We start from the raw sequence: 287,254 nt of genomic DNA on the forward strand, positions 1-287,254 counted from the left end.
TACCCTTCCTGTAGGCTCATCCTAACATGACCCTCCAGCATGACAATGCCACCAGCCATACTGCTCATTCTGTGTGTGATTTCCTGCAAGACAGGAATGTCAGTGTTCTCTATCCCATTGAGCACGTCTGGGACCTGTTGGATCGGAGGGTGAGGGCTAGGGCCATTCCCCCCAGAAATGTCAGGTAACTTTCAGGTGCCTTGTTGGAAGAGTGGGGTAACATCTCACAGCAAGAACGGGCAAATCTGGTGCAGTCCATGAGGAGGAGATGCACTGCAGTACTTAATTCAGCTGGTGGCCACACCAGATACTGACTGTTACTTTTGATTTTGACCTCCCCCTTTGTTCAGGCACACATTATTCAATTTCTGTTAGTCACATGTCTGTGGAACTTGTTCAGTTTATGTCTCAGTTGTTGAATCATGTTCATACAAATATTTACACAAGTTTGCTGAAAATAAACGCAGTTAACAGTGAGAGGACGTTTCTTTTTTTGCTGAGTTTAGCAAAGAAAAATCATATAGAATTGGAAAACCAGACATAGCAATGATTTGCTTTCCTCCATCTTTTTTGTTGTGCTTGCTCAGAACTAATGACAGGCTGAACTGTGTTTCATGAGCAATCTTCTGCTACTCACCCACTTGGTTAACTAACCGCAGTGGTGGCAACGTGAAATTTGCATAAAGTACAGCAGGTCACCGCTCTTGCGCATTGCTCTGCGTGCTCCTTTAGGAAATGAATGGGGGGGCGGAACTTTCTCTGGCGAATTCGGAAGTGGTGGAACGCCTACTTGACTCTGACATGCCAAGGGTTAATCCAAGATGGCCAGGGTTTATGCTTTTTATGATTTAAAATGAAGGTGTCAAGTATCGCATGGTTATTATGTAAAATAACCGAGGTGATGAGGCATACAGTATGTAGAACCTTCACCAGTGGATCCACCACGCAACAACAACAGCTATCAAGCGCAAGGGGTAGAATTTGTAAGTATTCAACTGAATCTTCAATCAATGGTTGTATGGCCCTATTGTACAGAAACCACGGGGAGCCTTCTCAAGTTGTTCAGTAAGAATGTTAGCTATGTTAAAATATTGAGTACTATGTACCATTGAGTCTGGATGTAAATGCAATGCTGCCGTGACGTACTGTCATAGTTACAGATGTATCGGAAGAGAGAATCCAGAAGACTTCAAATGTGTCTTGTGTGTTTTACAGGTTGGAGAGCATGGAGCTCTGTTGGTGCTAAGAGTGTCCTTGTAAAGTTGTTGGCAGCCCCCATCAATCCTTCTCACATAAACATGATCCAAGGTAAAAAAAAAAAAGGAAAGAAAAAAACAACACACACTGGTGACACACACAATTACATTTATTGTTTAGTTCCTGTCATGAATGAACTGGATCGAGATCAAATCGATCCTAACCATAGTTATTTTATATCCAAAGCCAATGTCCGTATTTGGTCCTGCAGGTACCTATGCCATCCTACCTGACCTTCCAGCAGTAGGAGGAAACGAGGGAGTGGCCCAGGTGATCCCAAGAGATGCTGGTTTAGGTGCGTTAATACTTTAATGCTCACGAGATACTACTGAGCTGAAATATCTGTCTAGGTTTACATTCAAGCCCTTTCAACGGCCCTTGATGCCTTAGAAACCAGGGGCATCATTTATAAACCGTGCAAATCTACTAAATATACCCCAAATGTCACGTTCTGACCTTTATTTCCTTTGTTTTGTCGTTATTTAGTATGGTCAGGGCGTGATTTGGGGTGGGCAGTCTATGTTTGTTTTCTATGATTTTGGGATTTCTATGTTTTGGCCGAGTATGGTTCTCAATCAGAGGCAGGTGTCATTAGTTGTCTCTGATTGAGAATCATATTTAGGTAGCCTGTGTTTCACCGTTTGTTGGGGGTGTTTGTTTCCGTGTCTGTGTTTTTCACCACAGTACTGTTTCGGTTTTTGTCATTTCACGTATTCGTTTATTGTTTTTGTATTTCCTAGTGTTCAGTGTTTTTGTTATTAAACACGATATGGACACTTACCATGCCGCATATTGGTCCTCCGATCCTTCTCGCCTCTCCTCTTCAGACGAAGAGGAGAAAAACCATTACACCAAAGCCAGCTTTCATGCAAAAGTTGTCATTTATAAAACCTGAACTTGACGTGAAAATTTGCTCACCTCCCCCCAAACTTTAGACCATGCCTACGGACAGTTTATAGCGGTTGAAGTATTGCGTTGCAATTTTGTTCAAATGGGGGATATTTATTTATTTGACCTTTATTTAACCAGGCAAGTCAGTTAAGAACAAATTCTTATTTTCAATGACGGCCTAGGAACAGTGGGTTAACTGCCTGTTCAGGGGCAGAGCGACAGATCTGTACCTTGTCAGCTCGGGAGTTTGAACTTGCAACCTTTCGGTTTCTAGTCCAACAGGCTTATTTATAACAATAAACAGGTTAATAACAATATGCAATCATTTGCCGTTAGTGAGAAGAGAGAAAATACATTTGATTTCATTGTATTTTAAAATATGTAGAAATAGGCATCTATTTCCTAGACTATTATTTATTTAATTTCCATGATCATTTCATAATAAATTCCTCACCTTTTCTGTGATGGTTTTATAATTACGAGGTAGCATAGGCATAAATAGTTAGCCTAGGCCTACAACAAGGATAACATTCATCCTATCTCTCATTTAATTGGACCCACTTCACAGTAGTAAAATAGACAAGCTAATTTAAGTATTTTGCTCTATGCCATCCGATCGGGAACACAGTTTATTAACAGTGGAACAGACAGTTGTAGGTTACATCTGTAGCTTACTTCTGAATACTTTAATTTCACATTTCTTGAGTAGACAATATTGCATTCATACACATAATCCATTTTTCATCACCATCAATAAATTCTTCACCTTTTCTGGTCATGATGGGTTCATATTCTCGTAGTAGCCATAGCCTACACAAATTATCATGCACATCTCTCATTTAATTGGGCCTATTAGATAGGCTATTATTTCAAGTATTTTGCTCTATGTATCAGAAAGGAAGCTGGTTTATAACATACAGTAGAATTGAACAGGTGAACAGAGAGTTGATCTTTTGCATTGATGTGTGTATGGCTACCACCATGAGTAGATCATGTTTCAGAATTCGAGAATGAGAAAATCCAAAACATTGGTCCCTATTAAATTCAGACGGTCTGTTACAGGTCCATAGCAATTTGCAATTGTTGTTGTCTTTCATAAACCTTTTGTCTGTCAGATAGCCTAGGCCTACAGTAAATGTCACTGCAAAAGTTTAACATTCTGGCATCACCTTCGAAGACATTTGATCAAGTTTGCTATTGCTATTTCCTTTAGGAAAATGCATCGGCCTAATTCGAATACTTACAAAGTGTACAGCAAATAAGGGAATTATTGTCACCATAAAAGCTGAATGAAGGGCGTTTTTCACAGTTTCAGGGCGGGTCTGATTTATAACGGAAACATGCGAAAATGGCGTGCGCCAAGTTTATAAATCTCAATATTTTGTATGTGTGCAGTCTTTACAGAAATGGCGCACGCAGATATTTAGTGTGAATTTTACGCAACGGTTATAAATGATGCCATACGTACGCATGTTTCTCGTTATAAATCAGACCTGTCGTGAAACTGTGCACGCGTGAACAAGCATTATAACTCGGCCTGAAGAATTCCCATCATTCACCTTTTATGGGCACACTAACGCCTTTATTTGCTGTTTGGAAGTATTGGAATTAGGTAAAGATAGTATCTCAAGGAAATAGCAACGGTGAACTTGATCAAATGTCTTTGGAGGTGTTGGCAGAATGTTTTATTTTGCAGTGCCATTTGCGGTATCTGACCTTTTGCGGTATCTGACCTTTTCTGAAAGACAAAAACAATTGTAATTTGTTGTAGACCTTTTTCCCGAACCTAAATATGCTGCACTGCCCATTCTACTGTATGTTATCAACTGCGCACCCTGTCAGATGCATGGAGAAAAAAACTTGACATTATAATAGCCTAACTAATAGTCACAATTAAATGAGAGATGTGCTGGGTAATTTGGTGTATGGATACTACAGGAAATATAAACTCATCATGCCCAGAAAAGGTGAGGAATTTATTCTGAAAATGTTATGATATACATATCATGACCAAAAGTATTAGGACACCTGCTCTTCGAACATCTCATTCAAAAATGATGGGCATTAAAATGGAGTTGGTCCCCCCTTTTCTGCTATAACAGCATCCACATTGCTGCAGGGACTTACTTCCATTCAGCCACAATAGCATTTGTGAGGTTGGGCACTGATGATAGGCAATTAGGCCTGGCTCAACTCCATTTAACACCTTTCATCCCAAAGGTGTTCAATGGTGCCGTTGTTGCTCCTAGACGTTTCCACTTCACAATAACAGCACTTACAGTTGACAAGGGCAGCTCTAGCAGGGCAGAAATTTGGCGAGCTGACTTGTTGGAAAGGTGACATCCTATGACGGTGCCACGTTGAAAGTGACTGAGCTCTTCAGTAAGGCCCTTCTACTACCAATATATTTATATGGCGATTGCATGGCTGTGTGCTAGATTTTATACACCTGTCAGCAACCGGTGTCGCTGAAATGGCCGAATCCACTAATTTAAAGGGGTGTCCACATACTTTTGTATATAGGGTGTATGATTTATGTTATATGAAATTGTCTCCTCAATACATTTCACATTACAGTTCAAAGGCTAGCCTACAAACGCCTTTCGAAAAGGTGAACCGTCTGTTCTACCATTACAATCTGAAGCTCAGTTTATCGTACTATTTACTACTGTGAAGTGTGTCCAGTTAAATGATGGGACAAATGGTCATCTATCCTAACTTGTTGTAGGCCTATAGGCTATTCTGCGAGTAGCCTATGAAACCATCACAGTCAGAAAATGTGAGGAATTTATTCTGCACTGATCATGAAAATTAAATAATAGGATACACAGTATAAGCCTATTTCTAATTATTTTAGCATGCAAAGATATAAATTGGGTTTACGCTCTTCTCACTAACCGCAAATGATTGCATCTTGTTACTATATTTCGCCACCTGTTTTTTTGTTACGAATAAGAGTGTCATCATAATACGCATTTGCACAAGGCTACTACGAGGCTACTCATGCCTTCTTGCAATGCAATACTTCAACCACTAGAAGTATCCATGGTCTAAAGTTTGCAGGAGGATAGGTACATTCTTGCGTGAAGTCCAGTTTTTATAAATGCCAACTTTTACATGAACTGGCATACTTATGTTTTGGGACATATTTTGTGCCCACACAATGTTTATAAATTAGGCCCCAGGGCCTTATTCATTAGGGTGGGGTACAGAGTATTCAAACGTTTTGCAACGGAAAACAAAAACAAGTACTTGGACAAGTTTAGGTGGTCCCTCCCTGTTTTAGTCCTTTTTCTTCTATTTGGTGCCTAATGAATACGACCCCGTCCTTTTCTCCCTCTCTCTGAGCAGGGACGTGGAGGACAGCAGCGGTTATAGCTGAAGACGATGTGATCTCACTGCCCAATGACATCCCCCTGTTCTCTGCAGCCACACTGGGTGTTAACCCCTGCACTGCCTTTAGGATGCTCTCTGACTTTGAGGAGCTGAAACCAGGTGTGCTAAGTTCACCATTTCAACATGTAGATAGTAAGCTAGCTGTTACCCATTTTTGCCCATTGTACCCTTATCCAATACCCTTTTCACACTACTGCGTCTAAGCCAAGCAGTGCTATATGATTCTGGCCTTGTTATACATCCACTTAAGTTGCTGAAAAGTGTTAGGTTCTGATTTTCAGAGTAAAAACTCAACAGACACTATGAAAGCTTCCCAGCGGGTCAATACAGTTGCAATAGACAAAAACCTTTTCACACAAGCACTGATATTTAACCCTTCCTCCGAGTCTCCTACATATCTGTACAAACATTGTGTATTTCCTGCCTACACTGTGATACGGGCCATAAACTTTTATTTCTCCCTTAACGCAGGCTGACCTGATCTCAACCCCCCCCCCCCCCCCCTTCATAACTAATCCATGGCTCTCTCCCCTTATCAATGCCTGCCACATGTGATCACTTTAACTACCCTCAGTACATTCCAAGCTTAATTGCCCCCACCATATACTTTCCTCCTTCAGTATTGCACTGCTCTTTGTATGTGAGTTCATTCCAGGTGACACAGTGATCCAGAATGCAGCCAACAGATGTGTGGATCAGGCTGTCATATGAGATTGCTGCTGCAAGGGAGATCCAAACCATCAACGTGGTCAGAGACAGGTAAATCCAAACGGCCAGTTCGTATTCATTAGGGCATGGCAACTGAAAATATTTTGCAACAGAAAACAAAAATGAGTTTTTCTTCTGGGTCAAGTCCAGGTAGTCCCTCGACTCCCTCCCCGTTTCAGTCTGATTTCTTTGGTGCCAAGTGAATAGAACCAATGCATACTGCACTAATCTACATTTCTAAAAGAGAACATCTGAATTAGTGACCGATTAAGAATGTGACCTTTCAGCAGCTGAAGGAGGGGGGGAATCCAGCCCTCATGATAACACTGGGTTATCAGCTGGGAAACTGATATAATGAAAACAGCACTGAGTCTTGTTCTATAACCGGGTTGTTGTAAGTAACCCACTGTCATAATATTGCCCATTACCCTAATAAAGTGATGTCTATGTGTGAGAGAGACTGCTATAGAAACTTCCTTTTGAGAGCAGTGATTATTTTAAGCAAGGTTGCGTATTCAAGAAGGCCCGTGTTGAAGAACGGCATGTACTTGTGTGTCCCTTTTCACAGGCCAGACCTCACACAGCTTATTGACAGGCTGAAGGCCATGGGCGCCAGTCACGTGATCAAAGAGGAGACCCTGAGGCAGCATTGATATCTGATCAAGTAAATAGTCCCCACCCCCACTCTTTCAGAGTTGGAGGGTCGATGGTGACGTATGGAGGGATGACCAAGCAGCCAATCACTGTTCCTGTGGTAAGACTGCTACTTCCTGTAATACTACCCTTTTCTACCACGTTCCTCTAGGAACTATTTCAACAGACCGTTTTCTCTCTCCCTCTCACAGACATGGTGATATCTTTAAATGTGAATACCTATGGAAACCACTTGTGTGTTGTACGTACTTACAAAAAATATATTGTCTGTCCTCTTCCCAGAGCGCCCTGATCTTCAAAAATGTGCAAGGGTTCTGGGTCACCCAGTGGAAGATAACCCACTCTCGGGGTGAGCCAGGAGTATTTAGATACAATACACACACTAAATATGTAGGAGTCTGGAGAGACAGGTCTTTGCTCTGCATTCTTCACATTCCATTATGGTGGGTCCAAGCTATGAGTGAGACACATGATACTTTTAATTTTGTCCCTCTGAATGTCCAGTATCAAACATTACTTTCAATAGCCTGCCGGTATGATGCTTTATAACCTGTTATATAGAAGAGTTTCTATAATGTCTTTTATAATATGGCTTTTAATAAACTCAGCAAAAAAGAAACGTCCCGTTTTCAGGACCCTGTCTTTCAAAGACAATTCCTACAAATCCAAATAACTTCACAGATTCATTGTAAAGGGTTTAAACACTGTTTACCATGTTTGTTTAATGAACAAAAAACAATCAATTAACATGCACCTGTGGAACGGTCGTTAAGACACTAACAACTTACAGACGGTAGGCAATTAAGGTCACAGTTATAAAAACTTAAGACACTGAAGAGGCCTTTCTACTGCATCTGAAAAACACCAAAAAGAATGATGCCCAGGGTTCCTGCTCATCTACGTGAACGTGCCTTTGGCATGCTGCAAGGAGGCATGAGGACTGCAGACGTGGCCATTGCAATAAATTGTAATGTTCGTACTGTGAGACGCCTAAGACAGGACGGACAGCTGATCGTCCTCACAGTGGCAGACCATGGCACAATACCTGCACAGGATCGGTACATCCGAACATTATACATGTGGGACAGGTACAGGATGCAACATCAACTGCCCGAGTTACACCAGGAATGCACAATCCCTCCATCAGTGCTCAGACTGTCCGCAAATAGCTTGGACATGCTGGACTGAGAGAGGCTGGACCCTCCAGCATGACAATGCGACCAGCCATACTGCTCATACTGTGCATGATTTCCTGCAAGACAGGAATGTCAGTGTTCTGCCATGGCCAGCAAGTAGCCCGGATCTCAATCCTACTGAGCATGTCTGGGACCTGTTGGATCGGCGGGTGAGGGCTAGGGCCATTCCCCCCAGAAATGTCCAGGAACTTGCAGGTGCCTTGGTGGAAGAGTGAGGTAACATCTCACAGCAAGAACTGGCAAATCTGGTGCAGTCCATGAGGAGTAGATGCACTGCAGTACTTAATGCAGCTGGTGGCCACACCAGATACTCACTGTTACTTTTGATTTTGACCCACCCCTCCCTTTGTTCAGGGACACATTATTCCATTTCTGTTAGTCACATGTCTGTGGAACTTGTTCAGTTTATGTCTCAGTTGTTGAATCTTGTCTTTTTTTCTGAGTTTATGTTATGTCTCTATGTATCTTTCTGTCTCTCCAGATGAGGGGTTCTTACAGGGACTGCTGGATGAGCTCTGCTTCCTGATCCGCCAGGGAAAACTGACCGCACCTGCCTGTTCCGAGGTAGGCCTCCAAGACTTCCGGCAAGCACTGGACACTGCCATGCAGCCGTTCACCTCAGCCAAACAGGTCCTGGTCGTGTGACCCCTCTTTTGACCAGCCCCAGCTGTTCTCAGGGTCATGTTCATTAGGCACCAAACGGAAGAAAATGGACTGAAACAGGAAGGGACTACCTGGTCTAATAAGAAACAGTCTTTTGCACTGGGTGCCCAAATGAATACGACCCTGCATACAAAACGAAGTCCCGGCACGTTCAACGGTTGCAAGCACACATATTTTCCGTAGAGGCTCAAAGTCCACTATACAGCTCCAAAATGACTGGCACCCCCGACTGGCAATGCACAAACAATACTATAAACAATATAATTATAGAGAGAAACTCAAAATACCAACATGTGAGAAATACTGTACTTTATTAATGTTTCAATGGAACCAACCAAAATCATACAATTATTTAAAACAAAATAAATTGAACCAAAATCAAGGTTTCATAATTATTGGCACTCCTCATTTAGTACTTAGTGCAACCACCTCTGGCAAGGATAACAGCATGGAGTCTTTTCCTGTAATGTTTGACAAGGTTAAGGAACACATTTGGAGGGATTTTGGAACATTCCTCTATGCAGATCCTTTCAAGATCCTTCACATTCTTGGGTTTGTCAACTGCCCTCTTCCACTCAGCCCACAGGTTTTCGTTTGGATTGAGGTCCGGCAACTGAGATGGCCATGGCAGAACATCGATTTTGTTGTCATAGAACCCTTTCTGTGTGAATCTTAAGGTATGTTTCGGGCCATTGTCTTGTTGGAAAGTCCACCTACGGCCAAGTCCCAGCCTTCTGGCAGAGGCAACCAGATTGTCAGCCAAAATTACCTGATACTTGGTGGAATTCATTATGCCATCAATCTTAACCAGTGCCCCTGGACCTCTGGAATTAAAACAGCCCCAAAACATCACTAATCCACCACCATATTTCACCGTGGGTATGAGGTGCCTCTCCTTGTATGCATCTCTGTTTCGACGCTAAACATGCCGATGCTGTATCTGACCAAAACTTTTGATTTTGGTCTCATCTGACCAGAGCACCTTCTTCCAGTCATAATGTAAATTATGGTTGGCAAACTCCAAGCACTTGTGTCTGTGTCTTGTGGTCAGAAAGGGCTTTCTTCTGGCAACCCTTCCAAAGAGCCTGTGGTTGTGGAGGAGCCGTTTAATGGTGATTTTTGAAACCTGGTGACCACAAGACGCCACCAAGGCCTGCAATTCTTTCACAGTGATTCTTGGGGATTTTGTTGCTTCTCTCACCATCCTCCTCCCTATCCTGGGGGGCAAAATGCATTTGCGTTTTGAGGTTTTCAACTATTCCATATCTTTTGCATTTTTTAATAATTGCCCTGACAGTGCTCAGTGGTATATTCAATCGTTTGTGGATCTTCTTGTAGCCATTACCAGATTTATGAAGGTCTACGACCATCTGTCTCTTTTGAACTGCCAGTTCTTTTGTTTTCTTCATGGTGTTGGATGACAGTGGGATATTGCATGTGTGTTACCTCATTTTTATACCCTAGTGAAACAGGAAGTGATGGATATGCTCAATATAGTTCCTTAAGGCTTAGATAAACTTAAATAAGTGGAATTTAATTTGTGGTTTATTATTGGTAGATGTTAATTACAATAATCTTTAAGGGTGCCATTAATTGTGAAACCTTGATTTGGAGGACATTGATTTTTAATTAATACATTATTTTGGTTGTTTCCATTGAAACAAAGTATTATATTATTCACATGTTGGTATTTTGAGTTTCTCTACAATTCTATTGTTTATATTTGTTTAAGCGTTATTTGTGCATTGCCAGTCAGTGGTGCCATTAATTTTGGAGCCCACTGTATATGTTATTAGCACCACTTTAAGTAATCTTTCCTGACAACAGTTCATGGAAAAAAATTCAGAATGGTCATGGATTCCTTGACAACATTATGTATTGTCTACATGTTTATTTCTCCTGCATGGTAACATTGTTATATCCTGGTCCCAGATCGGTTTGTGCTGTCTTGGCAACTCCTATGGTTATTACTATGCAAGACGGCACAAATAGATCTGGGACCAGGCTAACGTGGTTATGCAACAGATGGTGTTCTGGTAAAACACTAATAAACATTTGGGAAAGATGAAGCTATTTTATAGAGTTCCCAATACTTGTTGTATGGACACGAGCAAATATTATCATGACGCGTATTAGACGTTTATTACTTTAAAAACAATACTGCAGGGTCCTACTAGAGCTGTTACACTGACCATGTTACCACCACCGGCAGTCACGAGTCATGACTGCAGTCAAGTTCCACGTGAACAAATTCCAGACGATTCCGCAGGTGAAGAAGCCGGAAGTGGAGGTCCTGGGCTGACGTGGTTACGAGTGGTAAGCGGTCGGCCGGTTGGACCTACTGCCAAATTCTCTTAAATGATATTGGAGGTGGCTTATTGTAGAGACATTAACGTGACTTTTTCAGGCAATAGCTCCAGTGGACATTCCTGCAGTCAGCATGCCAATTGCACACTCCCTCAACACTTGAGACATCTTTGGCATTGTGTTGTGTGACAACTGCACATTTTAGAGTGGCCTTACATTGTCCCCAGCACAAGGTGTACCTGTGTAATGATCATGCTGTTTAATCAGATTATTGATATGCCACATCTGTCAGGTGGATGGATTATCTTGGCACATGGAACATTTCTGGGATCTTTCATTTCAGCAAATTAATCATGGGACTAACACTTCGCACATTGTGTTTTATATTTTTGTTCCTTGTAAATCAAAACTAATTTAACACATTATTTAGTATATGTAAAGACGACATTAAATGAAGAATAGTCTGATGGGTGACAATATTAGCTTATCACTTGTGAATGATGTATTATCAATTGTGAATGATGCCCAGAATGTGCAGTAAGGCAAGAAACAGCACATGCCTTTTTTTTGCAACTTTTTTTCAAATAATAGTTGCACGCCTCATGTAGCCTAGCCCATAGGCCTATGTGTTTTAACAAGGTTTGTATCACAACTAAAGTGGCCAAATAACTTCTTAATATTAAGCACCTTAATTTGCTTTACAACCGGTGTAGTTGTAAAGCTGGCATACATACGTAGATGGCGTGTGAGTTTCAAGTTTGGGGAAGATCATTTTTACCATTAAAAATGCACCTATACAATAAAGCATTACACACAATCGCATTGATTGACTGCATTTAGGAACATTTGCGCTTATAATGTGAAGAAATAGCCTAATAGTTAGGGTTAGGGTTATCAACATTTTAAGCTAAGCGTTCTAACCTGTTGCATAAGACTCATTGCTTTTAAACGTTTTTTTGATTTGAGGGGTTGCATGAATTTGGGCTCTATTGCATCCTACGACTGTCCCAGAGTAGGCTATGTTTGGAACATTTATTTATTGAGCAAGTAGAATAGGTCCAATAGAATAGGTCAACTTTTGTACTATGGGGAATAGTAGACTGACATGCAGTGCATTCGGGAGGAGTATTCAGACCCCTTGACTTTTTCCACATTTTGTTACGTTACAGCCTTGTTTCCCCTCATCAATTTACACACTACCCCATAATGACAAAGCAAAAAATGGGTTTTTAGAAAAAACAGATGACATTTACATAAATATTCAGACCCTTTCTTTGCTCAGTACTTTGTTGAAGCACCTTTGGCAGCGATTACAGCCTCGATTCCTCTTGGGTATGACGCTAAGCTTGGCACACCTGTATTTGGGGAGTTTATCCCATTTTTCTCTGCAGATCCTCTCAAGCTCTGTTCGGTTGAATGGGGAGTGTTGCTGCACAGCTATTTTCAGGTCTCTCCAGAGATATTCGATCAGGTTCAAGTCCGGGCTCTGGCTGGGCCACTCAAGGACATTCAAAGACTTGTCCCGAAGCCCCTCTTGTGTTGTCTTGGCTGTGTGCTTAGAGTCGTGGTCCTGTTGAAAGGTTAACCTTCGCGCCAGTTTGAGGTCCTGAGTGCTCTGGAGTAGGTTTTCATCAAGGATCTCTCTGTACTTTGCTCTGTTCATTTTTCCCTTGATCCTGACTTAGTCTCCCAGTCCCTACCGCTGAAAACATCCCCACAGCATGATGTTGCCACCACCATGCTTCATCGTAGGGATGGTGGCAGGTTTCCTCCAGACGTGTCACTTGGCATTTAGGCCAAAGAGTTCAATCTTGGTTTCATCAGACCAGAGAATCTTGTTTCTTATGGTCTGAGAGTCTTTAGGTGCCTTTTACTGAGGAGTGGCTTCTGTCTGGCCACTACCATAAAGGTCTGAATGGTGGAGTGCTGCAGAGATGGGAGAACCTTCCAGAAGGACAACCATCTCCACAGAGGAACTCTTGAGCTCTGTCAGAGTTACCATCGGGCTCTTGGTCACCTCCCTGACAAAGGCCCTTCTCCTCTGATTGCTCAGTTTGGCTGGGTGGCCAGCATTAAGAATAGTCTTGGTGGTTCCAAACTTCTTACATTTATGAATGATGGATGCCACTGGGTTTTTGGGGACCTTCATGCTGCAGACATTTTTTTATATCCTTCCACAGATCTGTGCCTCGACACAATCCTGTCTCGGAGCTCTATGGACAATTCCATCGACCTCGTGGCTTTGTTTTTGCTCTGATATGCACTGTCAACTGTGGGACTTTAATATACACAGGTGTGTGCCTTTCCAAATCATGTCAAATCAATTGAATTTACCACAGGTTGACTCCAATCAAGTTGTAGAAACATATTAAGAATGATCATTGGAAACAGGATGCATCTGAGCTCAATTTTGAGTCTCACAGCAAAGGGTCTGAATACTTACAGTACCGGTCAAAAGTTTGGACAGATCTACTCATTCAAGGGTTTTTCTTTATTTTACTATTGGAGGTCAAATAGCACACATGGAATCATGTAGTAACCAAAAAAAGTGTTACATTTGAGATTCTTCAAAGTAGCCACCCTTTGCCTTGAGGACAGCTTCGCACACTATTCTCTCAACCAGCTTCACCTGGAATGGTTTTCAACAGTCTTGAAGGAGATACCACATATGCTGAGCACTTGTTGGCTGCTTTTCCTTCACTCTGCGGTCTAACTCATCCCAAGCCATCTCAATTGGGTTGAGGTCGGGTGATTGTGGAGGCCAGGTCATCTGAAGCCGTACTCCATCACTCTCCTTCTTGGTCAAATAGCCCTTACACAGCCTGGATGTGAGTTGGGCCATTGTCCTGTTTAAAAACAAATTATAGTCCCTCTTAGCGCAAACCAGATGGGATGGCGTATCACTGCAGAATGCTGTGGTAGCCATGCTGGTTAAGTGTAAATAAATCAGTGTCACCAGCAAAGCATTATCACACCGCCACCTCCATGCTTCGCGGTGGGAACCATACCTGTGGATATAATCTGTTCACCTACTCTAGGTTTCAAAAACACGGCAGTTAGAACCAAAAATCTCAAATTTGGACTCATCAGAACAAAGGACAGACTTCCACCGGTCTAATGTTCATTGCTCGTGCTTCTTGGCCTAAGCAAGTCTCTTTTTATTGGTGTCCTTTAGTAATGGTTTCTTAGCAGCAATTCGACCATGAAGGCCTGGTTCACACAGTCTCCTCTGAACAGTTGATGTTGAGATGTGTCGGTTACTTGAACTCTGTAAAGCATTTATTTGGGCTGCAATTTCTGAGGCTGGTAACTCTAATGAACTTATCCTCTGCAGCAGAGATAACTCTGGGTCTTCCTTTCCTGTGGCGGTCCTCATGAGAGCTAGTTTCATCATAGCTCTAGTTTGTTTTTGCAACTGCACTTGAAGAAACATTCAAATTTTCCGGATTGACTGACCTTCACATCTTCAAATAATGATGGACTGTCATTTCTCTTTGCTTATTTGAGCTGTTCTTGCCATAATATGGACTTGGTCTTTTACCAAATAGTGAAATTGTCTGTATACCACCCCTATATTGTCACAACACAATTGATTGGCTCAAACGCATTAAGAAGGAAAGAAATTTCACCAATTAACTTTTAACAAGGCACACCTATTAATTGAAATGCATTCCAGGTGACTACCTCATGAAGCTGGTTGAGAGAATGCAAAGCTGTCATCAAGGCAAAGGGTGGCTACTTCGAAGAATCTAATATAAAATATATTTTGGTTACTACATGATTCCATACAATGTAGAAACTAGTAAAAAATTAAGAAAAACCCTTGAATGCGTAGATGTGTCCAAACTTTTGACTGGTACTGTATGCAAATAAGTTTTTTTTTTTTTTTGCAAAAATGTATAAACCTGTTTTCGCTTTGTCATTATGGGGTATTGTGTGCAGATTGGGCATTTTTTAATAAGGTTTTAACGTAACAATGTGGAAAAAGGGAAGGGGTCTGAGTACTTTCCGAATGCACTATAGGCTAGTGCTGTTTCTGTTTGTTAGACCTACTCATTTTTTTGCCTGACAAATTAGGCTAAATGTGGACAGTTCTTCTAACGTCTTCAATATGCGCCTCGGAATTCAATAAAAGGGACGCATGCAGTTGCATCCCCGATGTGTTTGTCTTCACTTGTAGCCTACTTATTAGCTGAGATGCCTGTGAGAAGGACAAGATCACGTGACAGGCATTGGCTAATAAGATTTTAGATATGAGAGAGCCATGTGAGTGAAAGTGGCTTCGGGGGCACTGCAGCCGGGAGGAGGGAATTATAATTACTATATTCAGCCCAAGGGCACAATGGCCACTTTGGCTGCAAAAGGCATGGATTTTTTTAGAGGGCGTTATGGCGACACAAGGGGGATGCCGCCGAGAAACTTGAGGCATGGTGAGTGAATGAGAGCTTGAAGAAGTGTGTGCAGCCTGCACAAGAAACAAATCATGCCTTTCATGTCACTTTTTTTCAAATCATCATTAGTCGCATCATGCAGCCTTTAGAATGTATTAATCTAAACATATAGCCCAAGGTTTGTAACAACTAAAATTGCATAAATAATTTAGAGTTAAGCATATAGGAGGACATGTTTATTAACCGCTCGACAGAATAGCTGCATGTGCGGACTTCCTTGGAAATATTTGAGAAAATATCCTTTCTGTTTTATTCAGCCATGTTCAATTGTATTCTTCATAATAATAATAATAAAACTATAAATAAAATAATAATAAAACATAATGCCACGATATTCTAAGAAAATCTTGTCTGCTAAATGAACTACAGCCATATTAGTGCCAAACATAAGGACAAAATAGACTACATTTTCTTCATATCATGCTTCTTTAGACTAGAATAAATAGTGGATTTATTGTGATGGTGTAGGCTACATATATATACATTTAATTGACTTGTGTAAATCTTCCAAAGGTCTGCATCAGTGGCTTGTAGGCTATGCCTGGAAGCCAGGAGATAAACCCATTTATGTTAATTAATGGTCAGTTACCGTGAGACGGCAGTTATTTGCTTGACTATCACCGGCTGACAATTTCATGACCGCCACAGCCCTAGGTCCAACTCGATCTTCAAAAGATTAATAAGTGATTTATTCAAATAGGGACTATATAAAAAGAAATTCAAATGAAACCATTGATCATTCTCGCTACAGTCTACCACAAAGGATGGGCCTCTCTAGAGTATCAAAAAGATTTTCCGGTGGTAGAAATTACACCGATTAACATGAGTTAAAATAAGTCACAAAAAGAGTTTTGAAATCAAAGGTCTTCCTATTAAACCATTTTCTTCTACATTTTCACAGCATAACGTACTTTAACAAGCGTGGTACATGACTGAAATTGAGATGCACAGACTGGAAAATGCCGCATGCAGTCAATCTGTGAATTCTGATTGCTATATTCAAAAAGAGGCATTCTTGACAGATCTTAAGTTAGAAAAGGATACATTCATCTATCTGATTAAATCAATCAAGGTAAATGTCCTTAAATCGCAACATTTGGGAGAAGGACTCCATGGATTGGAGCAGCCGTTCAGTCCTTTCATTGTAGGCAACCAGTAGTAATGGGTCCATATGTTTGGTGCACATTGAGATCATTAACAGCTTGCCCAGACTATACTGATCACCACAGAGAGAACTGACAACATGGCAACACCAGTCGATGATGCCCTCTCTTTCTCCAGACAATGCTCGTACCTCTCAAAGTCTACCTCTCTAGCAGCACACACGTGGTCAACTCGGCAGTCACTGTTGCATTCTGTCAGGTCGTAGTTGACTGAGTTGAACTCGTAGTACTTCTGCAGGTAGCAGCGGTCGCTGGCCATGCGCTCTACGGCCTGGTGCATGGAGGCCGGGGAGGCATCAGGCACACGAAAGCTCTCAGTGAAGCGGTACTCTTTCTCCCAGCGTGCCTGGGCCACGTTGGCATGGGTCAGGTTCAGGTAGTAGGTCACCATGTCCTGTGGGTTGAGAGACAGATTGGAGACACTAATACCTTTTTCACACTACTGAGTCTAGTTTAGTGAAGTCAAGTCCGAATTGATTTAAAGTGTGTTTTACATGGGTCACTCACAACACACATTACATCATTAAAAATCAAATCAAATCAAATGTATTTGTCACATACACATGTGATAGCAATAGGGAACAGCATTGAAGTAAGGGGAACAGCATTGAAGTAAGGGGAACAATGTGGAAAAGAGAGAAGCCATGGCACCATAGTAGCAGCCTAAGCACAGAGCTGCTGTAAATGTGTAGTCATTTTAATCAGCTGTTTTGGCTAACATTGTGTGTTTATTGCTTATATCTGATGGTTTTTACCCACACATTTTGCAGATGGACTGGCAGGTCAACTATTTTTGGCTTGGCCAGCTACATTTTAGTCATTCAATTTTAGTAGACACTTTTATCCAGAGCGACTTAACGGTGCTCAAGTGCACATGGACGGATTCCTCACCTCTGGGATTCAAACCAGGGTTCTTTCGTTACTGGCCTAACGCTCTAACCGCTAGGCTGCCTGCCACCCCCTGCTAGCTGGCCATTTTTTTTACTTGAATGATGCATCTGGACACTACCAGCTTTTTTGTTGCACCTGGCTGCTTTTGAAAACCTCAATTGAGTAGTCAGCTTAATCTTGAGAGGAATAGGAGATGCAGTGGGGGAATGCAGTCAGTGCTGTGACCGACGGCTCGTTGTGGGTGCCACACATTGTGAAGGAGAACTCCAGTGGCTACATGTCCTCTACAAGACAATCTCCATCAGCCATCTCCCTGACAAATGTCATCTGATCAAGCCATGAACTGACCTTCTCCATTTTGTTTTTGCTTTTGAAGCGCCTTGACATTTTATTTTATGAAAAGCGCTGTAGAATTTTAAGAAATTATTATTATTAAAGCAGAAAATACTCCACAAAGTTGGTAGCAGCAGGGTAGCACATCCAGCACAGTTGTCGACCACATGTGTGCTGCTAGAGAGGTAGACAGGAAAGAGCAATGTGAAAAGAAACTATCTGAGCCAGCACAGTATGGTTTGGTTCGGCCCTATAGTGTTAATCAGGCAATAATGGAGGAGGCAGAGTGATAAGATTTTGTTTCTGAGCAACCATTAAATTGACAGATTTGTGGGGCTTTTAAGAAGAGTCCAACGGCTCTTACTTTGACTAGAAGAGTTTGGGTGTCATATTCAAAGACGCGGATCCCAGGGTTGTTGGCTCCGTCTATTACCCCGGGTAAGGTGGTCTTCCAGGGAGTGACACCAGGGGTAAGGAACATGGTACTGATGGGGGAACCTGGGGAAAGACAGTTGGTTAGATACTATAGATTAGAGGAACAACTACTATAAATTGGCAGCACATATACATTTTTCTCTGCATCCAATGTTTGAACAATCATGTTAAAATGTTGAATTAGCCTGGTCCCAGATATTGCAACTCTATTGCAATGTTGGCAAAAGAGCAGAAACAGATGGATCTGCCTAATGATGAATGTCTTGAGATGGTGGAACAAAGTTTGTAGTATGTGCATCTGTTAAATGACACTGCACCTTCCGAGCTGTAGAACATGCGGAAGCTGTCAGTGTGATGATGGCCGAAGAACTGTCCGATAATTAGAGAGTGATGCTTCTGGATCAGTTCTAGGTAACGTTTGTTGAAGTTGGGTCGAAACCAAGGCATATTCCGCTTCTTCTCAAAGAACCCTGGTGGAACGTGGCCAATGATGTAAACCTAAGAGAGAAATTGGTGTGGGATTGCGATTAAATCATAAAAGGATATCCTCAAAGTCTGTATGCAACATCTGCTTTTACAAGTCTCAGACAGGGCTACCTCTTCATGAGAGCTTGATTCCAAATCACCTCCACTAAATATGAAGAAAACAGGAGTATGTTATCTCTATATGTCTAACAGATGCTTGGCTTTTACTGGCAGAGTTACTAGGCACTTATCTTCTCTTGCTATTTCTTGCAACATAGAGAGCGTGGTAAGACCTTTTCTTTGTTGTTGGCAGCTTCTGTAAGAACTTGGTCTGCCCAGTTGAACTGGCCGGCTGGATCGTCAATGTTTTCTGTGACCTTGTTCTGGTCATAGTATAGGTTAGTGTTGAGGACTACAACCCTGTAACCTGGTCGGTTCAGCAGGTTCTCTGTATAGTATCCACCTATAAAGAATAAAAGGGAAAGACAATACAACTGTTTGGACTGGAGTTGACTAATTCCATTCCAGACTCCATTAACTGGTTTTCCAGACACACATTAACACTAGCCCTGAACTAAAACGTTGTTTTAATTAATTATTTCAAATGAGCATGCTTTTTAGTCCAGAAGGCTTAATCTGTGCCCCAGAAACTGGCCCCAAGTGGTATACCCCTACCCATATGCACATACTGTATTACCTCAACTACCTCGTACCCCTGCACATTGACTCAGTACTGATATTCCTTGTATATATATTATTTTTATTTTATTACTATTTCCTTTTTTTATTTAGCAAATATGTGTCTTATCTTTTAACTCTAAACTGTTGGGAATGGCTCATAAGTAAGCATTTCACTGTAAAATCTACACTTGTTGTATTCAGGGCATGTGACCAATATATATTTTTTACTTTACATGACCAGGCCTAGGCAGGATCTGTTGTAGCTTACCTGTGCGGAAGGTTGTTTGAGACTCTGGTTCCAACCAGCCCTGCCACAGCTGTGCTGTCTGTTCATAGATGTTGTTCTGGACTGGGGGTAGCTGGCTCTTCAGATGGTAGTCATGATTCCCCAGCGCTGAGTACACTTTAGTACCTGAAAGGTAACATGAGTTGATCATATGGCTTTCACAAATATATCCAAAAGGAAAACAAAATATATTTCAGTTTGGCCCAAAGTGACTTCCCCCTCAAAAGCAATGGAGGTTAGACAAACTTGGAAAAACAAGCTTTATGATGTGGGTGAGGTTGCTGATAATGGAGAGAACCTCCTCTTCTCCCAGATCCTCATTCGGGACATGCGGCGTGTCATCTCTGTGGGGCAAATGTCAGGTTGTTGTAAGGGGCCTCTTTTAGATAAAGTCAATCACATGTGTAGTTTTATATACAGTACATGGGAGCAATCCTCAATGTTCTTCAATGGAACATTTGATTTTAAGAAGGTAAATGGACAAGTAGTTACATTTACACACACACACACACACACACACACACGGGCTACATAAAATAAATGTTAGTTTGTTGTACCCTGTCCAGACGATGAAATCCGGATCTGGCAGAATGTATTTCATTGCATACACTGTGGAGTTAATAAGGTCCCATGGCGCATCGCAGAGGTAGTCTCCAAATTGTCCCGCACTGGGCACAGGACGTTTTCCACTAGAAGCACACACAAGCTCAGGATTTTCGGTGTGTTTATAGGTTGGGTCCCAGTGAATATCCGTGATGTGCCAAAAGTTTCCTGGAAAAATAAGTGCTGATGACACGCAGATAGATCGACTACAGCCTTATCGAATGGCTTTCTAACAACACATAGCTGCATTGTTTTCTATTGTTGATCAGGCTATATTAAATACATTATTTACATTGTTGAATGTATATTGTTAGGCCATTTTATGCACTCACCTGACAGCCCCAGAACTTTCCCGCATGTGAAAAGAAAACAGGACAGGAGGATTGTTCGCATCGCAGCCATAGTGACTGTCATGGGGAAGGTAGACTCACTGGACAGACGTTGCACGCCGTAATCTATGAAGTCATGACTCATGTCCCTAGTTGAATAGCCTAGTCTCTAAAATGAAAGATAAGAAACAGCTGTTTAAGGGCTGTGCTGGTTTAAGTTATACTTATTCATCTCTATATTATATTATGCCTACTAATAGACTGCATATATGGTTCAAAATATTTGTCAAAATAGGCTATAAACTTACATTTATTGTGACCTGTAGCAAATACAATTTGTAACACTAATCAACAACCAAATGTAATGTTTTCTTTTGCAATTTGGTTCCAATAAAATGGAGAGTGTGATGACCCAGCAGTAGAACATGTCCTCTGCAACAGTGACACACCCTTTTCACGACAATTCGATAAAAAGTTACTTTCGTAGTAGGTTAGGACAGCGTCCGGTTTTGTCATTTGACCGGCAGGGGAGAAGGAAGGCAGAGAGCTCTCTTGTTAGAAATTAAGTGTTGCGGTAGCTTTTGATGAAAAATAACATCAAGACAAAGCAACTGCATTATAAGTGGGATGCACTGTTAAGCGCTACATACCGTGGGGTTCGTACTGATAGTACGCAGATTGTGACAGCCGGTTAAATGGCGTCCCTTGAGAAAGCAAGAACAAGATATGTCAGGAGAAGTGCAGTATTATCATAAGATGTATACTTGGAATACGGAGGGGGAAAGAGAGGCAGAGGAGGTCTGAGAGAGGGAGGAAGGTGGTGAGCTTGAATCTGTGAAAAATGGCTGAAAAAAATGGAGATGGTTTGCTAAAGAAGAATGGTAGAAAGTGTAAGCAGAGTGCGCTGAAGTCAGGAGGAGAAATGGAAGTGAATGAGGGTGAAGTATCGGAGGTGGTAGGTGTGGTGAAGTTCTCAGAGCCCGAGGCTTGCACCGAGGGACAGGATAAAGATAAGACTGACACTAGGAGTAAAGTTTTTAGAAAAAGTGGACCCTTGCCTTTTGGCTGATCCATTTGTGGTTTCATAGTGGGTGAAAACAGAGATGGGTGCTGTGGAATTGGTGAAGGTAACCAGAAATGGTCTTGTGAGAATTGTGTTTCTGCTGGTCAGAGAGAGCAGGCACTCCGTGTTAAACGAATGGGGACAAGAGATGTGAATTGTTTTGCTGTCAAGCAAAGGGCGTGGTTACTGGGGTAGCTGTAAATGTGATAGTTAACCAATGAAAGGGAAAGATTCCCCTTCAATTTTGCTATCCCTAACCCTTTCCCAACCTTAAACTTGGTCTCCTAACCTGCTGCATAAGTTATTGTTACGGTTTTCTTCTGTCGAGAGTCGGACCAAAATGCAGCGTGGTTAATACGATACATGTTTAATGACGAAAATAAACACGACAATACAAAAACAAGAAACGGAAATTGAAAACCTATACAGCCTATCTGGTGACAATAACACAGAGACAGGAACAATCACCCACGAAACACTCAAAGAATATGGCTGCCTAATCAGAGACAACGAGAATCACCTGCCTCTGATTGAGAACCGCCTCAAGCAACCATAGACTTTGCTAGAACACCCCACTAAGCCACAATCCCAAAACCTACGAAAAACCCCCATACATAAACACAACACAAAATAAACCCATGTCACACCCTGGCCTGAATAAATAAATATAGAAAACACAAAATACTAAGACCAGGGTGTGACAGTTATCCTATCCTGCTTAGGGTGACCACATTTAAAATATGTTTGATCTTGCGGAAATCCTCCCCACACCACAGCACAGACAATGAAAGCTCTTACAATATTCAATGATGACATTTCTCTGAAACAGGCTATAGGCTACATGTGCACCACCAAGTCAGAACAGTGTATTCTAAGTTATGAGGGGAAAAGGGACCAAATTATTAGGGTGAGGCACAGTTTACTACACAATGTATACTTAGTATTACTTTCTTAGCTACAGTACACATATCTCCCTGGCATATTACATCGTTTATGTAGCAGCATACAAGACATTTTTGGACTCACCTTGTTGTTCTGTGCCCACTTCAACAGGAAGGTGGCGTGGCGGTCCTTCGTTGGAAAATTCTGTCATCAAACTTTGTCATCAAAGTCTGGCATTCTCTGGATTTATGGTGCTTTCAAGACATCTGGGAACTCTGGGGGGAAAAAACAAGGATGAATTATGATGTCAGTTATCTTCAGGTCGGAGCTCTAGAAAGATGCCTGAGTTCCCGACTTGGAATTCCGAGTTGGATGACCGTTCAGTTGTCTTGAACTCACTGAAGTCTGAGATTTCCCAGTTCCGAGTTTCCAGTGGTTTTGAACGCCGCAGAAGTCATGCTGGATTGACAGCATGGCAAATGTTGAATGTTTGTCCTTTTAAGCTTGGAAAAGAAACCATTAAACCCAACTTGGACCACACACCCACTCCACTGAATAGCAGGCTAGTAATTGCTTTGCAATGCTTGCAGTTAGCCACTGATTCCTTTCAAACCACTCAATGTTGAATTTGCGATTTACAACTTGATGTGTAATTTTTATATCCAATGGCCGATGGCCGATTATATCCAATGGCCGTTTTATCTAAAATGTATCTTCATATGACAAGGATTGGAAAGGATTTGCCAGTAGATTGTCTACTTCATGATGATGACTGCTAGCTTGCTAGCTAAGATTTTGAAAGTATGTTGACATCAGTCCAATCAAAGCTACGGTAGATATAACGCGATTTGACATAATTTTATCTTTGGCCTATGACCTTGAGCCTTCTCGGATGGGCACTTCTAATGTAACCCTATGGCAGCACTCAAGGGGCATGAATTTTCAAGCTCTCCCCTAGAGATTTCCAACCCCTACACTCCGTGTATTCAGCTGGCCGCCCCTCCACCACAGAAAGCACTGAGCTAGGCCGAAACACCTGCATTTTGGAGCTGCCTTACTCAAGAAAGCAAAAAAGAGACCATGTTTGTATGCAGCTTTATTAACTCAAAGGTTATTATTTATATTTTACATTGTTTGCAAACTGATATGTGACATGAATTAATGCCAAAATAACATGTGAAACAGGCACAAAAAAACAAACATATATACTGTATATATATTTTTGTAGCTAAACAGGTGGGGCTCAAAACAGGTCGAGCTCTGCCCACCTGCCCTGAATGACGGGTCGCCTTTGTTAATGCCCATGATTTTGGAATGAGATGTTTTACGAGCAGGTGTCCACATACTCATTTTATTTATTTATTTTTATTCAAAATACAGATCAACAATTTACATTCTTATATCATACAAAACAGAATGCAGGTATTAATAAGAAAATTCTGGAACAAATAAAAACAAAACAAAACAAAAAAATTATAGTGCAATTGTAATCACTCTGACAAAATATTATTGTAATGATTTAGGAACATTTTATTCTTGTTATTGTTCACTAGGGTTAATGTTTTAATAAAAAAATTACATTCAATCAAAGAAATGTGTAATTTTGGTATAGAATTTTGGAATTTTTGTTTTTGTATGAAGTATTTGGCAACAAGAATTTAAAAAATCACAATCCCAGTTCTGGATCAACTTTGTGATCATTACCAAAGCTAAGATGAGTTTTCATTAGTGTAGTTAGACCACTGGGAACGGCTTTGATCACAGAAATAAACTCTCTGAAAGGTATTGGAAATTCTTTCAATGTTAATGTTATAAATTGTTCATATGTGAGAACAATTCCCTTGTTGTCGAAAACATCAAGAACAAAGTCAATATTCCTCTCATGCCAGCTGGGGTAGAACACTGACTTATTCCTTCCACTTATGTCTGAATTATTCCACAAAAGAGCTTTATGTGGGGAAAAATTGTGCAGGAAACATTTTCCAGGCCATTATTAAAGCTTGTTAGTGAAACCTAGCCAATTTAGCAGGTAATCTTTCAGGAATATAATTACATTTCAGTAAAAATTGAAGACCTCCCAACTTATTAAACACATTATTTGGAATGAAATACCATATTGAATCAGTATTGATCAAACATCTTTCCAACCAGTTTATCTTGAAAGTTTATTTATGTCAACAAAATCCAACACTTCTAGACCGCCTTCAGTTCTTCTGTTAGAAAGGACAGATGTTTTTAGTTTGTGAGATTTATTTTTCCAGATGAAGTCAAGAAAGGTCTTATTGATCTCTTTAAAGTAGCATGATTTACACATAACGATAATGAGGGGTACACAAAACGAGACAGTCCCTCTGCCTTGGACAGAAGTACTCTCCCAAGTATAGAAAGATCATTCTGCTGGTGTTTTGACACTTATTGACAAGTTTAAAGGTGACGTTCTAGAATCCACATCTTCACAAAACGGGAGATGGGTCATAGTAACTGTTACACTTGACAATGCTTTTTTCAAAATGTGTAATGTATATGGACATAACTCACATGCTCCTAATAAGACCCCTTTTACCCAATTTACCAGGAAAGTACAGGATTTAAGCAACAAATACTCAGAGGCTTTTCTAATTATTTCTGGGGATTTTAATGAAACACCTGGTGCATCTGCTGATCGTTTCCCTCCTAGAACGAGTCAAAACCCTCAAAATAGCAATGTTATCACTACATTATGCAAGGATCTCTGTATTAAGGATCTCTGTGTTGAGGATGCCTGGCGTTATTTCAATCCGGGTGCAAAGGGTTATACCTGGACCAACAAAACTATGTCACGTAAATCTAGAATAGATTTATTCATAATTTCCTATTTTTTTGTTACAATTTGTTATAGATGTAGATCATCAGTTGGCTCCCTTTTCTGATCATCACTTGATTTCCCTGCATTTACAAGCTACTAAAAAATCAGAAGGTACTCGAGGATACTGGAAATTAAACAACACACTTCTTAAAGATTACTACTCTCATTGAAAACATAAAATCGTTAGCTAAAGATATTTTTGCAAGAAAAGACTTGGGTCATGGAAGTAGATGGGTGTCCACATACCCGTGTAGTGTATCTCTGGGTATGCTAGTGCGTCTAGCAATCTCGCATGTTCATTAGTGTAGCAACCAAAATCTCGTCAGAGAATCTCATTGGACAATGGATTTCGCGCGTACTGTCAACGCGCGGAATTGTACAGGGGAGGGAATCGTTGTGAATACTTTTTATACGTTATTGTCTTGCCACCTGTTTAAACATTATTTTATCCTATAACGTAAACTAACGGCACCATGTGGAACCAAGGTGAGTTTGTCTTTGTAGCAATGTTTTCTATGGCTGTCAACAATAGCTCAAAAGCGCTGCCTAGTTGTTGTAAATAACGTTAGCTTGCTAGCTAGTTACTGTTTCCAGTTAACGTTACTGTAGCCAGCTCTCTGTTTTGTTGTGCAAAGTTTGGGTGCCTAGCTAGCTACCGTAGCTGACTTGGCTGTATTTCTTCTGTAAACCACAAGGCACCGAGCTTTTTGTCGTACAGTAACGAGAAACAACAGTAGCAATCGTTAGCTAGGTAACGTTGACCCTAACTAGTTACTGAGGTGCTTTTGTCAGCTAACTAACGTTTAATTTATGTGGCTCGCTAGTTAACGTTGTGTGTAGTCTCCATCAATAAGCTACCTAACGTCGTTAGCTAGTAATGCAAGCTTGTTTACATGGTTTTAGAGAGTGGATTATTGCTGCAGTTGTCTCATTGTCACAACCGGCAGTGATTGTGCGCAGCATTATGGGACTCCCAATTGGTCCAGCGTCGTCTGGGTTTGGCCGGTGTAGGCCGTAATTGTAAATTATAATTTGTTCCTAACTGACTTGCCTAGTTACATTTTAAAAAACACTGCCATTTCATGTAGGGGGATCATACGGTGAATCAAACATGGGAGGTGGATACACTCAGTCCCCGGGAGGATTCGCATCACCTGCTGCCTCCCAGGGAGGAGAGAAGAAAGGGGTCTGTATTTGTCACTCACCAACTCCATATATTACAGTTAGTGAACAGCAAGTGGAAAAGGTCTGTCATCGTAATATTAGTAGCATAACCTATGGGCAACAGTTAAATAATAGCTAGACAGACAGTAAACATCCCCATGCACTATTGTCTGCCATTGTTTTATTTTTTGTTGTAGGATAAAGTTGGCTCAATGTGAATTACTCAGACTTACTATGTATGTATGTTTACAGAGACAACGTGCCCAACAGATTGTCCCCTGCACAGTGTCCCAGCTCATGTCTGCTGCCCAAGCGGAGGATGTCTTCAAAGTGGGAGAGGTAGAGGTTGCCCAGGTAACCCAAATTACATCTGTAAATATGAGGATGGTGGTGCATTGTGATACAGTGACTCATAGACTGATCAGAATTTTAATCTTCCATGTACAAATAAAATGTGTGAGGAGTGCCTTGGTATCCCATGACAGTATTCTCTTGTTGTGTGCTAGGTTACAATTGTGGGCATCATCAGAACCACTGACAAATCCATGACCAACATCCAGTACAAAGTTGATGACATGACAGGGGCCCCTATGGATGTGAAGCAGTGGGTAGATACAGAGGTAATCCTCATCAGGGCAACTGAGGCTGCTAAGTACTAGGATCAGGAAGGATATACAGTACAGTCAACACTTGCAGTATAATTTCTAAATGTTAAATTAACAGATATTTTGTGACATCATGCTACACTCAAATGGGAGTTCAACTGCTAATCTGCTCACCTATGGTTCTGCCCTCCTATGGTTCTGCCCTGCTGTCTCTTCTCACTTATAGGATCCCAGTGTAGACAGCACTGTCATCCCCCCAGGCACTTACGTCAAGGTCTCTGGCAATTTGCGCTCCTTCCAGGTGAGGTCATCATTCCCATACAACTACATACCTTTATCTATAGGTCATATCACAGCCCTGACCACATGGTTTTCAAACAATGGAGAGCTGTGTGTAACCTGAGATGTTGTATTTTATATGCATCTAGGGCAGGGAGTTGTCTCTTTGGCATTTTGATTCACAAATGTAAACCACCCATGCCAGTGGCGATTGGTGCCGTTTAAGATTAGGGTGTACGAGTCATATTTTTATGAGGCTGGCCATATTTCTATTACAGAATTTTGGATGACTGTCATTCGTATTCTATTCACCCAGCTCAATGTATCACGATCGGTTTAGGCTATTGCATAATACGCAAATTTGCCCTATACCCATGAGGTTGCTACAACCTAACCTACAAATGGACGTTTATAGTGTAGGCACACAGGTTGAGAGAAATTGGAGTAATCAAGGTGAGACCGTGACACGTTAAATACTGCCTTGCACACTCTTGCCTGCATCTAGCTGATCTGGTGTGTAATCATTTGTCCAAACAGTTATAAAATGTTCTGTTTTGCAACTAAAACAAGTTTCTATAGGACAAATTTGGGTAGGTCATCCCCGTTTAGTTCCGTTTGCTTCCGTTTAAGAAACATTTTCTAACAGAATTGGCGGAGTGAATGTACCGCTGATCACTCACACACACGGTTCACTTTCATAGCAGCCACATACAGCATCATCACTTTGATGACCAGGTGCAACAATCTCCTCAAGCCAAACCTTCATACTACAACTGCTACACAGCCTACATCATTGTCACCATATTAGCTAATGTCATAGTCAACAAAGTAGAACTATTAAAGCCACAATCAATCCCTGTGTACAATCACACAGTACAGTGTACAGCAGTCAGTTTAGCATTTACACTGGCAGGCCTGTGTGGCGATAAATTAATAAAACAGAAAGCTCACCTTGACTTGGAAGAGTTGCAGTGTTGGATAGCCTTAGCCACCTAGCCAACATAAATTGCATTTATCGCTGTCATGTTCTTATGTAGACTAAATCTGCTACATTAGCTAAGTAAGTGAAAGGTAAACTGAGAATTAAAAAATACATCGAAATTGTACAAAACTTTATTGACCCAATTTGGGTGGAATTTCCTCTCTAAACATTACATCTTTATTACTAGGCAGGTAGTTAAGTGATGTGGGCAACAATCTGTTCCTTCTCCCTTGATGTGGCCAGACCTCAGCCCTCCATTCCTCACAAAACCACAACTCTCCATCAGTGCCTGTCAACATGTGATTGCCTTTCCTTTACTCAGTACATTCCAAGCTTAATTGCCTCCACCATTTACACTCCTACATATAACCATTAACTTCTGTTGAAGAAACCAGGCTATGGCACTCAATATTTCAATATGATAGATACCTGATATTAAACAATATTTAAAGTTTAGGAGTCGGAACCCATCAGTACCCTGTTTTGAACATTTAAATCCATACTATTCAACATTACATAAACTTGGAAATGACTTAAATAATAATAAAACATGAACAAAACAAATAAAACATGATTAACCTTCACAGTTAATGATTAAGTTTACAACTCAGACTTATGGCCTTTGTTCTATAATCACACTATGCACGCTCTTATTTCCATTTCTTGTCGGGCAACAGAATTACATTCTAGCTGGAGCTGTTGGCTTCCTGACATTTCAGCTGGAGCTTTTGATTTCATCTTCTGGTTCCTGAGAGAGTGATAGCACGACTTTAAAAGCAAAACGAAACACACAACATAACACTATTAATAATGTGTCAAGATATGCATAATTATATATGCACGGGAAAAAACAACATTTAATAACATGACAATTCCCACTCTCTCGACTATTGACTCTATGCCTTCAGGATACTTTTGTGCTGGGTTCCACAAAAATGAAGGCCCTAAAAAACCTAATGCTTTCACCCAGTCTTCCCTTCCAAACCACAGGCTTCCCCTTTTCAGACCACGGGCTTCCCCTTTTCAGACCACGGGCTTCCCCTTTTCAGACCACGGGCTTCCCCTTTTCAGACCACGGGCTTCCCCTTTTCAGACCACGGGCTTCCCCTTTTCAGACCACGGGCTTCCCCTTTTCAGACCACGGGCTTCCAAACCACAGGCTTCCCCTTTCAGACCACGGGCTTCCCCTTTTCAGACCACGGGCTTCCCCTTTTCAGACCACGGGCTTCCCCTTTTCAGACCACGGGCTTCCCCTTTTCAGACCACGGGCTTCCCCTTTTCAGACCACGGGCTTCCCCTTTTCAGACCACGGGCTTCCCCTTTTCAGACCACGGGTTTCCCCTTTTCAGACCACGGGCTTCCCCTTTTCAGACCACGGGCTCCCGAGAGGTGTTCCCAAGCCATGTCATTCTCACTTTGCTCCCCTTCTCCTTTTTCCTCCATAGCCACCAGATATACACATGCGGTAGCTTTAATCAACTTCCACCTCTTCTTGAGGTAACTCAGCACTGTATGTACGTTTCAGCATCAATACCCTCAGAAAACAATATCCCAACAATGCTACTAAAGTAACTCCTGCTACTGCTAACACTGCCCAGCACGCATGCCTCAAAATCCCTCATTTGCGCAATAGTCCAGTTCCATGCTGTTACCATAGTATCCTTAAATTATTGTCCCAACAGCGACTGCCGTGAGAATAACTACTGCCTGGAATCTGTCTCCTGCTCTTCTATTTTCATGCTTCACTGATAGATCTAGGACTGACCCTTTCAGATACTCCCTTCCTATCATCCAACTCATACCCGGTCCCTTAGCCACCAACGTCTCCAATGACGACCTGTGTTCTGCTACTGTCTGTATCTGTGGATAATACTCTCTTGTGCTCAGGATAGATCGGTCCCAATCTTTTGCAAAATATGTCAAGTGTTTGCTGGCTGTTAGAAATGGAGAAGAGATTAGTGACATTGGAAGGGTATCCTACCTCACAAACTCTGAGTCACAGTTTTCTTAAAAGTTGACAATAGTGTCTAAAATGACATTACTATCTATGTGTAACGTTCAATATAACTTCATATTAGTCTCTATGTAGTGCACAGTTAGCTCATAGGAGAGGGACGACAACTATCTCCTGTAACAATATAAATAGTGGTATTGTCCCCCAGAGACTCACACCAACCTTAATTTATGAGCCACCACATACAGTGCCTTGCGAAAGTATTCGGCCCCCTTGAACTTTGCGACCTTTTGCCACATTTCAGGCTTCAAACATAAAGATATAAAACTGTATTTTTTTGTGATGAATCAACAACAAGTAGGACACAATCATGAAGTGGAACGACATTTATTGGATATTTCAAACGTTTTTTAACAAATCAAAAACGGAAAAATTGGCCGTGCAAAATTATTCAGCCCCCTTAAGTTAATACTTTGTAGCGCCACCTTTTGCTGCGATTACAGCTGTAAGTCGCTTGGGGTATGTCTCTATCGGTTTTGCACATCGAGAGACTGAATTTTTTTCCCATTCCTCCTTGCAAAACAGCTCGAGCTCAGTGAGGTTGGATGGAGAGCATTTGTGAACAGCAGTTTTCAGTTCTTTCCACAGATTCTCAATTGGATTCAGGTCTGGACTTTGACTTGGCCATTCTAACACCTGGATATGTTTATTTTTGAACCATTCCATTGTAGATTTTGCTTTATGTTTTGGATCATTGTCTTGTTGGAAGACAAATCTCCGTCCCAGTCTCAGGTCTTTTGCAGACTCCATCAGGTTTTCTTACAGAATGGTCCTGTATTTGGCTCCATCCATCTTCCCATCCATTTTAACCATCTTCCCTGTCCCTGCTGAAGAAAAGCAGGCCCAAACCATGATGCTGCCACCACCATGTTTGACAGTGGGGATGGTGTGTTCAGGGTGATGAGCTGTGTTGCTTTTACGCCAAACATAACGTTTTGCATTGTTGCCAAAAAGTTCCATTTTGGTTTCATCTGACCAGAGCACCTTCTTCCACATGTTTGGTGTGTCTCCCAGGTGGCTTGTGGCAAACTTTAAACGACACTTTTTATGGATATCTTTAAGAAATGGCTTTCTTCTTGCCACTCTTCCATAAAGGCCAGATTTGTGCAATATACGACTGATTGTTGTCCTATGGACAGAGTCTCCCACCTCAGCTGTAGATCTCTGCAGTTCATCCAGAGTGATCATGGGCCTCTTGGCTGCATCTCTGATCAGTCTTCTCCTTGTATGAGCTGAAAGTTTAGAGGGACGGCCAGGTCTTGGTAGATTTGCAGTGGTCTGATACTCCTTCCATTTCAATATTATCGCTTGCACAGTGCTCCTTGGGATGTTTAAAGCTTGGGAAATGTTTTTGTATCCAAATCCGGCTTTAAACTTCTTCACAACAGTATCTCGGACCTGCCTGGTGTGTTCCTTGTTCTTCATGATGCTCTCTGCGCTTTTAACAGACCTCTGAGACTATCACAGTGCAGGTGCATTTATACGGAGACTTGATTACACACAGGTGGATTGTATTTATCATCATTAGTCATTTAGGTCAACATTGGATCATTCAGGGATCATTCAGAGATCCTCACTGAACTTCTGGAGAGAGTTTGCTGCACTGAAAGTAAAGGGGCTGAATAATTTTGCATGCCCAATTTTTCAGTTTTTGATTTGTTAAAAAAGTTTGAAATATCCAATAAATGTCGTTCCACTTCATGATCGTGTCCCACTTGTTGTTGATTCTTCACAAAAAAATACAGTTTTATATCTTTATGTTTGAAGCCTGAAATGTGGCAAAAGGTCGCAAAGTTCAAGGGGGCCGAATACTTTCGCAAGGCACTGTATCTCCCCCAAGTCACATTCCATAAATCATTCCATCTAACCAATAACACATTAGTCACTACTGTAGTTATAAACATACTAAAACATTCTCAATGTTAGTCAATATACACCCATCCCTCCTCTGGAACAATTATCACTCGTATGTTCCACGACACCTAAAAATATATTGACTTGAACAGGGAAGAGAGAAAATACATGTTTAATAATTTCACACCACCCTTGATGCGACTAAGACTTGGGGAAAGAACCGTCCATCTGTTCTGTCCCCATGAGATGCTAGTCTCCATGTCCATCTCCTTCATTTTCATCTTTGGGTGTTAACACAAGACACAGACTATGAGCCTTGTATGTAATTAATTGTACCGTATCATCCAGCAATCTATATGTATTGATGCGATTTACATAAAAATTCTGATGACATGGTAAAACAAAAACCCTTTCATTGTTGACTCGAGCTGTCATGTAGTGTTCTCTAATAACCTCCCTCTCGGAGGACACTTAAAGATAAGGTTTCTAGTAGGGATGCACGATATAACGGTGAACATATCGGAATCGGCCGAAATTAGCTAAAAATGGCAGCATTGGTATCGGCCCAATGTCTAGTTTAACGCCAATGTGCAAAACCGATGTCAAAGCTGACGTGCATACCTATATAACGCAGGTAGATGACGTAATGGCGCCATGTAAAATGTTGCACGACACATGCAACACAGCATTCCTAACCTAACCTAGCAATGTCTGCTGTGTGGGTTGAGAAGTCATTTGAAAGAGTAAGAACATTTCAGCGAGACAACTCAAAGACGAAATTCATTAACGCCAAGAGAATGGAATTCCTTGCCCTTGACAGTCAACCGTGCTCTGTCGTGAGTGATGTTGGCTTTCGTGACTGGTCGAACACCTGTACACACTACCACGTGCGCTATTTATCAGATGTTGCCCTACCAGAGTTACACAGTAATAGCTTCACGACATACTATGGAACGCAGTTTGGGTCTTTGCTTGTCAAAAAAAGATGCATGTCAAATAACACTATTTGAAGCTTTTAATTTGACACGTAAATTAAAAGCTCCCTGGGCTCGAACCAGCAACACAACGACAACAGCCACCCTCGAAGCAACGTTACCCATGCAGAGCAAGGGAAACAACCACTCCAAGGCTCAGAGTGAGTGAGTGACGTTTGAAACGTTATTAGCGCGCACTAACTAGCCAGCCATTTCACTTCGGTTACACCAGCCTCATCTCGGGAGTTGATATGCTTGAAGTAATAAACAGCGCAATGGTTAACGCACAACGAGGAGCTGCTGGCAAAACGCACGAAAGTGCTGTTTGAATGAATGTTTACGCGCCTACTTCTGCCAACCACCGCTCAGTCAGATTATACTTAACGCATGACACGCTAGATAATATCTAGGAATATCATCAACCATGTGTAGTTAACTACTGATTATGATTGATTGTTTTTTATAAGATAAGTTGCTAGCTAGCATTAAGCTTATCTTGGCTTACTGCATTCGCGTAAAAGGCAGTCTCCTTGTGGAGTGCAACAAGAGGCAGGTCGTTATTGCGTTGGACTAGTTAAATGTAAGGTTGCAAGTGTGGATCCCCTGAGCTGACAAGGTGAAAATCTGTCGTTTCTGCCCCTGAACGAGGCAGTTAACCCACCACTAGGCCGTCATTGAAAATAAGAATGTGTTCTTAACTGACTTGCCTAGTTAAATAAAGATTTAAATAAAGGTGTAAAAAAAAATGGGGGGGCAAAAACGGTGTCCAAAAATACATATTTCCGATTGTTATGAAAACTTGAAATCTGCCCTAATTAATCGTCCATTCCGATTTAATCGGTCGACCTCTAGTACCAACCTGCTCCGGCTTACCTTCCGGGACTTACCCTATACCATAAAGCTACGACCGGTCGTAATACAATGGGACTACTGAATAAGCTCAGGCTTTCTAGATCCGTATCCTATAATGGGTTCAGCCTATGACTCACCTCCCCAAGATTTCAGAATTAGTGATAACAGGTGGAGGAACTGTGCCTACGTTGTATCTGGTGCTGGCTCCTGTTCACTGATTCAGAATCTCTAGTTCAACTGTAAATCGTGACGGACCCTGCTCGCAGCGCCAACTCACGGACGATTAGTTAAGCTTAAACCAAGTTTATTTACCCATTGGGTCATACAGCTACATAAGACAAATACATTTAGGTTGGAGTCATTAAACTTGTTTTTCAACCACTCCACAAATTTCTTGTTAACCTCTCGCTAGCGTCCCACCTCGACAACAGCCAGTGAAATTGCAGGGCGACAAATTCAAAACAACAGAAATCCCATACATAATTAAAATTCCTCAAACATACAAGTATTATCCACCATTTTAAAGTTCAACTTCTTGTAAAATCCAACCACAGTGTCGGATTTCAAAAAGGCTTTACTGCGAAAGCACACCAAACGATTGTCAGTACCTAGTCACATAAAAACACAGCCATTTTTCCAGCCAAAGAAAACAGAAATAAAGATTTAATTAATTACTAACCTTTGATCTTCATCAGATGGCACTCATAGGACTTCATGTTACACAATACATGTATGTTTTGTTTGATAAGGTTCATATTTATATCCAAAAATATGTTTACATTGGTGCGTTATGGTCAGAAATGCATTGTCTCAAACAAACATCCGGTGAAAGTCTAGAGAGCCACATCAAATAACTCATCATACTCAAAATACTCATCATAAACATTGATAAACGATACAAGTGTTAAGCATGGAATTATAGATCAACTTCTCCTTAATGCAACCGCTGAGCCAGATTTCAAAACTGCTTTACGGCGAAAGCACTTTGCGATTCTGTTAGGTCAGCTCCTAGCCACAGAAACCCATAGAGCCATTTTCCAAACAAGGAGAGGTGTCAGAAATAGCATTAAAATTAATCACTTACCTTTGATCTTCATCTAGTGGCACTCCCAGGTCTCCATGTTAGACAATAAATGTTCGTTTTGTTCGATAATGTCCCTCTTTATGACCAAAAACCTCGTTTTTTTGTTTGTGCGTTTTGTCCAGTAATCCGAATGCAGAAGGCGCGTGCACTAATTCCAGACTAAAAGTTTTTTTAAAGTACAATAAAAGTTAGGTAGAAACATGCAAAACAATGTTTAAAATCAATCCTCCGCTTGTTTTTTGTCATAAATAATCAATAATATTTCAACCGGACAAAAGCTTTGTCAAAAGGAAAGGAGAAACAAGAAAGGCGCATTTACGATGAGACGCATGGCTGATGAATGAACATTTCCACTGGACACTGATTTGAAAGTGCTGTATCTCCCTCATTTTTCAGAGTAAAAGCCTGAAGCAATGCCTAAAGACGGGCCACATGTAGAGGAAGGCACAGAGCTCGTGAACTGGGTCCTAAGTCTTTGTATGGTGGATAGGCTTTCAAAAAGAATAGTCCTTCCTGGTTGGATTTTCCTCGGGTTTTCGCCTGACATATCAGTTCTGTTATACTCACAGACATTATTTTAACAGTTTTGGAAACTTTAGAGTGTTTTCTACCCAAATCTACAAATTATATGCATATCCTGTCTTCTGGGCTTGAGTAGCAGGCAGTTTAATTTGGGAATGCTTTTCATCCAAAATTCCAAATGCTGCCCCCTACCCTAGAGAAGTTAATAAACTATAGTTTTGGAAAGTCGGTTAGGACATCTACTTTGTGCATGACGCATGTAATTTAACCAACAATTGTTTACAGACAGATTATTTCACTTATAATATACTGTATCACAATTCCAGTGGGTCAGAGGTTTACATACACTCCAACTGCTCTTAAACGCTAGTAAAACCAAATGCATGCTTTTCAACCGCTCGCTGCCTGCACCCGCACGCCTGACTAGCATCACTACCCTGGATGGTTCCGACCTTGAATATGTGGACATCTACAAGTACCTAGGTGTCTGGCTAGACTGTAAACTCTCCTTCCAGACTCATATCAAACATCTCCAATCGAAAATCAAATCAAGAGTCGGCTTTCTATTCCGCAACAAAGCCTCCTTCACTCACGCCGCCAAACTTACCCTAGTAAAACTGACTATCCTACCGATCTTCGACTTCGGCGACGTCATCTACAAAATAGCTTCCAACACTCTACTCCGCAAACTGGGTTCAGTTTATCACAGTGCCGTCCGTTTTGTCACTAAAGCACCTTATACCACCCACCACTGCGACCTGTATGCTCTAGTCGGCTGGCCCTCGCTACATATTCGTCGCCAGACCCACTGGCTCCAGGTCATCTACAAGTCCATGCTAGGTAAAGCTCCGCCTTATCTCAGTTCACTGGTCACAATGGCAACACCAACCCGTAGCACGCGCTCCAGCAGGTGTATCTCACTGATCATCCCTAAAGCCAACACCTCATTTGGCCGCCTTTCGTTCCAGTTCTCTGCTGCCTGTGACTGGAACGAATTGCAAAAATCGCTGAAGTTGGAGACTTTTATCTCCCTCACCAACTTCAAACATCTGCTATCTGAGCAGCTAACCGATCGCTGCAGCTGTACATAGTCTATCGGTAAATAGCCCACCCATTTTTACCTACCCCATTTTTACCTAGCATTTGTGAACAGCAGTTTTCAGTTCTTTCCACAGATTCTCAATTGGATTCAGGTCTGGACTTTGACTTGGCCATTCTAACACCTGGATATGTTTATTTTTGAACCATTCCATTGTAGATTTTGCTTTATGTTTTATTGTCTTGTTGGAAGACAAATCTCCGTCCCAGTCTCAGGTCTTTTGCAGACTCCATCAGGTTTTCTTACAGAATGGTCCTGTATTTGGCTCCATCCATCTTCCCATCCATTTTAACCATCTTCCCTGTCCCTGCTGAAGAAAAGCAGGCCCAAACCATGATGCTGCCACCACCATGTTTGACAGTGGGGATGGTGTGTTCAGGGTGATGAGCTGTGTTGCTTTTACGCCAAACATAACATTTTGCATTGTTGCCAAAAAGTTCCATTTTGGTTTCATCTGACCAGAGCACCTTCTTCCACATGTTTGGTGTGTCTCCCAGGTGGCTTGTGGCAAACTTTAAATGACACTTTTTATGGATATCTTTAAGAAATGGCTTTCTTCTTGCCACTCTTCCATAAAGGCCAGATTTGTGCAATATACGACTGATTGTTGTCCTATGGGCAGAGTCTCCCACCTCAGCTGTAGATCTCTGCAGTTCATCCAGAGTGATCATGGGCCTCTTGGCTGCATCTCTGATCAGTCTTCTCCTTGTATGAGCTGAAAGTTTAGAGGGACGGCCAGGTCTTGGTAGATTTGCAGTGGTCTGATACTCCTTCCATTTCAATATTATCGCTTGCACAGTGCTCCTTGGGATGTTTAAAGCTTGGGAAATCTTTTTGTATCCAAATCCGGCTTTAAACTTCTTCACAACAGTATCTCGGACCTGCCTGGTGTGTTCCTTGTTCTTCATGATGCTCTCTGCGCTTTTAACGGACCTCTGAGACTATCACAGTGCAGGTGCATTTATACGGAGACTTGATTACACACAGGTGGATTGTATTTATCATCATTAGTCATTTAGGTCAACATTGGATCATTCAGAGATCCTCACTGAACTTCTGGAGAGAGTTTGCTGCACTGAAAGTAAAGGGGCTGAATAACTTTGCACGCCCAATTTTTCAGTTTTTGATTTGTTAAAAAAGTTTGAAATATCCAATAAATGTCGTTCCACTTCATGATTGTGTCCCAATCATGAAGTGTATAAAAATACAGAACTGTATAAAAATACAGTTTTATATCTTATCTATGTTTGAAGCCTGAAATGTGGCAAAAGGTCGCAAAGTTCAAGGGGGCCGAATACTTTCGCAAGGCACTGTATATATATATATAACTGTGGGTGTTTGTGTGTAACTTCCTGTCTTCAATAGAACCACAGGTCCGTGGTGGCGTTCAACGTCCGGCCCCTTCAGGACATGAACGAGATCACCTCCCACATGCTGGAGGTGGTGCAGGCACACATGCTGCTTAGCAAACCACAGACTATTATGGTGAGAACTTCCTTCACACATGACAAAGAGCACCAGGGCCTAAAAAAACAACCGCCACCTGCCAAATGTGGGTAGATTTTAGCATTGGTAGCTAAGATGCCTATTTCACCAGCCACGTTGGCAGGTGGTCAGGGCTCCACACTTTGAGCGTTTCACTCGCATTTGTTAATAAAGAGTCAAGTATGATCACATTTATAGCAAAATAAATGAAGCAGTAGCTGTTTTCAAAGTATTTCTGCCATTTTGTTTCATAGCTGGTAAATTAATTGCACAAAGTTAAAGAACTACAAATCCTATAGCCTATCCCACCTTGAGCTGCAACACTGCCTGTCTAGGGGCTGTACGTCCATGAAGAGCTAAGTGAAAAATGTTTTTTTAGAAGCGCTTGTGCACAGGTATAAACATTTGTCTAATTTACTTGAATCGGAAGCTTATTTATGTGAGACTTTGTCCTCGAGTTTCTTGGCAATTTATTTTGTTTTGTTTGCAAGCTAGTTTGTTTTTCAATGTTTGAGTTTCAACTAGTAGGGCAGAGTAGACAATTCTGCAATTAGTCAGACTGAATCTCAGACACATGACTCTCGCATCGCTTTACCACGGTAACCTATTGCCCTTAAAGGGGCAGGTGAACATCTGTGATATTTTGGTTAACACTCAGGTCACAAAAAATATAAAATTAAACAATATACCACATTACTTCTTACTAGTAATACATTTTTCGTTTTAGCAACATTACAAAGTATGCTCATCTTTTTTTGTGTGTTTTGTTGATGTAATTATAGGCTGGGGGGATATTTTGTCTGGTAAAAAAAATGTAGTGTGGTAGACCAAAAAGTACATTTTAGGCCCTGAAAAGCACCACTATGCCTGAATATCTGACTATTTCCTAACTGTCCATTCTGTGACTACTGTTATACGAGTTGGCCTTGGCCCAACTGCCACATTTAAATGGAGATGAATGAATCATTGAACTTAGCTTTGAATAAGGCCGTTCAAGTTCAGTAATGCCACAATCACCTGAAGTTTTGTTTTGAGTCTATTCCTGTGTGGCACCACTCACGCACAGTTTTGGTTCCCTTTTTAGATGGGCGGAGGAGGGGGAATGAACACTAGCATGGTGCCCATGTCACGGCCGGGAATGGGTGGCAACATGGGAGGTGGATACTCTGGTGCTAACGACATGTCCACTAACGGCCTGAGCCCAAGCCAGAACCAGGTGAGTCTGTAATGGACTGAAGAAAAGTGCTGGAAACTTTAAATAGTTGGTAGGATAAACAATAGGTAGCCTAAACTCACCTACCATACCAATTAGAAAGTAAACCAGCACACCTTACCTGTTACCAGGTGAATGGTGGAAAAAAGTGTACTTTTATTTTAAAAATCCAGCACGCTAGATGATTAGAACATTTATTGGGTCTCATCAGTTTTTCTATTTATTGAAAATGCCTTACCAAACATACCATACTGCCATCTATAGGATTGACAGAACAATTGGGAATTCTTCAAGTTGTTCTGATTGGCACAATATTCTATATGAATGTTTGTTATTCTCATGTCCTCTCATAAGGTGCTGAGCTTGATAAGGAGCTGTCCAGACGCACAGGGTATCAGCACACAGAACTTGAAGCAGAGTCTCAGCGGCATGAGCTTGGCTGTCATCAAGTAAGACATTCCCTTCCCTCTGTCCTCAAATCAGGCTCTGAAGTTCTTGATATGCTTGAATGTGTCCTGTTTGACCACAACAGTGGTCATCGTTAAGATACAAATATTTTATAGAACAAATATGCTTTTCTGGGATGTAGAATAAGTAATATCAGCTCTATTCATTGCATTTCTATCTGCAATGTTCAACATTTGCCTACTGAATGTGGCCCAGTGCACTCTCATGTGCGAGGCATAACAGAGTAGACTGCATAATTAAGCATTCTGCATTGGCACCAGTCTTACTGTCTTTTGTCTAATCATAGGCAAGCAGTGGAGTTCCTCAGCAACGAAGGACACATCTTCTCCACCATCGACGAGGATCACTTCAAGTCTACGGACAATGACGACTAAAGCATCTCTCCATTCCCTGTTAGCACTAAGAACATGATCATAGACTTGGGACCATTCTCAACACAGTGTGCGCTATGAGCGGACGATTGTGTATATAAGAATAACGCCCAAAACCCTCTTAGAATTTTAAGATCTCAACACTCTGAAAATAGAACCAGTAGTCATTCATGGAACCATGATTCATACTGAGTAACATCATGGGATGTCTATATAATCCTGAGGGTTTCTGTGAAATTAGGCCTTCTTGGTTAGACGGACACATCCTGTTTCAACTTCCATTCTGTTGATTAAATTACAGTAAGAGTGGGTGCACCACAGGCCAATGGTTTTTCTCACAGTGAATGCAATCTGTGACTGACTAGTTCCTGAATCATTGGTATTGGTAGTTGTCATTTGAAAATGGTGAACAGAATGCAATTCCTATTCAGATTTTTTTATGTCTCTGTCTTGTTTTTGTCTCTAGTAAACATAAATTTTCAGAAAAATGTTCTCCGGATATTTGTTCCCCAGATATTACTATTAGTTCCCAATTGACTATATAAATTCTCTTATCTCTTACAATGTGTGTAACCTTCAGAATTCAGAGATATAACATCATACAGTATTGATAACCAAAGCAATGATACATATGCACCAGTAAAGCTTTGTATTGCGAATGAAGATCCCCACTGTTATCACTCCGGCTTTCTGATATTGACCTCCACTCTTCTAACAGGAAGGTCACTGACACTGCCAGACTAGCATCATTGAGTTTTAAAATTAGGGGGGAAATTTAGTTACAAAATACACTGCTACATTATGAAATGTAACTGGACCTTAAACACCAATGGGCTATTATCATAAGCATTTCTGATAATCGGTTGGCAAGTGTTGCTTGTGATTGCAGCAACATAGAGAAAATGAAAACCAAATAACACAATCTTGGTACAATAAGACATGTATCCTGTTTTTGCATAGTCCCATCTCAAAGTATTCACATTTACAGTGGCTGGCTATCAGTCTGCATAGTTCTGACATTCAGTTGTCTTGCACCCCATAGTCTAGTCTATTTTATGCAATGAGACTTGGTTACTTGAATAGTTGGCCTTTTAATAGTAGTTCCTCTGGCTGGTTCAGTAAAGTAAAAAACTGTCCTGTGCCGTTTTCAACAAGTCGTCCACTTCCTCATAATCATGGTCGCTGCACTCATCTGCTTGCACTTCATATTTCGGTGCTGTTGAAAGACAAGTTCATTTTAGGTTTACCGTATAATCTAGGTTTTGTGTGAAGTGGTCACCCAGTGCAAAAACATTTATCTAAACAAAGAATAAAACTACAGATAACAGTAAAATGTTTTATAAAAAGCTACACCAAATGCAGAATGATGAATGGGACAGTTTTTGGCGTTGACTTTTACTTCCCTGATGTCATAGCTCATAAGTAATTTCTAATGTAGGACATACTGTACCTTTATTGTTGGGCTTGTGACTTATAGACGTGACGTAAGTGTTTGGCTGAGCCTTTCCTGACTTGACACCGGTCATAGGCTTTCTTGGATTCAGCGGAGGGTCATCTATGATAGCCTTCACGACAACAGGAAAAATGAAACTACCATTATATTAGGAGGTGTACATGCTATGTTGAAAAAACAGGAACCACATACTTGCATGGGGCGAGGTGTCTGCATAATCAAATAACATCTTTACATGATAACTAATGAGACTACAGTAACATATGTTATATAAGACATTGATTGAAAAAACCCAAGACCCTATTATATAAGGCAGCATTCTAGTCCTAGTCAAATGAAGTCACTACTTATTTAAAGTGTACTTCACAATATCTCAACACATAACACACGTTTCCCCAGGTTCTGTGTTTTTGTGGGTTTGTATGTGTGTGTATTTCAGGAAATAGCTTCCTGGATTCTAAGCAGCTGATTGGTCGACCCCATCGCAGATTTGAGCTCTGACCCCTCCCTCTCGTCAGGGGATACAGCTGTCTCTGAAATGACCAACTCCTTCTCCAGCTTGATAAAATTAAGTGTTCCTTTGTTAGAAGAGAGCTTTTTATGTTCTATGTTGATTGTAGTGGCAGTCAGTAAAAGTTTTGTGGATATTATTTTGTAGCCGCTCCTTCTGAGGTATGTATGCCAATAGGATTTAGTGTTTTTGATTTTTGAAATTGTTCACTAAGTATTAGTAATAGTAATTGTCCCTGGGGGAGGGCAACGCACCTTGGGAGTGTTTAGGCAAGAGGCCTGCGGGCATACATAACCCGTAGTATTGAATCTGTCTATGCACACTAGGTAAGACCTGGGCGGACCACCCCCTGTATTTTGGTTAGCGTGCCAGGTGGTACTAAAGGTTAGGTAAGTAGTGGGAAGGCAGGTAAGGTAGAAGAGGGGACTAACTTTTACTTTCTTTGCTTTGGTTCCATCCAGGGCCTTTTCCTCACCTTACCGTGTGTAGGAGTAATAAATTCCCTGTAAACTGTATTTTTCTCTGCTTCTGTCACCCTTCCCCACACCTACGATCACATACTTTTTTCACTCCACGGGGAGAAGAGATGTAGCGGGGTGTTGCGTTCCCTCCAAGAGGCGTACGTAACAACACTTTACAGATACTTAAAAAAAAAGTTAAAACAGAAACAGCAGACATAGAGACAACTTCACAGCTAAGACAAGGAATGTGGGGGCTCCAAGGCAGAGTACAAGGGCATTACATGGGATGCAAGACAGTAGGCAGGACATGTAGGACAGTAAACGAGTCCAGCAAGACAGGAGTGACAACAGGAGATGAGCAGCGCTATATCCTGCCTAGAAAGTACATAAGGTCTGAAAGGAAGAGCTTACCGGAGGCAGAGGAGCAGGGGGCCTGTGAGTCTTTTTGCTATCAAGACTTAGACCACTCAACAGGGAAAGGGTGCCACTTTTGGGTGGATGGCAGGGGGTGTCTGGTTGTGAGGATGAAGGGGTTGCCTTTGAAGACTTTGAGCCTGACGATGGCTTTGATCTTGACGACGGCTTTGGTGGACGTGGTGGTGGGGGCTCATCTGATGCGGTGAGCTTTCGAAATTCGCAATAGAATGAGTCTGTCACCTCTGTAACTGTCTCCAGGTGATATTCTTGGGCCAAAGGCAAGGGGTCATTAGTAAAGGACAAAGACATGTTAAGCCAGTGAGTGGGTATCTCAAAGCACCTCTCTGGATTTCCTGGAAGGCTGGCCTGTATCATGGGCTGTATAGTAGTAGCCTCCAGTCTCAGGGATGAGAACCCCACCAGAGGATCTGTCTCCAGCTCTGCGTCACGGCTCGCCACCTTAACATCCAACGGCAGAGCGAAGGCCTTGCACAAGTCCATCAGGCTGTACTTCTTGTTATCCGGGAGCTTCTCCACAAAGTGGCTCTGCATGCACAGGGGCAAGTGGACCACCTCACTCTCCTCCTCTTCATCCTCCTCCTCGTCATTGTCCACTTCTTGGAGACGTCTACATACAAGGACCTCCATGGTCTGGTTATTCTTCTCCTGGCTAGTTCTTCCACCGGGCAGCTTCACCTTCTCGCAGCGCAGCACCTCCAGCTGCTCGCCCACACTGAGCGCCAGAAAACGCTCCTCATCCAGCTCCTCACTGTGCTGCGTCACCCTGACCTTGAGAAACAGTGCCCGGGTCGAGGCGGCGTACAGCTCGTACACTGACTCAAACTCCCGCGGCCTCCGTCTCAGGAGTCCCCCGTAGCGCTGCGACACTAGGAAGTACTGGCGGGCATTGCGCCCCTTAATACCCGAAACCAGAACCATGGCTGAGGAACCACGCTTGTGAAGGACTAGATGATGGCCTTTGTGTAGTTCAGCCAGCCAGGTACAGCGGAACAGAGGCTGGCCCTCATGGTGCTCCAGTATTTCAGCCATGGTGGGGAAGGCCTCATCTGGCTGGGCAAATACCTCGGGCAGAGTGAGTGGGGTCACAAATGTGAAGTCTTGGGATTGCGTCGTCACGTCGACTACATCCACCTCCAAGCTGGAGGGGAACTTGACTATGTTCTTCCTCACTGTGAGAAAATTTGAGAAATTATGTTGAAGGGTGTAGACCCACACAGTAAAGTACTACATTTGATGATGAGCAGAACACAAAAACTAAGCTGTATGTTCAAAATGTACAATCCTGTAGTGCAATGATTTGTGAAAAAGAAATGCAGGCTACAGCTTGCCAATAGCTTTAATGATGTGCTCCTCAGCCAACACATCTCTCACTTCTAGATTATAACATGATATCTCAGTGTTTTTTGCATTAGCTAAGGAAGTATGCCGTTGGTTGACTCAGAGTCAGGTTCTACTCACAGTGCATGATGGCCTGGACCTGGTATATGGGGCTGAAGACTAGTGATCCCCTGTGCTTGGTCTTCTTGCTGACGCGAAAGCGCCGGCTACAGAGGTGGGGCGAGGATATGATCTCCTGGAGGGTGTAGGTCTGGTCACTCTCACACTCATAGAACTCCCCACGGCAGGAGAAGGGGACAAGCACTTCAGCCAACGCCCCCTGCTGGCCTCTGAGTTGACAGCGGACGCAGCTCTCCTCACCCCCGTCTTGCTGCTCGATGTACAGCATGGTCACGGCCATCCCGGCACCGAGGGTGAAATTCTCAAAAGTCAGCTCACATCGGCTGGTGAAGGTGAAGGGAAAGCAGGTGTCCAGGCCTACAGGCCTCAGACTCACCATCTCCTCCACTGTGTTGTATGGCATCTCCTCTGGAACCAGCTTGAACAGATCTGAGAGGGAGAGTCCGCAATGAGCCCATGAATAACACAGCATTGATCAAGGGACTTTATTAGAATTGATTAAACATATTACCATGGTTAATAAAGAATTGGGGGGTTCACTTACATAGAATTACTAGAACTGCTATTCTTGGTAGAGTCGATCATCTTTGCTTGGTGGACCAGAGGTTTTTCTATTTCTAGCACTGGCTAAGTGCATTTGTTGATAACCGTAAGCCTCACCTGCATGGTTGAGGGGCAGCTGAAACTTCTCATTGTTGCTGATGTCCTCACAGCTGACAGACCGGAGCTCGATGTCGATGACCTTCACCAGGTCCCCCGTGGATAGGCACACCTCGTTTCCCGACAGCTCATAAACAGACCCTATAAAGCATCAACACACCACAATTTCAGCTCTGATGACAATGCATATTTGCAGCAACATATATGTACAGTACTTGTTGATTTATATATATTTTTTTATCAGAGGTGATTACTCAATAATACTGTCCAATTACAAAGCATTCCTGAACTGATGGAAAAAGATCTTAATATATGCAGTACACAGTATTAACTTTTCTGTTCTAGGAACATGAGACTTTGTACACTCATTTTTCCCCCCATTTCCTTATTTGTCTGCTGCAACATTTCAAGGTAGTCTATTGACTGACCGTCCATCCATATAACCAAGCATATGATCTATTAACCTTTGAACATGTGATATTACATACACTCCTATATGTATTTATTTAGACTGAAGCAAAATGTTTCATGAGGCGACAGTACAGTGTCACCTTTTGTTTGAGGGTATTTTCATACATATCTGTTTTACTGTTTAGAAAGGAAAGCACTTTATATATCTAGTCCTCCCATTTGAAGGTGTCATACAGTATTTAGACATTCACTTATATGAGTATTGAAGTACTCAAACATGTGGTATTTTAATCCCATATTCCTAGCACACAATAACTACATCAAGCTTGTGACTCTACAAACTTGTTGGATGCATTTGCCGTTTCTTTTCGTTGTGTTTCAGATGATGTTGTGCCCAATAGAAGTCAAATGAAAGTTTATTGGTCACCTACACAGTTCACCAGATGTTATTGCAGGTGCAGTGAAACAGTGCAGCAATATCAAGCAATACAATAACAATACGCACATAATCAGAAAGCAAAATAAAATGACAAGGAATTAAGACATCAGAGCAGTTTTCAGAGTCCGGAATATAAATATATACACCATCGTTCAAAAGTTTGGGGTCACATAGAAATGTAATTGTTTTTGAAAGAAAAGCACTTCTGTGTCCATTTTAAAATAGCATCAAATTAATCAGAAATACAGTGTAGACATTGGTAATGTTGTAAATGACAATTGTGGCTGGAAACAGCAGTTTTTAATGGAATATCTACATAGGTGTACAGAGACCCATTACCAGCAACCATCACTCCTGTGTTCCAATGGCACGTTGTGTTAGCTAATCCAAGTTGATCATTTTAAAAGGCTAATTGATCATTAGAAAATCCTCTTGCAATTATGTTTGCACAGCTGAAAACTGGTGTGCTGATTAAAGAAGCAATAAACCTGGTCTTCTTTAGACTAGTATCTGGAGCATCAGCATTTGTTTCGATTACAGGCTCAAAATGGCTAGAAACAAATGACTTTCTTCTGAAACTCGTCAGTCTATTCTTTTTCTGAGAAATTAAGACTATTCTATGCGAGAAATTGCCAAGAAACTGAAGATCTCGTACAACGCTGTGTCCTACTCCCTTCACTGAACAGCGCAAACTGGCTCTAACCAGAATAGAAAGAGGAGTGGGAGGCCCCGGTGCACAACTGAGCAAGACAAGTACATCAGAGTGTCTAGTTTGAGAAACAGATGCCTCACAAGTAATCAACTGGCAGCTTCATTAAATAGTACCCGCAAAACACCAGTCTCAACATCAACAGTGAAGAGGTGACTCCGGGATGCTGGCCTTCTAGGCAGAGTTGCAAAGAAAAATACATATCTCAGACTGGCCAATAAAAATAAAGTATTAAGATGGGCAAAAGAACACAGACACTGGACAGAGGAACTCTGCCTAGAAGGCCAGCATCCCAGAGTAGCCTCTTCACTGTTGACGTTGAGACTGGTGTTTTGCGTGTACTATTTAATGAAGCTGCAAGCTGAGGACTTGTGAGGCATCTGTTTCTCAAACTAGGCACTTCTTCTTCTTTAATCAGAACAACAGTTTTCAGCTGGGCTAACATAATTGCAAAAGGGTTTTCTAATGATCAATAAGTTCTTTTAAAATGATAAACTTGGATTAGCTAATACAATGGGCCATTGGAACACAGGAGTGATGGTTGCTGATATTGGGCCTCTGTACGCTGTGGCATTCAGCAGGTCAGCCACCAGGGGGAGACTCGTCGAGGCCTGGTAACAGACGGTATACATCACGAGGTGATGGCTCCATCTGCTGGACGTGCCAGGTCTCGACAGGTTCTCTGGCCAGGACTAATTGGGGCTGATTGGGAGTTGGTGAGTAATCAAGGGCTGATTGCTCACCAGCTGTGCAAGGCCCATAAAGCTGCCAAAAGGGCAGCACACTGGGAGAGAGGGGGCAGAAAGGACTCCCGTATAGTTGGGGACGGTTAGAGAGGTAACAGAAGTGAGTGGAGTTTTGATCCTGACAGGATACAGCAAGACCCGTAGCCCAGAAGACGGTATCCCGTGGACGGTCTCATGGGGGAGACCTATCCTTTTCTTTTTGATTTATTATTTAAATAAACACCCTTGAAACCGAGCTAATCCTACTCTGTCCGTGTCTGATCTGTGTAGATGTCTTGACCAAACCCCCTGGTCTGCCACAAGTGGTGGATAATGCGGGCACTCTGATAACGTGGTCAGATCAAGGTTGATGTTTACACAGCATCAGCATGGACGAGTTGATAGCTCAGTTTGCCCGGGCCCAACAAGCACAATAGGCGGTTCAGGAACAAACACTGGAGGAACAATGACTACAAAACGTCCGCCTCGTTGAGGAAATCAGGAAGCTACAAGGAGGAGCGTCTCCTGAATCACCTCCCAACCCGTATTTAATCAAGCTAACAGAAGACGATGACATCGAAACATACCTCTGTACGTTTGAACGGACAGCGATACGGGAAGGATGGCCAAGGCCGAGGTGGGCAAGGCTGCTGGCCCCGTTCCTCTCTGGAAATGTCCAAAAGGCGTATTGGGACCTGAAAGACGAACAGGCGGCTAACTACGACGGACTCAAACGAGAGATACTCAGCCGCTATGGGTACAGCCTGGCCCATCGGGCTCAACGGTTCCACGACTGGAGGTTCGTAACTGACGCATCCCCCCTGAGCCCAGAGGAGCGACCTACTGCGCGTCACCAGGGCGTTGCTCCTAACCAACATATCCCCCCTCTCCATCCTAGACAAAATGGTCCTGGATCGCTTCGTACGGGTACTACCACACGACATGAAGAGGGCAGCGAGTCTATGCGTGCTCCAGACCTTGGAGGGCCTCCTGAATGCAGTGGAGACGCATTAGAGCACTCAGGCCATGCTGAGTGGGAGCCGGGCCGAGTCGGCGACCCCCGATCATCGGGGTGCCCATTGTACGCATTGCCATGGACATAGTGGGACCCCTGGTAAAAACAGCACGAGGACACAGGTACATCCTCGTAATAGTAGACTATGCCACCCAGTATCCCGAGTTCATTCCCCTACAGGTGGCAGTATCCAAAGGAATCTCCCGGGAGCTGTTCCACCTCTTTAGCCGGGTGGGCATCCCGAACGAGATCCAGACAGACCAAGGTACGGAGATTATGTCCCGCCTAATGAAAGAGTTGAGTGCCCTCCTGCAGATCAAGCAGATCTGGACCTCCATTTTTCAACCGCAGACGAATGGGCTCGTCGAGCGCTTCAATAAAATGCTCAAGCAAATGCTGCGTAAGGTCATCGAGCAGGACGGGAAGAACTGGGACCAGCTACTACCCCACCTAATGTTCTCAATCTGAGAAGTACCCCAATCCTCCACGGGGTTTTCCACTTTCGAACTCCTCTATGGTAGGAGGCCACGTAGCCTATTGGACCTCGCCAAGGAGGTGTGGGCAGCCCAACCGACCTCATTACGCAGCGTGGTAGAGCACGTGGAGACGATGAGGGAGCGGATGACAGCCGTATGGCCAGTCGCGAGGGAACATATGGAGAAGGCCCAACGCGCCAAAGCCCAGGTCTACAATCGGGGAGCCCAGCCCTGAGAATTCCAGGTGCGAGATAGGGTGTTGGTCTTAATCCCCACGGCCAAAAGTAAGTTCCTGGCAACACAACACAGGCCATACGAGGTGATCAAGAAGCTGGGCCCAGTCAATTACCGCATACGGCAACCGGGAAGATGGAAACCTCAACAGATTTACCACATGAACCTGTTGAAGAAGTGACACGAAAGGACAGCATTGGCCATGTTATGGTCAGGACCCAGGATGCCAACGGTACCAGTGGTGGTCCCGAGCAACAAGGACCTTGATCCAGCCCAGAAGCAAGAGGTCCGGGAGCTTGTCGATCGGAACACGGCGGTGTTCTCCGAGAAGCCAGGCCGCACGATCCTCATTGAACACCACATCCGTACCTGGCCTGGGAAAACGGTACGAAAGAGGCCATATCGGATTCCGGAGGCCCGAAGGAAGGCCGTGAAACAAGAAGTGGAGGCTATGCTGAGGATTGGGGTCGTTGAACAGTCTCACAGTGCATGGTGCAACCCCATCGTGTTGGTGCCCAAACCGGACGGTAGTCTCCGTTTCTGTAATGATTTCCGGGGTGTGAACGAAATAAGCTTATTCAACGCCTACCCCATGCCAAGGGTGGACGAGCTCATCGACCGATTGGGAAAGGCCCGGTACATCAGCATTCTTGACCTGACCAAAGGATGTTGGCAGGTACCGTTGCCAGCCTCCTCCCGGGATAAGACGGCTTTCTCGACACCTGACGGTTTGTATCAGTACCTGGTGCTCCCGTTCGGGTCGCCATGGAGCCCCGCCCACCTTCCAGAGACTGATGAACAGAGTGCTTTGACCCCACCAGCAGTACGCAGCGGCATATCTGGATGATATCATCATCCACAGCCAGGGTTGGGAAGAGCACCTGGCTGTGGAACCCCACAAAATGCAAACTAGGTTTCGAGGGGGTGGAGTACCTGGGGTATTTGATCGGACGGGGGAACTTCAAGCCCCAGGATAGGAAGGTTCACGCGGTACATGACTGGCCCGTTCCACGCTCCAAGACACAGGTCAAGTCCTTCCTGGGACTGGCCGGATACTATAGCCGGTTTATCTCCAAATTCGCGCCTATAGTTTCCCCACTCACCGATCTAACCAGAGCCCGCCTCCCGAAAACAGTGAGATGGACGGACGAGACATAAGTGGCGTTCAGCCATCTGAAGGAAGCACTGTGCTCCCATCCGATTCTCATAACGCCGATTTCCAGGTGCCGATGGTGGTCCAGACAGATGCATGTGATACGGAACTAGGTGCTGTTCTGTCCCAGATACACGATGGAGAGGAGCACCCCATCATGTACATCAGCCGAAAGCTGATACAGAGAGAGAAAAAACTACTCTATTGTTGAGAAAGAGTGTCTAGCAGTGAAGTGGGTGCTAGACACTCTCAAGACTTACCTGTTAGGTACCCACTTCACCCTGGTCCCAGACCATGCTCCCCTGGTCTGGATGGCCAGGGGAAAGGACACAAACGATCGGGTCACCAGGTGGTTCTTGTCCCTTCAACACTGCTCTTGTTCTGTTGTGCACAGGTCAGGGAAGAAGCATGGAAACGCGGATGCCCTATCGAGAAAGGAGACATACGTTTCACTGATGACAGTCCCCTCCCTGATAGAGCTAAGGGGGGGCTGTGTGATGTACAGCAGGTCAGCCACCAGGGGGAGACTCGTCGAGGCCTGGTGACAGATGGTGTATACATCACGAGGCGATGGCTCCATCTGCTGGACGTGCCAGGTCTCGATAGGTTCTCTGGCCAGGACTAATTGAAGCTGATTGGGAGTTGGTGAGTAAATCCAGGGCTGATTGCTCACCAGCTGTGCAAGGCCCATAAAGCTGCCAGAAAGGCAGCACACAGGGAGAGTGGGAGAAGAAAGGACTCCCGTATAGTTGGGGACGGTTAGAGAGGTAACAGAAGAGAGTGGAGTTTTGATCCCGACAGGATACAGCAAGACCCGTAGCCCAGAAGACGGTATCCCGGGGAGGGTCTCATGGGGGAGACCCATCCTTTTCTTTTTGATTTATAATTTAAATAAACACCCTTGAAACCGAGCTAATCCTACTCTGTCCGTGTAAATGTCTTGACCAAACCCCCTGGTCTGCCAGAACTACCTATGTAGATATTCCATTGAAAATCTGCCTTTTCCAGCTACAATAGTAATCTACAACAATGTCTGCACTGTATTTCTGATCAATTTGATGTTATTTTAATGGACAAAAGAAATTACTTTTCTTTCAAAAACAAGGACATTTCTAAGTGGCTCCAAACTTTTGAACAGTAGTGTATGTATGTGAATGGGGGATATAGACAGTATGGATATGAAAAGAAGGAGAAGAAGGAGGTGTGAATGGTAAATAATATATTGTGTCACTGGAGTCACTTTTTTTTATAAATAAGAATCTAATATGTTTCTGAACACTTCTACATTAATGTGGATGCCACCATGATTACAGATAATCATGAATGAATTGTGAATAATGATGAGTGACAAATAGGCACAAAGATCATACCCTCAAGGCATGGGTACAAACACTGTCAAGGAAATGGGCTTACCCAAGTTGTGCAGGATAATAAATTCAATTTGTAGAGTGCTTTTCATTTACAGATGTAAATCACAAAGCTCTTTACAGGGACAAAACAACAGAACACTAAACTAACGTATATGACCAACAACAGGCATCACAACATAGATCATATTGAGCTTAGATTTAAAGGCAAAAGGCAGTTGTGGTCTGGGGCATGCAGAGGTGGGGGTGGGGGGGCTTGATCCAGAGCCGGAGGACGACAGAATGCTCAGTCAGCCATTGTTTTTAAGCGTGTCTTTGGGACTGCAATTAGTCTTTGATCATTCGACCGAAGTGACAGTGAAGACGGTTTCGGGCTGAGCAGTTCACTGAGGTTTTGGGGACCAGAGGCATTGAAGGTATCAGAGGTGATGCAATACTGGACCTAATCATTTCAGACATGAACCAGCTTTCCCATAAACCATCCATCCTACCAGCCATTTGCCTCAGTGATCATCAGGCAGTACTATGGCCTCCAAAAGCCCAACAAACCAGAAGTGAGAGCATCGCCCTATCCGACAATCTAATCTGGACAGTTTTGGAAAGTTGATCACAACCCACTCCTGGCAAGAAGTATACAATGCCCCTAATGCTACATCCAAGACTGCTGCCTTCTATAACATGGACTGCTGTGTGTAATGACCACCTCCCTGTCCAAACTGTGAAAATGCACCCTACTGACAGACCCTGGATGACAGCAGAGGAGACTGGTAGGAGGAGCTATAGGAGGATAGGCTCATTGTAATGGCTGGAACAGAATATATGGAATGGAGTCAAACACATCAAGCATATGGAAACCATGTTTGACTCCGTTCCGTTTATTCCAAACCATTACAATGAGCCCGCACTCCTATAGCTCCTCCCACCAGCCTCCTCTGGCTGAAATCAAGGCCCCTCTGAAAATGCATATTCCTAGCCATGATCAAAACAACAAATTAGGAATAACATATGAAATTAACAACTGGTTCTCTCAGGTCAGCCAATCACTAACCTCCCTGGACACAACAGCCATCCCTGCTTTTTTACATTCCCTGCAGCCTCTCCCAGAAATCCAACCCTTGGAAGACAACCTGTGTGTGATCAAAACCAACAAAGCCCCTAGCCCCTACGATGTGCAACAGCAGATCCTATGAGAATTTGCCTGCGAGTTGAGTCAACCCATCAGTGACATCCTCAAAACATCATACTATTGAGGTGAATCCCTCTTCCAGTGGAAAGAAGCCACGTTCGTGCTCATCCCCAAGACCCTCCACCAGACAGCCAACCAACTACTGCCTATATCCCTGACACCACAACTATCAACATTCCTGTGACCTTTGCTGCCACCTGGATGAAGGAAGACATAAAACCCAGCCTAGACCCCAGACAGTTTGGAAGCAGACCCCAAAAATCATTGACTTACGATTTCGATAACCTTTTGGACTATACAAGCTGTCATACATCCCATCCACCATAACCACCCTCAACCATACTTACTTCTCCAAGGCATTTGACAAAATTTACCACACCATCGCCATTGAACGGCAACCCAACTGGATGTTAGACCTGCCCTCACAGCATGGCTCGTCAGTTTTGTGACCGGACGTAAACAACACTCTGGCAGGAACAGAAGGGAGGTGTGGCTCAAGGAACTCCGCTGGGTCCTCTCATCTTCCTTGCAGTCATAGACGGTGCAGCCCGGGATGTTGAGAGAAGGTGGAAGTATGTTGATGATTTCAGTCTGGCCCACACATGCACAATGGGAAAAATCTGCACACCAAAGCAGGCCCTGGACAACTTTGACTCATGGGTTCAGGCAAGAAAAATGTCACTGAACTCTGCCAAGGTCAAGGTCCTATCAGTGACCCTCACTAGAAATCCACCTGTCCCATGACCTCTCCAGTTTGAGGGGCAGGACTGCAAAGGAGCTCAAAGTATCTAATAGTGTGAAGATTCTAGGGTTAACGGTACAGAAGGATTTACAATGGGGTAAGCAGGTTGTTACATTTTTTTTGGTGCAATTTGTTACGCTTTGGTGCAATTTTTACAAGTATGTGGTACATTTTCACAACACATAGCACAAAACTCAAAACAGTGTGGCAGACGACAGGGAGAGGTGAGGGGAGTGGTTATTGAGGGGAGATTTATTGCAGCCTGCTGGCTCCACCCCCAAGCCTTATATGGACTTCCTGCCCCAACGAGGCAAGGCTGTAGTTCGTTAAGCCAGGGAGTGCTTGGGGATATAGGAGGAAGCAGCCTGCACAAAGCAGCAGAGAGAATTGTGTGTTATGAAGAGTGGGAGAAGAGAAAACAGTATCAGTGAGATTACACCGTTTGTGTACCGAATTGGCTGAGGACCTAAGTTTTGGGATTCCCCTGGGAGAACGGAACAGACAACGACTTGTGAACTGGGAAGTAATTGGTGAATTCCCCCTTTCTCTGTGCACAAAAATCCCTAATATCTCCCCTTTGTGCTACTGGTGTATGTTGTGTTATTGAACTTGGTGACTTTGAAACCCCACACCCTTTAGCCTGCTACAACAGATTAGCAAAAAGGCAGTTTCAAAACTCAAAGCACATTTCCAAATGACTGGGTACAACACAAAATCAGTCACTTTTTCACTAAAATTCAATCAGTGTTTCATCTAGAAATACATGTTCATATTAAGAATTTGCCTTTCGCAATGCTCACATTACTTTTAATATGGTAGTCTAATTTGTTAATATACCTTTCACTATTACTTAATCCAACTGCTGTTATTCGATAATCACTTAACCTTTTTGTAAACCTATACATTTCAAAACATATACAGATTTGGATAACTACAGAATTCCAATGTATGTTTGTAAAATATAAACAAAAAAGTATGATATACACTGAGTGTACAAAACATTTAGGACACCTGCTCTTTCCATGATCTTGACTGACCAGGTGAATCCAAGTGAAAGCTATGATCCCTTATTGATGTCACTTGTTAAATTCACTACTTGTGTAGCTGGTAGGGGAGGAGATGGGTTAAAGAAGGATTTTTAAGCCTTGAGACAATTGAGATTGTGTATGTGTGCCATTCAGAGGGTGAATCGGCAAGACAAAATGATTCATTGTCTTTAAACGGGGTATGGTAGTAGGTGCCAGGCACACCGGTTTGTGTCAAGAACTGCAATGCTTCTGGGGTTTTCACGCTCAACAGTTTCCCATGCGTATCAACAATGGTCCGAGGACAGACGCTATGCGCTTCAGCACTGGGCGGTCCCGTTTTGTGAGCTTGTGTGGCCTACTACTTTGCAGCTGAGCCGATGTTGCTCATACACGTTTCCACTTCACAATGACAGCATTTACAGTTGCCCAGGGCAGAAATTTGACGAACTGACTTGTTGGAAAGGTAGCATCCTACGATGGTGTCACGGAGCTCTTCAGTAAGGCCATTCTTCTGTTAATGTTTGCCTTTGGCGATTGCATGGCTGTGTGCTCAATTTTATACACCTGTTAGCAACGGGTGTGTCTGAAATAGCCGAATCCACTCATTTTAATTGGTGTCCACATACTTTTGTATATATAGTGTATCTTGCATTTTTGCTATTGGATCAACTGGTTATTAAAACAACTAAATTGAGAATGTATAATTGTTGTATTTTGGGGATTAAACCAATGTTTTCATGATATTTCACAGTAAACTTATATTTTGGATGAATGTTTTTGTGGTGAAAGATGTTTCCAAACAAAATTAACATGAACGTTTTTGAGTGTAAGACTGGCTGTGTTACAAGTGTTACCAGTTTGGAGTTTTGTACTAGTTTTGTACTTGTGAAAATGGCAACAAAGCGATTGAATAAAACTGTAAAACTCAATGTTTTGTTTTAGGAAAGTTGGAAGATAATGTTTGTAAGAAGGCAATTGTAGGCCAAAATATAATCTTTTAACTTTGGTGAGCTTTTCTTTCTATGATGATCACATTTTTTGGTTGCACCACGTTGGTTAAGCGCTCGCCACTTAATTTCACATCAGCCTAGCCGTATGTCTTGGATTCGCAATACCAAAACGATTCATTCATGATTATCCATAATCATGGTAGCATCCACATTAATATAGAAGTGTTCAGAAACATATGGTACTTTTATTGTAAATAAGACACAAATGACACAATACATCACTTACTATTCATTTCTACTGGGCACAACACAATCTGAAACACAACCAAAGAAAACTGCAAATGCATTCTAGGACTATTTAATCAAATACTACACCTTTGACTACTTTAATACACATCAGTTTTACCGTTTAGAAATTACAGTATCTAGTCTCACCATTTGAAGGTGTCTTATTTGGACAAATGTAATTATATGTATATGAAAATACTCTCAGTTGTAAATATGACAGTCTGTACTGTTGCCTAATTATGAGACTTTTGTTCTACTTCTGTTTGTGTATGTCGGAATTGAGTATAAAAAAACTGCCACTGACTGTTAATCAGTAAGCTTGTCTGTCTCATTTCAGGCAATGTAAAAATAGGTTTGCCCACACATGGAGTTTATGAAAAAAGGATGAAAAAGTCCTACCTTGAAAGTATACACCAGAGCAAACCTGTAGAGTCCGTGGCAGACAACTTTGATCCAAGGATGCAATTAATTCTTGCAGGGACATAACTACTTCAGTGCCTGCCATCGCTGCAGTGCAGAACCCGATGTTGTGCTGTCTAGGCTCAACTGTGTTTCCAAGAGAGGTGCCACTGATCTAACAGTTGAAAGCAACGACTGTATGAGGAAGTAGGCAACCAGATATTTTCAAGTAAAGTTAACCCCTGCCCTGTGATACTAGCTTGTGTTGCCAATAAAGATATGTGAACATGGATTTGACTTCTTTATTGTTTGCTTGTTTTATGCAGACATAAACATTTTATTATTTGCCTACAATCAAAAAAGAAACAACTCACCATGTTTCCTTTGGGAAATTGATGATTCCTAGCAGTACAGTATTGCATTGTGGAATTTTTGATTCTATTCATGTTCTCTGTATGTGAATATATTTTTTTTATAGATTTCTCACTATCAGCTGTAAAGCAAACAGCCCCTCAGGAATAATAAACATGATATACTCTACACCATAGCAGTCCAAAGGTCTAATTAAAATACATTCTGCAAAATTGTATGGTCTGTGATAAATGGGAAGCTACATGAACATGCGCCAAAATTAAATGTTGCACTGCAACTTCCTACAATTTTCAGTATATAAATGGAATATAAAACAAGGAGGATGTTGCTCTAGTAGTCTGTTCTTCTGTTCAGTGACTTTTCAATAAAAAATGGTCTATTCTATTGACTATTCTTGAAGTTATTCAATCTGATTCAAGGGAATGCGCGATAATGAAACCTAGGCATAATAACTGTATGCGTTAGTGCGTGTATGTTCACAGTTCATAGTTGCCATTACATTTCAGTAGGTAGCCTTTTTTCTAGGGTCGAATCAAGTCATTGTAGATAATGGAATGCATTACTTTCTTTTCGTCCATTTGGGCAGAGACGGGGAGATTTGGCTGTCAACGGATTAACCCGCCCAAAACTACAATTCCCAAACCAAGGCAACGTTTTACCCAGCATTCAACGGGTTTGTGTATGGGATAATGCTGCAAGATGGCGACAATTGCAACTGCTACAAACTTACCATCTTTTGATTGTCCAACATGGTGAGAAAATGCAATTATTCGAGATATTTACGTTATACAAAGACATCAAGTGCATGCAAAATCACAAAACAGCATTACTTTTTTTATTTTGTAGCTGGAAACGTATGTATTCCTTTTAGCCACGTCTTATTAGCTAACACATGCTAGCTAGCTGATACATTTCACTGAATGGTGTGCTTAGCTTTTGGTCCTTGTTCTTTTCAGGGCAGGCAAGCCCCCTCCAGGACTCCATTTGGACGTGATGAAAGGTGACAAAATGGTCGAGGTAAGAGCTTGGGGCTTCACGGGGCAAACATTTGAACTGCCTGTCTGTATTAGCCAAACTCAAACAAGGGTAAATATTCTGTATTGTTCCTTAGAATATGCCTAATATCTTGCATAATAGATCATCCATAACGCAACTGATGGGTTTACTGACATTCTGTACTGACCAACTGTACCAGCTTTATCAAAAGCTCTGATCGAGAACCATATGTGGTCCTACGTGATGTAGTTTACCCTTAAATGTCTATAGTCTAGACTGTCTACTTCAATATAGTATACACAATATACAATATAGTCTACTTCAGTCTGTATACTTCAGTATAGGTAGCTAGGTGTCCTGGTGTACTTAACTAAATAAACAAATGGATCAAACATGCATGCACCAGATATGGACCCGACTGTCCTCAGCACCAGTACACACTGGTGTCTTGAGTTCCGTGACTGTTGGGTTTTAAGAAAGGTGCCACAGAAACACCAGCCCTGATATTTAAGCTCATGAGTGTGAAGGTGCACTCTTGAGTTATGGCTCAGAGGCACAGTGCCTTAAACGGTTTCTTACAGCTGGAAAGGATTTCATTCAATGTTATCAGTGTTGTTAGCCTGGGTGTCTGTTTCTGATCTCTTGCAGACTCTTTATAAAATTGTCTTGCTAAAACAGCTTGGTGTGAGAATGAGTGATGAGTTGGCAAGAAAGCAGAATTATATATGGGACCTGGCTATGATGTTGTGACAGGGCAATACATGTATTTTCTCATATCTGTTTGTTATGATGGTGAATCTTTGTAGAAACTGATCATTGACGAGAAAAAGTACTACTTATTCGGGAGGAACCCGGACATGTGTGACTTCACCATCGACCACCAGTCATGTTCACGCGTGCATGCTGCCCTGGTCTACCACAAGCACCTGAAGAGGGTGTTCCTTATTGATAACAACAGCAGTAAGTGAACTGTCGTGAACATTAGTAAAATACTGTATCTTACTGCAGCTAGTAAAAGGACTCAAAATCTAACAGTTGCATTGCCTTAGAGGAGTGCACTGTAGAATAAAGGCTAGGGAACTATTATGTTTTGTTGACTCTTTACTTCACTTTTTATAAACTACATCCCTACATGATATGTGGACTTGAAGGTTGTAAATTACGTTCTCAGCGCATGGTACCTTCCTGGGACACATCCGCCTGGAGCCCAATAAACCTCAGCAGGTCCCCATAGACTCCACCATGTCGTTTGGGGCGTCCACGCGAGCCTACACCATCCGGGAGAAACCTCAGAGCCAGCAAGGAACCAATGCCGCCACAGGGGACAGCAAGGCCGGAGAGGACGAGGAGGGGTCTAAGGGCCTCTTAGGATTACCAGAGGAGGAGACCGAGTTAGAGGTGTGTCTCCAGTAGTTGTCTACCAGGGCATTTGTATAGACATGCGGGTGTGTACTATTACCACAGTAGCTATAGATACACTTTGTTAAACAGGACATAGTGAGTTATCTTTTGTTCTGTCAGTGTTTTTAGTGTTTTTTTTTTATTGATTTTTTTTGCTCTCGCTGTTTCCAATTCTGTGTGTTTAGACAAGGCTATTCCTATTAAGCACATGAGTCTATTAACTTTGTTTCACTTCTCCTTTCCCAAACATTCATCCATCCCCCTGTCTGGGCTGTGACAGAACCTGACAGAGTTCAACACGGCCCACAACAAGCGCATCTCCACCCTGACCATCGAGGAGGGCAACCTAGAGATCCAGAGACCCAAGAGGAAGAGGCGGAACTCCAGAGTCACCTTCAACGAGGACGATGAGGTCATCAACCCGGGTAAGCTCTCTCTTTAACCCCATTGGCCTAGCACCAGTATCCAAGTATTGGTTCTTTATCTGTAGTTGAGGAAAAAGTGTTTCTGTGCCTGTCTTCATATTTCACAAAGTGTCTAAGACATAAAAAAAAAGAAAATTATGATCTAAAAGAAAATATTGATCCTAGTTGAACACTCTCACTTTGAGATGCTTTGTAAACATGGACCCTAATTTACAGTACCAGTCAAAAGTTTGCACACCTACTCATTCAAGGGCATTCTCTCAACCAGCTTCACCTAGAATGATTTTCCAACAGTCTTGACGTAGTTTCCACATATGCTGAGCACTTGTTGGCTGCTTTTCCTTCACTCTGCGGTTTAACTCATCCCAAACCATCTCAATTGGGTTGAGGTTGGATGATTGTGGAGGCCAGGTCATCTGATGCAGTACTCTATCACTCTCTTTCTTGGTCAAATATCCCTTACACAGTCTGGGGGTGTGTTGTCATTGTCCTGTTGAAAAACAAATAGTCCCAATAAGCGCAAAACAGATAGGATGGCTTATCCCTGCAGAATTCAAAATAAATCACTGACAGTGTCACCAGGAAAGCACTCCCACGCCATCACACCTTCTCCTCTGTGCTTCACGGTGGGAACCACACATACGGAGATAATCCGTTCACATTCTCTACTTCTCACAAAGACACGGTGGTTGGAACCAAAAATCTCTCATTTGGACTCACATCAGACAAAATTACATATTTCCTCCTGTCTAATGTCCATTGCTCGTGCTTCTTGGCCCAAGCAAGTCTTCTTATTGGTGTCCTTTTAGTAGCAGTTTCTTTACAGCAATTTGACCATGAAGGCATGGTTCATGCAGTCTCCTCTGAACAGTTGATGTTGAGATGTGTCTGTTACTTGAACTTTGAAGCATTTATTTGGGCTGCAATTTATGAGGCTGGTAACTCTAATGAACTTATCCTCTGCAGCAGAGGTAACTCTGGGTCTTCCTTTCCTGTGGCGGTCCTCATGAGAGCCAGTTTCATCATAGCACTTGATGGTTTTTGTGACTTCACTTGAAGAAACTTTCAAAGTTCTTGATATTTTCCGCATTGACTGACCTTCATGTCTTAAAGTAATGAGAAACTGTTGTTTATTTTTGCTTATTTGAGCTGTTCTTGCCATAATATTTTTTATTTATTTTTTTATTTCACCTTTATTTAACCAGGTAGGCTAGTTGAGAACAAGTTCTCATTTGCAACTGCGACCTGGCCAAGATAAAGCATAGCAGTGTGAGCAGACAACAAAGAGTTACACATGGAGTAAACAATTAACAAGTCAATAACACAGTAGAAACCAAAGGGGGAGTCTATATACAATGTGTGCAAAAGGCATGAGGAGGTAGGCAAATAATTACAATTTTGCAGATTAACACTGGAGTGATGAATGATCAGATGGTCATGTACAGGTAGAGATGTTGGTGTGCAAAAGAGCAGAAAAGTAAATAAATAAAAACAGTATGGGGATGAGGTAGGTGAAAAAGGGTGGGCTATTTACCAATAGACTATGTACAGCTGCAGCGATCGGTTAGCTGCTCAGATAGCTGATGTTTGAAGTTGGTGAGGGAGATAAAAGTCTCCAACTTCAGCAATTTTTGCAATTCGTTCCAGTCACAGGCAGCAGAGTACTGGAACGAAAGGCGGCCAAATGAGGTGTTGGCTTTAGGGATGATCAGTGAGATACACCTGCTGGAGCGCGTGCTACGGATGGGTGTTGCCATCGTGACCAGTGAGCTGAGATAAGGCGGAGCTTTACCTAGCATGGACTTGTAGATGACCTGGAGCCAGTGGGTCTGGCGACGAATATGTAGCGAGGGCCAGCCGACTAGAGCATACAAGTCGCAGTGGTGGGTGGTATAAGGTGCTTTAGTGACGAAACGGATGGCACTGTGATAGACTGCATCCAGTTTGCTGAGTAGAGTGTTGGAAGCCATTTTGTAGATGACATCGCCGAAGTCGAGGATCGGTAGGATAGTCAGTTTTACTAGGGTAAGCTTGGCGGCGTGAGTGAAGGAGGCTTTGTTGCGGAATAGAAAGCCGACTCTTGATTTGATTTTCGATTGGAGATGTTTGATATGAGTCTGGAAGGAGAGTTTGCAGTCTAGCCAGACACCTAGGTACTTAGACGTCCACATATTCTAGGTCGGAACCATCCAGGGTGGTGATGCTAGTCGGGCATGCGGGTGCAGGCAGCGACCGGTTGAAAAGCATGCATTTGGTTTTACTAGCGTTTAAGAGCAGTTGGAGGCCACGGAAGGAGTGTTGTATGGCATTGAAGCTTGTTTGGAGGTTAGATAGCACAGTGTCCAAAGACGGGCCGAAGGTATATAGAATGGTGTCGTCTGCGTAGAGGTGGATCAGGGAATCGCCCGCAGCAAGAGCAACATCATTGATATACACAGAGAAAAGAGTCGGCCCGAGAATTGAACCCTGTGGCACCCCCATAGAGACTGCCAGAGGACCAGACAGCATGCCCTCCGATTTGACGCACTGAACTCTGTCTGCAAAGTAATTGGTGAACCAACCTTTCGACTCGGTGATTGACCGAGTCGAAAGCCTTGGCAAGGTCGATGAAGACGGCGGCACAGTACTGTCTTTTATCGATGGCGGTTATGATATCGTTGAGTACCTTGAGTGTGGCTGAGGTGCACCCATGACCGGCTCGGAAACCAGATTGCACAGCGGAGAAGGTGCGGTGGGATTCGAGATGGTCAGTGACCTGTTTGTTGACTTGGCTTTCGAAGACCTTAGATAGGCAGGGCAGGATGGATATAGGTCTGTAACAGTTTGGGTCCAGGGTGTCTCCCCCTTTGAAGAGGGGGATGACTGCGGCAGCTTTCCAATCCTTGGGGATCTCAGACGATATGAAAGAGAGGTTGAACAGGCTGGTAATAGGGGTTGCGACAATGGTGGCAGATAGTTTCAGAAATAGAGGGTCCAGATTGTCAAGCCCAGCTGATTTGTACGGGTCCAGGTTTTGCAGCTCTTTCAGAACATCTGCTATCTGGATTTGGTTAAAGGAGAACCTGGAGAGGCTTGGGCGAGGAGCTGCGGGGGGGCGGAGCTGTTGGCCGAGGTTGAAGTAGCCAGGCGGAAGGCATGGCCAGCCATTGAGAAATGCTTATTGAAGTTTTCGATAATCATGGATTTATCAGTGGTGACCGTGTTACCTAGCCTCAGTGCAGTGGGCAGCTGGGAGGAGGTGCTCTTGTTCTCCATGGACTTCACGGTGTCCCAGAACTTTTTGGAGTTGGAGCTACAGGATGCAAACTTCTGCCTGAAGAAGCTGGCCTTAGCTTTCCTGACTGACTGCGTGTATTGGTTCCGGACTTCCCTGAACAGTTGCATATCACGGGGACTATTCGATGCTATTGCAGTCCGCCACAGGATGTTTTTGTGCTGGTCGAGGGCAGTCAGGTCTGGGGTGAACCAAGGGCTGTATCTGTTCTTAGTTCTGCATTTTTTGAACGGAGCATGCTTATCTAAAATGGTGAGGAAGTTACTTTTGAAGAATGACCAGGCATCCTCAACTGACGGGATGAGGTCAATGTCCTTCCAGGATACCCGGGCCAGGTCGATTAGAAAGGCCTGCTCACAGAAGTGTTTTAGGGAGCGTTTGACAGTAATGAGGGGTGGTCGTTTGACTGCGGCTCCGTAGCGGATACAGGCAATGAGGCAGTGATCGCTGAGATCCTGGTTGAAGACAGCGGAGGTGTATTTGGAGGGCCAGTTGGTCAGGATGACGTCTATGAGGGTGCCCTTGTTTACAGAGTTAGGGTTGTACCTGATTTGTGTGAGATTGAGGGCATCTAGCTTAGATTGTAGGACTGGCGAGGTGTTAAGCATATCCCAGTTTAGGTCACCTAACAGAACAAACTCTGAAGCTAGATGGGGGGCGATCAATTCACAAATGGTGTCCAGGGCACAGCTGGTAGCTGAGGGGGGTCGGTAGCAGGCGGCAACCGTGAGAGACTTATTTCTGGAGAGAGTAATTTTCAAAATTAGTAGTTCGAACTGTTTGGGTATGGACCTGGAAAGTATGACATTACTTTGCAGGCTATCTCTGCAGTAAACTGCAACTCCGCCCCCTTTGGCACTTCTATCTTGACGGAAGATGTTATAGTTGGGTATGGAAATCTCTGAATTTTTGGTGGCCTTCCTGAGCCAGGATTCAGACACAGCAAGGACATCAGGGTTAGCAGAGTGTGCTAAAGCAGTGAGTAAGACAAACTTAGGGAGGAGGCTTCTGATGTTGACATGCATGAAACCAAGGCTTTTTCGATCACAGAAGTCAACAAATGAGGGTGCCTGGGGACATGCAGGGCCTGGGTTTGGACTTGGTCTTTTACCAAATAGGGTAAAAAATATACACCCCTACCTTGTCACAACACAACTGTTTGACTTAAACGCATTAAGAAGGAAAGAAATTCTACAAATGTACTTTTAACAAGCCACACCTTTTAATTGAAATGCATTCCAGGTGACTACCTAATGAAGCTGGTTGAGAGAATGCCAAAAGCTGTAATTTAGGCAAAGGGGGTCTATTTGAAGAGTCTCAAATGTAAAGTATATATTTTGATTTGTTTTATACTTTTTTTTGGTTACTACAAAATTCCCTGTGTTATTTCGTAGTTTTGATTTCTTCACTATTATTCTACAATGCAGAAAATAATACAAAATAAAGAAAAACCATGGAAATGAGTAGGTGTCCAAACTTTTGACTGGTGCTGTAAGTAATTATATAAACTGAGGTTGGGTGAAAATAAGGAACTTTGTGCCAATCTAAAACCTGTTGCTTCACTCATGTAATGCATGCAGTAACTCAGTGCTTCTTGAAACCTTACAGAGGACATTGATCCCTCAGTGGGGCGCTTCAGGAACATGGTGCAGACTGCTGTCGTCCCTATAAAGGTAAGCCACTAAAATGCATCTATTGCATGAGGTGTCAAGATCCTTTTATACGGTCACATTTCAGTTTAAGGAAGCCTATAATTAAGATAATTGCAATGATATCCCAGAAACAAACACTATACATAGCCTACAGATGAGTTACTACTCAGTCTTTGGTCGTTTCCACTCTAGAAACAGAAAATGGAGAGGCACGGCTCACTTAGTATGGACGACGTTGTGACGAGGCGCATCCACAACTACACCTTCGGCGGCGGCCTTTATGGGGACCTGCCACCCACCAGCCACGAGGGCCACCACGCCGGGGCCCCGAGCGGAGCCACTATCCTGGGGGGTCTCCCTCTGCCCTTCCCCAACCCGGCCCCAGAGGTGAACCTGGCCCCGGACGCCCCCCAGCCACCTGTCACCCTCAACCCTGTCCCCGTTACAGGCCCCTATCCCTCCGAGGTCCTCAACGAGCCCCGCAAGAAAAAGTACGCTAAAGAGGCATGGCCAGGCAAGAAGCCCACCCCCTCCCTACTAATCTAACCCTCTCCCTACACTACGGCTCTTTCTCGATTCGTCTTTCCTCTGTACTTTACCTCCTCTCTCATGCATTGTAGAAGATCCAAGGTCTCTCCTCTTGGACCTTCTCCAATGTATTTTGAGGCGAGGAGAGAGGACATGCGAAATCCAGGAAAGCCGAATTAGGAAAGAGCCTATGTGGTGGAGGCAGGGCTGACTCTCAGGGTATGGGCGGAGACATCAGGGACCATGACCCGTTGGAGGCGGATTGATTTTTCTTAAGACTGTTTTGTCAATGTTTTCTACGTTACTTCCTCGTTCTCCTAAAGATTATCCGAAAGTCTTCATCAGTACATTCCATGAAGACAGGAACACCACTCCTTCGGGAGATGAATGTTTGATGTGTTTTACAAATGAAGTCATGTAAAAAAGGCAGTACTTGGCAGACCAAGTCAGTTGGTTAGATAAGAGTAACTTGTGGCATAAATCAGTGTCACATGGCCGTGATATTTTACCTCTAATTGATAGTCAGGCATCGTGCAGGGAAACAAACACGAAGCGAATGTAACTTAGGGAAACAAACATCATTATGTTCTCATCCAGATTCACATGGATTTATTTTCCATGCTACAGCACCCAATATTACAGCAGGTTTTTAAAGGGCCTGCTCCGTGTTGCCATTTTTGCTATGGGAAAAACATTGCGATACTGGTATCACAGCCTAGTCGTTATATGGTTGATCACTGTGAGTTCCATATTACGATCTCCACTTCCTTCTTTAAGGTCTTGATATTTGTTCGAAGTCTATCTTTGGACATAGTATTTTTGCTCACTATACAGTGCATTCGGGAAAGTATTCAGAACCCTTGATTTTTTCCCCCCACATTTTGTTACTTAACAGCCTTATTCTAAAATGGATGCGGAATTTTTTTTATTTTTTATCCATCTGCACACAATACTCCATGTCGAAGCAAAAACAGTGTTTTAGACATTTTAGCAAGTTATTAAAAATAGAATACTGAAATATCACATTTACATAATCGCACCTTTGGCAGCGATTACATCCTCGAGTCTTCTTGGGTATGGCGCTACAAGCTTGGCGGACCTTTATTTAGGGAGTTTCTCCCATTCTTCTCTGCAGATCCTCTCAAGCTCTGTCAGGTTGGATGGGGACTGTTGCTACACAGCTATTTTCAGGTCTCTCCAGAGATGTTCAAGTCCGGGCTCTGGCGGGGCCACTCAAATACATTCAGAGACTTGTCCCGAAGCCACTCCTGCGTTGTCTTGGCTGTGTGCTTAGGGTCGTTGTTCTTTTGGAAGGTGAACCTTCACCCCAGACTGAGCTCCTGAGCGCTCTGGAGCAGGTTTTCATTAAGGATCTTTCTGTACTTTGCTCCGTTCATCTTTCCCTCGATCCTGACTAGTCTCCCAGTCCCTGCTGCTAAAAGGTATCCCCACAGCATGATGCTGACACCGCCATGCTTCACCGTAGGGATGGTGCCTGGTTTCCTCCAGATGTGACGCTTGGCATTCAGGCCAAAGAGTTCAATCTTGTTTTAATCAGATCAGAGAATCTTGTTTCTCATGGTCTTCGAGCCTTTAGGTGCCTTTTGGCAAACTCTAAGCGGGCTGTCGTGCCTTTTGTGAAGGAGTGGCTTCTGTCTGTCCACTCTACCATAAAGGCCTGATTGGTGAAGTGCTGCAGAGATGGTTGTCCTTTTGGAAGATTCTCCCATCTCCACAGAGGATCTCTGGAGCTTCTTCAGTGACCATTGGGTTCTTGGCCACTTCCCTGACCAAGGCCCTTCTCCCCCGATTGCTCAGTTTGGCCAGGCGGCCAGCTCTACATGTACCTGAGCTCAACTTTGAGTCTCATTGCAAAAGGTCTGTATACATAAGTAAATAAGTTATTCCTATATTTTTTAAATATATAGATTTGCAAAAATTACTTGTTTTCGCAGAAAAAGTCAAGGGGTCTGAACTATCTGAATGGACTGTAGTTATTTTTTAAATCTGTTAAACTTGTAATGTGAACTGTTTTATACAAGATGGATTATTATAGGAATTGACAAAAGTAGATCAGAGTTTCTGAAAAAAGATATGTCCATTTTCCTAAAGACTGAATAGGACTATAGGTTTATATTTTTACAGTGCTATCAAGATGAGTGCAGCGAAGAGAGAATTTAATGTTTACTCAGTTTACATTCACAATCAATCTCAGTAATAAACAGTTAATAGGCTGCGCAGAGAGTAGTATTTAAATACTATCTTCCCATTATAAAGATTGCAGTATAACCTGTAAGTTGCAACTCTGCCTGAATGTTAGTGAGTTCTGAAGTCCTCTAGATTTTACATATCGCAATGTAAATTGGCCTGATCTGAGCCACCAATAAAATGGATTGGTCACATGAGTTAAGACTGTAAGGTTCTCAGTTGGTGCAATTTGATGTTGAGTATTGTTTCACAGGCCTTTTGAAATGATTCAATTTCAAATGTGGTACACATGGTCCTGCATCAAAGCACCCATAAAATGACTGTCAAAATGTAGCTTCTTGATGTTCAAAGAACTGTTAGTTTTCACACCAGCAGAATACGATGCCCCCTTTACTGATTAATGAAACATTTATGTGGTATTTGAGAACTTGCAAAAGCCATGCTATTTGCATTAACTTTGTCCAGATGGACAGACCTTTTGTCCCACTTTCGGATGATGTTGGATTTTTTTATTCACGTAATACACTGTAAATAAAAACTGAATTTTGTCACAAACAGATTTTTTTTGTGCGGTTTACAGAATAGTGTCGTTTTTACATGGTAGTAGGCCTATATCTTCAAACACCATGATTCAATTGGGATTTTGTCAGTTAATTTTTAATTCCAAGGTAGCCATCTTAGTATTAAATACCAGTATCTACCAGCACGTGTTAAACCTATTCCAGAATATTCCATAGACATAGACCAGGCAGACTAATTTGTGAGGACTTTGAACAGTCATCAGTGTTGGTCAGAGCATGCCAGTCTGTCGGTTATGTGTTGAAGGCCAGCTGAAACCGCACCTAGTGTTTCTCAATCCATCAGCTGGCAGATGCCCATAGTGTGACCCTTCACCCAGTGGCATGGATGCTAACTGTTGGGTGGTGGTTAAGAGATCTTTACATACTCATGTGACACCGTAGCAGGGTTAGGGTCAATTCCATTTCAAATCCAGTCAATTCAGAAAGTAAACCAAATTCCTAATTGAAGAGAATTGGAATTTCAGTGTACATCCTGAATTGACTGGAATTGACCCCAACCCTGTACCATAGCGTCTTGGGTGTGTTTAGGGATTGGAAAACACATTATTGCAGACAGAAATAGACTGGATAGAGCTGGCACGATTCCCTATTCAGACCATTTCCGTTCTACACAACACATTTCTATCTGAACGTTCTGCAACGTTACATCCTCCTGCACAGGCCCCTGATGTGGCACCATGCATTTCCGACCATCTGTTTTTCAGTTTTGTTCCCCAAATCACCACGACAAGGAAGGAACACATTCATTTCACCACATTGTAGGAGTTACCATACAAAATGATAAGTATTGTAAAAGGGATAGTTTACTCAATTACAAAATGACATTGGTTTCATTACCGTGTAAGCAGTCTATGGAGTCTAAGGTATGACAGCAATTTCTGCTTCGGTTGAGTTTCTCTGGCACCATTTTAGCATTTGTGGCACAAATCCCATTCATGGAACTGATATTCACATTTTTTGTGCTTCATGTCCAAGTCATCCAAAAGTATCTCAAATTGATTGTGAAGCTCAAGCTCACTTCTCGATTATTTGAACGTGTGAAAAATGTTTATCAGTCCCATGACTTGAATGGGACCGTGTGTGGAAACTGCCAGGGAAACTAAACCAGAGCATGGATTGTTGTCACACCTGCTTACAGGGTAAGGAAACAAATATTACGCTATGTAGATTAAAGTGACAGCGAGGGAAGAAGTGTTTTAAGTTGAGGTAGCGTGCTGGAATCACCATACAAACCTGCGAGGTAAGCCATTTAGGCAACAACTAAGAGAAACCATGTTATAAGAACCTCTTATTGTACTTAAAGGGACAGAGATGCACTCTGTCCCTTTAAGAGAATGCAAATGAATGGATTGTGCCACACGTTTATTTGAAATACTGAGAATAACATTAATCTCAATCCTTTGCCTATTCCTTTTCAAAGGGACATTGACTTACCATAGGCTATATGTCAAAAGGAAAAAACGAACAACATTTAGGCAGTTAGTTGCTGGCAAAATATATTAGTAACATAAATGAGTGTTTTTCATCTTTGTAGAAGACATTCTATAAAGTTCTCTTTACATGGATATTTAAACTTAAATTCTGAATACAGCTTTGAGAAGTTAATATTTGAAAAATATTCCTTATGTCTAACATTTTGTTTTATTTCCCATTTCCTGGCGAATTGGCGTGTTTTAAAAAAATCATATGAACATTCCATAAAACAGTAGCCTATGCCGGATAAAACAAGTGCAACTATACATTCCTTATGGTTCAAGATTGACAGGTTTGATTTTCAGATGGATCCCATTGAGTGAGCGGAGCACCAGTCTTGGAATCATTTTTGGTTTCTTCATTGGGTCCTCAGTCAGCTGATATCGCTTGAGTGTCTGTGCCACCACCACTTTCATCTCATTCATGGCAAAGTTCTGCCCAATGCAGTTTCTATAGCGGGAGAAGAGAACACAGACGAACATGGACAACATATTGAGTCAGTGAAGTGTTATTTGTACAGTTCACCAATGCCAGTCCTGCACAGTGGGCTATACATTTGAAAGCATTTAGTTGTAGAACTACTATACATTCACCCTGTAAAAAATAAATAAGTTATGCAGTAAGACTATCAAAGGTTTATAGCTCTTTTACATAATAAAACATGACCATATCATCAGACAGAACCTACAGCTCTTTGAAGTGAGTTCAGCCTGTGCCTACTCCACAGACCTATAATAACTACTGTTGTATCAGAGGGGGATGGGATCTAGCCTGATCCCAGATCCATTTGTGCTATTTTGCTAACTCCTACTTTCATTGTCATGCCAAACAAGACAGTACAAACAGACCTGGGACCATGCTAGACAACATATTTGTCCCTCTCTGACACAACAATTGGGGTTAACATAGTTCGGTTGGATCTAGGTCACAGGCATCAAGGGACCGAAGGGCTCCAAAATCCAGTCAGGTAAATGAGTAGCTCTATGCTTCCATCATAGTCCCAGACTACTAATGTGAGAACCAAACCCTGCTGCCAATGCTGTTCTCTTAAATAGTGGCACTGGTGTGGTAACGAACCTCGGGCCGGCAGAGAAGGGGACAAAGGCATGGGGTGATCTTTTTGCAGAGTTCTCGGGCAGAAATCGGAGTGGGTCGAATGCCTACGAGAATACAAAATAAAATAGAATAGTAAATTGAAACAGTGGGAAAGACTGTGCATAGACAGCTGGTCCCAAATATGTTGTCTTGTTCATAGTCACTGCAAACATGACCTTATGAGTCGACAAGACAGCACAAACAAACCAGGCTTGGTGAGACAAACTGCCACCAGGCTTGTATAAAGGGGCCTTGAAACAGGTTTCAGTTCCCTATTGTGTATACCCTGAATCTTATAGCGATAGATTAGTAAAAATCAGACCCATGGGCTTACTGCTAGATCACAAGGATTTCATTACAAACTAACTCAGCAACAGCCTCATGTTGTTTCCTGTCAATACTGCAGACCTTGTCCTCTGTGACCAGAAACACAGGATTTTATGACGCATGTTCAGCTGCTCAAGCTAGCATTTCCTCTACTGCTAATCATTAATTATATTAACCCAGTTAAATGTTCATGAGAAAATTGTGTTTATAAAGATGGTGTGCATACGTTAGGATCCTCCCAAACGGTCGCGTTCCTATGAATGCCAAAAATGCTCGTTCCAACAAGACAACCTAGAGGGAGTAAAGAGAGAGAAATTATATTTCCACAGTGTTAGTGCTTGACATCTGTTTTGTTTCCTATGGAAAGTGTGATAATATTGTCCATGCTGCAAAAGGATCCATCCACTGAGGCATAAAGAGACACTATCTGGCAGAGGTGTGGACTCGAGTCATATGACTTGGACTCGAGTCAGACTCGAGTCACAAATATGATGACTTGCAATTCGAATTTGACTTTAACACCAATGACTCGTGACTTGACTTGGACGTGAGCCCTATGACTCGACCTGACTTGATACCCTCCCCAAGCCCAAATGTTAAAAATGATCCTATTAAAAAAAGTGTGCAGCGTATCAACTCTTCATTTAATGGATTACAGTTTGAATCGGACAGCAGCCAATCAAATTGTGCCAGCAGAGAAACAGTTGTGCCTGACAGTGCAGAGGAACGTCGGCGGGTGAATTCAGATGGAGCCCTTGGAAAGATGATACCCCAAATTATTATTTTGGGATATAAAGACGACGCTGTATCAACAAAAAACGGATTGCAACTTGCAAAACATGCGGGAAGAAAATGACAGACGGAGGAACAACAACTTCCAACTTTGTTTGACATTTGAAGCTGCACAAAGAACGGTAAGTCGTGGCTAATATAGCCGACAGCTATATATTTTATTACTTTACTAGTGTGTCATGTAGGCTAACGTAATGTTAAATCAGTGAGCCTCCACACAGTCAGTGCGGGAACGTGATCATTGCACCCAAGATTGAGCTACAACTGGATAGGCAGTTGGTAACCTAAATTCTGCCTGATGTTACTGCTGTTCCTAAAACCCTTGACATACGTTAGCCTACTGTAACCACACAGAGAGAGTGTGTGTGTGTTAAGGTTGGGCGATTCTGTACAAGCCTACATCGTCCGATTGCGCCCCATAGCGATCCTCGATAGTCGATCACTATGGGGGGGGGGGGGGGGGGGGGGGGGGTCTTTCTCATGGCTATCCATGTATTTCCATGGAAATATGACGTGTATTTGGAAAGTAATACATACATAGATATTTTTAAAAGCATTCATGATTTGCGTAAATGTAATATACTAACTATTACTCTTGTTAAAAATATGAAATGGTATTACATTTGGTGAAGAGCATATTATGACTCAAAGTTTAGGACTTGACTTGATGGTCTTGACTTGAGACTTATGACTTGTGAAACCATTAAAACATTTTTTTAAATCTTTATTTAACTAGGCAGGTCAGTTAAGAACAAATTCTTATTTTCAATGATGGCCTAGGAACAATGGGTTAACTGCCTTGTTCAGGGATGGAATGACAGATTTTTTCCTTGTCAGCTCGGGGATTCGATCTTTCAGTTACTAGTCCAACACTCGAACCACTAGGCTACCTTGCCGCCCCAAAAGAGCAATGACAATGACTTGGTCGCACCTCTGCTATCTGGACAGACTTTTTGTTTTTGTCAGTAATAAACACGATGAGAAGAACATGGTGAGAATGCTCCAACAGCACCAATTCATTTGATATAGAAAATACTAAGGGCCTGTTTCCAGGACAGAGATTAAGCCTAGTCCTGGACTAAAAAACACTTTAAATGGAGGACCTGCAACAAACATTTTACTTAGTCCAGGACTAGGCTTAATGTGTGTCAAAGAAACTGCCAATAGAAATACATAATTGTTTATGAAAAAGATGAATTAAACAAGTTGCAGTTAGTCTCTACATACTAACTAGTTGGTGACATAATCACAATTCTATACGGAGAACTGTCTCTGGAGACAAACAAACGTGAGTTAATATTTAATGTGTTATAGCCGGTGACTGGGGCAAGGTTACGGAGGACTCCATTGCAACCACTTACAGCCTCATTTTAAGGCACAGAGCCATTGTGCATTTAAAACTATAATTAAAAAAGCCCCGTATGGCCTGGGGCGGTGGGTGTAGTGTCGGCGTGGGTTTGGTTCCAACCCCACTGCCTGTGTGACCCACTCTCCTACCACTATCTCGCCTCAGTCCAATAAAACGTACAAAAAAAGTCCCCTTCGGTACATCACAATGCAATTTTTTTAAAATGTACACATTTACCTTCAGGCACAGTCCTCCCATCGAAGAACGTAATGGGTTTGGTTATCTTCCTGGACATCCCAGGTACAGGAGGGTAGAGGCGGAGGGATTCCTTTATGCACATGGTTGTGTACGGTATTTTACTGAGATCTTCCCTGAATAATACAGAACATTTTCTTTATATCAATTCTCTTTTAGTAAACATGTGTGGCTCCAATCTAAGAGGAAATACAGACCTGATTTTCCTTCCTTTACTCTATCTATATCTTAAATAAAGGAATTGCTTTGGTCACTAGTTCCAAACATGGAGCCTATTTGTTGTTGTGTAGCCCTTAGCTGCAATCAATGACCAAAAGCACCCTATTTGGCCTCATGGTGGAATGTTATTAATATTTTTCATCATTTCATAATTAATAAATATAACATTTTTTTTAGGAAGAAAATCTGGTGTTTCTATATGAAACCAGTTTGTTATATTTCAGTCTTCTGTGACGTATATAAAGTGTTATATTGGGATGCAAACTTAAAATGTAATACATTTCAACACTATATCTGACATAGTACAGGTGTCTTAATTTCTTTAAGCCCATAACCATGTGTGTGAGGTGTATACGTTTGTTTCAAAGTAGATTTGTTTAAGACCACCAAGAAACACTCTGTGTGACCCTGATTTAGACCAGTGCAGTAAATTATCCCCAAAGTAACAAAAGAGTAATTTATATATACTGTAGCTGCGGACTGTAAAATAACCAAATAAAACCTTGAAACTTAAATGCATATCTAACATACACCGCCGCACAGCATGATCTCTGAACAATAAATATGGACAAAACAGCCTTCCACTCCATGTCACTCTCCTCCAGCCAAATGAATGCATATCTAACATACAACATGACTAGGACAGTAAATCAGGCCCCGTATTCATAAAGCATTTCAGAGTAGGAGTGCTGATCTAGGATCAGTTTTGTCTTTTAAATCATCATAAATAAGAAGGGCGGAGGGGGGGTCAGCATTCCTAGATCAGCATTCCTACTCTGAGGCACTTTATGAATACGGGCCCTGGACAGTAGAACCTACCATTCCATGGTGTCCCTCCCCTCCAGGGCGCTGATGACCTCGTCCCTGCAGATTTGCTGGTGCTCCGGGTTGCAGGCCAGGCTGTACAGGGTCCAGGAGATCCCACTGGCTGTGGTGTCGTGGCCTTCGAACATGAAGGTGTCCACCTCCGCTCGGATAGCCTCATCCGACAGGCCCTGCTGGTCCTCGTCCTGGATTGAAAACCATAAGGAACAATCAGATCCTTGCATTAATGTCGACTGATTATGATTTTTCAACGCCGATACCGATTATTAGAGGAACAAAAAAGCCGATACCGATTAATCCGATTATTTTTAAATGTTATTTATTTGTAATAATGACAATTACAACAATACTGAATGAACACTTATTTTAACTTAATATAATACATCAATAAAATCAATTTAGCCTCAAATAAATAATGAAACGTGTTCAATTTGGTTTAAATAATGCAAAAACAAAGTGTTGGAGAAGAAAGTAAAAGTGCAATATGTGCTATGTAAGAAAGCTAACAATTAAGTTCCTTGCTCAGAACATGAGAACATATGAAAGCTGGTGGTTCCTTTTAACATGAGTCTTCAATATTCCCACGTAAGAAGTTTCAGGTTGTAGTTATTATAGGAATACCATTTGTATTTCATTAACCTTTGACTATTGGATGTTCTTATAGGCACTTTAGTATTGCCAGTGTAACAGTATAGCTTCCGTCCCTCTCCTCGCTCCTCCCTGGGCTCGAACAAGCAACACAAAGACAACAGCCACCATCGAAGCTGCGTTACCCATGCAGAGCAAGGGGAACAACCACTCCAAGGCTCAGAGCGAGTGACGTTTGAAACGCTATTAGCATGCGCTAACTTGCTAGCCATTTCACTTTGGTTACACCAGCCTCATCGCACAACGAAGAGCTGCTGGCAAAACGCACGAAAGTACTGTTTGAATGAATGTTTACGCGCCTGCTTCTGCCTACCACCGCTCAGTCAGATACTTAGATACTTGTATGCTCAGTCAGATTATATGCAACGCAGGACACGCTAGATGATATCTAGTAATATCATCAACCATGTGTAGTTAACTAGTGATTATGATTGATTGATTGATATTTTTTTATAAGATAAGTTTAACTAGCTAGCAACTTACCTTGGCTTACTGCATTCGCGTAACAGGCAGGCTCCTTGTGGAGTGCAACGAGAGAGAGGCAGGTCGTTATTGCGTTGGACTAGTTAACTGTAAGGTTGCAAGATTGGGTCCCCCAAGCTGACAAGGTGAAAATCTGTCGTTCTGCCCCTGAACGAGGCAGTTAACCCACCTTTCCTAGGCCGTCATTGAAAATAAGAATGTGTTCTTAACTGACTTGCCTAGTTAAATAAAGATTACATAAAGGTGTAATTGTTATTTTTTTATTATTAAAAAAATCTGCGAAATCGGTGACCGATTTCCGATCGTTATGAAAACTTGAAATCAGCCCTAATTAATCGGCCATTCCGATTAATCGGTCGACCTCTACCCTGCATGTTGTTCCTTGTTTGGCTTCCATTTTATGGAAAAGGTATAACTCACACACCTACAGTGTTACTAGCCTGGTTCCAGATCTGTTTGTGCTCTTATGCTCATTTTCAAGCCAAGCCATGTGTTTGGCATGACAATGACTGACAAGGAGTTGGATAGCACAAACAAACTGGCACTCAGGCTATAGTGTTACCAGTGGCATGGAAAGATTATAATGAATAGAAAATCAACTCCAGCACACTGGCGATCTTGAGGCTACGATGAGTTTCTTTTCGAATTGGCTTCATTCAATGACATACTATACCATCGCCAATGGAGCCGCTTTTTAACTAATGACCTGGCTAGATGACTGCATAAATGGCATAATGGTGGATAATAGTTTCGTAGCGTAATAGAGGAGGTGTGACGTACTCGTGCGCAGAGCAGGATATCCAGGAAGTCCAGGTTTCTCTTAGCCTGTATCCTGCCCAGTTCCTTTTCATCCTTCAAGGCTTCTTTTCGCTTTCGTATGATTTCCTCTACAAGCAGAGGGCATCAATCAAATTTGACATCAAATGTATTTTATAAAGCCCTTTCTTTTTTTTTACATCACAGATGTCACAAAGTTCGATACAGAAACCCAGCATAAAACCCCAAACAGCAAGCAACGCAGATGTAGAAGCATGGTGGCTAGGGAAAAGCTCTCGAGAAACACATCATGGGAGAGCATCAGACATAGCAGCGGCAGCATAGTGCATTCTTATGACATGGTTATAACATGGTTGAGCCTATAGCTGTACATGAATACAAGATGTATAATCTTTGGAAAATGCATACAGGCATACTCCACAAGGTGAATGCATACATGCTGCTTTTTCAGGGTATATTTGCTTTGTCAAATTCATACATCTAAATGTTTTCAGGGCTGAGACCTGCTGGCACAGGGGATTAAGATAATCATTTCAACCTTCATTCACAGAACGCACCTGTATGACTGTGTGCAACATTGCATGCTTTCCTGTATTTGTACCCATGTGGGCTCAGTTGGAAGATCCACTCGCTGTGGTAGGGAAAGATCCGGAAGCGGACATTCACCAGATCACTGAGCTCGTACACAGCCTTGATGTACGCGTTGGTTCCACTGAAACGAGAGAAAAACAACAGAAAAGTATAAGTTACTTCTACTCAATCATTGCTGATAGGCAGGGCCTTGGGTTTTTCCTGATCATGTGATCTGGCTCGAAAACCTCTGGGCCCGTATTCACAACAAGTCTCTGAGTAGGAGTGCTGATCTAGGATCAGGTCCCCTCTGTCTTTATATTCGTATTAATTATGATCTAATAGGGAAATCTGATCCTATATCGGCAGCCGTACTCTGAAACTTTTGCGAATACGGGCCCTGGGCCCTAGTTAAAGGACAATAAAGAAAAGCATTAGTATTGGGTTGGGGCTTACAATTTATAGAACATTTACGCTGACAAGACAAGATATTCAACATGGGCAGATGTAAATGGCAGATGATGCAGTGGTTAAAAACATTTAACTGACTGACCTCTCTCCCCCTTGCACTGTCTGGCAGTTAGTGTTGGAGCTGAAGGCACACTTCATAATGCTGTCCAGTGTCATGAGGCTCACATGCTCAAATAACTCAAATGACTCGTCGGATTTTGAGTGAGTCTCCCATTTGTCCTGGAACAGAAAGAGGACAGACATAGTCAACTTGCACAAGATGGACAGTGACATATAGTGCATCACTCCCTTATTAAATTACCCCTTTAGCTTGTTCATGCAGAATTTCCCTCCAAAATACAGTTGTCAAACTATACAGCATTCTAATACAGTTGGCAGAATATGTAACTTTAACTCTTATGCAAATAGTTTTTTTGTATCCAGAAATTCCCCCCAAATAAGCTATGGTTGTCAATCTATACAGTAATTAGGGTAGAGCTAACAAAACGCACCAGCATAGTTTTGGCAGAATCAGCCATCAGTTTGACATAGGGCTTTAAAACATCGTAATGGAAGCCAGGGGTCAAGAGTCTTCTGTGGCGGAACCATTTCTGACCTTCAGACACCAGTAAACCATCCCCTGGAGAGAGAGAGAGAGACAGAGAGCATATCCTGAGAAACACATATGTTGTACGTTCATGCAAAATAATAGAACTAAAGAATATACATTTTAACCATAGCTGTATAATTGCCTAAGTGGCATGGGTCAGAATGTTATTGAAAACCAGAACTGCACCCAAAGGGATGAATATTAGAAAATGCCTATTCTTAAAATATCTGCAGTTAAATACATATCATCTAACTTTGTTGGTTCAATATTTGTAGCATATGTGACTTTGGCAAAGATAATGCAACCTTACCTATCCATGGAATTAGAAATCTATATAAAAGGTCATCTTTGGGCTCTATCAAGAAAGAGAGTGAAACAGGGTATTCTATCACATGTAGTGAGATTCCATAGATAGACATTACATAGATGCAACTAGTTTAAATAATGATGTGTGTCTTGTCGTTCCAAAGAGACCAACCTGTTGATGCCAGGATGGTTTTGACATAATCTGGGTGGTGAATATTGAGGAAGGACACAAATGGACCAAACCACATTTGAAATGCAAGGGGGTACGACTCTCCCCATTTGACAACCTTATACATATCGGTCCCATCTTCTTTAAACTGCAAGACAACACAGAAAACATGCACTTATAAAATAAAGCAACAAATGCACGAGCATGACACACCGAAACTTGCCTCTGAAGCTGACGGTACAATGTTCCACACGGAGGAAACCATTTTGCAGTCACTCAATGTGCACGTTAAAGAAATTCTCATTTGAACCTAACATTACCTCTCGGACATGACCGAAAAGCCAGTGTTTTGGTGGTCCTGGGAATGTCTCGAGCGCCCGAATCCATTCATTCCTTTTGACAATAAGTTTAGAGATTTTAAGAATTACATAGACCAAGCTAAATATTGCAACCAAGTGATGAATGCGATAGGAATCCAGCGTCACTTTTTTCAACGTTTCAAATAACTCCATTGCAATGGACGTCTACCTGCCGAGGCTACCATTGACAACTCTTACAACACAAGGTGACGGTCTGGTGAGTGACACAACTGCGAGAAGCAGAAGAGAGTAGGGTGGGTGGTTTGAGGTCATTTACGGGCGGAGTCCCGCCTGCTGGAGATAACACAGTACTGTCTACCAATTATTTACCTTGATGTATCTAATTGTTGTTTATTTTTAAATACATGATATCTTCAAATATTCAGCCCTGCATATATCAGAATCATGTTTTTTCCCCTGACAGTTATTATGACTGATTATAGCGCTATATTATCAGGAGAACACACAACCTTGGGGAACCCCAAGAAGAGGACAATGTTGGACAAAATACAAGCAAATGTTGGACATTGGCCATCAACCTCTACTATAATATAACTATAGATGATATACTGTAGTCAGGTAGCACATGTTGACTTCCTGTTAACCCTTTGATTGGCTATCCCTCTCTGAAAAACAACATAAAGGCCAAGATCTAGGCCGAAATATTCAGTTTCTAATAGCAATTGCAATGCAATGGAACCAACATTTCCAATGAAGGCTGACAAGCCTAGTGACTAATGACATGTTCTCACATGGTGATAACGCCTTGCAAGAAGCTGCATGCAAACCCGCTGATGGAAAATGGAGATACAGACAAATTTAGTCAAGGGCACCATTTTGTGTCACTGACACCTACACCACAGCCTATGCCATTGGTTCTGAGGAAACATCTGTGTGGGAGGTGTTTGTAAATGTTTATGTAAAGCATTATTTCTGTTTCATACTGAGTCAACTGTTAGATTTGTAACTTTAGCTTAATTTCCTATAGCTTTAAATTACAAACATTAAGTGGCAGTTTTGGCTTAGGCCTGTAGCCTACACATTTTAGAGCAGTTTACCTGTGTTTAAAGAAAAAATACAATTAAGAATACAAAAAAATACAACAAAGTAATCTGCCTCATCAGTGTTTGTAATCATGATCGCTACCTCTGCCATAATTATTGTATTTATGGTTTGGGCCTCATTTCCAACATCAGGTAAGTGTCTGAAATTTACAAAAACATTAATATTGCTCAATACTAGAATTCTCACATATGTATTGGACTTTATTGAAAATTCCCAAGGCTATATATACAGTGTTTAACCTTATTGTACACTGTTATACAGCCAAACAATTAGTATACAGATGTACCACAGAAACTTAAAAATATATGTTTTTCGAATACTCACCGATTGAATTCAATTTCAATATTCAAATGTCTCTTTGGACATGCAAATCAGTTTATTCAAATAGGACATGCATTGAGTGATTTGTTTAGACTATTTATGAAGCTGTATTAACATGTTGTTATTGTTTTCTATAGGCATACGAGACATGTACAACTATTTCAATCATCAATCCACACTTTATAAACAGTTCTTTCATGTAATGCTATTGTGCTTTCTTATTGTTTTTATCAATCTGATGTAGGTTCTTCAAGTCCTCTTCGCACACCGCTTGGTAGAAAATTGTTGATACCCTGCATAAGTAATGAAAGTCATCCAGAATCTTTTAGCTGGTTTTACAGTACAAACAATGCTGGTCAGCGCCGCACCCAGCTTTTTCATGAGGATAAAAGTGGCCGACATCACCTTTCCAAAGATTTATGGCATAGAAAGAGTGTTTCAAGGAATCGTTCATTGGTAATCAGCCCTTTTACAGAGAAGGATCAAGGAATATACTCATGTGAATTGTATAAAAATTACAAGATGACATATGGATTGTCCACTTCAGTTGTTCTTGAAAAAGGTTAGTCAGCTTATTATAATTGGAAATAATTTGCAAGCAGATTGATCGTCTGCACTAAATTTGTTTACAGCTCACCCTAACCATCTATCTCTTTATTTAGAATCCCCTCATGCCAGTAATAACCACTGTGCCAGACAGTGGCTTTATGCATGAAGTAACAAAGAATGTGATTACCAGCACATATTACTCACTTGACTCCGCTCTGAACAACACCACCAACAAAAGAATAGGTGAGAACCAAAGGTTTTGAGTAGTTCTTAAACCCCAATCTCATTGACCTTCCACAAGTTCTATAACTTCAACAGGATTGACAGATACTTCACTACCAGCATTTTCTGTAGTAACACTACACAACACTGTCGCCTCTTTTACAGACAATGGGCCTACTCCTTCAGGTAACCGAGAAACTCCGTGGCTGGCATCAACAGTAGCTGGAATCTCTGCAGCTGTGTGCCTTTTCCTTGTTGTACTGGCACTGTTTATATTATGCCATTTCAAATGGAGAATACTTACAGGCAGGATAAATATTCCATATTGTTATCTTTGAAGATGAATACAATTTTTTGGAGATGGTATGCAGTTTGAGGCCCTATCTGTTTTAATGGGATTACTTTAAAAAAAAATGTGTGTCTGTTTGTTCAAATGTTTAAGCTTCTGCCAATCCACTTCTCTTTGGTGGCCAGATAACTTTGTAAGTTATCTTATCTAGCCGACATTACTATTATTAATCTTGTTAAAATGATGATGATGATAATTAGTTGCACAGCAGTATGGTATTATGCGCATACATCTATGCATCTCCTTTCAACAGGAGAAAGAACCTACACTTGTTTATTCATCCTTGGTTATCAGGAGACTCCAACCGAGAGATGACATCATAAATGACAATGAGTGTGTGCACAGTCATATCAGGGTCTAGGAACTAAGAATGATACTACTTTGATGAGAGGAGTAATAAATAGCCTAAATCAAGTTTTTTTTCCATTGTGCTCAGGCACACAAAATTCCAAAAAGGCCTACTATTGTTATTGGGAATTATTTGCAGGCTTTTGAATGGTTGGTTTTATATAATCACATTATTGCATGACCTTTTGTTTGTACTTCAAATTTGTATTGCACTGTGTCAAGCACTTCTGTACTTTTAACCTTTAAACCTCTGTAAAAAGAAAAAGAAAAAAAGAAAACGAAGAAAGTCTGCTCTATATCTCAAAAAGCATAAAGCCTGTGTATTTAGATATCTATACAAGTCATTTGTGACATAATTTTAAACAAGTTGCTGAAATGTGACATTTTGAACTCATCATCGAGCCACTGAGTTGCTTTCAGAACACTCTAGAACATTACCGTTCTTGAATGCCCCATGCTCCAACCCGCTGCGAAATGCGCGGATCTGGGTGACGAGCTAGATACTAACTAGCTATTCCTCTATCACACGGGCTCAATCAACTCTGTTCTGTCACTGCTGATAGTGGCATATGTGTAGCGGTTGCTTTTGAACGTTTGTTTGGAGTTTCCTAGCTAGCTAGTTTCAATTTAACCTTATTTAGCTATGAGCTAACGTTAGCTAGGTTGCAAGTTAGCTTGAGTTGGTGCAGTGTAGTTTGGGAAGGAAGAAGCAGATACGCGACAGTTTAAGGACAAATATAAGGCAAGTTTAGTGCATTTAGCGTTATTTCTCAGTAACTATCTTATCGGTGAGTTGTAATACTTTCTGGCTGTAGTTTATTTGGCTGGCTAGCTAACTGGCTAGCTAACTTTGTTTGAATAAAATTAGCTACTGTCTGTCTAAACTAGCCTGCTAACTTAGCCAGTCAGGAAAGTTGGATAGGTTAGAGATGCATTCACGAAAAAATACATGTTTATAGTCACTGGTAGTCTGTAACACGATGTGTTTTCATTTTTTCCATTGATCTAGTTAACGTTACCTGTCTGACACTGACGTGTGATGGAGGCCCCACCAGTCTCAGTGCTGCCCATCACGGGGGGCACAATCAACATGATGGAGTACCTGCTGCAAGGTGAGTCTGCCTAGGTCGAAATTCTAGCGTCACCATTAGGGCAGGCATACCTATTTGGTATTCTGTATTTGGGTGTCTGAAGTGTAAATATTGCAATGAAACAGGCAGGGAGCAGGTCTCGAACCCTCAACCTTCTAACCCGAAGTCCAGCGCGCTATCGATTGTGCCCCAAAAGCATGCTCATGCGGCAGAGTCGATATCCGCGCTTATAAACCCAGGGTCGTTACACTACTCCCTACTTTCAAAGAGCGCGTCCTCACGCTAGCTTGCGACTCTACGTCTTATAGGAACGCACTCACTGGCCAAGCACACGCACTGTCGTGCATGCAAGGTCCGATCCCACTTCTGACACCAATGTAATGACACAGGGAGCAGGTCTCGAACCTTCTAGTCCTAAGTCCAGCGAGCTATCGACTGTGTCGCAAAAGCATGCTTGAGTGGCAGAGTAGATATCCGCGCTTATAAACCCTCCTTTCAAAGAGTGCGTCCTCACGCTAGCTTGCGACTCTACGTCTTATAGGAACGCACTCACTGGCCAAGCACACGCACTGTCGTGCATGCAAGGTCAGATCCCACTTCTGACACCAATGTAATGACACAGGCAGCAGGGAGCAGGTCTCGAACCTTCTAGTCCGAAGTCCAGCGAGCTATCGACTGTGTCGCAAAAGCATGCTCGAGTGGCAGAGTAGATATCCACGCTTATAAACCCAGGGTCGTTACAATATGTTAAGGTGAAGACCCCATACCAGCTCCTGTGCTGTGGCTTGGTCAACTCGGGATCAGTTGCAATTCACTAATTGAAAAGTACAGTCTGTTTCCATTGAGGCCTTTTATGTTTTTGAATTGGCATTTCAATTCACTCTAAAAAGTCAAAATGACAACTTACCCTGCTTTCAAGTTACGCTTGTAAATGTAAACATTGCTGACACTGTTCTGTCATGTCACCACTCAAGGCAGCGTCTTGGACCAGGCCCTCGAAAGCCTATTGCACCGCCTCCGGGGCCTTTGTGACAACATGGAACCCGAGACATTCGCCGACCATGAGCTGGTCTACCTCCTGAAGGGCCAGCAGGGCAACCCATTCCTGCTACGTGCCCGCCGCTCCCTCTCCCACCCAACAGTTCCCTGGCACCTGCGCTACCTGGGCCAGCCGGAGGTGGGTGACAAGTCCCGCCACGCGCTTGTTCGCAACTGTGTGGATGTGGCCACCTCGCACAGCCTGCCCGATTTCCTCAACGAAATGGGCTTCCGCATGGACCACGAGTTCGTAGCCAAGGGCCACATTTTCCGTAGAGGCGTGCTCAAAGTGGTGGTGAGTAAACTGTCACGCATCCTGGTCCCTGGGAATACAGAGAACACTGAGCCGCTGTCACTCTCCTACCTGGTGGAGCTCAGTGTGTTGGCCCCCGCGGGCCAGGATACCATGTCGGAGGACATGCGCAGCTTCGCTGAGCAGCTCAAGCCCCTAGTTCACCTGGAGAAGATTGACCCCAAGAGACACATGTAAGAAGGGGTGTGTTAAGATGTTGTAAGTGGCTATTGGCAGTCATGGACAAAGTGGAGTTTTTATTAAAATGTATTTTTTGGGACTTAATTTTGTATGATTCCTATAAGAAAGCGCTTTCCCACAGTCCTTTGTCTCTGTGAAGGAACTCTATATCTCACCATCTGCCATTAGGATGTTAGTAGTGTTTGAAAAGGACTTCACAAGAGGATTGACACAGCCAACATGGACGATGTGACAAATGAGGCTTTGAATGAGTCAATAAATAACAATATCTATTCAGTGCTGAACATTGGTTTTGTGTGATGCTGATAGTGCTTTGTTCTGTGTTGGATATGTTTCCAGAAATGCACAGCTATAGTGTTTATTAAACATGATTTTTCTCAACTCAACTGTGTCCTCTTGGTTTGCAGCACTCAACAGATGCGGGTGCAGCAGTTCACAACACTGTGGAATGTTCAGACAGGCCAGTTTGTTCTAATCTACATTCACAACATATTCTGACATGTAGAATAATAAATCATTACATTTTAAGTCATTGGGGCTCCCCTAGTGGCGCACCGGTCTAAGGCACTGCATCTCAGTGCTAAATGTCACTACAGACACCCTGGTTCGCTTCCAGTCTGTATCACAACCGGCCGTGATTGGTAGTGCCGTAGGGCGGCACACAATTGGCCCAGCGTTGTCCGGGTTTGGCCAGTGTAAGCCGTCATTTTAAATAAGAATTTGTAACTGACTTGTGTAGTTTATAAAAATAGCCACTTACAGGAGCAATTGGGTATGCCTTGCCTAAGGACACATCGACAGATTTTCAACTGGCTCGGGGAATCAAACCAGCGACCTTTCGGTTACTGGCCCACGACCATACCTGCCGCACCATCATTCCAGCTCTATTAATAACAGTTATGTCTGCAACACTCCCCAAAGTTTGTCTTCTACATGTGACCCTGTTGACAGGTGCCATTTCCATCGTTTACCACTAGGGAGCTCTCCTACTCTATATGTAAAAACCCGGCCTTTCTGGTTAGAGCCAGTTAAATCTGCACCTCCGATCATCTACACAGGAGCCGTGGTTGCCATGGTAATAATTATCCACGAGTTCTGCACATCTCATCCCACAACTCTAATTAGCTTTTTCAATTGCTTAATTATACATATACCTGTGAAAGCTTTCCCTTTCTTCTTCTCACAAAAGCATTGATTTCCCTTCCCCTCTCATTTCTCTTAACCCATTAGTACCTCAATGGCAACCTAAGCGGAGGGAGGCTCTTGTATGTACAAGACTTGAGGCCTCCGGTTGTATAATCTACAGTTATTTCAAAATGGTCTTGTCTCGATTGTATCATCTCCATTCTTGGCTAGAGATCAGTTTTCCGCTGATGCCCTCCTATGTACAGTGCATTCGGAAAGTATTCAGACCCCTTCACTATTTCCACATTTTGTTATGTTACAGCCTTATTCTAAAACTGATTACATTATTTTTTTCCCTCAGTGTACACACTACCTCAGCATGACAAAGTGAAAACAGGTTTTTAGAAATGTTTGTACATTTATTAAAACGCTTTGTTTCCAGACCCTTTGCTATGAGACTTGAAAGTGAGCTCAGGTCCATCTTTGAGATGATTCTACAATTTGATTTGAGCACCTGTGGTAAATTCAATTGATTGGACATGATTTGGAATGGCACACCTGTCTATATAAGGTCCCACAGTTAGAGCAAAAACCAAGCCATGAGGACAAAGGAATTGTCCATAGAGCTCCGAGACCGGATTGTGTGGAGGTACAGATCTGGGGAAGGGGTACAAAAAAATTTATTCAGTATTGAAGGTCCCCAAGAACACAGTTGCCTCCTCCATTATTAAATGGAAGAAGTTTAGAACCACCAAGACTCTTCCTAGAGCTGGCTGTCCGGCCAAACTGAGCAATCGGGGAGAAGGGCCTTGGTCAGATGGTGACCAAGAACCTAATGGTCACTCTGACAGAGCTCCAGAGTTCCTCAACCATCTCTGCAGCTCCACCATTCAGACCTTTATGGTAGAGTGGCCAGGCAGAAACCACTCCTCAGTAAAAGGCACATGACAGCCCGCTTGGAGTTTTGTTTTTTACTTACCCATAGTCAGACAAACTCATGGTTGCCATTTTTTTTATCTCTGCGTGCAGTTTGCATATCATTAGCTTAGCACATTTGCTCGAAATCTCCTGGTATAGTAGCCAGCTGTGGGGAAATAGACATTCTAACTACTCAGAAGCTGGGTGGTTGGTCATGTATAATCTTATAAAGCTAAACATACTGTCGTCATCGATATTTTATAAATGTGTTACTTCTACTCATCGAAAGAAATAAGATTCTATCCAACTCCTTATTCATTCTCCGTTGTCGTATAGAGATTGCAAAGTTGTATCTATCCCATTATGGTGTCTGTGAGCGCACGGGCAGTGCCATTGAGATTGAAAGTAGGTAAGTAGAATAATGACCTAAATTGTGAAATCTCGCAGGGCACAGTATTCCATGTCCCTGCTTCAACTGAGCAGGCAGTTCAATGTCAAGTGACCCTGTGTGTGAAGTGGTGACTGAAAGGAGGGTTTGGGAAGCAGGTGGCTGTCTACTCCTTGAGTTATTGGCATGTCAGGGTTGGTGAGCAGTTTGACATTTTATTGTCATGAATCAGAACTGCGATTTCGGCTAGATGGGCCAGCTGCAAAGTCTAAAATGTCTGGTAAAAATGAATGAAAATAAAAATGGCCTTTTCGGCCATAATTTAAGGTTAGGGTTAGGCATTAGGGTTAGGGCCTGCCTTACAACATGTCTGTCTCCACTTCCATTTAGTCTGTTTGTAATTATTCAAATACAGCCCTTTTCTGTGCACAGTATTCCATAGTGGCTGATTTATCAATTAAAGTACAAGATAGAGACACAGCCCTTCTTGCCACTTTGACCAACAACCAAAACCAGAGTCATGGCCCTAAGGAGTCTGGTGTTTCTTGTTGCCTATAAAGTGAATTATATATTAAAGAAGCAGATGCCTCTTGCCCAGGGCTGTTTATGTCCAGCCCATCATACACATTCTGCTGGCTTTTTTTCCCACTTAAACTTGTGTTTAGTTGCCTGATCTCTGGTCATGATTCCCCCCCACCCTGCCCTGGGTACCTCTCCTCCGCGCTGCCTGGAGAGCCCAGCCAGTGTAATCAGCTGCTTGGCATCGGGCCCTCTCAGCCATTGTGGATCCTGCCAAGCAATGGCTTCTTCTTGTGCTAGTGAGTGATTTAACTCACTGTTGGAGGCAGAGGCCAAGCGATGGAGCCTCAGTTTCTTAGAAAATAGAATACAGAGTTCCTCCTAAAAAACAGATTAGACAAGGAGATAAATGTAGTAGCATGACCTCTTGGGTTGCACACAGTCAATAGTAATGCTCATCATGTGTAGTCAGTAGTAAAGCGTATCGCAATCTGTGGCTCAGCAGAAGGTTATGGGCATCTCATAGACTACCCTTTTTAAGAAATATGAATCGTATTAATCGAGGATTGTCAGGATAATGTTCTTGCAGATAATGTATTTATATGCCCATTGTAGAGGAGCATGGACATTAGCATGACCTTTCTACTCCTCATCTCCCTCTGCATGACTCTAATAAATGTGAAATCAATGCGTATTCCCCAATGCCATGTTCATGTATTTGACAACCAGAACACACATCTATGCCACTTTACCATCTTCTGCCACCCAAAGAAACAGCCTAGTACGGGAGAATCTTCAAGGAGAGTTTTATCATCCAGACAGTGTTTAACTTGTAAATAGGATTAAGCGGGCCAGTATCGCATTAGTTAAACCTCTCACTGTCGGAGCCCTCGAAACAGAGGAGAGAAGCTGTTACCTGCGCTCCACTTTTTTCCCCTCTCCTTTCCATTCTGCTGCATTCCGTCTTAATTATAGCCTCTTGGCTCCACTCATCTCTGTGCCTCTGAGCATTATGTTCATACCAGGTAGGGCCCGTGCCAAGATCTGTGCCACAATAAGCCTGACTCCTTGCCCAGGGCAGGAAGTATTTAAGTCAGCCTAAGTTGGGCCGGTGCCATGTAGGGGGTGAAATCCAGACTTGCCTACTCAGGAACATTCTTGATACTTGCAAAGGAGCCTCTCTCCTTCCTGTGTCATTGGGAGCCCATATGCTTGGTGAGGGAGGCGAAGTGTGACTGAAGAGGAGGGAGGCGTTTTCCTAGGACGGACATTGGTCTCCCCAGGGCCTCCTTGTGGCTCCTCCAACTTCCAGTCTTCCACTCATCCCAGTACCACCAGAGCGACAGGGGTACATGGCTCACTTATGTAAAGTTGTGAGGTTACTGGAGGTGGGAGGAGGAATGATGGGTGGGTCTTGGCTGTGGGGAAGTGGGAGGGAACCCTTTTATTTATTTATATTTTTTGTAAGTGAATGAAATTCCACTGAGTGCTTCTTCGGTGTGTCAGTGAAAGAAATGGTTTGTTGTGGTGAACAGGCTTTTCTAAGATCAGCCCCAGAGAACGCCTGCAACCAGCCCTCCTGCCTCGGAATGTCTGGTATGGGGACCAGTGTAAAGCAGCCTGCCTGGCTACGTCTCCTGACAGTGACAGGGCCTCCCTCTGTCTCTCCACCTCTTCCTGGCCTTCCCTCTTCTCCCTCCTTAGGTGTGGTCCTCTTCCAAGCCTCTGGATTGGGCGCACTGTCTCTCATCACCTCTGATTAGTTTGTTCTTTGTCTGAATAGGTGTTCTTGTTGTGAGACATGTTATGCAATGCTGGCCAAAACTCTGTAGCTTGGAAATGGTAACTTGGAGTGGATGTCCACACCCTGCAAAAATCTTAACTAGCATAGTAAAACAAAAATCTCCATAAAATCTTTCTGTTAAGCTAGAGATACAGTATCCGTTTTTTGTTTGTTGCACGGCCGGCAACAACATCTGTTGATGCCGGCCTTCATCATCTGCGGTGAAAGGTGGCGGAGCTACAGCGGTATTTGTCAGACCAGGAGACATCCTGAAAATCGGTCTTCTCACGAAAACCTCTGTAGCGTCCGAATGGTTTGGCCTACTAACTAATATGACCCCTCTATGGAAAGGTGAGACTCTCACGAACACCTTGGTTGTTTTGCTCTAGGATGCCCACAAGACTAGTCTGAAGAAGGGGGGTTCAATAATAATAATTTCTTGATTTTATATATCTCAGATATAGGACAGACACTTCAAAACAAACTTGCTTATGATTTATTATATTACTATTATTTATCTGTTTATCCATGTATGAATCTGTTATTCAATGTGGTTCTATGGGTTAACAGCAGTAAGGCCAAATTCAATGTTTAATCAAATGTAATTATTCGGGGTTTTTTTTTATATCTAAAGGGGCCTTACATTTCTAACTCAAATGGCTAAATGATCCTTGGTGTGACCATCTTAAAACAATTCCTTATGTTTGCCCCCCCCCCCAAGCTTAGACTCTGAGCGGTTAATTAATTATTTAAATTAATATGAATAAAATTATTTTATGTTCAGAGGTTTTCCTCTGTATTAGCAATATAATATTATAACTATGTTTAACTGGATGTGCAATATTTATTATAATGTGACACACATCCTTCCAACTCACGCATGTGCTACATTTGACATGTACAATTTCACAACTGTGACTGCATTTTGTAGACATGACTGTGCAACTTTAAATGTACTTACTGTAGTAGGTGTGCTGGGTGGGGATTTGGTAGACAATCTCAGTTTGTGCTTTAAATAGATGTTTTTGTGGGTTGGGATCTTTGTGGCCACTTATATCACTCAAGGAATATGTGAGCGCGCATAGTTTTTTTTTATGTGTGTGCTGTCGGTCCCTCAAGTAAACAATGCTATTCGATCCACCATCTAGAATTGTCCTCAGAACAAAAGTTTCTGCCAAAAACCTTTAATCGTGGGTAAAATGATGTAGAACGTTGACAACCCCTTTTATAGAACAAATAAATGAAATGTGAAGTAATTCACAGGTGTGTGTGTGTGTGTGTGTGTATGTAGCAATGACTGTGGGTTGGTAGTGTTGGCCTACCTATCTCATAACTGGTGCGTGCAGACATTCCGTAATGGCCACGACATTGCTCAACTACTCACCTGATCCTGGGTTGGTTACACTAAACAATGGGCGGCAAGCCAACATGCAGTCTACAGGTCCACACCCTAAACAATTTCAAGATGGAAGGTGACATTTTATTCCTGACGAATGAAAAACTTTTTTTTTTAACTCCGATATTTAAAAGTCACTGCCCTAAATCCTGAATCTCTCCTGTATTATATTGAACACTGTCTTAATGAGCAACCCATGTACAGTCAATTAGATGTGTCCATGTGTGTAATAACTGTAATAGAATTGTAAAGCAAGTTTGATTTATTTGGTGAAAAGTACAGTATATGGGTCAGATATGTTGCACAGCGTTTGGGTATATGTTTTCTATTCCTGTGTGGTTAAAAAATACATTATGGGTTAGGCAGCCCCCTATGTCTATTTTTTACTTTTCTGGTTTTATGTAGTTTATAGGGCTAGTGTCTGTTTTTCAAAAACCACTGACCCATATGTTTTGAGTTAGACAACGAGAATGAACACCAGGGTGTCTGATTTCTCTGTTACATTTTGCAAGTCTGGATTACTTATGATGTAAATACCCCAAGTCTGGATTACTCATGATGTAAATACCCCAAATCTGTGATGACTCTTTGGTTTTGTTCACCCTCGACTATTACTGTCAATGGCAAATGTGTGACGCAGACGTACCACCAATACAATTATACATTCTCAGTCAAAATAAAGGATACTACGTTGATTACACCATTCATCTGAATTAACCCCTTGTGCCATACATTGGGCCAATGGACAACGTGGTCTGAAACACGATAGCCAATCGGCATCTAAGCAACTGAGCAATGCGCCCGCCCAGCTGTCAATTTGATACATGAGGAGGCGGCACCATACAGTGAGGCGTGGTCGGAATCCCCTCGGTCAATGTAGCAATCTGGTAGTTATGCACACATGGGTCAAACGCGCTGCCACTGGGAGTCTGACATCCTCAACAGTCATGCCTGCCGTGTAGAAAGAAACAGGCTGCTGTAACGCATCGAAGCTTGGCAAATGCGATTTTAGAAAATTATGTGCTAAATTGTGTTATACCCACATTTTTTTTCCAGTGATGGGGGGAATAAAGCAGAGATAATTGAACAGCATGTAGCTATTGCATTTTTTCCTCACTCATCGGATTATAATCTGGGGTTACCTAATCTCTGGTAATCTGAACTAAATCTATCTAATTGTGGTAGAAAACTACACTCCCGCTGTTCTGGTGCACCACCAGAGACGCTTTACGCATCAATTGGTCTTGTTGGACACCGTGCCGACAAAAGGAAATTATCAATTGATTCTCCAAGATTTAAGGACATTAAGAGAGTACATCTGCACCAAATTCTCTTAAGAGAGAAATTAAGGCTAATTGGAATCTGGAGACCAAAGGTCGCATTAAAACGCGCAGCAGCTGCTTTTTCCAGAGATTAAGAACATTTAGCATATTTGTCACGTTGAAACATTTATGCCATGGATATTTGTCTACCGTTTCATGATGGGGTTGATATTATATGTGAGAGTTCGGGCCGGGGTGTTGTAAGCGTGTTCTGGGAGTAATGGGCGCGCCATCCAATGGCAGCATCTATTCCACACAACAGCGTCAGCACGTCATCAGTTCACATCTACGAAACGAGTTTTATTAAATGAGGACATGTGAGGGGATCTGAGTGTAAGAAAAACAGATTGGAGATCAGATAGCCTACATGTTAGAAATACTAGAGGCGAGCAAGACGTGTGATAAATCATTTGATCAAGTGGACAAGAACAGACTGATGCTGGACTGTGCACTGTCTGGAAGCGTGTCGCTTTTTAAAAGACACATGCGACTCGATAAAAAAAAAAAAGTATCATTGCAATTGAATTCGGAGTCGTTTGTGTGTGACTGTGAATGGATTTGCATTGGCCAGCCTATTCCGTGAAGACTGGTATATTTAATGTACGATGATCACACATCGTCGCTTGTCTGTGCTGTCTGGACAATCCTGTTGATTTAAACATTATTCCCGTCTATGTTTTGGCGGATTCTTTCGAAGGCTCTCTGCATCTCCATTCTCGTTCTATGAGGTATCATCTGTTGCTGCAGCCGGATTAACTGACATTCTCATGCATTTGGATTGACTCTAGCTGCTGGAGATGTAGGCAATCAGCAATTCATAATTTCCCCAATTGAACATGTTTTATTTCAGGTAAAATGGGAGAACGATTATTGTTACTATTACTGCTACTCTTATCGTTACATGCGGGTTGTGATAGCCTACTGCAGACGAGCCATTCAAAATCGTCCATCTCCACAGCAGCCGGCTTCTCTGAGATTTGATCGTTACTTTATTGAATCAGACTGTAATATCCCCGTCACGAGACGGATTTCGGCTTGAAGTAGGTCTAGTATTGGAGACAATACCGGAATTGTGGAGGTATTGTATTTCTTTCTAACTCGGTTATTCCTTCACAACTGAAGATAAATGTTGATGATGGGGGACGACGAATTGGCTCATCAGGTTGATTCGGATTTCGAGCCGCAAAACCGGCCTCGCTCGTGCACTTGGCCACTGCCTTGTCCGGAGGATTTCCCCGAAGTACTGGAGGTCAATGGGGGTCTTCCACTGACCACCATCAAGGTGGAACCAGATGACAATCTAGCCGTTTCAGCGTGCAGAGCGGGGAGAATGGGTGGCACGCCGACGGAGCTGAAGCATCCAGCAGTCGACCCTGCTCCCATCGGCGCGACGCACCCATGCTTGGCCGGCGCGGCACTTGATGTGACTGGACAATTGCGCAAAGCCAAATCCTCGCGGCGGAACGCATGGGGTAACCAATCGTACGCGGACCTTATCACACGAGCCATTGAAAGCACCCCTGAAAAAAGACTCACGCTATCACAGGTCTACGATTGGATGGTCCGCTATGTTCCCTATTTCAAAGATAAGGGCGACAGTAATAGTTCAGCTGGATGGAAGGTAAGCGCATGTCTACAAATGTTATAATAGCACATACTTTATGTCGATATTAAACACACCAGAAGTCTCAATCAAGACAACATTTGGGTAGGCTATTACTAGGCTATAGGCTACATTTTTGCACATATACTGTGTATTACATTGCCACATGTCACACTAGGGTTGTTACGCATGAATGGTGCCATGTAATTATCCCTCTCGTCAATGTCACCGATCAATACATTACTGTAGCCTACCATTGGCAGCTCAATGGAATGGAGCTGGGGAGAGGTTGGAAAAGCACTGTGCATATACCTTCATAATTCCATCTTCAGTTTGGCTACATGTATACAGTAAATGAGTAACCGCCCCCTTTTCAAAGCCTATGATCATGAAAGTGATTTTTATATTGGTTCCTTTGGTTTCTCTCCTCTCTCTCACACTATCTCTATGTGTGTGAGACGGAGAAATAGGCCCTAGACAGAGGCATAGAGCAAATAAAAATCTATTTTCACGACTAATATTTGTTGTACACCTACTCTATACTCTCTTTTTAAAGTTGTCCCTTGAGAGACACTTGTTGTTGTAGCCGGTCAGCTGTCCATCGTGTAAATACCCACTGGGCACACACTTGTTGAATCAATGTTGTTTCCACGTCATTTCAATTAAATTACATAGAACCAACATGGAATAGATGTTGAATTGACGTCTGTGCCCAGGGGTTAGGCTATTCAAAAGGTGCTTTTCTACAGACACGCACACACACAGGCTACCGCCTGTCTCGCTAGCAGCCTAGAGCTGCCTCTCCTGGATGTCTGCCCATTTCACTGTATCAGCCTCATTATTATACCGTCTCACTCATATCGCTGTTCTTCATGAATACAAGCTAATGTTAAGAACATAAAAATTCAATCCCAAAGTAACAAGGACAGTTAGAGGCACAAGTTGTCTATAGCTTGTGAGGTGTGGAAACACTTTGTTGCTTTTATGAATTTTGTCTTGCAGCTTTTTGTTCTATGTTGCTCTGTCTGTATGCTTCGTCTTGCTTGTTCTATGTTGCTCTGTCTGTATGCTATGTCTTGCCTGTCCTATGTTGCTCTGCGTGTGCTCACTGCTCAATGATTGTCTATATTGTAATTGTTTTTAATAACCTGCCCAGGGACTGCGGTTAAAAATTAGCCGGCTGGCTAAAACTGGCACTTTTACTGAAACGTTAATTTAATGTGCACTGTCGCTGTAAAAATAAAATAAACTCAAACAAGTGTGGCTCTTGATATTGTTCCTCTCAGAGAGGAGATCTTGAGGGCCAGACATGATGAGGTCACAGGTGGGAGCGTTATAAACCCATACCATAACACTTGTCCCTGTAGAAGAACCTTTTATGGTTCCAGGTAGAACCTTTTCACCCAACGGAGAACACTTTTGGAATCCTTTCTTTCGTAGAGGCACGGTTCCAAAGGAACCATTTTGTATGAAAAAGGTTTCATGTAGAGAACCCTTGTCCCTGTAGATCAGAAGAACCCTGTTCGAACCTATATGACATCCACAGCAGTTTGAACCGTGTGTCGTGCGTGCAGTGGGATCGACTGTAGTATCCCCTCAGGTTTGCTGTCAATCTGCTGTCAGTCGTTCCTGTTGGTTCCCCTCTCAAGAGGCTGTTTTGAAAGCTACTGTCGTGGCCTCTTTTTCTGTCTGTGTGATCGCACCAAATCAAATCTTATTTGTCGCGTACACATGTTTTGCGGATGCAGTGAAATGCTTGTGTTTCCAACTCCGACAGTGAACTTATACCGAACAGAACAATACAAACAGATCCAAAAAATGAAGCAATATCAGGACGAGCATTGTCAGAGTCCGGAATATACACTGAGTACACAAAACATTAAGAACATCCGCTATTTCCATAACATAGACAGACCAGGTGAAAGCTACGATCCCTTATTTGTATCACCCGTTAAAATCCACTTCAATCAGTGTAGATGAAGGTGAGGAGACAGGTTAAAGAAGGATTTTTAAGCCTTATGACAATTGAGACATGGATTGTGTATGTGTGCCATTCAGAGGGTGAATGGGCAAGACAAAAGATTTAAGTGCCTTTGAACGGGGTATGGTAGTAGTTATGGTAGCACTGGTTTGAGTGTGTCAAGAACTGCAGTGCTACTGGGTTTTTCACACTGAACAGTTTCCTGTGTGTATCAAGAATGGTCCACCACCCAAATGACATCCAGCCAACTTCACACAACTGTGGGAAGCATTGAGGTCATCATGGGCCAGCATCCATGTGGAACACTTTCGACACCTTGTAGAGTCCATGCCTGACAAATTGAGTCTGTTCTGAAGGCAAAGAAGGGTGCAATCAATATTAGGAAGATGTTCCTAATGGTTTGTCCACTCAGTGTACATGTATATGATGGTGTGTATAGTATACAGTATATAAACTCAGCAAAAAAGAAATGTCCCTCTTTCAGGACCCTGTCTTTCAAAGATAATTTGTAAAAATCCAAATAACTTCACAGATCTTCATTGTGAAGGGTTTAAACACTGTTTACCATGCTTGTTCAATGAACCATAAACAATTAATGAACATGCACGTGTGGAACGGTTGTTAAGACACTAACAGCTTACAGAAGGTAGGCAATTAAGGTCACAGTTATGAAAACTTAGGACACTAAAGAGGCCTTTCTACTGACTCTGAAAAACACCAAAAGAAAGATGCCCATGGTCCCTCATCTGAGTGAACGTGCATTAGGCATGCTGCAAGGAGGCATGAGGACTGCATATGTGGCCAGGGTAATAAATTGCAATGTCTGTACTGTGAGACGCCTAAGACAGCGCTACAGGGAGACAGGACGGACAGCTGATCGTCCTCGTAGACCATGTGTAACAACACCTGCACAGGATCGGTACATCCGAACATTACACCTGTGGGACAGGTACAGGATGGCAAGGAACGCACAATCCCTCCATCAGGAACGCACAATCCCTCCATCAGTGCTCAGACTGTCCGCAATAGGTGGAGAGAGGCTGGACTGAGGGCTTGTAGGCCTGTTGTAAGGCAGGTCCTCACCAAACATCACCAGCAACAACGTCGCCTATGGGCACAAACCCACCATCGCTGGACCAGACAGGACTGGCAAAAAGTGCTCTTCACTGACAAGTTGCGGTTTTGTCTCACCAGGGGTGATGGTCAGATTTGCGTTTATCGTTGAAGGAATGAGCGTTGCACCGAGGGCTGTACTCTGGAGCGGGATCGATTTGAAGGTGGAGGGTCCACCATGGCCTGGGGCAGTGTGTCACAGCATCATCGGACTGAGCTTGTTGTCATTGCAGGCAATCTCAACGCTGTGCGTTACTGGGAAGACATCCTCCTCATGTGGTACTCTTCCTGCAAGCTTATCCTGACATGACAATGTATGTCAGCATGACAATGCCACCAGCCATACTGCTCATACTGTGCGTGATTTCCTGCAAGACAGGAATGTCAGTGTTCTGCCATGGCCAGCGAAGAGCCCGGATCTCAACCCCATTGAGTACGTCTGGGACCTGTTGGATTGGAGGGTGAGGGCTAGGGCCAAATCCCCCAGAAATGTCCGGGAACTTGCAGGTGCCTTGGTGGAAGAGTGGGGTAACGTCTCACAGCAAGAACTGGCAAATCTGGTGCAGTCCATGAGGAGGAGTTCAATTCTTGGACCGACTCTCTTCTCTGTATACATCAATGAGGTCGCTCTTGCTGCTGGTGAGTCCCTGATCCACCTCTACGCAGACGACACCATTCTGTATACTTCCGGCTCTTCTTTGGACACTGTGTTAACAACCCTCCAGGCAAGCTTCAATGCCATACAACTCTCCTTCCGTGGCCTCCAATTGCTCTTAAATACAAGTAAAACTAAATGCATGCTCTTCAACCGATCGCTACCTGCACCTACCCGCCTGTCCAACATCACTACTCTGGACGGCTCTGACTTAGAATACGTGGACAACTACAAATACTTAGGTGTCTGGTTAGACTGTAAACTCTCCTTCCAGACCCATATCAAACATCTCTAATCCAAAGTTAAATCTAGAATTGGCTTCCTATTTCGCAACAAAGCATCCTTCACTCATGCTGCCAAACATACCCTTGTAAAACTGACCATCCTACCAATCCTCGACTTTGGCGATGTCATTTACAAAATAGCCTCCAATACCCTACTCAACAAATTGGATGCAGTCTATCACAGTGCAATCCGTTTTATCACCAAAGCCCCATATACTACCCACCATTGCGACCTGTACGCTCTCGTTGGCTGGCCCTCGCTTCATACTCGTCGCCAAACCCACTGGCTCCATGTCATCTACAAGACCCTGCTAGGTAAAGTCCCCCCTTATCTCAGCTCGCTGGTCACCATAGCATCTCCCACCTGTAGCACACGCTCCAGCAGGTATATCTCTCTAGTCACCCCCAAAACCAATTCTTTCTTTGGCCGCCTCTCCTTCCAGTTCTCTGCTGCCAATGACTGGAACGAACTACAAAAATCTCTGAAACTGGAAACACTTATCTCCCTCACTAGCTTTAAGCACCAACTGTCAGAGCAGCTCACAGATTACTGCACCTGTACATAGCCCACCTATAATTTAGCCCAAACAACTACCTCTTTCCCAACTGTATTTAATTTTAATTAATTTATTTATTTTGCTCCTTTGCACCCCATTATTTTTTTATTTCTACTTTGCACATTCTTCCATTGCAAAACTACCATTCCAGTATTTTACTTGCTATATTGTATTTACTTTGCCATCATGGCCTTTTTTGCCTTTACCTCCCTTCTCACCTCATTTGCTCACATTGTATATAGACTTGTTTATACTGCATTATTGACTGTATGTTTGTTTTTACTCCATGTGTACCTCTGTGTCGTTTTATCTGTCGAACTGCTTTGCTTTATCTTGGCCAGGTCGCAATTGTAAATGAGAACTTGTTCTCAACTTGCCTACCTGGTTAAATAAAGGTAAAATAAATAAATAAAAGGAGATGCACTGCAGTACTTAATGCAGCTGGTGGCCACACCAGATACTGACTGTTACTTTTGATTTTGACCCCCCCCTCCCCTTGTTCAGGGACACATTATTAAATTTCTGTTAGTCACATATCTGTGAAACTTGTTCAGTTTATGTATCAGTTGTTGAATCTTGTTATGTTCATACAAATATATACACATGTTAAGTTTGCTGAAAATAAACGCAGCTGACAATAGAGGTCGACCGATATTGATTTTTCAATGCCGATACTGATTATTGGAGGACAAAAAAATTCTGATACCGATTAATCGGTTGATTTTTATATATATATTTGTAATAATGACAATTACAACAATTCTAAATGAAGACTTTTATTTTAACTTAATATAATACAAATAAAATCAATTTAGCCTCAAATAAATAATGAAACATGTTCAATTTGGTTTAAATAATGCAAAAAACTGTGTTGGAGAAGAAAGTAGAAGTGCAATTTGTGCCATGTAAAAAGCTAACGTTTAAGTTCCTTGCTCAAAACATGAGAACATATGAAAGCTGGTGGTTCATTTTAACATGAGTCTTCAATATTCCTAATTAAGAAGTTTTAGGTTGTAGTTATTATAGGAATTTATAGGACTATTTCTCTCTCTCTCTTCAAGCATTTGTATATAAACAGTGCTGTGCTTCAAGCATTGCGAAGAACTGCTGGAAAATCCAGGAAAGTGCTGTTTGAATGAATGCTTACAAACCTGATGCTGCCTACCACCGCTCAGTCAGACTGTTCTATCAAATATCAAATCATAGACTTAATTATAATATAATAAACACACAGAAATACGAGCCGTAGGTCCTTAATATGGTCAAATCCGGAAACTATCATTTCGAAAACAAAACGTTTATTCTTTCAGTGAAATATGGAACGTTCTGTATTTTATAGAACGGGTGGCAACCCTAAGTCTAAATATTGCTGTTACATTGCACAACCTTCAATGTTATGTCATAATTGTGTAAAATTCTGGCAAATTAATTACGGTCTTTGTTAGGAAGAAATGGTCTTCACACAGTTCGCAATGAGCCAGGCGGCCCAAACTACTGCTTACACTGAACGCAAGAGAAGTGACACAATTTCCCTAGTGAATATCAAATCAAATCAAATGTTATTTGTCACATACACATGGTTAGCAGATGTTAATGCGAGTGTAGCGAAATGCTTGCCTGCTAACATGAATTTCTTTTAACTAAATATTCAGGTTTAAAAAATATACTTGTGTTATGATTTTAAGAAAGGCATTGATGTTTATGGTTAGGTACATTGGTGCTACGATTGTGCCTTTTTCGCGAATGGGCTTTTGTTAAATCATCACCCTTTTGGCGAAGTAGGCTGTGATTCGATGATAAATTAACAGGCACCGCATTGATTATATGCAACACGGGACAACCTAGTTAAACTAGTAATATCATCAACCATGTGTAGTTAACTTGTGATTATGTGAAGATTGATTGATTGTTTTTTACAAGATAAGTTTAATGATAGCTAGCAACTTACCTTGGCTCCTTGCTGCAGTCACGTAACAGGTGGTCAGCCTGCCACGCAGTCTCCTTGTGGATTGTAATGCAACCGGCCATAATCGGCATCCAAAAATGCCAATTACCGATTGTTATGAAAACTTGAAATCAGCCCTAATTAATTGGCCATGCCGATTAATCGGTCGACCTCTCGTTCACAGTGAGAGGACGTTTCTTTTTTTGTTGCTGAGTTTACATATGAACACATCCACATGTAGGCTATGTTGTGATGGTTTTACCCTCACAATTTAATGGTGAGATCCTCCAAAACACGAGAAAATCGTCAGGGCTAGTTTGGTTGCTCACTACCTACTGTGAATAGACATGGTTAGTTTAGGGTATCACACGGGGCATGTTCACCAGGGCACAACGTTGTGGAGCGTTCAGGTGTTACATAGAACAAACATGCCTCTCTGACATGTAGAATCAGTAATAATGTGGGCTCTATTCATGACATTGCAATGTTCAACAAAGCTAACCTTGGAGCACGGCCCAAAAAGCAGCTTTGGAAGGACCACAGTTGGTAATCAACACCAGAACACGTAGACAGAGGATTCAGAACTACACTAATACCACCCCATAAAAGAGTGAAAATCACATATCAGTTCATCACCTACCAGGCATTCCATGCTTGGCAAGTGTCAGTTTAGTCTTTCACTACCAGGCTCATAATAATGAAACAAACACTTTATTGGTGTTCATGTGAGAAATGCTTGGAGGCCTGGGGTTTTAAGTGTTTCTTTTCCATTTAAACGCGACTTTGTCTTCATGATCTGTGTCTCCCTGTGTGGAGTTCGGTCGCCTTCACATAAACACCTGTTGTACTCTATGTTTCTAAAATAGCCCTGTGTGTCCCAAATGGCGCCCAATCCCATAAGGGCCCTGGTCAAAAGTAGTGCACTATACAGGGAGTAGGGTGCACTTAGGTAGTCACGAGTTGAGGAGTATGTCGAGTTCAGTCCTCTAGTCTGCTTAGCCTTAATCACCAAGCGCCTGACTGACACTTAACTCTTAAGTCCATCCCATTTAAGTGAGCGCTGCTAAGGTGTGTCTGCAGGTGGCTTAGCCCTTGTTATCCCCGCCCTGTACCTCGACGGCAGTGGCACCACCAACAGAACGCTAACCATGCTAACAGACTCTAACCGCTAAGCGACAGCCCAGCTCTATCTTTAGCACTAGTGTCACCCAGTCAGCGAGCCCGACAGTTACGAAACAGGCAAATTAGGGGGTTTGACTCCATGGAAGATTGAGGAAGTCTGAGGGCCAGGGTTATTATGAACCCAGGTTTATTATGAACGGTGCGAGGCGAGAGGCGCGGTCCATCCCAGGTAATGAAGGTGTTTAGGAAAGTTGTTTTAAAGCAAGGCGTAATTGCAGTAATAGCCCTGGCCTGGTTTCATTGAGAGACGTGGTAGGTAATGTAAATATACACTTAGAGGAAGCACTCGCGTACTCAGGCCTGAGGAGACAGTGTTTAATGCGACACAACCCCCATCGTCCGTACAGCAGCCATTTGTAGGTCATAAAAAACGTATGGTATAGTCGATGATCAATTTTAAATTATGGACTGTGCAGGGGTTTAACATCCAGTTGTTGACCAACTGCTTTGATGCAAATACTGTCGCAGACTCGCAGCACAGTCCAAATTATGAGTCAGTTGTTTGTAGATGCTATCTCCCTCCCCTCCCCATACACATTCCCATACCTACACAATCATATCAGGCTCCCTAATTATTCGCAATGTGTGTGTGAGAGTTGGATAAGATTGCCCGCGCCGTACGCTACATTCCCATTTCAATCAATAGGCGAACGCGTTTGATGTGGGAACAGTTGTTGTTTTTTTGCGGGAGAGAAAAAAAGATAAAAGACGAAAATATTGGTAAGCCTCTGATGAAATGAACTGAAATGGTATGGTTTGCGGGGGAGGGGTCGGCTGAAAGGAGAGGCACAGGCAGACGGCTATTGAAAGAGGTTTGTATGTAGTAATTCTAATCTGGTCCAAAAGCAGGTAGTCTTTTCAGCCTCCAGTTCCTCTCTCACTCTTGGTCTGGAATGGACACTGGATTGCTGACAGCACTAGACAGTACTGACAACAACCAACAGCTGACTATAAATACCGGCTCTTCTGACTTCTAGGAAGGCTGGAATCTGAGGCCCTGGCCTGAACCTAATCATCTCCTTAGAGGAGGCTACTGTAGTGCGTGGGCTTTGTGGTGCTTTGTGGTGTTGGCCGCGCCCACACGCACACGCACGTGCGCAAACGCACACAGGCGTAGAAAAACGAACACACACACACCTATGAGGGCAAGCACACTCAGTACATACACACACATGATGCTGACAACACACAACAAAGGGTCAACAGTGAGTGGTGGTGGTGTGTCTTTGTGGGGGATACTGAGGGGGAGGGGTTGTCTTAGGCCCCTTTGATTGGTGTGACTGCGTGTCACTGCAGAGAATGGTGCACAGCCTTGGCGCTGACTTCCTAATGTCTATAACGGTGTGTTTTAACGGTGCTTGTGTGTGTAATGCCTGCAGGGGCTAATAACTTCATTTGGTTCAAGGGAATCTCCTGTGTTAGGGGCTAATGAAGATGTTGACTGTGTGTGTGTGTGTTGCCTGCATGTGGAATTAGTTTTTTTCCCTTTGTTTCGAGGAGAATATTTCTTAATGACCTCTGTGTGTGTGTGTGTGAGGGGGGGGGGGGGGGGGGGGCTGGTCTCTGAATGTGTGTGGTTCTCTGTGCTACTTAGGGTATATGTGTGTGTGTCACACAGTGTGTGTGTGAGCTGCAGGCAGTCAGATGCCAGGGGATTGGCGTCAGGTTGGAGCGGGTGCGTCAGTCAGACGCTCTAATCTGAAGTGACGAGACTGTTATTTATAACGTGTCTTTAGGTAACGGGCGGTCCAGGCCAAGAGGGCATAGGGTCAGCAGCTAGCTAGCTGCTTGACAGAAATCAGCCAAAATAGAAAGCGGGGGGGTAACATTTTGTAATGACAGGGTTGTGTTCATTAGGCATCAAATGAAAGGAAATGGACTGAAACAGGGAGGGACTCATTTTTGTTTTCGGTTGCAAAAAGAACATTTTCCGTTGCCTGCCCTAATGAACACGACCCAGGTTCTACGCGGACAATCACACAATCTTATTACAGTGTTAAAATACAGTCATTACTCATAAAGGGGATAAAGTCAATTTGATCATATCTGTGAAGTTGTTGATTTCTACAAACATGACACTGACACGTGTGCCAACCTCTGTGGAGAGATGTGCAGACAGTCCTAGTACTGTTGGGACACACGGGCCTTAGCAGAAAGTAGGAGATAAACACTCCAGTTGGGGAAATAAGACGGATACGGCTATCTCTGTGTGTGAGATAGAACATGTGTATGACAGAAAGGAGACTGATAACTCTTGAGTGTGTGTGTGTGTGTGTGTGTGTGTGTGTGTGTGTGTGTGTGTGTGTGTGTGTGTGCCCGTGCATGTGTGGGTGGTGAGGGTGTGTGTGTGTGCGTGCGTGCGTGCGTGTTGAGGGTGGGTAGTCTGAGGGTGCAAGACTGGAAACGATCCTAGACTTCAGCTGATTCATATTTTATCCTCTCTTTTGGCTCAGCGGAATGGTGTAATTTGAGAGAGACACACGCAATGAGAGCACAGGTGATACAAACGGGATAGATTTATGATGTCTGATTATGAACACCTTATACAGTGTCTCTCTCTTGTCAAACGCTCTCTGTTATGTACATGCATGCACACTCCAGCCAGGTCACTCCAGATCCAAGGCGATATTTGACATTCGTCCAGGTCCCCAGGATGTCGGGAGATGCCTTCAAAACCATCCACTAGGGGCAATGGTGAGAACTATTATCATCAAGTAGGCTTGCGGCTTGCTAGCGAGCGCCGAGGGTCGCGTGCTCAATCACAGTACTAGGCACTCATTTGTGACAATATCTCAAACCTTAACCCTTACCTTAACCATCGGAATTAATGACAATAATAACAAAAAAACTATTCTTACCCATTTTTTCTCCCCATTTTCGTGTTATCCAATTGGTAGTTACAGTCCCATTGCTGCAACTCCCCTAACCCGAACGACGCTGGGTCAGTTGTGCGCCGCATCATTAGTCTCACGATTGCGGCCGGCTGCGACACAGTCCGGGTATCGAACCAGGATCTGTAGTGACGCACAGCTAAACCTAACCTTTAACCTTAATCCCAAACCCTAACCTTAATGGTACGATGATATCTCCCTCTCTTCCCACCAACCTTCAGGCTGTCAGCACAGCAGTTCTAAGGGAAGTGATTGAATGTACACGCAACTGACCAAAGAATTCAAATTCACAAAATGCCAAACAGGCATTAATGTGAAAACAATAGCGTTTTCCCTTTGAAATGACACAATTATATTCCCACTGTCTCTATCTCACAGATATAATACCACACTGTCTGTCTTCATTGACCAATTTCAACATGTTCTCTCGTTCCTTCTCTACGCCTCCCCTCCGATTTATCCTAGCACGGGCCAATTCAGGTTAAATGTCTTACTCGTTAGGAGTCTCCTGCCTCTGCCAGTTACCCAGAGTGCCATAAGCAGCATGTGTTTCCTTACAGCGATCACATCTCTCCCAGACCAGATCTCACCAATAATGACACTGCATGGATTTCCCCTCTCCAGCTGTATTTGTATCATTCAAAATATGTTGGAAATGGCACTCTATTCCCTATTCAGTGCTCTACTTTTGACCAGGTCCCATAGAGGTCTGATCAAAAGTAGTACACTATGTAGGGCATAAGGATGCCATTTGGGACGCAGCTCTAGTTACATAGGGTTACTCACTTGGAGGGCTTCCATGTTGAGACTCACCACACTAAACAACCTTTTCTCGAGTTTTCTCAGGCAAGAGGTTTGTAAAGGCAGTGTTGTGAGTGAGGCTAGGTCTTTAGGACGTGGACTCTGCTCATTTTAAAAATAAAGTGGATCATCATTCCTGCAGCGTCGCGTCATCACCCTCTGACTGGGCTGGCTCCTACCATACCGCACACACTATCCCTTTGGCTTGGAGCACCACCCATGGAGGAACACTGTGTTCTTGGTGGTGAGGCCCGTGGGGTGGGGGTATGATGAGAGGGAAAAGTCATGTAAATGTGGTCGTTCTTTTGTTTTGAAACGAGCTGGACTTGGGGCGGATTGGCTCTTTGGGGAGGTGTGGCATTGTTTGGTAAGAGTCAAATGCTTTTGGTGACGCCTTTTACAGCTTGGGACTTGGTGTGCCGAGGCACTTTACGAGTTTGGAACGTCCACAGTCAAGGGAAGGAAGGGAGGACGGGGGACGGGGACGGGGGACGGGTTCTGTTCTCAGCATTGAGCCAACATTGGATCCTCGGAGAAAGCACATCTCTTTCTACATTTCTCTCTCTACCCTGCCAGGGGGGGGGGGGGGGGGGTGTGCCAAAGGCAGAAGGAGGGGGAGCGGATGGGGAAGTAAAGAGGGAAGAGTGGGAGGCCTGCTTCTGTTGCTCTCTCTATAGAGCAACAACTATCCAGCTAACTGACTGGGTGCACAATGAGTTAAAAGGCAGCCGTCCACAACTAGGCCTATATTCCAACGTAGCAACAATTAAAAAGAGACACTGAGAATTCGGTGGAGTTGTATTGTGCCCAATAAAAGCTGGATGTGGATGTGGTTGGTCCCCATGGTAAAGGGCTTTATTTTCATCCCAAACCAAATATTTATCCTTCCTTCTTGGCTTGTGTTCGCTCACCAAAAGGCTTTTGTTTTGGAGAATTTGGTGAGTGTGTGTGTGTGTGTGTGTGTGTGCGTGTACGTGAATCTGAAGGCGGTAAGACAACTCATCGCGCTGATATACGGAGTCCTGTCTAATTTATTTGTGGTTATCGTTGCATTGTATGCGGTTCAGAAAATGTATGCACATTGGTAGCCGTCTCGTTTGTCTGTAGGCGATGAGTCTCAGTGGGAGTGGCTCCGATTTCAAGTCGATTTCAAGCTCCACATCAGGCTCCCTTCTGCGTCACATGCGCAGAATACAACGGGTGTAGACTTCACCGTGAAATGCTTTACGTACAATCCCTTTTGCTTGGGCCTGGGTTAGTCTGGGAGCTATTCATTTGGATAGGTACGGAGTGAAGCCCGTCTGTTCCCATTCATTGTTGAACATGAAAAATAAGACATTTTATTCGTCGAACACCTTTTCATCACATGGATAAATCACAAAGGCTCATGAAGCAGCTGGTAACATATTGCTACTGTGTTCAATGAAAGGCTGCCGGTGCTTGGGAGTAACTTGGTCTGGCTATGAGTGAGTCGGTGAGCTTGAGTCTGGGGATACATGCGTGGCTCTGTACATGTGTGTCTGTTTGGGTGCATGTCAATGTGTATTATGCAGTGGATGGCTGCTGAAGGGAGGATGGCTCTTAGTAATTGCCGGAACTGCACAAATGGAATGGCATCAAACACATAGAAACCATGTGTTTTGATATCTTTCCACTTATTCCGCTCCAGCCATTACCACGAGCCCGTCCTCCCCAATTACGGTGCCACCAACCTCCTGTGGTATTATGTATATGTGTGTGTGTGTGTGTGTGTGTGTGTGTGTGTGTGTGTGTGTGTGTGTGTGTGTGTGTGTGTGTGTGTGTGTGTGTGTGAGGGCTCGCATGCGTCTGCGTGGCTGATGAGCTCAGTGGGAGTTTGGTTCCCGGGGGAACGGCTTCTCATTAATAATTCAGACGAGGCTCATTATCAAGGCAGTACAGATTTCTCCCTGATTTCACCTTAATTGCAGGCAGCCTGCTCCACTCAGGCAAGGCAGCAATCCCAGTCCTAGCACAGCCCTCATATTCACTCTGCCTTCAGTAAACCTGGGTTTAAATACTATTTGAATTCTTTCAAATACTTTGAGCGTTTGAGCTAGTCTGTCTTGAGTGCCAGAGTGGCGATGTTTGGGGTTTTGAAGTTCTGATACTATTCTATCGGTTCCATTGTGTCAGGCAAGCTCAGTCAAGCTCAGCTAAAGTATTTGAAATTATTTGAACCCAGATTTGACTCTCTGCCTCCAGGATTCACCCCAACTCTCTCCCGTTCTCCTCCTTCCTTCATACGGCCACAGCAATGTTGCCTTCTGTATTGCACTGTCCACCTCCCCGTACTGTGCGCGGGATGTCACAAACATACTATTTGTACTTACTTACAGATCAGATGAGCAGTTGCTACAGTCGGCCTAGTATCTCGCTACAGCAATGTTTGTGGAATGTCATGTATTGTTATGGTTGCTATAGTGATAAAGGCCTACGGTGTGTTGCTGTTTAGAACGCTGGCGTTGTTTTATGTAAGGCAGCTCGACCATGTGAGTTCCGTTTGAGGCTTTCCCAGTCTTTATTGTTGTTATGATAAAACTATCTTGATATTCATTGTACAGTGTGCTGAAATGGGGTTTTTCTGTAGTGCTACACCATCATGTACATAATGCACTCACTGATGGTTTTCCGTTCCGTCTTTTGTCCTTCTTAATGACCGTGTGGTGTGGAATCCCCATTGAGAACGCAGAATAGTGTCATATTTGCATATAAATCATCAACCATTTTCTGACATGAGCATGGTGTTACTTTATACCTTTTTTAAAAACGTTTATATATATATATTTTTAAAAGAAAGTAAGAAAAGCATGTTGTTCCATAAACAACGTATGATTCTCTCTTCATGCGGAGATACTGTACACTGGAAGCCATATCTCTCTCAGCGCCGCAAACAAAGCCCAACTTCAGCCTACGGTACTACATTGGGGGGCTCTATTCACTGGGGGTAGGGGTATAGTTGCCAAAATCCCCAAATGTTTTTAAAGTTCACTGTTCACTGGAATCGGCAGGGAATGAGCTCTGAAGGAATTCTCCAACCTGGAATTCTTCACAAAAAAACAGTGCATTTTAGGGAATTTTCCAACCCTAGTAGGGACTGTAGCAGCAGGGATGGTGAGGGAGGTTAGCGGTGGCCAGCAGGCCGCCTGGACATCAGGGGCTGAAATTTGACTGTCCTAACTGGATTTGTGTGTCAGTGGGGATGAATGTAAGGTCAGGATGCGGGGTCTCGTGTTTAGTATTCTGACCGTGTGAGGAGGGCTGAACACAGAGCCAGCAGATAGCCCGGAATGAACCCAGCACGTATGTCTCCCTCAGTTTCAGTCTCTCTACATGCGTCTCTCTCTGCTTCTGTCTCTCTCTCTCTTACTCTTTTTCTCTCTCCCTCTCTCTTTTGCTCTCTCTTTGTATCTTGGGCTTTTTTTCTCTCTCTCTGTTTCCATCTCCCTGTGTTTCTCTCTCTAGCTTTTTTCTCCCGCTCTCTTCTTTTGACTCCATTTCCCTCGTATATTGGGCTTTCCTTCTCTCACACACCCACTTCCTGTCACTCAATCCATTGACTTCTCTCTTCTCTTGCTCTATTTCACACTTTCAGTCACTTTCATTCCTCCTCGCCAAAGTACCCCTTTTACCACTCATTTCCCCATCCCTCGCTCATTTATTCCCTCTCCCTTTCATCCTCTTTTGATGTTCTGTTTCATCTCCCCTTCTTTCTCTCCTTCAGTCATTCTTTTATTACTACAACTAACATGATAAACGCCTCGCTTTTCTTCTCCGTAAATGCCAGTCTTAGAGTTGTCTCTGACTGACGTTTTCCATTGTGTGTTCGCGGCCTATAGTTGCTATAGTCGCCCGTGACCACATCCAGTCTGATGTATCCGGGAAATAACCATAAAGGGTTCTTTAGCTGTGTCCTGAGGCAGTGAGAGTATGGTAAAGGTCACTGCTTGTTCCGTGTTGTCCTCCTTTCCATTGTTCTCTCCATCGCCTTGCAGAGGACAGGGAAGAGGGGATAGATAGGTCAGGGTTGGCATATGGATCCATGATCTTTTGTCATTTGGGAGAGGATTCAGGAGAGAGAGAGAGAGAACAGACGTGTGTGTGTGTGTGTGTGTGTGTGTGTGTGTGTGTGTGTGTGTGTGTGTGAGAGAGTGCGCAGACGGAGAGACAGAGAAGGAGAGGGAGATGAGGATGAGTGGATTAGAGCTTCCAAGCAGGACTGGAAGCCAGACTTGGCTGCACTTCAGCTACTCTGCGCACTTCAGCTCAAGTGTGCGTCCATTAGTGCACTTCCACTGCCCTCAGAAATGCATACAGTCAGACACACACACAGTTTTGTATTGCTATCCTTGTGGGGACCAAAGAATTGCTTCCCATCTAAAATCCTATTTTCCCTAACCCTAAATCTAACCTTAACCTAACCATAACCCTAACCTTAACCCTATGTCTAACCTTAACCCCAAACCCCTAACCGTAAACCTAACCGTAACCCCTAAACCTAATTCGAACCCTAACCGGCATAATGTCCCCACTTGTCTGAATTTTCCTTGTTTTACTATCCTTATGAGGACTTCTGGTACCCACAAGGATAGTTAAGAAAACACTCATACACACACACACACACACACACACACACACACACACACACACACACACACACACACACACAAGCACACATCCACAAAATCACATATTCACTGTAAAATTCACACAGTATATAGCCTACTTTCGTGCAAATAAAAAAACCACAGGCACACAAAGACCCGTCTTCCCTACACATATACCTCATTTCACTCAAGTTCTACTCTGGTCTAGACTCACTGGTCTAGACTCAGTCACTGTAAAACAAAACACACACACACACACACACACACACACACACACACACACACACACACACACACACACACACACACACACACACACACACACACACACACACACACACACACACACACACACACACACACACACACACACACACACACACACACACACACACACACACACACACACACACACACACACACACACACACACACACACACACACACACACACACACACACACACACACACACACACACACACACACACACACACACACACACACACACACACACACACACACACACACACACACACACACACACACACACACACACACACACACACACACACACACACACACACACACACACACACACACACACACACACACACACACACACACACACACACACACACACACACACACACACACACACACACACACACACACACACACACACACACACACACACACACACACACACACACACACACACACACACACACACACACACACACACACACACACACACACACACACACACACACACACACACACACACACACACACACACACACACACACACACACACACACACACACACACACACACACACGCACGCACAACCTCTCTTATCCCACCAGATTGCTCAGTGCTTCCTGACAAAATAAATAATTAAATGAGAGCAATAACAGCTTCCGAAAAAAGATCCCTCAATTAGAACAGAATGGGTGAATGGGGTGAGGCGGGGGCTGTGTGTGTGGGGGAGTGGTATTTCGGGAACTCAGACACACACTATTACATAAGGGAGACCGTGACCCAAGAAGGTTTTATGCAGTTGTGTGACGTTAATTTGTCCCCCCCTTAGCAATCAGCTTAGCAAAAGTATTTTCTAAAATCCTTACAAGTGATCCATGCAGACGGACCAACTGGGAGGCAAATAAATCAGTGGTGTAGAAGAGAGGTGTGTGTGTGTGTGTGTGTGTGTGTGTGTGTCTGAATGTTATGAATGTACGTTTGTCATAAGGGAGAGGTTGTTGGGTTGAGTTACTCGTGTGTGTGTGTGTGTCGATCGGGAGAGCAGGCTAGGATGGTGGCTGGTGGGATGAACTTGTAGGTGGGAAGGTGGGACCTAGAAGGCCTGAGTGACACGCTGACAAGAGAATGGGGAAAGGGGGGTGATCAGATGCCGTCACTCTCGGGCAAGAGAGGGGAAGTGAGGGGGGGATTGACAGCTGAAACATGGTTGAGAGCTTGCAGTGTTGACAGATGTGTGTGTGTGTATGTTTGGAGGGGAGTGTGTGCAGTCTCAATGTGATTGCCTGTCTTTTGTACATGAGGCGTCTAGGCTGCTTCAACTAGCCACCTTTTCACACTCCGTCGCTAGCCACTCTTATCATTCCATCTTTGTCTCAGTCATCCCTCAAATACACTGTTCAGTCTTGTAGCCTACTTGCCGAAACTCTCTGTCCTCTATCCACCCAGCCCCATTTGCACCTGTGCAGTCACGTGGTTCCCCAAGCAGCGAGTGGGCGTACATGCGTCTCATTTTCTGTCTGCATGTCATCTGAGGCTTGAGTATGTTTCAGAACGCTATTGGCATCAGGCCAGATTGCATCACTTAGCCTCACTATGCTCCTGTGTTAGTGGGGCTAATGCTGGGCTACGCTAGGCAGCTCTGTGCCGGTCTCGCAAAAGTTTCATAGGGACAAATGCAGCATCTCATCATCTGTTTGGGTGTTAAAATGCTAACACTACCACCAACAGATGTACGCTAAGAAATTATTCAACCTGCTAAGCAAGCAAGCCACCATTGCATGGGGGACAATTGGTGCCGTGCTTGTATGAATCCCGGGTAGTGTTCCATATGACATGCTACGGAAAATGTTTCCAAACATTTTGCAACAGAAAACGTAAATGAGTGTTTCTTGTTGTAGAACTCCATGTAGTCCTTACCTGTTTCAGTCTATTTTCTTCCTTTTGGACACGACCCAACTATGTAGAAGGATACAGGCAAATGTTTACCATTATCCTAGTAAATGTCATCCATGTTGTTTTCAACATTTAGCGTCGGGCATTTCTGCACTGGGCATAGCCCCAGAGCGAAGGAAGGAGAACATTGGGAAAACAGTTGAGGAATGAAAGAGTGCGTAGTAGAGACGTGTGTGTGTGTGTGTGTGTGTGTGTGTGTGTGTGTGTGTGTGTGTGTGTGTGTGTGCGTGTGCGTGTGTGTCCGTGTGTCGGTCTGTGTCTATGCATGTGTCTGAAGACATAGAGCAGTAGCTACGTAGCGCCGTGGACCAGAGTGCAGGCAAGTGACACTGATGGAGAGAGGGAAAAGAGAGGAAATGAACGCGAAGGCTACAGGGTTGGAGAACATGGGGAGATTGGAACGAGGGAAGAAAAAAATGACGTGCAAGCAATCAGGAGAAAGTGGGAGCGATAGATTTGGAGCAAGGGAGAGATTCAAAGAGATAATGAAGATGAAGTGAATGAACGGTGTGAACGAGGAGGAAAGAGATGTGGAGAGAGTGAATAAGAGACTGGGGAAGGGGGGGTGGAGGGGGAGAGAGAGAGAGTGACAGAGGAGATAAGGGGGGGGGCTGAGTCTCTGCTTTTACGGTGGGTTGATTACGTGACTGAGAGGAGAGTGCAGCGCCGCTGTATAATGCTCTCAAGACGGATATTAAGACGCGTTGCCCGACTCAGTCTCTCTCTGCCTTCTTTCTCTCCTGCGTTCCGTTCCTTCTCTCTCTCTCTCCGTCTCTGCTAATGATCCACGCGTCTTGCCACACAGCCGGGCTGAGTGATACCCACTGACAGTACCACTCAGGCGGAAACTCTGCAGGCCCCTTCTCTGAGAAGCGGCGACACACACACACACACGCACGCACACACACACACACACACACACATGCATACAAGCACATTCAACAGTACTAATATACATAATGGTGCTTTCATCCCTCTGTAGAGGAGGCAATACAATATATATCCTATATTCCTTATAGCGACCCGTGTATGACTGTAGTCTGACTCTATAATCCCCATTGACCTATGCGGCCACCCCGCCACACTCCCCTACACAGCCCCGTATGCCCTCGGGCAGTACGACCCCATACATCCTACTACAGCCCCATACATATGTCTCAGTGCAGCATAAGCCCATACAGCCCTGTGAACCAGGTCTCATTTTCCTGCCCCAATCCGGCCTGCCTCGTGCAATCCCATACAGCTTTACCCAGACCCATAGATAGACCGTACATCCCTACCCAGACCCATAGATAGACCATACGTCCCTACCCAGACCCATAAATAGACCGTACGTCCCCGTGCAGCATGACCCCATTCATCCGTACAGTCTCATACAGCCTCATACAATCTGACATAGACCTATACGCCCCTTATGAACCAGGTCTCATTTCCCCGCTCGAACTGTAATCCGGTAGGCCCGCCCAGCCATAACTGCTGCCGAGAGGGAGAGGTTAGGTCAAGAATTAGGTCATAAGCCCAATAGGAGCCCACTCCTCCAATTAGCGAGTGGATTAAGCAGGGGAGTGTGTGCATCTGCGTCAGCACGCTGGCAGCTCCAGCCGCTCCTAATCCAGACACGGCCTCTATGGTAACAGAGGGTCCTGGGAAGACGAAGTAACCCACATTTTTCATTCTTCTGCTCACTAATCCCCTCTCGACTTCACAAACAAAAAAGGTGATACATTCAGGTGCTGCAGATTGCGTCTCGTACACTTTGAGTTGAGGAGAATGTTAGGGTGAGTTAAGGTTCCAATAGTAGTTGAAGTGGTCCTACTTTCAAAACGTTCCTGCACGGTTCACAGCCTCGAAAATCCACTGAATTGAAATGTTTTCACTTTTGCTTTACCGTTTCCATTTATTTTGTCTCTTCTCAATGAATCGGGGATTGTGCATAAACTTGTGCATAAACTTCTCAGAGACCCGTGCGACCCGTGTCTTCAATGTGGGGGTATGTCCCAAATCTATTACCCATTTGGTTTTACGAATCCAATCAACAAGGCTGAAATAGTGCATTGGTTTTCTACTGAGAGACTCTCTTGAAGTAACACTGCATCACTTTCAGATACTCTCGGGCTACTACTGTCTGGCCTGTGTGGTTTTCTTTACAGCCCTACAGCTGATACATTCTACATGAAACATTTCTATGTTTACATTCTATATGAGGCATTTCTTTGTAAGGGTTTTGGAGACAATATTCAGACTACAGCAGTTGCATAAAAAAAAAAAAAAAAGTACCCCTTTTTCGTGGTATTCAATTGTTAGTAGTTACTATCTTGTCTCATCGCTACAACTCCCGTACGGGCTTGGGAGAGACGAAGGTTGAAAGCCACACATCCTTTGAAACACAACCCAACCAAGCCACACTGCTTCTTAACACAGCGCGCATCCAACCCGGAAGCCAGCCGCACCAATGTGTCGGAGGAAACACCGTGCACCTGGCGACCTTGGTTAGCGCGCTCTAGCGACTCCTGCCCGCCACAGGAGTCGCTAGAGCGCGATGAGACAAGGATATCCCTACTGGCCTCACCCGGACAACGCTAGGCCAATTGTGTGTCACCCCACAGACCTCCCGGGCGCGGCCGGCTGCGACAGAGCCTGAGCGCGAACCCAGAGTCTCTGGTGGCACAGCTGCGATGCAGTGCCCTAGACCACTGCACCACCCGGGAGGCCCAGACTATTGCAGTTTTAATGTTGGTAGGTTATTTATACGTTTGCCTGCATGTACAGTATGTTCATTTTGACATGAACGCTGTGTGCATTCATTAAAGCATAAGTGTGTAGTTTGGTGTAGTGCCCTTAAATAGCCCTAGAACTGAAACTTCAGTGTACAGTATAGCTCTGAGGGGTTGTGTGGGTAAGAGGGTTATCAGTCAGCACGCACCAACAGGGAGAGCGCAAGGTAGATGGATGAGAGAGCGGTGGAGAGACATAGATGGAGAGACAGAGAAAGGAAGGAAACAGGGAGAGAACGAGAGAGGAAGGAAACAGAGGGAGAGACAGAGAATGAGAAATAGAGAGGGAGAAAGAAAGATTGAGGGAACAAGAAGAGGAACAGTGGGGATAGTCGTAATGAAGTTTTCAGGAGCCTCTTAAAAGGTCACGGCATGTCTCTACACCCCCCCCCCCCCCCCCCCACCAATACTGCACCCCCCCCCCATCGCTATCTATCCTGCCATCAGCCCCCCCCCCCCCCATCTGTGTCCATTAGCCATTCATGAACCCACTCATAGCCACTCATTAGGGAGGGAAGGGGTTTGAAGCGATTGCATTCAGAGGAGTCTGTGACCGGAGCATACTGATTAATATTTCAGCGTCTCCCATCGAGGAGCTGAGAGCAAGTTTTTCCCCGCTTATGTTGTAGAGTAGTGCGTTTCTCTCTCTCTCTCTCTCTCTCTCTCTCTCTCTCTCTCTCTCTCTCTCTGTGGTTGGCTGCTCTCCCATTCTCTCTCCCACGCGAGTAAGAGATTGAGAGAACGACCCCCCCCCCCTCCCCTCTTGTTTTCCTCTCATACACTCACAGACAAATGTACAGACACACACCACCAGACCCTAACTCAAACTGACTTAATTGGGCTCTTTTTGTTTCGGGAAATGGAGGCAGAAGGCAGAGGAGGAGGGGTGAAATCCCTCCCATTCCACTTTTCCTCCTAACTCAGAGGGGTATCTCTCCTTCTCTCATTAGTCTAGACAGTGAGACAAGTTACCCCAGCAGACAGTGTGTTCTGTGCCCTTCACCACCGCCACCCCCCATTGAGAATCAAACTAGGCAATAAAGCTCCTCATTCATACAGTAGGTTGGCACTTCCAATCTTGAGGGTCAAGCAACCATAGAACTAGAATCCATTTCATTTCCATGGCAGCAACATGGTTCATACATTTTCCACTACGAAAGGCACTCTTACTGTATGTGTATGCACTTCAGTGTTAAAGGCAAGGTACCTTGACCTATGAACTCAGCATTATCACTTCGCTATATCACTCTCTGTACTCCGTTTAAGCAATCTCGGAGGCCTCTCTTGAGGGATGAGTAAGTCCTGAATGAGCACTCTCTTACTCTACACTATGGGCTTTTGTTTTTGTGAAGGAATGCTGCTATAGTATGTTTCCTTGAGTATGTTGTGTGGTAGGTTCCCATTGAGCCGTTGTACTGTATGGTTGGATATGCAGCTTAGCTGTATGTGAAGTTGAAATCATTCATTGTTTGTTCATTCTCATGGACTGAATTTCCAGGAAGTGGATGGAATGGGCTCACTGGACATTTCCTTTCGTGGGATAGCCGGAGGCAAAGTTCATTCATGTTCATGAGTTGCGTTGGGTGATTGGTTGAGCCTTCTTGGGTGTGTGATGTCACACAGATGCGCTGCAGAGCTGTCTGTTTAGCTTGGTCGCCGGCCTAAGCAGTAAGCACTGAATGACTTGGGAAACCCAACTTCATTAATTGTGAAATAAATTGAAGACTCACCCATCTATTTTAGTTTCACTGTCTTGTCATTCACAAAAACGAGTCCACTAATTGTTATTTTTACCTTTACACAAACTGTCTGCTGCTTGATATGAGCAAGTTGACCCAAATCTATCAAAGAATAGGAAATCCATGATTAGTTGGTGAGCTAGCTACATTTCAGTAATTTCGCTATCCTCCTAAATGCAGTGGTCAGTGGATAAACTAACTATGAGATTAACAACTTTAGGTGAAAACGAACTAGTAGCCAGTTGTTGTTGTCCATGGTGGAAGCATATCTAACCAGCTGTCTCCTGAAGCCTATGTGACCTGTCTATGTGCCCGGTGAACTCCCGAGTCTGGACGCAGTCTAGCCAATGTTAGCTAGTTTCATAAGAAAACGGCTGAGGTGACTAGCTAACGAGTCCTCCTCGGCAGCAATGTTTTTGGGGTGTGGGAATATTAGATATAACGGTCAGTGAAGTTGGTGGTTACTACTGGTTTTAGATTCGAGGGGAGAGACATTGGCCGTCATTATTTTGTGTTTCTGTATGGGCTCGGAGTGATGTCACACGAAACCAATCACCCGGCGGCTGTCACTGGATGGCCATATTGGCTCAAAGAGACAGCGGTAACAATTAGTTTACATAAAGGAATGTCTCAAGATGGCTCCATGGTTAACAAACGCCGCCATAGTTAAGATCCCCCAACGTTCTCCATTCACACCAAAATTCAAGACCCTCTTTGATTCTCTTTTGTTCTCTCTTCCCTCGTTCCTTCTGTAGCTGCCTTTTCTTGACCTAAGATTCCACATATACACTTACCTTTTTCAATGTCATGTGTAGGCGTACATCATAGGTGGGTGTAGCTTTCTGCATCTCTGAATAAGTGTGTATAGCATGTGGTGTATATTGTTGAGGAGCAGTGGTTGGTGTGCTGCACAGGGCGTTTAATGAAGTTCCCCAACACCTCTCCCCTATTAGACGGGTGCCCTCTACCTCTCCATACTTCACCCCCCCCCCACCTCTCTCCTTAGCTGCCTTTCCCTCTGGGGATAGTTGGCAGGGAGCAGGCTGGCTGCTATGGCAACAAGGAGCCTCCCTCTCCCACAGGTCTCCTTAGCAACTAGTAGCTTGGCATTGCGGTAATGAGCGTGCCCACTGTGCCAGGCTCTTTGTGAGTGTGTGTGTGAGTGAGTGAGTGAGAGAGAGAGAGAGAGAGAGTGTGTGCGAGGCCTATGTGTCTATTTTGTTTGCCAGTACATGTGAGAAGATGAACGTGTGAGGGAGAAGCTGTGTGTTATTGCGTGACTGATGCATGTGATATACGTGTAGACATGCCTGAGTTTCGGTCTTCACATCATCTGCACCTCACAAGTCATGATGGATACCCTACTGTGTGTGCGTGTGTGCGTGCCTGCCTGCTTAAGATGCATCCGTGCATGTCTGCGTGCGTGTCTTTCTGAATCTTTGGACGCTTCCATCTGATTGCGATGATCATTAGTCTCTGCGCTATGAAATTGCAAGCAATTAAAAGGGGACTATTCTATGAATTTTGCATACCATAAGGCAACCGCTGCCAAATGAGTTCCCTGCTCTGCTGATATGAAATGAAACCCTGAGAAATGATGTTTATTAAAGTCTGATCAGAGGTGTGTGCTGACCTTTAGAATGCGGGAAATGAGATTGTTATTATTATGAAGGAGATTATGTTGTAGAGTGAGAGGAGGAGAGAATGGCATCGGCATTGATTCCATCGTTGCATCATCTGTTTCTTTGTGGCAGAGGGTGGTTTCAATATAATCAAATCCACACTCCGCCTGTGGGCCGTTAAAAGACCTGACTCAAGCACACACAAATAGACACACACACACACACACACACACACACACACACACACACACACACACACACACACACACACACACACATACACACACACACACACACACACACACACACACACACACACACACACACACACACACACACACACACACACACATATACAAACAAAAAGCTGTATGCATGACAGCATGATGGCAGGCCCTGTGGAAAATGTGCGTCTGATGGATCCCCAGACTTTAGTTGAAGTGTGAGCTGTGAGCAGGCCCCACAGGTGGCCCAACCACTACACCTGTTTTGTGAACCCTCACATGGGGAAAGCGAAGCCGAACTCCCATAGCCCCTGTGGAAAACCATACCCTCTTGCACGTGCCCACCTTGTGCCCTCCCTGGCTCAGGTCTTACCCACGTTTGGCGTGGGCGTCAGACGTGATTACGAGCCCAGGCGGAGGCTTTCGTCGCGTGGGTGTCATAGATGTCGTGTCCCCCTCACGCCGACCAACTGGAAAGCCGCCAAGACCGCCCTGCCGTGGTGGATTTTCCGATCCCCTATCCTGGTCTCAGATGGTCTGCTAATCTGTTAGCGGCTATTTTTAGCTCGTGCAGCCCTTGATCCACAGTTCCACACCCGACCGCTAACCATCCCCCTTGGTGCTTATAGAAGTATACAGGCAGTGATTTGCCAGGGACTGGCTGCAATTAGAACACAGCCAAGCAGGAATCCCCCATCAATTCCATTACACCATCTCCCCACAGACTTCCTGACTGTGGGCACCATGGCACATGGCAGCTCAAACTCTCAATTGACTTTCCCTCTTTCCCCTTTGGAATGGCACTGAGGGGTGTGTGGGATGATATAGCAATTCTGAAATTGATTTGCATTGTCGTAAGAGGGGGAACATGCCTATGTCTTAGGTACAGATAGTAGCCAATGGTCTGCAATGTAGCTCAGCCTGGTTCCTAGCCTAGGTTTCTGATAGGGCTTGCCGTGACTACACAACTAGACCTACTTGATAGTTCCGTGACTATGGACATACATTGGACCATGGCAATGAGAATGGCATTACACATGACAACTTTTTTTTGTCATTCATCCGATGATCTTCCCCAGAGCGACTTATAGGAGTAATTAGGGTTAAGTGCCTTGCTCAAGGGCACATCACCAGATTTTTCACATAGGCCTTTCGGTTACTGGCCCAACGCTCTTAACCCTAAGGCTACCAGCCGCCCCTGTGGCATGTGGCGGCTAAGTTAGTTTTTCAACTCCTAGTAAGAGGTCTTCGTTTTTTGAATTGTTCCAATTTGGGCGCAGTCCAGAAATCAGGCTCGTCCATCTGCCCATCTGTCTCTCCTTAAAGTAGGCTCTCCTTCTCTAAAGGGATTTGAATTATCGCCTGACTTTGGGCTTCCTTCGCAGGCAACAAGATCTGTGTTCCTGTCTGTACCTGTGCCACTTGGGATAGCGTGCTGTATCTGCTTTGTTCCGTATAGAGCCATATTTTATCTACCATTAGGCCCTTCAGTCCCCTTGAAGCCCTCCCATCCCTCCACTCCACCCCACCCCTGCAGACAGAGAAGGCTGAATGCACCAACCCCCCGATTCCCATTAATCTATGCGCCTCTAAATTCTTTATTTCCCTTCAAAGGGGGACAAGCCGAGCTGTGACATCAATCACGGGAAGCGAATATTTAGCCAGTGCTAATTTCCATCAATAGCCTGGAGACAGGCTTAGCTGACAAAACTCATTCCTTTGCCTGAACAAAACTGCTTGTGTTTGAGCCTCCACCCCACCCCCCTTCTGCAGAGGCACAAACAGCCATCACAATAAACACAGCCAGAGCCTCTCCTGGTCCCCCTTGATTTGTGCTTATCTAATGAATGGTGTGCTATGAAGAGATACCCATAGACAGCAGAGGAGCATAATGGCTGCTTTCTGTATGAAATGGGATTGATAAACACCGAATGAGTACATGGCGAATGGCGGTAAACAGCTTCCAGACAGACGCTCGTCTTTGCAAAACGAACATGCCAGTCATCCAACCCTTTTAAGTTATTTGAACCGGGTGAGTGGTTTCTTTTGGCGTTCCCATGCGAGCCCTCTTGTCTTTGGGCTCGTCACTCGGTTCTATTTGAATGAGTACACCCTCTCTCCACAAGACGGGCCCTGTACAGTTTGACCTGTTTCTTCTATCCCCTCTTTTGAGTATGTGGGGGGTAGAGGGGCCCCATTTTGAGGGCAGACCATTGTGTGGCTTGGAGGGTTCTCACACACTGGGCTCCATACTATACCTCCACATTCCCACCCCCTTACCCCCCTCTATCCCAGCTGCCCGCCTTGCCAGTCAAGCCAACCCAGACGGTCTATTGCCCCCACCACCCCGCTCACCACAGTCTTAATGGCAGATTGCTACCCTGGGAGTGACGGCACAGGGGACACACATTGGCATTGCGCCAGGCTGGGCAACTGGGCGCGGTCACCCTACTCACACTAACTCACACGGGGGTACCCTCGAGCAAGAGCATTGGAAAGGGAGCCATAATCACCTTCACAAGGATAGTCCAATATAATATCTTCCTACAGACAGGCAGACCTTGATGTGTCTAAAGCCAAGCCTTAGCATTGAAGGCTATTAAGTTGAATCGATTCTCCAAGTTGAACTGCCTACTCCAGATTCCAAAAATCAAACTCAGTGGGTGTGTGGAGGGAGGACTGAGCAGGAATCAATGTGAATGGCCAGAACGCTGAGGGGCAAATTAAAGGGTTTGAAAGAGAATTATTTACCATGACCTGGTTCCGTTTTGTTTTTGTTCATTCTCGGAACATGAACAAAAGCTCGGTCGATCCAAAACAGGAAGTCTTGTAGTCTCTATTGGATTGACTTTGAACAAGTACCCCAGTCTTGGAAAAAGGAAAAATCCCTTTCTGTTGCTCTGAGGCCACCTGTGTCGGAAAGAGAGTGAACGTGTCCGATTTGAGCGGGTTAATGGGTCTTAAACTTAATCTGCGGGCAAAGAGGCTGTGGTAGAGTGGCTTGGTACAGAGCGAATGAAGAAGACGTAAGTCAGGTATCAGGATCGTGGGCTCTAATGAGAGTTGATCTCAAGCCGATTGTCTCTCTGGGGCCATCGGAGTGCCACACCATAGAAATAGAATTACTAGAAAGGGCAATTCCCATTCAAGTCAATGTTACTTATGTGAAGGGTGAAACGGCTGCCATATTGAATGTAGCCATGAATGTTCTGTGAACTTGATGTGCTTTTGAGGGGCTTTACCATTCTAGTAATTATATTTATATGTGCAACACAATCTTCCACTGGCTACAATTGTTCTATAAATCGGACAGATGCCCTTTTCACAAATAACAGTGCAAGGCTACTGAAAACCCGTTGTTGTTTAAAAACCCACTGTGATATGTACATTTCCATAGAAGTTTGATTTGACAACTTTTGATATACAGCAAGTCTGTTTACTTAAGTCGGATGGGATCAGGCAATACATTTGTGTCTTAGCTTTCTATATCACCTTATTATTTTGGCCTTCCACAATATATGTATTGTATCAATGGGCCTGATTTCAATAGGAGATCGCTGCCGGACCAAGGGTTGGAATGTGTGTTCCGTGTCATTGTGTGTTTTTGTGTGCTTCCCTTCATTTGTCTGGTCCTGAAAGCCAGGGGGCTGAAGAAACATTTTATGAATATTTAATAGAGAATAATGTTTTCAATTTTATTCTGTTGTAAGCCTGTGGGGAGAAGTATGGAAAAAACCACCCTCAAGGACAAACTCAGAGTGAGGCATTCCGCTTAGCTCTGTCAGATAGGAAATTGAAAGGGTGGTTGTATTTACATGGCCTTGTAGATCATGGCCTTTCTTCTCATTGTCTTACATGGACAGGTTGCTTAACAAAGGAATCTCCGTAGTCTGCCCCCTCATCCTCCGCCTCCCATTGGATCATACCGTATCCGGACTGCCCGCGGTGCACACGATGACCTGACAGTGGACGGTGTGAGACGCCCAGCTGGGAGTGCCCCTGAATCAACTCCAGGATTAGCTCGGGATTGTCTGGGATTACTCAGGATGGAGCGGGATTAGCACTGGCTGCCTGCGACTGCCTGTTTTAGGGGCGTGAGTGAGTGGGGCATGGGCCGGCCATATTTCCCCTGACTCAGGCTGAGATTAGGCGAGAGGCCAGGGCTAGGCTACACCAACACAGGGAGGGACACCTGTAACCTGGCAGGGCTATTCTCAGTCCCTAAACCCACACCAAAACAGGATGACTACTACTGATAAACCCCGGGTTTGAAAACAAAACAGAAAGGCCGGCAGACAGGAAGCAAACAGCTAGCAGACTATGCCATCATGGCCAACTTACCCACGCAATGGCTGTGTCCCAAATGGCACCGCAGTCCCTATATAGTGCTCCACTTTTGAACAGAGCCCTATGGCCCCTGGTCAAAAGTAGTGCATTATATAGAGCATAGGGAGCCAGTTGGGACACAGCCAATCCCTTAAATCTCTCTTAAGCAGGTGGATTCAGGATTCATCAGATAAAGAGGGCATAGGGATGATGTTCATCCCTCTCCCAAGTCTTATAGCGGGGGACTTTTTTTGATCCTACATGCTACGTTTGGAACAGATCAGAGATCATACGCGGTAGCGGCTTCAACCGGTCTGGTCCCATTGAAGGAGGTTCATTTTCATTTGGCCTTCAATCAACCTGTCATCTAACCTGATGGACAGCATTTGTCATGATCTGATAAGGTAATGTTCTGGTGTGGGAGAGACAGGTATACCTTGTTTACACTAGCAAGCCGGACCGAACTTTGCTGAGCCAAGCTGTTTGAGCTGGCTGGGTATCCACCATAGTTGCTTGAACTGTGCCAAAAAGATCCATGTGAAAAGAAAATATGTGAGCCAACACAGTACAGTTCCGGTCGGCCCTGTAGTGTGAAAAGGGTAGTAGTCGGCGCAGGCACGTAGTCGCCCACCCCTAACCGCCGACCGGGCATCCCCGACGGACTGGCATGGCCCAGATGCAAGAAACACTGCTTTGAGTTAGAGAGAGAGCTGCAGCATCAAACAACCATCTCCCCAATCCCCCCCCCCCCCCCCGCTACCCTTACTCTGCCTCCCTGCTCTACCCACCACAATATCATATACTCCCTCTCCTGCACGTTTACCAACAGTTGCCATGGTTACCCAATGCTCGAGGTGTCACAGCGAGACAACCGAAGGGAGGCATTCACAGATCACCTGCATTCAGTCAGTCGCCGCTTTTCAGTTGGTGCTCCACAATTTGATTTGTGTGTACTCAGACTGTGCCATTCGCCCGTGAATACAAATGATGTGCGACACAATGGACGTTGTACCTCAATCTGAAACAATGGAATATAGTACTATAGTGCCAATGTAAGGCTTTTAGCCACACTAGGTGCTTTGGTTTCATTTTGCCGTTCAAGTTTCAGAATAACGCCTACAGCAAAAGCAGAACAGAACAACTATTGTCAATCAATATTTATCAGTGTTCACTTGGCCTTCACTTGGCCTTGAAGAAAAAGTCTAATACACCTACAAATTGTTTTTGGAATGAGAAAGGGAATGAACAGAGTCATCTATTGAGAGTTTGTCACTGAATTTGAGTGTTCCAAAAAAGAAATGTGAGGAAAGAAATGGACAGAAAATGTGAAATCTTTCTCTCAGCGGTAAATAATGACTGCAGTATATTAACAAACACAGGAGACGTGGAGAGAGGGAGGAAAGAGGATGAAAAGAAAGGAGAGAAGCAACAAGTTTGCAGACCGCTTAGAGAAGAGGAGGCTATAAAGATAGAGAGCAGTGATAAAAGAGAGAGAGGGGGAGAAGGTGGAGAGAAAGAGACGGTTATCGAGAGACGGAATGAGAATAAGGCGATAGAGAGAGTCTGTGTGGGTAGGAGGTGGTTGGTGGGCTCCATCCGTTATCCCTGGTAGCTCCTAGCTCAATCTCCCGATCCATCTCCACATGGCTGGTGCTGGGCCAGAGTGGCAGCCACATCAAACACAATCCCCAGCCAGGCACATCGAACCAGGGATTAGTTTACATCTACCAGGCAGAAGTGGTGAGGAAAGAGACAGAGGGAAGGAGGGAGGAATACCCTCCACTTCACATGAGATAAAGTGGACGTAGTGTCTTCAGTTCAGACAATCTTTGGCACTCTCACCTGATAGATTGTACAAAGAGTCTGGCTCACTCCAGTTTAGACTACAGAGTGAAGAATAGATGTTCACGAGTCCTACTGTTTGGTAAAGGCACAAGTAGCTAGTTTGTAGACGCCATGATGGTGAATAGGCAGGAGAGTTACAGAGAGACTGGGTCACTTTGTAGACTACTGAGGGGTATACCACAAAGCATGATCAATGAGTTAGCCAGCAAACCTAATCATTCTGAAAAAAACGTAAAACATTTTTGAAAGATAACCTTGAAATGGACATGGTCTAAGTTGACTCGACAACCACAAACAAATATTTTAGTTTCGATGTCTTAATGATGCAGAAATGGGTAGTTATTATCGGGTTGCTTATCAAAGTTAGCTGGCTAACTCATTTAACCGGCTTTGTAGTATACCCCTGTGGACTACCTACCAGGCAATTGATTTATGGGCCCATTTTTTTCCAAAGTGATCTATCTGGATTTCGCCTATCGGATAGGATTAAATTGATAAAAACAGAATGGACTATTAATTGACTCTACGCATTTAATCATATCCGGTAGTTGAAATATGGACAGATAACTTCAAGACAAACTGGGCCCTGGTGTCTACAGTTTAGAGGGCCGACAAGGTACTAGCAAGTCTTTTGTGGCCCCAGGATGGTGAGTGTAGAGCGGCTCTATAAGCATAAACACAAACTGTCTGGTACATATTGATCAGCGAAGCTCTTCTTGGAAGGGGAATCCACACACTCCCCAGTGGCATCAATGTGTGCGAGATAAACCTTTAAACAGTCATCAGTATGGAGCAGCAGGCTTGGGATCAGATTGGCAGGTTGCACGTCGTCAAAGTCGCTGGCACTCTAGTTTCCTCTCCGACAGACAGTTGTTTCATATGAAAAGGGGTCATATGCATACTTGATTCAGCTGATGTCTACAGATGAGGAGTTCTGGGACACGCACAAAGGCGGCCAGTACTCGTAGGCCTGAAAGTCACCCGCTGTCCTCACCCAGAGCTAAAGTGTGACGTTAGGTGGCAGCGGTGGGATCCAGTGTGTTAAACGGTGAAAATGCTTACCGTACATAATATGATGAACAATGTAACGTGCACTCTAAATCAATCTCTTTCTCTCTCGCCCCCTCTCTCACTCTCTCTCTCTCTCGCTCTCTCTTGCTCCCCCCCTCTCTCTCTTGCCCCCCCCCCCCCTCTCTATATATATCTCTCTATCTATGTCTGCAGAACTCCATCCGACACAACCTGTCCCTCCACACGCGCTTCATCCGGGTGCAGAACGAAGGCACGGGTAAGTCCTCCTGGTGGATGCTCAACCCTGAGGGGGGCAAGATGGGCAAGGCCCCTCGCCGGCGAACCGTCTCCATGGACAACAGCACCAAGTACCTGAAGAGCAAGGGCCGGGTCAGCCGCAAGAGGGTGGGCAGGCCGGGGATTGGTTCTGGGGCTCAAGTGGGGCTCCAGGCTTCCCCTGAGCAGGGTAGCCCACCGGGGAAGGTTCTCCCAGGCAACATAGGGGGAGCTGGGGGTGTGGAAGGAGAGTTTGACGCCTGGACGGAGCTCCACTCCCGGGCTAGTTCGTCTACTTCGACCCTGAGCGGGCGCCTCTCGCCCATCCTGGCCGAGGTCGAGCTGGAGGAGTCAGAGGAAGGTGGGCTCTCCTGCTCGGCCTCGCCCCACCTCTACCCCTCCCCCTCATCCAGCGCCCGTTCCCCGGCCATGGGGGCCGCGGGAGGCCACTGTCCACCCGTAGAGCAATTGCCCCAGCTGGCTAATCTCACGGGGGCGATCAGCCTGGAGGAGAGGCTCCTGGAGGAAGGCTACCACCATCATCATCCTCACCCAGCGGCAGGCCACAAACTTCCCCCGGTCTATCATTACAACCCTGGGGTTAAAGGTCAGGGGTCGTACTGCGGCGCGGTCTACAGCCAGGCTGGGATGGGCATGCTGCACCACCACTCACCCATGCAGACCATCCAGGAGAATAAGCCTGCTAGCTTCGGCGGCACCATGCGGGCCTACTCAGGGACCAACGCCCTGCAGAGCCTGCTGACAGGAGGCCCCGGAGTTCCACAGCAGTACTGTGCCAAGGACATAATACTGGGCCAGGAGAGAGATGCCCACCCCATGATGGGGCCCTCCACGAATGGAGTGAGCTCCACCCGTCACAGCCATCACTCCGGACACAACGGACATGCAGCACACAGTCACAATGGCAGCCACACAAACCACAACTCGGCTCACAGCCACAACGGCCACAACGGTACTCAGAGTCGTAACCTCAACCCTGTGACCAACCACAACTCTCCTCATCTTGGCCACAACCTCAGTCAGAACCACAGCAACCACACAACGCACACACCGACTCAAGCCCCAGCCCCAGCCCTGGCCCCACGCATCAGCACTGGCCACCTCCAGCCCTACAGCCACAAAGCCCCCTATCTTTACAGCCCCCCGTCCCACGCCCACCTCCCCGCTTCCACCACCCTGCCACCCAACCCGGCCGGCATGCTGGGGATGCCTCAGGACTCCTGCCACCTGGCCACCGCCCCCCACCCCTCGCACCCCTGCCACAACACTTACCCCAGCCCCCAACACCAAGGAATGGGCAGTGGACTGTACCACCACCAACGGGGCATGGTGGGAGGTGGCACAGGAGGCAGCTACCATGGTAGCTCATACCACCAGCCTCACCCCCACGAGAGACTACCAGCTGATCTGGACCTGGATATCTTCCACGGGAGCTTGGACTGCGACGTGGAGTCCATCCTCCTCCACGATATCATGGACTCCGGAGAGGAAATGGACTTCAACTTCGACAGCTCCTTGGCCCAGGGGGTGGGGTTCGGGATGGGGATGGGCGTGGGGGTGGGGGTGGGCATGAGTGGACTGGCAGGTCCTCAGCAAGCCCACAACAACCAGAGCTGGGTGCCCGGCTGAGACGTTTCCCGGAGTGCTTCCGGGCAGGCCTCAGAAAAGACTCCACTACCCAGAGTGCTGCAGGCCAGCCCTCACCGCCCCTCAGATAGACAGACTCCACCCCTCCCCACTAACATGTTGGGGAGCACTGTGCTTGACTGTGTCATTCCTGGACTGAAAACAGAGGAGATGGGACAAACACTGTCACTCACTTCCCATACCTTTCTATGTTGTGTTATAAAAAGCCCCTGTCCCTCCCTGCCCGGACTCCCTCTAGATATTGTAGCTTTGTTTTTGTTTTTTCTCACATCAGCTGTATACTGTGATGACAATCTCAACTGTGTTGTTGCCCAACCTTGTTCCTTTCTCATCTACTATCATGAGACCTGAACTCACCAAGCACTTTAAAACAAGTGGGTCAGACTCCACAGCTCACTCACAAACAGACCTGGGTTCAAATACTATTCAAAATCCTTTCCATCACTTTATCTGGGCTTGATTGAGTTTGCCTGGTGCAATGGAACCAATAGAATTTTCGCAAAAGTGCAAACCCCGCCTATCTTGCGCTCCAGGCAGACTACAGCAAAAGCTGAATGGATTTTAAATATCTCAAATGGTATTTGGACCCAGGACTGCTCACGTAGAAGGCAAATTCATGCAGAGTTTGGCTGTTTGCAAGGCGGGTACGGTATTTGACATATCATTTTGCTCAACAAATAAAGAAAGTGCAAGAATCAGAATCTGTAGATACATTTGTGGCATAGATGTATAATGGGGGTTGCTATGCTGCTAAGTTTACTGCCAGTGGGAAGCAGGGAAAATGTCAGCAAAGATTTCTGATTGATTGCTTATTTGGTCTCTTTGTCGTTGGCTCGTATTAGTCAAATTATACATTTTGGGAAAGACTCTTACAACAACCTGTGCCTCCTCACTGACCTAATTGAAAACTATAATCTGGTGCTTTACTTGACTGTGCAAGTCAAAATGTATGTTATATTAGTCAGTTGCATTCTGTCATTATGTCAATTGATTTAATCTTTGGAATATTCAGAAGAGAACATTTGAAATGGCGTATCACCTTGCCTCAACCAGGGTATATTTTTTCTTTGTGGCGCCAGCTTTTTTTCTTTAGCTTTTTTCATTTTCTTTTTTTGCCCCTCTCTCTCTCTCTCCTTTCTTTAACCTCTCTCTCTCTCCTTTCTTTAACCTCTCTCTCTCTCTCTCTCTCTCTCTCTCCTTTCTTTAACCTCTCTCTCTCTCCTTTCTTTAACCTCTCTCTCTCTCTCTCTCTCTCTCCTCTCCTTTCTTTAACCTCTCTCTCTCTCTCTCTCTCTCTCTCCTTTCTTTAACCTCTCTCTCTCTCTCTCTCTCTCTCTCTCCTTTCTTTAACCTCTCTCTCTCTCCTTTATTTACCTCTCTCTCTCTCTCCTTCTTAACCTCTCTCTCTCTCCTTTCTTTAACCTCTCTCTCTCTCTCTCTCTCTCTCTCTCCTTTCTTTAACCTCTCTCTCTCTCTCTCTCTCTCTCTCCTTTCTTTAACCTCTCTCTCTCTCTCTCTCTCTCTCTCTCTCTCCTTTCTTTAACCTCTCTCTCTCTCCTTTCTTTAACCTCTCTCTCTCTCCTTTATTTAACCTCTCTCTCTCTCTCTCCTTTCTTTAACCTCTCTCTCTCTCTCTCCCTCTCTCTCTCTCCTTTCTTTAACCTCTCTCTCCTTTCTTTAGCTTTTTTCATTTTCTTTTTTTGCCCCTCTCTCTCTCTCTCCTTTCTTTAAACCTCTCTCTCTCTCCTTTCTTTAACCTCTCTCTCTCTCCTTTATTTAACCTCTCTCTCTCTCTCCTTTCTTTAACCTCTCTCTCTCTCCTTTCTTTAACCTCTCTCTCTCTCCTTTATTTAACCTCTCTCTCTCTCTCCTTTCTTTAACCTCTCTCTCTCTCCTTTATTTAATCTCTCTCTCTCTCTCCTTTCTTTAACCTCTCTCTCTCTCTCTCCTTTCTTTAACCTCTCTCTCCTTTCTTTAACCTCTCTCTCTCTCTCCTTTCTTTAACCTCTCTCTCTCTCTCTCTCTCTCTCTCTCTCCTTTATTTAACCTCTCTCTCTCTCCTTTCTTTAACCTCTCTCTCTCTCTCCTTTCTTTAACCTCTCTCTCTCTCTCCTTTCTTTAACCTCTCTCTCTCTCTCTCTCCTTTCTTTAACCTCTCTCTCTCCTTTATTTAACCTCTCTCTCTCTCTCCTTTATTTAACCTCTCTCTCTCTCTCTCTCCTTTCTTTAACCTCTCTCTCTCTCCTTTATTTAACCTCTCTCCCTCTCCTTTCTTTAACCTCTCTCTCCTTTTTTAACCTCTCTCTCTCTCCTTTCTTTAACCTCTCTCTCTCTCTCCTTTATTTAATCTCTCACTCTCTCCTTTCTTTAACCTCTCTCTCCTTTATTTAACCTCTCTCTCTCTCCTTTCTTTAACCTCTCTCTCTCTCCTTTATTTAAACCTCTCTCTCTCTCCTTTCTTTAATCTCTCTCTCCTTTCTTTAACACTCTCTCTCTCTCCTTTCTTTAAACCTCTCTCTCTCTCCTTTCTTTAACCTCTCTCTCTCCTTTCTTTAACCTCTCTCTCTCCTTTCTTTAACCTCTCTCTCTCTCTCCTTTCTTTAACCTCTCTCTCTCTCCTTTCTTTAACCTCTCTCTCTCCTTTCTTTAACCTCTCTCTCTCCTTTCTTTAACCTCTCTCTCTCTCCTTTCTTTAACCTCTCTCTCTCTCTCTCGCTCCTTTCTTTAACCTCTCTCTCTCTCTCTCCTTTCTTAACCTCTCTCTCTCTCCTTTCTTTAACCTCTCTCTCTCCTTTATTTAACCTCTCTCTCTCTCTCTCCTTTCTTTAACCTCTCTCTCTCCTTTATTTAACCTCTCTCCCTCTCCTTTCTTTAACCTCTCTCTCCTTTTTTTAACCTCTCTCTCTCTCCTTTCTTTAACCTCTCTCTCTCTCTCCTTTATTTAATCTCTCACTCTCTCCTTTCTTTAACCTCTCTCTCCTTTATTTAACCTCTCTCTCTCCTTTCTTTAACCTCTCTCTCTCTCCTTTATTTAACGCTCTCTCTTCTCCTTTATTTAACCTCTCTCTCTCTCCTTTCTTTAACCTCTCTCTCTCCTTTCTTTAACCTCTTCTCTCTCTCCTTTCTTTAACCTCTCTCTCTCCTTTCTTTAACCTCTCTCTCTCCTTTCTTTAACCTCTCTCTCTCTCTCCTTTCCTTTAACCTCTCTCTCTCTCTCTTTCTTTAACCTCTCTCTCTCTCCTTTCTTTAACCTCTCTCTCTCTCTCCTTTCTTTAACCTCTCTCTCTCCTTTCTTTAACCTCTCTCTCTCCTTTCTTTAACCTCTCTCTCTCTCTCCTTTCTTTAACCCTCTCTCTCTCCTTTCTTTAAACCTCTCTCTCTCTCTCTCGCCCTTTCTTTAACCTCTCTCTCTCTCTCTCCTTTCTTTAACCTCTCTTCTCTCCTTTCTTTAAACTCTCTCTCTCTCCTTTCTTTAACCTCTCTCTCTCTCTCCTTTCTTTAACCCTCTCTCTCTCCTTTCTTTAACCTCTCTCTCCTTTCCTTTAACCTCTCTCTCTCTCTCCTTTCTTTAACCTCTCTCTCTCCTTTCTTTAACCTCTCTCTCTCTCCTTTCTTTAAACTCTCTCTCTCTCTCCTTTCTTTAACCTCTGTCTCTCTCCTTTCTTTAACCTCTCTCTCTCTCTCTCTCCTTTCTTTAACCTCTCTCTCTCTCTCTCCTTTCTTTAACCTCTCTCTCTCTCTCCTTTCTTTATCTCTCTCTCTCTCCTTTCTTTAACCTCTCTCTCTCCTTTCTTTCATCTCTCTCTCTCTCTCTCCTTTCTTTAACCTCTCTCTCTCTCCTTTCTTTAACCTCTCTCTCTCTCTCCTTTCTTTAACCTCTCTCTCTCCTTTCTTTAACCTATCTCTCTCTCTCCTTTCTTTAACCTCTCTCTCTCTCTCTCTCTCCTTTCTTTAACCTCTCTCTGTCTCTCTCTCTCTCTCTCTCCACTGCCAAAGGAGACAGAGTGATCATCCCTCAGACCGACCCATTAAACTGGGTCTTGATTGAAATTCAGCATCTTGCTTTTAATCTCCAAAGTGATGCTGCGGCCATGCATCATTATCGGGAATCTAAACGCAACAGCCTCCCATCCCTCTCTCTCTCTCTCTCTCTCTCTCATCCCTTTCTCTCTCACCCCCGCAGTTGTCCCTAACGTAATGTGCTGACTGATAGCCGTGATTAACGCCTAGTCATCCTGGCCCGAGGGAGACAACGCCGTCCGTTTTTGTCGGTTTGTCTGTTCGGAAAGGGCACTGGTGGGAAAAAGAACACTGCACAAAATAAGTAAACACATAGTATGTCAAAAGACGAGAATCACATGATCATGTCCCTTTCCCCGTCCTTTTTGGGCGTGTGTGTCTTAAACGGGTAGTGTGTTTGTGTCGTAAGTCATCCGCTTCGTCGTCGTCATCTGTATTTTGTGTTCCCTTGCACACGTTATGAGGTCGTCTGACTGTGTTTTGGGCCCGGTGGGAGTTCTCTGGCATAAGGTACTGTACATATAGGCGGAGAGGGGTAGAAAAGACGGCGAAAACAATCAGCCAATCAGATTGGCATTAATCTCTGTCAGACAGGGTTGTTGTTCCTTCCTACCTTCCTTCCCCTCGTCTCCACATTCAGCGCGTTTCCCTTTTTTGTCGTCGTTCTCTCTTGTTGTCGTTGTAACGTTGACGTTCTGAAGGGACATACAGGGTGGATACGGCATGGTAATGTGTGAAGGCAGATATCGGGATCGTGACCCCCGCCCCCTCCACACCCTATACTCTAGGCTACACCCGTCCCTATGAATTGGACCACGGTGTCTGTGTATATGTGGGGAGTCTACTTACTGTAGCTCTAGCCACCACACTCTAGTTCCACACAAAGCCTCGGGACAGGAGAGAGCCATGGGTCATGTTCATTAGGGCACACGCAGAACACCGTTGCGAACTGTCTTAAAGCACTTTGCAACGGAAACCCAAAAATGAGTGTTTCTTATTGGACAAAGTCCAGGTTGTCCCGCTCCGATTCAGTCAGTTTTTGTTCGTTTGATGCCTAAAGAACATGAACCAGCTCTCCCGTCTCCCTCAGTAGACACGCTCTGCTGTGGACTGTACTGAGTACTTCTAACAGGAATGTCCTAAAATGTACACCGTACCAGGATTTCCTAACATGTACACCGTACAAGGGACATATCATTACAGCCAGAGGGCAAGTATGGCACGGACTATCAGGCCCTATCCTCGAGATCAACATCCTTATTCTAGGATGTCGTCTCTTGTTCAATCTCAGTCTGTGAAGTATGTGTGGAAGGTCTTGGCGAAATGTTATAGCCTGCGCTAAAAAGGTTTAGTGACGCCCCGATATTGGAAAATAGAGCTATATATAATATAACATTTTATTATACACATATTTATTTATGAAAGAGGTGGGTCTTTGTCACCCCTGAGTGTGGTAGTTTGTGAGCCAACTCCCATTTCCCTCCCATTTGTTTGGTCTTTGTTTCCGCGTCACACTTTCTTTATAGTTGTATGGATTTTATTTTGTACAAAAATCTATATATTGAGGATATTGTATAATAGTTTTTAAACTCAAAAAGGAATTATTAATTTTGTCGTCTTTCTTTTTTTAAGAGAATGTATCTTATCTGGTGACTGTTAAATAAATGACATGAAAAGAAAGCATCTGTTTCTTGCTCTGTTTCTTGCTCTACGCTTGTGTGGTTCCGTGCGAGGATTTGCCACGATTGTGTGATGACATTTCCATTGTAATCCCCTGATTCGTGAGTTGTCTTTGTGCTGGTGTGTCCTTCATTCCTTGTTCTTTCATATACCTGTGTGAGCGACTGCGTGTGTTGTGTTGCATATGCATTTGTTCTTTCATTTGATATTACCCAAGGATAATCTGTCCAACAAGGTTCTCTTTTTGTACATACAGCACACACAGACTCACTTTGCTTCAAAAGTGTGTGTTTTTGAACGAGTAGTTTTTTTTTCTTTCTTTAAAATAGTGTATGCATATGTTGATGGGTGTCCGTTTGTATGTGCGTAAGGGAAACGGTGGGTGTGTTTGTGCGTCCCTGTGTATGTGTGCCCTTGGGTGTGTATTCGTGTTCTTGTATGTTAGTGTGTCTCCTTCTGTATGTGCGAAAGCAAAAACTGTGTGTGAGAGAGAGATGGGGGGGGGGGGGGGGGGGGGGGGTGAGTGTCATCGCCGCTGTAGGTTGGTCACAGCTGTCCCAGTCCCTTCCGAGGCGGTTTCACAGGAGGAGAGCGAAATACTGCCAGGCCGCAGGGGAGTCTCCTCCTCCATACACACATACACACACACACTTGCGCACACACACACAGACAGGCGCGCATACACACACACACACATGGACACAGATACACACACACACACACAGAGGCGCATACAAACACACACAGGAGCGCGGGCACACAGGAGCGCCCAAACACTCCTCTCACTGAAATGTTCGCTTTTAATTGACTCCACTCGGCAGAGACTCTCGGGAGGGAGGGAGGGAAAAAGAGGGAGGTGGTGGACCATATGGAGGGAAAAGCCAGAGAGGAGAGAACCAGAGAGAGAAACACAATTTGAAAAAGACCCAATTCTCAATACATAACAGTTATCACTGTACTGAATAATTCAAACAAGCCAATACACATATACTCTACATGATGTCTGCCTAGTTCCGTTCCTCTGGATCGTACGCCAGCACGTGTGATTAAGCAGAAAAGGGGATGGAAGAAGGCAATTGCTCTACAAGTCTGGCGGATATCCCCATCCCTCCATTCTGCCACCCCCACCTCTAGAGAGAGAGGGAGAGAAAGAGCTAGAGAGAGATGGTGAGAGAGAGAGAGAGAGAGAGACCGAAAGAAAGACAGAGGAGAGAAGAAAAAGCAGACGGCTCAGTCCAGGTGCTGCGCCTCAGGGATGGACGAGTCTTCTGTTGCCTCATTATCGGAGAGAGAGAGGCTATACATTCCCGTGCCATTATTCTCCCACTCAAACAGCTCAACGCAGGTCTGCTTCACTGAGCCTGGTGATGGTATAGCATAGAAAAAACTCACGGGGTGGGCACTGCCAACCAAGACCTATAGGTTAATATAACACTAGAATATAATACTGAAGACGGATCCATTTGATTTAATGCTGATCACATGCATTTCTACTTAGAATCGAGCTTCATTTCATTCTCAATGAGGATGCTAATATAACTGTCATCAGTGCACATTATGCTGCTGTTCAGATGGAATCACGGTCCTGGTCTGTCATAAATTGCCCTATCGTCTTAGATCCGTGCTTATCCTTAGGTCACCCCGGTTTAAAATGTGAATATAGAGAGAGGAGAAAGATGAAAACCAGCTATTCCCTGTAGCCTACTAATACTACTGCAGATCTCAAGCCAGACATCCAGGGGGGGGGGGGGGGGGGGCTACTGAGGTGATGACACAATTAATGTCAAATGAATACCCCTGAGCCCCCTTCTCAAATCTGTACCCCCCCCCCCCCCCCCCCTGCTCTATCACACATGGCCTAATCCCACATGGGGAGCTAAGCGTTTTTAGCCTGATTTAGCTAGCGCAGCACTGGCGTACGGGGAACAGGGCCGACTGGCGTCAATAATTACGGGCTGATACTGAGAGAGTAATTAGCGAGGGTGGCTAATGGCGGCAGCTTTGGAACATTAGGGTTGATCGCTAGGAGATAGCGATGCTTCGACTAGCCTCCCATGGGCAAGAGCAGACACACAGGTTCTGAATCAGAGATGGTTCTGATGCTTAAATACTGGGTTATGTGGTTGCTGTAGGGGAGGATTGGATTGGGGCTTGGGACTGCAGAGCTCAGAGAGAGAGGTCAAACGTAGGCTGTGGTTGGTAGTTCATGTATCATTGGTGAGAGAGAGAGAGAGAGAGAGAGACTAACAGAGAGATAATTGAATTGAATGAACTGAATTGAGAAAATGAGAGGAATAGAGAAAGACTGTGTGTGTGTGTGTGTGTGTGTGTGTGTGTGTGTGTGTGTCTGTGTGTGTGTCTGTGTCTGTGTGTGTCTGTGTGTGTGTCTGTGTGTGTGTCTGTGTGTGTCTGTGTGTGTGTTAGACAGAGACTCAGAATCGAGGACAGCCGTAGTGTAGTTAATAGGCCTGCAGTGGAGAGCCCTCTGTGTGTGTGTCTGTGTGTGTCTGTGTGTGTGTCTGTGTGTGTGTCTGTGTCTGTGTGTGTCTGTGTGTGTGTTAGACAGAGACTCAGAATCGAGGACAGCCGTAGTGTAGTTAATAGGCCTGCAGTGGAGAGCCCTCTGTGTGTGTGTCTGTGTGTGTCTGTGTGTGTGTCTGTGTGTGTGTCTGTGTCTGTGTGTGTCTGTGTCTGTGTGTGTGTCTGTGTGTGTGTCTGTGTCTGTGTGTGTCTGTGTGTGTGTTAGACAGAGACTCAGAATCGAGGACAGCCGTAGTGTAGGTAATAGGCCTGCAGTGGAGAGCCCTCTGTGTGTGTGTATGTGTGTTTCGTTATCCAGTGTTCAGTCTACCCTGACCCTCAGTAAGCATCACCTGGAACCAATGGACCTCAGAGAGATAGACACGAAGGAGAGAGTGAGAGACAGAGTGAAAGTGAAAAAAAACAGCGCCTCTCACTCTGAGTAACCTGGAGCAGCACTTCAATCTGGCTGCTAACAAGCGTTCTCTATCTCTTTCTCCTCTCTCTCTCTCTCTCTCTCTCTCTCTCTCTCTCTCTCTCTCTTTTTTTTTCTCCTCTCTCTCTCTCTCTCTCTCTCTCTCTCTCTCTCTCCCTCTCTCTCTTTCTCCTCTCTCTCTCTCTTTCACCTCTCTCTCTCTCTCTCTCTCTCTCTCTCTCTCTCTTTCTCTCCTCTCTCTCTCTTTCTCCTTCTCTCTCTCTCAGCCTCTCCCGCTACCTTAATCACCACAGAGTTTGGGTACACAGCAGCGTCCAGATTCCCAGAGAAGTCGCCTTGCAAGAAAAAAGTGACTGATTAAAACCCAGGAGAGAGGAAGAGAGAGAGAGAGTTCATCCCTCCCTCTGGAGAGAGAAGCTGCAGCTTATCAAGGACCAGCTGGGGACGAGCCGCCAACAATCGTCGACAAACGATACCAACTCTGCTTCCACATGCAATGTGGAGTCATGGACCACTGTAGTAGTAAGAAAGTGACTGTTAAAAATAACAAAATAGAGGTGTGCCATTGTTGAACTCAAATGAAAGATAGCGGTGTGTGTGGAAATAGACTTGGGATGTGCCCAAATGGCTCCCTATGTAGTGCGCTACTTTTGACCAGGGCTTGGATGACAACTGTGCTTCGTGCGGCCTTGGTTCTCTGTATGAATGAGTGTTGATATGAAGCAGTGTTCATACTGAATCAGGGCAGAGCAGAGGGGTGAGCAAGGGAACCGATGCATCTATAGCTGTCGCCATGACTTTGCCACTGGTGAGGTTTCTGTGGTGGTAGAGGTGGAGAGGGAGAAAGGGTGGTGGAATTTGAAGGGCTGATTTTTACGTCAGCCTTTTAGGGATACCTTAACAGGCAGTTACAGTGGTGTGTGTGTGTAGGGTGGGCAGCGTGTGTGTGTGTGTGTTTGTGTTGGGGGTATCGGTGGTGGGGAAGAGGACGGTGTTGTGTTGGTGAGGCCATCCATCACAATATTGAGAGGCAATGAGGCAGCATCGGACACACTCAAACTCACTGACGCACACACACACACACCCTGCTATATCTCGTCTCATGCAGGCTCTTGCAATTCCCCCTCGCAGGCGGCTGTGGCGTCGGTTCGTCTTCGCTGAGAGGAGAGAGAGTCTAGACTGAGGCGATAGACATCTCATTAGAATCTCCTACAGCTCCACCGGCTAGCAGTCTGTCTTCCCTCTTACTGCCAGGAGAGAGTGTGTGTGTGTTCTGTGTGTGTGTTCTGTGTGTGTGTGTGTGCGTGTGCGTTTGTGTTTGTGTGTGTGTGTGTGTGTGCGTGCGTGCGTACATGCAAGAAAGAGAGAGAGAGAGAGAGAGAGAGAGAGGGAGAGATGGAGAGAGAGAAAATAAGACAATGATAATAGCAATAATAGTCTTGATCCTCCCACAGGCGAACAGCTCTCTCTCTCTCTCTCTCTCTCTCTCTCTCTCTCTCTCTCTCACCACTGTTTCACTCTGAATGAATTCCGAACTCGTTAGTGCTACAGCTCTTCTCCTCCCCACCTCCTTCTGACACTGGCCTCAGATCTGTTTCTCGTGTCTCTCAATGCCAGGGTATTTAATATGTGCCTGTATCAACTGTTCTTAGATCTCTTGCCATATACCTTTTAGTCTGTTACAATCTCTGCACTCTTAGGGCTCTATTTTCGTCTGGCTCTAAGGAGGTGCAAGAGTCAAACGCATGTTAGTTTGCAATTTGGTCATGTAAAAACTGGCGCACGGGCATTTTCCATATTAAAGCAATGCAACTAGAACAATGTGGACTGCAAACGTGTTCAACATATTTAAGTAAATATCAGGCAGGCTATTTAAAGAACTAGGCTATAACGGACTAACATTCGAATTGGAGTTGATGACAATGCAATACATAAAAGACCATAAATAAAACGACATATTTAGCTATGGAGCGCAATCTGATTGGCCAGTGAGGGGCCAAGCCTCTACACCCACAACTTGTTTTTTCATCAAATAAATGGTGCCACTGCCAGCTACGGCACCAATAATTCCAGTTGTGAAAATAGCACCAATACTTCTGACACACCCCTGAACCTATAATGGTAGCACTGGCGCTAAGATTTACCATTGCGTTAGTTTTGTTAAAATAGAGCCCTTATAAAACAAAACGTGCTACACAGAAGCAGAAAGAGCTCATCAGATGAAAAAGGTCCCATGTAGAACCCTAGATCTCCACAAAGAACCATTTGAGAACCCTTTTTCTAAGTGTGTGCATGTAGCACCCTTGTCCTCAGATCAGAATCGCTTCTCCCTCTCCTTTCCCAGCCAAGGCCATTTACACTTTGCTTATATCAGCACCTGCACGCACACAGTATCCCTCCCTCACACTTACCCCTCTGACCCCTCTCTCTCTCTCCCCAAGCCCAAGCCGTGAGTTAGTAATCCTAGCCCCAGGCTAGCCCCCGAGCGCTCTGCTAAAGGAGTAGTGCTGTCTGTGTGAGGCCTTGACCCTGTAGGTTAGAGCCAGCCAGCCAGCCACCCACGCTCACTCTCTCTCTCTCTCTGACTTCGGACCCTCACTCTCTCTACCTCTCTCTCTCTCCCTCTCTCTCTCACCAAGAACCCCCCCAGAGCACTCTCGCTCTCTCCCTTTAGTGGTAATTGCTCAGTGAGAGAAAAGAGAAAATCCGGCAGCCACTCTCAAGGTCATCTCGCCGTGTGTGTATGTGTGTGTGTGTGTGTGTGTGTGGAGGAGACGAGTGTCTGAGGGGAGACGAGATAGACTCACTGCCAGATGTTATAGCGTGACCCGCTCTCTGGAGAACCAATCACGGGATCCCTCTGGGCCTGAACTCTAACGCCACATTCTGTGCTGAATGGTTATTGGTTAGCCTGTCATAGCTCTCTCTCTATCCCATCCATTCTCAATGACAAGTAATCATACACCTTGACTTATTTGATATTTTGTTGTGTTACAGCCTGAATTCAACATGGATTAAATAAATAAAAACTTATTGTGACAAAGTGAAAACATGTTTTTAAAACATTTTGAAAAAGTATTGAAAATGTAATCTCATTTACATAAGTTAACATTTACATAACTATTCACACTCCTGAGTCAATACTTTGTAGAAGCACCTCTAGTGGTTAGAGCATTGGGCCAGTAACCAAAAGGTTGCTGGATCGAATCCCCGAGCTGACAAGGTAAAAGTCTGTCATTCTGCCCCTGAGCAAGACAGTTAACCCACAATTCCCCGGGCGCCGTGGATGTTGATTATGGCAGCGCCCCCCGCACCTCTCTGATTCAGAGGGGTTGGGTTAAATGCGGAAGACACATTTCAGTTGAATTTATTCAGTTGTACAACTGACTAGGTATCCACCCTTTCCCTTTCCTTTGGCAGTGATTACAGCTGTGAGTCTTTCTGGGAAGACTCTAAAACCTTTCCACACCTGGATTGTGCAACAGTTGCCCGTTATTATTTTCGAGCTGTGTCAATTTGGTTGTTGATCATTGCTACCTCTTTAGGTATCCCAAAAACATTTTACAATTATTTGATTTAATATTTAATTTGGTGTTTATTACTATAGCCCATAGAAACACATTAAATAACACATTAACAAATGGCAAAAAAGTTAATCACAAGGAATAAAGATTTGAAGTATCTGTCCTACATCTAGGATATGTACTGTAAAAAAGACTCAGGAAATATATATATATATATATATTTTTTATATATATATATATATATATATATATATATATATATATATATATATATACATATACAAAAATAACATAAAGGGTTAAATATGTGTAAAAAAAAATCTGATAAATATATATCCATATATATATATATATATATATTTTTTTTTTTACACATATTTAACCCTTTATTTTTGTTGGCACAAAACTATCTCCATACTTCCATTAATTTGTATGAGTTACATTTCGACGAGTCCCGCACCTGTGGGCGTCATAGAGCAAAATGGAAAACACCATTGTGTTTGTGAGAGTCTCTCCCTTCTATAGAGTGGTCATCTGCTACAGACGTTTTCGCGAGAAGACCGATTTTCGGGATGTCTCCAATTCTGACAAACAGCGCTGTAGCTCTGCCACTTTTCACCACAGATTTGGAAGGGTGACATAGGTTGATGCAGTGGATTGAGACTCGGCCCATTAAAAAATAGATATCTCTAGCTTAAACTGACGGATTTTGATGTCCTTAGATTGACGCAGCGGTGAGTCAATAGGCTCTAGGGGGTTAATATGTAAAAAAAATAAAAAATAATAATGAATAACTTACACTACGGGTCAAAAGTTTTAGAACACCTACTCATTCAAGGGTTTTTCTTTATTGTTACTATTTTCTACATTGTAGAATAATAGTGAAGACATTAAAACTATGAAATAACACATGAAATCATGTAGTAAACAAAAAAGTGCCAGGTCAGGGGATTGTGGAGGCCAGGTCATCTGATGCAGCACTCCATCACTCTCCTTCTTGGTAAAATAGCCTTTACACAGCCTGGAGGAGTGTTGGGTCATTGTCCTGTTGAAAAACAAATGATAGTCCCACTTAGCCCAAACCAGATGGGATGGCGTATCGCTGCAGAGTGCTGTGGTAGCCATGCTGGTTAAGTGTGCCTTGAAATCTAAACAAATCGCAGACAGTGTCACCAGCAAAGCACCCCCACACCATCACACCTCTTCCTCCATGCTTTACGGTGGGAAATACACATGCGGAGATCATCCATTCAACCACACCGCGTCTCACAAAGACACAGTGGTTGGAACCAAAAATCTCCAATTTGCACTCCAGAACAAAGGACAAATTTCCACCTGTCTAATGTCAATTGCTTGTGTTTCTTGGCCCAAGCAAGTGTCTTCTTCTTATTGGTGACCTTTAGTACTGATTTCTTTGCAGCAATTTGACCATGAAGGCCTGATTCACGCAGTCGCCTCTGAACAGTTGATGTTGAGATGTGTCGGTTACTTGAACTCTGTGAAGCATTTATTTGGGCTGCAATTTCTGAGGCTGGTAACTCTAATGAACTTATCCTCTGCAGCAGAGGTAACTCTGGGTCTTCTATTCCTGTGGCGGTCCTCATGAGAACCAGTTTCATCATAGCGCTTGATGATTTTTGCGACTGCACTTGAAGAAACGTTCAAATTTCTTGAAATTTTCCATATTGACTGACTTTTCTGTCTTAAAGTAATGATGGACTATCGTTTCTCTTTGCTTATTTGAGCTGTTTTTTCCATAATATGGTCTTGGTCTTTTACCAAATAGGGCTATCTTCTGTATAACCCCCTAACTTGTCATAACACAACTGATTGACTCAAACACATTAAGAAGGAAAGAAATTACACAAATTATCTTTGAAGAAGGAACAAATCTCAAATAAATCCACTTTAAATTCAGGTTTAAATTCAGGTTGGGGACTACCGGTAATGATTGAGCGACTCTCTCTCTCTCTCTCTCTCTCTCTCTCTCTCTCTCTCTCTCTCTCTCTCTCTCTCTCACACCACTGTTTCACTCTTAATTAATTTCTCACTCATTAGTGCTGCAGCCCACAGCCCGTCTCTTCTCCATACACCCCCCCTACACATACCCTCCCTCCCTCCCTCCCTCCCTCCCTCCCTCTCTCTGTCATACAGTACAGAGGAGTCTCTCTTCTCCTTCCCAAACAAGCCTCCAGGGAGAGGCAGTCCCATATCTAAGCAGCTGTGTTTCCCAGCTAGGAGACTCTCTCCTTAGGTGCCCCACCACCATCTGTCCAGCTGGGACTGGAGACAGCTCACCTCCAGGAGATGTACAGTAGTGTACCAGCACCCTAACTACTGATACAGGGTCAGAGATGTCTACACCCACAGACCACCTAATGGTTAAGATTAGAGGAAATCTGATTTTTAGATCTGTAGTCAAGGCAGGGGTGGAAAGTATGGAGTAGTAGAAGACGGCCCCTAACAATGGCCCCTAACCACTGACTGACACAGGGTAAGATATTTCTTCATCTACCGACCATTTTTTGGGTTAAAGGTAATCTTACCCTAGATAAGTGGTTAATGACAACATCTACCACGAGGAAGCCTGATCCCAGATCTGTTTATGCTGTCTTGCCATCTCCTGGTTCCTCCTGGTTCATTATCATGCCAAACATGACAACTACACAGCACAAACTGATCTGGTAACAGGGTTAAGGTTGTGGGTGGTTGAGTTGGGTGGCTTTTGGAGGCAGGGCCCAGGGTGGTCCATCCATCCAGGCTGGGGTCCCTGGTTCTTGTGTTGTGGGACCAGGGGGGAACCAGTGTGAGCCTGTGAGGACCAAGGGGGGTTGTGTGGGGAGAGCCCAGCCCAGGAGGAGACAGCCAGCCCAAGCCAGCCAGCCTTCTCCTCAGCCCTCTGCGATCACTGACACTAATTGAGGGGCCATGAATGATAGATGAATTCTGTGGTGGCCCATGCAGCACTCTCTCTCTCTCGTCATCTCTCCATCTCTCTCTCTCTCTCTCTCTCTCTATACCTCTCCTTCTTACACTATTACTTCCCTCTCTTGGACCCTACCTTACTCTGCCTGCTTCATTGACTCTATCAGACAGCAGACACAGCGTTGGCATGCACATGTATGCTGCAGTGCACTATGGACCTCCAGTTGGGGGTTATGGGTATCCGAGAGGGTCAGACAGAGATGTCTGGTGGCAAAGGTGTAGCTGGTCAGAGAGAGAGAGAGAGAGAGAGAGAGAGAGAGAGAGATGTGTGTGTGTGTGTTGGAGTGTGAGTGTGTAGAATGTGCATAGTGTGATTGTGTCAGTGTGCATAGTGGCAAAAATGAAAATACAATTGAAGGGTCAATGCAGATAGTCCGTGTGGCCAATATGTCAGCTATTTAGCAGTCTTATGGCTTAGAGATTGAAGCTGTTCATGAGTCTGTTGGTGTCAGACTTGATGCTCCAGTACCGCTTGCCGTGTGGAAGCAGAGAGAACAGTCTATGGCTTGGGTGTTGGTTCCTTTCACACCACCTGATATAGAGATCCTGGGTGTCAGGGAGCTCGGCTCCAGTGATGCACCACCCTCTGTAGTGTCTTGTGATCAGGGTTAGTGCAGTTGCCATACCAAGCAGTGATGCAGCAAGTCAAGATGCTCTCAATAGTGCAGCTGTAGAACGTTTTGAGGATTTTGAGGGCCCGTGCCAAATCGGTTCTGTTGTGCCGCCTTCACGACTGTTTGCGTATTTGTGGACCGTTTTAAGTCTTTAGTGATTTGGACACGAGGAACATGAAGCTCTCGACCCGCTCCACTCCAGCCCCGTCGATGTGGATGGGGGCTCGCTCGCCCTCCATTTCCTGTAGTCCACAGTCAGCTCCCTGGTCTTACTGACGTTGAGGGAGAGGTTGTTGTCCTGGCACCACTGCCAGGTCACTGACCTACTCCCTGTAGGCTGTCTCATCATTGCCGGTGATTAGGCCTACTACTGTCGTGTCATCAGAAAACATGATGAAGGTGTTGGAGTCATGCGCGGCCATGCAGTCGTTGGTGAACAGGGAGTACAGGAGGGGACTACGCACAATCCCCTGTGGGGCTCCAGTGTTGAAGGTCAGCGTGGCGGAGGTAATGTCGCCTACCCTCACCACCTGGGTTCAGCCCGTCAGGAAGTCCAGGATCCAGTTGCGAAGGGAGGTGTTCAGTGACGAGCTTGGGGGGGGGGACTATCGTGTTGAACGCTGAGCTGTAGTCAAGGAACAGCATTATCACGTAGCTATTCCTCTTAGGTGGTTGAGGGCAGTGTGGAGTGCAATTGAGGTTGCATCGTCTATGGATCTGTTGGGGTGGAATGCAAATTGGAGTGTCTGGGATGATGGAATTGATGTGTGCGATAATCAGCCTTCAAAGCCCTTCATGGTTACAGATGCGAATGCTACAAGGCGGTAGTCAGCCTTAGAGTTCCTGGGAACAGGAATGATGGTGGTCAGCTTGAGAAATGGGTGGATTACAGACTGAGAGGTTGAACATGACTGTGAATATGCCTGCCAGCTATTCTGTGCATGCTCTGAGAATGCGCCCTGGAGTACCGTCAGGCCCTGCGGCTTTATGAGTGATGACCTTATTATAAACCTTACTCACGTCGGCCTCGGAGAGCGAGATCAGCCAGTCCCCTGTGTCAACGAGGGCCCTCGTGCACGGCTCAGTGTTGTTTTTTCCCGAAGCGGGCATAAAAGGTAGTTAGCTCGTCGATGCTATCGGCGGTGTCCCAGAACATAATCCAGTCAGCGCTAGCAAAACAGCCTTGTAGCATAGCTAGAGGCATGTGTCTTCAGAGGCATACTTCCATCACTATGTCTCCGGGGAATATTTCTCTCTCAATTCAATTCAATTCAATTCAAGGGGCTTTATTGGCATGGGAAACGTGTTAACATTGCCAAAGAAAGTGAGGAATATAATATGCAAAATTGAAATAAACAATCAAAATTAACAGTAAACATTACACATACAGAAGTTTCAAAACAATAAAGACATTACAAATGTCATATTTTATATATATATATATATATATATATATATATAATATCTCTGTCCCCATCTCCATCACCCTTCACCCTCTATCTCTCTCCCTCCCTGTCTCATTCATGTCTTTCGAGATCCCAGGTGCTTACCATCAGTAATTTGGCTTGGCTGTCACTTGTTTCCTTGTTTTCTCCATTGGCTCGCACTCAAGTGGGAAATCACAAGTGTGTGTAAGGGTGTACTTGTGTGTGTACAGTAGAATTGAAGAGTTGAAGAATTGAAGAGTTTTGCACAGCTCATATTGACGCCCATAATGTTGGTGTTTTTATTTCTTGTACATTGAAAGGTAATCCATGGATTCTGAGTCCTTTTCAAGGTGATAAATGAATCATTTATAAAAGAGTGACCAACAAAAAAAATAGCTAGAGCTGTTAGTCCATTCTATTTTTCTACAGAGACTTTTTTACAGAGACCAGAATCATATTATCTGTATCAACTGCCTCTGCGGATACATTGTCTCGCAAGTGTCACATGGACAGAATCCAAGCGTGTCCTTCTCCACAACTCTTTCTTACCTTTGTTCAGATGAGGCGATACAGAGAAAGAGAGAAAGATAAGGGAGTGAGAGGATAAGAAAGGGTTATTTGTGCGCCCATGCGTTTGTGTATATATATGCATGTAGTGTGAATGTACAAGTCTAAGTGGCTGGTGTTACACTCTATGTCCTTCTCTCTCGCTCTCTTGCACTCTCTCTCTCTCTCTCTCTCTCTTCCTAGTTGTAGAAAATAGTATTTTTGTACGCCTCTATGCATTGTGTAAAGCTACATCAGTGGAGGCTCCCCAGAGGAGGAAGGGGAGGACCATCCTACTCAGTGAATTTCATAAAAAGAACAGTTGTGAAACATTAAAAAAGCGATCCTTTTTTTTTAGATAAAACTACACTAAATATATTCCCATGTCACCAAATAACTGTTTTGCAATGAAGGTCTACAGTAGCCTCAACAGCACTAGGTAGGGTAAAACCATGGTGTATCTGGAGGACAGCTATTTTCCGTCCTCCTTTTTGTTTGTTAACCTTTCACTTACTTAGTTAATGCAGCCAATTTATTGATTGTACACATACATTTTAATAAAAGAGATCAAAGTTCATTCAAGTTGCCTTTTTGTTCATTCTCCTGACGTAGAATTGCATGAAATACGTTTATAAAAGGCCACTTTTTTTCCCAGACCCTAAGGCTACGAAAAATTTTCCCCATGTAAGTGCCTCTACTCTACTGCTCTATGCTACTACGCAAATGCAATGATATGCAATGCTTTATTTTGAAGGTGATTTTTTTCCCCCCTCATGCCTTCCGGTGCCTCAGAGCTCCCCAGGTCACGCTCCTCTCGCATTCACTTTTTGTTTTGGCACCTCCCGATTTACAAATGATGTTACGTTGAGCTGAGTGAATGGGAAATGAATGACAGTCATCCAATATGCTTTAACTGAAATAAGGCCATGCTCATTAATGCCATGCGCATAAAAAAATATTGTCCTCCCTAATCTATAACGGCACCGAACGCCACTGACCTGCATGTACTGTGAATGTACAGTCTGAGTAGCCGTTATCTGTTTTTGCTCCCCTACCCCCTCGCCTCCTCTCCTCCCTCTCTCTGTCTTTTTCTTTCTCTGTCGCACACTCACTCCCCCCTCTCACCCACCCTCCTTCCTGGTTGTCGTGTCTGCCACTGTGTCGTGCTAACTCCTGACAGCATAGCCTAGTGAATAATTGATGGCAGGGATGTGAAAGTTTGATGCGTGGCTCATGGGCAGATTTAACCTGCAGGCTGAGCATGCCTTTGCCCATCAGCCAGCTCTCTCTCTCTCACACACACACACAGTCTCTCCCTTTCTCTTTTTCCCTGTCTTTCTTTAGTTCTTTCTTTTGCTCTCTCTCTCTCTCTCTCTCTCTCTCTCTCTCTCTCTCTCTCTCTCTCTCGCTCTCTCTCTCTCTCACTCTCTCTCTCTCTTTTGCCAAACAGCCCTCTGTCTGCACAATGGATAACTCTCTGTACAGTAAAGTCAGCGACATACTGCAGCCATGTACAGCAACACAAGTCAAGAGACAACCAGAATTACCTTGATGACCGTCAATTGGTCATAGCTCTTTAGCTCTACAGGAACAGTCGTGTAAAACTCAAGGAGTGCAACAGACCATAAACAAGGAATGCCATTACCAAAATACACAAGGAATGCTTTGGGTCGTTCCACCAATTCCGTGTCTTTTGAGAAGTCTAACTTGATCCAACAAACGTCTGATTTCACCTCATTTTAACATTGTCATGAAGAGCACATGTTCAACTTCCCATCTCAATAGAGAAAATGAATACAAATAAAAGACTATAGTGCCTATTAACTGCCAAATAAAGTAACAGGGTTGACCGTAATAGGGTTGACAATTTCATATTAAATCAGACATAAATCCCCTTGTGACAGGGGGAATGGATTTTTGTTGTGTGCAACAGGGAGTGGCAATTGAATGCAAGCAAAATAATGATAATTGCTAGAACATTTCTAGCCTGTCTATCTATGTGTAGCAGGGTTGACATGTTATGCTCAACCATCTTAGTTTTCCACCACAAAACACCAGGAAATGGGCCAAAAGAGTAGAACCAGCTCACCTGTTTTTACACTATAATTTGACTGTTAGATGTTCAATGATACTTTTGAAAAGAATATTCAAAAGAGAGCAGGTCCACCATTTTAAAACTGGAGTTCAGTTCACATAAAAGGGTTGACCTTAAAATGAGGGACGGACAGTAAATGAATCGCTTATCACGTGTGTGTGTGTGTGTGTGTGTGTGTGTGTGTGTGTGTGTGTGTGTGTGTGTGTGTGTGTGTGTGTGTGTGTGTGTGTGTGTGTGTGTGTGTGTGTGTGCGTGCGCGCGCGTGCGTGCGTGCGTGCAGGGGCGGACTGGCCATCCCGTATTTCGGGCAAATCCACCCCGTCTCGATTGTTGTATGCACAGGATCGTACTAGCTCTAAGATTTTAAAAGCCTGTTATATTAAATGAAGTGCCCTTTAAAGAGATACTTCGGGAACTTGGCAGAGGCCCTTTATGATGGGCACAGAGACATAAAATGGTATCAACAAATTCATCTGAATCTTGGGAAGACAATTAAAGGGCCTCATTGCCAAAACCCGTAAGAGTCCCTTTAGTATAGGCCTTCCACATTTAGGAAGATTTTAATTAACTGGCTAATAATGGGGGCCTCAAATAAAACATAAAAAAATACAATTGGCCCTTATTGGGGCCTCTATGGAAAAAAATGGGCCTTTTTTGGTTCCTCTAGGAAAATAATGGGCAGGTGTGGTGGCCTGAAGGAAGAAAATGGGCTTGTGTCTTAGAAATGCCAGGGCCGATTTTTGGTCCCAGTCCGCCCATGTATGTGCAACAAACATCCATGCGGAAGGTCTAAAGCTCTCTCTCTTTCTGTGTCCCTGTCTCTCTCATGATTCCCCTGCTGCTGTGTGTGGATGTGTCATGAAGGAGACATCAGAACCCCATCTGTTGATTTATTCATGATATCACTTTTAATATCATTTACTGTGACACAGGAGTCTGCATCTCAAATAAGCCTGCAGGCGACTTTGTGTGTGTGTCTCTCTCTCTCTCTCTGCGTGTGTGTGTGTGTGCGGTATGGGGATGTCATGGTGTGTATTTGTTGGAAGATGTGGGGGTGTGCATGTGTGGGGGTGTGAAGGGTTGAGAATATATGGGTGAGGAAGGGGACTATGTGTGGGACTGGTATGATATGCCTGTAGGCCTAAGAGTGAGTAATGGGGAATGCAAGCTATAAGGTTGATATCAACATGTAAAGCAATATAAGGTGAAAGTATTGCGAAAGTATTCATCCCCCTTAGCATTTTTACTATTGCCTTACAACCTGGAATTAAAATAGATTGTTGGAGGGGTTTGTATCATTTGATTTACACAACATGCCTACCACTTTGAAGATGCAAAATATTATTTATTGTGAACAAGAAATAACACATAAAAACAGAAAACTTAAGCATGCATAACCCCCCCCCCCCCCAGGTCAATACTAAGTAGAGCCACCTTTTGCAGCCATTACAGCTGTAAGAATCTTTGGGTATGTCTCTATAAGCTTGGCACATCTAACCACTGGCAAAGCTGCTCCAGCTCCTTCAAGTTGGATGGGTTCTGCTGGTGTACAGCAATCTTTAAATCATACCACATGTTCTCAATTGGATTGAGGTCTGGGCTTTGACTAGGCCATTCCAAAACATTTAAATGTTTCCCCTTAAACCACTTGAGTGTAGCTTTAGCAGTATGCTTAGGGTCATTGTCCTGCTGGAAGGTGAACCTCCGTCCAGTCTCAAATTTCTGGAACAAAAACAGGTTTCCCTCAAGAATTTCCCTGTATTTAGCGCCATCCATCATTCCTTCAATTCTGACCAGTTTCCCAGTCCCTGTCGATGAAAAACATACCCACAACATGATGCTGTCACCACCATGCTTCACTATGGGGATGGTGTTCTCGGGGTGATGAGAGGTGTTGGGTTTGCGCCATACATAGTATTTTCCTTGATGGCCAAAAAGCTAAATTTTAGCCTGATCTATCCAAAGTACCTTCTTCCATATGTTTGGGGAGTCTTCCAAATGCTTTTTGACGAACACCAAACATGTTTGCTTATTTTTTTCTTTAAGCAATGGCCTTTTCTCTGGCCACTCTTCCGTAAAGCCCAGCTCTGTGGAGTGTATGGCTTAAAGTGGTCCTATGGACAGATACTCCAATCATCCCATTGTGGAACTTTGCAGCTCCTTCAGGGTTATCTTTGGTCTCTTTGTTGCCTCTCTGATTAATGCCCTCCTTGCCTGGTCTGTGAGTTTTGGTGGGTGGCCCTCTCTTGGCAGGTTTGTTCTGGTGCCACATTCTTTCTATTTTTTAACAATGGATTTAACGGTGCTCCGTGGGATGTTCAAAGAGTTTTTTTTTTATAACCCAACCCTGATCTGTACTTCTCCACAACTTTGTCCCTGACCTGTTTGGAGAGCTCCTTGGTCTTCATGGTGCCACTTGCTTGGTGGTGCCCCTTGCTTAGTGGTGTTGCAGACTCTGGGGCCTTTCAGAACAGGTGTGTATATACTGAGATCATGTGACAGATCATGTGACACTTAGATTGACTTTATTTAACTAATTATGTGACTCCTGGAGGTAATTGGTTGCACCAGATCTTATTTAGGGGCTTCATAGCAAAGGGATGAATACAAATGCACGCACCACCTCGGTATTTATTTATTTATTTTTCATTTAACCAATTTCGACTATTTTGCCTATGTCCATTACATGAAATCCAAATAAAAATCAATTTAAATTACAGGTTGTAATGCAAGAAAATAGGATAAATGCTAAGGGGGTGAATACTTTTGCAAGACACTGTATAGTGGAGTCTGCCCGTCTGTCCATAAATAATGACGGCGCATCCCCATATTTGTACGTTTGCAATATATGTCAATGTGGTTGTCAGTCTACATCATAAAGTAAATGCCTTTTCACTTTTCAATTTGTCTCAAACCTCAACGCCATCCAGCATTTCCTTGAGATGTTACAGCGACATTATTCTCACTTAGACTATAAAAACATCATTTTACATCGTTTTCTAAGGTCAATCTTCTTCAAACACGTCAATCTCTTCTTTTTTTTGGTGCTTATTATCTATTAGAGTCTTTCATTTAACGGCGAGGAACGGGTGGGTGGATGAAGCAGGAGGGGAGTGCAGGAAGTGTGATTTAATTTGGTTATAATCTAATTTGCTTTGATTAAACATGTATGCAAATCCCTCTTAGCATGGGGATCAGCAAGACGAAGCGACACATTTCTCTCTCGCCGCCTCCTCTCCTCCTCACACTCCTCCAATCCAGCCCCCCTCCCCCTCGTTGCCCTAACCACTAAATTAAGAGTTGTGTGAATTGGAGCTGAGACCTATGTCATGCTGATACTGTAGATGCTGTATAAATACAATAGATATATGCAGGTGACATTTGACCTTAGCCCATCACACAGGGTGTGATGTCACTCCTGCTGGCCACATACTGTACAGCCCTCAGTTCTGATGTGCTTAGATTTGAAATGTGTAGTGTAGAGGGCATGTGTGTGTGCGCGAGTGTCCACCAACGGTGCGTCAGTGTTTGTGTGTGTGCCCATGCTGTCGGAGAGTGACTTTGCCAAGACTCACATGTCTCCTCGAGGTTGATACCCCCTTCAGCTGCCCACTGCTGAAGGTCACTCTGCCATATTCCTGGTCTCTCTCTCTCTCTCTCTCTCTCTCTCTCTCTCTCTCTCTCTCTCTCTCTGTCTGTCTCTCTCTCTCTGTCTCGGTCTCTCACTTTCTCTCGCTCAAAATGAAAAAAAGGGGCACTCCTTTTATGAAGCACTCCTCCCCCTGCTTCATAATACATATCTCGAAATTCATATAATACCAAATGCCTCTGTAAAGAGCAGAGTATAAGCCTATGTATTTCTGCAACAACACACTCACTCATCATCACAAATTAAAAGAAAACTAGTTACAGTGCCTCCTAAAGACCTGATTGACATCGGGAAAAGAGGGTGAGTTATCAGGTGATCGTTGATGATTGATTTAAATCTGCTAGTTAGCGATCTCAATTTAGTTTATTCTCTGCTGCACATATCAGCCATATCTCTCTCTCTCTCTCTTTCTCTCTCTCTCACACACACACACACACACACACAACACACACACACACACACACACACACACACACACACACACACACACACACACACACACAACACACACACACACACACACACACACACACACACACACACACACACACACACACACACACACACACACACACACACACACACACACACACACACACTCCCCTCCCCTCTACCTCTCAATGTCCCCAGTGCATGAGTGTCTCAGTGACCACTGCCCCAGGCCGCTAACAACCTTCATCTGGAGAAACAATAGTGGACAAGCTCCCTGTGCTATGACACAGGCTGTGTGGAGGAGGCCAGCAGGGCTATGTGTGTGAGTGTCTGGCTGGCTGGCTGTGTCAATCTGTACAATTTTCTTCATGTCTGCGCGCCTCTGTTGATCTGTCTCCTCTCTCTCTTCTCTCCCTCAGTGAGTATGCAGTAATGAACTATGCCCAGCTCCTCTCTCTCCCTCTCTCTCTTCCACTCTCTCCTCTCCTCCCTCTTTCGCTCTCTCCTCCCTTTCTCCCAGCCCCAGCCAGCCTGTTCTTCAGTGTTACGTAACCACGGAGACAGATGCTGAATCATCAGCTGCCCCTTGGCAGTCTCTCTGCCCAGAGGGTGCCAGGAGGAGACTGCCCTTCTCCACCCCCCTTCACAAACACACACACACGCATGCATGCATTCCGCATGTCTCACACACACACACACCATGAACTAATTCACATTAGCCCAGACACACACACATGCTCCACGATGGAACTGTAGTGAGAGGGGAGGTGGAGGAAGCCTCTTTAATGTGTTTCCATGAGAAGAGAGAGAAAGGGAGGGAGAGCGGGAGAGACAGATCCCTCAGCTGTCTGGTGGGTTTTGATGTGGTGAAGAAAGGGTTTTTCATGTTCCTCAACTCTGAAGATGAATTGCTTTTGAAGTGAGTTAGCTAGTTTGTTAGCGTCAGTTGGATTAATTTTCTCTCGCCTTTTTCCTTCTCGTTTGATCTATTTGGAGGTTTGTGTTTGAATCATGCTGCTCATCCTTTTGTCTAAAATGGTATTCAAAGGGTTTTATGGTCAACTTGAAGGCCTGGCACCTATCATCTCTTAGAGGAGTGACAACTCATTCTGAAGTAATGGTAACAAGGCCAAAATAATGGTGACAACTAATACTAACATAATGGTGCCCACTCATATTGAAATAATGGTAACCATTAATACTGAAATAATGTTAACAACTGTTACGGAAATAATTCTAACAACTAACAGAGGTGTCATGCCCATAGGGTCCACAAGGGTTAGATTTGATTTTAACTGCTCGTGATGTTGCTGGCTATGTAGCCTATTGATTCCTTCTTGATGATTAAATAAAGCCAACATTTTGTTTTTGTTTTTAGGTAATACTAGCCACCTAGAAATGATATGAAGTTGGCTTTATCTAGCCACCTACTGCAGATAGCTAGCCACCTACTCCCAACCTCATAACTAGCTACCAATCCATTTCACGCAATCAGTCAAATTGGAGTAGCTTATCTCACTATCTTAGCTGGCATGCCTGACTTAGAAAGGACCAAGATTTCTTTAATTATTGGGTTATACTATACTATAAACCAGTGCGGCAGCTGTACAAAACGAATAAGACATACAATCAATGTGCATTATTCATTAAAATGACAATAGAACAGGTAAAGAGGTATGCTTAGATAACCTACTGTATGCAGAATTTTTTAAATATTTTTGACAGAATTAGGCATAATGATTATGGCTGCAGATTGCAGAAAGCTCCTTCCTGTTTTAGGTGTTTGAAATAATGGTTACAATTAACGCTGAAATAATGGTTATCTCTAAGTAAGGGATAAACGCAGACGCTCTGTACATTACTTAGGAAATAATGGACGACGCAGCGTGATGAGTTGTAATGAGGCGAAGCCGTTTATCCCACTTATACCACAGTATTTCTACAGTTGAGGTCGGAAGTTCACATACACTTAGGTTGGAGTCATTAAAACTCGTTTTCCAACCACTACACTAATTTCTTGTTAACAAACTACAGTTTTGGCAAGTCGGTTAGGACATCTACTTTGTGCATGACACAAAGTCATTTTCCCCACCATTGTTTACAGACAGATTATTTCACTTATAATTCAATGAATCACAATTCCAGTGGGTCAGAAGTTTGCATACACTGAGTTGATTGTGCCTTTTATTAACAGCTTGGAAAATTCCTGAAAATTATGTCATTGCTTTAGAAGCTTCTGATAGGCTAATTAACATAATTTGAGTCAGTAGGAGATGTGCCTGTGGATGTATTTCAAGACCTACCTTCAAAATCAGTAGCTCTTTGCTTGACATCATGAAAAAATAGAAAGAAATCACCCAAGACCTCAGAAAATAAATTCTGGTTCATCCTTGGGAGCAATTTCCAAACACCGGAAGGTACCACATTCATCTGTACAAACAATGTACGCAAGTACAAACACCATGGGACCACACAGCCATCATCCTGCTCAGGAGGGAGACGTGTTCTGTCTCCTAGAGATGAACGTACTTTGGTGCGAAAAGTGCAAATCAATCCCAGAACAACAGCAAAGGACCGTGTGAAGATGCTGGAGGAAACAGGTACAAATGTATCTATATCCACAGTAAAATGAGTCCTTTATCGACATAACTTGAAAGGCCACTCAGCAAGGAAGAAGCTACTGCTCCAAAACTGCCATTAAAAAAGCCAGACTACGGTTTGCAACTGCACATGGGGACAAAGATCTGACTTTTTGGAGAAATGTCCTCTGGTGTGATGAAACAAAAATATAACTGTTTTGCCATAATGACCATCGTTATGTTTGGAGGAAAAAGGGGGAGGCTTGCAAGCCGAAGAACACCATCCCAACTGTTAAGCACGGGGGTGGCAGCATCATGTTGTGGGGGTGCTTTGCTGCAGGAGGGACTGGTGCACTTCACAAAATAGATGGGATCATGAGGTGGGAAAATTATGTGGATATATTGAAGCAACATCTCAAGACATCAGTTAAAGCTTGGTCACAAATGGGTCTTCCAAATGGACAATGACCCCAAGCATACTTCCAAAATTGTGAAAAAATTACTTAAGGACAACAAAGTCAAGGTGTTGGAGTGGCTATCACAAAGCCCTGACCTAAATCCCATAGAAAATTTGTGGGCAGAACTGAAAAAGCATTTGCGATCAAGGAGGCCTACAAACCTGAGTCAGTTACATCAGCTCTGTTAGGAGGAATGGGCCATAATTCACCCAACTTATTGTGAGAAGGTTGTGGAAGGCTACCTGGAACATTTGGCCTAAGTTAAACAATTTAAAGGCAATGCTACTAAATACCAATTGAGTGTATGTAAACGTCTGACCCACTGGGAATGTGATGAAAGAAATAAAAGCTGAAATAAATCATTCTCTCTACTATTATTCTGACATTTCACATTCTCAAAATAAAGTGGTGATCCTAACTGACCTAAGACAGGGAATTTTTACTAGGATTAAATGTCAGGAATTGTGAAAAACTGAGTTTAATGTATTTGGCTAAGGTGTATGTAAACTTCTGACTGTATATATTTTAGATGGTGCCGACAGATATGGCAGCTCTGCTTCTAGCTCCTAAACATCTTTGCAGTATTTTGTTATGTTGTGTGTTAACCCAGAAATGTTTTGTTGTTATTACATACCGGCGGAAATAAAGTTTGGATATCAGAGCGGTGGTAGCTCACCAGCATTACGACCAAGAATACGACTTTCCCAAATTGGATCCTTGGTTCGTACCCCCAGGGCAATTGAACTTATTCCAGAGGCTGCTCCAAAACACCGCTGGCGGAAAAGAGGTATTCGGAGTGGACTTCTAGTCCAACTCAGGAGGTGTGCACACCATCCACCGCTCCGAGTATATGACTTGTGAATGTTCAGTCTCTGGACAATAAAGTAGACGAGCTCAGAGCGAGGATCTCCTTCCAGAGAGAAATCAGGGATTGTAACATAATCTGTTTCACGGAAACATGGATCTCTCTGGATACTGTCCCATCCATACAGCCAGATGGGTTCTCAGTACATCACGCAGACAGGAATAAAGTACTCTCTGAGAAGAAGAATGGCGGGGGTGTATGTTTCATGATTAAGTACTCATGGTGTGATTGCGAAAACATACAGAAACTCAAGTCCTTTTGTTCACACGACCTAGAATACCTCACAATCAAATGCCGACTGTATTACCTCCCAAGAGAATTCTCTTTGGTTATAGTCACAGCCATGTATATTCCCCCTCAAGCCGATACCACGACGGCCCTCAAAGATCTACACTGGACTTTATGCAACCTGGAAACTGCATATCCTGAGGCTGCATTTATTGTAGCTGGGGTTTTAACAAAGCAAATATGAGAAAAACGCTACTGAAGTTCTACAAACACATTGACTGTAGTACTCGCTCTGGAAAAACATTGGACCACTGCTACTCAACTCTTTGAAATGCCTACAAGGCCCTCCCCCGTCCTCCCTTTGACAAATCTGATCATGACTCCATTTTGCTCCTCCCTTTCTATAGGCAGAAACTCAAACAGGAAGTACCCATGCTAAGGTCTATTCAACTCTGGTCTGACCAATCAGAATCCATGCTTCAAGATTGTTTTGATCACGCGGACTGGGATATGTTTCGAGTAGCCTCTGAGAATAACATTGATGAATACACGGATATGTCACGAACCTCGCTGAAGAGGGTGCCTCTTCCTGTTCGGGCGGGGCTCGGCGGTCGTCGTCACCGGCCTATTAGCTGCCATCGATTCTTTTCCGTTTGTGTTTGTTATTGGTTAATTGGGTTCACCTGTTTTGTATTAGGGTTTGTTTGTAGGGTATTTAAGGGCACTAGGCCTGCTGGGTATTTTGTGCGGGCTTGTTAATTGTTACTCTGTGTTTGATGGTGTATTTGCTTTTCGTGTTCTTTATTTATCCGGTCTATTTTGTCCTGTTGTTTTTGGACTGGCAACTTATACGCCTTGTGTGTTGGCGTCATCATTTTGTTGCACCGGTGAATAAATTTTGATAAACGACAGCACCCTGCTCTCTGTGCCTGATTCCACCCAACACTCATAGTTTATCGTAACAGAAGCCCGCAACGAAGAAATGGAATCAGCAGGAGCAGCGACCACCCCTCTCCCCACTATGGAGGAGCGCGTCCATCACCACACAGCTGTCCTCCATCGGATTGGTACGGCGATGGATCAGGTGATGGAGAGGATGGAACGATGGGAAAGGAGTGGTCTACCGACGTCTATCTCAGCTCTCCCACTGCCGACACCACCTACACCACCTACCTCGTCCTCTGGGTCCGGCGCACTGCGTCTCACTCCCCCGAGGGAGTACGAGGGAGCAGCGGCTGGGTGCCAGGGATTTTTGCTCCAGCTAGAGCTCTACCTGGCTACCGTGCATCCGGCTCCCTTGGGTGAGGAGAGTGTGAGCCTCCTCGTCTCCTGTTTAACGGGCAGGGCCCTGGACTGGGCTAACGCGGTCTGGAACAGTCCAGACTCGGCTCGGGACAACTACCTGGAGTTCACCCGCCGTTTCAGAGCTGTGTTCGATCATCCACCAGAGGGTAAAGCGGCGGGTGAGCAACTGTTCCACCTCAGACAGGAGATGAGGAGTGCGCAGGACTTCGCGTTGGAGTTTAGGACCCTAGCTGCTGGTGCTGGGTGGAATGACAGGGCCCTGATGGATCATTACCGGTGTAGTTTCCGGGAGGACGTCCGCCGGGAGCTAGCTTGCAGAGACACAACTCTCTCCCTGGATGAACTTATAGACATGTCTATTCGATTGGACAACCTGCTGGCTGCCCGCGGGCGTTCGGAAGGGGTCCTGTTAATTCCACCTTCCAGCTCTCCCACTCCCACTCCGATGGAGTTGGGAGGAGCTGCATCTAGGGGAACCAGAGGGGGCTCCTCCTGCTCCTATTGTGGACGTAGAGGACACACTTCGAACCGGTGTTGGAGGAGTCCCTCTGGGAGTCGAGATGGTCGGCGGAACACTCCTCGGCCACCCCAGGTGAGTAAGCACCAAACTCACTCAGAGCTCCTTGTTGGTCACATGTTTTTGTTAATTTTTTTCCCTGCGTTTTTCCCCTCTCTTCAGCATAAGGTGCTAGTCGATTCAGGCACAGCTGGGAGTTTTATGGATCGTGGACTCGCCCGTAAATTGGGTATTCCGTTAGTTCCGATAGACCCACCTGTCCCCGTGCACTCCTTAGATAGCCGACCGTTAGGGTCAGGGCTGGTCAGGGAGGCCACGATTCCGCTGGACATGGTAACGCAGGGGAATCATAGGGAGAGGATCAGTTTCTACCTTATTGATTCACCTGGGTTCCCGGTGGTGTTGGGGGTTCCCTGGCTGGCTATTCACAATCCGGTTATTTCCTGGAAACAGGGGGCTCTTAAGGAGTGGTCAGACGAGTGTTCGGAGAGGTGTATAGGAGTTTCCATCGGTGCCACGACGGTGGAGAGTCCAGACCAGGTTTCCACCGTGCGCATTCCCCCAGAATATGCCGATTTGGCTATCGCTTTTAGTAAGAAGAAAGCGACCAAATTACCACCTCATCGACGGTGGGATTGCGTAATAAACCTCCTGGAGAACGCTGCACTTCCCCGGAGTCATGTGTACCCACTGTCACAGGAGGAGACGTTGGCTATGGAAACATATGTCACGGAAGCTCTGAGACAGAGGTACATTCGGCCCTCCATGTCACCCGTCTCCTCGAGTTTCTTTTTTGTGAGGAAAAAGGAGGGAGGTCTGCGTCCGTGCATTGATTATCGAGGTCTCAATTCGATCACAGTGGGTTTTAGTTATCCGCTACCTCTCATCGCTACGGCGGTGGAATCATTCCACGGAGCGCGTTTCTTCACAAAACTGGACCTCAGGAGCGCGTATAATCTGGTGCGTATTCGGAAGGGAGACGAGTGGAAAACAGCGTTTAGTACCACATCAGGCCACTATGAGTACCGCGTCATGCCGTATGGGTTGAAGAATGCTCCAGCCGTTTTCCAATCCTTTGTAGATGAGATTCTCAGGGACTTGCACGGGGAGGGTGTGGTAGTCTATATTGATGACATCTTGATTTATTCTGCCACACGCGCCGCGCATGTTTCCTTGGTGCGCAAGGTTCTTGGGCGACTGCTGGAGCATGACCTATACGTCAAGGCTGAGAAATGTGTGTTCTCCAAACCAGCCGTTTCCTTCCTGGGTTATCGCATTTCCAGCTCGGGGATGATGATGGAGTGTGACCGCGTTAATGCCGTGCCTAATTGGCCGACTCCGACCACGGTAAAGGAGGTGCAGCGGTTTTTAGGGTTTGCCAATTACTACCGGAGGTTTATCCGGGGTTTTGGCCAAGTAGCGGCGCCCATTACCTCACTGCTGAAGGGGGGACCGGTGCGTCTGCGGTGGTCAGCAGAGGCTGATGGAGCCTTCAACCAGTTGAAGGTACTGTTCACTGGAGCTCCCGTGTTGGCACATCCGGACGCATCCGGACCCTTCGTTAGCATTCATAGTGGTGGATGCGTCCGAGGCTGGGGTTGGGGCCGTGCTGTCTCAGCGTTCGGGCACGCCACCGAAGCTCCGTCCCTGCGCTTTCTTTTCAAAAAAGCTGGGTCCGGCGGAGCGGAACTATGATGTGGGGGATCGGGAGTTACTAGCTATGGTAAAGGCCCTGAAGGTGTGGAGACACTGGCTAGAGGGGGCTAAACACCCTTTTCTCATCTGGACTGACCACCGTAATCTGGAGGATATTCGAGAAGCGAGGAGACTGAATCCGCGTCAGGCTAGGTGGGCCATGTTTTTTACACGTTTTAGATTTACAATCTCTTACAGACCAGGTTCCCTCAACACTAAGGCCGACGCACTGTCCCGTCTCTATGACACCGAGGACCGGTCCATCGAACCCACTCCCATCCTTCCAGCCTCTCGGCTGGTGGCCCCAGTGGTATGGGAGGTGGACGCCGACATCGAGCGGGCGTTGAGGGCTGAACCTGCGCCTATACAGTGTCCGACTGGTAAAAGTTACGTACCGCTTGGTGTCCGTGATAAATTGATTCGGTGGGCTCACACACTACCGTCTGCGGGTCATCCGGGGATTGATAGGACGGTGCGAGGTCTTAGGGGGAAATACTGGTGGCCTACTTTAGCTAGGGATGTGAGGATCTATGTCTCCTCCTGTTCGGTATGAGCCCAGAGTAAGGCTCCTAGGCACCTTCCTAGAGGGAAGTTACAGCCCCTCCCGGTTCCACAACGGCCATGGTCCCATCTCTCGGTGGATTTTCTTACTGATCTTGCTCCATCTCAGGGAAACACTACCGTTCTGGTCGTTGTGGATCGGTTCTCTAAGTCCTGCCGTCTCCTCCCATTGCCTGGTCTTCCCACGGCCCTACAGACTGCAGAGGCTCTATTTACCCACGTCTTCCGGCACTATGGGGTTCCAGAGGATATAGTCTCCGATCGGGGTCCCCAGTTCACGTCCCGGGTTTGGAAGGCGTTTATGGAGCGTCTGGGGATCTCAGTCAGCCTTACCTCTGGTTATCACCCCGAAAGTAATGGGCAGGTGGAGAGATTAAACCAGGAAGTGGGTAGGTTTCTGAGGTCGTATTGCCAGGATCGGCCAGGAGAATGGGCGAGGTACGTCCCGTGGGCAGAATTGGCCCAGAACTCTCTTCGGCATTCGTCCACAAATATGTCACCATTTGAATGCGTACTGGGCTACCAGCCGGTCCTGGCTCCGTGGCATCAGAGTCAGACCGAGGCTCCTGCGGTGGAGGAGTGGGTACAGCGCTCTAGAGAGACCTGGCAGGCAGTCCAGGCTTCTCTCAGGCAGGCCAGTGAACGGCAGAAGAGAGTCGCTGACCGCCACCGCAGTGAGGCCCCGGTGTTCGCACCAGGGGACAGGGTCTGGCTCTCGACCCGAAACCTGCCCCTCCGCCTGCCCTGCCGGAAGCTGGGGCCGCAGTGTGTGGGGCCATTTAAAGTCCTGAGGAGGATAAACGAGGTTTGTTATAGATTGCAACTTCCCTCTTATTATCGCATTAACCCCTCGTTTCATGTGTCTCTCCTCAGGCCGGTGGTAGCTGGTCCCCTACAAGACAATGAGGTACCGGAGGTCCCTCCACTCCCTCTGGACATCGAGGGGTCCCCGGCGTACACAGTACGAGCTATTCTGGACTCGAGGTGAGGGGCCTGCAGTACCTCGTGGACTGGGAGGGGTACGGTCCGGAGGAGAGGTGCTGGGTATCGGGGAGGGACATTTTAGATCCTTCCCTCTTGAGGGATTTCCACCGCCTTCACCCGGATCGCCCCGCGCCTCGTCCTCCGGGTCGTCCTCGAGGCCGGGGTCGGCGCGCTGCGGGAGCCGCGCGTCAGGGGGGGGGTACTGTCACGAACCTCGCTGAAGAGGGTGCCTCTTCCTGTTCGGGCGGGGCTCGGCGGTCGTCGTCACCAGCCTATTAGCTGCCATCGATTCTTTTCCGTTTGTGTTTGTTATTGGTTAATTGGGTTCACCTGTTTTGTATTAGGGTTTGTTTGTAGGGTATTTAAGGGCACTAGGCCTGCTGGGTATTTTGTGCGGGCTTGTTAATTGTTACTCTGTGTTTGATGGTGTATTTGCTTTTCGTGTTCTTTATTTATCCGGTCTATTTTGTCCTGTTGTTTTTGGACTGGCAACTTATACGCCTTGTGTGTTGGCGTCATCATTTTGTTGCACCGGTGAATAAATTTTGATAAACGACAGCACCTTGCTCTCTGCGCCTGATTCCACCCAACACTCATAGTTTATCGTAACAGGATATGAGATGTTGTATCCACAGTGACTATTAAAACCTACCCAAACAGTGTAGTTATTCCCTCCTTAAGGCAATAAAACAGGCAAAACATCACTATAGAGACAAAGTGGAGTCGCAATTCAATGGCTCAGACACGAGACGTATGTAGCAGGGTCTACAGACAATCATGGACTACAAAGGGAAAACCAGCTACGTCGCGGACACTGACATCTTTCTTCCGGACAAGCTAAACACTTTCTACGCCAGCTTTGAGGACAACACAGTGCCACTGACGCGGACCGCTACCAAGGACTGTGGGCTTTCCTTCTCTGTGGCCAACGTGAGTAAGACATTTAAGCGTGTTAACCCTCGCAAGGCTGCCGGCCCAGAAGGCCGCGTCCTCAGAGCATGCGCAGACCAGCTGGCTGGTGTGTTTACGGACATATTCAATCTCTCCATATCCAGTCTGCTGCCCCCACTTACTTCAATATGTCCACCATTGTTCCTGACACAAGAAAGGATGAAGTGCTTTTTTATATTAATACATTTAAATATATATATATATATTACACCTTTATTTAACCAGGTAGGCCAGTTGAGAACAAGTTCTAATTTACAACTGCGACCTGGCCAAGATAACACAAAGCAGTGCGACAAAAATAACAACAAAGAGTTACACATGGGATAAACAAACGTACAGTCAATAACACAATAGAAAATATATGTACAGTGTGTGCAAATGAAGTAAGGAGGTAAGGCAATAAATAGGCCATAGAGGCGAAGTAATTACAATTTAGCAATTAACACTGGAGTGATAGATGTGGAGATGAGGATGAGCAAGTAGAAATACTGGTGTGCAAAAGAGCAGAAAAGCAAAAACAAATATGGGGATGAGGTAGGGAGTTGGACGGGCTATTTACATATGGGCTGTGTACAGCTGCAGCGATTGGTAAGCTGCTCTGACAGCTGACGCTTAAAGTTAGTGAGGGAGATATAAGTCTCCAACTTCAGTGATTTTCGCAATTGGTTCCAGTAAATTGGCAGCAGAAAACTGGAAGGCAAGGCAGCCAAAGGAGGTGTTGACTTTGGGGATGACCAGTGAATTATACCTGCTGGAGTGCGTGCTAAGGGTGGGTGTTGCTATGGTGACCAGTGAGCTGAGATAAGGAAGAGCATACATGTACAGTGGTGGGTAGTATATCGGGCTTTGCTGACAAAACGGATGGCACTGTGATAGACTGCATCAAGTTTGCTGAGTAGAGTATTGCAGGCTATTTTGTAAATGACATCGCTGAAGTCAAGGATCGGTGGGATATTCAGTTTTATGCAGGTATGTTTGGCAGCATGAGTGAAGGAGGCTTTGTTGCAAAATAGGAAGCCGATTCTAGATTTAATTTTGGATTGGAGATGCTTAATGTGAGTCTGGAAGGAGAGTTTACAGTCTAGCCAGACACCTAGGTATTTATAGTTGTGCACATATTCTAAGTCAGAACCGTCCAGAGTAGTGACGCTAGTCGTGCGGGTGGGTGTGGGCAGCGATCGGTTGAAGAGCATGCATTTAGTTTTACTAGCATTTAAAAGCATTTGGAGGCCACTGAAGGAGTGTTGTATAGCATTGAAGCTCGTTTGGAGGTTTGTTAACACAGTGTCCAAAGGGCCAGAAGTATACAGAATGGTGTCGTCTCACCCGCAGCAAGAGCGACATCATTGATATATACAGAGAAGAGAGTTGGCCCGAGAATTGAATACTTGCGGCACCCCCATAGAGACTGCCAGAGGTCCAGACAACAAGCCCTCCGATTTGACACACTGAACTCTTTCGGAGAAGTAGTCGGTGAACCAGGCGAGGCAGTCATTTGAGAAACCAAGGCGGTTGAGTCTGCCGATAAGAATGCGGTGATTGACAGAGTCGAAAGCCTTAGCCAGGTCGATGAAGACGGCTGCACAGTACTGTCTTTTATCGATGGTGGTTATGATATCGTTTCGGACCTTGAGTGTGGCTGAGGTGCTCCCGTGACCAGCTTGGAAACTGGATTGCATAGCGGAGAAGGTACGGTGGGATTCGAAATGGTCGGTGATCTGTTTGTTCAATTGGCTTTCGAAGACTTTAGAAAGAGAGGGCAGGATGGATATAGGTCTGTAACAGTTTGGGTCTAGAGATTGAAAAACAGCTTCTATCTCAAAGCCATCAGACTGTTAAATAGCCATCACTAGCCAGCTTCCACCCGGTTACGCAGCCCTGCACCTTAGAGGCTGCTGCCCTATGTACATAGACTTGGAATCAGTGGCCACTTTAATAATGTTTACATACTGCTTTACTCATCTCATATGTATATACTTTATTCTATTCCACTGTACTTTAGACCCTGAAGAAGGGTGATGCAGAGTGGCTTTTTACACCAATAAATTACTGGGAGGTTATACATATGGATTGGTGGTATTTTACCAAGTACATTACTGGGATATACATATGGAGTGTGTGAATCTCTTTGTTTTTATAGCTTCCAGTTTATTTTCCGTTACTCAGCACCTCTACACTAAATAATGTTCTCTCGGTGTGCGCCAGCTCATGCTTTTAATTAGTCAATGCCACTCTGACATTGCTCTATCTAATATTTATATATTTCTTAATTCCATTCTTTTACTTTTAGATTTGTGCGTATTGTTGTGAATTGTTAGATACTACTGCACTGTTGGAGCTAGGATCGCAAGCATTTCGCGACACCCGCAATAACATCTGCTAAATATGTGTATGTGACCAATATAATTTGATTTGATTTGATTTACCAAAGAAATCCATATGAAAGCACACATTTACCGGTAGAAACATATATATTATTTTATTTATATTAAAATCTTTATGAGAAAATTCATACTTTCTCATCTTTTGGTTGCTAGAGACACGACCCAGTCGTTCGTTCAATTAGTTCGATATTTATGGACACGATACAGTCATTCGTTCTTTATGTTCCATTGCCATGCTCAGTGGCAATGTTCTTATGCCTTGTTTGCTGCTAGCTAGCCAACTAGCTACGGCTGCACAGTCACGAACTCTGCAGCCAGAATAACAGCAAAGTTTATTCTGATTGCATTGCATATCAAACACAAGGCTAAAAGCTAGCTAAATAGCTTGTTGCTAGCAAATATGAATTCAAAAATATCAGTTGCTGAGAGCAACTGGTCAAACTAGAAATGTCGGTTGATTTGACAGCATAGCGCCACTTGAGTCATGACTGCACTGCAACAGTAGGAACCAGAGAAATTCATGTCCATCGCTCACCACGTTAGGTCATCGGCTGCTCCCAAAAAATATGTCTCTGCGAAAACAAATCAATGTTTGTTCATTTTAGCAGTTTAGCTATCTAGCTACATTTGTCTTCATTGGGCCTGTGTTTTCAATGCATCCAGTTTAGGTTTGTGTGGTTGTTGGTTTAGCTTTCAGTAACTTTGTAGCAAATAAAATCGAATTATATTTGTCACATGCGCCGAATACAACAGGTGTAAACCAGTGAAATGCTTACTTACAAGCCCTTAACCAACAATACAGTTTTAAGAAAAAGTGTTAAGAAGGTATTTACTAAAATAATATATATATATATATATATATATTTTTAAATACAAATAATTAAGGAGAAAAAATTAAATAACAGTAGCGATGCTATATACAGGGGGTACAGGTACAGAGTCAATGTGCGGGGGCACCGGTTAGTCAAGGTGATTGAGGTAATATGTACATGTAGGTAGAAGTAAAGTGACTATGCATATGTGCTGATTGCAAGGTGTCCCGTTATTTTTTCCAACAGTCCCGATGTCTTTTTCCAACTGTTCCATTATCTGGTTTTAATGTCCGTTCTAGCACGCCCTGCTAGCCAATCAGAAATTAGTATTCAACAATTAATATGCCTGCCTTCTCTTGAAACTCGTGTGAAAGAGCAGAACAATAATTATCCTCCTCCCTCTCTGTCTTTCTCACTCACCTGTTTCAATCTCATCTCTCTCTGTCCCACAGCATGGGTGACTCATTTAGTCTCTAGTGTCTATAACAATGGCAACCATCCATCTTATAATGGCAACCATCCATATTATACTCATCTGTTCTGTGTCTGTGTGTCACACTTACACAATGCTTATTTGTTGAATGCTAGGGAATTTCACATCTCCACACTCCTCCATCCACCATTTCCCTCTCTGCCCTTCTCTTCTTTCTCTCACTCTCCAGTTCCATCCATCTCTTTTCCTCCCTCTCATTCTCTCTCATCAGACGGATGTAAGAATAGAACAGGGGAAGCCCTCTCACCTCTCCCTGCACATTGCCAAAATTAGCATATTCATGAGTGACAACATTAATTATACATGAGATCCGGAGGGGAAAAAGAGAGGCAGAGAATGAGGCATATACAACACACACACACACACACGCACAGAAGAGTACAGACGGAACCAATGTGACACACACATGCATATAATTGGTACGGGAGAATGAAAGGTATTGACAGAACGCAGGAGAGAGGCCCAGTACTGGTATAGACAAAATGAAGGAGAGAGAGAAAAGAGAAAAAGGAGAGAGAATGGGAAATTGAAAAATGCATTGCTTTTACATAAAATTCTTCAACTTGCATCATTTTATAGTACTGTATTTAGTCAAAAAGCATGGGGAGTCGACCAAATCATAGTAAAAGCCAATAAAATGATCACCATAAAGCAAGGATATTAAAATCGTTATGACATACAACATGACGTCTGATCTGACACATCAGAGTGACTCATGGGATGGACAGGGCTCTGAATGAACAGTTATCATTAGTAATTGTGATTTTGCAACCAAATATTGTGATTTTACTTGCAATATAGATCAAAACACTTGGGTGAACTGTTGTAACCATAGAAATAGAATAATGACTCTAATGATATAGTTGGTGTTGTTTGGAATGATAAAAAAAATGCCAGGTAACAAATTTAAAAAAGCCAGGTAGGAGTTATGACAGGGCTGGAACCAACGTTTTGGAATAGGCTATCTGACTCAGAACACGTAGTTGCACAAACAACATGCTGATCTACAGAATACCTTGTAGCAACCTGTATTGGAGCTACCGTTAACTTGGGTTTTGCAGAGAGAGCAAGATACAGAAACTGATAGTATAGTAGAGGAAACCTCTGGATTCATATTTAGAAGCAATGTGGTAAGCAGAATTGTTCTTGTTTTGGAAGAATCTGTGTTGAGTGCATGAATTGGCAGCATGTTGAGAGAATGAACAGCATGGAGGAACTGTCTGCTGCCTGCTTGAGTGACAGGGGGCAGGTCTTGTTGTGTGTGGCCCGGGAACTGTAAGCAAGCAGCCGCGGATGGAGAAAGAGGACTCTATGGCACTTGGAGGCTGAGGTAAAGCGAGCCTAATCATTACACAAATTATTATCTGGGTGCTCCCAAAATCCAGTTCACACAGCAAAATATTAGGGAGCATATGCGACCAAAATGGTCGACACTTAGAGCCCTGGGGATGGGAGAGAGGCATGCTGGGTAATGTGTGATGGTGGTGGCGGGTGGTTGAGTAAGTCGTCCAGTATAGACTGGTGTCACTTGAAATCAGAGAATAGGCTCATTGTAATAATTGGAATTGAATTAATGGTTGGTACCTTTCCATTAATTCCCATTGAGCTCATCTTCTGATTTCTCCCTCCACCAGCCTCCACTGGAAACATCAGTATTATCCAATCACAGACAACTGAAGCAGCCATACCTATCGGACTATCAGAGAACTTGCGGTAAACCCCCTTAGCCAGCCCGGTAAACCCCCTTTAGGACTACTGAAGACCTCATCATCCACCTCTCTAATTAATTTCCCTCCTCATCCCCCTCTACTTCATCCCTCTCTCCATCCCCCATTCAACCCACCTCCTCATCTTTCCCTCTTTATCCCTCTCTGATTTGATTCACAAAATCACTACCAAGTATCACCACAGTGGAGTATCACCTAAAGCATTCATGGGTGCACTAGAAGAGACACTTGGCTGTGGTTACAGTATAAACATTCATATATGGCGCTGTTCACTTTCTTGACTAGTATTGCTGTAAATGGATAGTTAGCTAAGAACGTAATTACTTCATTCATGGATTAGATTCCACTGCTTGAGCCAATCATGCCATAATGAAACCTAAACGGGACATATTCAAATCAAATCAAATCAAATTTGATTTGTCACATACACATGGTTAGCAGATGTTAATGCGAGTGTAGTGAAATGCTTGTGCTTCTAGTTCCGACAATTCAGTAATAACCAACAAGTAATCTAGCTAACAATTCCAAAACTACTACCTTATAGACACAAGTGTAAGGGGATAAAGAATATGTACATAAAGATATATTAATGAGTGATGGTACAGAGCGGCATAGGCAAGATACAGTAGATGGTATTGAGTGCAGTATATACATATGAGATGAGTATGTAAACAAAGTGGCATAGTTAAAGTGGGTAGTGATACATGTATTACATAAAGATGCAGTAGATGATATAGAGTACAGTATATATGTATACATATGAGATGAATAATGTAGGGTATGTAAACATTATATTAGGTAGCATTGTTTAAAGTGGCTAGTGATATATTTTACATAATTTCCCATCAATTCCCATTATTAAAGTGGCTGGAGTTGAGTCAGTGTATTGGCAGCAGCCACTCAATGTTAGTGGTGGCTGTTCTGATGGCCTTGAGATAGAAGCTGTTTTTCAGTCTCTCGGTCCCAGCATTGATGCACCTGTACTGACCTCGCCTTCTGGATGATAGCGGGGTGAACAGGCAGTGGCTCGGGTGGTTGTTGTCCTTGATGATCTTTATGGCCTTCCTGTGACATCGGGTGGTGTAGGTGTCCTGGAGGGCAGGTAATTTTGCACGCCCAATTTTTCAGTTTTTGATTTGTTAAAAAAGTTTGAAATATCCAATAAATGTCGTTTCACTTCATGATTGTGTCCCAGTTGTTGTTGATTCTTCACAAAAAAATACAGTTTTATATTTTTATGTTTGAAGCCTGAAATGTGGCAAAAGGTCGCAAAGTTCAAGGGGGCCGAATACTTTCGCAAGGCACTGTACATGGTATGGTAGTGTAAGAATAATGTAAGGATTGTAAAATAAATAACGAAACAAAACAAAAGTGGGGGAATATAAGTATATCAATCCGAAGGTGTCAGTGATCAAACCTGGAAGTAAAAATATGCATCGTTCTGAGCACAGCCGGGATGAAAGTGAATTTAACGTTAAATGAGAGCTCTGACCGCCATCCATTGGTTGGCTCAGCGTCTTACATGTTCGGTAGCCCTTGTTGAGCCCGTTTAATACGATTTCACCTAATATGGTATAGTATGGATTCGAGTCCATGAGCAGACCCTAACACGCAATGACAAGGCACTCTAACCTGTACGGGGGATTGGTGTGTATCCCCGGATAACCTTCTCTGCGTCCAAAACCGAGGAGAGCCAAATCTTCTCACTTGAAGGCGGGGTAATTCTTAGTCTTGCAGGGAAGAGTAAGGCTGGGCGAAGATGGAGTTTGTAGAGTTTGGTCATGACATCTCTGTAGTCGGCGCGATGCTTTGCCACATCGGGCGCATAATCCTCATATACACGGAATGGATGCCCTTTATGTGACAGGTTGCCCCTCATTCGAGCTTCACGCAGGATAAGATCCTTGGTCTTGAAACTGTGACAACAGATGATTACTGGGCGAGGACGTTGGCCCGGTCCATGCACTGGGACAAGGGAGCGATGTGCACGGTCCAGCTGGGGATCCGAATCCAAAACATCCAATCCCATTGCATCCTTCAATAGCTTGGCGAAGAAGTCGGTGGGGCCAGAGCCCGCCTCTACCCCCTCTTCCAGACCAACAATGCGAAGGTTATTACGTCTGGATCGGCCCTCCAGGTCCACCACTTTCACAGAAAGCCTCTGCACACTATCTTGCAATGACGTGCATAGCTTCTCTAACTCGTCGATCCTACCAGCGTTGAATTCAGAAGCTTTCTCAAGGTCCACAATACTCTGGCTATGCGAAGCGACCGTTCGGATGATGCTCTCGATTTTGGTGTCCAGTTCAGCAATAGTGGCCTTAAGATCCTCAGCTATAGCAACACGTAGCTCCCCCAAAGCTCGGGTAAGTTCTGTAAGTGTCACGTTGTTGCAGGTGCCTCCCGCCATGTCTGTTTCATTGTTTAGTGGGGAGTAGGCCTCCGCTGTGGATTTATTGTCCTTTGGTCGCTTATTACTCGGCATTTTCATATAAAAAGTTACAATCTTGTATTAGAAAGAAACGTTAAATTAGATTATTTCGCAAAAAAGTTGCAGGAGCCTCTCACGCACAGCCAACATGCTAGCTCCGCCCGAACCTATATGTTTTGACCTTGACAGTTTGCTATCTTAGGTAACACCAAGTAATTAAGTCTCCTCATTTTTTCCCATCAGCCATACCATTCATTACCAGATTCGGCTGAGGTCTAGAACTTAGGGAACTCAGGACCAGTTTATTACTGGCCACCCATTCCAAAGCTCTTTGTTAAGGGTTTCAGTGACTTCATTAGCTGTGGTTCCTGACACATTCAGGGTTGAATGGCTTCCCAGTCTTCTCTAGTTCTGCATGCTTCTCTCCCTATGGATGTAATCAGAAAGGTATGTGTATGTAAATGTGTGTATGCATGCGTTTGTGCACACACACGTACGGTTCAAGAGAAAATAGCTTAATTCATGAAAAAAACAGCATCTAATCAACAATGGTATTATTTATCTGCAACTATTGACTTTATTCACAACTGCCACAAGTTTGATGCCAAAACTTTGACAACAAATACAGTGCCTTCAGAAAGTATTCATACCTCATGACTTCTTCCACATTTTTTAACTCAGCCACTCAGGAGCATTCCTTGTCTTCTTGGTAAGCAGCTCCAGAGTAGATTTGGCCTTGTGTTTTAGGTTATCGTTTTGCTGAAAGGTGATTCATCTCCCAGTGTCTGGTGGAAATCCGACTGAACCAGGTTTTGTGTATGTGTGGAGTACAGAGATGACGTAATCATTAAATCATGTTAAACACTATTATTGCACGGAAAGTTATTAAGCACATTTTTACTTCTGAACTTAGTTAGGCTCGCCATAATAACTGGGTTCAATACTTATTGACTCAAGACATTTCAGCTTTTCATTTTGAATTATGTTGGAAACATTTCTAAAAACATAATTCCACTTTGACATGATGGGGTATTGTGTGTAGGCCAGTTCCAGTGTTGTGTTGGATAGTCATAGCCATCTGGATTACATAGCATCCCTCTGTTGAATTTGCTAGCTAAGTAATTGAAACTGAAAGTGAAAGAAAAAGGATGAAATCTTTCTCTCTCTCTCTGTATTTCACTCTTGCGTCTCCTTCATTTTTGGAAGAGATGAATTTGTTCAAAACTGATCAACTATCATCTTTCTCTCTCTTTGAGTCAACTACTCACAACATGTTATGCATTGCCGTGCTAGCTAGCTGTAGCTTATGCTTTCAATAATAGATACATTCTCTGATCCTTTGATTGGGTGGACAATATGTCAGTTCATGCTGCAAGAGCTCTGATTGGTTGGAGGACGTCCTCCAGGAAGATGTCATAATTACTGTGTAAGTCTACGGAAGGGAGTGAGAACCATGAGCCTCCTAGGTTTGGTATTGAAGTCAATGTACCCAGAGAAGGACGGAAGCTAGCTGTTCTTTGGCTACACAATGGTGCTACCCTACAGAGTGCTGTTGAGGCTACTGTAGACCTTCTCTGCAAAATAGTGTGTTTTAATAAATCATTTGGTGACTATAGTATAGTATCGTTTTTGTTTTTTAAAGGATAACTTTTTAAATGTTTAAAAATATATATTTTTATGAAATTCACTGAGGAGGATGGTCTCCCCTTCCTCCTCTAAGGAGCCTCCACTGATGCGAGAGAGAAGGCCAGAATTAATTACAGACATATGTGATAATCTGAAGTGCCCAAAAGGAGCACTGGATGTCTTGTGATATATTACATAATATCCTTAAAAGATACCAACGTTCTGGTAGTTGACTGGTAACCGTAGAACATTTCCAGTAATATACCCTCCTTTAACAAACTTAGTCGCAACAACACACATCTGTATGTAAAAAAAAAACAGATGGATTTGTCAAATATAAATCTATATTAACAGTTGAAAATAAACTAAACATTCAAAGCAATTAAGGTATTGGTAAATATATATAGATTCTTTAAAAGTAATACAAATTAAAGTACATAAACAATACAGTTGCCAGACTTGAACATACTTCAGACATTTATAATTCACCCAATCACCAATTCACTCCTCTGTTACTTGTTATTTGTCCATTGGACCGGCTGACATTCACTCACTCACCCATTCACACTCCCCTCCCTCCCTCCCTCCCTCCCTCCCTCCCTCCCTCCCTCCCTCCCTCCCTCCCTCCCTCCCTCCCTCCCTCCCTCCCTCCCTCCCTCCCTCCCTCCCTCCCTCCCTCCCTCCCTCCCTCCCTACCTCCCTCCCTCCCTCCCTCCCTCCCTCATTCACTTATACACTTATTCACTCACTCACAAACTCACCAAGGGTGGAAAAAGTACTGAAATATCCTATTCAAGTAAAATTACTGTTACTTTAATGAAGTTTTAGTTACTGAATAATAGAATACTCAAAAAAGTACAAGTACTCAGAAAAGCTACTCAATTACACTAACGAGAGTAGTTGTAGTTTGTTATTTTACACCACTGGTGTGGCGCGTGTGTTTGTGATGTGCTTGTGTATGTACAGTAGGTGTGTGTGTGTGCGCATGCGTGTTAGTGTGTGTGTGCATGCATGACTGTGTGTGTGTGTGTTTAGTCCCCTGGCCCCGTTGGCTGGCGCTAATATCAGATTACGGATGTAAATTGGCAGAGTGGCAGTCTCTCATTATCACTAATAAGACTGTAAAGGGCCGTGGCCCCTCTATCCTCACTCTAGAGCCAGATGAGGGGGCAGAGAGGGAGGGAGGAGTGAGGATGGCAAAGGAGGGAGGAGGGCACAGGAGGGGGCAGAGTATAGTATCCCCAGTCTCCAAACACACACACACAGCATTGCAGACACACATACACACACCACAGTGACACACAAAACTAAGAGCTTTAGAAACAGATTATATTTTTAGACTCCAATCTTTCAGGAGAGTTAACACATTACACAAACACAATATGTGTCTCAATTTCGCAAAATACTATCACACATAGTGGTACAGAAATCTATTCACCCATATGTGCTGTGCCGTCGATATTCGCATTCCAAATTGCACACTGCTCCCTATTTAGTGCACTCCTTTAGACCAGGACCTATAGATCTCTGGTCAAAAGTAATGCACCATGTAAGGAATAGGGTGCCATTTGGTAGCAGTCGATGTGTGAGATAACAAGATAAGGATCTGGACTCAGAAAGTAAGACAGATCTGAAGTATTATCCGTCTAACATTAGTGTTTATTGTTGCACGGAACTATAATTTCATTGCACAGATTCATTTCTTTCATACAGTTCTAAGAGGACGTCAAATTGGTGCACAAAAAAACGAAGATATTACAATAGAACACAGTTTAGCACGCATGCACGCACACAAACACACATACGCACACACATGCACGCACGCACACGGATCGTACTCACATCAATTCACCACACCCATGGCTCCCACCCACCCAATCCCTCCCACACACAGACACGTACACACTAACACACACTGACCTGTGCCAGTTGACAGAATGGAAATGATTACCGTGGGGAAATGTCAGTTGAGAATAATGACGCTAATGTAATTACAGAATGTGACCCGTGTAGCAGAGAGAGGAGAGTGGCACCTCCCACTCCTACAGACTAACTGCTGTTTATGATTATGTCCATGAAAAACTGTGGTGGAGAGTGTTAGGGTTGAGGATATTGTTTCTATTATCCATATACTGTACTGTATGCATAGCCGCAGGAAGTAGAGTGCTGAGGGTGCTGAATTATCCATTGATAAATCAGAATTTAAAAAAATCATCATAATAATACAATTACAATTGTGCCTGTCTGTCGTGACCTTTAACTGTGTTGGAGAGTGTGTCTGTGTATATTTGTGTATACATGCTTAGCTGTGTTTGAGTGCATGCATACAGTGCATTTGGAAAGTATTCAGACGCCTTCACTTTTTCCACATTTTGTTACGTGTTACAGCCTTATTCTAAAATTGGTATTTAAAAAATCCTCCTCAATCTACACACAGTACCCCATAATGACAAAAACAAGGTTTCTATCATTCTTTTGCAAACGTATTCAAAATAAAAAATATTTATTTTTACATACTGTAAGTATTCAGACCCTTTGCTATGAGACTCAAAATTTATCTGAGGGGCATTCCATTTCCATTCATCATCCTTGAGATATTTCACCAACTTGACTGGAGTCCACCTGTGGTAAATTCAATTGATTGGACATGATTTGTCTATATAAGGTCCCATAGATGACAGTGCATGTCAGAGCAAATAACCAAGCCATGAGGTCAAAGGAATTGTCCCTAGACACAGGATTGTGTCAAGGAACAGATCTGGGGAAGGGTACCAAAAAATGTCTGCAGCATTAAAGGTCCCCAATGACACAGTGGCATCCATCATTCTTAAATGAATGAAGTTTAGAACCACCAAGACTCTTCCTAGAGCTGGCCGCCCCGCCAAACTAACAGAGCTCCAAAGTTCCTCTATGGAGATGGGAAAACCTCCAGAGTTCCTCTGTGGAGAAGGACAATCATCTTTGCAGCACTCCACCAATCAGGCCTTTATAGTAGAGTGGCCAGACAGAAGCCACTCATCAGTAAAAGGCACACGATAGCCTGCTTGGAGTTTGCCGAGACCCTGATAACAAGTTCAAACATGTGCCATTAATACAGGTAACGAGTGGAGGACAGAGGAGCCTCTTAAAGAAGTTACAGGTCTGTGAGAGTCAGAAATCTTGCTTGTTTGTAGGTGACCAAATACTTATTTTCCACCATAATTTGCAAATAAATTCATTAAAAATCCTACAATGTGATTTTCTAGATTTTTTTTCTCATTTTGACTGTCATAGTTGAAGTGTACCTATGATGAAAATTACAGGCCTCTCTCATCTTTGTTAAGTGGGAGAACTTGCACAATTGGGGGCTGAATAAATACTTTTTTCCCCACTGTAACTATATCTCTGAATGTGTCCATTTCTCAATGATTGTAACGGAATTCCTCTTCTTCAGAGGAGGAGTAGCAAGGACCAGACCAATGTGCAGCGTGGTAATTGTCCATAATGATATATTTAATAAATCAACAGAACACTGAACAAAATAACAAAAGTACAAACAAACAACCGAAACAACCACAAACAAAACACAATAGAAAACAGGCTACCTAAATATGGCTCCCAATCAGAGACAACGACTGACACCTGCATCTGATTGAGAACCATACTAGGCCAAACACATAGAAATATAACAGAACAAAACATAGAAAAACAACATAGAATGCCCACCCCAACTCACGCCCTGACCAACTAAAATAAAGACAAAAAAAAGGAACTAAGGTCAGAAAGTGACAATGATGGTGTTTGCATCTAATTCTTGCATAAAATGAATGAGTAAAGATTAAACTATTTGTGAAATGATGTAATGTGACGATAAACATTTAATGTGAGAGAATTACCTTTAGTATTTAACTAAGTCATTGGCCCGCCCCCGTGAGCACAGACATGACTAGGCGTCATATAACCGCCTTTTCTACTGTTACAAATAAAAGCCCGTCCTGAGGAAATCCTCTTCAGACTGAGCAAACCCACAGCGTGAGCTGTGATTGCGAATAGTTTAGACCACACATACCTCGGTGTAAGCTGAGGTGGCATGGGTTTGATTACCAAGACTAAGCAAATCCACAGCGTGAGCTATGATTGCAATAGTTGTTGAATTCCTAACAATACCACAATATTGTTGAATTCCTAACAATACCAACAATACAACGATACCACCAACAATACCACGTGGAGCATTGGAAATGGTTAAACTCTGAGACTATCGATCCCTACAAAATAAGAGAAAATCTTAGATACTAGTCTGCAGCTAGAAATTATGTAAACCTGGGAGGAGAATACCGACAACCGCCGAAACATCTATTCTATGAGAACATTTCTGAATGGTACTCTGAAGTATCCATCCTAACCGCGAAAAACTATGATCTTCAGGGAAACAGAAAAAGAGAGAGACTCGGATGAACTCTCCAGCAGACGGACCGGAGTCCAACAGAGAAGATCACAATGACACATGGGCGTTTAATATATACTGATTGCAATTATTCCCGAATGAGTGAGCGATCATGTGCAAAGGATTAGCATTTCAATTAATATAACTATCACCTGTGTGTAGTGATCCCTTTTGTCTTTCCCACTTCTTTCTCAGTCCACACCCATGTCCCTTTGTCCACCAAGTCGTCATATCGGCTTAGACCACTGGGGAATCTCCTCTATCCTGGTTAGTAACCAATATCTACTGTTAATTTCTATGTGCATTTCTGTGATTATTTCATTAGTTAGTAAATAAATGATTAAGCCAATTGGTGTATGGATGATTTATAGCAAAGGCTGAGTTTGTGCTGATAACCAACAATTTACGATGTTTGGAATGAGACTGACGTGAGGTAAAGAATAATTCATTAATAGAAGACTAATTGATCAGATATTAAGATATCTGAAGAGTGATATTCAGAAAAGTATAACTTTGTAATCTGAAGATTTTCCGTGGTGCCCCGACTTCCTAGTTAATTACATTTACATGATTTAGTTTAATCACGTAATAATAATTCCAGAGAATTGATTTGATAAAATAACAGTCTTAACTTTTAATGATGCCAAAGACACGACACCTCAGACTGGGTTGATGGTTTACTTTCATACAGGACAACGACCCTAAGCACACAGCCAAGACAACGCAGGAGTGGCTTCGTGACAAGTCGCTGAATGTCCTTGAGTAGCCCAGCCAGAACCCGGACTTTAACCCAATCTAACATCTCTGGAGAGACCCATAAATAGCTGTGCAGCGATGCTCCCCATCCAACCTGACAGAGCTTGAGACGATCTGCAGAGAAGGATGAGAGAAACTCCCCAAAAACAGGTGTGCCAAGATGTTGGCCTCAAACTCAAGAAGACTCCAGGCTGTAATCGCTGCCAAAGGTGCTTCAACAGAGTATATTTTGTACATGAATGTCATATTTCAGTTAGAGTTTTTTATACACTTCCAAAAATTACAAAAACCTGTTTTTGCTCTGTCATTATGGGGCATTATGTGTAGATTGATGAGGGGGAAAAACTATATTATTCATTTTAGAATAAGGCTATAACGTAACAAAATGTGGAAAAGTGAAGGGGTCTAACTACTTTCTGAATGTACTGTATGTGTGACTGTCTATCTTCTCCTGGCACTCTATCCCCAGTGTAATGAAGTGAAGTGGGGTTTAAGTGTAGACAGTCTTTCATTATCTGCAGCCACACAGAGTAACTAACCAGGAGGTCAAAACCCTTGGCCTGGAATGGCCTACATTTGCTGCCCATATCTGACTGGCGTCTGCTCTCCTCGCTCCCTTCTTCAATCGACTGCAGGGCCGTCTGCTGCCTTTTATTTTGCCTTTAATGATCTATAAAGGGACTGTTACTTTTTAAATAAACCATAAAGCAGGGGTCATAAAAATGAGTGCAATGCTGGGCCCAGGCCAAGCACTCTGAGAAACTCTGACAAGCTGAGAAGCATGTGGATGAGAGAGGGAGAGAGCGTGGGAGAGAGAGTGTCTGGAGTGAGTGCGGAGGGAGTGAGCAAGAGCGAGAGAGAGAGAGAGAGAGAGAGAGCGAGGGAGGGAGGGAGGAACTATCTGAATTTGTCTTCAGTGAAATGTACAGTTGAAGTCGGAAGTTTACATACACCTTAGCCAAATACATTTAAACTCAGTTTTTCACAATTCCTGACATTAAAAAAATCGCTGTCTTAGGTCAGTTAGGATCACCACTTTATTTTAAGAATATGAAATGTCAGAATAATAGTTTGTTTGTTTAACAGTTTTTGGTTACTACATGAGTCCATATGTGTTATTTCATTGTGTTGATGTCTTCACTATTATTCTACAATGTAGTAAAAATGAACAAAAACCCTGGAATGAGTATGTGTGTCCAAACACCTACAGTCGGAAGTTTACATACACTTATGTTGGAGTCATTAAAACTTGTTTTTCAACCACTCCACAAATGTCTTGTTAACCAACTATAGTTTTGGCAAGTCAGTTAGGACATCTTTGTACATGACACAAGTAATTTTTCCAATAATTGTTTACAGCCTGATTATTTCACTTATAATTCACTGTATCACAATTCCAGTGGGTCAGACGTTTACATACACTATGTTGACTGTGCCTTTAAACAGTTTGGGAAATTCCCCAAAATTATGTCATGGCTTTAGAAGCTTCTGATAGGCTAATTGACGTCATTTGAGTCAATTGGAGGTCTACCTGTGGATGTATTTCAAGGCCAACCTTCAAACTCAGTGCCTCTTTGCTTGACATTATGGGAAAATCAGAAGAAATCAGCCAAGCACTCAGAAAGAAATTGTAGGTTTGTCTGGTTCATCCTTGGGAGCAATTTTCAAATGCCTGAAAGTACCACATTCATGTGTACAAACAAATGTATGCAAGTATAAACACCATGGGACCACGCAGCCGCCATACTGCTACGCGTTCTGTCTCCTAAAGATGAACGTACTTTGGTGCGAAAAGTGCAAATCAATCCCAGAACAACAGCAAAGGACCTTGTGAAGATGCTGGAGGAAACAGGTACAAAAGTATCTATATCCACAGTAAAACGAGTCGACATAACCTGAAAGGCCACTCAGCAAGGAAGAAGCCACTGCTCCAAAACCGCCATAAAAAAAAGCCAGACTACGGTTTGTAACTGCACATGGGGACAAAGATCTGACTTTTTGGAGAAATGTCCTCTGGTGTGATGAAACAAAAATATAACTGTTTTGCCATAATGACCATCGTTATGTTTGGAGGAAAAAGGGGGATGCTTGCAAGCCGAAGGACACCATCCCAACCGTGAAGTATGGGGGTGGCAGCATCATGTTGTGGGGGTGCTTTTCTGCAGGAGGGACTGGTGCACTTCACAAAACAGATGGGATCATGAGGTGGGAAAATGATGTGGATATATTGAAGCAACATCTCAAGACATCAGTCAGGTTAAAGTTTGGTCGCAAATGGGTCTTCCAAATGAACAATGAACCCAAGCATGGTTTCAAAGTTGTGTCAAATGCTTAAGGACAACAAAGTCAAGGTATGGGAGAGGCCATCACAAAGCCCTGACCTCGATCCTATAGATCATTTGTGGGCAGAACTGAAAAAGCATTTGCGAGCAAGGAGGCCTACAATCCTGAGTCAGTTACACCAGCTCTGTCAGGAGGAATGGGCCAAAATTTACCCAACTAATTGTTGGAAGGTTGTGGAAGGCTACCCGAAACGTTTGACCCTTGTTAAACAATATAAAGGCATTGCTACCAAATAATAATTGAGTGTATGTAAACTTCTGACCCACTGAGAATGTGATGAAATAAGTTAAAGCTGAAATAAATAATTCTCTCTACTGTTATTCTGACATTTCACATTCTCAAAATAAAGTGGTGATCCTAACTGACCAATGACAGGGAATTTTTACTAGGATTAAATGTCAGAAGTGTAAATGTATTTGGCTAAGGTGTATCTAAACTTCCGATTTCATCTGTCTATTTGGATTTGTTTAACACTTATCTGCTTACTGCATGATTCCATATGTGTTATTTCATAGTTTTGATGTCTTCACTATTTTTCTACAATGTAGAAAATAGTAAAAATAAAGGAAACCCCTGGAATGAGTAGGTGTGTCCAAACTTTGTACTGGTACAGTAGTTGCGATATAATGTGATATTTGTGATATTGATGCAGTCTTCTGATACTGTAGGTGCAAAGAATTATAGAGAACAGTAGTTCTCAATACGTGAATATTCAACTTTGAGCCGTGCTTCTAGTTTTTTTCTTCCTCTGAGAAGAACAGAGGCCTTGGAGACATGCATATTTACGTCTTGTGTGGGTGCAAGGATCTCTCTCTGTCTCTCTCACTTTCTCTCTCTCAGTCTCTCCCCATCCCCAACTCTCAGCAAATTCAACATAAAAAAAAGGGGTGGAAATATAATTGCCCGTTTTAGAGGAGTGTAACGTCTAAAATGTGTGTCGCTCATCTGCAAACTTCAAAACAGGCTTCGGCAAGGAACAGAGAGCAAATCTTAGCGCGCCACGTTTAAGACATCAAACTGCCTGCAATCAACAGCCTCACAGAGAGAGAGAGAGAGAGAGAGAGAGAGAGAGGGCGCTCTTCTCTCTTCTGGTTTTGTCATTCTCCACTCCTCCCTCGTTCCTTTCTCGTTCCTCCCGGAGAGAAGGAAGATCCTCGGCACCTCTGCAACTTCAAACGACCGTCATGAGAGAGGGAGAGAAAGAGAGAGGGGGAGGAGAGAGAGAGTGAGAAAAGAGGGAGAGAGGGGGGAGGTGGAAACAGGCATGGGCTGCAAGTCATCCAAGTAGATGAAGAAAGGAAATATATATGTATATTATCAATTAACTATACTTTTCTAACATCATGCATGTAGAATTGCCGAGTAACTTTATGCCAGGTTATATGTACATATCCACCTAAATTACGTGCCCATGCACATCGACTCGGTGCTGGTACCCCGTGTATATAGCCAAGTTATCATTACTCATTGTGTATTTATTCATACTTTTATTATTACGTGTTATTACTTTCAATTATTTTTCTATTTTCTTTCTCTCTGCGTTGTTGGGAAGGGCCTGTAATTAAGCATTTCACTGTTATTCTACAACTGTTAAGTATGAAGCATGTGACAAATACAATTAGATTTTATTGATTTGTATTGGTACGAAATGCATGAACTCAAATCAAATCAAATTTTATTGGTCACATATACATGGTTAGCAGATGTTAATGCGAGTGTAGCGAAATGCTTGTGCTTCTAGTTCTGACCATGCAGTAATATCTAACAAGAAATCTAACAATTTCACAACAACTACCTTACACACAAGTGTAATGGAATGAATACGAATATGTAGACATAAATATATGGAAGAGCGATGGTCGAATGGCATAGACAGGATGCAGTAGATGGTATAGAGTACATACATATTAGATGAGTAATGTAGGGTATGTAAACATTATATAAAGTGGCATTGTATAAAGTGACTAGTGATACATTTTTTACATCACATTTTTATTATTAAAGTGGCTAGAGATGAGTCAGTATGTTGTCAGCAGCCACTCAATGTTAGTGATGGCTAACAGTCTGATGGCCTTGAGATAGAAGCTGTTTTTCAGTCTCTCGGTCCCAGCTTTGATGCATCTGTACTGACCTCGCCTACTGGATGATAGCGTGGTGAACAGGCAGTGGCTCGGGTGGTTGTTGTCCTTGATGATATTTTTGGCCTTCCTGTGACATCGGGTGGTGTAGGTGTCTTGGAGGGCTGGTAGTTTGCCCCCGGGGATGCGTTGTGCAGACCTCACTACCCACTAGAGAGCCTTGCGGTTGTGGGCAGAGCAGTTGCCGTACCAGGCGGTGATACACCCCAACAGGATGCTCTCGATTGTGCATCTGTAAAAGTTTGTGAGTGTTTTTGGTGACAAGCCACATTTCTTCAGCCTCCTGAGGTTGATGAGGCGCTGTTGCGCCATCTTCACCACGCTGTCTGTGTGGTTGGACCATTTCAGTTTGTCCGTAATGTGTACGCCGAGGAACTTAAAACTTCTACCTTCTCCACTACTGTCCAGTCGATGTGGATAGGGGAGTGCTCCCTCTGCTCTTTCTATTTCTCCAAAGTCCATGATTATCTCCTTTGTTTTGTTGATGTTGAGTGTGAGTGTGAGGTTGTTTTCCTGACACCACACTCCGAGGGCCCTCACCTCCTCCCTGTAGGCCGTCTCGTCGTTGTTGGTAATCAAGCCTACCACTGTAGTGTCGTCTGCAAACTTGATGATTGAGTTGGAGGCGTGCATGGCCACGCAGTCATGGGTGAACAGGGAGTAAAGGAGAGGGCTGAGAACGTACCCTTCTGGGGCCCCAGTGTTGAGGATAAGCGTGGAGATGTTGTTTCCTACCCTCACCACCTGGGGTTAGCCCGTCAGGAAGTCCAGGACCCAGTTGCACAGGGCGGGGTCGAGACCCAGAGCTTAATGATGAGTTTGGAGGGCACTATGGTGTTAAATGCTGAGCTGTAGTCGAACAGCATTCGCACATAGGTATTCCTCTTGTCAAGATGGGTTAGGGCAGTGTGCAGTGTGATTACGATTGCGTCGTCTGTGGACCTATTGGAGCGGTAAGCAAATTGGAGTGGGTCTAGGGTGTCAGGTAGGGTGGAGGTGATATGATCCTGGACTAGTCTCTCAAAGCACTTCATTGTGACGGAAGTGAGTGCTACGAGGCGATAGTCGTTTAGCTCAGTTACCTTAGCTTTCTTGGGAAGAGGAACAATTGTGGCCCTCTTGAAGCATGTGGGAACAGCAGAGGACGTGGCTAGGGATGCCGTCTGGGCTGGCAGCCTTGCGAGGGTTAACACATTTAAATGTTTTACTCACGTTGGCTGCGGTGAAGGAGGGTCCGCAGGTTTTGGTAGCGGGCCGTGTCGGTGGCGCTGTATTTTCCTCAAAGCGAGTGAAGAAGTTGTTTAGTTTGTCCGGGAGCAAGACATCGGAGTCAGCGACGGGGCTTGTAGTCCGTGATTGACTGTACTGTAGACCCTGCCACATTCCTCTGGTGTCTGAGCCGTTGAATTGCAACTCTATTTTGTCTCTATACTGACGCTTAGCTTGTTTGATTGCCTTGCGGAGGGAATAGCTACACTGTTTGTATTCGGTCATATTTCTGGTCACCTTGCCCTGATTAAAGCAGTGGTTCGCACTTTCAGTTTTGCGCGACTGCTGCCATCAATCCACGGTTTCTGGTTGGGGAAGGTTTTAATAGTCGCTGTTGGTACAACATCACCGATGCACTTGCTTAATAAACTCGCCCACCGAATCAGCATATACATCAATGTTGGTTTTCGACGCTATCCGGAACATATCCCAGTCCATGTGATTGAAGCAATCTTGAAGCGTGGAATCAGATTGGTCGGACCAGCGTTGAACAGACCTGAGCACGGGCGTTTCCTGTTTTAGTTTCTGTCTATAGGCTGTGGGCAACAAAATGGAGCCGTGGTCAGGTTTGCAGAAAGGAGGGCGAGGGAGGGCTTTCTATGCGTCGCGGAAGTTAGAGTAACAATGATCCAGAATTTTCCCAGCCCGGGTTGCGCATTCGATATGCTGATAAAATTTAGGGAGCCTTGTTTTCAGATTATCCTTAAAATCCCCAGCTACAATAAATGCAACCTCAGGATATGTGGTTTCCAGTTTATATAGAGTCCAATGAAGTACTTTCAGGGCCGTCGAGGTGTCTGCTTGGGGGGGGGGTGTACACGACTGAGATTACAATCAAAGAGAATTATCTTAGTAGATAATGCGGTCGGCATTTGATTGTCAGGAATTCTTAGGTCAGGTGAACAAAAGGACTTAAGATCCTGTATGTTATTATGATCACACCACGACTCGTAAATCAAAAGGCATACACCCCCGTCCTTCTTACCAAAGCATCATTCTGAGTTGAAATGCCATTGGGAGCTACAGTAGACTTACAGTAACCCTGAGAGATAGCTTCCACTAGGGAGAGGTTGTCTTTCAAAATCCATTTACTATATAGTCCTCAAACACATCAACCTTGGTCATGTTCATTAGGGCAAACAATGGGAAAGTGTTTTGCAATTAAAAAAATTGATGCATATTTTATTGTACAAGTCCAGGTAGTTCATACCTGTTTCAATGCGTTTTCTTCCGTTTGGTGCCTTATGAACACGACCCTGAGTGTGATGGATAGATTGACACAAAACTGCAACGGTCTATACCTAGATCTATACTGATCTTCTATAGGCCTTCTACGCCGTTCACACAGCTACACTTGCCAGTGCTGCAATCTTACAAAGTAGTAACCCTATAATAGAACTAAAAACACATTCCTAAACCCAGGTTACTTCAACAGGTAACTATCCAGGAAAATAATGTTTTGTTCAAGCACCTTTGTGTATGCTTTCTTACCTATAATAGAGCTGTTATGGAGAACCCCTGCCTCAAATCACCTCTCTTCAAAATGCTCCGTACTCCTCCTCCTATCTTCTCTCACTCTTCTATTCTCCATATTCCTCTGCCATGTTTCTTTGTGTCTTTCCTTGCTTGATGTTGTGCCTTACCTGTGATCCCTCTTTCTCTCTCTCTCTCTCTCTCTCTCTCTCTCTCTCTTTACCTCACCCTTTCGCTCTCTGCCTCTCCAGCTTCCTTTGTCCTTGATTACCTACTGGAGCTGCACGGTGTCTCCCCGCCACTCAGTAATGGACAATTTGCATGCAAATGGCAGCACCCACCAAGATTAGACAGGGTGGAGGGAGGGAAGGAGGGATGGCGGCAGGGAGGGATTGAAGGAGGAAGATGACAAGAAGGCAGCCAGTCTTTATTAAAGAGGAAGTGAGGCAGAAAAGCGTCTCGATGTTGAAACCCAACCAGGACAGGCTTAGCTTTATATAGTCCTGAGTCCTCACTCTCTATCATCAAGTAATTTATTATCTTAGTCTCCTCACCAGAACAAGTGTTTCTCTTTGCAATATCATTGTAACTTTATGCTCTCTTTAAAACATAGAGGCGTTGATTGTTTCGCAAAACCAACACATGCACATCTATGGGGAAAAACAGTTAGCTTAGATTATTGATAACATGTAATGTATATTTAGTCTCCAATGTTTGCAAAATGAGCACTTACCACAGGGCACACACTGGTTGTCAACGTTGCTTCCACATAATTTTGATGAAATTACGCTGAAACAACGTGGAAAAACGTTGAATTGAAGTCTGTGCCCAGTGGGTTGTCTCTCAGATACATCGTTACAGTTGTTGGTTAGCTAGCTAGCAAAGTTTTGCATAGACGTGACATCAGCCTAAATGCCTCAAAACAAGACATAGTATCAGGATCAAGATCAAACTAGCCACTTAGGATTCACCACATGGCAGTATCTTGCCATTGTTGCTAGCTATCTGGCCATCCAGAACCACAACAATACACAGCCTTCTGCCTGGTTAGAGTGTTGAGCCAGTAACCGGGAGGTTGCTGGATCGAATCCCCGAGCTGACAAGGCAAAAATCTGTCGTTCTGCCCTTGAGCAAGGCATTTAACCCATTTTTCCCCGGGCACCGAAGACGTGGATGTCGATTTAAGGCAGCCCCCAAAAACCTCTCTGATTCAGAGTTGGACAACTGACTAGGTATCCCCCTTTCCCTTTGATGTGTGAGCATAGTTTTTGTGACCTTGTAACCTAACCCGTCTATAATATTATTTATTTTTTGTAAGGTGGTAAATGTGGTAATATGACTTGTTTCAACTCAGTGGCAGAATGAACGCAAGGAACCTCTATGGTACGGCATCCATACTACAGCAGCCTCAGTCTCAGCTGAGATTGGAACATGTCCTGCTGATATTGAAATAAGTTGTGCTGAGACCGAGCTGACACCATACTATAGGACTCATTTGAGAAGTAGAGTGATGCTGCTTCTAATGTAGGGACACAATACACTGCTTTCAATCTGTGGAGCTGGTCCCTGTGTGTGTGTGTGTGTGTGTGTGTGTGTGTGTGTGTGTGTGTGTGTGTGTGTGTGTGTGTGTGTGTGTGTGTGTGTGTGTGCGTGCGTGCTTGTGTATAAGAGTATGAAAGAGAAAGAGTGAAATAGAAAAAGTGTCTGTATGTGTACACTTAAGTATGTGCATGTTTATGCAACTCTAACTCCTAACTCGTGGGGGGGCATTGCGGCATTTCTCCTCTGAAAAATTCAAGCATAGGAGACCAAAGGTTTTGTGTCAGGAGTAAGAAAAAGCCCAAGCCTCGCCTCTCTTTCCTCAAATAAATAAGAATTTTTGATTACAGTAATCAAGCCATTAATAATGCAGATGGTGTGATGATGCAGTGCAGATGAAAGATGGCTTCTTTTCAACCATTCTCTGAAGAGAAAGGCAGAGTGAGGAGATAGCTGCTAGCCAGACCCAATAGGCTAGTTTCCCTCTGTGGAGACTGTCGGGCCAAAACACAACATCTCCAACTAAAGAGGAGAGAAAGTTTTTGGGACAAGAAGTTTGGGCGAGAGTGTTAGTTGTGTCTCTTTAAAGTAGAAAAAACTGCCACCCGAAAACATGTTCAGATTTTGTGTGTTTGGTTTGCAGAACCTGGTCTTGCTATTTGTGCAATGCATGATTGTTCCCTTTCACAGACTGGTCTCATAGACTAGATGTAACATAGGCTAGATGTAATAAAAATCGGGACGCTCAAATTAGTATGATATGTTATGTTTGGTTACATAAGACAGAATGTTACTTAAGGCAAAAATGACCTCTAACACGAACTTCTGGCAACTCAAAGGTTGCGTATTTGAATCTCATCACGGACAACATTTTGGCTAATTAGCAATTACTTACTACTTTTTAGCTACTTGCAACTACTTAGCATGTTAGTTAACCCTTCCCCTAATCCTAACCCTAACCCTAACCCTTTAACCTAACTCCTAACCTTAATCCTAACATTAACCTATTACCCTAACCCCTAGCCTAGCTAACATTAGCCACCTAGCTAACTTTAGCCACTAAAACAAATTGGAATTAGTAACATATCATATGTATTGCAAATTCGTAACATATTGTATGAATTGCAATTCATGTCATATCATATGAGTTGTAATTTGTAACAAATCATACAAATTGTAATTTGTAACATACTGTATCATACGAAATGGATGCTGAACATCCACAAGTGAATACATACCATATCAAATGTAAAATATCATACTAATTTGATTTCCCGGATTCATTTTTTTTCATTTACTATGTTACGTCTACCCCTGAATCCAGGTTGTCCCTATAGAATCCTTTTATTTCTCTAACACACAAAGAGTCTCTCACAGGTGCAAACACACTCAGATGTAGACACAGTAATACACAGAGACACCCACAACTAGAGAACATTACATCCCCCCCGTCCCCTCCCCCCACACACACACCTTTATTTCCAGAAGGGTAACTTGGCAGCAGTCCAGCTTTTGGAGAACGCATAAAGAGCTATTGTAGTTAGTCTCGTTAATCAGCTCAATACGCTTTCTGACAGGAATGTGTGAAGAAGGTTGTCTCTCTTTGTTACTGCGTCCCAAATGGCACCCTATTCCCTACTTTAAGAAGTGCAAAAGTAGTGCACTTTAAAGATGCCATTTGGGACGTAGGCATCCCAATGCACTCTGCACTGTCGTAAAGAGACACACTCTCCAGTACCCAGCTCTAGGATGGCAAGAATTGTACAATTGTATAGTGAGAGAGAGGGGGGAGAGGTGGGAGTTGGGTAACATGAGGGTGGTATATATGTATGTGCTGGCTCAAAAGGCATTTTCAGGCCAAAGCTGTGGGTGGAATGAACATTTGTGGCCACAAGCATGGAAGAATACTGTTATGTGTGTGTGTGTGTGTGTTCATCAGAGGTCCTCGTAGACTACGTCAAAGCCAGCCAGCCTCGCTTACAGTTTGAATTGAACATCTGGATACCACATTGAGAAGGTAGGACACATGGTGAGGGGGGGGGGGGGCAAAGACTGGGTGTGGAGAGACTGTACCACAGTCATTAAACAGCAGGGGGAGGGGGACTGCACCACCTCTTACACCTGTTCCTGACACAGCTGTTTCACACACTGTTACACCTTACTCTGAGCTCTGGAACCCTCTGTTTGCGTCCCAAATGGCACTCTATTCCCTATTTAGTGCACTACTTTTCCAAATTTAGTGCACTACTTTTTTAACAGAGCCCATCAAATCAAAACAAACTTTATTTGTCACATGTGCCGAATACAACAAGTGTAGACCTTACCGTGAAATGCTTACTTACAGGCTCATAAGCAACAGTGCAGTTCAGGAACAGATTAAGAAAATATTTACCAAATAAACTAAAGTAAAAAATAATAAAAAGTAACAATAACGAGGCTATATACAGGGGGTACCGGTACCGACTCAATGTGAGGGGGTACAGGTTAGTCTAGGTCATTTGTACATGTAGTTAGGGGTGAAGTGACTATGCATAGATAATAAACAGCGATTAGCAGCAGTATACAAAACAAATGGGGGTGGTGGTGTCAATGTAAATAGTCCGTGGCCATTTGATTAATCGTTCATCAGTCTTATGGCTTGGGGTAGATGCTGTTAAGGAGCCTTTTGGTCCTAGACTTGGCGTTCCAGTACCGCTTGCCGAGGGGTAGCAGAGAAAACAGTCTATGACTTTGGTGACTGGAGTCTCTGACAATTGTTTGGGCTTTCCTCTGACACTGCCTATTATATAGGTCCTGGATGGCAGGAAGCTTATCCCCAGTGATGTACTGGGCCATACGCACTCCCCTCTGTAGCGCCTTACGGTCAGATGCCAAGCAGTTGCTATACCAGGCGGTGATGCAACCGGTCAGGATGCTCTTGATGGTGCAGCTGTAGAACTGGCACCCTTTATAGTGCCCTACAGCATATAGGGAATAGGGTGCCATTTGGGATGCAACCAGAGTGTTCCAGAGGACTGGCCACCCAGACTGTAGAGAGCTAGGTCAAGACATCTAGAGACATTTCTCACCCAAGACCCATATTCATAGTGTCTCAGAGTAGCAGGGCTGATCTAGATTCAGATCCTCCCTTTCCGTATAATCTTATTCATTATGATCTAAAAGGCTAAACTGATTCTGGATCAGCACTTCTGGTCATTGGCTGATTTGGCTCTAGTGTGGCCAAAGTCTCAGATAAGATGTTACAGAGGTAAGGGGAGTGCTTTCATGACATTGTTGTGAGTGAAGGCAACATTTTTTTTACTTGGAATTGATTGGACTTTATTTGTGTAGTCATACAGTTGGGTTGTTATTAGGGTCATTCTTGACATAATAATATAATGATCTTTTCCATTTAGCAGACACTTTTTATGCAAAGCGACTTACAATAGTGCGTGCATACATTGTCAAATGGGTGGCCGCAGCGAGAGTGGTTATTGCGCTCATTAAAGCTGGAATCTATTTGCAATATTAACACAAAAGTAAGTCACAGCAAACAACACGTTTTTTTTTCCGCCTCAGACATCATTGAACAGGCAATAGAACAGCAAAATACTGTATGTTGTGCAATTTTTGTGCAATGCTCCCCAGCTCTGCTTCATCAGCAACAACAAAAACAATAACAACGGCTGTGGGGCGGACAGTGGTGCTGTTTTCCTGTACTGTGGAACACTCAGTTTACTCTACAAGGGAACATCATAAAGACCTTGTGATATACAGTACACTCAGTGCCCAGTTTATTAGGTACACCCATCTAGTAGCAGGTCGGACTCCCCTTTGCCTCCAGAACAGTCTGAATTCTCCGGGGCGTGGATTCTTCAAGGTGTCAGAAAAGTACAAATGTTGCTTAATTGCTATCAAGGGACCTAACTTGTGCCAGGAAAACATTCCCCACACCATTACACCACTGCCACCAGCCTGTACTGTTGACAGCATGCAGGATGGGGCTATGGACTCATGGTGCTTATGCCAAATCCTGATCAGCATGACTCAACAAAAAACGGGATTAGTCAGGCGAGGCAATGTTTTCCCACTCCTAAATTGTCCACTCTTGGTGATCGCGTGACTTCTGGAGCAGTTTCTTCTTGTTTTTTAAATGATAGGATTGGAACCCGGTGTGGTCGTCTGCTGCATTAGCCCATCCAACTGACAAGGACCAAAGAGTTTTGTGTTCCGCCATTGTTGTACTGTGCTGTTATTTTCCTGTTTGTGGCCTGCCTGTTAGCTTGTACGATTCTTGTCATTCTCTTTCGACCCATCAACAAGCTGTTTTCACCCACAGGACTGCCACTGACTGGACGTTTGTGAAAAGCCCAGGAGGCCACCCATTTCTGAGACACTGGAACTGGTGCGCCTGGCGCGATGATCATACCACGCTAAAAGTTGTTTAGGTCACTCGTTTTTCACATTCTAAAGGTCAATCAAACAGTAACTGAATGCCTGGATGCCTGTCAGCTTGCTTTATGGAGAAAGCTATTTTATTCAACACCTAATAAACTTCCCATTGAATGTAAAGTGGTGTGGTACATGTGGTGCCTACCTGGTGTGTCAGCTCTCATGTCCCCACCAAGTATCGCAGAAACTTGCTCTGAAGCCAGCTGGCCAACTTATCAAAGAACAGCCCTGGTCATCTCTACTGCCTCTGATCTGGCGAACTCACTAAACACAAATGCTTCGTTTTAAAATGATGTGTTGTCTTGGAGTGTGCCCCTGGCTACTTTAAGACTTTTACTCAAGTTGTATTTTACTGGGTGACTTCCACTTGAGTCGTTTTCTATTAAAGTATCTTTACAAGTATAAAAATTGTGTAATTTTTCCACCACTGTGTGTGATTAAGCCTAGCTATTACTGTAGGTGCAGGTCTACTACATATTATATGATCAGGCATCATAATACCACAGGTAGCTAGGGTTAGTTAGCATACTATTTTGATGATACGTCTTGTAGCTAGTACGTGCCAGACATAAACACTTTGTGTGCATAGCTAGCTAGCCCATTTGCGAGGCAATGTTCTTTTGCATTGTCTCTGAAGGATGGTCGGCAATTATGCAGGAATTTTGCAACCGCATTCCCATGATCATGCTTTGTTACAGAATTGGATTTGTTTAGCAAGCACAGGCAACTGCAGCAAACCAAAGTATAACCAACAAAAGTACAGCTTTCAGCTGTATAAAGCCTCTTTCACATTACTCATAAGCCCTCCATTACGTTGCGCTGGAAGTCATGCAATTCAATGGGGACGTCCACAATGGAGTGTAAACGCAACGCACGCTTGTATTTGTACAATTATTTTTCAAATTTAATGTTGTAAATTCTTTAATTTTTTAAATGTTTTATTAACCACAAATCAATACAGAAAGTACATGAGGGAACACAAGTATATATAGATTATATACAATGGACAGTCGAGCTAGGGGGTACAATATCACATTACAATTACACAAGGACCTGAAGGGACATACATACACTAACAATTCTAACAGCTTATTTGTTAGAGGAGTTTTTAACTGTCTTAAAATACAGTTAAATTTATTTTTGTAAGGTAAGAAAATGTGTTTTTTTGTTTGTAAATTTGCATTTGTGTATATGAAATTTGGCCAAAAGAATATTGAAATTAATTACATAAAAATGTTTCAGCTTATTTCTATCATATGTAAAGAATCCAAGCAGTACATATCTCCACAATAGTGTAAAATCTTCATAAATGTGTTCAATTATAGATCTACTGATGTCTTGCCACAGTTTTCTTACGTGAATACAATGCCAAAAAAGATGCAACACTCTTTCTGGGTGGTCATTACAAAAGGAGCAATTTGAGTTGATGTTTTCCTTAAACTTCTTCATATAGTGGTTGGCAGGATAATATATATGAATAATTTTAAAGGAAACTTCCTACATTGGGGCAAACAAGTATTTAGTCAGCCACCAATTGTGCATGTTCTCCCACTTAAAAAGATGAGAGGCCTGTAATTTTCATCATAGGTACACTTCAACTATGACAGACAAAATGAGAAAAAAAATCCAGAAAATCACATTGTAGGATTTTGTATTTATTTATTTGCAAATTATGGTGGAAAATGATGGTGGCTGACTAGATACTTTTTTGCCCCACTGTATATGTTTCTCTATAAATTCAAGCAACTCATCATTCTCATGTTTGGTGTTGTACCCGTAGAAGTTTATAGTAAGTAATGAGTGGAACTGATCACAAGACAAGACAAATAACTGATCACAAATAAAGTGACCAAAGGGGTCACATTCCGAGTGTAGAATATTACCACCAAAGGTATTTTTCATTGTAGTGACACCAGCGGAGTGTTCAGATCCACGGGAAAGCCAAATATCGTTGCCCCATTGTGACCTCCAGAAGTTGGCATCAGCCGAAATTGAGTGAGACTCTTGAAGGAAGCAAAAATCTGTTCTAAATTGTTTAGCAAATAAAAATAAGGCCTTGCGCTTCACATTGTTTCGTAATCGCCTAGCATTAAGAGAAACTATAGACAAAGACAAAACAACAAAGATTATATAAAGTATAAACTGTAGTAGGATGAGTCAAAGACATAGGAGCAGTGAACATAAACGATAAGGAACCGAGATCTGCACCATTTAAGTCAATTCAAAGTGAAAATAGCTTATTCCATAAACTTTGAAATTCAACTCAACTGAAAATTATGTTCAAGACCAAACCAAGTGTTCTTGTAGTAAGAGAGACTAAAACCCCTCTTTAGTGTAATCAGGAACTATTCTGAGAAATAAAATACAAAATAATCATTTAAATAAAAGGGTAGCTACTATTTTAAGTACATATGAAAACTGATCATAAAATAATTGAATAAAAAATGTTTTACATATACACGTTCCTAAGATCATTTTTTGGAAATAAGTATTAATAACTAGACAGAACAATAACTGTGTAAAGTCAGAGCAGACCTGTATGCCCTTTAAAACAGTATCTTAGTTACGGTATACATAAAAAATAAATACAGCTTTCAATCTTCTTCGTAAGTTTGTAAACAAAATAGTTATTCTGGTCATACAAGAACAAACTAATAAATTGAAGTACCTGAGTGTTCCTGAAAAATAGTCACCTGATGCTTGTTAGGTAAACAACATAAGGAAAATGAGAATACCTTGGCTGAAACCATCAACCTGTTCCTTCTGGTGAGATTTTAGGGAGGACTATGGATTTCTGAACCGTTGATGAAGCCTTGTCCTCTGACGAAGTAAGCAGCCTTTCCCTAATTTCGTGCTATCTTGATCGTTGGCCACAACTTGTTCCTTCTTTCTATGTCCTCCGGGCTGAGATGCTCGGCGAAACGCATACCATGGCGCTGAAGGAAGGCGTTCTTCCTAGGAGCTTTCTAGACAGCATCCCTGTAGAATCTGGCAGTGAAGAGGATGATGATACCCCTCGGTCTTGAATCGTTTTGCTGTTGCTTCTTGCCGAGGCGATGGACAACGTCGATGGTATCACCAACTTTGTTCTTCTCTGCAGGCATAACTTCTTGGTATATGGGGATAGCCTCTCCTCACACTTCTTCATTCTCCACCTCTGGCAAGCCGTAGAGTCTCAGGTTCCATCTTCTTTTGTTCCAGATCAGTGAGACGTCTTTGGTAGACATTGTTAATCTTTTCCACCTTTTCCACACTTTATTCAACTTTTGCCACTCTCGTTTTCACATCCTTGATTTCACCACATGCAAACTCCACAGTCCTTTTCAAGCCTTCGATAACCATGGTGTTCGCGCCAACCATTTTCTCAATGGCATCAGACCTGGAGTTGATGAGTAAGGAGAGGGTAGCCACTATGTCAGAGTTCATGTTGGGTTTTTTGGAGGGTGGATGTTTGCACGGAGTAACCGGTAAAGAGGGGAATTTTTTAAATGATAATTACTAGGTGGTCATTAGCTACAGTGGTATCTTCAACCTAGCCTAGCTTCTAGCTAGCTAGCTAGCTAGCTGCTCTGTAATGCAGGCTAGCTTGACGTGCTATAAAGTAAGAGAAACAAGTTGAGGGAAAAGTATCTAAACAAAACATGTTTTATTATCACCTGAAACAATATATTTATCCTGTCTTGAATGAAAAGGTTATATTTTGTAATCTCCCAAAACAAATGGGATCTCTGACGAGAAACCGTCTCTCCTCCATCTTGGGTTACAAACACTACACTTGTCCGTTCAGTAGCATGGGCAAGACTCTGTAAAGATGACATACGGCATAATGAAATACAAATAGCGCTAGCTCGCTTAAGAAGAAACAGACACAGTCTGTTTCACAGCTTGGCATTCTGTTAATTCAATACAGACATTATTAGTGTTAAATTACCAAGTTTAGGAATAACAATGTCATTTTATCTGCATTTTCACAAATGACTAAATACACATGTTTTGCTTTCAGAGCACATGCACAGAGGTTCGGACTGGATCAGTTTGACATCCAATCTCTCTTGTAGTCTACAAATATATAAAACAATTCCACATCGAATATAAACAATAAGACTCCTGGGGGCGGGCTTTCAGATAGTAATGTTTGGCTACCCGTGAGAGTAAATGTCATTCCTATTCATCATTCTTTCAGACAAATTATGCTGTAGTGCTGCTGTAGTAATTATAACAAAATGCAAAAATAGCAGCAAATATGATCACAAGAGGGAAAAATAAAATAAAATTTTAAAAAGGGCTTTACTTCAGAGTTCTGGTGAGAGAGATTAAAGTAGATGTCACGTGTCAAAATTTTGATTGATGACCCTATGTGAACCTATGTGAACGCTATGTGAACCCTATGTAGTGATGACGTGTGCATGTCTTCTGGTCAGGCAAGCCTGGTTAGGTGGGGGCTATGGGTTGAGTAAGGGTCCATTTGACAGGCCGTTAATGATTGATGACCCAAGCCTGATAGGCAAGCCTGGTTAGGTGGGGGCTATGGGGTGAGTAAGGGTCCATTTGACAGGCCGTTAATGATTGATGACCCAAGCCTGATTTATGACCCTATGTAATGATTTATGACCCTATGTCATGTAGAAGGGTGCATGCCCAGGGGGGTTGGTGGGGTTGAGTAAGTGACCATGTGTCAGGTCAACCTGTTACTGTTTCTCACGGTTTGGGTTGGTTAAGGCCCCTTATAAAGCCGCTGAACAATACCTGTTTAAGAGTGCACAAGATCTTAAGAATAACCATGGAATTTGGGATCGGTACCAAAGCAGTGATGACGGTAACAACTGAAACAGGCCTTCGGGTTGCCCATAGAGCAAGGGCAAAGTATCAACCAGCAATATATGATGCGCCAAAAAAACGTTTTTTAAATGTGTATAGAACCCAAATACCGCCAGCAAATGCTCTGACAGATCAAGTGTTGATGTCTAATGGCCAGCAGTGGGGGTATCGGTTTGATTACCTGGCCTGTAGAGTGACCCTCTATACGGTAGATGAAGGAGAAGAATATACAGACCAGACTGTAGGCTTGGAATATGGTGTTGAAGACTGGTCGGTTTTTCGCAAGGTTGTATGTCCTGAACTGAGCCTTATCACCAAGGGGTATAGTGTGTTCACGGGCCACGAGACCCGTTGGGAAGGTACCCCTGACTCCTCAGGACAAATATTTCACAGGGTGAAAATACAAAGAAAGAATGGCCGACCGTGCGGCAGCGTGGAGTTCTATATCGGCACCGAGGCAATCCGAAACCACAACCTTAGGGGTGGTGGCCTGACTGGGGATACCCGACTGCGTCTGCTTATTCCTTTTAAGAGTTGGGATGTACTGGAATTGAAAATGTTGCAACCGTTGGATGCTCTCTTTGTACAGAGCCAACAGCGTCAGAGCCTTGTTCATTTAAAGAAGTGCATAATATATACGAATCGTAAAGATTACGATGCAAAAGAGCCTCAAGAAGATACAGCGTCAGAAGAAAACTAAGTAAGCGGATGCTTTAACCCCGCCCCCCCAGATACCCAAGGGCCTTGTTCTACAATAAAAAGAAAAAAGCAGCCAGTTCTTCATTTCAGCATACACCATGGATCTCCAGACCATCTACGAGGAAGCCACTACGTCATGGGGGCCCGACACTAAAGACTCTATGCCACGAAGCCCTACACTCTACGCACCCCTGGCAAGACCCGTGACACCCCCGACATTTACCCAGCCTGAGGATGTGTTTGATGGGGTGGCCAGTACTATTTTTGTGGATACAATCAAGGCCTCTGTAGCTACACTTTTAAACGTGGTGATTGGCGAATATATACGAGAAAAATGCATCGGCTGTGAGATCAATCATCCCAGCCAGCGTCGTCATCCTTGCCTCTACGACCCTCCTAGATACTACTTTTTCAATCATTTTGAGGAGCTGGTGAAAAGACTGTGGTCCTGCCGTTTTATACCAGCGCTGGTCATCGCCCTGGAGTCTATGGGTATTGCGCCGTCTATCCCTAGAGTTTACGGGGTAACCGAAGCCTTCCTACATGAACTGAAGGAGGCCATCTTCATCCATGAGAAACTCAAAGAAATCCGACACACCCTGGTGGACGACAACAAATACAGGGAAGCTGTGGTGGCTGATGTGATGCTTTTCTGGCTCAATAAATCCCAAGAGACCGAGTGACATTTTGTTTATTTAGAGCTATGGGTAACTATGTGTCTACGATGTTTGAGCGAATAAATACATTTTTTCTTTTGAGAGACCTTACAAATGTTATGCATCAGATTATTGAAAATAAAGTGAACAATGTAAAGTTCTACACAACCCACAATACAGGGGTTATTGTAGAGCGTGTGTTAAAAATGGAGCAAATCATGAAACATGTCCGACATACGGGCGAGAGTTTACAATGGTCACATATGGTATCAAGGCTTGTTGAGGATTCTGAAGAACTAGAAATAACTTTGGCTAAGATTTTACATTATTTGTTTGAACCACCCTTTAATGTGAATGTGTATCATATTTGTTGTTTATATACTTATATATCAGACGTGTGTGTTTTAAAAATTCAGCGAAACAAACCTGTAAATCTAAACAATATATACAGGGTGTTGCATGCTGTGATTGTTGAGAAAACGGGGACTTGTATCTTGCAACAAATCCTGAATTGTCTGTATACGTAATAATTGTTGCATTCTTAAAATAAAAATTCACAAACTGAAATGTTGTCGTTATATGAAAGTGGCTCATTACAGTTATTGTACCTCAGAGAGGCAAGAAGGATGGCTGAGCAGCTGTTGAAAAACATATATTATAATCCCTCTAACCCCGGGTCTTATGGGGGTAAAGAGCGTTTACAGAGAGCTATAGTCGAAGAAACAGGTAGTCTGTTAAGCGATGCTAAAGTGAATGAATGGTTATCAGAGCAAGATGCCTACACTCTACATAAACCTGTAAGAAAACATTTTCCAAGAAATAGAGTTTTTTCTACGCATCCATTATCCCAATTTCAGGCGGATCTATGTGACATGCAGTCCCTTGCCGATAAAAATGATGGAAATCGCTACATGCTAACGGTTATAGATATTTTCTCTAAATTAGCCTATGTAAGGGTGTTAAAAAATAAGAGCGGGGCAGAGGTGACCAGGGCCTTTGAATCGATCTTGAAGGCAGGAGGCGCCCCCAAGAAAGTGCAGACGGATGGCGGAAAAGAATTTTTTAATAAAACATTTCAGAAGCTAATGAATAAGTATAATATAGTACATTTTGCTACAGGCTCTGATTTGAAAGCTTCGGTTGTGGAACGCTTTAATAGGACTTTGAAAGAGCGGATGTGGCGCTATTTTACAGCTCACAACACCAACCGATATACAGACATAGTTCAGGATTTAGTAAACGGGTACAACCACAGCTACCATAAGACTATACGTATGAAGCCCTCGGAGGTCTCTTCGGAAAACTCTTTTCAAGTCTTTAAAAATATGTATGGTTTGTTCCCACTTCGCCGTAAGAAAAAAATGACTTTTAAATTCCTAGTGGGTGACTTGGTGCGTATATCAAAGTTGAGGGGTGTTTTCGACAAAAAATATGAACAAGGCTTTAGCTCGGAGTTGTTTACCGTTACCGAATGTCTGCCACGCATTCCGCCGGTCTACAAATTAAAAGATTATGACGGGGATCTTATAGAGGGATCTTTTTATGAGAAGGAATTACAGAAGGTCCAGTTGGGTAAAGACAAAGTCTTTCACGTGGAGGAGATTCTAGATCAGAAGAGAGAAAAGGGTAAAAAATGGTTGCTGGTCCGCTGGAAAAACTGGCCTCAAAAGTTCAACAGTTGGGTATTGGAGCAGGATGTGGTGGAGGCAACGGGGCTTAATTTAAACCCCTAGTCATGATAACTAGCGCATCATTCGCGTGTACACAGTTGGGCATCATGGAACACAGCGGCTTCTACCTGACTCTCCCCAGTAATGCGTCGGCACAGATATATCGTAATAATCAGAGTTCGAAGTATACAACCAATTTTCCAAAGCCTATAGAGTTATCAGAGGCTTGGGAAGTAGGTCTCAGCGAGATTACATACCCCCATAGTTGGTATAATATCAAAGCTAAGGACCGTGATTTTTATTGCAAAAGGTTCTCGGAACCTGCGAAACTTATTAAGCTTAAAAAAGGTTTCTATAGAACCGTCGACAGGATCGTCTCAGAGTTGAATGAACACCTAACCCTGAACAAGATGGAAATATTCCTATTCTACAATCCAATCCATAAAAGGATACAAATCTCAGGGCCTGCTAACGGAGGTATAAAGACCAGCGGTAATTTATCCTACATGTTGGGGATGGGTCCCAATAAATGGACGTATGTGAACGATAAATTATTCCCATTCCCTGCGGATATACATGCAGGCTTTTACAACATATTTGTCTATACCGACATCATAACCTATCAAAGGGTCGGAGACAGCTGTGTGCCCCTCCTGCGAACAGTTCATATAGACGGCAAGGATGGGGACATCGTCACTGTCAATTATGACAAGCCGCACTACGTACATGTCAGCAAGAACTATATTGAAAACATTCTGGTTGAGCTTAAAACGGATCAGAACGAAAACATTGAATTTACTTATGGTAAAACGATTGTAAAACTCCACTTTAGACCCACCAAAACCTCTCTACATATATAATAGCTGTATTATATTTATAAACATAATACAAATAAAAGTGTTATGGAGCACCATCAGCTCGACCCTAACCGTTATGTTTCATACTATGTGGATCAAGTGGGTAATGGACTACCAGGATATCATGGAGCGCCGACAATGTATGGTTCGGGGATAGGAGGTATATTCCGTAACCTCTTCAGGATGGTTTTACCGTTTATGAAGAGAGGCTTCAGCATAGCCAAACCACATTTAAAATCAGCGGCTAAAAATATAGTAAGTGAGGTTGTAGCCAATGCTATGACCCGAAGGGCGTCACCAGAGGTGGAGCATCAAGAAGGCTCGGGGCTTATGATATTGTCTCGAAGGCCAAAAAAGAGACCCCCTGGTTTAAGGCGTAGACCTGCACCTAAAAAGCGGCGGTTAACTGTTAAAAGAACCTCAGTAAGTCAAAGACGGGGTAAAGTGAGGAGGTCTGTACCAAAACAGGCTAAAAGAATACTAGGAAGTATTTTCTAAAAGAATAAGTGACATGGCTCTTTTACATCGAATGTCCTCTGAAGCTATAAAGACAGAACTTGATCTTTTCACGGCACCGTTAACGCAGCATTCAATAGATAGATCCAGTTATGTGGAGATAGCCCCTCTCTCTGCTATTACCGATAACGGGCCTATCGAATTTTTCATACCAGGCCATGGTGACAACTATCTGGACCTCAACAACACCTTGGTGCATTTACGTCTAAAAGTGACCAAAAGAGATGGGTCTAATATTGCAGACGATGCCAAAGTGAGTCTCATTAATTACCCCTTGGCCACCATTTTCTCCCAAGTTGATGTGACTTTGGGTGAACGCCTAATCAGTCAAAGCAGCGCTACATACCCTTATAGAGCCATCATGGAGTGTTTACTAAACTACTCCGAAGACACTCTCAAAACCCAATTTAGCGCCGGGCTGTTTAGCAAGGATACTGCAGGAGCCTCTATGGAATCGACAGACCCTTCCACCGGTGCAAACAAAGGACTAGCGGCACGAGCTCGCTACTGCGCCGAATCTCGAGAGTTTCATTTGCTAGGCCCTATACACTCTGACATTTTCTTTCAAGAACGGTTACTCTTAAATTCGGTTGATTTAAGATTAAAATTAACCAGGGCCAAGGATGATTTTTGCCTGATGTCTCCCCAAGACGGGGATTTTAGTTTGAAAGTGTTGGGGGCAACCCTTTTTATTAAAAAAGTATCTGTATCTCCGGCCGTGCGCCTGGGTCACTCACATGCTTTGATGAAAGGAAATGCCCTTTACCCTCTCCAAAGAATTACCATGAAAACCTTTAGCATACCTGTGGGCAGTAGAATCTGCAGTCAAGAAAACCTATTTCTAGGCCCTTTACCTAGATATGTGGTTATAGGTCTGGTTGATCACGCCTCTAATACGGGCAGTTTAGATAAAAAACCCTTTAATTTTCAGCACTTCAATGCAGAGTATGTAGCGCTCTGTCAGGACGGACGTCAGGTTCCGGCGAAGGCTTTCCAACCACAATTTAATAACAACATATCTGTGCGAGAATTTTACAATCTATTCCTGGCTACAGGGCGACATCTAAAAGATCTCTCTTTACCTATTGACAGAAATGATTTTGCAGAGGGTTACACATTGTATGCTTTCAATTTATCACCTGATGATGACACCTCAGGAAATCTGTCTGTGGTGTCCCAAGGTAACCTCAGGCTGGAAATGCGTTTCCGTACACCTTTAGCCTGTACAGTTAGCATGATTGTTTACGCATGCTCTGATTCAATCTTGGAAGTGAATGCCCGAAGACAGGTCTTAGTGGATTATTATTAAGGACCTTTGAACAAAGACATGAATACCCAAGAGTTGGACGGGCTCATGAGCCGCTTGATTGGAAAACAATTTTGTGGAGTGTTGGCTTGTGATGAATTACCTATGGAGATATGGTCTGAGAGGCCTGCAATGTTTATTGTCAATACCCATCCTAAACACATGCCTGGTGAACATTGGCTAGCTATGACATTAGAACAGGAAGGTGGACGAAAAATCTCAACTTTTTTTGATTCCTATGGCTTTCCCCCCGGTTTTTCACATTTCCCTAAATCTATTAAAGATTTTTTGACCCTAAACGGTACAAAGATCTACTACAACATCAAACAAGTGCAAGATAACCTTTCCACTACATGCGGTCACCACTGTGTATTTTACCTGTGCCAAAGAGCCCGGGGAGTTTCTTTTGAAGATGTTATGTCTCTTTATAAGGATGATTTAAGAAGTAATGATAACCTTGTATCTTGTTTTGTTAGAAAATATCAAAAGTGTTCAAATGTGTGTCCTTTAAGAACGCGTAATCAAGGCGTATGCTCACGTCATATGTTTCAAGAATGCCACAAATGTTAACTTGCTTATTTTTCAAAAAAATTTTTTATTGAATTTAATCATAGTCATTCAAAAGTCATTTTCAAAAGTCTAACCACGCCGAGAGATCGGGTTTAGGAAAAGGTCCTGAGACGTTCATGGGAGTAAATGAGTTAGCATCATCGCTTTCATATGGGGCCGGTGTCGTTGGGGCATCTTTAGGGGTGCTGTATCTCGTTGAAGGCTTTTGTTTTAAAGCTTGAATCTGTTGACGAAGCTTATGGTTGGGTACACCGGAGAGGGGGATGTTGAGGATTGCCAGGGCCTTAAGAAACTGACGCCAGCCGGGAGGCCTTCGGTCATCAGCAACCTTGTGGGCAGCCGTGGTACTTTTAAGCAAGTCCTGCATATGGGACCCCCTAACCACAGAGCCCTGAAGGATAAACTCTCCAGAGTCGTTCCAAGCAGCTATCCCCTTTGAGTCTTTTATCTTGTTCATAATGTATTTAACATTCTTCCTGTTACGTAAAGGCACATGTGTCAGTAGGTCATGCATAACTTTATCTTCAAATGGCATTTGAGCTTCACCCGACATATTATCTCCACTAGGTAAGATCGACGGTACAGGCCTTACAGGGGCATGGCTATCGTTAGGTTCGACATCTGTTAAAGGGTCCGGTAGGGAAAGGGTTAAATGGTTAGTCTCTCTCTCCCCTTGCTTTACCCGAGTCAAATACCTTTGCATTAGGTTTGGGTATTTTTGAATCTTATCATAGGGGTTCAATCCTTTTCGGTTCAAAACATCCTTCATGGCCGTATCCAAATCATTTTCCGCTGTTTGTCTGATATCTTCAGGACCCTGCATTTGTTTTTTAAGTCTATCCAACTCTTGTTGAGGCACCAAGTACATTTTAGTGGCCATCACACCACGTGTTCAACCACCACGTCTGGCCGCAATAAGGCTGGTGATGAAGGGCACGGCTATACTGAGTAAAGGTAGAAGAAAACCCCCAGACTGTTGTATACTATGTCTTTTCTTTTGAAGACTGGCCCTTTTATTGGCAAAGAGTTTGATCGCTGTCTTTTGTCTCCTTAATTTTTTCAATTGGTTCAGGGTGAGTGGAATGCGTCCTTTGAGAAGATTCAAAGCAATCTCACATAGGGCTAATATGAGATCTGAAGAACAGCGACCCAAGATGGCCTTCCGTTCTTTAGCTGTAGAACCTACTAGCCTTCTCAAGAGGGGGAGGTTTCTTTTTAAACGCAGAGACATAGCGTTTACTTTTTAGGAAGGTATGCAGCAGGCCTCTCCCCCGGAAACAGCCCTGTACGTAGCCTAAGGTGTTCTGGAGTATTTGCTTTTAAATCCACGATTAAATAAGAAAATGGCTCTTTGGTAGCGTCCTCATAGCTCTCCATAAAGTATGATTTCCGTCCAGGGTACATCTGCTGAGCTAGAGTGCTAATTTGCAGTTTGTCTCTAGGATTTTTAAACAATACCATGTAGTTGGCATTCAAGCTAATGGTCCGACTATTTTTACCTTGGTGAAACACATTCTGGACCAAGTAAAGCACGGACAGGTTTCTATGATGAGTATATTGGGTAAAAGCTCGTGCAATTTCAGGGTGTTCGCTACCAGCAAATAGCATATCGTCCAAAACCAGCAGATTATTTACATGTGGGGGGAGAAGTTCATCATCAGACAGAGAATCGGGTATTCCTTCAACAAACTTGATTTTTATTGTCTTCAATAATTCATCATACAGAGGTTGGTAACATGAATAACACCATACAATATTGTCAGGCTTTTGAGATAACACATGTTCAGAATTCTCTAAAATACTTTTTACAAAAAAAGTTTTACCACTGTTTGAAGGGCCTGCAATTAATGCTGAAAAAGGCAATTGTAGCCGGGGGTCAAAACCCTCGACAGCAGTCATAATATCTTAAGCTTTAAGACACACTGGGGCTTGTAGCATAAGTCAGTAGCCAAAGGGCAATGTGGTACCGTCAGGCAATAGCTGTCTCTTGTCATAGACTACCCTGAATCTTTTAGTGAGTGGTGCGTTTCTTAGATGGAACCCCTTTTTATCCCTCACTATTTTGTTGTAGGAGCTCAAAATCTCCAAGTCACTATTCTTGTCCTTTACGAACCCCTCGACCAAGCGCGTGATTGATTCCAAGTTTACACGCGGTGCATTTTCATAGTTTTGAGTCACGCCTTTGGCTTTCAACACCACGTGATTGGCTTTAGTCCTAAAAGCATAGCTTTTTGGACCACATGAGGACCATTCTGTAATATGGTCACCCTCTTCGAGTTCACTCGTTAAACCCCCAAGATAGTTGCTAAGTGGGGGGGTCCAATCCCCCGGTTTGCTTACATAGACCACAGAGTCTGTGTCGTGGTAAAGAACCCGCCTCTGAAGCTGTTCCATGAGGGTGTACAGTTCAAGGCGGCCATAGGCTGTGGTAAATGCTGCAAGAAACACATTTACATTACCCGGGGGTAGAACCCACTTTTGGTGGCGCCTCCATTGCACCAAGGCAATGTCTTGACTCAAGAAGGAAAAATGTGAAATTTCGTATTGTTCCGAAAAAACAAATTCCAAAAATTCTTCGGGGTCTTTAATGATCGAAGTTGTTAGCATATTGCATCTCTGCGCTAATTTCCCCCAAAGGGAGTTCAAGTACAATTTCGACACATTTCTTTTGGTTTTGTTGACCTCTATTCTGTCAGGGTCAAGAAGTATGCCTTCTCTGTCATGGTAGTCTTGAATGTACTGGTCTTTACTTTCTTGATCTGTGACCGATGCAGGATAGCCTGAAGCCATCTGCTTGCATCTCAAGAAGGTTTTGATGTACTCTTTAAAAAGTGTGTCTGATTTCCTGGAAAAGTTCCACACTTCAAAGATTTTGGCCACACGATACCCCTTCTCTAAAGCCTTAGAGAATTCTACAGTGACCCATACACCGGTCAGGGCTCTTTCTTGATCTGTGTGATCACAGGGGTTTGCCTGGTTGTGGTTTTCACAGCATGTGCGACAAAGGGGAAAGAAAAGTTTTCCTTTAGGACCCTTGTAAGGCAACACAGGTATAAACAGCCCCCTAGGAGGGTAGACAGTCGCTTTGATTAAACCAAAATAATTTTGGGGTTCGTCAAAGTCGCTGTGAATAATTTCAGGATGCCCTATAGGATAGAATGAGGAACTCATTACATGAGGATATAGGGATGTAAAATCTACATAGCCTATTGTCTCGTCGGGTTGAGCTACATAACGCAATGTCAAAGCATTGGTCCGGCCTCCAAACAAGGCCTGTCGCGGTTCCAGGGGCTCTGGAGGGTCATAATGGGTAAGGAAGGCCTTAACACTAGGATCTGCCTTTTTGAGGGCTGTCCATTCGTGCTCCCACAAAACCACAACTTTTAACCCGTAAGTAGCCTTTAAAGAATTCAGTTTGTCTTGAAACTCTTGGTACATTTCCCCAAAAGTCTTTTGGGTTAGGACACACAAGGTGTGGGGGACAAAGCATAATTTACAACCGTGGAAGAAACAACCGTTGTACTCATACACTGTCTCAACCCCGTCAATCTGTGTGTATCCATCTACATGGTAAGGCCCAAAAGCCTTCTCCCCCCGATTCAAAGCATGTTGGATAAAAATATCTTTATCCTGGGCCAAGTACTCCAACCATTGAATGGAACCACTAGAGTAGGCCTTGAATTGGCGTCGGTAGTTGTCTGGCGATGGGATAGCTATAGATTCAGGAGTTAGATAGTGTGTACGATAGGTTTTCATGCACGCTGATGCAATAGTTGTACAGCTCCAGGGGTCAATGCCCGCATCTTTGATTACCTCTTCTCTGAATCTGAGGCATCCTTCACGAAGTATAACAACGTCATTGTCACAGTATGATTCCATCTCTTTATGGAAATCAAAAGTGCCATGTCTTACGGTCTCGTACCATGTCATGAATCTCTCACGCTCTTTGGGAGACATTTGATCACACCCGTACATTTCGGGGGCTGGATAAGATCCTATATAATGTAGATTCTCCTCAGATGTGAAGAAATGAGGGAAATAGCCTTTGACAGAGTTTTCAAAACCCAAGGCCTCTGGCATTTGAGCCAATCTCATGGGTAAGAAGCTTAAGCTGTCAATGTATCTCTGTTTGAAGGCGGGGTCAACAAAGCATAATATTTTACTCCCTTGAGCTATGACACTGGGTGCCACGCCTTGCTGTGCCCTAGCATTGTGAGCTATAAACGTGAAGTTTCTGTACTGGGCTTTTCTAAAATGTTTTAGAAAGAGCCGGTCACAATTGGGTCCCTCGGCCGACCATTTTTCACCCTTGAAAGTCATGGTTGACACAAAAATAGGCAAATGAACCCCTGATTGCTGATTTGTCTCAAAATCATAAAACACATATTTCTCTGTATGTTCATCTTCAGCCAAGGGCTGAATGTAACACTCATGTGTTACTTCTTGAACCGCTTCCGCGTCTCTGCTTTTCAAAGGACCTTTACAGATTGGGCAGTGTATAATTCCACAAACATGAGGTTTAGGGCTATCTATTTTAAGGTTGTAATTGCAATGACATTTTGGACATTTCTTGTTAATGTCACAACTGCTTACAGATTTACATGCCTTGGGATGCCATGTTTCAGTTTTGTGTTTTTCGTAACAGTAGGCCGAACGACATGTGCGGTGACAATCCGCACAGGGGGTCAAGTTTAGCGGCTGCATAGGGCAATGTTTATCCAGACATACTGAACAGTTGTAACGGCACGAGTGCCCCCCCATGCGTGTGTAGCCGGTATGACAGGCTGGACAGACATATGGCGCGCCTAAAAAGGCTGTGATGTTAGTTACGGCATAGTAATGCTCATTTTGCACATAAAAGTACATAGTCTTAGGATGTGGTTCGGGTATATTTTGGAACTTGAGGAGAGCGTCATTAGCCCTACTGTGGTACAAAACCACAATCTTGATGTTCAGAAAGTTTTCAAATTTGACTATGTCTGAGAAAGCCACAGCATCCTGTATACCGAGACCCACCGCAGTTTGTAGCTCTCAAGCTTTTTGTAACGCGGCTTGATCAGTACATCCTGGGCTGAGTAAGTGGGCCAAACCTATGGCAAAACATAGCTTATTACCTGGATTGTGAACGTTTATGAGATAGGCCCTTTTATTGCTTATGATTTCGGACTGCATTAAACTCTCGAGCTTTCGTCTCTGACCCCCGCCCCCTTGTGGTTGTCGTACTAATTGTACTACAAGTTCGAGGGTCCTATCTGCTAGCACGTTTAAATTTGACTGAACAAGGCGTTCTAGCAGTTTAACAAATTGTTCAAGCTCTGCTTCACCATTCTGTAAAATAAGCGATACCTTGCTCTGTAGACTGTCTCCACAAATTTCCAACTGTAAGAGATCCCTAGGTTCGCTATAATCTCTAATCCTCGCTAACAGTTCATTCAAAGTGTCCATAAGCATTACGTAAAACACAGCATATTCCCGAATCTGACCCCCCCATGCGAAATTGAAAAACTGGCGAACCTCAATATTGTTGAATTTATTTCGACGCAAAACATGTACACTTCGATCAAGACCTCCCCCCTCCAGATTTGCTAGGCAATTGTCCAACTGTTCAAAAACATCGTATTGGGTTTCAGACTCTTCGGACATTGGTGTTAAAGGCTGATTTATAGGTGTCTGGGGTGCTGAATTAAACCTAGCGCTCTCGTTCTGTACACTGATCTCAAGACCGCCCCCCTCCAGATTTGCTAGACATTTGTCCAACTGTTCAAAAACATCATATTGACTTTCAGACTCTTCGGACAATGTTGTTAAAGGCTGTCTTAGAGGTGTCTGTGGGGCCGAATTAAACCTAGGGCTCGCGTTAAGCTGGGTAATTAGAGATATGATGGTTTCGGGAATCTGTGTTAACATGTTTTCCTCGGAAGGCCCTGACTCATTCATACGTGTAATAATGTCTATGAGTTCGGAGGGAATCTGGGATAATAGATTTTCATCTATTGTCATTATGTCAATTACCCCCGAATCATTCATATGGTTAACTATATCTTGGAGCTCTGTAGGGATCCTGGCTAAGAGGGTTTCAATTGTCTCACTTTGGTCTATAGGGGGCGCCATCTGTCTAATTAAGGATGTGTGTGTGTGTGTGTGTTTACATGTGTGTTTTTTAACGGCGGTATTTGCTTGTTTTAGCCCTAATGTTTTTTAACATACGGGGTAGCTCGCTACGCCAGAATGACACATCCTGATTGTATTGATGCTCGAGTAGAATACACATGCGCCTCTGGAGTAGAGCCTTTCGTGATTTTAAACCCAGGGTAAACGCTTTGAAAAAACGTTCTTGGTCTATTTCAGAATCTGCTGTTTTCCCCACAGAATTGGCCGATTCAAGAAGGTTGGCAGCTTCACAGAACATCAAATCGTCTACCTCAGAAATGTCATTTAAATCTTTGACATCATCAGGTTTCGCTGTTTTCTTGACTGGTGTCTTTGGAGCCTCCTCGGGGATGCTTGTCTGGGCATCCTCCGATGTTTGTGCGTTGTGTTTATAAGCCGGTGAGGAGTCTGAAATAAAAATAATACATACAAAAATAGGTTATTAACCCTAAAATATGTTAAAAATGCCAAATACATTTCAGATATAAGCCTATATATTAACAATACATTAATTAAATACCTCGGCTTTTTTGACGAGGGCTGTTCTGAAGAAGCTCTGAAACCAGGGGCTGATGTCTTTGTTCAACCTGTATTACAGCATCTGCAGGTTCGGTAGATGGTGAGCCTGAAAAAAACAAACAAACAAAAAAATATATATATATAAAAAAATATATATATAAATATTAAAATAATAATATATATAAATAATAATATATAATTGATTCATACCTAGTCCTTGGAACGACGTCTCGTGAATATCGGCCAAGTAGAATTGTTCGGGTGAAGCGGAACTGTGGATCTGAGCACTAATTATCCTTTGGTGTTTAGAAATATGGGGGACAACGTTGTCCTGGCCAAGGGGAGTTGACCTGCCGTTTAAAGTCTCTGTTCGCTGCTTTTGTGTAAATACATCCTGGGAGTAGGGCAGAATTGTCTCGTAGTCATATGCTTCGCAGAAACCGTTCAGGCTCCATAGGGCCTCGTTTAACCTTCTAGGCTTTAGGTCCTCTGTAAACATATAAAATAACTTTTAATATAAGATGCCCACACTTTTTGTTTTTAAGGTCTAAATATTTTTATGTATGGAATTCTTGGAGCTTACTTACGTTGACAATTCAGGGCAGGCGTTTGTTTGTCTGCACTTTGTTTCGGAGCCCCATTGGATGGTTCGAGCTCAGTTATACCTCGGAGTATCTGCGTGAATGCTTCAGAATCTATAAAACATTCGACAATATTAAAGCTATAATCACTTTAGCTAATATTGCCTTGTTATACGGTAAGCATACTGATCCTAATGATTGTTTAATATTTCTATAACATCCCACGCTTTTCAAACAATTCCCCACAACAACCAAATCTAATAAAGATTTATTTCAAGAACTCACCTTGCGATAGATCCATTAGACTGTTTTCCCCGATTATCTTTTTTAACGCTTCAGTCCGATAACGATTCTTGGAGTTTCTGGAGGTGCTGTTTGCATCGGAACTAAAACGCTGCTAACATTGCCCATGGTTTCTAGCGCTTTTGTACCCTACGACCTAGAGAAAAACCCCTGAATGATTTTTTACATAGCATTTGGGGTTTGTCGTTTTTTTCGGGCTATACCCCCGCCCATGGTATATTTGACACATTTCAAACACATGGTATTGGGTGTGTCTAAACATTAGGATCCTTTTGGAGCTTCTAAAATCTCCGGGGTGCTAGCACCTAGATGCATGGGGGGTGGGTTGGTCTCGACATCGCTGGGATGAATGACTTTTTAGCCCACCTAAAAAAATAGTTTTATGAAAGGCCTTTAAGATTAGGAGTCGTAAGACACAATATTATTGTTGGGGGGTAGGCATCTGTTTTGCAGGCTAGTGTAAACCTTGGTTTCAAACGACCCACCAGGCATGCAAGGGTATTTTTTTAACAAACAACCCGCCCCCCCTTTTTCTGTTTTTGAAACACACACACACACACACACACACACACACAGCCACTACAGAAAACTCCCTCACGCACATACGCGCGCACATGGCTTTTTCCGCAAGTTTTTTCTCAGGGACAGACTGCGCTAAGAGTGAACAAACGCGAGAGTTCATAACGTGGTGAGATTCTGATTTTAAAACCATTTATTTCATTCAAAATATTTAGTACATACATTTTATATCCTTACATTCTTAAGGTATTTTACGATGCCTTTCTTACAGATCCTGGGAGCTTATGCAACCAACCGCCATTGTCCGTGTCGAGTTCACCCTCAAAAGGCAAGGCTCTCTTGCACGGTCCATCAACACTTGGTAAGTTTTCACTCCAGGGGTAGATCCTCCGTCGGGCCTTTTGGTCTTGACTCTGTCTCAAGGAAAGCCTCGCCCAGCGCTTTAACTGTTCCCCATTTTGGAAGAGAATGTCCAGCTTATTCATAAGTGTTATGAAAATTGGATAATCCACCCATTTAAAACTAAACACAGGAATAAAAAAGTTTACATGTTTGCGTGCTCTGGAAGCTACAGGAGAATTGACAGACTTTGTAGCATTAGCCTTATCATAAAGGTCACAGGCTAAAATTGTCACTTTGTTGTCAGGGCTATAGTCCATTGAAGCAATTCTTAGAGCCTTGAGATCACTGCGGCCGCAGACCTGTTCTTCCAACGCATATCCTGGCACATTTGTAACACTTAGGACCTGTTCAATTTTACAAAGAGCCAGCCTGATGTTTAGCCATTCTCTCATCCCCAGAGCCGGGGGAAAACTCCCAGGTTTTGCAGGATAAAGGGGTTTGGGTCCACGGTCTGTGAATATCTTTACCGTAGAATCCTCCGGGTGGAATATGTAAGACATGTGGCCCTCACTCGTACCCAAAAATCCTTTAAAACATTCTGGAGCTTCACACAGAACTTCTTCAAGGCTTTGGTCACTGGGTTCATGACAAGCCGAGCATAACATCCCTAAAATTGGCATAGGTGTCATTTTTGTTTAATATTCAGGGGGGTTATCATGTACAGTCTTAAACAGGTATTGTTCAGGCGCTTTATAAGGGGCAATAAACCAACCAAAACCGTGAGAAACAGTAACAGGTTGACCTGACACATGGTCACTTACTCAACCCTGGGCATGCACCCTTCTACATGACATAGGGTCATAAATCATTACATAGGGTCATAAATCAGGCTTGGGTCATCAATCATTAACGGCCTGTCAAATGGACCCTTACTCACCCCATAGCCCCCACCTAACCAGGCTTGCCTATCAGGCTTGGGTCATCAATCATTAACGGCCTGTCAAATGGACCCTTACTCAACCCATAGCCCCCACCTAACCAGGCTTGCCTGACCAGAAGACATGCACACGTCATCACTACATAGGGTTCACATAGCGTTCACATAGGTTCACATAGGGTCATCAATCAAAATTTTGACACGTGACATCTACTTTAATCTCTCTCTGGTGCTGATAGTTAAGTTTGTTAAGTTTCTACACTAGAAATTTCTCTTTTCCTTTTATATTTTTGCACATTACATATTTCTTTATATACATTATATAACATTATTTTTTATATATTATAAAGCAAAGTGGTAACTATCCCAACATTGGGATATGCATAGGCACTTGAGGAACTCATACTCTTGTATATTCTTCATAAAAGCTACAAAAAAGTGTCTGTGCTCAACCTTAACGTGATGACAATAGAGCTGAACAGATTAACCAGAATTACATTTACTCTCACGTGTGGCCAAAAATGTATATCTGAAAGCCACGCCCCCAATAAGCCAAGCTTCCAGTCTTCAAAGAAAACAAACCTTTCTAAGTGACCCAACTGGCTGGGTCAAAATAACAGTATGGCTTGTCATACCATTACTTTTGGCATTCACAGTATTACAGTACAGTAGTGTACACATTCACACTGTTGACTTCACAAGTGTATGAGGGAATGAGAGGCTGAGTGTCATCATCCATATTACAGACATCAGAATTAATCTGATTAGTCAAGTCATTCACTGTATATGTGTGGGCAGGTGAGATTGATTCAATGTTATATGAATGAAGACATGATTCAATCTGAATCAGCACAGTCAGCAATGAACTGACTAGCATTGTCAGTTCACAGTCTGTTTAGATTCAGCTCAATAGGTTCAGATTCAGTTCAGAATCAGATCAGGGCCAGTTCCAGATTCAGCTCAATAAATTTAGATTCAGTTCCGAGACAGGTCCAATTCAGCTCTTCACAATCATAGACTCACAGCTCTCCCTAAATGTGACGTTTCAGTCATGCAGTCGTGCAAGCAGCCATGTCATCAGCCTGGGGGCGGTCAGTCTGGGTCGGTTGCTGCTGCTGCTGAGGGAAAGACCCCATGCCTTTCCTTCTCCTTCCACTCCTCTGCACTCACACGTTAGTCAAATCAGCCCATTACGTGCTCTGTTGGGCATGTTTAGCTTTTTATATCCATCCCTGGCGTCAAGAAGTCAATGAATTTGAAAAAAATGGGAGGGGAGTGGATGACACACAGACTCCAAGCAGAGGGGTCCTTTTTCACAGTAGATGTGAGAGCATCAGTGTCAGTGTTTGTTTGTTTATTCATGTTTCCCACCATCAGTGTTCTGCCTAAGACAGCTAGCGCTATTACTATAATTACCCAGTTCACTGTAAAAGCTGTCACAAGACATTGAGAAAGAGGAAGTGAACTTGTAAACTAGAACATGCTAACACTAATCCGCATGCAAACCTCGTCAAAATGGATCGCAAAATAATTTTGATGTGAATCAGAATCAGGTTTATTGTCCTACAAGAGGAAAATATTGGCAAGCATATTCTTACATGGATATACTGTACAGCATGTTCTCATAGCGCTTTACATTCTTTAGCTAAAACATTATAGCCTGGCTGGCTGAAATGTTATGTATTTAGGGTTTGTGTTCACGTTATGGGAACATCCTGCATTACAGGGACTTACCAGTTGTAGGATCTTAAATTGATCACCCTGAAGCAGGAGAACTTTCCTACAATGCAGGAAATGAAAACTTGCAGTGTATTTGAGGTTTAAAAAGGCTTCTGAAGGTTTGTCATTTCCAAATTTCAGACTTGATTTTCCTTCACGATCAACCCTTACAAAAATGTCCATCAATTATAATTCACATAATAATTATAATTTCCTGTTATTTTGCTACTGTAGCACACTGGTTGAAATTAAGATCCTACATCTGTAGGTAAGCTTTCATACAGCGGCATGACAGCGACATACAAATATCGTCCCAAATGGCGCCGTATTCCCTGGCCCTGGTCAAAAGTAGTGGCCTATATAGGGTATATGGTGCGATTCTGGACACAACCTGAGTTGAGGAAGCAGGACATGGTTCAGATACAACACACACAGTCATGGATGGCCTGGCTAAGTGGTGCTACTGTTGAGCTGAAGGCTGGATCACCATAGCCTTTGCCAGCAGGCTGTGAGGGGAGTGAGTGGTTGAACACTGTAATCAGTGTGAGGCACTCACAGAGAGACACAGCGAGACACACAGGGAGCCATATAACTAGACACATAGAGAGTCATAGTGAGACCCAGTGAGGTAGTCCCAAATGGCACCCTATTTCCTATATGGTACACTACTCTTTACCAGGGCCTGTAGGCGTATAAGCCCCAAGGTAGTGCATTATATAGGGAATAGGGAACCATTTGCAACCCAGCCACAGAGGCGCCAAGATGCACATTAAAGCCAATGACCAGGCAGACAGGCCACAGGGACAAACAAAGAGAGTGTCACTCCTGGATTGGAGCACTAAAATGAGAGGCGGATCTGACAAATGACTATGTGACAATAGATGTGTGACTGTGTGTAAGGCTGGGAGCAAGAGATGGAGAGTTTTTAGATGTGTTTGTATGTGTTGCAATTATGTAGGCTCTTGCGCCTTAGCTGTAGCATAACCCCAGAGCATTTCACATCCTGTCAATCACTCAGACTGGCACAGAGAGCGAGAGAAAGAGAGAGAGAGAGAGAGAGAGAGAGAAAGAGTGGCTGCTCCCTTGAGTCTGTGGGTAGGGCAGCCCCTCGGGCACAGTTGGCATGCAGCTGGGCACCCTCACTCACCCCAGGGCACCCTGTGTGCCAACGCTCTGCCATGCCTCAGAGAGAGGAGAGGTCGACTGGAGAAGGAGAAGTGTGTGTGTGTGTGTGTGTTTGCTTTGGTTTATTTTGGTTTATTTGGTTTATTCGGAGTCCCATTAGCTTTTGCCGAAGCAGCAGCAAATCTTCCTGGGGCTCACACAAAAACGTAACAAGTAACAGAACATTGGTACACTGATAGACAAGAACAGTTACACAAATTTAAACTACAATGATATACAAACAATACAACAAAATAATAATGTGTGTGTAGATTGTGTGTTTTAGAGTGTGTGCGTGTGTTTGTGTCATTTCACAGTCCCTATTGTGCAATGAGATATTTTTTAAAGGTCATTTTGCTGTTTTCTTGAGTAATTGGAGATGTAAGAGAGTTCCGTGCGATCATGGTTCTGTATAATACTGTGCGCTGACGTGTATTTATATTGGACTTGGGGACTGTGAAAAGACCTGGGGTATGTATGGGTGTCTGAGCTGTATGTTATTTGATTATGCAGACAGTCTGGAATTTTCATCACAGAAGCAGTTAATCTCTCGTCAACCCTCAACCAGGAAAGACTGGTGTGCTTTGTTTTGAGCCAGCTACAGCTTAGCTAGGTCTTTCTTTGATGCACTTGAACATATTACCGGACAGTAATCAAGATGTTACAAGACCAGAGCCTGAACAACTAGTACAGTTGATTTTTGTGTAAAAAAATGCAGTACATATTTTCATAACAGACATATTCACGTTGTGACTCGTTTCAGGAAACTAGGCATATGCCGCAAGTCAGTACTTCACAGGAGAGCCATTTGAACATGCATTTTTTTGGGCAGAAATGTATTCTGGAACATGTGACCTTTCAGGTGCCTTAATAACCAACTTGAATGCCATCTGGAAATGTTTACATTTTTAAAATGTTTAAATTACGAGCCTATTTGGTTTAGACACAGAAAAAGTCAGCAATCTTCTCACTAGCCATGATTGGCTGAGATAATGAGTGGGCTGGACATGCCGAGAGATGACTTTGGATTGGTCTGCCATATAGTACGCTTCTGTCTATTTAAACTGGTCAGTATATGTAGGTAATCCTGTCTAACGCGGTTTTTAAAATATATATATATAGCGTAGTAGAACTGCATAAGTGTTGCTCTCCACTTTCTGGAGGACCGAGTTTTGAAATCAGTGGAATGAGAGTATGATAGCTAAGGAGATGGAGAAAACACCTGTTTCCAGATTACATCTTCAAGCTAAGGGCAACCATGGCATCTGTGACAGGGAGAAGCATCCATACATTTTCAGATATTACACGTTTCTAATTTTGACAGAAAGTATTTTTATTTCAAGTTAAAGTGTACTGTTAGCTGCCTGGCTTGCTAGCTAATGTTACGTGTATGAACTTATTATTCGTATCTCAGAGCCATTTGCTTTGCAAGTTATAGCCTAATGTTAGCTAGCTAACATTGAAACTGGTTGGTTAGCTACCTTTTATTTATTTATTTATTTTTATTTAACCTTTATTTAACCAGGTAGGCTAGTTCAGAACAAGTTCTCATTTGCAACTGCGACCTGGCCAAGATAAAGCTAAGCAGTTCGATACATACAACAACACAGAGTTACACATGGAATAAACAAACATACAATCAATAATTGTGAAATATATATATACAGCATGTGCAAATGAGGTAGGATAAGAGAGGTAAGGCAATAAATAGACCACGGTGGCAAAGTAATTTAAACATAGCAATTAAACACTTGAATGGTAGGATGTGCAGAAGATGAATGTGCAAGTTGAGATACTGGGGTGCAAAGGAGCAAAATAAATAAATAAATACAGTATAGTATGGGGATGAGGTAGATTGGATAGGCTATTTACAGATGAGCTATGTACAGGTGCGGTGATCTGTGAGCTGCTCTGACAGCTGGTACTTAAAGCTAGTGAGGGAGGTAAGAGTCCAGCTTCAGAGATTTTTGCAGTTCGTTCCAGTCATTGGAAGCAGAGAACTAGAAGGAGAGGCGGCCAAAGGAAGAATTGGCTTTGGGGGTGACCAGTGAGATATACCTGCTGGAGCGCGTGCTACGGGTGGGTGCTGCTATGGTGACCAGTGAGCTGAGATAAGGCGGAGCTTCACCTAGCAGAGATTTAGATGACCTGGAGCCAGTTTGGCGACGAGTATGAAGCGAGGGCCAGCCAACGAGACCATACAGGTCGCAGTGGTGGGTAGTATATGGGGCTTTGGTGACAAAACGGATGGCACTGTTATAGACTGCATCCAAATTGCTGAGTAGAGTGTTGAAGGCTATTTTGTAAATGACATCGCCAAAGTCGAGGTTCGGTAGGATGGTCAGTTTTATGAGGGTATGTTTGGCAGCATGAGTGAAGGATGCTTTGTTGTGAAATAGGAAGCCGATTCTAGATTTAATTTTGGATTGGAGATGTTTAATGTGAGTCTGGAAGGAGAGTTTACAGTCTAACCAGACACCTAGGTATTTGTAGTTGTCCACATATTCTAAGTCAGAACCGTCCACAGTAGTGATGCTGGACGGGTGGGCCAGTGCGGGCAGCGATCGGTTGAAGAGCATGCATTTAGTTTTACTTGCATTTAAGAGCAGTTGGAGGCCACGGAAGGAGAGATGTATGGCATTGCAGCTCATCTGGAGGTTAGTTAACACAGTGTCCAACGAAGGGCCAGAAGTATACAGAATGGTGTTGTCTGCGTAGATGTGGATCAAAGAATCACCAGCAGCGAGAGCAACATCATTGATGTATACAGAGAAGAGAGTCGGCCCGAGAATTGAACCCTGTGGCACCCCCATAGAGACTGCCAGAGGTCCGGACAAAAGGCCCTCCGATTTGACATACTGAACTCTATCAGAGAAGTAGTTGGTGAACCAGGCGAGGCAATCATTTGAGAAACCAAGGCTGTTGAGTCTGCCATGAAGAATGATGTGATTGACAGAGTCGAAAGCCTTAGCCAGGTCAATCAATATGGCTGCACAGTAATGTCTCTTATCGGTGGCGGTTATGATATCGTTTCGGACCTTGAGTGTGGCTGAGGTGCACCCATGACCAGCTTGGAAACTGGATTGCATAGCGGAGAAGGTACGGTGGGATTCAAAATGGTCGGTGATCTGTTTGTTCAATTGGCTTTTGAAGACTTTAGAAAGAGAGGGCAGGATGGATATAGGTCTGTAACAGTTTGGGTCTAGAGACTGAAAAACAGATTCTATCTCAAGGCCGAGAAGGTATGGTGAGATTCGAAATGGGCGGTAATCTGTTTGTTAACTTGGCTTTCAAAGACCTTAGAAAGGCAGGGTAGAATAGATATATGTCTGTAGCAGTTTGGGTCTAGAGTGTCTCCCCCTTTGAAGAAGGGGATGACCGCGGCAGCTTTCCAATCTATGGGAATCTCAGACGATACGAAAGAGAGGTTAAACAGGCTAGTAATAGGGGTTGCAATAATTTCGGCAGATCATCTTAGAAAGAGAGGGTCCAGATTGTCTAGCCTGGCTGATTTGTAGAGGTCCAGATTTTGCAGATCTTTCAGAACATCAGCTATCGGGAGAAGGAGAAGTGGGGGAGGTTTGGGCGAGTTGCTGTGGGGAGCGCTGGGCTGTTGACCAGGGTAGGGATAGCCAGGTGGAAAGCATGGCCAGCGGTAGAAAAATGCTTCTTGAAATTCTCAATTGTTGTGGATTTATCGGTGGTGACAGTGTTTCCTAGCCTCAGTGCAGTGGGCAGCTGGGAGAAGGTGCTCTTATTCTTTTTTGAGTTTGTACTACAGGGTGCAAATTTCTGATTGAAAAAGATAGCTTTAGCTTTCCTAACTGCCTGTGTATATTGGTTCCTAACTTCCCTAAAAAGTTGCATATCACGGGGGCTATTCAATGCTAATGCAGAACGCCACAGGATGTTTTTGTGGTGGTCAAGGGCAGACAGGTCTGGAGTGAACCAAGGGCTATATCTATTCCTGGATCTACATTTTTTGAATGGAGCATGCTTTTTTAAGATGGTGAAGAAGGCACTTTTAAAGAATAGCCAGGCATCATCTACTGACGGGATGAGGTCAATGTCATTCCAGGATACCCCGACCAGGTCAATTAGAAAGGCCTGTTCGCAGAAGTGTTTTAGGGAGCGTTTGACAGTGATGAGGGGTGGTCGTTTGACCCCAGACCCATTACGGATGCAGGCAATGAGACAGTGATCACTGAGATCTTGGTTGAAAACAGCAGAGGTGTATTTGGAGGGCAGGTTAGTTAAGATGATATCTATGAGGATGCCCGTGTTTACGGATTTGGGGTTGTACCTGGTAGGTTCATTGATCATTTGTGTGAGATTGAGTTTCATCAAGCTTAGATTGTAGGAATGCCGGGGTGTTAAGCATGTCCCAGTTTAGGTCACCTAGCAGCATGAGCTCAGAAGGTAGACGGGGGGCAATCAATTCACATATGGTGCCCAGGGCACAGCTGGGGGCAGAGGGTGGTCTATAGCAAGCGGCAACGGTGAGAGACTTGTTTCTGGAAAGGTGAATTTTTAGCAGTAGAAGCTCAAATTGTTTTGGTACAGACCTGGATAGAAAGACAGAACTCTGCAGGCTATCTCTGCAGTAGATTGCAACTGCGCCCCCTTTGGCAGTTCTATCTTGGCAGGAAATGTTATGGTTAGGGATGGAAATTTCAGGGTTTTTGGTGGTTTTCCTAAGCCAGGATTCAGACATGACTAAGACATCCCGGTTGGCAGAATGTGCTAAAGCAGTGAATAAAGCAAACTTGGGTTGTAGGCTTCTAATGTTAACATGCATGAAACCTGTAGATTCATGCAGGGTAGTAAGGTCATGAGTTTGGATTATGGTTCATTGTTTACTTAGCCAGCTAGCTACATTTCTTAACAAAAGGCTTTGCTATGCATATAACAATTTCAATGGAATGTCATTGCGACAACTGTTGATAGACGTAGCTGGTAAATTCGCTCTTGCTATCTACTCTGATTTCAGAGGACTCTCGTCTGAGTGTGCCAGAGCACAGAATAATTGACGAATTTATGAACAACACCCGTTGAATATGGCCGGTGTCAGTAAACGTTGGCAATAAAAGCGTCAGTTGTTGCCAGCAGCACAGTTGCAGTCGGATCAACCCTTAAAGAGATGGGTGGGGTTAAAGCTTAAGAGGGTGTGAATGATCCTCAAAGGCTGTGTATGATATACAATTTTGTGGCTCTGCCTCTGAATTTTATCCAATGTAAAAAAACAAAATTTCAAAGGTTTCTACAACAGACCGAATCAAGGTGGTCAGTCACCTTCATCAAATGGACTTGACCATGATAATTGACCATCCAATGTAATACCTAGGAGTTTAGCTTCCTCAACTTGCTCAATGGTCACACCTTTTATGCACAACTCCAGTTGTGGTTTAGGTCTTAGAGAATGTTTTGAATCAAATGCAATGCTTTTAGTTTTAGATGTATTTAAGACCAGTTGATTATTAATCCCGCATTCTGTAATTTCTTATTTAGAATTTCAGTGAGCTCACTGGCTTTAGGTGCTGACATGTGGAGTGTGGAATCATCTGCATACATAGTCATTCTAGCTTCATATAAGACAAAAGTGGAAAATTATTTGTAAAAATAGAGAGAAGAGTAACAGCCCAAGGTAACTGCCCTGAGGGACTGTACATAATCTAAAGTAACTCTCCAACCATGTGATGGCAGGTGGTGTAAAGCCATGGCAAGTGAGTTTTTTTCAATAACAATTTATGAGAACATCTAAGGCTGCACTGAAATCTAACAATACAGTTCCAACTATCATCTTATTATTTGAAATATTAACCAATCAGTCATCTGAGTCGGTGTAGAACATATTGAGTGCCCTTCTCTATGCATGCTGAAAGTTAGTAGTTAACTTGTTCTCTGAAAAATAGCATTGCATTTGGTCAAATACAATTCTCTCAATCAGTTTACTAAGAACAGGCAGCAAACTGATTGGGCAGCTGTTAGAGCCAGCAAAGAGTGCTTTACTATTTTTAGCCAGTGGAATTACTTTAGCTTCCTTCCACGCCTGTGGACACACACACTCCTTTAGGCTTTAAAGATATAGCAACTAAGGGAGGCAATACAGTCTGCTACCATTCTCAAAAGTTTCACATTTAAGGTTGTCTGTAGTGGGTGGCTTACCACACTAACTTGACGGAATTCAAATCAGCAATCCGTCTCTTTCATTATTCCCTTTTTTTACACAAAAATATGATAGTTCACTGTTCGATGTTAATTTAATTTCACTTCTGAGTTTTTCTACTTTACTAGTGGAATAGTCATTGAAATGATTGGCAAATATCGAAAGGTTTTGTTATAAATTACCCATCAACTGCAATGAACAATGGAGATGTATTGGGTTTTCTGCCCATGATATCATTTAAGGTGCTCCAAAGTCTTTTTCCATTGTGATTTATGTCATTTATCTTTGTTTGGTAACATAAAGTCCAGGCAGCAGAAAATAGACCCTAACATGTATTGCTGTAGTTGGTGCTGTAAATTAACTAATAAACATGGGTTTATGCTCCCCCAAATAAAAACCACAAAGACTGTGGGAAAGCATCATATGAAAGATTGTAATTTCTATGACTCACACGGTGGAGGAACATACTGCCTGCAGCCTACTCTACATGGTGGAGGAACATATTGTCTGTACCTTACTGTAAATGGTGGTTGAACATATTGCCTGTAGCATACTGTACATGGTGGAGGAACATATTGTCTGTACCTTACTGTAAATGGTGGATGAACCTATTGCCTGTAGCATACTGTACATGGTGGAGGAACATATTGATCACCACATTCTTTTGGAGAGATTGGAAACCCAAATTGGTCTACATGAACAAGTTCTGGCCTGGTTTAGATCTTATCTGTCGGAAAGATATCAATTTGTCTCTGTGGATTGTTTGTCCTCTGACAAATCAACTGTAAATGTTGGTGTTCCTCAAGGTACTATTTTGGGACCACTATTGTTTTCACTATATATTTTACCTCTTGGCGATGTCATTCGAAAAAACATAATGTTAACTTTCACTGCTATGCGGATGACACACAGCTGTACATTTCGATGAAACATGGTGAAGCCCCAAAATTGCCCTCCCTGGAAGCCTGTGTTTCAGACCTAAGGAAGTGGATAGCTGCAAATGGTCTACTTTTAAACTCGGAATAAACAGAGATGCTTGTTCTAGGTCCCAAGAAACAAAGAGATCTTCTGTTGAATCTGACAATTAATCTTGATGGTTGTAATAAAACGGACCTCGGCATTACTCTGGACCCTGATCTCTCTTTTGACAAACATATCAAGACTGTTTCAAGGACAGCTTTTTTCCCATCTACGTAACATTGCAATAATCAGAAACTTTCTGTCCAAAAATTATACGGAAAAATGTATCCATGCTTTTGTCACTTCTAGGTTAGACTACTGCAATGCTCTACTTTCCGGCTACCCGGAAAAGGACTACATAAACTTCAGTTAGTGCTAAACACGGCTGCTATAATCTTGACTAGAACCAATAAATATGATCATATTACTCCAGTGCTAGCCTCTCTACGCTGGCTTCTTGTTAACAGCTGCTAACCATGTGTATGTGACAAATAAAATTTGATTTGATTTAAGGCAAGGGCTGATTTCAAGGTTTTACTGCTATTCTACAAAGCATTACATGGGCTTGCTCCTACCTATCGTTACGATTTGGTCCTGCCGCACATACCTACACATGCACTACAGTCATAAGACGCAGGCCTCCTAACTATCCCTAGAATTTCTAAGCAAACAGCTGGAGGCAGGGCTTTTTCCTATAGAGCTCAATTTTTATGGAATGGTCTGCCTACCCATATGAGAGACGCAGACTCGGTCTCAACCTTTAAGTCTTTATTGAAGACTCATCTCTTCAGTAGGTCCTATGATTGAGTGTAGTCTGGCCCAGGAGTGTGAAGGTGAACGGAAAGGCACTGGAGCAACGAACCGCCCTTGCTCTCTCTGCCTGGCCGGTTCCCCTCTGTCCACTGGGATTCTCTGCCTCTAACCCTATTACAGGGGCTGAGTCACTGGCTTACTGGTGCTCTTCCATGCTGTCCCTAGGAGGGGTGCGTCACTTGAGTGTGTTGAGTCACTGATGTGATCTTCCTGTCTGGCTTGGCGCCCCCCCCTTGGGTTGTGCCATGGTGGAGATCTTTGTGGCCTATACTCGGCCTTGTCTCAGGATGGTAAGTTGTTGGTTGAAGATATCCCTCTAGTGGTATGGGGGCTGTGCTTGGCAAAGTGGGTGGGGTTATATCCTGCCTGTTTGGCCCTGTCCGGGGGTATCGTCGGATGAGGCCACAATGTCTCCCGACCCCTCCTGTCTCAGCCTCCAGTATTTATGCTGCAGTAGTTTATGTGTCGGGGGGCTAGGGTCAGTCTGTTAGATCTGGAGTATTTCTCCTGTCTTATCCAGTATCCTGTGTGAATTTAAGTATGCTCTCTCTAATTCTCTCCTTTCTTTCTTTCTTTCTTTCTTTCTTTCTCTCTCTCGGGGGACCTGAGCCCTAGGACCATGCCTCAGGACTACCTGGCCTGATGTCTCCTTGCTGTCCCCAGTCCACCTGGCCGTGCTGCTGCTCCAGTTTCAACTGTTCTGCCTGCGGCTATGGAACCCTGACCTGTTCACCGGACGTGCTACCTGTCCCAGACCTGCTGTTTTCAACTCTCTAGAGACAGCAGGAGCGATAGAGATACTCTGAATGATCGGGGTGCTGACCTGTAGCACCCTCGACAACCACTGTGATTATTATTATTTGACCCTGCTGGTCATCTATTAACATTTGAACAGCTTGGCCATGTTCTGTTATAATCTCCACCCAGCACAGCCAGAAGAGGACTGGCCATCCCTCATAGCCTGGTTCCTCTCTAGGTTTCTTCCTAGTTTTTCCTAGCCACCATTCTTCTACACCTGCATTGATTGCTGTTTGGGGTTTTAGGCTGGGTTTCTGTACAGCACTTTGAGATATCACCTGATGTAAGAAGGGCTTTATAAATACATTTGATTTTGATTTGATATTTGATATTGTCTGTAGTCTACTGTACATGGTGGAGGAACATATTGTCTGTAGCCTACTGTACATGATGGAGGAACATATTGTCCGTAGTCTACTGTACATGATGGAGGAACATATTGTCTGTCTGTAGTCTACTGTACATGATAGTGGAACATATTGCCTGTCTGTAGTCTACTGTACATGATGGAGGAACATATTGTCTGTAGCCTACTGTACATGATGGAGGAACATATTGTCTGTAGCCTACTGTACATGGTGGAGGAACATACTGCCTGTAGCCTACTGTACATGGTGAAGGAACATACTGCCTGTAGCCTACTGTACATGTGGGAGGAACATACTGCCTGTAGTCTACTGTACACGGTGGAGGACCATATTGTCTGTAGTCTACTGTACATGGTAAAGGAACATACTGCCTGTAGCCTACTGCACATGGTTGAGGAGCATACTGCCTGTAGCCTACTGCACATGGTGGAGGAACATACTGCCTGTAGCCTACTGTACATGGTGGAGGAACATACTGCCTGTAGTCTACTGTGCATGGTGGAGGAACATACTGCCTGTAGCCTACTGTACATGGTGAAGGAACATACTGCCTGTAGCCTACTGTACATGGTGAAGGAACATACTGCCTGTAGTCTACTGTACATGGTGAAGGAACATACTGCCTGTAGCCTACTGTACATGGTGGAGGAACATACTGCCTGTAGCCTACTGTACATGGTGGAGGAACATACTGTCTGTAGCCTATTCATAGTACGCTGTAAGTGGCACTTCACTTTTTAATATGGACAACATCTGTGGGAATTTTTCTACAATATTCACAACATATTGACACAATTACAATCTTTATAGAATAAAAATCTAATTTCATCAATTACAAGTGGAAATACATATTTGAGTGAATATTAGCAAGCCAGCAGATGAAACAGAAAGTGAATTCTCTCCTCCTTCTCTCCCTGGTTTTATCTTGCCATCTAGCTGGCTAGGTTTAGGGTATTTTCTAACCCACATCAACAACAAACTTAACTATGTTATCGACATATGGAAGTACACAAAACAAAATCGAGCTCACTGATTTTGCTACCAAATTCATTCAGAAAAAGAGGTAGAGGATAGCTAGCTATGGCAAGCTAATGTTGGCAGCTGCCTCTTCAACAAGAAGCAACTGTAACAACATTGATCCTAAGATAAAAAAAAAAAAATTTAATCCCATTGAGCTAAATCCCAATCCACCCCTCCAAAGAAAGCATGGCTCTGGGCTTTTCCTAACCAGATCTAGGATCGGATCCATGGGCGAAACAAGGTTTAGCCCGCACTCTGCAGGCTGTGTAGAAAACTCCCCCGGAGCCACAGAATGGTTGAATTCGTTACCGCAAATAGTTAGAAATTTGGGTATGTTTTCTTGGGGTCCTCTAAGTTATATGCATTTCTGTCATTGAGAAATAAGTGGAACACTCCCTTTACGTTTGTGTGTGTGTGTATGTATGTGTGTGTGTCTGTGTGTGTGTGTGTGTGCCATCATGCTTGTGTATGTGTGTGTATGCTTGCTTATGTACATCTTTGTGGATGCTTGTGTGTGTGTGTGTGTGTGTGTGTATGTGTGTGTGTGTAGTGCCACTTCATCAAAAACAACAACCCTGCTGTACATATCTGTGTCCATGGAGTCATTTCCACAGTGCCATTGTTGCTCAGCGGGACCGTTTACAGCTCACTGCTTGCATAATGATAACAATAGGGTGACTGGGAGGAGGAGGAGGATTGTGTACCATCTCCGTCTCTCCCTTCTTTCGACACGCTCACCTTCTCTCTCAGTCCCACCCACCCACACTCACTTTACCCACAATCGCCACCTTTACACCCCTCCATCCCTTCCTGTGCCCCTTATGCCAGGCACACTCACATCTGCCCTGGCATGACTCTATGGGCACACTGCAGAGCCTGAGCATCGCCCTGAGAGGAGCCCCTAGCTCCCTCCACGGCTGAGTGGTGCTGATTACACCCCTACCTCCACCTTCCCCCATCCTCCCCCCAACCCCTCATTAGTTCAGCTCCACACATGGCACACACACACGCACGGCGCAGGCGCAGGCAACAGTGGGTGCGCTCTTTTCTCCTTTTTACAGGCCTGGGTTCATTTTACGCTTGGGCTTTTTTATTCAACCACAAGGCCGTTTGTGTCTGCCATGCTGGCTTTTACAGGGGAGAGAGACACCCTGGTCCTAGCGGTGCGGTCTGGAGGCGCAGGAAACTTGCCATACCCATAATGTGCATCCTCAATGACACCCTATTATCTATATACAGTAGTACGCTACTTTTGACCAGGACAGATAGTGCTATGGTGAAAAGTAGTGCACGACATAATAAAAATAGGGTGCTATTTGGGATGGAACCATACACATACATTGTTGGAGGACTGGCTAGCTCGTGAATAGGGAGGGTAATATTTGGGTAAGGCATGCACGCGATGCTTTCATTCAGTACATAGACACAGTACCAGACCTGGGTTCAAAAACTATTTGAAATCTTTCTAATACTTTTAGAGCCGGTTTCCCGGACACAGATTAGGCCGAGTCCAGTTCTAACCTGAGATTCTCCATTGAGCTTTTTAGTCAAACACTACATGTTTGTGTAAGTTGTGTGTTTGAAGCCGAGTGTGTGAGGATCCCTGCTATGCAACGTACCTACAGTCTCTCAAAACACATTCTTGCCATACCCAGGCAATAAAAAACCCTTACCTCCAAATTCCCCTAGACAGAGAACAGAGCAACAACAAACTATGAGTAAAGCAGCACTATTAAAGGGGCAATTTGTGATTGGTAAATGTATTTTTATTTTTTCTTTAATGATATTGATTCTTGAAGATATATCATTTATAAACGCATCATGAGCTTAGTTCAACTGTCGTACCCCATCAGAACGCAAAATATACGCTAGTTTTACTCCCTTGTTTGTAAAAAAAAAATGTATGATGGTCATGGATGGTCAGTCTTTGCATCCATAGACAAAGTCTGTCTATGAATTTGAGTGGTTACATTTCTTCAGCCCTATCCCTCAGCTGTTCAATCTCAGATTGTCCCATTAAAGACAAATGAACTGTGTTCATTTGAACTCAATCAGAACCCAAAATATACGATTGTTTTACTGAACAATGTAATTGTAAACAAACTTTATAGCTTTAAAACATTGTTAAGGCTATCATATTGATCATATTGGTTAGTCCTTGCAATCATTGCACTGTCTATACATTTGAGAGCGGTTCCATTTCTCCAGCCCCATCGCTCAGTTGTTAACCAAAAAAAAGTGGTGGGATGTTTTCTTGTTTTTTGTTTGAATCCTAGATTGCCCCTTTAAAGGGGATTGCTCGTGTGCCAGATTCTTAACCGGTACACATGTAAGCCATTAAAACAACACTTTAAATTCTGCTGAAAAAGCTGGAGACAAAGGGGGATAGGCAGCGAGACAGAGCAATACAGAGACAGACAGAAACTTGAATTGAGAGAGAGAGAGAGAGAGAGAGAGAGAGAGAGAGAGAGAGAGAGAGAGAGAGAGAGAGCGAGAGAGAGAGAGAGGGAAAGGCAGGCCAAGTGTTCCTCTTCTGTGAGTCTATATAAACCTCAAAGTGTCATCAGAGATGCTGGGGTGTTGTCTGGGAAGATCAGCACTCTCACACAGTATTTGAAAGCATGCGTGCGTGTGTTTGTGTGCACAGAGCCCTGTCCCAACAGTGACAGTCCCCCACTTTTGGCCGGCACTCCTCTACTTCCTCATTCTGTTTTTACATGGCTAGAAGTGCCGACTGGGTACGACTCGCAAACTACAACAGTCCTGTATGAGCTTCTGTCTTCCTCCGCCTCTATATCAATGTTTCTCTATCTGTGTTACTCTCTCACTCCCCCTATCTTTCTTTCTTTCTCTCTCTCTGTCTTTGCATCTCTGGGCCTCTAATTGATGTAGTTCTGTCCTTGAGCTGTTCTTGTCTGTTAATGTTCTGTATTATGTCATGTTTCATGTTTTGTGTGGACCCCAGGAAGAGTAGCTGCTGCTTTAGCTAATGGGGATCCTAATAAAATACAAAAAATACTCTCTCTCTTCATCTCACCCTTTTCTTTTCCTCGGTGTCTCTCATCCTATCTCTCTTTTCATCTCATCTCTCCCTCTCTAGTTATCTCTCTCTCTTCCTCTCTCCTTTAGCTCTGTCCTCTTGAAGGGCCTGTGAACTTCTTACAGGCCTCATATCAGTGGGACGGGGGATTTGAAGTGGCAGCTTGAAGGGGCCGACACTGCTCAGAGGGGGGAGCGGAAAGTCAGTCAGACCTTCTCTGGACGCACGCCAAAATATTCACCCTCTCTTCCTCTCTGCTGCTCCTCCGTTTGATGCTACTGATGAGGGTTAAGATGTTGTACGCTTGTGTTTATTTATCCCTCCGTCAATCACTTTATGGCACACACACGTACACACACACACAAACAGTAAATCCTTTGAAAACCTTTTATTTTCTCTCTTTATATATTGACTCTGTGTGTTTGTGTGTTTGTGCCTGTCTGCCTGTCTGTCTGTCTGCTGTCCATCTCTCCTGCTCTCTCTCACACCCCCTTCTCTCTGTCCAGTGTTGGTCAGCATCTCCCACCCTCCCGGTGTGCTAGTCAGTGTGGACCAGGCCAGTGTGCTGTGTGTGTGGTGCTGGGGGGTAAGAGAGCAGGGTCATCGGAGAGGCAGCAGGGTCCACTGAATAATACATTGACATGCTTCACAGATGTCCTTATTCACACTGACATTAAAAGGCTGACACTCTCTCCCCTGTCACACTTTGTGACCCTCAACAGCACAAAACCAGAGGCACAGAGAAGCTGAGGGCTGACCACGATACTGCAGGCATTGTTAGCAGAAAACAGGATAGTGAATGAAAAAAGACGATCTTCATGGTCAATCTTATGTGTAAATATATTTTTTTAAAGACAATCATTAGACCAATAATTGCTTATATTACACCAGATGTATGTCCATGAATAAAAAAATGTTTAATCGCACACAGAAGTTGAAAGGATAATTTAGTTGCTGACAGAAGCCTGTAGTACCCCAGTCGGCCTTCAACTTGAGTTAATTAATTTTTAAAATGTTTTATTTTTATTTCACCTTTATTTAACCAGGTAGGCCAGGTGAGAGCAAGTTCTCATTAACAACTGCGAGCTGGCCAAGATAAAGCAAAGCAGTGCGACAAAAAACAACAATACAGAGTTACACATGGGATAAACAAACAGTCAATAACATAATAGAAAAGGTATATGTACAGTGTGTGCAAATGTAGTAATATTAGGGAGGTAGGCAATAAATAGGCCATAGAGGCGAAATTATGACAATTTAGCATTACCACTGGAGTGATAGATGTGCAGATGATGATGTGCAAGTAGAGATACTGGGGTGCAGAAGAGCAACAAAAAAAATAAGAATGTGGGGATGAGGTAGTTGGGTGTGCTATTTACAGATGGGATGTGTACAGGTACAGTGATCGGTAAGCTGCTCTGACAGCTGATGCTTAAAGTTAGAGAGGGAGATATAAGTCTCCAGCTTCAGTGATTTTTGTAATTCGTTCCAGTCATTGGCAGCAGAGAACTGGAAGGAAAGGCGGCCAAAGTAGGTGTTGACTTTGGGGATCACCAGTGAAATATACCTGCTGGAGCTATTGGTGGGTGTTGCTATGGTGAACAGTGAGCTGAGATAAGGCAGAGCTTTACCTAGCAGAGACTTAGATGACCTGGAGCCAGTGGGTTGGCGACGAATATGTAGCGAGGGCCAGCCAATAAGAGCATACAGGTTGCAGTGGTGGGTAGTATATGGGGCTTTGGTGATAAAAAACGGATGGCACTGTGATAAACTGCATCCAATTTGCTGAAATAGCCTTGACATCGCAGAAGTCAAGGATCTGTAGGATATTCAGTTTTACGAGGGTATGTTTGGCAGCATGAGTGAAGGAGGCTTTGTTGCGAAATAGGAAGACGATTCAAGATTTAATTTTGGATTGGAGATTCTTAATGTGAGTCTGGAAGGAGAGCTTACAGTCTAACCAGACACCTAGGTATTAGTAGTTGTCCACATATTCAGAACCGTCCAGAGTAGTGATGCTAGTCGGACGGGCGGGTGCGGGCAGCAATCGGTTGAAGAGCATGCATTTAGTTTTACAAGCATTTAAAAGCAGTTGGAGACCACGGAAGGAGTGTGGTATGGCATTGCAGCTTGTTTGGAGGTTTGTTAACACAGTGTCCAAAGAAGGGCCAGATCTATACAGAATGGTGTCGTCTGTGTATAGGTGGATCAGAGAATCACCTGCAGCAAGAGCGACATCATTGATATATAGAGAGAAAAGAGTCGGCCCGAGAATTTAACCACCCCCATAGAGAGGTTCCGGACAACAGTCCCTCCGATTTGACACACTGAACTCTATCTGGGAAGTAGTTGGTGAACCAGGCGAGGCAGTTATTTGACAAACCAAGGCTATTGAGTCTGCCGATAAGAATGCAGTGATTGACAGAGTCGAAAGCCTTAGCCAAGTCAATGAAGATGGCTACACAGTCATTTCTGAAGGGGGTGCAGAGCTGTTGGACGGAGTAGGGGTAGCCAGGTGGAAAGCATGGCCATCCATAGAAAAATGCTTATTGAAATTATCGATTATCGTAGATTTATCGGTGGTGACAGTGTTTCCTAGCCTCAGTGCAGTAGGCAGCTGGAAGGAGGTGCTCTTATTCTCCATGGACTTTACAGTGTCCCAAACCTTTTTGGAATGAGTGCTACAGGATGCAAATGTATGTTTGAAAAAGCTAGCCTTAGCTTTCCTAACTGACTGTGTGTATTGGTTCCTGACTTCCCTGAAAGTTACATATCGTGGGGGCTATTCGATGCTAATGGAGTATGCCACAGGATGTTTTTGTGCTGGTCAAGGGCAGTCAAGTCTGGGGTGAAGCAAGGGCATATTAGTCTCCAAGGTGGCATAGCAGTTCAGACGTCTTTTGTCCTCGTCTTGTCGTGTCCTGTATATATATATATTTACAACTTTTTCACATACATTTTATTTTTATTTTCCATCAACTCATCTTCAAAACACTCTCCTGCAACCCGCCTCACCAATGTATATTTATAAAAAAGTATTATTTACCTCAGATCTGTAATCCTCCAAGAAGCTAGCCAGAAACTCCAAGAAGCTAGCCTGAAACTAGCCAGAAGCTAATCCAGAAGCTAGTTCAGAAGCTAGTTAGCTCCTTTACTGGCAAATCGTTAATATTCAGCTAACCACGGTTTGTGGTCATCAGCTATCCTTTAGCTCGAAAATCTATCGCCAGTTCTGTACGGCGCAGCGCGGCTCGGAACGGAACATACCGGACCAATTTTTCTCTCCATGTCCCTGGACATTTATACCCGGATCTCACAGCTAGCTAGCTGCTATCCGTGTGACCATCGGAGCTAGCAAGCTCCGTCAATCACTCCTGAGTTCCATCAATCACACCTGGGCTGCAGTCACCTATCCGGACCCGTTTTACTGCCTTCGCGGAGCCCCACCGGGCCTTCACAACTGGACTGCCGACGTTATCTACCCGAAGGAGTTATTCGGCCGGCTCCTCCGTCGCGACGTTACCTGAACGCCCATCTGCGGCCTGCTAACCGTTAGCTGTCTTACCGGCTGCTATCTGAATAGACAATCGGACAATTTTTTTATTATTATTTTTTTTTAAATTATTTTTTTTAATTATTATTATTATATTTTTCTTCTTGGGCCTCTATAACTATATCTATTGTTTTTATTTTTGTTGTTGTTGTGTGATTTGGATTAATCCCCTCTACCACACGGAACCCCACTAATCTACTGACGGAACGTAAGGGGTGGCTAACAGACCTCCATCCTATGCTAGCTTGCTACCGATGCCCTGGCTAGCTGTCTAAATCACCAACCAACCTCTCCACTCACCGGACCCTTTTGATCACTCGACTAAGCATGCCTATCCTTAATGTCAATATGTCTTGTCCATTTCTGTTCTGGTTAGTGTTTATTGGCTTATTTCACTGTAGAGCCTCTAGTCCTGCTCACTATACCTTATCCAACCTATTAGTTCCACCACCCACACATGCAATGACATCTCCTGGTTTCAACGATGTTTCTAGAGACAATATCTCTCTCTTCATCACTCAATACCTAGGTTTACCTCCACTGTATTCACATCCTGCCATACATTTGTCTGTACATTATACCTTGATGCTATTTTATCGCCCCCAGAAACCTCCTTTTACTCTATGTTCCAGACGTTCTAGACGACCAATTCTCATAGCTTTTAGCCGTACCCTTATTCTACTCCTCCTATGTTCCTCTGGCGATGTAGAGGTGAATCCAGGCCCTGCAGTGCCTAGCTCCACTCCTATTCCCCAGGCGCTCTCTTTTGACGACTTCTGTAACCGTAATAGCCTTGGTTTCATGCATGTTAACATTAGAAGCCTCCTCCCTAAGTTTGTTCTATTCACTGCTTTAGCACACTCTGCCAACCCGGATGTTCTAGCTGTGTCTGAATCCTGGCTTAGGAAGACCACCAAAAATTCTGAAGTTTTAATTCCAAACTACAACATTTTCAGACAAGATAGAACTGCCAAAGGGGGCGGTGTTGCAATCTACTGCAAAGATAGCCTGCAGAGTTCTGTCCTACTATCCAGGTCTGTACCCAAACAATTTGAACTTCTACTTTTAAAAATCCACCTCTCTAAAAACAAGTCTCTCACCGTTGCCGCCTGCTATAGACCACCCTCTGCCCCCAGCTGTGCTCTGGACACCATATGTGAACTGATTGCCCCCCATCTATCTTCAGAGTTCGTGCTGCTAGGCGACCTAAACTGGAACATGCTTAACACCCCAGCCATCCTACAATCTAAACTTGATGCCCTCAATCTCACACAAATAATCAATGAACCTACCAGGTACCTCCCCAAAACCTTAAACACGGGCACCCTCATAGATATCATCCTAACCAACTTCCCCTCTAAATACACCTCTGCTGTCTTCAACCAAGATCTCAGCGATCACTGCCTCATTGCCTGCATCCGTAATGGGTCAGCGGTCAAACGACCTCCACTCATCACTGTAAAACGCTCCCTGAAACACTTCTGCGAGCAGGCCTTTCTAATCGACCTGGCCGGGGTATCCTGGAAGGATATTGATCTCATCCCGTCAGTAGAGGATGCCTGGATATTTTTTAAAAATGCCTTCCTAACCATCTTAAATAAACATGCCCCATTCAAGAAATTTAGAACCAGGAACAGATATAGCCCTTGGTTCTCCCCAGACCTGACTGCCCTTAACCAACACAAAAACATCCTATGGCGTTCTGCATTAGCATCGAACAGCCCCCGTGATATGCAGCTGTTCAGGGAAGCTAGAAATCATTATACACAGGCAGTTAGAAAAGCCAAGGCTAGCTTTTTCAAGCAGAAATTTGCTTCCTGCAACACTAACTCAAAAAAGTTCTGGGACACTGTAAAGTCCATGGAGAATAAGAACACCTCCTCCCAGCTGCCCACTGCACTGAAGATAGGAAACACTGTCACCACTGATAAATCCACCATAATTGAGAATTTCAATAAGCATTTTTCTACGGCTGGCCATGCTTTCCACCTGGCTACTCCTACCCCGGACAACAGCACTGCACCCCCAACAGCAACTCGCCCAAGCCTTCCCCATTTCTCCTTCTCCCAAATCCATTCAGCTGATGTTCTGAAAGAGCTGCAAAATCTGGACCCCTACAAATCAGCCGGGCTAGACAATCTGGACCCTTTCTTTCTAAAATTATCTGCCGAAATTGTTGCCACCCCTATTACTAGCCTGTTCAACCTCTCTTTCGTGTCGTCTGAGATTCCCAAAGATTGGAAAGCAGCTGCGGTCATCCCCCTCTTCAAAGGGGGGGACACTCTTGACCCAAACTGCTACAGACCTATATCTATCCTACCGTGCCTTTCTAAGGTCTTCGAAAGCCAAGTCAACAAACAGATTACCGACCATTTCGAATCTCACCATACCTTCTCTGCTATGCAATCTGGTTTCAGAGCTGGTCATGGGTGCACCTCAGCCACGCTCAAGGTCCTAAACGATATCTTAACCGCCATCGATAAGAAACATTACTGTGCAGCCGTATTCATTGATCTGGCCAAGGCTTTCGACTCTGTCAATCACCATATCCTCATCGGCAGACTCGACAGCCTTGGTTTCTCAAATGATTGCCTCGCCTGGTTCACCAACTACTTCTCTGATAGAGTTCAGTGTGTCAAGTCGGAGGGTCTGCTGTCCGGACCTCTGGCAGTCTCTATGGGGGTGCCACAGGGTTCAATTCTTGGACCGACTCTCTTCTCTGTATACATCAATGAGGTCGCTCTTGCTGCTGGTGAGTCCCTGATCCACCTCTACGCAGACGACACCATTCTGTATACTTCCGGCCCTTCTTTGGACACTGTGTTAACAACCCTCCAGGCAAGCTTCAATGCCATACAACTCTCCTTCCGTGGCCTCCAATTGCTCTTAAATACAAGTAAAACTAAATGCATGCTCTTCAACCGATCGCTACCTGCACCTACCCGCCTGTCCAACATCACTACTCTGGACGGCTCTGACTTAGAATACGTGGACAACTACAAATACTTAGGTGTCTGGTTAGACTGTAAACTCTCCTTCCAGACCCATATCAAACATCTCCAATCCAAAGTTAAATCTAGAATTGGCTTCCTATTTCGCAACAAAGCATCCTTCACTCATGCTGCCAAACATACCCTTGTAAAACTGACCATCCTACCAATCCTCGACTTTGGCGATGTCATTTACAAAATAGCCTCCAATACCCTACTCAACAAATTGGATGCAGTCTATCACAGTGCAATCCGTTTTATCACCAAAGCCCCATATACTACCCACCATTGCGACCTGTACGCTCTCGTTGGCTGGCCCTCGCTTCATACTCGTCGCCAAACCCACTGGCTCCATGTCATCTACAAGACCCTGCTAGGTAAAGTCCCCCCTTATCTCAGCTCGCTGGTCACCATAGCATCTCCCACCTGTAGCACACGCTCCAGCAGGTATATCTCTCTAGTCACCCCCAAGACCAATTCTTTCTTTGGCCGCCTCTCCTTCCAGTTCTCTGCTGCCAATGACTGGAACGAACTACAAAAATCTCTGAAACTGGAAACACTTATCTCCCTCACTAGCTTTAAGCACCAACTGTCAGAGCAGCTCACAGATTACTGCACCTGTACATAGCCCACCTAAAATTTAGCCCAAACAACTACCTCTTTCCCAACTGTATTTAATTTTTATTTATTTATTTATTTTGCTCCTTTGCACCCCATTATTTTTTTATTTCTACTTTGCACATTCTTCCATTGCAAAACTACCATTCCAGTATTTTACTTGCTATATTGTATTTACTTTGCCATCATGGCCTTTTTTGCCTTTACCTCCCTTCTCACCTCATTTGCTCACATTGTATATAGACTTGTTTATACTGCATTATTGACTGTATGTTTGTTTTTACTCCATGTGTAACTCTGTGTCGTTTTATCTGTCGAACTGCTTTGCTTTATCTTGGCCAGGTCGCAATTGTAAATGAGAACTTGTTCTCAACTTGCCTACCTGGTTAAATAAAGGTAAAATAAATAAAAAAAAATATCTGTTCTTAGTTCTACATTTTTTTGAATAGGGATGAGGTCAATGTCATTCCAGGATACCCGGGCCAGGTCGATTAGAAAGGCCTGCTCGCTGAAGCGTTTGACAGTGATGAGGGGTGGTCATTTGACTGCGGACCCATTACGGACGCAGGCAATGAGGCAGTGATCGCTGAGATCCTGGTTGAAGACAGCAGAGGTGTACTTAGAGGGCAAGTTGGTCAGGATGATATCTATGAGGATGCCCATGGTTACAGATTTAGGGTTGTACCTGGTAGGTTCCTTGATAATTTGTGTGAGCTTGAGGGCATCTAGCTTAGATTGTAGGATGGCCGGGGTGTTAAGCATATCCCAGTTTAGGTCGCCTAACAGTACAAACTCTGAAGATAGATGGGGATTCAATCAATTCACATATGCTGTCCAGGGCACAGCTGGGGGCTTTAAAAGTAGAAGCTCGAATTGTTTGGGCACAGACCTGGATAGTATGACAGAACTCTCTGCATCTCTGTAGTAGATTGCAACTGCGCCCCCTTTGGCAGTTCTATCTTGTCGGAAAATGTTGTAGTTGGGAATGGAAATTTCTGAATTTTTGGTGGCCTTCCTAAACCAGGATTCAGACACGGCTGGGACATCAGGGTTGGCAGAGTGTGCTAAAGCAGTGAATAAAACAAACTTAGGGAGGAGGCTTCTGATGTTAACATGCATGAAACCAAAGATTTTACGGTTACAGAAGTCAACAAATGAGAGCACCTTGCGAATAGGTGTGGTGCTGGGGGCAACAGGGCCTGGGTTAACCTCTACATCACCAGAGGAACAGAGGAGGAGTAGGATAAGGGTAAGGCTAAAGGCTGTAAGAACTGGTTGTCTAGTGCGTTGGGGACAGAGAATAAAAGGAGCAGATTTCTGGTGTGGTATAATAGATTCAGGGCATAATGTACAGACAAGGCTATGGTAGGATGTGGAGGTGGAGTGGAGTGGAGGTAAACTTAGGCATTGAGTGACGATGAGAGCGGTTGCTTCTCAGGAGGCACCAGTTAAGCCAGGTGGGGTCTCCGCATGTGTGGAGGGTACGACAAAAGTGCTACCTAAGGCATTTAGGGCGGGGCTGGGGGCTCTATAGTGAAATAAAACAATAATAACTAACCTAAACAGCAGTAGACAAGGCATATTGACATTAGGGAGAGGCATGAGTAGCCGAGTGATCAATGAGCAGCAATGGGTGAATCAGGGGGCCATTCGATAGTCGCTACTATGCTAGGCGAGCTGGAGACACGGCAATTCAGAAAGCTAGTGGGCCGGGGCCAGCAGATGGATCGTCGGCAACTTCGCAACGGAAACGCCTGTTGAAACCACCTCGGACGAATGAGAGAGGCAGCACTGAGCTAGTCTGCAACGTCACTTCCTGGAGTAGCTCCAACTGCACATGTTATGTCACCATGAGAAGCCATCTTAACCAATTTCATTTGGCTTCGATGCGCTATTGCATCTTCACATTGTAATAAATGGTGTCATGTGATCAATGGTTTTGTCCATTCATATATAGTCATTGGTGTGCATGTTCATGCCTGCAAAAACGTCCCTGTGTTTGTGTATGTGAATGTGTGTGTGTATCAAAATCAGACAACACCCACACACACGTCCATATAACAGAAGAGACACTGCCTGTGGCCTCCTATCACACACGCTGACACACTGACAGTCTGGCAGAGAGTGACAGACAGACAGACGGACACACAGACATACGGACGGACAGACAGACAGACAGACAGACAGACAGACAGCTAAGCGGGTAACCGGGACATGTTTCCCAAAACCATGGCAGTGAGTGATGTATTTGCAGAGCGGCGGCCCGGATTCCTGAGGATGGGGCGAGAGGAGGGACAGAGACTGGCCCCCAGGCAGACACATCGGAGCCTGACGAACAGCGTCAATTATAGAGGTGTGGACCACAGCGAGACCGTGGTGAGCAACCCAGCAGCCCCACTCATAAATCCTGCCACTGCCTCCTCGCGACCTGCCATTCATCCTCTCTCTCTCTCTCTCTCTCTCTCTCTCTCTCTCTCTCTCTCTCTCTCTCTCTCTGTCTCTCTCAAACAAGGTGACAAGGGACTAAAGGTCAACACTGAGACATACAGAGAGAGAGACATGGAGAGAGGGAGAGACAGACAGAGAGAGAAACAAAGGGAGAGAGGGGGGGTAGAGAGGGAGATGAGGGGGTAGAGACAGAAGACAGACAGAAATGTGAAGTGGAGAAAGAGAGCGAGGAGCAGGGTTGGGGAGTAAATGATGTTATCTGTTACAGTACATGTAAGGTATTGCAAAAAATTATAACCGTAATCCCATTACTTTACCACCCAAAATATTGTAAACAGATTACAGACACTTTTGAAAAACTAGATGACTTCGAGGAATACTTTTAAATTCAGAAAGCATGTTTGGGATAAAAATCTTTAACACTTCTGTTTTCTCAAAGACATTCAAATCAGCATCGAAAAAAGGCTCAAGTTTAAGTTTGTTCCACCTGAGCGAGTCTGACCACAAGTCAGAGCCCACTACGATGACACCAAATGTGTTTGATAGATCACGAGAAAAGAGAAGGAATAGGCTTTTGTAGGCTACAGTCCAAACTATGTCTTCCAATTGTGCGACTGCTGTCGGCATCCAAAGATTATCCAACTTGAATAAACGCTTGTAGGTAAGGATGACAGTAGTGTTGTGGTCTACGGCTTTACGGATATCACTTATTATTGATATCTACATAGCGCATAGATGTGAATCACACTGCTGTTCTCTCATTTAGCTATTTGCACCTTACGGATTGTGGTTGTTGTGGATGGCTGTTCACAAATCTAAATGTGTATAGAGGTTGAATTCAAGAAGTTTAAGCTGCCTATCAATCACTGTTTTTAAAACCAGTGGACAGCCAGTGAAAAATGCGCTCTTGCAACAGCTACATAGTGCAGGTCCCAGCCTATGGAATAAAAGTGGGTATTTTATTGCTCAATCTAATTCATGTTGTTAAAAGAAAAAATCCATAGGCCTAATGGACACATGTTCAAACTCGTACACTTTTGAAAGACTTAAAGGAGCAATCTGTAGTTGCTACATCCATTTTTGGATTTATAAATCATATATAAAAAATACTGTAAATATCTCCATTGATTCTTGAGGAATATAACTTATAAATTCACCGTGAACTCAGTTCAGCTGTCACACTCCATGAGAACCCAAAATATAAGCTTGTTTTCCCCCAATGTTTGTAAACAAAGTAAATGGAAACAAACACTGTATAGCCTCATAACATGGTTAAAACAATCATTTTTATTTCATGATTGGTCAGTCCTTGCATCCATAGCTCTGTCTATTACCGTAATCTGAGAGCGGTTGCATTTCTCCAGGCCCATCCCTCAGCTTTTTACCAAAACAGAGGCGGGCTGACCGTTTTGTTATTGTTTCATGTGTGGATTTGCCCTTTTTATATCAAAAAAATATGTAACATTTATTTAACTAAGCAATTCAGTTAAGAACAAATTCTTATTTACAATGAAGGCCAACCAAAAGGCCTCCTGCCTTTGGCTGGGATTATTTTTTTTTTACTTAAAAAAAAATAGGACGAAACACACATCACGATAAGAGAGACAACACAACGCTACCTAAAGAGAGACCTAAAACATCAACATAGCATAGCAGCAGCACATGACAACACAGCATAGCTTTGTAGCAACACAACATGACAACAACATGGTAGCATCAGCTGCAGATTGTCAAGATATCAGTGTCACCAACAAAAAGGTCAACAATAGGCCTATAGCAAATGCAGCATATGGGGTTCATTTTTCACATGTAAATAGCACTTTTCAGTAGTTCTCAAAGCAAAACATTTCATGAGCTCAACATTTATTTTTCAACTCGAATGAATGAGCCTAATCAGTCCTCCATGACAACAAAATCATAAACAACAGAGTAGGGCTGGCTAATAAGTCCTTCGTTTTGGGGTTATGCTCAGGTAATACAATTTGGCAAATCTATACTTCCATATTTCCAAGTCCTATTCTTGAAGATCAAGGGGTATAACAACTATTGTAATGACTGGAATTCTGATAGACTTAGGTTTTATGTAAAGATATATTGTAATTTCATCGTATTTCTATATGTAGTAGAAAGCTGTGGGTTACAAGAAGCCTACGTAACCAAGTAATAAAGTAAAATGTATCATGCATATATGGCCATCTATGTAAACTTAAACATTGATTTATCCTGCAATAGATGTTATTCAGTTGGTAACATACATGTTTGTCTTCTTCTCATGCCTCTTAAGGGGAAAGTAATCTAAAAGTAACAGAATGCAATCAGATTACGTTACTGAGTTTGGGTAATCCAAAAGTTACGTTACAGATTACAATTTTGGACAGGTAACTAGTAACTGTAATGGATTACATTTAGAAAGTAACCTGCCCAACCCTAGAGAGGAGGAGGTAGAGGAGAGGGGGTAGACATAGGTGGAAGAGAGAAAGAGCGGCACATGGAGAGAGAAAGAAAAATATATAGGAAAAAGACAGATTTGAGAGAGAGGAAAAAGGCTATATTAATATTCACAGACTCCCAGCGCATCCTAAATATTTTATTACTTCCAGCTGTTTGATGTTAAGGAGGCTCACCAGAGACACACCACACACACACAAACACACACGCATGCACCAACACACACACCAATTGAGTATCTTTCTTTCAGGAGTGCTGTCTTATTTATTTATTTACCAATTTATTTATTTATTCATTATTTGTTGGGTTGACTTCCTTTTATTCTTGAGCTCATTCCAAGGGGAGAGAGAGAGCATACATTCATCTCCTGCTGAGAGCAGGGATTAATTCAGAACAGGCGCATCCAACCCCTCCCTCTCTCTGTCTCTTTCTCCCTCTCTTTAGCCCTCTCTCTCTCTCTGCCTATCCCCTATTCCTCACCTTTCCTTGTCTCCCACCTGTGCACCCCACACAACCATTCAGTCACCTCTCCACATTCTTCCCCCCTCCGATATATATATATATTACCCTGTGTTCCCGGGCCTGTTAATTAGCAGATTGTTAATGAGGCTCTAAAGAGTGTACCATTTGGGACTCAGGATCTATCTTCCCTATACAGAGCCCTATAGGCCCTGGGCAAATGTGATGCACTACATAGGGAGCCATTTGAGATGGAGCCAGAGACACAGAGAGTGTTACGTGGTGAGCTGCGCTCTCAGGGCGGCAGGGAGAAGGGGAGGATGACTTAGGACCCAATGTCTGTTTTTTCTAAACAGGCTTAGCTAGCCGTCTGTTCCTCTGATGTGTGTGGTTGTGTGTCTCTGACGTCGGGTTCTTACCCCCCCCCCCCCAGGACCCTAGCTGTGGTGTTCTCCCTTTGTAGCTCCTTTTCATGTCTTCTTAAGTCTCACAGTGTCCTGTCGGTTCACAAAGATTGGCACCGATTCACAGCATGCCTAAATAATGAACATTCGTTTGGTATTATTGGAATATTGAAAAGGGTCAACTTGTCTTTTTTGGGATGCATTCATAGGAGTTATCGGTTCATTATGAGCAATGGTGTCCTTCCTGGAGAAATGAAGCGAGGTTTTTTTTTTAACAGTAAGAGTAACACAGTCAAAGTTAATACCTTTTTCACTGCTGAGCTGACCCAAAACTGTACCATGCTGCTTCTGATCATTTCTTTTCACTGTCCTATCCAGCCACTGGATCCAGCAACTATGGTGGGTTAATAACCAGGCCACTCCAGCTAGGCTTGGCTCAGCAGTGTTAAAATAGCAAATGTATCTCCTCCTATATATGCTGTTCATTGGCTCTTTGAGTCCTACGAAGCAGTTATCCTTATGCATCCCATTTTGAGTATCTACCTGCATGTTAAAGGACTTCCTGTTTTGATTCATTAGGAAATGCTAGCAGCCATGACTGAATTCAAACATGAGTTGGTTTCAGGCTGTGGTTTGAGGTGGGTGTCTTGTGTGTGTGTTCGCAGGTGGGAAGATTCAGCCTGATTATTTAGCGAATTAGCTTTAACAGGCTGGTGTGCAACAGTGCCAATATTGGTTTGAATTTGGATAGCCTATCTCCCGGGCTAGTTAGGGACCGTCAATAAATTACACAATGTAAATATATTTTTTATGTTGCACACCTTGTAGTTCACATGAAATGCTTTCATTATTTTGTATATGAATTCATAACATGTATGGCTGGTTTGGGGTTTTTAAGTCATTGAAATTTGGATCTATTGCTGTACCATATACTTTGTGTAATTTACCTAAGGTACCTAACTAGCCCCAAAAGGATATCCAAAACTAAATGTACCATGGCCGTTATGATTAGGTCGCGTGCAGCTGCACTCCAAATGGATGATTACTTGTCTGCTGCCAACTGTGGGCGTGTGGGCAGGGTTGAAACAAACCCAGCCTTCATTTACATTTTGATGCAGTCACGACCACAAGTCTCACAAAACTTAGTTTTAGACGAGGCTGACTTTAATGACCAAAATTATTCTATTTACACGTTGTAGTCCATTTAGACAGTAGAATATATGCTTCTTACTCATATCGATGCCACGTAGGCTGTTTTCTAAATGAGAAGTTGGGTTTTAGGGGCAGCTGCTCTTTAAGCCTGGTAAAGCAATCAGCACTGTTGAAACAAATGCAATTATCAATCTCTTACATTAGCCTACTCCTTAGAACATATCGTGAGAGAAGACTACACTGCATTGTCAAAAGTATGAGGACATCCTCATCGTCGAACATCTCATTCCAAAATCATGGGCATTACTATGGAGTTGGTCCCCACCCCCTTTGCTGCTATAACAGCCTCCACTCTTCTGGGAAGGCTTTCCACTAGATGTTGGAACATTTGCTGCGGGGACTTTCTTCCGTTCAGCCACAAGAGCATTAGTGAGGTCGGGCACTGATGTTGGGTGATTAGGCCTGGTTCGCAGTCGGCGTTCCAATTCATCCCAACGGTGTTCGATGGGGTTGAGGTCAGGCCAGTCAAGTTCTTCCACGCCAATCTCGACAAACCATTTCTCTATGGACATCTTTGCACGGGGGCATTGTCATGCTGAAACAGGAAAGGGCCTTCCTCAAACTGTTGCCCAAACAAAGTTGAAAGCACAGAATCATCTAGAATGTTATTGTATACTGTAGCGTTAAGATTTCCCTTCACTGGAACTAAGGGGCCTAGACCAAACCATGACAAACAGCCCCAGACCATTATTCCTCCACCACCAGACTTTACAGTTGGCACTATGCATTGGTGAAGGTAGCATCCTCCTGGCATCCGCCAAACCCAGATTAGTCCGTAGGACTGCCAGATGGTGAAGTGTGATTCATCACTCCAGAGAACGCTTTTCCACTGCTTCAGAGTCCAATGGCGCAATCTTAGATCTTAGACTTATGTGTGGCTGCTCAGCCACGGAAACCAGGCCGAGCAGCCATACACAAGTGAGTGTTGCAAACAAGGACAGACTATTTTTATTTTACTCGCTATGCCCTTCAGCACTTGGCGGTCTCGTTCTGTGAGCTTGTGTGGCCTACCACCTTACGGCTCAGCCATTGTTGCTCCTAGACGTATCCACTTCACAATAACAGCCCTTACAGTTGACTGGGGCAGCTCTAGCAGGGCAGAAGTTTGATGAACTGACTTGTTGGGAAGGTGGCATCCTATGATGGTGCCATGTTGAAAGTCACTGAGCTCTTCAGTAAGGCCATTCTACTGCCAATGTTTGTCTATGGAGATTGCATGGCTGTGTGCTCGATTTTTATTCACCTGTCATTAATGGGTGTGGCTGAAATAGCCAAATCCACTAATTTTAATGGGTGTCCACATATTTTTGTATATATAGTGTAAGTTGTGAAAATGTAAACTTTGCAACATTGACAAGGCGGCACGCAACATTTCTCCCTCCCTTTCCGTTTATGTTTGGTCTGGGTGGTGTCTTGACCACAAAAATTAAAATAATGAAACGAAACGAGTCAAACAAAGTGGCCTCGGAGGAGCTGCCTACCATGGGATGCATCCCAAGTGGAACACTAAACCATGTACAGTGCACTACTTTAGACCAGGGCCCATCTATTAGGGAATAGAGTGCCATTTGGAACGCACCCATGCTGCCCCCAGACACCCAACCCAGCCCCTCTCTGAGCACTTCATGGGGATCAAGCCAAACGAGAGCATGAGCTCCCTATCCCCACCCGGAGACCAGCTGCACCGCAGACCAGCTTCACCCCTTTTAACAGCACCATATTTCCCAAAATGTATCAGCCTTAGATCCGCACCCACGCCGAAGTTCCGCTAAAATCTCTGATAAATGGCCAGTTTTTCACATTTCTTCACATTTTCTCCTGAGGAATATTATATATATTGGGGAGTGTGGGCTGCTGTCTGTCCGCTGAGATCATTTATTGGAGGGAGAGAGACAGGCGGATCCAGCAGGTTGTTAATAATTGTGATAGACTGGACCTCACACTCTCGCTCAATCACCCTGGCCAGCCTCACACTAGGGCTAGTGCGGAGAGAGGGAGAGAGAGTGGAGAGGGACAAAAGTAGAGGGGTAGAGAGAGAGATAGACATACAGAGGGATAGAGAGAGAGAGGAAGGAGAGACAGAGAGACGGAGAGAAAGAATAGAGATGAGAGAGAAGGAGAGAGAAGACAGACAGATGGAGAAAGAGAGTGGGAGTGATATAAGTGTGGTAATAGGAGTAAAAGAGAGAGGGACTGAGAGAGATGTGGAAGAGGAACTCATCGGTAGAGAGTGTAAAGGGAGATTGATTTCGAATGAAGATTTGATGATCAGAGAAGCTTACCATACGTGACCTCTGTGAGCGACTCTGCTTTGAACATACAGGAATTACTAAGAACAGGTATAGAAGAGAGACACCGAGAGGTTCAGAGGCATTGGAAGGAATAGATGGGCTGGGATGGGCGATAGAAGGATAGGGATAAACGAGGAGAGTTTTGCCGTTGCTGAAAGTCTGACAGAACACTGACAAGTGAGAAAGTAGAGGAGAGAAACTAGATGGATGTGAGGGCATCCATCTCACACTCTGCACTGAGGGGCATACTGGTGTGTGTGTGTGTGTTTGTTTGTGTGCTTTTTTGTGTGTGTGTGCACTGCTTTCTCCAGCAGGACCTCAGATCAAAACCGCACCCCCCCCAACCCACTCTCCCTTTCTCTCTACCCCCTCTCTCATTAAAAACTGCAGGCTCTAGCTTCTAATTAAATCCCACTTGAAAAGTCTTAAAGTCAAACTCAGATTGATTCAATTTGCATTTCTGAACACGGAACATTGCCTAAAAGGATTAATAAATTGAACAAAAAAATGCCTCTTTCTGCACCGCACAGTCCTAGCTTGTAAGACACAACATCCAAGAGAAATATCCCCCTCAACGAGACATAGTACGCTTTATCAAACATATGCTCCCACCCTCTGTCTCTCTCCCTGGAAGCAATGTTGGTAAGTCTGTGTGGCTCCCAGTCTGTGGAGTAGCTTAGGGTCCTTGGAGGCACATTGGAGGGGGAACACACACACACACTTTTTGAATATTTTTGTGCATATGGAGAGAGTATCTGTGTGTGTGTATGTATGTGTGTGGCGTGTGTGTGTGTGTGTCTGCCAGTATGCTCAGAGTGACAGGAAGCCACAGCGGGTTCCGTACTTCTCTGTTCAAGGCCTGTGGATGTGAATGCGGCCTTTGGCAGGTGCAGACCTACACTGTAGAGACGTGTGTTTGGTGCAAAAAATATGATTGGAGACGATTGAAATAGACGTTTTGAGACCATTTGAAATAGATTTAATGAAAAACGTGAGACGACAATATTTCTTGCCTTCAAAAATAGAGCACAAACATGCCAACCTTGTATGCAGAAGTATAGGAAGTATAAAGGAGACATAAATCCATACTACACAGTGGCCTAGTGTCTGGCTAGGAGAGCTGATCTAGCATCAGGTGCCCCTTTGTCCCTGTAATTTTATTCATGATGATCTTAAAGGAAAAAATGATCTTAGATCAGAACTCCTATGCTCGGAGACTGTTTATGAGCACCATGTGTGGGCCATGAGAGGAGCTGTGGAGAAGTATTAGAGCTCCACCACTGGCCACGCACTGGTTGAATCAATACTGTTCCACGTCATTTCAACAACAAAAATTCTGCATTTTTCCTTCTGATGACAGTGAATCAACGTGGAAAACTGACTGGATTTTCAAAAAGTCATCAACCTATATATATATATATATACATGGCTAAATGTTTTCTTGATTTTACTTTGAAATAATGTTCGTTGACAACTCAAAGTTAAATCAAAACTAGACGATGGATTGACGTTTGAGCCCAGTGGGCTAGAGAGGCCAAACCACCAGTGTTCTTTGGTAAGAAAACTGCCTTGTATAATGGCTGATGGATTTTCATAGATTATGAGTACTTCAGTGGTGGGATTATTCAATAAAATGCAGAGGCAACTCAGACCACATGTGACATGTAGTACCTAAGATTCCAAGTAACTCTATTTGAAGTATTTCTCTCTGTCGTTTGTGTGTGTGTGTGCGTGCGTGTGTGTGAAATGTAGACCCTAAACTACAAAGACACTCAATGGCAGTCTAATTCCCCCAGTGACATTGAACGCCACCCCGGGGAGAGGATCTTAGCTCTGATATGATGAACATGTGAGCAGGGGAGGGACACACGGGACTGTATTGAGCCCCATAATTGTATTCATTATAATCTAAAAGGCGAAACTGATCCTGGATCAGCACTCCTACTGTAAGACTACTTGTCAATATGGGCCATTGTGTGCCAATCTGGGGGGAATAATCCTCCAATAGGATTACCAGAATTTTGCAACCCTAATTCATATGTATAGCTGAAATAAGAGAGTATGTACACGGTGAGGAAAGAGAGACAGTATCAGCAGTTCTTTTTAAGCAAGATAACACTGACCTCTAGTGTTCTGGTCTTATAATGACATATATTGTATTGTAAATCAACTACAACATTTCTGCGCAATCAAACCTGCTACGGCCTCCTATCTGGATCCTTTTACTGTTTAATATCTATCCTCTTGCCTAGTCACTTTATCCCTACCTACATGTGCGTGTCTACCTCAATTACCTTGTACATTGACTGGGTACTTACCCCGTGTATATACACTGAGTGTACAAAACATTAAGCACACCTTCCTGATATTGAGTTGCCCTCAGAACAGCCTCAATTGGTCGGGGCATGGAGTCTACAAGGTGTAGAAGAGTTGACTCCAATGCTTCCCACAGTTGTGCCATGTCGGCTGGATGTCCTTTGGGTGGTGGACCATTCTTGATACACATGAAAAACTGTGGAGCGTAGAAAACCCCAGCTGCGTTGCAGTTCTTAACACAAACCGCTGCGCCTGACACCTACTAGCATAACCTGTTCAAAGGCACTTAAATCTTTTGTCTTGCCCATTCGCCCTCTGAATGGCACACATACACAATCCATGTCTCCATAGAGCCCCACAGTGGAGATGTCATAATACCCATGAAACCTAGCGGTCAAACAGAGAAATGGGCCAAATCATTTTTCTACCATTCATTTTTTTTCTCAAAGGGGATTTTAGAAACACTTAACATAAGGGGTGTTGTGTTTCGTGTAGGCTTACCTTGAGGTGACATTTTGATGATAATGTAAATCTCTCTCGGACAAGATGACTTTTGTCAATATATTTGTCTCTACTTAGTCTCAGATTAGAAAAACAAATTAGCATTAAAGTAGATGTAGCCGATGTGAAATGGCTAGCTAGTTAGCGTTGGTGCTCGCTAGTGGCGTTTCAATCGGTGACGTCACTTGCTCTGAGACCTTGAAGTAGTGGTTCCCCTTGCTCTGCAAGGGCCGCGGCTTTTGTGGAGCGATGGGTAATGATGCTTCGAGGGTGACCGTTGACGTGCACAGAGCGTCCCTGGTTCGCGCCCAGGTCGGGGCGAGGGGACGGAGGTAAAGTTTACACTGTTACATAGACATCATGCATAACTACAAATCCCTGCAAGTCATCTCTAGTTGATACTTTTTGCGAACAGGTATTGTGTCTATTTAAAACTTCCGCAAGACAGTTCACAGAATTGTACATTTAAAGAAATGGAGCCTATTTATTCATTACTACACTTAGTTAACATTAGATATTAGACCTTTGCCTGGATTCTGCAGTCTTATCCAGATCATCATGATATTTGTAGTTCTTTAGCAGCTAATTAGCATTTTATTTTGGGGGGGTAAATACAGGCAAATATATTTATAAAAGTCACCTTGTCCAAGAGAGATTTACACGGTTATTAAAATGTCATGCCAGGGTAAGCCTACACGAAACACAGCCCTTATTTTAAGTGTTTCCAAATTACCTTATGGGTAAAATGAATGGTGGAAAAATGATTGGAACCATTTCCCTGTTTGACCTCTAGGTTTTATGGGTATTATGACTCATAATGATGTACTCTATTGTCTCAAGGCTTAAAAATCCTTATTTGAACTGTTTACTCCCCATCATCTACACTGATTGAAGTGGATTTAACAGGTGACATCAATAAGGGATCATAGCTTTCACCTGGCCAGTCTGTGTCATGGAAGGGGCAGTGTTCAAAATGTTTTGTCCACTGACTGTATATAGCCAAGTTATCGTTACTCATTGTGTATTTATTCATCTTGTTATTATTTTTCTATTATTTGTAAATGGTTCTCTCTGTTGGGAAGGGCCCACATGTAAACATTTCAATGTTAGTCTACACCTATTGTTAACGTAGCATGTGACAAATAATATTGGATTGGATTGGATTTGACAATTGTCACTTGTGAAATATCAACCTTTTCATATTTGCCTGCCATTTAACAAAAACATGCAGTCTCTCATCTGGGACCTGATTGAGCAATTATCTGGTGTGTGTGTGTGTGGGAGGGGGGGGGGGGGTACCAGTCTGTGTGGACTAACTCCCTCTGGATTGGAGCCCTTTGATGCGATTGTGGCCCGACAAGCGTGAAGCAGCTCCAATCAGGCGAGTGGGTGACGGCAATTAACCCTTCTCGCCATGTGAGTCATAATTGCCTGGAGTGCAGGGGGTGCCTCAGTAAGGAGTGCCCCAGCGTAGGCTGAAATTATGTGCATTAGTAGCACTGCCAGGTGACCAATAAAGGATCAAACCGGGGTTGGTACATCCGTTATTATACTTTTAAATGAATCATATATAGTCATTGAATCTTGAAGAATATAACTTCAAATGCCTCATGAGCTTAGCCCATCAGAACCCAGAATACACAACGGTTTTACTCCGTTGTTTGTAAACAATGTAATTGTAAACAAACACTGTATAGCCTCAAAACATGGTTAAAACTATAACGTTGATATCATGGATGGTCAGTCCTTGCAACCATGGCGTAGTCTTTCAATTTGAGCGTGGTTACATTACTTCAGTGCCATCCATCAAAAACAGTGGTGGGGTACCCACCTTGTTGTTGTTTGAACCACAGATTGCCCCTTTAAAAAACATTTGAATTGCTGAGTTTCACTCTCTTATTACACGTATCATTAATATTTCTAGGGGAAAGTATAATTGAGAATTAAGCATCCCTCACAAGCTAATACTGTAGCCATCTCTTTCTATAGAAAAGCAGCTGGATATTTATGTAATTGTGGCCATGGCTTTCCAGGCTTTGCTGACATGCAGGTAGGAACCAACGATTCACAAAGCAAGCAGGCACAAAAATACGCTGTTGCCTGTCTGTCTCACTGCAACATGTTATGATAGCAGTTCGTTAATATGAGGGCTTAGATTCAATCAGATCGAGCGTTAACCGGCAGTAGCTGACACCTGCAGAGCTGGGCTTTTGACGCATGGTGTAACTGCATGAGAGTCAAATAGGTAAGCGGCTGCATCACCGTTCTCCTAGCAGCAGGATATTATGCTGGCATCGTGATCGCAGATTTCTATTTATTTATATAAGTATATATATATATTTTAAAAAACCTATTCCAAATGTTAACCCATACCTTAATAATTTGGAATGAGTGCCTAAACTTAAAGGGAAACTTCACAGATGTTCAACTTCATATTCATCATCTCCAGCACCACCTCAACAGCAACATTTGTGACAATTGTGCGTTTTTATGTTTTGTAGTAAAAAGTGTTTACAATTGACGTAATCAGTGTGCATCATGTGATTTTGACCAATTGTGAGTAGGCATTGCCTACTAATTGTCTACTAATTGGTTGATGATGTCATTGGAAACACTTCTCTTTATCTTTTTTACGACAAAACATAGAAATGCACCATTTTCACATAACTGATTGGCTCAAACGCATTAAGAAGGAAAGAAATTCTACAAATTAACTTTTAACAAGGCATACCTGTTAATTGAAATGCATTCCAGGTGACTACCTCATCAGCTGTTTGAGATAATGCCATGAGTGTGCAAAGCTTTCATCAAGGCAAAGGGTGGCTACTTTGAAGAATCTCAAATATATTTTGATTTAACACCTTTTTTTTACGACATGATTCCATGTGTTATTTCATAGTTTTCATGTCTTCACTATTATTCCACAATGTAGAAAATAGACAAAATAAAGAAAAACCCTTGAATGAGTAGGTGTGTCCAAACCTTTGACTGGTATTGTATATATTAGGGATGCAGGATATATCAGTGAACATATCGGAATTGGCCGATATTAGCTAAAAATGCCAACATCGGTATCACGTAAAATGTTGTGTGCAATACAGCATTCTTCACCTAGCCCACTGTGTCTGCTGTGTGGATTGAGCAGTCAACAAGTTGAGCAGTCATTTGAAAGAGTAAGACAATTTCAGCCAGACAACTCAAAGGCGAAATCGATTAAAGCCAAGATAATGGAATTCATTCCCTTGACAATCAACCATTCTCTGTTGTGGGTGATGTTGGCTTTCGCCGACTGGTCGAGCACCAGTACACACTACCAAGTGCGCTATTTTTCAGATGTTGCCCTACCAGAGTTACACAGTAATAGCGTCACTGCTATTAGCTTGACAACATACATACTATGGAACCCTGTTTGGGTCTTTGCATGTCAAAAAAGATACAGTAGCACTGTCAAAGCTGAGCAAAAAAGTCTGCAAACAAGCAAAACCAGCCACGAACGATGTGTTTACAATACCGCGTTGGTAATAAAACATAATTGGTTTGACCGCAACTTCTGGGGTAGCTAGCTTTAGCTTGGTACCTAGATAGCACCAATACAACCAGCCTGAAAACAATGACCAGTAGAAACTGCAGTCATTTTCATTATTCTTAGCAATGATTTAGGAATCATTGGGAGTAAGTATTAGCTAGGTTGCCACTTGTTGTTCACCTATTGAAATTTAATTTCAGTTCATGAAAATAAATAGCTAGCCAGCTATTTAACCCTGTTGCCCAAAACGAACGTTATAAGCAGCCAGCTAGCTTCATCTGGCTAGTGAGGCCCGACCAGACCGGGTTATGTGTTGTGAAGCTATCCACAATAAGGATTAGGCACAATAGTGGAATTTGCGGTTTGCCTTCTGCAAAGTCCGCTATTGTGGCTATCTTCACATAGATGGGTCCAACCACCATTAATCAAATAAGAACTATCTTATAAATTAGGGTTATTTTAGATGATGACACCTAGCTAACTATAGCTACTGAAACAGATTATGTCGTTTTGCTATGTTTTTGGGGAAGAACATTGTTTGCATCCATGAGATAGCTAGCTTTTTTTATGACCAGCACTGTATGTGCGTGAGACAACTTTACCAGCATCATAGCATACGTATTGATGAATCGTCGTGATGTATGAAATGCAAATGATAGTGTAATCAATGTGTAATAACTCCGTAAAAAATGTATGAACACGTTAAATGATTATGTGACGTGCAGTCATTCAGGTCCTGATTGGTCAACAAGCTTAATTGACATGCCAAATAGTGTTATTTGACACGCAAAGACCCAAACGGCGTTCAATAAAAATCCTGGCTGAGAATGAAACGACTGAACAAATGAGCAATGAAACAGCACAGCAAGTAAGGGAAATAAATATGTTTTGATTATGTTTTACTGGTAATGGGGACATACGTAAATGCCAACAAAATAACTTTTTGGTCAGTGGTTAGTGGTTAGTGGTCAGTGGTGCCTCTGTGTGTGTGTGTGTGTGTGTGTGTGTGTGTGTGTGTGTGTGTGTGTGTGTGTGTGTGTGTGTGTGTGTGTGTGTGTGTGTGTGTGTGTGTGTGCATTTTTCTGTGTGTAACCTTTACTTAATTAGTCAGATAAGTCAGATAAAAACAAATGTTTATTTACAATGACGGCCCGGACAATGCTGGGCCAATTGTGCCCTGCCTATGGGACTTCACGGCCGGATGTGATACAGCCTGGATTCGAACCAGGGATTTTAGTGACGCCTCTTGCACTGAGATGCAGTGCCTTAGACCCCTGTGTCCATGTGTGTGTGTGTTTGTTAACTATTTAACTGTACTAGAATTTTTAAAGGCTGTTAAAATTTTAAATATCGGTTATCGGTATCTGGGTTTTTGGCAAGGAAAATATTGGATATCGGTATCGGCCAAAAATACACAGTGCCTTGCAAAAGTATTCACCCACCTTGGCGTTTTACCTATTTTGTTGCATTATAATCTGTAATTTCAATAGATTTTTTTTCTTCATGTAATGGACATACACAAAATAGTCCAAATTGGTGAAGTGAAATGAAAAGAGTAACTTACAGAAAAGTGTTGCGTGCATATGTATTCACTCCCTTTGATATGAATCCCCTAAATAAGATCTGGTGCAACCAATTACCTTCAGAAGTCACATAATGAATTAAATAAAGTCCACCTGTGTGCAATCTAAGTGTCACATGATCTGTCACATGAGCTCAGTATATATTCATCTGTTCTGAAAGGCCCCAGAGTCTGAAACACCACTAAGCAAGGGGCACCACCGAGCAAGAGGCACCATGAAGACCAAGGAGCACTCTAAACAGGTCATGGGCACAGTTGTGGAGAAGTACAGATCAGGGTTGGGTTATAAAAAAATATTTGAAACTTTGAACATCCCACGGAGTACCATTAAATCCGTTATTAAAACATGTAAAGAATGTGGCATCACAACAAACCTTCCAAGAGAGGGTTGCCCACCAAAACTCACAGACCAGGCAAAGGAGGGCATTATTCAGAGAGGCAACAAAGAGACCAAAGATAACCCTGAAGGAGCTGCAAAGCTCCAAAGCGGAGATTGGAGTATCTGTCCCTAGGACCACTTTAAGCATACACTCCACAGAGCTGGGCTTTACAGAAGAGTGGCCAGAAAAAAGACATTGCTTAAAGAAAGAAATATGGGAAGGCATATGGGAGACTCCCCAAACATATAGAAAAAGGTACTCTGGTCAGATGAGACTAAAATCAAGCTTTTTTGCCATCAAGGAAAACGCTGTCTGGCACACACCGAACACCTCTCATCACCCCGAGAACACCATCCCCACGGTGAAGCATGGTGGAGGCAGCATCATGCTGTGTGGATGTTTTTCATCGGCAGGGACTGGGAAACTGGTCAGACCCAAAGCATGATATTTCCACCCCCATGCTTCACAGTAGGGATGGTGTTCTTTGGATGCAACTCAGCATTCTTGTCCTCCAAACATGACGAGTTGAGTTTTTACGATTTTTTTTTATTTTGGTTTCATCTGACCATATGACATTCTCCCAATCTTCTTCTGGACCATCCAAATGTTCTCTAGCAAACTTCAGACGGGCCTGGACATGTACTGGCTTAAGCAGGGGGACACGTCTGGCACTGCAGGATTTGAGTCCCTGGCGGCGTAGTGTGTTACTGATGGTAGACTTTGTTACTTTGGTCCCAGCTCTCTGCAGGTCATTCACTAGGTCCCCCCGTGTGGTTCTGGGATTTTTGCTCACCGTTCTTGTGATCCTTTTGAGATCTTGCGTGGCGCCCCAGATCGAGGGAGATTATCAGTGGTCCTGTATGTCTTCCATTTCCTAATATTTGCTCCCACAGATGATTTCTTCAAACCAAGCTGCTTACCTATTGCAGATTCAGTCTTCCCAACCTGGTGCAGGTCTACAATTTTGTTTCTGGTGTCCTTTGACAGCTCTTTAGTCTTGGCCATAGTGGAGTTTGGAGTGTGACTGTTTGAGGTTGTGGACAGGTGTCTTTTATACTGATAACAAGTTCAAACAGGTGCCATTATTACAGGTAACGAGTGGGGGACAGAGGAGCCTCTTAAAGAAGAAGTCCCTCTTTGGAGGGAGTTGAAAGTCAGTGTTGCCCAGCAACAGCCCCAAAACATCACTGCTCTAGAGGAGATCTGCATGGAGGAATAGGCCAAAATACCAGCAACAGTGTGTGAAAACCTTGTGAAGACTTACAGAAAACGTTTGACCTCTGTCATTGCCAACAAAGGGTATATAACAAAGTATTGAGATAAACTTTTGTTATTGACCAAATACTTATTTTCCACCATAATTTGCAAATCCTACAATGTGATTTTCAGGATTTTTTTTCTCATTTTGTCTGTCATAGTTGAAGTGTACCTATGATGAAAATTACAGGCCTCTCTCATCAAGTGGGAGAACTTGCACAATTGGTGGCTGACTAAATACTTTTTTGACCCACTGTTTATATGTTTATATATATATATATATATATATATATATATATATATATATATATATATATGATCAAATATTGGATTTCGCCTTTACTACTATAGCCCATAAAATACATTGAATAACACATTCATAAATGGCAAAACAGGAAGTCAAAAAATATATCATAAGGAATAGGTTTTTGAAGTGTCTGTCCTATATTTAGATGAAAGCTCAATAAAAAAATATGTTTTTGGACACATATTTACCACTTTTTTTGTTGGCACAAATCTACTTCCATACATTTTTTTAACTGATACCGGGTAACCTTCAGACATGTCCTGTGGGGGTTGGTGGGGCTTGTGGAGATCTTAGAGATCACGAGAGTCTCCTCTTTCCATAGTGGGGTATTAGTTTGTACCCTAAATTGTTTGGATACTACAGACAGACGTTGGCACATCGAAGGTACTGACTTCACATCTTGTTAGTGAGAGTCTCATCTTACCATATCACATTCCGACACTACAGAGGTTTTCGTGAGAAGATTTTGATGGAGATTGTTTAGTTATGTTAATTATGATGACGCAATTTGAAGAACCCCTAAAGGATCCTCCATGAACATCTTCTTTTTAGTGTCGGCTACCTCCAGATTATGTGTGTTCCTTAGCAGGATTTCAAAAACACACCTTTGTAATAGCCCACAACTATTTATATTTGCACCACAGTAGATACAGTTACACACTGTGTTTTTCTAGAGATGCATGCACAAAATGTTTAACCACAGGCCTATACTCCAGCACCATCCGGACACCATCCGATCCACTTTGATGTTGTATGATAATTTGGCAGCTAAATCGAATCATTCCTACGTACCCAATTTATTAGGAGCTACACTCTGAAATACACTTCGAACTTTTAATATCAATAATAGAACTGTTATGTGTGTTTTGTTCGCTGGTCTGTAGTAGCCTACCCAGCCTGTACCCCTGCAATGGTGGCTGTGGTTTATTCCTTGAATAGGATAATAAATCAACAGCATACATATTGGAATAAAGAAAATAAGACATCTTATTCTTAGCCATCCTTGCATGAGAGATTTGTCATAGGCCTACATCCGTTCCTAGTAAGCCTCGAGTCCAAACTTGATTCTTTTCTTCAAGCCACACAATCCACAGAAGCAGCAACAGCACTTTTTCTTATTTTCCTTGTACCAATTTTACTGGTCAATTATCCAGAATATTGAAGGAAGCGTTTTTTTCCCCCAAGTGTATTTATTCACCAAATGTTAATTGTTGGTGATTAACCAATTCATTTGAATAGTCTACTGTCCTTTTATATCGAACAGATTCGCGTTCCTAGGAAACTATGCAGTTTTTTGTTTTTTTACGTGTTATTTCTTACATTAGTACCCCAGGTCATCTTAAGTTTCATTACATACAGTCGAGAAGAACTACTGAATATAAGAGCAGCGTCAACTCACCATCAGTACGACCAAGAATATGACTTTCGCGAAGCGGATCCTGTGTTCTGCCGGGACAACGGAATGGATCCCAGCCGGCGACCCAAAAAAACGACTTCGTAAAAGAGGGAAACGTAGCGGTCTTCTGGTCAGTCTCCGGAGACGGGTACATCGTGCACCACTCCCCAGTATACTTCTCGCCAATGTCCAGTCTCTTGACAACAAGGTTGATGAAATCCGAGCAAGGGTAGCATTCCAGAGGGACATCAGAGACTGTAACGTTCTTTGCTTCACGGAAACATGGCTCACTGGAGAGACGCTATCGGAGTCGGTGCAGCCAGCTGGTTTCTCCACGCATCGCGCGGACAGAAACAAACATCTTTCTGGTAAGAAGAGGGGCGGGGGCGTATGCCTTATGGCTAACGCGACGTGGTGTGGTCACAAAAGCATACAGGAACTCAAGTCCTTCTGTTCACCTGATTTAGAATTCCTCACAATCAAATGTCGACCGCATTATCTACCAAGGGAATTCTCTTCGATTATAATCACAGCCTTATATATATTCCCCCCCAAGCAGACACATCGATGGCTCTGAACGAACTTTATTTACTCTTTGCAAACTGGAATCCATACATCCTGAGGCTGCATTCATTGTAGCTGGGGATTTTAACAAGGCAAATCTGAAAACAAGACTCCCTAAATTGTATCAGCATATCGATTGCGCATCCAGGGCTGGCAAAACCTTGGATCACTGCTATTCTAACTTCCGCGACGCATATAAGGCCCTGCCCCGCTCTCCTTTCGGAAAAGCTGACCACGACTCCATTTTGTTGATCCCTGCCTACAGACAGAAACTAAAACAAGAAGCTCCCACGCTGAGGTCTGTTCAACGCTGGTCCGACCAATCGGATTCCACACTCCAAGACTGCTTCCATCACGTGGACTGGGATATGTTTCGTATTGCGTCAGACAACAACATTGACGAATACGCTGATTCGGTGTGGGAGTTCATTAGAACGTGCGTTGAAGATGTCGTTCCCATAGCAACGATTAAAACATTCCCAAACCAGAAACCATGGATTGATGGCAGCATTCGTGTGAAACTGAAAGCGCGAACCACTGCTTTTAATCAGGGCAAGGTGACTGGTAACATGACCGAATACAAACAGTGTAGCTATTCCCTCCGCAAGGCAATCAAACAAGCTAAGCGTCAGTATCAAAGTAGAATCTCAATTCAACGGCTCAGACACAAGAGGTATGTGGCAGGGTCTACAGTCAATCACGGATTACAAAAAGAAAACCAGCCCCGTCACGGACCAGGATGTCTTGCTCCCAGGCAGACTAAATAACTTTTTTGCCCGCTTTGAGGACAATACAGTGCCACTGACACGGCCTGCAACCAAAACATGTGGCCTCTCCTTCACTGCAGCCGAGGTGAGTAAAACATTTAAACGTGTTAACCCTCGCAAGGCTGCAGGCCCAGACGGCATCCCCAGCCGCATCCTCAGAGCATGTGCAGACCAGCTGGCTGGTGTGTTTACGGACATATTCAATCAATCCCTATCCCAGTCTGTTGTTCCCACATGCTTCAAGAGGGCCACCATTGTTCCTGTTCCCAAGAAAGCTAAGGTAACTGAGCTAAACGACTACCGCCCTGTAGCACTCACTTCCGTCATCATGAAGTGCTTTGAGAGACTAGTCAAGGACCATATCACCTCCACCCTACCTGACACTCTAGACCCACTCCAATTTGCTTACCGCCCAAATAGGTCCACAGACGATGCAATCTCAACCACACTGCACACTGCCCTAACCCATCTGGACAAGAGGAATACCTATGTGAGAATGCTGTTCATCGACTACAGCTCGGCATTTAACACCATAGTACCCTCCAAGCTCGTCATCAAGCTCGAGACCCTGGGTCTCGACCCCGCCCTGTGCAACTGGGTACTGGACTTCCTGACGGGCCGCCCCCAGGTGGTGAGGGTAGGCAACAACATCTCCACCCCGCTGATCCTCAACACTGGGGCCCCACAAGGGTGCGTTTTGAGCCCTCTCCTGTACTCCCTGTTTACCCACGACTGCGTGGCCACGCACGCCTCCAACTCAATCATCAAGTTTGCGGACGACACAACAGTGGTAGGCTTGATTACCAACAACGACGAGACGGCCTACAGGGAGGAGGTGAGGGCCCTCGGATTGTGGTGTCAGGAAAATAACCTCACACTCAACATCAACAAAACTAAGGAGATGATTGTGGACTTCAGGAAACAGCAGAGGGAACACCCCCCTATCCACATCGATGGAACAGTAGTGGAGAGGGTAGCAAGTTTTAAGTTCCTCGGCATACACATCACAGACAAACTGAATTGGTCCACCCACACAGACAGCATCGTGAAGAAGGCGCAGGAGGCTGAAGAAATGTGGCTTGTCACCAAAAGCACTCACAAACTTCTACAGATGCACAATCGAGAGCATCCTGGCGGGCTGTATCACCGCCTGGTACGGCAACTGCTCCGCCCACAACCGTAAGGCTCTCCAGAGGGTAGTGAGGTCTGCACAACGCATCACCGGGGGCAAACTACCTGCCCTCCAGGACACCTACACCACCCGATGTTACAGGAAGGCCATAAATATCATCAAGGACAACAACCACCCGAGCCACTGCCTGTTCACCCCGCTATCATCCAGAAGGCGAGGTCAGTACAGGTGCATCAAAGCTGGGACCGAGAGACTGAAAAACAGCTTCTATCTCAAGGCCATCAGACTGTTAAACAGCCACCACTAACATTGAGTGGCTGCTGCCAACACACTGACTCAACTCCAGCCACTTTAATAATGGGAATTGATGGGAAATGATGTAAAATATATCACTAGCCACTTTAAACAATGCTACCTAATATAATGTTTACATACCCTACATTATTCATCTCATATGTATACATATATACTGTACTCTATATCATCTACTGCATCTTTATGTAATACATGTATCACTAGCCACTTTAACTATGCCACTTTGTTTACATACTCATCTCATATGTATATACTGCACTCAATACCATCTACTGTATCAGGCCTATGCCGCTCTGTACCATCACTCATTAATATATCTTTATGTACATATTCTTTATCCCCTTACACTTGTGTCTATAAGGTAGTAGTTTTGGAATTGTTAGTTAGATTACTTGTTGGTTATTACTGCATTTTCGGAACTAGAAGCACAAGCATTTCGCTACACTCGCATTAACATCTGCTAACCATGTGTATGTGACAAATAAAATTTGATTTGATTTGATTTGAGATTCAGTTTCAATGCCCCCAGACCCAACTCATCGTTAGGTAGGACTATGCCCTCCAGGGAGAGTAGGCTATTATAAAAAACCTTCTTACATGATTATAAAGAAGTAGCAAGAACTTTCTAGATTAGAAATAAAAGATGTAAACATATTTTCAGAAAATAAACGTGTTAAACTAATCTAATCAAAAACCACATATACTGTATATATACTTTTTTTTTACAGTTATTTGTTTTATGTGGAGCAACGACAAAGAAGGCCAATCTATAAGGAATTATGTTTTATTCCATATAGAAATCACATAAAGAAAAGACTTGCCAAAATAAATAACGAAAAATTGATCAAATGTAGAACGACTAACCGCTGGAGTGCAGTTCACAAATATATTCACTAGGTGGAGGTGTTCCTTCACTATGTTCTTTTAGATAATATCCAAGTGCGTCTCGCCCTTTGTCACGTTAGTAGTACTATAGAGACTATAGATCAAAAGTAGAAACGAGGATATTATCATGGAGTTTTAACGATCACATCTCTGAAAACTTTAACAAATGCAGGGAACGTTAGAACACATGTCCCGTTGAAGTTATCAACACAATTGGGCAGGGTAGCTGCAATAGAGTCATTATTGACAAGAAGAAGTCTGCCTGTAGGTTTGTAGAGGCTAAGGAAAGAGTGTATAAAACAAGTATGGTACTCCTTATGTAACTGATAATTACAGTTGAGGTAATTAAAATTCAAATGCATACGTATCCAGTTCTGTTCTGAAGCAGCAGCAAGGTAATTGGTTCTGTTTATCTCGTATTCAGGAGCGGGGCCAGCTTTGAGTTTCCTATGGAAATGTCCATCAGCTGGCGGCAGGCTTCCATTGTATTATGCATAGTCATGGTGTTGTAGTCATACTTCCATTTTAAAACTGTTCTTTTGCTGCCTTGTTTTTTCTTCTCTCAATCTAATATCGCCCGCCGTTGCATTTTCCCATGATTTGCGATAACCAAGATACCAGTTCATCTAAATGTACAAAAGCATATCTGATACGGGTCATATAAAACCGAGGGTAAATAGTCAGACAAAAATAAACAATCATCAAATTGAGTTCTTAGTCCTGCTGTATAAACATAGCCAATGACTCATCTGCTCAAAATTTGAGTCTGTGTCTAAAATGTACAAATTCCACCCATCCGGTGCCCTGGGCAAGCTAAAACAGATGCACTTTATTTCACTTCTGTTCACATCAGTGTCCGTGTCCTGAAGTCAGCGTCTGAGAGACATTCTGTAATGGAATAAACACCCTCGCTGCGTGTGTTCCGCCAGAATTCCAGTCAAATGGAGGGATGTGGGAGGTTGTGTTGTCCGCACATCGCTTGCTTTTATCCGAGATTAGAAATGTAGTGTCGTTCACAGCTGTAACATTAAATGGCAAACAGTATATCCACTTTACTGTATAATGTCATTCCAGCAAATAATATGGTGTGTTTTTGCTTCTTTTTCAAATTTAAATGTTTTATTTCACCTTTATTTAACCAGGTAGGTCAGTTGAGAACCGGTTTACATTTACAACTGTGACCTGGCCAAGATAAAGCAAAGCAGTGCGACAATAAACAACAACACGGAGTTTCACATGGGATAAACAAAAGTACAGTCAACAACACAATAGAAAAATCTATATACAGTGTGTGCAAATGGAGTAAGGAGATAAGGAAATAAATAGGCCAATAGTAGCGAAGTTATAGGATACATCCTAATAAGATGGCCCAACACGTCATAGTCCGTTATTGGGGGAACAATTAACACGAAACCGAATGAGCTCAGTCACAAAACAAGGGGTGAAGAACACTGAAACTGAGCACATGGCATCTCCGGCTGCTTTTCTGCCTATAAACCCCATTATGCCTCTGATTGTATTGATTGGAGACGTGTTTACAATGGCATCAATGCACTGACTGTCCTTAGGGAACTAGAGGGAGTGTGATAAAGCATCGATGAATAGCCAAACAAGTGTCCTTAATATGCTGAACCAATAAGGCTATTAAAGAAAGAAGATGTTAAATAGGCACCTTACATTTGATAAATGGAATACTTTTGGGAACCTGTATCTAATAACTAGAAATATGTCTGATTGTAAGGTTAGACAAAGCTTTTTTGTTTGATCCTCCTCATTTAAATGGATTAGAATAACCCCATTGTTCCCGAGAGAACCTTGTTGTGCCATGAATAGCCAGGTAACCAAAGAAAATTGGTGAAGAATGAGAAGTCTTTCACTGGAGCTAAGCTGTCTAGAAATAGAGGAGATGAAAGGGCTAGAGACGGGGGATTGTGAGGTTGGTCGAGGACGGGTGGACAGAGGGCGGGGATGGTGAAACTGACTGCCAGGTAAGGATGTGAATGGGGATTGGTCGTTGTCTCTACTAGGCAGCCTTGACTGCCAATCACGAGAAGGTGCATTTTTAGAAACACACACAACAACGGTCCCGTCTCGAAGTGGCTCTTCAAGCCACTTGCAGCTGGACACACGTTGCCACCCTCCATCATCGTGTGTCTGACTATGGTGAGCGTGTTTGGCTGCATGGTGCTGACGTGTATGGTGAGTACGCACACGTTGTCATTTCGCAGGGAGACACCACGGTATTCCAGACCTCGGGACATTTCAGACCCCAAGTTTCCGTCATTTTTGTTGTTGTTGACAACAGATATCATTATCATTATCAGGTATCATTTATAAAAAGCTACCTCACAGTGGACTAACAAACAAGTTCTACGGTCACCACAACCATACCGTCTATAAGACCACATGACGGGACACACTGTGGCTATTGTGTGCGGGTGTGTCTCTGGGGCGATAATGAAAAAAAGTTTGAGATAAGGTAAATGGTTTAAGACGATTATAATGGTTCTACTATAGTGGCCAGTCTCGACACAAGCCTGGCAACACTGTTAGTTGCCTCACGTACTCTGAACCCTCGCTCTCTTTCTCTCTGTATCCATCCTCCTCTTTCTTCGGGCCTTGCACTCTTTGACCCCCAGGGTCAGAAAGACATGCTGTTGGAGAGGACAAGAGGAAGATGAAGGAGGGACACGCAGCATGGTGAGTTGCACACAGGCCAGACACACTCGTGATAAGATGGTCACAGGAATAGAAGGAGAGAGAAAGAGGGGGGTAAGGGAACAGGCTGTTGGCAGAGAGGGATGGATAAGGGAGTGGGCAGAGGGAGATGGAGATGGAGAGAAAGAAATTGGCTCTGTGGATTAAGCAGGGATTGGAGTTGTGGGTGAAACGAAGGCGACTGACAGCTGAAGTGAAATGTAGCACTGCTCGATTAGTTAACGCACTTAGCTGAGTCAGTCAGTATGGAGAGTGTTTGGTTTGGTTGGTGATGAAACAGTGATTTTCTACTGTAGTATGCTGTACCACAGGGGGGGGGTTCCTATTAAGGAATCCAGTCTTGAGTTTGCATGTGGTGCATTGACCCAAAATGTGTCAATAATGAAGCAAGGGAGGGCTTTTTTTTAATATAAATTGACATTTTCAAACAAATACAGTTATTCCATGTTTAGATTTCTATCAGAGCAGACTTCATCAGTGTCATGATGCTGTTTTTTTTATGTCTTTTTTATTGAACCATTATTTAACTAGGCAAGTCAGTTAAGAACAAATTCTTATTTACAATGACGGCCTACAACAGGCAAAATGCCTCCTGCCTCCTGCCTTAAATCCAATATGAATATAGGACAAAACACACATCACAACAAGAGAGACAACACAACAAAACATATAGATGGATCCAGGGGAAGACGACAGTACAGCCTCCACCAGACTCTAGCCATATTGCTACTGAACTAGATATGATTCAAATGTCTTGAAATCCTCCATTGAAGTTATCAGCTCTATATATTTTCAGGTTTATGTCAGGTGCCATGTAGTCCTTATATACAGTGCATTCAGAAAGTTTTCAGACCCCTTGGCTTTTTTCACATTTTGTTACATTACAGCCTTATTCTAAAATGTATGAAATCGTTTTTTCCCCTCATCAATCTACACATAATACCCCATAATGAAAAGGCAAAAACAGGTTTTTATAAACATTTGCAAATTTATTTAGAAAAGAAACAACTGAAATATCACATTTACATAAGAATTCAGACCCTTTCCTCAGTACTTTGTTGAAGCACCTTTGTCAGTGATTGCAGCTTCGAGTCTTCTTGGGTATGATGCTACAAGCTTGGCACACCTGTACAGTATTTGGGTAGTCTCTCCCATTCTTCTCTGCAGATTCTCTCAAGCTCTGTCAGGTTAGATGGGGAGCGTCACTGTACATTTATTTTCAGCTCTCCAGAGATGTTTGATTGGGTTCAAGTCCGGGCTCTGGCTGGGCCACTCAAGGACATTCAGAGACGTGTTATCCCGAAGCAACACCAGTGTTGTCTTGGCTGTGTGCTTAGGGTCATTGTCCTGTTGGAATGTGAACCTTCGCCCCAGCCTTAGGTCCTGAGCACTCTTGAATAGGTTTTCATCAAGGAGCTCTCCGTACTTTGCTCCGTTCATCTTTCCCCCGATCCAGAGTAGTCTCCCAGTCCTTTCCACTGAAAAACATCCACCCAGCATGATGCTGCCACCACCATGCTTCACCGTAGGGATGGTGCCAGGTTTCCTCCAGACGTGATGATTGGCATTCAGGCCAAAGAGTTCAATCTTGGGAATCTTGTTTCTCATGGTCTGAGAGTCTTTAGGGGGCTTTTGTCAAACTCCAAGTGGGCTGTCATGTGCCTTTTACTGAGGAGTGGCTTCTGTCTGGCCATTCTACTCTTGCTCAGTTTGGACGGGCGGCCAGCTCCAGGAAGAGTCGTGGTGGTTCCAAACTTCATGAAGGCCACTGTGTTCTTGGAGACCTTTCAATGCTGCAGAAATGTTTGGCTACCCTTCCCCAGATCTGTGCCTCGACACAATCCTGTCTCGGAGCTCTACAGCGGTTCCTTCGACCTCATTGCTTTGTTTTTGCTCTGACATGCACTGTCAACTGTGTGACCTTCTATAGACAGGTGTGTGTGCCTTTCCAAAACATGTCCAATCAATTGGATTTACCACAGGTGGAACTCCAATGAAGTTGTAGAAACATCTCAAGGATGATCAATGGAAACAGGATGCACCTGGCCTCAATTTCGAGTCTCATAGCAAAGGCGTCTGAATACTGATGTAAACAAGCTATTTCTGTTGTTTATTTTGAATTTTTCTAAACACATGTTTTCGCTTTGCCATTTTGGGGTATTGTGTGTCGATTGATGAGGAAAATGTCTTATTTTAATCCATTTTGGAATAAGGTTGTAACATAACAAAATGTGGAAAATGTTAAGGGGTCTGAATAGTTTCAAAATACACAAATAAGATGTTATTCAATATTCTGAAATCCATGTATTTATTCATATTAAATACAGTATTAGAATTTCCTGAATGTCTGAGCCATACATATCTACGTCAATGGAGGCTGCTGATGGGAGGACGGATCATAATAACGGCTGGAATGGAGTGAGTGGAATGGCATCAAACATGTTGAAGATCTGGTTTCCATGTCGTTGATGCCATTCCACTCACTCCTGTCCAGCCGTTATTATGAGCCGTCCTCCCCTCAGCAGCCTCCACTGACTTGAGTGCATGGTGGAATCTCTGACTCACAGTGTGGCCTGGCTGAGTGTCGCCAGTATCTTGAAGTGGTCACTTGACATTCAAACATCTCACAGAATGCAGCTCACAGCTGGAATGCAATGCACCAATGCAGAGGTAAAAATACCTCTTCTGTGAGGAAGACGTTGGAACGTTTGTTGTTGTCATTTCTACGGTTATATAAAGTATCTGAATATGCACAACATTGACTGAGAAAACTGGTGCATCAAAAACAATCTGGATAAATGTGTAAACTGGTCAACTTGTTAAAATGGAGGAAATCTTAATTTAATAAGGGAACATATTGGAGACTCTTCTCTTTCATGAAGTCGTCACTTTACCGAGAAACATACACCAAAATATAGAGCAGACAGGACAGACATTCCCATACCATCAGACGGACTAAACTGACTAATTCATTGATTGGTGTCTATAGTGGTTCAATGTGTACAATTCCACATGGAACAGAGCTGGGCTACCAGTTGTAAAAATAGGAATATGATGAAACCGCCCCACCTGATCTAACACTAATCTAAGTTCTTCATTTTCACCCTGACGGTTGAGGTAATATTATTTAAAACAATCTTTTTTTATTGTCACATACACCAGATAGGTGCAGTGAAATGTGTTGTTTTACAGGGTCAGTCATAGTGGTACAGTGCCCCTGGAGTAAATGTGGGTTAAGTGCCTTGCTCAAGGGCAAATCGATAGATTTTTCACCTTGTCGGCTCGGATATTCGAACCGGTAACCTTTCGGTTACGGACCCAACACTCTAACCGCTAGTAACAGAAAGGTCGAGTAAGCTGATCCTAGATCTGTGAACAACTTCTAGCCAGAGTGTGATTGTAACTGAGTAACTGAGTGAGGACAGGATCTTGTGTGACATTTTAAAGCTTCCCCTGGGTTGTGGAGATGCCAGCTGCTTTAAGAATTATCGTTAATATTTAATGATGATAGGGGATCTGGTTACTGTACCTACTGCTGACATTCACTCACTTAGTCCCTCAGGTAATTTGTGACTATGTGACCAAATTAAAGACATAATCAAAAATGCAGGGGACTGCAAATTTGACCAATCACTGCAGAATTACAGCAGAAAATCGAACCAGTACAGTAAACTTGTCTATGGAAACCCACGTGTAACACCCCTCATCTACTCATCTACGTTTCTTGTCCGAGTAGGCGTAGTTAGCACTCGATTTCCAATTTAGTGGCCTGGCGGTAAAACGCCAAAAACAGAACAACAGCGAAATGCGCACGGTAGAAAACAAATCGCGAAGGGTAAACTTATTTGATGAACAGGCATTACAGCAGCCATTCACATCAGAAACAAATGGGAATGTCACTATTCTTCATTCTCAGATTTGTCTGTAGTATTTTAGTTAGGGACGACATTCGTCGCCTCTACTTGATTACTATCGGCAAACACTGCCTTCGCTGCTTTACGTAGTTTGTCATCCCCGGAGGGAACATTGGTTCTTCCATTAAGGCAGAGCTGCCATCTGAACAAGATTGAATAAGGAAAACTCCACTGATTGAAATTGCATCTCAGACAGTTTGAATCGAACAAGGACACACATAATTAGACGTATTCCTCAGCACACCTGGAGCTACATAGTGCATTTTTTGTCCCTTCCCTCCTGATTCTCACGTTTACTGTGCCTTGCCTTTTTTTCATCTTCCTCTATTCCCTGAGTTCTCTCAGGTCTCATCAATTCCATGTCCTTCCCTTCCTTCTCTCTTTTCCAATTTCCTCTCTCCACCTTCCACCATGTTTTGGGTGTCAAGAAACAATATTTGTGATTTTCTACACTAACAGCCCAGCAACATGCAGGGTCTCACCCTCCAATCATGTCTTGCCAAGTCCCCACTCTCCACCAATCAAAATGTGCCGAATCCATTCTCTTTTCCAATCCCAAGCTGAGGACTGCACTGCAGATGCAGAGAGTGGACATGGTGACAATGTTCGGTTCATCACCTTGTTAGGCAGGTAAAGAATGTTCTGTCTGGTCAGACATCTTTCCTCCTACTGCAGTATAGTTATAGAGGGGGATAAAGGGTGATGGGATCTTACACAAGAGCTTACGTTGGCTGAGGCGGCACTAGCAACGGGTAGGAACACCTATCGGAGATTATGACAGGGACAGAGAGAGATGTTTATTTGTCAAATGTTCATGTTCATGGTCTTAGTTACCATTCCTCATTGAACAGAGCTCTATTCTATTCATATATCTCATGTGTTATTAATACCAGTCAGCCATGATGATGGGGAGGGCAGGCAGGTAATGACATGTGGTTTTCTTTGTCAAATGGTGATGATGCTATTATTGTACTGAAGTCTAGGCAGGGATTCCATCTGAGCACGTTAGTCCTCAATGCAGCTTTTTAAAGGCAATGTTACCAAGTTCGCAGAGATAGAATTCAAGGTAAACGCTGCAGATGTAGGCTCAATTTGAAATTACCTGTAAATGTCCCGGCCTTAGTATTTAAATACACTGAAGGGTATTTCAATGGATCACTCAATCAAACAATAAACCCAGGACTGAATTCTATTTCCAAAACCAAGCCTGGGGTGACAAGATCTAAGTGCTTCACCATTCAATAGGAAGTAGAGTATATAAAGAAAAATGTGTGGGACCCACCATAGAAACCTAATAATTCACTAGAGTGGATTTGGCGTCCTAAAAAAAAAAACGGCCATATTGGTCAGGAAAATGTTCATTCTAGGAATTGATCAAATATGGTAAAACCTTGTATTCACCCACATCCACCCGAGCCTGAGGGCCAGTCATTCAGATTCTGCTTGAGCTGTTTAGTCGCAGGGTCTCCCGCTGTACTTCTTACCGATACATAGGAGAATATCCGTCACAACAATGTTTCCCAAAATTGGTCTCCAGGTCCAAAGGGGTGCAAGCCTTTAGTTGAATCAGGTGTGTTTCGGGCAAAAAGGAAAATGGGCACACCTTTGGACCCAGGACCGATATTGGGAAACATTGCGTGAATGTATGACAACAACAGAGTAGTTGATTTCAGTAGAAACAAATCTGGGAGCACAAGCTATCAAGCTACCCCTAAAAGGGAGAAGTCATGACCGAATCCACATCTGGCCAAACCCACCTGGGCTGTTTGTTCCTATGACTGAGGATTTGACTAAAGTAGAAACAGATCTGGCAACCAAAGCAACATTTTTTTTAAACTATTCCAGTAAGTGATGAGATGTGATAAACCACCTCTCAGTATAGCCTCTCAGGGCAAATGATCAGTGATTTATTGGCATGATTTGAGTGTGTTGCAGCATTGGTTAATTAATCACGTTTTCAATGGGTTCTAGCTACTCTGGCTAACCAGAAGAGGTGTGTGTATGTGTGTGTGTGTGTGTGTGTGTGTGTGTGTGTGTGTGTGTGTGTGTGTGTGTGTGTGTGTGTGTGTGTGTGTGTGTGTGTGTGTGTGTGTGTGTGTGTGTGTGTGTGTGTGTGTGTGTGTGTGTGCGGTCAGTTTGTAGCATCTGCAAAGAAGGCCATTCAAATACGTTCATTTGTAAACTCCTAAGCAGAAGATGAAAGGGTTATGCTCAAACGTTTGAAGCAATGGCTTAGAAAACACTACACTCATTTGAACTATAATGTGTGGCCTGCATGTCTTTCATCTGATGAAGGTTCAACTAAAATGTGCAATTTTAATGTACATCTTCATAAGTTCTTTATACTTTAACTCCTGCTAAACCAAAAATCTGAGCAGAGCATTTAAAAATGTTTTTGTTGTTGTTGGTAATAGCAACCGCTGTAAATTCACAATTTTTTAGCCGTTTGATTAGACCTTAGTCTGGACACTCTGCTCTGATTGGAGGATGAAAAAGAGCCGCTTCCTAGATGCATCAGTGTTTGGTTACGTCATAAAGCAGAACCAGAGAGAACCCGGCTGTGTGAGTGTGTCTGCATGCGTCCAGATGTTCACTCAGATCAGGCCAGGACTGTGTGTCAGATACAGCCCTCCCCAGGACCACTAATCCATTGACCATACTAGTAGCACACAGTGTAAAATGAATCATCCAATGTGTGTATATATGATCATCACATACTGTCCCTGCTACTGCTAATATGTATCAGTAAAAGTCATCAACAAATGTGTATATGTGTGGTCATTATTAATTAGGACTGTGCTGTTCCATTTTCAAACATTTGAGCCTTGAGCTGAACTTTACATTTACCAGAGAAAGTAGAAAACCCACTGTAGTTTGATTCTATTATGACCACCAATGTGACATATTTGTTTAAATCATATTCTACTTTGGGTTGATGTTGGATGTATGGGTGTGGCTACTAGGTTAGCTTAGCACTCAGCATCACCTCAGTACACTCACAAAATGTCCTCCGTCTATCACCTTGTTGCAGTTGTTGTAGAGACACAAATTCCCTCTGACTCATTTACACACACACTACACTGAGTGTACAAAACATTAGGAACACCGTCCTAATATTGAGTTGCACCGCCTTTTGCCCTCAGAACAGCCTCAATTGTCGGGGCATGGACTCTACAAAGTGTCAAAAGCGTTCCACAGGGATTCCGGCCCATTTTGACTCCAATGCTTCCCACAGTTGTGTCAAGTTGGCTGGATATCCTTTGGGTGGTGGACCCTTCTTGATACACGCAGAAAACTGTCGAGCTTAAAAAACCCAGCAGTGCTGCCGTTCTTGACACACCCAAACTGGTGCGACTGGCATCTACTACCATACCTCATTCAAAGGCACTTAGTTGTCTCAAGGCTTAAAAATCCTTCTTTAACCTGTTTCCTCCCTTTCATCTACACCGATTGAAATGGATTTCACAGGTGACATCAATAAGGGATAATAGCTAGCAGCTAGATTCAGCTGGTCAGTCTGTCATGGAAAGAGCAGGTGTTCTTAATGTTTCATACATACTGCATTGTTTCAGTTTTTCACCTTCAGTTTATTTGTAGTAAATGTGCAGACATATCTGAATTACATTACTTATAATTACATTTGGACTTTTACGCAGGAGAAAAACAGTACAGAAAATACATGAATACATGCATTTAAAAAAAGGCAAACATCTAGCTTGATTTGTAGGATACGATCAAGGGTTTAATGGTTCTAGGGTTTGTACTAGTCACATTCTACAAAAACATGAATTTTGATTCCCCATTACAAGAACATTTAAGACAGGAATTGGAAAACCTATTTTTTTTAAACAGCAAAAATATCTATCCAATTTAAAAACTGATCAACTTCAGTGTTGACGTCCAAATTCGTGCTACGGTATCTGCTGTAATTCTTCTGCTGTTGTACAGTCTGATTGCAGTCTGCAGGAAGAACTGTTGGAGTAGGTCTGTCCTAGCAGGTGGAGCTGTTTCGCACTACGGTGTCCATTATCTCAGTGGATTCATCATGTTACTCACACACACACACACACACACACACACACACACACACACACACACACACACACACACACACACACACACACACACACACACACACACACACACACACACACACAAACACATTGCACACATTGCACACTAGTAACACATTAATACATGTGTAGAGAGGGACAGGGGAATTTGAAAAGCCCCTGACTTTACCCAGGGGCAAGGCTTTACTCAAGGGTAAGGCTGATACTGTGTGTGTGTGTGTGTGTGTGTGTGTGTGTGTGTGTGTTTGTGTGTGTGTGTTTGTGTATGTGTGTGCATGTGCGAGCGTGAGTGTTTGTGATATCCTGTCTTCTGGCATGTGTTGGCATGTCTAACCTTCAGTGAGTATCCTTCCTCTAAGCATTATGGGATGGGGAATTCAGATTCTCATGGCAAGCACGGCTGTCAGTCGCTGAAAACTGCCATCCCTCTTTTATCCCTGTTCTTATCACATCTCCATTCACGCAAACACAGTCAATATGAGAGAGAAAATGTGTGTGTGTGTGTGCGTGTGTGTGTGTGAGAGACACAAATAGCTGAGCAGATAAAAGACGAGTGCAATTGACGAACTTCTTCTAAAAATAGACTCCATGAGTTTACTCACAAGAAGAGCGTGAGGGCTGGAGGGTGAGTAGACAGAGGAAGGGAACAGGAGGGAGTGGAGAGGAGACTGTGGAGGAGAGGGGAGGGATCAAAAGTGCCGCAAAGTTGCCACATAGGTCTTTTTTCAGTCCAGCACAAGTAGTGTAATTTATACCTCGTCAACACTTCTCCCCCGACTCCAGGTGTATGCATATTCATGCTGAAGAAAGCTATGGTACATATCTGTATTATCTGATGAATTCCAAGTACTAATCAAAACTATCCTGCTACTTGTAATACAGAGGTCACAGGTTTCCAGTCTATATTTGTACAGCTGGTAAATCAGATGCAGAAGCTGGAACATTTCAGCGCCAATTATTACCCACTCATTCTCAGAGAGGGAACAGTATGTGTGTGTGCATGTGCGTGTTTTTGAGTGCTTGCATGTATGTGTGTGCTTGAGTGTCCGTGTATTTGCGTGTGTGTGCTTGCGTGTTTGTGTGTGTATGTGTGATTGTGTGCACCCGTGTGTGTGTGTGTGTGGTGTGCAGCACACATCAGCCTCTTTCTGTCACAACTGCCCTGGAAAAGAGCACATACACACACCCTCATGGGACGTGGCAGACAGTCAGACACCCAACGGTACATAGGCAGTTACATATGGCAGAGGAGTGTGTCTGACAGTCGAGGCTGGCAGTGGAGTGGTGCAGTAGAATGAGGTGCAGCAGCAGACTGACTGTGAGACTCTTGAGTATGGTAGCTCGATGTGGTGACCAGGTGCAGCGATAATGATGATATAGGAGAGGGGAAAGGAAGGGAAGAGAGACCTTAGCGTAGCGCTAGGCTTGCACTCTGTCATACTGACTCATTGGGAAAAGCAGCAACAGCAGAACTACAGGCCTCTCCCTCACTCTCCCATCAGCCCCTCTCACACACCAGGCGCTGATACTCACTCTGTCACACTGAACAGAATGGGGCAAGGGAGATACACAGCCGTAGCGTTATTGTATCTGCTGGGGCTACGGCACTGATGCTACGTACCGGTGCTACTGCTGACGTACGTGGGTTTTTGTGCCCTAGGAACCAGAGGGGGGACCAAGTCATTGTTTTACAAGTCACCAGTAAGTCTCAAGTCTTAGCACTCAAGTCCCAAGTCAAGTCTCAAGTCAAGACCGTCAAGTATCAAGTCAAGGCTCAAGTCCTAAACTTTGAGTTTCGAGTCCTAAACAAGTCATAATGCGCTCTTCACCAAATGTGATACCATTTCATATTTTTAAGAAGAGTAATAATTAGTATATTACATTTACGCAAATCATGAAGGCTTTTAAAAATATCTATATATTTATTACTTTCCAAATAAACATTATATTTCCATGGAAATACATTAGTAGCCATGAGAAAGACCCCCCCCCCAATAGTGATCGACTATCGAGGATCGCTATGGGGCGCACACACACACACACACTCTGTGTGGTTACAGTAGGCTAACGTATGTCAATGGTTTTAGGAACAGCAGTAACTTAGGCTACCAACTGCCTCGCCAGTTGTAGCTCAATCTTGCAATGATCACTTTCCCGCACTGACTGACTGTGTGGAGGATCATTGATTTAACATTACGTTAGCCAACATGCTACACTAGTAAAGTTATATATTATATAGCTGTCGGCTATATTAGCCACGACTTACCGTTCTTTATGCAGCTTCAAATGTCAAACAAAGTAGGAAATTGTTGTTCCTCCGTCTGTAATTTTCTTCCCGCATGTTCTGCAAATTGCAATCCGTTTTTATATCCAAAAATAATAATTTTGGGTATCATCTTTCCAAGGGCTCCTGAATTCACTCGCCAACGTTCCTCTGCACTGCCACACACAACTTTTTCTCTGCTGGCACAATTTGATTGGCTGCTGTCCGATTCGAACTGTAATCCATTAAATGAAGAGTTGATGCGCTGCACACTTTTTTTAATAGGATCATTTTTAACATTTGGGCTTGGGGAGGGTATCAAGTCAGGTCGAGTCATAGGGCTCACGTCCAAGTCAAGTCACGAGTCATTGGTGTTAATGTCAAAGTCGAGTTGCAAGTCATCATATTTGTGACTCGAGTCTGACTCGAGTCCAAATCATGTGACTCGAGTCCACACCTCTGCTAGGAACACAGTCTGGTGTAAATGAGACAGAATTAGAGTGAACCTGGGATTTCCTTAATTCAGAGTTTGTATGTAATACTGTAGGAACTAGTTAATCATAGAGAGATAAGTAAAAGAGACATAGGGAGCACAGGAGATTGGAGGCACCTTAATTGGGGGAGGACGGGCTTGTGTTTATGGCTGGAGTGGAATAAGTAGAATGGTATCAAACCATGGTTTTCATGTGTTTGATGCCATTCCATTAGCTCCGTTCCAGCCATTTTCATGAGCCGTCCTCCCCTCAGCAGCCTTGTGACAGAGAGAGGTTGTAACGGTTTTCGTCGTCTGAAGAAGAGAAATCGGACCAAAGCGCAGCGTGGTAAGTGTTCATGCTTTTTATTGAAACTGAACCCTAACAAAAATAACAAAGAGAATAACTGAAACTGAAACAGTCCTGTAAGGTGCAAAACACTAAACAGAAAATAACTACCCACAAAAACCATGTGGGAAAAGGCTACCTAAGTATGGTTCCCAATCAGAGACAACAATAGACAGCTGTCCCTGATTGAGAACCATACCCGGCCAAAACAAAGAAATACAGAAACATAGAAAAAAGAACATAGAATGCCCACCCAAATCACACCCTGACCAAACCCAAATAGAGACATAAAAAGCTCTCTAAGGTCAGGGCGTGATAGAGGTACAGTGGAGCTGGAGCAGCTGGAATCTGTTTAAAGGTCATGAGCAGTCAAAATCATGTTTTTCATTACATTTAATGATATTTGGGTTAAACCAGATCAAAGTATGATGACCAAGGTATGAGCAATGACTATTGCTTTTAAACTGATACAGTTTAAATCATAAAGTTACTGGTCCCGTCCCCCATGTCAAACACTTTTTATTTATTTTTTACCTTTATTTAACCAGGCAAGTCAGTTAAGAACAAATTCTTATTTTCAATGACGGCCTAGGAACAGTGGGTTAACTGCCTGTTCAAGGGCAGAACGACAGATTTGCACCTTGTCAGCTCGGGGATTTGAAGTTGCAACCTTCCGGTTACCAGTCCAACGCTCTAACCACTAGGCTACCCTGCCGCCCCGAATAGGGAGGTGGGATTATTAAAGGGATAGGATTACATCACCCTAACTCTCATTTTAATATACCAATGGTAACATGAGATTCTCTTACCTAATTTAAATAAGTACCGCCTTGTAACCAACATCGGATAAGGTGTGTTTGCGGAGGGGCATGGTTTACATAGCTAGATAGCTACTCTACTGGTGCCAAAATATGACTGTATGGTGTCAGCAAATATAATTACAAGATCACACTATTCATTTATGGCAAAAATACGTATGTCTCCCCTTTCATCTACAGTTGAAGTCGGAAGTTTACATACACCTTAGCCAAATACATTTTAAAATCTGTCACGGTCGTCTGAAGAAGTGGACCAAAGCGCAGCGTGGTGAGCGTACATTTTATTTTATTTAACTTCTTATGGCTGCAGGGGCAGTATTGAGTAGCTTGGATGAAAAGGTGCCTAGAGTAAACTGCCTGCTCCTCAGTCCCAGCTGCTAATATATGCATAGTATTATTAGTATTGGATAGAAAACACTCTGAAGATTCTAAAACTGTTTGAATGATATCGGTGAGTATAACAGAACTCATATGGCAGGCAAAAACCTGAGAAGAAATCCAAACAGGAAGCGGGAAATCTGAGGATGGTCGATTTTTAACGCAGCCCCTATTGAATACACAGTGGGATATTGGTTATGTTGCACTTCCTAATGCTTCCACTAGATGTCAACTGTCTTTAGAAACTTGTTTGAGGATTCTACTGTGAAGGGGGAGAGAATGAGAGAAGATTGAGTCAGAGGTCTGGCAGCAGTCACGCGCTGGTTACGCGTTTCACATGAGAGGTAGCTCACGCTCCTTTGCTTTTCTGAAGACAAAGGAATTCTCCAGTTGGAATATTATTGAAGTTTTACGTTAAAAACATTCTAAAGATTGATTCCATACATCGTTTGACATGTTTCTACGGACAGTAACGGAACGTTTTGACATTTCTTCTGCAACTAGGGAACGCACTTTGTGACTTTGTTTACCAAACGTGCTAACAAAAGTAGCTCTTTGGACATAAATGATGGACATTATCGAACAAATCAAACATTTATTGTGGAACTGGGATTCCTGGGAGTGCATTCTGCTGAAGATCATCAATGTAAGTGAATATTTATATTATTATTTCTGATTTCTGTTGACTCCAACATGGCAGATATATCTATTTGTTTTCTGAGCGCCGTTCTCAGATTATTGCATAGTTTGCTTTTTCCGTAAAGTTTTTCTGAAATCTGACACAGCGGTTGCATTAAGGAGAAGTGTATCTATATTTCCATGTCTTACACTTGTATTTTCATCGACATTTATAATGAGTATTTCTGTAAAATGATGTGGCTCTCTGCAATATCACCGGATGTTTTTGGAACTAGTGAACATAACGCGCCAATGTATACTGAGATATTTTGATATAGATATGCACTTTATCGAACAAAACATACATGTATTGTGTAACATGAAGTCCTATGAGTGTCATCTGATGAAGATCATCAAAGGTTAGCGATTCATTTTATCTCTATTTGTGCTTTTTGTGACTCTTTGGCTGAAAAAAATGGCAGAATTCTTCTGTGACTTGGCGGTGACCTAACATAATCGTTTGTGGTGCTTCCGCTGTAAAGCCTATTTGAAATCGGACACTTTGGTGGGATTAACAACAATATTACCTTTAAAATGGTATAAGATACATGTATGTTTGAGGAATTTTAATTATGAGATTTCGGTTGTTTGAATTTGGCGCTCTGCACTTTCACTGGCTGTTGTCATATCAATCCCGTTAACGGGATTGCAGCCCTAAGAAGTGTTAAATGAATGTCGCCAACAAAACAAGGAAACGACCGTGAAGCTTAACTTGGGCTATAATGCCACTAACAAAGTCAACTTCCCACAATAACAAAATGGAAAAAGGCTGCCTAAGTATTCCTAATCAGAGACAATGATAGACAGCTGTCCCTGATTGAGAACCATACCCGGCCAAAACATAGAAACACAAAACATAGAAACAGAACACAAATCACACCCTGACCGAACCAAATAGAGACGTAAAAAGGCTCTCTAAGGTCAGGGTGTGACAAAAATCAGTTTTTCACAATTCCTGACATTTAATCCTCGTAAAAATTATCTGTTTTATGTCAGTTAGGATCACCACTTTATTTTAAGAATGTGAAATGTCAGAATAATAGTAGAGAGAATGATTTATTTCAGTTTTTATTTCTTTCATCACATTCCCAGTCGGTCAGAAGTTTACATACACTCAATCATTATTTGGTAGCATTGCCTTTAAATTGTTTAATTTGGGTTAAGCTTCCCACAATAAGTTGGGTGAATTATGGCCAGAGCTGGTGTAACTGATTCAGGTTTGTAGGCCTCCTTGCTCGCACATGCTTTTTCAGTTCTGCCCACACATTTTTTATGGGATTGAGGTCAGGGCTTTGTGATGGCCACTCCAATACCTTGACTTTGTTGTCATTAAGCCATTTTGACACAACTGTGGAAGTATGCTTGGGGTCATTGTCCATTTGGAAGTCCCATTTGCGACCAAGCTTTAAATTCCTGACTGATGTCTTGAGATGTTGCTTCAATATATCCACATCATTTTCCTACCTCATGATGGCATCTATTTTGTGAAGTGCACCAGTCCCTCATGCAGCAAAGCACCCCCACAACATGATGCTGCCACCCCCGTGCTTCACGGTTGGGATGGTGTTCTTCGGCTTGCGAGCCTCCCCCGTTTTCCTCCAAACATAACCATGGTCATTATGGCCAAACAGTTATATTTTTGTTTCATCAGACTAGAGGACATTTCTCCAAAAAGTCAGATCTTTGTCCCCATGTGCAGTTGCAAACCGTAGTCTGGCTTTTTATGGCAGTTTTGGAGCAGTGGCTTCTTCTTTGCTGAGCGGCATTTCAGGCTATGTTGATATAGGACTCATTTTACTGTGGATATAGATACTTTTGTACCTGTTTCCTCCAGCATCTTCACAAGGTCCTTTGCTGTTGTTCTGGGTTTGATTTGCACTTTTCACACCAAAGTGTGTTCATCTCTAGGAGACAGAACGTGTTTTCTTCCGGAGCGGTATGACGGCTGCGTGGTCCCATGGTGTTTATACTTGCGTACTATTGTTTGTACAGTTGAACGTGGTACCTTCAGGCGTTTGGTAATTGCTCCCAAGGGTGAACCAGACTTGTGGAGGTCTACAATTATTTTTCTGAGGTCTTGGCTGATTTCTTCTGATTTCCCCATGATGTCAAGCAAAGAGGCACTGAGTTTGAAGGTAGGCCTTGAAATACATCCACAGGTACACCTCCAATTGACTCAAATTATGTCAATTAGCCTATCAGAAGCTTCTAAAGCCATGACATCCTTTTCTGGAATTTTCCAAGCTGTTTAAAGGCACAGTCAACTTAGTGTATGTAAACTTCTGACCCACTGGAATTGTGATACAGTGAATTATAAGTGAAATAATCTGTCTGTAAACAATTGTTGGAAAAATTACTTGTTTCATGTATAAAGTAGATGTCCTAACCGACTTGTCAAAAATATACTTTGTCAACAAGAAATATGTGGAGTGGTTGAAAAATGAGTTTTAATGACTCCAACCTAAGTGTATGTAAACTTCCGACTTCAACTGTATGTCTGGTGTTAGCTAGGTCTTCGGCAAGGATGGAACACAAGGGGGGTAAAGGTCGTTAATGTCAACACATCCGTCAGTGCTGCCGTTAACCGAATCACAAGAGACATGCCAAACAGGAGATGTATAAAAACATACATCATTTATGCAATTTCAATGTTGTTTGAGTTGCTTTGTAAATCACCAAATTTGCTTGAGATGACGTTACTGCAACACTGCTAAATACATCCAAGTTTCTTGACCTAATCATTTCAAAGAGCAATCAGTCAAGGTGAGCTCATACATTTAAGCTGCAGTACCCACCAACTCAGCCTGTCTTTCCAAACTTCCTCGTAAATGTATACCGTTTTCTGTGTATGATGAATTATGGTGATGATGATGATGATTTTATGTTTTCATGTGACTGTTTTTTTCTGTAAAATGTCCATCCCTGGATGGAAAATAAAATATTCTTCTATTCTATAGCATATTCTCCAGCACAGTTCAAAACTTTTCTTTCTGAAAGCACTTTATGATGAAACATGAAACCATTTTTTAATTAAATACTGTATGTATTTTTAGATGGCATGATTAAATCAGGTAGGAATATTGCAGCACACAATTATTATAATTATTTCACATTGTGCACTATTCACTTTTCCAGATGAGGATTATGGTTGAAGTAACCTGTATGTGTCAAGCCCTGAACTTAGAGAGGCTTTTTATTTCTCTATTTGGTTAGGTCAGGGTGTGATTTGGGTGAGCATTCTATTCAATTTCTTTGTTGGCCGGGTATGGTTCCCAAATCAGAGGCAGATGTCTATCGTTGTCTCTTATTGGGGATCATACTTAGGCAGCCTTTTTTCCACCTTTAGTTTGTGGGATCTTGTTTGTGTGTAGTTGCTTTCTGCACTGCATGTAGCTTTACGGTAATTTTTGTATTTTGTTGTTTTTTCGGTGTCATTTAAATAAAAGTTAAATGTACGCCTACCACGCTGCACCTTGGTCCTATCCCTCTCTAAACGATCGTGACAGAAGATCCCACCACAAACGGACCAAGCAGTGTGGCCAGGAGGAGCAGACATGAGAGGATATCTTGGATGGTAAGGGATCCTGGATGTGGGAGGAGATCCAGGCCAGAAGGGATCGCCTTCCATGGGAGCAGACAGAGGCGGCAAGGGAGGAACAATGACGATACAGGGGTTCGCGACCACGAAGGAAGCACGAGAGGCAGGCCCAAAAACATTATGGTGGGGGCACATGGGGTGGTTGGCGGAGCCAGGTTTCAGACCAGAGCCAACTCCCCGCACTTGCTTTAAGGAGCGTGTGACCGTTCAGGCACCATGTTATGCGGTGATACGCACTGTCTCCCCAGTGTGCATTCACAGCCCGGTGAGTTCGGTGCCAGCTCCTCGCACTTGCCGTGCGAAAGTGAACATACAGCCAGGACAGGTTGTGCTGGCTCAGCGCTCCTGGTCTCCAGTACGCCTCCTCGGTCCAGGATATCCTGCGCCGGCTCTACGCACTGTGTCGCCAGTGCGCCTTCACAGCCCAGTACGTCCTGTGCCAGCGCCCCATACTTGCCGGGCTAAAGTGAGCATCCAGACGGGTTGTGCCAGCTCTATGCTCCAGACTTCCAGTGCGCCTCCACGGTCCAGTATATCCTGTGCCAGCTCCATGCACCTGGCCTCCAGTGCTTGTCTCCAGCCTGGTGCGTCCTGTGGCTGCTCCACGCACAAAGCCTCCAGTGATGATCCATGACCCGGAGCCTCCAGTGATGATCCATGGCCCGGAGCCTCCAGTGATGATCCATGGCCCGGAGCCTCCAGTGATGATCCATGGCCCGGGGCCTCCAGGGATGATCCATGGCCCGGGGCCTCCAGGGATGATCCATGGCCCGGAGCCTCCAGTGATGATCCTTTGCCCGGAGCCTCCAGTGACGATCCATGGCCCGGAGCCTCCAGCGACGGTCTGCGTTCCGGAGCCTCCAGCGACGGTCGGCGGTCCGGAGTCCCCGAGTGACGGTCGGCGGTCCAGTGTCCCCGAGCAACAATCCACGGTCCGGTTCCAAGGAAGCAGAGAGATCAGAAAGCGGAGTGGGGTCTACGTCCCGAACTGGAGCCACCGATGCTAGATGCCCACCCGGACCCTTCCCCATGGAGTCAGGTTTTGCGGCTGGAGTCCGCACCTTTGAGGGGGGGTACTGTCACACCCTGACCTTTGAGAGCCTTTTATTTCTCTATTTGGTTAGGTCAGGGTGTGATTTGGGTGGGCATTCTAGTTTTTCTATGTCTTTGTTTGCCGGTATGGTTCCCAATCAGAGGCAGCTGTCTATTGTTGTCTCTGATTGGGGATCATACTTAGGCAGCCTTTTTTCCACCTTTAGTTTGTGGGATCTTGTTGTGTGTAGTTGCTTTCTGCACTGCATGTAGCTTTACGGTCGTTTTTGTATTCTGTTGTTTTTTCGGTGTCATTTAAATAAAAGTAAAATGTACGCCTACCACGTTGCGCATTGGTCCAATCCATCTCTAAACGATCGTGACAGTAAGAGAAGTGGTTTTGTTATTTTCATGTAGAGAAATATCAATGTGCTGTGTTTTAGAGTGTTTACCATGTCAAGGGGATCCCTGGGGACTGGAAATGTAATACGATCTCACCATCCTCTAGAAAAAGATGGACACTGTGGAGTGTACACTTTGTTGGTAAGAAATTGCAATACTATCTCGCCATTGTTAAGTATTCATTAACTTTTAGCTTTGATTCAAATTGACTTTGCAATACTTATGGTGATATCATTGAGGCATATCAGAAGTAACCTTTTTCAACATTTTGTACTGACTCATGCTATTATTTCAGTTCGCCAGGGCTGCACCTCTTGAAAAATTATTTTAAAAATGACCTTTACCGCTGAATGTGAGGGAAAGCAACTCACTCATCTTCAGATAATGTTTTTATCATTTATCTACAGATAATCGAAGTCTGGAGCTCATAAGGCAGTAGTAACAGTATGCAGATCAGGGAGCCAAATGAACGGCTCTTTCAGAGATGCGAGTCGGTTCCAGACATTCACCAAAAAGAGCCATTCAAAATGAGCCATTAGTTCGCAAACGACCCATCCTAATGCACATGTTATTAACAGGGTGTGCTGTGATTTTAAAATGTAAGCTATTGTACTCATTTATCAGCTGTTTACAACAACTTCTTCCACGTTCACTTACCTTTATATTATAGCTCTCAGGAATTGTTGCAGAGGTGTCAGCTACTCAATAATATACACTTATGTAATATTCCACATTTACATCTGCATCTCCTATGTTAGGTCAAGTGTCATGGCTGTTATGGCCATTATCATCAGAAGCGCCTATTCAAAGACAGTTCTCATGTGTGCCTTCTGTTTAAAAAGACATTTTTATAGTTTGAAACTCAATTTCCTGCAATGCTACACATGTTGCCAAGACTTCTGCCATGTTAATGATATCTGAGTGAGAGTGACTAACAAAATAAAAGGGGGTCCCCTGGAGGTCAGGGCCCCTGGGCACGTGCCCTGCGTGCCCGGTCAGTATTCAGCCATGATTACTACAAGTTTAAAAATTGCTAGCTGACATGACTAATTGAGTGGCTGTCATTGACTGACAAAACAAGAGACACTGCTGAGGCACAACCACATTTCCAACCTGCACCTTGTGTATTCTCCTATAATAACTCTCAACAGTTGAAACCCTGACTGCGTTTTTGGGTCGGGGGCCCCCTTGTCTAAACGACCGCTGTATGTTGCTTATACCTGGAGCTGGTCCTGATTAATAAAGACAATATTGAACTATAAATAGTACTATTTGTTCATATGAATAAATGGGTGAATTAGTATTAATATTTAACCTGAAATCAATAATGAAATGAACATGAAGCAGGTTCTAGCAATAGGTAACTCTTCCTCATGTCACACTGCTGCTGAGATTCTGAGTTTGATTGACCTGAAGCAACTCGTTGACGCCCCCACGCACACCTGTGGGCACATACTTGACCTGGTCATTACTGACTCCACCCTCATCAACAACATGTGTCTGACTGCAAGGTTGTCATACTGAACTTGACATCCCTTCCCCCTCTAACCAAGTCCAAGTGTCGCATGCGTTTCCGGAAATGGAAGAACATCGACGCTGCCAACATGTCAGAGGACTTCTTGAACCTGTCTCCTCTAGCTTTTTTTGTCAGTGGATGAGATTAAACTGTGGATTTTTACAACCAATCCCTGAGCAGTGTGCTTGATCTCCATTCCCCCAATAAAACAAGCTCCATGGTTTACTCCAGGAACTGAGAAACATGAAATCCACTCCTGGACACATCCTGGAGCGGCGTCTCAGAAACTCGGGCCTCACTGTCCACAAACTGGCCTTTCCAGAGCATCAAGGGGCCTATTCCAAAGCACTGAAAGAGACACGGTTGATGTTCTACTCCAACCTCATTAATACAAATCCTGGAAACTCAAAGCACCTGTTTTCGACCATAAACCATCATTTCAAACCACAGTCCCAGTCCCAACGGAAGAGCAGTGTAACAGCTAACAGCTTAATATCCTTTTTTTCTCTCACCAACATCACCTCAGCCTCTCTCCTGCTTCTTTGAAGTCACCCAGGGAAGTATTGAGAAAACTATCTTCATAATGAAAACCTCCTCCTGTACTTTGGATCCTGTTCCAACCGCCCTGCTCAAGTCATGCACCTCTGCACTCAGCCCTCTAATAACCCAGTCCCTCCAATCTGGCAGTGTCCCGCCTGCATTTAAGACCTCAGTCATCAGCCCCCTTGTAAAGAAGCCCACCCTGGACCCAGAAGTGCTGGCCAATTACAGGTCAATATCCATCCTGCCCTTCTTCTCCAAGGTTTTGGAAAAGTGGTTGCTGTACAGCTCCAGGACCATCTTAATCAGAACAACTTATTTGAGAAGTTACAGTCAGGTTTCAGGCAGGTCCACAGCACTGAAATGGCCCTATTCAGGGTCACCAATGACCTGCTGATGGCTCCTGATGTAGGATGTCTCCTGATCCTCCTGGAACGCCTCTGGGACACCACTGGGCTGCCTGGAGCAGCTCTGAGCTGGTTTCACTCCTACCTCTCAGACAGGTCTGAGTATGTGTCGCTAGGTGGGTCCACCACGTCACCTGCGGTTTCCCACAAGGATCTGTTCTTGGACCCGTCTTGTTCGTCCTGTACATGCTCCCCCTCGGTCGTGTCATTAGCCAGCGTGGAATCTCATTTCACTGCTATGCTGATGACACCCAGCTGTATGTAAAAACTGGCCCTCTTGATGCACGTGCCCATCTGAAAGCCTGCCTTAAGGAGATAAGGGCATGGATGAAGCAAAACTTGCTTAAACTGAACAGCAGCAAAACCGAGGCCCTACTTATTGACACACCCCCACCAGGTCCGGCACTCACCATTAACACACCTCACCATTGAAGGACAGAACATCCCTCTCTCCCCTTCAGTTTCCAATATGGGTGTAAAGCTCCATTCCTCCCTGACCTTTGACAGCCACGTCAAACAACTGTGTAAAGCGTCATTCTATCACCTCAAGAACATTGCCCAACTCTGTCCCACCCCCCTCACTCAGTCTGATGCCGAGAAGCTGGTCCATGCCTTTATCTCCACAAGGCTGGACTTCTGCAACGCACTCTACTGGTGCTGACTAAATGTCCTCTGCACAGTCACTTTGTGATACAAACAGTCTTTTCTTAACTGAAAGGAGATGTATTCCTTGCAGCCTATAGCACTTTGACTGCATTTGAAAGTCTGACCAGACCACATGTAAGGAAACAAATAATATCTCCCAGCTTTGTCCTTGGGACATGCAGAATTGCATGTTTTAAATGATGCAGGTTAAACTATCTCTTTGACCAATTCAGAAATGTATTTATCTTTATCATTGTCAGCTGACCTCTGATGTTGAAGAGCTGTTCAGATTTTGCAGCAGTGCACAGCAGGTCAGTCAGTTGCACTATATTTACTTTTTGCAGGTACAAGGAGGGAATTGCACATATTGTGCATGTTGACGATCTCACAAGGTAGACGATGGCCTAATTGGTTGATGGACATGTTGGTCCAGGGACAACATAATAAAGACTACACAGGAACGTGTCCTACTTGGTGAAATGATGATGTGCTATGAGCATTAGCCTTAGCCAGTTGAATGTATGCGAACGGCTAACTGGCTAACCGGCTAGGCTACTACATCCCTACTAGTGACACGGGTACAGGTGCAGTGCAGGAGAGGTATGTAGCAAGTGGAACCTCTAAAATAAATACTAGATCATAAGGAATGCTGCAATTGAGAAAGTCTAATACCCCATTTTGATTTGAGCACTGACTTATCATTTTCGCTCTGATCATTTTTGTTCACTGTCAAAACTCAAAGCCCTTATAAGAATAATACTTTGTCTTTATTGCCTGCCCTTCATCCTCCCTTCATTTCCTTTCTCAACCCTGATTTTCACCCTCGCTTCCTGTCTCAAATCCCTCTCTATTCTTATCCCCCTCTCTGCATCCCTTTCAGAGAATGTCTTATGCAATGGGAGAGTGGTGTGTTGTAAATGTAATCTGTACTAGATGACGCTCCTGTTAGTCATCGTGAGAGAGAGAGAGAGAGAAGACAGAAAGGAAGGAGGGAAGGAGGAAGGAGAAAGAGAGTGAGAACTAGTTGAACTCTAAATCCTCTTAGTGTTTCGAAATGTCTCTACCATTCATCTCTCTCTCTCTCTCTCTCTCTCTCTTTCTCTCTCTCTCTCTCTCTCTCTCTCTCTCTCTCTCTCTCTCTCTCTCTCTCTCTATCCCTTTCTCTCTCTCTATCCCTTTCTCTGAACAAGGTGTGTATTTGCATATGATCACGACTGAAGGATTTCCCAACATCTATTACCTCACTGAATACCCTGTTGTATTATAGTGACCTATGTAGTAGCAGTGGATACTGTAGCCTAAGGATTCTCTCTCTTTCTCTCTTCCTCTCTCCTTCTTTCTAAATCTCACTATGCCCTTTCTCTCAGCTCTCGCTCTCACCTCCCCCTCTCTTTCACCCCCCTCTTTCTCTCTCCATCCGCCAGCTCCTTATATGCCCTCTCTCTTGATCATCTACTCTCTCCCCCCTTCTTCCTTTCTCTATTCCCCCATATTTCTTACTCTCTCTCTCTTCCTCTTTCTCTCCCCCTCACTTTGTTTCTCTCCCTATACCCTCTCCATTTTTCAGCCCTCCTGCAAGGTCATTCCCAAGGACAGCGTGCTCCCAGCATCTCCTCTTTGATTGGCTGCTGGGACTTAAAGGGACAGCTCCCCGCTGAGCACATGGCATGTCTTGAGCTCGCCTACGGTTAGGCACATCACTCCAAAGGCTGCTTACCGTACATGGCTCAGCCCACGAATGCACACACAGTACATAAATGCACGCACGCACGCACGCACACACACACACACACACACACACACACACACACACACACACTGAAAAGACACACACAGCCCTGTCATTCAAATCATGTCTAAGGCTCCTGATCATACATGGCATACCATCGCACACCTAGGACGATTTTCAGGAAAACACATATACAACAAACACTCAATGCAAGATAGTGTTAAGGACACACTACAAACACTCAAAACAGACACCAAACACTGTCTTTACAATAACTAGCAGTAACACATCATCAGCTCAACAGACCTAGCATCAGAAAGCAAACTGCTCCATGCCAACTATGGCAGATCCCAAACTAAGATCCCAACTAAGTGGCTCCCAAATAGCCAGACCCAAATTCTGTTGTCATTTGCAGAGTCATTAGCAGAAAACAAGGGAGTGAAACACTGTTGATCGAGAAATGGAGAATCCAAATGGAATCCGTAATGTTGAGTTGGTTGAAATGGATCAGGGTTTTAGCCAGCTCATTTTTCTTGAGTAGAGGTCAAAAGTTCACTTTGTTGAGTAATCTTACTTAATATACATTTTTCCCTTATTCATGGTATAGATATTAGCTAACACCACATACCGTATTTGGATCCAATTGACATTAAATCAAATCAAATGTATTTATAAAGCCCTTTTTACATCAGCAGATGTCACAAAGTGCTTATACAGAAAACCCAGCCTTAAACCCCAAAGAGCAAGCAATGCAGATGTAGAAACATGGTGGCTAGGAAAAACTCCCTAGAAAGGCAGTAACCTAGGAAGAAACCTAGAGAGGAACCCGACTGAGGGGTAGCCAGTCCTCTTCTGGCTGTGCCCGCTTATAGATGGATTAGCTGACAACTTCACGAAAGCCACGTGAGCTCTTTAATGGGGCAGAAGTCAGCGTGTTGATTCTGGATGGCCAGATAGCAATCAACAATTACAAAAAGCTACCGTGTGGGGAATTGTAGGTTGCTCGTTTCAGCTAGTTTTATCTTGTTCTTGTTTTGACTGACGTCTATGCTGCTGTGACAAAAATTCACTAGCTAGTTAACCAACAACTGTAATGATGTATTATGCCAATTTATTTATGTTTTCGAAAAACATTGGAGACGAAATATAGCTTACATGTTGTAAGCCCGTCTGTTTTTTCTGTTTTGCCCCATAGTTGCGGACGGGTCGGTTTTGTTGCTAAACAACCAACCCATCTATAAGGTTGGCAGGTTTTCCGGAATGACTTGGCCTGGGAGACATTGGCCTGGGAGACATTAAATTGGTTTTGTGTGCTAGCAGTTGTAATCGACTTTGATTAGTAGTCTGAAAGCAAGATCATTCGCAACAGATAGGCTATAGGGATTCTATGAAAAACTGTTGCAGTAAAAATGGGACAAGGGTATCATGTGTAGATAGCAAATCTGAGCACTCAATGTTCTAGTAAATACAATTTAAGTCTGAAGTCCGCATACACCTTAGCCAAATACATTTAAACTCAGTTTTTCACAATTCCTGACATTTAATCCTAGTAATAATTCCCTGTTTTAGGTCAGTTAGGATCACCACTTTATTTTAAGAATGAGAAATATCAGAATAACAGTAGAGATAATGATTTATTTCAGCTTTTATTTCTTTCATCACATTCCCAGTGGGTCAGAAGTTCACATATCCTCAATTAGTATTTGGTAGCATTGCCTTTAAATTTTTTAACTTAGGTCAAACATTTCGGGTAGCCTTCCACAAGCTTCCCACAATAAGTTGGGTAAATTTTGGCCCATTCCTCCTGACAGAGCTGCTGTAACTGAGTCAGGTTTGTAGGCCTCCTTGCTCGCACACACTTTTTCAGTTCTGCCCACAACTGTTTTATAGGCTTACGGTCAGGGCTTTGTGATGGCCACTCCAATACCTTGACTTTGTTGTCCTTAAGCCTTTTTGCAACTTTGGAAGTATGCTTGGGGTCATTGTCCATTTGGAAGACCAAGCTTTAACTTCCTGACTGACATCTTGAGATGTTGCTTCAATATATCCACATCATTTTCCTTCCTCGTCTATTGGCCAAACAGTTCTATTTTTGTTTCATCAGACCAGAGGATATTTCTCCAAAAAGTATGATCTTTGTCCCCATGTGCAGTTGCAATCCGTAGTCTGGCTTTTTTTATGGCAGTTTTGGAGCAGTGGCTTCTTCCTTGCTGAGGGACCTTTCAGGTTATGTTGATATAGGACTAATTTTACTGTGGATATAGATACTTTTGTACCCATTTTCTCCAGCATCTTCACAAGGTCCTTTGCTGTTGTTCTGGGATTGATTTGCACCAAAGTATGTTCATCTCTAGGAGACAGACCTCATCTCCATCCTGAGAGGTATTTTTATTTTACCTTTATTTAACCAGGTATGACGGCTGCGTGGTTCCATGGTGTTTATACTTGCATACTATTGTTGGTACAGATGAACGTGGTACCTTCAGGCGTTTGGAAATTTCTCTCAAAGATGAACCAGACTTGTGGAGGACTACAATTTATTTCTGAGTGCTTGGCTGATTTCTTCTGATTTTCCCATGATGTCAAGCAAAGAGGCACTGAGTTTGAAGGTAGGCCTTGAAATACATCCACAGGTACACCTCCAATTGACTCAAATTATGTCAATTAGTCTATCAGAAGCTTCTAAAGCCATGACATCATTTTCTGGAATTTTCCAAGCTGTTTAAAGGCACAGTCAACTTAATGTATGTAAACTTCTGACCCACTGGAATTGTGATATAGTCAATATAGTCTGTCTGTAAACAATTGTTGGAAAACTTACTTGTGCCATGCACAAAGTAGATGTCCTAACCGACTTGCCAAAACTATAGTGTGTTAACAATACATTTGTGGAGTGGTTGAAAAACAAATTTTAATGACTCCAACCTAAGTGTATGTAAACTTCCGACTTCAACTGTATTAATATAAGTTTATGGGATGTAACATGTATTACTTTTTTATATGACATACAGACAATGCAGTAGAAGTATACTTTTGTAATATAAAGAGACACTAGAATCTTCAAAAAACATTCAAATTGATGAATTGTATGAAATTGATGAATTTGTCTTCAGTGTCTCAGTAGTGTCTCGAAGCTCATGTTTGAAACACGAATGACACTGTACCAAAAGCAAACTAGCATTATTAAACATTGTTTAACAGTGAAGATACTGTACAGTGAATTGAGAAAATATACGATTACCAGCTGCCTCTAATTGGGAATCATACAAATCACCAACATAGAAATACTAAACTAGAACCCCACATAGAAAATATAAACTAGAATACCCCCCAGTCACGCCCTGACCTACTATACCATAGAGAAACAAAGGCTCTCTATGGTCAGGGCGTAACAGTCCCACAATTGACAGTGTGTCAGAGCAAAAACCAAGCCATGAGGTGGAAGGAATTGTCCATCGAGCTCTGAGACAGGATTGTGTCGGGGCACAGATTTGGGGAAGGGTGACAAAAACTTTCTGAACCAATGAAGGTCCCCAAGAACACAGTGGCCTTCATCATTATTAAATGGAAGAAGTTTGGAACCACCAAGTCTCTTCCTAGAGCTGAGCAATCGGGGGAGAAGGGCCTTGGACAGGGAGGTGACCAAGAACCTGATGATCACTCTGACAGAGCTCCAGAGTTCCTCGGTGGAGAAGGGAGAACCTTGCAGAAGGACAACCATCCCTGCAGCACCCCACCAATCAGGCCATTATGATAGAGTGGCCAGACGGAAGCCACTCCTCTGTAAAAGGCACATTACAGCCCGCTTGGAGTTTGCCAAAAGGCACCTAAAGAACTCTCAGACCATGAGAAACAAGATTCTCTGGTCTGATGAAACCAAGATTGAACTATTTGGCCTGAATGCCAAGCTTTATGTCTGGAGGAAACCTGGCACCATCCCTAAGGTGAAGCATGGTGGTGGCAGCATCATGCGGTGGGGATGTTTTTCAGCGGCAGGGACTGGGAGACTATTCAGAATCGAGGGAAAGATGAACGGAGCAAACTTGAACCCAATTGACATCTCTGGAGAGACCTGAAAATAGCTGTGCAGCGACCCCCCCCCCCCCCCGCAGAAAAGAATGGGAGAAACTCCCCAAATACAGGTGTGCCAGGCTTGTAGCCTCATACCCAAGAAGACTCTGAGCTGTAATCACTGCCAAAGGTGCTTCAACAAAGTACTGAATAAAGGGTCTGTATACCAATTTTAATGTGATATTTCAGTTTAGTATTTTTTCATACATTTTCTAAATAAATAAAACAGTTTTGGTTTGTCATTATGGGGTATTGTGTGTAGATTGATGAGGGGAAATAACATTTGAATCAATTTTAGAATAAGGCTGTAACATAACAAAATGTGGGAAAAGTCAAGGGGTCTGAATACTTTCCAAATGCACTGTGCTAGTCGAGTCACACTAAAGTCAGTTAAGTGTAAGAATTGCAGCGATTGGAGTAGAGAGGAGGCAGGGATTGGAGGCTAGACAGGATGAGAGAGTACAGCTGAGTTGTGCTCCTTTTGCTGCAGTGGTGGTTCTGAAAGGACAGCTACAGGAGAGAGGAGGAGGGAGAGGGGGAGGGGATGAGACGGGAGAGAAGAAAGAGAGGTGGGGAAAATGTCTGGGACCAGATGTAGAGTTTAGCTGCAGGGAGGAGGGGGGGGGGGGGTAATATTTGGAGCTGAATTTGTCTAAATCTGTCTTCGAAAGACATCAACTAGTAGGCTACTGTTGCATGTGTTTGGCGCCATGCTCTCCCTGTGAGTCTTTTAGCTCATTATTAATCCGATCGACACTTTAGATCTCTACCCTAAACTCCTCCTGGATTCCCCTTGTCCCCGTCCCCCGTCCCCCACCGTCCCTCACTCCTTCCGTCTCACAAGCGATCATCCCTCTGTCTTTTCCCACACACGTTCGACACTCATCCTCCTCCGCCACTCCTCCTCTTTCCTCG

The 287,254-nt window shown here is 43.5% G+C and overlaps 7 protein-coding genes, 1 non-coding gene and 1 pseudogene across 16 annotated transcripts; 6 read left to right on the forward strand and 3 right to left on the reverse strand.

The window, feature by feature from the left end:
• The first annotated feature begins 453 nt into the window (after positions 1 to 453).
• LOC109910375 (enoyl-[acyl-carrier-protein] reductase, mitochondrial-like) lies at positions 454 to 11,889 on the forward strand (annotated as a pseudogene).
• Positions 11,890 to 15,683: 3,794 nt separating this feature from the next.
• Positions 15,684 to 21,551, reverse strand: smpdl3b (sphingomyelin phosphodiesterase acid like 3B). Of its 2 annotated transcripts, none has more exons than XM_031791503.1 (9): positions 21,360 to 21,551; positions 20,713 to 20,878; positions 20,335 to 20,548; positions 20,024 to 20,121; positions 19,760 to 19,903; positions 19,104 to 19,273; positions 18,663 to 18,843; positions 18,275 to 18,408; positions 15,684 to 17,080 (listed from the first exon to the last, which is right to left on the reverse strand). In XM_031791503.1, exons 2-9 carry the CDS (start codon positions 20,852 to 20,854, stop codon positions 16,718 to 16,720), a joined length of 1,446 nt encoding a protein of 481 aa, XP_031647363.1. In that variant the 5' UTR covers positions 20,855 to 20,878; positions 21,360 to 21,551; the 3' UTR covers positions 15,684 to 16,717. The 2 variants fall into 2 exon arrangements, with proteins under 2 accessions (XP_031647363.1, XP_020365048.1); XM_020509459.2 differs by lacking the exon at positions 21,360 to 21,551 and adding an exon at positions 21,018 to 21,160 and having other exon boundaries at positions 16,191 to 17,080.
• A 3,819-nt stretch (positions 21,552 to 25,370) lies between these two features.
• Positions 25,371 to 41,123, forward strand: rpa2 (replication protein A2). 3 transcript variants are annotated; one of them, XM_031791559.1, is made up of 9 exons: positions 25,371 to 25,610; positions 26,588 to 26,685; positions 26,916 to 27,017; positions 27,170 to 27,283; positions 27,495 to 27,569; positions 38,294 to 38,413; positions 39,498 to 39,629; positions 39,981 to 40,075; positions 40,381 to 40,953. In XM_031791559.1, the coding sequence occupies exons 2-9, from the start codon at positions 26,611 to 26,613 to the stop codon at positions 40,466 to 40,468; spliced, it is 801 nt and encodes a 266-aa protein (XP_031647419.1). In that variant the 5' UTR covers positions 25,371 to 25,610; positions 26,588 to 26,610; the 3' UTR covers positions 40,469 to 40,953. The 3 variants fall into 3 exon arrangements, with proteins under 3 accessions (XP_031647419.1, XP_020307611.1, XP_031647410.1); XM_020452022.2 differs by lacking the exon at positions 25,371 to 25,610 and adding an exon at positions 25,708 to 25,985 and having other exon boundaries at positions 40,381 to 41,123; XM_031791550.1 differs by lacking the exon at positions 25,371 to 25,610 and adding an exon at positions 26,000 to 26,250.
• On the reverse strand, positions 39,763 to 56,762 carry LOC109910260 (protein THEMIS2). The gene is made up of 6 exons (XM_020509397.2): positions 56,569 to 56,762; positions 45,447 to 45,587; positions 44,787 to 45,215; positions 43,302 to 44,497; positions 41,916 to 42,030; positions 39,763 to 41,681 (listed from the first exon to the last, which is right to left on the reverse strand). Exons 1-6 carry the CDS (start codon positions 56,672 to 56,674, stop codon positions 41,581 to 41,583), a joined length of 2,088 nt encoding a protein of 695 aa, XP_020364986.1. The 5' UTR covers positions 56,675 to 56,762; the 3' UTR covers positions 39,763 to 41,580.
• Positions 56,763 to 57,520: 758 nt separating this feature from the next.
• On the forward strand, positions 57,521 to 67,844 carry LOC109910366 (nuclear inhibitor of protein phosphatase 1-like). The gene is made up of 7 exons (XM_020509556.2): positions 57,521 to 57,692; positions 57,897 to 57,957; positions 58,743 to 58,896; positions 59,108 to 59,334; positions 59,618 to 59,762; positions 64,645 to 64,709; positions 64,881 to 67,844. Exons 1-7 carry the CDS (start codon positions 57,640 to 57,642, stop codon positions 65,232 to 65,234), a joined length of 1,059 nt encoding a protein of 352 aa, XP_020365145.1. The 5' UTR covers positions 57,521 to 57,639; the 3' UTR covers positions 65,235 to 67,844.
• Positions 58,334 to 58,497, forward strand: LOC116356897 (small Cajal body-specific RNA 1). The gene has a single exon (XR_004205195.1).
• Positions 67,845 to 69,350: 1,506 nt separating the features above from the next.
• Positions 69,351 to 78,957, reverse strand: LOC109910289 (cytochrome P450 4B1). The gene is made up of 12 exons (XM_020509436.2): positions 78,673 to 78,957; positions 78,356 to 78,500; positions 78,188 to 78,232; positions 77,780 to 77,907; positions 77,371 to 77,507; positions 76,805 to 76,959; positions 76,251 to 76,357; positions 74,334 to 74,524; positions 73,278 to 73,411; positions 71,127 to 71,191; positions 70,556 to 70,638; positions 69,351 to 69,928 (listed from the first exon to the last, which is right to left on the reverse strand). Exons 1-12 carry the CDS (start codon positions 78,862 to 78,864, stop codon positions 69,751 to 69,753), a joined length of 1,560 nt encoding a protein of 519 aa, XP_020365025.1. The 5' UTR covers positions 78,865 to 78,957; the 3' UTR covers positions 69,351 to 69,750.
• Positions 71,499 to 84,570, forward strand: LOC109864379 (mediator of RNA polymerase II transcription subunit 18). 6 transcript variants are annotated; one of them, XM_031791597.1, is made up of 6 exons: positions 78,819 to 78,928; positions 80,342 to 80,659; positions 80,760 to 80,889; positions 81,034 to 81,054; positions 82,575 to 82,677; positions 83,631 to 84,570. In XM_031791597.1, exons 5-6 carry the CDS (start codon positions 82,605 to 82,607, stop codon positions 84,182 to 84,184), a joined length of 627 nt encoding a protein of 208 aa, XP_031647457.1. In that variant the 5' UTR covers positions 78,819 to 78,928; positions 80,342 to 80,659; positions 80,760 to 80,889; positions 81,034 to 81,054; positions 82,575 to 82,604; the 3' UTR covers positions 84,185 to 84,570. The 6 variants fall into 6 exon arrangements, with proteins under 6 accessions (XP_020307753.1, XP_020307763.1, XP_031647457.1 ...); XM_020452155.2 differs by lacking the exon at positions 78,819 to 78,928 and adding an exon at positions 79,013 to 79,907; XM_020452164.2 differs by lacking the exons at positions 78,819 to 78,928; positions 80,342 to 80,659; positions 80,760 to 80,889; positions 81,034 to 81,054 and adding an exon at positions 71,499 to 71,814.
• Positions 84,571 to 92,150: 7,580 nt separating this feature from the next.
• LOC109910250 (forkhead box protein O3-like) lies at positions 92,151 to 127,607 on the forward strand. The gene is made up of 2 exons (XM_020509386.2): positions 92,151 to 93,259; positions 125,245 to 127,607. The coding sequence occupies exons 1-2, from the start codon at positions 92,765 to 92,767 to the stop codon at positions 126,955 to 126,957; spliced, it is 2,208 nt and encodes a 735-aa protein (XP_020364975.1). The 5' UTR covers positions 92,151 to 92,764; the 3' UTR covers positions 126,958 to 127,607.
• The last annotated feature ends 159,647 nt before the right edge of the window (positions 127,608 to 287,254 follow it).

The sequence above is a fragment of the Oncorhynchus kisutch genome, linkage group LG2, assembly GCF_002021735.2.
Source record: "Oncorhynchus kisutch isolate 150728-3 linkage group LG2, Okis_V2, whole genome shotgun sequence".
In the NCBI taxonomy this organism is placed as follows: domain Eukaryota; kingdom Metazoa; phylum Chordata; class Actinopteri; order Salmoniformes; family Salmonidae; genus Oncorhynchus; species Oncorhynchus kisutch.

Coding starts and splice junctions, on each gene's coding strand:
- rpa2 (XM_020452022.2), top strand. Junction 27,018..27,169: donor GAGAGGTAGAGGTTGCCCAG/GTAACCCAAATT, acceptor GTTGTGTGCTAG/GTTACAATTGTGGGCATCAT. Junction 27,284..27,494: donor AGCAGTGGGTAGATACAGAG/GTAATCCTCATC, acceptor TCTCACTTATAG/GATCCCAGTGTAGACAGCAC.
- LOC109910366 (XM_020509556.2), top strand. CDS start 57,640: ATGGCGACAATTGCAACTGCTACAAACTTACCATCTTTTGATTGTCCA. Junction 57,958..58,742: donor AAGGTGACAAAATGGTCGAG/GTAAGAGCTTGG, acceptor GAATCTTTGTAG/AAACTGATCATTGACGAGAA. Junction 59,335..59,617: donor AGGAGGAGACCGAGTTAGAG/GTGTGTCTCCAG, acceptor GGGCTGTGACAG/AACCTGACAGAGTTCAACAC.
- LOC109910260 (XM_020509397.2), bottom strand. CDS start 56,674: ATGGCAGGCACTGAAGTAGTTATGTCCCTGCAAGAATTAATTGCATCC. Junction 45,216..45,446: donor GCTGCCCCTCAACCATGCAG/GTGAGGCTTACG, acceptor TCTCCCTCTCAG/ATCTGTTCAAGCTGGTTCCA. Junction 41,682..41,915: donor TCACAAGCCCAACAATAAAG/GTACAGTATGTC, acceptor GTCTTTCAACAG/CACCGAAATATGAAGTGCAA.
- LOC109910289 (XM_020509436.2), bottom strand. CDS start 78,864: ATGGAGTTATTTGAAACGTTGAAAAAAGTGACGCTGGATTCCTATCGC. Junction 78,233..78,355: donor AACCATCCTGGCATCAACAG/GTTGGTCTCTTT, acceptor CTTTCTTGATAG/AGCCCAAAGATGACCTTTTA. Junction 69,929..70,555: donor CCCTTCTCTGCCGGCCCGAG/GTTCGTTACCAC, acceptor CTCCCGCTATAG/AAACTGCATTGGGCAGAACT.
- smpdl3b (XM_031791503.1), bottom strand. CDS start 20,854: ATGAGTCATGACTTCATAGATTACGGCGTGCAACGTCTGTCCAGTGAG. Junction 20,122..20,334: donor GATTTCATCGTCTGGACAGG/GTACAACAAACT, acceptor TTTGCCCCACAG/AGATGACACGCCGCATGTCC. Junction 19,904..20,023: donor CATAAAGCTTGTTTTTCCAA/GTTTGTCTAACC, acceptor GTTACCTTTCAG/GTACTAAAGTGTACTCAGCG.
- LOC109910250 (XM_020509386.2), top strand. CDS start 92,765: ATGTTGATGATGGGGGACGACGAATTGGCTCATCAGGTTGATTCGGAT. Junction 93,260..125,244: donor ATAGTTCAGCTGGATGGAAG/GTAAGCGCATGT, acceptor CTATGTCTGCAG/AACTCCATCCGACACAACCT.
- LOC109864379 (XM_020452164.2), top strand. CDS start 82,605: ATGGAGGCCCCACCAGTCTCAGTGCTGCCCATCACGGGGGGCACAATC. Junction 82,678..83,630: donor GATGGAGTACCTGCTGCAAG/GTGAGTCTGCCT, acceptor TCACCACTCAAG/GCAGCGTCTTGGACCAGGCC.